Genomic DNA, 288,358 nt, shown 5'->3' with positions numbered 1-288,358 from the left:
GGAGCAGTAGGTCTTGCACTTTCTAAACAATTGGAAAGCAAGGCAGCCTAGGCCCCTGATTTGGAGGGTAACCTTGTATGTCTGTATTGGTACGTACAGGATGTTCCTTGGGTTAGGAACACAGCAGATGACTTAATACTCCAGAGGAGTATTAGCCTGGTAAATGTCATTTGTTCTCTAAATCAGGCCATCTATAGATTGCAATCTCTCCCTTTGGCTGCATCCTGGCTGAAAGGCTGTGAATGCTGCTCTGTATCATGACTTGACTTTGTATTCAGTGAGATAATGTACCTCCAGACTGGACAACGAACTGGTACCTCTGTCTGGCCCAGGGCCTTTGTGGCACTGGCTCTGTGCTGTGGGTGCAGATCTGCCAGAGCAGGGGCTGTTGTCCATCTCTCAGCCTTCACCATCATGGAAGTTTCATTTCCCACGCCGGTATGAACAGGCCCTGCTGGCCCCTCCTGCGCGGGAGTCTCATGTCCACCATCTCTGATGACCAGGAGATGTCTCCTTGTTGCAAAGCATAGGGAAAAACCTGCAAACCTGGACTCCTGCAGCTGTTGGGAGTTCTGGCAACAGAACTGTGGTGATGTCCACTGGGGCAGGAACATCATCACCTGAGTCATGGTAAGACTGGCCCCAAGCTACTTGATGCTGCTGCAGGTCAGGTGTTCAGGGTTTTTTTTCTGATAGGCCCTGGTGCAGAAACTTGAGCATCTTGATAGAGATTTTGAGATTGCTGATGGTGTGTATATTGGATTAATCTTCCCTGAAGAAAGGCACTTCATTTTGGCAGTTGGCCCTTACAGAAAGGAACTTGGTTTGTACTGGTGCTGCTACACAACAGGGCTTAATTTTGAGGCCATGAAAGCATTTTCTTGTATCTTGAAACACTTTCCTTTTTCAATTCATTAACAACCATTAAAGAAAACATTATTATACACCTCAACCTCAATTAAGCCCTGCATTAAATTTTTCACATGTTTATGGGGAACAGAGAAGGAACCCAAACCACTTATACACAAGCTGCAGTGTTCATTAGAAACCACTCCAGGACAGACAGTTCAATCTGCTCCTCTAAATCTCAAGTAGGATAATGACCATTATGGATTTTTAGTAGTTTTCAATTGCATTTAATATTTGCTAACAGGATGGGGCTGATAAAATAGATGGGGGCAAGAGAGGGGCAGCAAAGCAGTGTCAGTGCAGCCTTTCTTCCTGAATGTCTGTTTGCTTTTTAATCTTACTTCCTTTTATACTTTGTTTTGGCAACATTCCCATGGCTTAAACTGCAAGCAGTGAGATGGATCTGCACACTCTGAGGCCTAAGCAGGCTTTGAAGCACAGCACTAGTAACTTATGAACACAGCGAAGGCTGGTGAAGGCAAGGTCTCCTGCCTCCAAGGTCACTTCCCTTAGAAATGAAAGCAAAAGCTGCAGTGCTCCAGGGTAGGAAGGAAGGTTAAGAATTAACAAAAGGAAGATTTTGTGCAAGTAAGACACCTTGTAATCATTTCCCTACATGAAGAGCAGCAATGGCTGTGAGAATCTTACATGTGTGCTTGGCTGTGGTTTGTGACAAGCAGAGGTGACCACAGATCTTGCCTGAGGGCTATGGTAGTGCTGCTGGCATCTCCCTGCTGTGCAGCCTCACACCCTTCTGTGGCCTCTGCTGCCTCAAACGTGGGGATTTTTGGGGGGTGGGGGGGAGGGTAGTGAGTTTTCAGCCAGATCAGTGCCACTGCAGGCTCTTTACCAGTTGGAAATGACCTGCTAGGACAGTGGTGGCCCCTGTTTAGATGGGTTTTGGGTGCTTGCAGCCCTGGATGGGCTTCTGTGACTTGAGAGCACAGACTGGCATTTTGGGGGAAGAGCCTTGAATTGCTCCTGTGCCTCTGGCTCTTGCAATTGCAACTATGGCTGGTGACTCCAAATCCAGGGAAAACCTTGCAGAAAAGGCTGGATCAGCCCCCAGCTGAACCACAGATCAGACAAGTCGCCCATGGGAATTTCTCATTCTTTGAGTTGTCTTCTAAAAATCTTTCTGAAAATCAAACTCTCACCTGCCACAGTGGGGGCTGCTCTCTGCTGTCAGGCTTTGCTGTTCTGAAGCTCTGGTACTCAAGTTCAAGGCAGAGACAATTATGGGAGCACCACACAGGCTGCCAAACAGTCCAGGAAAATAAGCAGCTGTAACAGCAAAGTGGCCCATGATTTCAACTCCTGTATTTTATGTGTCAAGGGTTTATTCTGAGGATTGTACTTGGAATAATAGGAGTTTGGGGTTTTTCCTTGTCACATCCTGCTCCTGTTACATTGTGTATGCCTGTTTCCTGCAGCCAGCTGTTATCCACCCACCTAGATGGGAGACAGGGTTGGATGATTTAATTGTGTAGCACTTCAAAAGTTGTTTTTTACCTCGCTCCAGTCTGTTGATGAAGCCAGCATATGGCTGCCAACACCTGTCCTCAGGCCTTTCCTACTGTCATTATAGCTGTGGAAGTCCAAAATAAAAGAAACACCCTGCAGAGTAAGTTTCTGGGAGAGATGAAAGACCTTAGTTTAAAGAGAAGACTGGCTGTAACTTCTTTAACAGCTTAGGTAGGTCCGCTGTCTCTTCTAAAACCACGTATCTACTTTTTTTCCCCTCATTTTTTTTGGGTATTCCTTATCCTAAAAGGATTCCAACAGCAACCCATGTAAATAGCTGGCAGGTAGTGCCAGCCAGGCTTCCACCTCCAAGCTACAGCATGCTTCTCTCAATTTAAATTTTTAAATTTTTTGCAAGCAGCCAGAACTTCAAACCCACTAGGGATTAATGACAAGGCTGGGCCCATCAAGCTTTTGCTATGGTAGAACAGAGTTCAAAGTTGATGCAGCTGCAGGGAACTGAGCACTGCTGTCTGGCAAGCAGCACCCTCCTCACTTGGTCACGGACTCACAAAGTGGTTTGGTATTGCCAGAGACCTCTAAAGGTCTTCTACTCCAACCCCTCTGCCATGGACATTTTTTTTACAAGATGAGGGTCTTCATAGTCTCACTGAACCAGACCTTGAACATTTCAAGGGGTGAGCCATCTGTCACTTCCCTGGCCAAAGAGTTCCAATGTTGTACAACAGAAAAATTTTCTTACGTGCAATCTAAACCCCACACTCTCTCAGTAAAAACCTGCCTCGTCCTTAGGCCCGATAAAGTCTGCCTCAGTCTTTCTTACAAGCTGTATATATTGGAAAGAAAGCCCCACAGTAAAGTCTCCTCCCAGAGACTTCTGGACCCCAGATGAACAACCCCAGCTCTCTCAGCCTTTCTGCACAGGACAGCTGCCCCAGCCCTGCTGACTGGTTTTGTGGCCCTTCTCTGGACCCACTCTGGCAGGAGAGCTCCTATGCTGGCAAGTACCTTGTCTGACTTAAAGGGAGGGCTATACTGATTTGTAATTAGTCAGTGAGGGGAAAAGCCAATTTTAGGCTTGGGAGAGCACTGTTAATGAATGGCCAGGTAATGGTCTGATTGACTGCAAGGCCAGTCTGCCTTGGTGCTGGAGACTGGCTGGTTACCCAGGGCCAGACCTGCAGGGCCTGTTTGGCCATGGTGCCCTTGTTTACTGTCCCAGGAGAGGCTGTGTGTGTGCACTCTGCACTGTGTGTGTGCACTCTGCACTGTGTGTGTGCACTCTGCACTGTGTGTGTGCACTCTGCACTGTGTGTGTGCACTCTGCACTGTGTGTGTGCACTCTGCACTGTGTGTGTGCACTGTGCTGGGCTGAGCACACGCACAGGGACGATGGCACTCCCAGCAGCTCTGTCGTGCGTGGTTGGCCAGTGAGGTGCATTTTGACCTCAGCCTTTCTGCTGCTCAGCTGAGGCAAACCTCTGCTGTGTGGCTGTTGGCAAGCCTGGTGGTTGCTCTGCTTCCTGCCTCCCCCATATGGTGGCTTGTTTAAAAATATGACATTTACAAGGAGCAGAAGTTGTAAAAGTAGGCTAACCAGAGGGGGATTAGCAGTAAGTGCTTGGAAAGAAACTTGAAGAAGACAAGGGACCCAGTACTGGCAACTATACCATGTTCATTCTTGCTGCTGCTCTGACATCTCATCATCCTTGGGAACTGCACTGAGGGAAGGTGGGATCTTCCAGCTGCCCTTCCTGTGCTCTGGGGCTATTTGACCCCACATACACTCCATAGCACAACTGAGCAGTACACCCACCCTTCCCTCCTGGGTGCTGCTCATGCAGCATCCCCCGGCACTCACAGTGGGATGTGATGGAAGGATGCAGATAGCAGTCAGAGGCCCCAGGAAAAGGCAGCATGGTGCCAGCACCTGGGTGCTGCATCCTCACATCAACCTCCTGCTCTGCTGAGCCTTTCCAGGCTCAGATCCTGTCAGGGCTCGTAGGCCATGACATTTCCTGTATTCCCACTTGGAGCAAAGATGCTTGCTGATCACCTTGTTCCTAGGTAGTCCCACTTTTCCCTAGCACATGCAACCCGTAATGTTTAAAAGGAATTTAAAAGAATGGGGAAGGCAGGTGGCTGCTTGTGGCTAAGTGGTCCAGCTTCAAAGTACATTAGTGTCATGCCCATGCAATGATGGATATGCAAACAGCAGAAAGGAACAAGGTAAGCCCTATTCTACTCTGTTGAAATAAGTCACGGTCATTTCAGAAGGCCAGAAAAGTTAATTTAAAAAGTTACTTGTTAGTTTTCTCTATGAGAGGTTCAATTGCCAAGGCTCACAGTCCAACTCCTCTGAAGCAGCTTCTCAGAGATTTGTAGAAACCTTGAATCATCAGAATCAATTACATAAAATTTAATAAACTTCACAATAAAGACAGCTAATCAATTGCCACTGTTTTCATCTGCCATAGGGGTTCTGCAGCTGTTTTTATTTTAAAACAATCCACTGCTGAACCAGAATATGCAACTGGAATGAAGCCTATTAAATCAAGATGGACATTATGTGTGTAGAAAAATCATCCTGTAATTTTACCAGGATGATGGAATTCCCTGTTGTCCCAAGCCTGAAAGCATAGCACAGACAATCCTCACAGTGGTGCTGGCCTGGGAGTGACTCCACAGACACTTTTTAGTAGGAGGGAAGTATTATTTGTAACTCTGTACTTTGCATTAACAATGTCTATTTGCAGGGTGGTAGCTTTCCTGCCCTTGTTTCCAACTTCACTAAATCTTTATGATGATAACACATTGTACATAGGGATTTCAATTGCTTTGCTTTAAGCAAAATCAATTACATTTTAAATACCTCTGGCTTGTTTTTTGTTGTATTTTTTCATTTGAAAGTATGAAAAAAATTGCAATGCAAATGATTCAAAGCTCAATTTCAAAAATGGCATATTACAAGAAATCAATGCTAAATATGAACAAGTTGGTAGTGCAGTTTGTGTGAGGAGGAGGGAAAGGAAAAACCCTGCACATGTGGCTTGCCTTGAGTGAAAGGCATGATTCTGGTGCTTTCCTACTTAAAAACAGGATAAGGATTTAGAACATCATTGGTTGAACCTCTGCAATGCTCTTGTCTCAAGTCAAGACAGGAGTTTAGGTTTTTGTGCCTTGTTTTGATTGTTCTGGTGCTTTTTTTTTTTTTTTTTTTTTTTTTTAATCCTGGAAGTCTACAATCTGTGACCTAAAGAACAAACATTTTTTGAGCCTTTAAGAACAGTTAATTGGCTGGTTTGAGCTCAATACAGCTTCTTCTCCACTTTTCACCTAACTGCTTCAGCTACTAAAAAATGTTGGAGTAGATTGTCCACAAGTGTTTTAGAAACTATCCAGACAAATGTAATCCACAGCAAATTTAGCAACCACAGACTTGCTTGAAGTTGCAAGAATCTGTTTAATGATTTTGTGGTAACCCAGCTGGGCTGAGGAGCAGCCTGGCTCTCCCTCGAGCGCCTGACACTAACATTTTTGGCATTGCAGATAATTACAGCTTAGGATGAAGAGGATTTCGGGCAGTCTCTGAGTACAAACTAGCACTCCTAGGTGTAAGTGCACCCCAGTGTAAACCGTAGGTATTTCCCAGTTAATCCCCTTTCTAGATGTCTTATTTACTGCCAGAACTGCAGTCCAAAGCTGTGAATTCAGCCCCCTCTGAGTGCTCAAGAAAGTTAGAGTGCAGAAAAGGCAGCTCACTGAGCAAGGAGCTGCCAGTACTGAAGAGTAGCAAATACTGTGGAAGGAACCAAGTTTTACCTTTAGAAAGAGTATGGCACTGACATCAGATTCCAGGTCTTACACACCTCAGGGCTCCAGCTGGGCTGGGGACTGTGCAAAGATGAGATCAGACCATCTTTTCCCATTAGACATGAAAATCCACTGCTAAGCGTCTGAAGACTTTTCTGGCAACAACTGAAGTACTTTGACACTTCCAGGTTATGGGATGGGATAAATGAACGTGACAGTTTGAACAGAGGTGTTTAAAGCTTGCTGAGGCTTGAGCCTGATGAACTCTGGTCAGTCCAACCTCACAGCCACTGCTAGCATGTGGCTTTTTAGACAGGAGGCACCAAATCCACATGACTGCTGCTCAGTGCACACATCCAACAGTGTTCTGCTGCACTCGAGAAGAAGTTGGCCAATTCAGTGAACTTGTACATTTATATAGTTATTTCCAGGTACTTAGTTACCTATTGGACGATGAAGCAGGGATTAACTGAGTGTACAGATAACTGGTTGTGAAACACTTCACCAATGTAAAAGGAAAATCAAGCAAATTTTAAAATGCTGAATATACTAAATTGTAAAGCAGGTCCTATACAGTACATAGAGCTTTTGATCTTAATTGGCTGCTGACACATTATCATGGGGCACCTGGGGATGTCCAGGTTGGACATCTGGAAGAATCTCTCCCCTGAATGGGGGTCAGGCATTGGAAGGGGCTGCTCAAGAAGGTGGTGGAGTCACCATGACTGAAAGTGTTTGAAAGACAACCAGACATGGCACTGAGTGCTGGGGTTTAGTTGGCAGGGGCACTGTTTGTTCCAGGGCTGGACTCAATAGTCTTGCAGGCTGTTTCCAACCTTTATGAGTCTATGAGCCCTTTCCCCTTCTTTTGCAGGGAAGCAAAGGGACACCACATTGAGTTCAAGTTTTCTCACTGTCCTTGCTACTGGATTGCTATTCAGAAATGAAGGGTTCAGTACTGTCTACAAACTGGTCATGTTTATATTCAGATGCTTGTTGTGTATCAATTCAACAGCACAACAGCATTCCAACAGTGGGAATAAAGTTGGGGTTTTTGTCAAAATCATTTTATTAAAGAGTTAATGTCACAACAAGCTTAAAATAATACATGCTTCAGAAATAAACTGGATGAAAAATTCTCAGAACAGAAATGGATTGAAGGCATGGTAAAGCATCAGTTCCAAGAAACTTCTGCAAACAGGTGCAAATTCTGTTGGTGCAATGGAGAAAAAACTCAGAAAAAGAAGTCTCCTGGGCATGACTTCTCTTTACGTAGTGCAGTTTGTCAATAAGTTAGACTGGAAAGGGCACAATTTCGATGGCTGCACAGACCCAAATCTACTTCTTCAATAATCAGCTCCGGCACAGGTTTTTCAACTGTGAGTACTAACAAAACAAATTTAGTTGACATCTTAACATAGCATTAATAGATATATTATATACATGACAGATGTCTGACTCATGCAGCCTCTTCAGTTACACGATTTTTTTTTAATTTACTCAAGAAACATTATAAAAAAATAGGTTTGTAATTTGTATTTCATTCTGGTGTTAGCTCCACATCACCCCAGGCAAAGACAGTGTTTCAGCAGACAATCTAATTTGGCAAGAAATCTGCCCTAATTCTTAACCTCATTTTTGTAAGTCCACATAGAAAATAAATGCGAACTCTTTATACAAAACAAGAGCAAATAACTGTACCTATAGAAAAGGGGATTAATTCCCTTTAGTTTTATTATCATGGCACATACCTAATAGTTTCACAAGAGCATACTAATTTTCATTTAGGTTTTTAAACTCCAAAATAGTGTTGATGAAGGGAAGAATGTGAGTTACCAGAGGCAGCTGACTCATGCATTAAGCAATTCATGTTCTTTATCAGTTTTCCCAACAGCATCAGGATTGGATAATGGGTCAAGGTCAGCAAAAAGACTGAACCAAGCAGTCAAGTCTTTAGGATTCTTTGTAGATTCTGGAAAAAAAAAGAAAAAAGAAAGAAAAAAGAAATGCACAGACTTGTCAGCTATTTTAAAACAAAACTGACTGAATGTTTGTCTGAGGTCAAACAAGTGCCATGCTATTGTTTAATTTATTACCAAGGGCACTTCTGACAAGAAAATCAGAATGAGTGATTGCATTTTAAAACACTATCTTTGTCAGAATATAGAACTGTAGTAAGAATGAGTGGTTTACATGTCTGCTATGTATTTTATATGGCTCCTGCCATGGTAAGTATAGGAACACTTTAACTAGAAATAGAAACAATCTCACTCTTTGTCTAGCTTTGTTCCATGGAAGGTATTTGAGTGTGCCCCTGCATGCCTGCAAACAAGCAAAAGGAAAGCGAAGGCAAATTTTACTTTCAACCTCTCTTACAGGAGTAAATTCCTTTGCCTAAATCCAATTCATGTGACTGTTCTGTCTCCCCTGTATGCAAGCAACAAGGTCGTTTCTCATCTGGAATGAAGTTTTAGTGGGAAGGCTGGAGAGAGAATGATCTGATAGGCAGTCCCCAGTACAGCTTCTGCATAATTCTGATGGATATAGAGGAAATGTGAATAAGGAATATCCACTAGCAGCTGGACTATTGCACTTCTGTGTCCACATTGATATATGTATGTCATAGAGATCTCCTGTCTGCTGTTATTCCAACTGGGCAAATGTTCAGGTGAAAGCAGTAACAACTTTGGCTGCTGTGAAGAAGGTACATCTCCCCTTGCTTTGTTTCTGTGGCCCTATGCCCGAAGTGTATTATACTGATAGTGAAGTAAGATACACTCTTCTCTCAGAGAGATAGTGGCACATGAAAGCTTTCTTGCAACACAAAGAATTTACAGACAAAATAGGCTCTGCCTGGCATGACACTCCTCTTGGTACCTGACACTTTCAGAACCACAGATTTCCAAATGGCTGAAGGCCATTCCTTTTGTTGGTGCCAGTCCTGTGGCTGCGTAATCGCACTGATTTCCAAAACAGTTTCCAAAACACCTTAGCTCTCTTTTTGTTTTTTTTTTCTGCTGAGCTGAAAAATCTCAGGAGAAGGAATACATGTCACCTCTTTCTTCTGTATCATCAAACGTGAATGCACAGAATTGTCTACAAACAGGCAACAGAATTCAACGTATTTCTGGTCCAGTTATCCAGAAAATCCTAGTCCAAAATCAGCAGGCCTTTTTCTCAGTAGATGGCAGGACTATGCACTCTTGGCTCAGTTGCAACAACTGAATTAAGTTTTAAACAGATGATTACTAATACCATATATGTTTATCAAAAAAATTGCAATTAGGGCTCTTCTGCCCTTATCAGCAGCCTGTATTTTAGCAACAATGCTAAATCTTAGAGCTTAAAAACATTCTTTAGCTCAGACAAAGATGCTATTCTGTGCTACTCAAAATTAAAGTATGTAAAAGAAACTGTAGCTTCAACTTCTTTGTTATATAGTGAATTACTCTTTTGACATGCTGTTAGCACTAAGGCTACCAAAAATATACATACACACACATCACATCACCTAATCAAGGTGAAACGGAATAATCCGGGAGCACAAGATCGAGCTGTAGCTACTCCAAAAATAAGTTCTGTTACCACAGTAACTGAGAAGACATAAGACACTATACCAGATAGAAGAGCTAAAAAGGAAAAGCCAAGTAACTGAAAAGAGTACGACCATCACCTTTCACAGGCGTCTTGTCGTCATTCACATTCAGGCTGTGTGGTTTCTGTGCTGGCTGTGGTATTGATGGTGGGCTCACACTGCTGGCTGCCCATCCTAAAATTCAGTAATACAGAGCATTAGCATGAGGAGTTACTTTGTTAACTCCAACACCCCAGTGTCTGGCAGCATCAGCCAGAGGAGCAGAATACTACCAATATACCAGTTTACTACCAGTATGGCCAGTTTATGGCCATTCATATCTGTCCTCGTACACACAAAGACACCAGTCAGACCTGCACAGGAACAACACCCTGTACCAGAATATCTCTAGATCACTTTCATCATCTCCAGCTTCAGGCAACTTATACTCTTCTCAAACCTTTCACCTGGCTAGAAAAGAATTGTTTCTCTTAATGAATCATGGTTAATACTCATTCACAGAAAGGCCAGTTCAGTAAGCAAGTCGAACACAGCTGTAGGGAAAACAATCACATTTGGGTGGAAACACCACACATAATAAACATTTTTTCAAAGTCCAAAGACTTTCATTTCATCCACTGTTCCATAGAAAACCTTACATAGAAACCCTAAATTTTTTAGCTAATTTTGAAGGAATTCTGGAAAAAACCATAATTCATTGCAGAACACTGAAGAATTAAATTCAAGATTAATTACCTCAAGTTAATTTAAAACAACATTTTAATGCAGTATTTCTTTTTGCTCTTTATTTGAAAGGAGATTCTGAGCAAGAAGAGAGCAACTATGCAGGAAGAAGTGAAATAAGTTTTTGTTCTTACATACATATTCTATATCCACAAAAGAGTAATGATAAATACAGTTAATGAGGCCAGATGAACAGGCTGGCAAAATGAACTAGGAGTAGTATACTGCAGAAACAAATTGGGGAAAAAACAAAACAATTTTTGTCCCTTGCTTAAGATATTTAAATTCATGTGCTTTGTAACATTTAGAGGACTGGAGATAGTATTTCTAATTGAATTAATATATCCTCTAAGCTTGGCTTGGTCAATTATCCATCTAATTTGGCCGTATCACAAACAGGATGCTCATCTATGCACCCAGTTACCATTTCCTTGTTCAGTCTCTTTTTTCTACAAGTTGATGTTTTCACATCCTTTTTTACTCTTTTTGTCCTTTTTCCCCTTACTTTCAGCTCTTTTGGGATCCCTGCCAGATATTGGCACCCAGCATCCTGACAGGTAATGCAACAACCACATCAGTCACATCAACCCTTCTCTCTCAGCAGATTATTCTCATCGCTCTCTGATCTTACCTTGCCTATAAAAGGTCTAAAGCTCAAGCTGTGTTATAAAAAGAGGCAAGAAGAGTTTTTCTGTAAAATCACATGAATTAGGAAGGAAATTTAAAGCCACAAACATCCTCTGTATCTCTATAATTACCCAAAAACTTCTTCAAAATCTGGATGCAGAATGCTCACATGTATTTGCTCTAGATAAAGGCGATGAAGTCTTGTGAGCCAGCCTGTGCCTTCTGAAAGTGAGGGTTTAATCTTTAAAATAAGTAAATCTGAATGATAAATAATGGAAAACATGGCATTAACCCTTCAGAATGACATGCTTTTCCAGGCATTTTCTCTGCTTGTGTTACAAACAGGAATGGCAGAGGATATACACAACTACAGTGGACTGCAATGCTTTTGTGTGCTTGGAGAGGCATTGTGAGGAAGTGTTTGATATGGCAATGAACGACAGCAGGTAAATTCAGCTGCTTAAACAAAGAGGGCCAAATCCTGATCTGATGGAAATGAATGGGAGCTCTGCCAGAAACCTTCTGTGCACGTCCCAGTGACTTCAGAAAGATCAGGAACTGGCTCCCTGTGACATCCATCACTGATGTTCCTTTACACTGGTGTGCTTGGCAGGTAAGGGAGCAAAACACTTCAGACCTGTGAACTCCTTTGGAGCCCTCCCTGTTTTTGAGTCCCTGGACTAAGGCCTGGTGGGCAGCACATCTGTGACCACAGACCACCTGGCTGTCATTTAATGAAACACAGGTAGCTCAAGAGACACTTAGAAAACAAGAAGAACCAACAACCGCAACATAAAATCCAACCAAATATACTCCAGAAAATATGTGATGCTTTCATAATGAAATTAGTGATCTAGTGAGAAAGACTGACACATAACTTTTGTTAAATACTTCCATGAATTACATTTTTAGTGAGCTACAGAGAACAACTTTGCCTTTCAAAACCAAACCACAGCCTATCAGTTTGAAAAAAGTTATTGGCCCTAAGCCTGTTTTGGTTTGCCTGTTCACAGGATGGCTTTGTTACGTGACCAGACAAAAAGGTTATTGTCAAGACAGCAAGGAAACCAAACAGCTTGCTGCACAGCAAGCATCTTCACCAACATTGCAATGGCTAATTTTAGAAATGGAAATGGTGAGCTGTGCATTTTCTTACCAACTAGAATATATGCACATGTAGGGAAGATAAAGAGGAGCCCTCAATGGTGTAAATGAGTAAGTAAATGAGGCCATAAACATCATGAAAAGAAAAAGCCAATGCTCCCTCTGAAAAAGTAGAAACTAACTGAACTACAGAGCTGTATCTGGAGGAGAATCTAAAGATCTAATCTAAAAGATACATTGGGAGCATGCTTTGTTTCTATTATATATATATACACTCACACACATTTATATGTATTTTAAACCAGCACCTGGTAGCCCCATAGCAATTCAGAGTCCCATTGTGCTGGATCCTGCCTATAAATACAGCCAGAGAAAACTCTGAGCTGGGAATTCCTGACCGTAACAGTTTATAACCTGCATAGCATTGTGCCTGTTTTACAGATTAAGATCTGAGGCAGAAAGAAAACAAAGCCCCAAAGATTTATGAGTGTGCTTAACGTAAAATAAGTAAGTAATCCCACTGAAGTTAATAGAAAAGTTAATGTGCTTAAAGCTAAGCATGTGAGTTTTAAGAATCTTTATGGTCTTAAGGCCAAATTCACACAGGAAGTATGCAACATTGAGGCTACAGTGTAGCAACTCACACTGAATAATTATTAAGTAATCCTACCAGCTGGGGGGAAAAAATGGAGGAGATGTATCACAAGTCCTCAGTTAAAAATAATTTATATATTCTAATATTTAAAATTTTTATGTCTGGATATACTTATACTCCAGTTAGTATTTAAAAAGTCTCTTTTCCCCTATTTAATGATAAGGTCAAATTCTGAAAGAAAAGTTGGGAAGTGAAATGAAATGTAGTTTAAGATTAAAGTTGAGTTTTTACAAGATATAAAGTGGACCAAATTTCATCTTCTGTTGAAAAATAGGAAACCAAAAACTTGTAAATATTTAGAAAGATAAAACAAGAAACAAAACACTTAGAAAGATTATTTTCAGATACAATCACTCAGCTGATTAGCCCTGACTTTTGAAATGCTGGTACATCAATTACCACAATCTTCTGCCAAAACCTTGGAAACCCATTTGAAAACATCAACATATTTTACCCTTTATTATTTTTTTAACTCAAAAAGATTTTGTGACACCATGTTGACTGGAACAGATTTTCCATTTCTAGTATTCCTTGAATGCAACATTCCTGAATTAAGTCTCTAACACCGCACCCAGTGCCAGTGCAAATGAAAGCTAACAGCCACCTCAGAAAGGATGTACAACTCTACTTGTTGTTTATGTCTAAAAAATATTTTCCTTTAAAAACATATTTACATTTAAAAATGGAAATTACACTGAAATGTAAAATATATTTAAAAATATGTAAAACTGTGGAAAAAAATTAATCTCATAATACTTCTGTTGCTATTTTTAGTAATTTGCTTAAAAATCATGTACCTTATACCTGTGCATCACTACAAATTTCATTCTCCCATTTTTTCATGTAAGTGCTGAAGCCAATGAACTGAGGTATCTTGCTCTAGGGGTGCTGGTAGTAACTGTATTAATTATAAAATAAATCTGACTTTCTTATTCCTGCCAAAATGTCACAGGTCATTTTACATCATGTATGACACTTCCAGTTGCATGAGTTCCAAGATCCAGGATAGGATCAGCCTGCTACTCTTTCCTATATTGTTCTTCCCCAAGTGAGATTTAAATGACCTGGGACAGAGCCCAAAAAGGCAAGGTCCCCTCCAGCTTGCAAAGCCCTACAGAAGATCCAGCCAGACTGCAAGGAGGACAAAGGTGGGTGCTGCTGGCTGTTTATCACCAGCCTGCCTTCCTCCCTCCCTTCCCTCCTCAAAGCCAAAGCAGCAGCAGGAAAGCTCTGCCCTAGTTCCCCTCTATTTTTTTCCCCAGCAGTAGCTTGGAAAAGCCAAGAGAATTAACTGCATAGAAGAAAGAGGAGAGAAAGAGCTACATCAGTAACCAGCCTGCAAAAGAAATCCACCTATATGGTTGCTAGGATGAGACAACCCATTCTACCTGACCCATATCCCTGAATGCAATGGTATAGGATGCTTGGGGAAGGAAAAAAAAGAAGAAGAATGCAACTGATTTTCACAACATGGTTTAAAAATAGTATCCCCAGACAAAATACAGTAATCCTTTTTGGTTTCTTGGCCCCTTAGAGAGACAGCAGTTGTGATTAAATCAGTAAAACCCACTCAAACATGTTTTCTTTTTCAGGAAAAAAAATGATCTCAAAGTTCTACAGAACATTTCAAGAAATTCAATGAAAACATTCAAGACAGCAATCTTGACTTTAGGTTTTGGGTACTTCATTCAAACACTGAATGAGAAGGGCTAGAAAAACAAGTAAGTTACTCGTGTGTTTTTTCCCCAGGCCATACTCTGCTTTAATTTCAGGCACAATTTCTGCAGCCATGGCACAATATAAACTTACACACTTCTACATACCAGAAAACCATACCCTAAGCCCTAACCCCAACATACCGACAGAAGAAGACGAGCTCTCACCATGTAAGGACGACTGCAAGTCGTTCATGTTCTGGTCTAGCAGCTGTGAGGGCAAGTAGCCCGATGGTGCTGGCACTGCAGACGACGAGGTGTTCTCCCCATCTCTCGCTGAAGAGTTCATGGTGAGATCAGCAGCCTGGCCAAAAACAGCTGTCCACTCTTTGCTGAATTCCCCCTCATCCAGGGAGGAGGCGTTGAGGATCTCATTTAGTAACACCATGTCATCCTTATCACCAGGTTCTGGCTCCAAAGATCTCATGAACTTTTCCTTTGAAGCTGTCTCAGAACAAGAGAGAGAGAGGACAAATAATTTTTTTTACACAAAGTGAAGAAGGAACTTTTTAAAACATAACCAATCTAGGCTAGGTATGTTTAGTGAGATGGAATACTTTTACATGAATATTTATTTTCCTTTTGAGACTCAGTTCTCTTGGACATCTGGGTTTATACCTTATGCAACAAGTAATTTCTTCATTATCTTAGATAACCTCACTGCTGTTAAGACCTGCTTCTCATTAAAATAATACTACAAGTATGCTTAAAAATCTATTAAACACACCAAAATCATTACACAGTCTAATATTTCAATCATTGGAAAATACTACTTTTATGTTGCTTCTTACATTATATAGAAGTCTCAAAAAAACCCCAGAATTATATAAACAAAAAAAAAAGAAAAAAGTAAAGCTTGGGGATTTAAGATCTCTCTTATGACCTTCTGATCAATGCTGTAATTATTGGGGTATTTCTCCATAAAAAAGGTTAGTGTATTGCAGAGTTGCATTTCTACACTGATCAATGCTGTAGAAATTTTTTTTTTCTTTTCATAAGCTGCTGAGAAATAATTGGGGCTCACTTTCCTTCTGATTCCCTGTGTTAGTTTTTCCAGCACCCAAACTGCAGCTGAAGAAGTTCTTAGATCACTTGAGCCACTGCTCTTTAAAGTTTTTTTTTCCTATTTTAGAAATGGTAAATAGTTTTACAAAATACATGAAACTGGTAACCAGGATCATTATCCTTTTCCAAAATATTTTGAGAGTTAAAGAACTACCAAGGACCCCCAAGTGTTATTTTACTTCGAAGCATTTGGAGCTCCACTGTGGAAGTCTGCAGATCAGAAAAATGGTGGTTAACGAGGCCAATAATGTTATGTTCCAAAAAATCCAGATCAATTCATCTTAATTATGCTTCTTTCAAACTTGTGGTAAGGCACAGAAGCAACTTCAGTTTTCCAAAGTTTGGGTAAGTTCAACGCTGAACTCTCCAATTTGCATTCAAATTACAAAATGCTTTTAACCCTTTCGGGCTGGGATAAAAGATTGACAGTAGCAAGTGCTTGCAACAGGCCATTTTACTGAAATTCAACAGCCTTCTCAGAAAAGTTTCCTGGTAACAGCTGTAATAATTTATAATGAAATGGTTGAAGTTGAGTCAGAGGAGGAAAAAAAAGCACAAAATTGTGTTTTAAAATAGGCTCATGCGTCAGTGCACACACCTACGTGCTAAGAAACAAATAAACCAACACACAATAAAATGGTTTTATTCATTACTGTAGTCAGCTGTGAGATTCAACTCCTTTCTAACTCACATTTTGATATACCTCTGTACTCCCTGACAGGGCCTAAAAATTAGAAATAAAACCATTAGAAACACGTCAATTCTCCTGATGTTCCCCCTGGACTGTAACTAAAATACCACAGAAAACAATTTGTTCTTATGAATTTCAGGCTGTTTTGCCATCTTCAGATAAAGAGCAAAGAATATTAACATTGTCCAAATACCTCCAATTACCCCAAGTTATTCAGCAGGTAAGAGAGAGGGGTAAATCCTCTCATAGGGGAAACACACCTGCTATTTCAAAGGCCCTTGGGAACTCTGAGCTGTGTGTGGCATCACCACCTCAAAGCTGCTCTCAGGAAGCCTGTCCATGGACTCACAAAGGGAGCAGCACTTGCAGCAGATCTGCTCGACACAGCACCACCACCACGCCTAACCACAAGTGCCCTGAACGGAACAAATGCAGCAGCACAGCTCAGAGCCAAGCCCTGCCTCATCTGGGGAACCACTGCAGGAGCTCCATCTTCACTTGAGGTGCAAGTACAACAAAGCTTTACGTGTGAAGAGCAGTCAGGTCTTGCTGCAGGGTGTAGGACCACCAGGCATCTAAAGAGTGACACCTTTTGTGGCTCAGCAATCTTCCTGATCTTCCTGTAGGGACTGTGCACCCATGGAAGGGCAGGATAGGGCGTGTTCAGGCTCGGGCTACCCTGAGTAAGCAGCAGCAAGTTTTACTCTTGTTTGCAATAAAGGTTATCCAGAAACCAGTCTTGCTTACCGAGATATTACTCATGTGGTATCTCTGCTAGATTACTAGAATGATAGGGACTTTCTCACTTTACCCATAAATCTTCTATTACTTCTTTTCCTGTTTCTGTTTTCACTGCTCATTTTCAGTCAAAATCCTTTTTTCTGTCTGCACATGCTGCCCCAACCTTATAAATGCCCACGAAAAAAAATCCGAACCTTCCAATAAAACACTGAAAGAACAATGTGACTATATTCCTTCTGTAGTTGTTTGAACAAGCCTCTAGCAATGCTCACAATGCCTTTGTAAACATACCTAATTTTGCTGCTATTAAAAAAAAAGAGAAGAGAAACTAAAAATATTTACAACAGTACATGATTGGCAACACATGATAAAGACTTCCTTCTGAAACACACATGACAGTGTACCTCTACCTATACTGCTTCACTTAAAATAGTACAATATTCATTAGCCTAAAGCTAGCTAATGTGTAAAATTAGTGCAAATGGCTGATATTCTAATAGTGCCATAGCCATCCTTAGCCAATGCAGGCTCCCCACAGCAGTTTTTGTATTAATTTAACTGTTTAAGTAAAGAAAAAAGTGTTCTAAGTGACACAGCTAAGCTTGTATGAGCAATGATTATATGTATTATCTGTACCTCCACTAGGAAGGCCCAACAAGGAAATTCCACTACCAGACATGCACTGATCTTTTTTATTAACCACAGAAAAGGTTATTGTTACCTTATCTATTTACAGATTAGGGCTGCTTCTGCAGAAGCCTGAGGAACATTCCTGGTGCCTGCATTCATGGATGATTCCCCACATGGTCAATTGAACCCCCAAGTGCAAGACAGTGCCCATGGCAAATCCAAAGTCAAGGTGTTTGCAAATGTCCTTACCTACCATGAAGGCAGTGTTTTAAATATCCCAAACGCTCTCATTCTGACTGACTAAACCACACAAAGGGATTTTTTTTCTTTGCTTCATTTGCTTTTTGAGTTGCCACAATTGTTTTGGTTACTGAAGTTTTTTTACTCATTCTTCTGATATATATGAGTGAAAAGCAATTGAAAAATTATAGACGACACTCTGACTTCTTATGAAAACTTGTAAAACCTAAATGCAGATATTTCATATGTTATCTGGTAAAACAGCACATCCCCTCGAGCTGCCTGGGATCTCACAGAAATATAAGGACAGCAGAGTGGATTTAATTAACTCTCTGTCTGAAAGAAGTCACCAGTTCTTACATGGTTTTAAGAAGACTACATTATTTGTTTCTGATAGGTACATTTTAAACACAAAATTTTGTGGTTACTAGTGTATTGCCAAGAGTAGCACACAACAACTAAGAAACCAGAATGAAAAATTTGTGAGATGTTTTAGGAGGGGTAAGGTTTACAATGGAACTTAGTTCAGTTGGGCAAATAGGATATAGTCCAGTCTACCTAATCTTGAATTACCTGGTATAAACATTTTATCCCCAGTAAGGTTTACTTCATATTGTAACATCAGGAATAGTGCCTCTGCTGAGTTTCCTTTAACACTATTTAAATACTGCACCTGAGTAATTTCATTCCACCTTTCACACTATGAAAGAAATTAAGATCTAAAATTAAAAGTATACTTGGCTACTATGATTGAAAAGCAAATGAAGCAGACATGCACGTATCATACCATTTTCTTCAGGCTGCAGGTCTAATAACTCATCTATAGCACCTAAAAAAAATAAAGAAAAATTAAAAGCCACAAAGAAAGATCTGCAGTAGACTGACAATTAGTATGTAAACATGTAAAGACAGTTTTCTTAAGTGTCATCACCTGAGTTCTGCTCGTGGTTACAATGTCCTTGTAACGTGGAGATGACATCCTTGCCATCATCAGCTGTAATTGAGATCCATAAACATGTCAAATTACACTTGGCAGGAGACCATGCTTATAAATGCCACTCCACTATAAGATCAACATGCAATGGTTGTTGGGATTCACGTTTTAAACGAGTCATGTTTAAAATGAGCCTAGTCACAAAGAATGAAAGATCCAAGGCACAAGCATTTCAAAGTGAGGCAAATTTCTGAGTAACATTCTGAGGGAGATCTTCCTGTATATCTGCCTGCTACACTACTCTCTTCAGGCTGAGGGCACCCAACTAAGGCAACTGAAACAAGCAGTCCTCCAGAAGCAGAGAAATTTCTTTTAGAAGCTTGTACTTAGGCCAGGAGAGTGCAAAGAAGTGCCAGGGCCTTGTCACTCTCTAAACTGCCTTCCTTACAATGTGTTCCTCCTTATGACACAAACTCTGGGAACAGGGAGGAGGCTTCACCCAAGGTACCCCAAGTCAGGACATAAGTAACAGCATCTCCTCTGCAGGGAAATAAATGGACTAAGACCAACAGGGAGTAAAATGTAGAGCTGAGAGTTATAGGCTATTAGAGGTGACAAAACACAGCTTAAATTCTCAGCAAGCTTCTTAGATGAGACATGGAGTCAAAACAATCATCTAGATTCCGTTTATCAGTGGAGAGAAAGATACCTCCCTCAGGGGATTAACCCCTTTAAGACACACAGTAAAACATGAGGGATGTTACAGCTGAATATGCCTTTTTCTCCCGTATTAACTGTTGAAGAAATCTAGCCTAGACAATTAAGTCTGTAGTTCTAAGGGCAAAGGAAGCATTTGGCCACAGTACTGGAGAACTGGAAGGCCCATCTGCTGGAAGCTTCCCACAAGAGGCTAGAAAGGTGAACTAGAATTATCTATTGTGAAATAAAACCTGAATCCCAAACCCCTTCAAGAGAATTGCCAATCCCTTCCAAGAGAAACTTCAAGGTGTGTTCAGAACTAAAGAAACAGACCAGCTTGCTATTTGTATCAGTATCTTCATAAGGCTTTGCTCGGACAGAAATGTCCTAGCACAAGGATCAGCTGGTCATTTAAAAACCCATGAGCACATCTGATTACACTCTATATAGCTACAGACATAGACAGGAGAGAGATAAACACACATGAACAAATATACATGATGCTTCATAAAAGCACAATGCACAAAGTTAAAGGGGAAAATCCCAACCCTAAACTGTTTGGCAGACGGGAAAAGAAAATCAGAAAGAGAAGTTCATGACAAGTGGGATATGGATGGCCACAATTCTCTAATGAAAAAGGTACAACTGTTGGGCAAAGCCTGCCTTAGGTGAGTGGTAAACATGAGGAAGCCAATCTTAAAAGCATCTGTAGCATAGTAAGGGGGAATGCAGAGCAAACGATAAAAAAATGGACGTTATGAAGTTGAAGTAGTTGGTGAGGGAAACTAAGAGGCAACATAGCTCCCTCACTACAAGCACTTATCTCTATGACTTTGGAATATATAGGGTAATTTAAGAAAAAAACCCTTAGCAATGGCACAGACCTGCTGGTGTATGAAGATGGAAAAATTTAGAAGACCAGTTAGAACTATTTCAAAACACTTCAGTTTCTTTTACAAGGGATGAAGAAAGAGACAGAGCCGGGTATTTATATTACAGTGAAATATTTTACAGTCCATAAGTAACTGAGATTCTAGAAAACATCTGCTAAGAAAATGTAAGTCAGATTTTGTACCCATACATATTAAAATATCTTGTCAAAGATATACCTGATCTAATTAATTGCCAAATGGCTGAAACTTCAAAACACTGGAAAAGTCCTAATACTGTGTCTTTATTACAAAAGAACACCCAAACAACAACCACAATTAAAGAGAGTGACTCAAGTAACTGTAAGTTAGTACAGGCTGGTAGATCACTGTTACTCCCAGTTAAAAGATTAACAGAAAACCACTCAGTATGGCATTCAGCAAAAGAATGTGAGCATAATAAATGCTCCTATAATAATTTACTGTTGATTTCATGGAAAGCAGACCTAGAAAAAAACCATCTAACTTAATTCTTTGATAAAACTATGAGCTTTTTTCAGTAAAGATACTTTCAGATAAAGATAGAGAAACAACTTGACTCTGCACTGCACAGCCTTCCAGCTAAAAAGTTAGCACTGCGTAACATCTATAATGAACATATTGAATGGATTAGGAATGTGACAACTAACAGATGTCAAAAACACGTTGTTAGGAGAAATAATTGCAAAGCAGAAGTGTTTCTAGTTTAGATCTGCAAGGCTTACTGTTTTATTCATTGCTAGTCAATGGCTTTTGCATTTCATCTGGAAGTAAACACAAAATCACTCCTGAAAAAAAATGTGCAAACAACTAACAGACTATTAGAGGTGGTCAGTCAGTCCACTCATTCGGTTCCTGTAGTCACAGCCAGGAGAATTTAATACCACCAAGTTGTAAGTTACATCTCCAGGACTAAAGAATATAAGCCATGCTGTAGAAAGGATAAATGAATCCTGGAAAGCTATGACCAAATGGAACTGAGTCTTGGTAAATAATGCATTCAGATACGAGTTTCAAACTTGATGTTGCAGCAAAATGGGATGATCTTGGATAAAGAAACAGGAATGTGATTTCACCTTCTAGAAACATGACAGGTGAGAACAACATCAGAAATCTCCTGTTCAGCTATGCATTTCGTATTTGAAAAGGGATGCCACAAAGTGGAATGGAAACAAAAACTTCAAAAATAAATGTGAGATGATGAGTTCAAGACATCAATACAATTAACCCACTGAAATAAAGATTTGAGAGCAGTCTTGACTTTCATGTAGTCCTTTTAAGTATCTTAATGTAGGATAAAATATAACATATTAAAAATATTATCCATTCATTTAGTAGAAAAAGTTAGATCGTCTTGAAGAATTCCATGGATGAAGATTCCACTTTTTACAGCACTTCACCACCCTCACTGCATGCGCTTGCTTCTTAGTATGTACTCAAAATTTCCCTTTCTGTCACTTGTATCTATTCCCTCCTTTTTTTCCTCAGTGCACTTCCAATTGGAGCCTGGCTGTGTCACTTGGTAATAACATCATACAAGGTCATTGGCAGCAGCTGAGAATGATCTTGGCTGGCTTTTGGGCAGAAGTTCCACTGAATTCATCAAGTTTTTGACAGACTACAGCTTAATGACTGGAACAAACTAGTGAGCTACATGGCACACTTCCCTTGTCTCACCTACTAACCCTTCCTTGAAGGGTACATGCCCCATGTAAGAATTAGGCTTTGGAACACAAGCTATTTCACCTGTCTGAGAACAACTGAATGAAATGCAGTGGGATGTAACATGTAAGGGATTAAAAGATTCTCCTGGCCTTTGGTTTCATGCATTTGTAGGGATTTGCTGGGTGAAGCTGACACAGGAAATAAACCAAACAAAAACCCCCAGGTGTTACAGCACTTATGGAGTTATGGTAACGTGATATATAATACCTGAATAGTTCGATTCCTTGGTATGGCTCTCCTCATCTAATGAAATCAACCTTAATTTGAAAGAACAAGAAAAAAAAAAAAGGAAAAATAATTCTAAGACTCTAAAATAACAATACATTTTCCTCTTTTTGGTCAAATCATCACAGATTCATATCATTAAGAAATAAACAGTAATAACAGATGGCCTCTTGCATTTGCTGGTCTGTTGTTACCTTTTATTCTTTCACTAGCAGATCTGTTGAAAATGAAAATTAGATTAACTAGCAAATCCTATCAGCTTCCATTTTCAGTCTGACTCAATCTCTACTGAAAAGTATTGTGTATTCTGTATTTCCACATTTCATCTTTCATAGCTATTATGAAGGAGCTACAACTGTTCCCCAGCCCCTCCCCCTCTTTCTCCCCAAAAATGGCAACCAACCACTTCGTGCTTCTCTTTTTAACAGCAACTAATTAAAAACCAACAGTCAGAACAGTTTTGCCACATGTCAGCAGATCAGGAGCATTGATGAAGAAAGCTCTCAATAGGGTAAAAAAAGGTGTAGTTTACATACAACTCATACAATGGTGATCTCTTCAATGAAGAATACATACTTTCAAACTGCTATTACTTTGTGTAAAGTAATGCTTGAAACAGCAGTCAAGGAGTAGGGGCTGAAGCAGCCACAAGGCTGATGTGGTGGGGAAAAGGACTGTGTGGGCACATTCCTCCTATCCTCCAGTGACAGGACAGAAAAAGACACCTCCCCTGCTCTTGGGGGCAGGCCTGTGGTTGAGGAAATTAGATTCAGGCCAAATTCTAGCATAATGAGTGTTTACTGTGAATGGAAAGTTCATGAAGATTTGAAAAGCTTTGTCTTGGGTAATTCTTCTCGATTCTTACATGTTTGTTTATGGTTTTAAACAGCAAAAGGGTGGCATATTTTTTCCCTCACTTATGCCAGACAAGGACATAAATAAAAACACAAGTACAAGTATGACGTGGCATCTGATGCATTTAATGGTAGATGCCAACACACACATCTTGCATAAATCACATATTCGTTCTAGAACTTTATATTTAACATTGAGGAGAGAACTATTAAACTCTATTACTGTCACATGAGATGAAACAGATAGAAAAGTGCTGTGGAGACAACCACCTGCCAAATGGTACTTGGTCAAGTCCCTTCTATTATCAACAGCACCAAATCTGACCAATTTATAGAGTGGTATTGGTCAGTGGTTCTGAACCTGAACCAGAAAAATGACTGAAAACCTGAACTCCTTAAAAATCCATCATTATAAACAGCCAAGCAAAATACACTAATCAGTCAAGCTGTTCTCTGCTTTTTGACAACTGATCCTTTGCTGGGTGCTCCATTTAAGCAGGGATAGTCAAAACAACAGGTGGCAGCAGGATTATATCAACACTGCAGCTCCTGGCAACCGAGTCCTGACGGTCAGGTAGGGGAGGGATCGCATCTCTTTCTCCTGTTCTCCTCTCCCCACAGCAGTCCATTCATAAGTCTCTCTCAGCTCAGACTCACAGGTAACTCAAAACTTGACAGCACCAGCTCACTTGGATGTACTTTATACTAAGTACCTCCTGCTTCATTGGATTACTAACTGATGCTGTATACATTACAAAAACTAATCGCTGCTCAGAGCAATCAGTAATCTATATCCTATTTCCAGGTGAAAGGAGATGCTGCTGAAAGGAGAAATACAGTGCTCATATATCTTCTCCCATGTATAGTTGCTTACCATTTCTTTTAATAAAGAAAAAAATGTAGCAAAAGCTGAAAAAAAAATAAAAAGAAGACTAGGAAAGATGAAATACACCTAAGGGTTTTATGGGTCCTTTTAAAACTCTTAATTTCACCATAAAGTTTATTTGTTTTCATGTACATATTACAACATTTCAGGATTTTTTTGGACTGAGGTAACCAGCAGAATTAGACTAGCTATGTCTGCATCTCTGCCTATGTTTGGTGACTTTAGGAACCAGGAAGCAGATTATAGACAAATATACTTATTATTTTGATATGCAGGACACGTGACTTACTGACTCTGCTGATCTTCCACTGAATTGGTGCTCTCAATCTGCTGGTCCTCCTTTTCAGCTTTTTCTGTTAGTTTATTCACAGGATCTTGCAAGCTCTAGATCACAACCATGATGTAAAGAAGAAAACCAATTAGAATCAGGGAAGCTAAAGTGTGTCATTTGAGACCAAACCTGATTCTAGAATCAAGAGAAATCAAGCAAGAATGGTTTAACACTATATCAAAACTATACCTGATTCAAATAAGCAGAATTAAAAGCGTTAGAAAGATACTCATTCAAACTGAGTCTGTGAACACACTTTATATGTGTGACACATGGCAACTTCTAAACTTATGTTCTGTTTCTAATATTTCTAAACTATTATTTCGAGGTAAATATTTCCAATACTTCTAAGTAACTCTATCTATACCATATGCAAAGTAGGCACAGATGGCATGTTTCTTTGCTGTTTTGGGGATTTGCTTATTTTTTTCCTCCTTCTTTTCCTTTTTTAAGATGAGAAAAATGAATTCTTTACATCTGTTTGTTCATCATATACTGCTTCTTTTCTTATTTATTCTTTTTTTTCCCTTACACAATTATTCACACAAACTTGCCAACTGCACTAGTAGTGGGAAAATACTGCTTGTATCCTAAATATGAAAACAAGGGTTGAAATCTTGGGTGATAGTTTGATAAAGGCCAGGTGTGATATTACAAAACTCTACTCTCCCTTTGCAGTCTGAAAAGGCTGTGCTACAAGATAACAACGTGCAGTTTCATGATCAGCATTTTTATAACCAAAATTTGGAGATGAGAATGAGCCAACACAATCATTATAGACTGACCCTGAAGTGATAAATATACTACTGGTTGTCACTCTTTTCTCAATTAGAAATTCTGTCTGAAAAATTAAAAAAAGGAATGCAATAATAAAGTAAAGCAGATGTTAGCAATGCAAGTATTTCTATCTCTATCAAATGGTTTTGCTATGAAGGTGAAAAAAGTTTCCTCTTTCTAAAGTCCAACTCAGTTTCTGAAAAATTAAACTATTTGTAACTATATTTATTAATGTTGCCCTGATAGTCATAGTAGTCCATCTCACCCCATCTTCTCCTCATGTTGTCCCCCATCCCTCCAAAAAAAAAAAGCAAAGGGTAAAACAGAGAAGTCACCTTCCATACAAAACTTAAAACCCACAAAAATGTAGTGGTTTTGCATTTGGAATTTGAACAAACATAAATGTACTTCATGAGAAAAGCAAAACAAAAAACCATGGCCTAATTGGTTGAATAAATGTTAGGGTGCCCAGCCCATCTGTCACAACAAAAGCAATCCCAGACATGTTGCAGGTTTTGTTTGCAATACCCTGTAACCAGGACACAGGAGCCCCCAGAAGGAGCATTCCAGCTTCTGCTTGGTTCAGTATTTGTCTGTATAAGGACTCTACATTTCAGTATTTTAGAAACTAAACTTCTGGACTTGCCATGTGCTGCAGTTGCTTTTTTTCCCCGTCTCAATAAGTTAATTCTACACAGAACTGCTGATTAATTTGTCATAAGCAGCCTCAGCACTGCAGACATGGTCAAAAGATGAAGGTCACAAAAACAGCAATAAAAAAAAGAACCTTAAAGAAACGAACCTTGTTCTGTGGTTGCCACTTTTTTATTTGACACTGTTGTTAACCAGAATCACATGTAAGTGTACTTTTTCTTGAATGCTGAATAAGGACACTAGTCAGTTCAGCTAGATAACCTATGTATGAATATCACTCTTTACCTGCATTTGTACTGGGTATTGATTGGACTGCACTTCTTGTGCTATTAAAATTGATGGGAATTATTCCATTGACTCCAAGAAGTCCAGGACTAGAGTTCAGGAACATACAAACACCAACTATACTTGAACAAAAGTGCAGTGTAGAGAAAGAAAGCAGCTCTGCATTATGAAGACTGTGCTGCTTTGGGCACTTGAACCACCCTGGACATCTTCACAACAGGACACACAGTGCACTGAATCAGGAGGTGATGGCAAAACAGTTGTGGTGCTCTGCCTGCCACCAAGTATTGCTACTCAGAACTTGCTCCAAAAGGTTGTAAAGGTTTTGGACAAAGAACAGAAGTACTTTAACCACTTCCTAGCTATACAAGTTAAAGAAAATTATTAGAAGTAAAGTCTCCATATTCACAAAAAAACCCCAGGGAAATAAGCATCCTTCTTTAAGGACCTATATTTTAAGAAGTTTCCTTTGTCAGCGTTTCAGGAAATCCATATTTAAAGGATTGTGATCAAACCACGGAAACAGCATACAGAAATGGAGTTCACAAGTACCTTGGGAAGGAAACAGCATGATAATAATGGCAGTTACTATTTCCTGTATTAGAAAAATAAACATAGCTCTGAAATACAGCTTTGGTTTCAATGGCGATTGCAATAAAAATTGTTAAAAATCAGAAGCTGTATTTTGATGCAATAATTCCATGTAACAACTTTATTCAGACTCAAAATCAGATAACAAATAATGAAATTATTCACCCCTGCCTCCCTCTACTCTGCATTCTGAGGTTCACTACAAACTGAGGTATCTTTTCAAAACGACTTTAAAAAGCTAGAGAATGAGTATGAAATGAAACTGAATGTTAAAAAAGCCACAGTCAACCATTTTCTAAACATGAACCCACAGCAATGTGATCACTACTGTCAGCAGGCATAGAAATGAAACCATAATATTCTCTTAATTGTTTCAGGCTACATTAGAAGAAAAGGAAGAAGCCTCATCATCTAGAAAGTGTAGTGCTTAAAGAGAGTTGTGACAAGACAATCTGAGTTCAGACCAAAGTGAGCACATTTCAGCTGGACATACCCCTGATTTGGCTGCCCAGAGCACACAGATGTGTAACTTCACAGCACCCTCCTGGCTGCTCATGTGGACTAGAATGGATTTGGTTGTGAGCTACACCACATCTGTAGCTTAAAGTAGGATCCTTGCATATTTAGTAACCTATCTCCCTAGCTTCTTTAATCTCTCTTTTACTACAAAAATCAGAGTAAGACCTTACACACTGGCAGAGCAAATTCACAGTCATTCATCCTGCCTGATGTGTCCCTCTCTAACACCAGAAGTCACCCAGTGAGATTTCACCTGCTCCCAGTGCTCAGACTAAGAATCCAAGCTAACAAGGGATTCCTCCACTGTAGAGTTAACTCTGGTTCCAGATCAGGCTCCATTTCTGACTGCTACTCACTCATTAAATTCCTCCACCTGCATCTGGGCTGCTTTCAAGTACAGCCAAGGTCATCTGGATTGCACATAAAATCTGCCCTCTGCAGTTAAATCACCACTGTTGACATTGCACTCAGCTCACCCACAGCTCCTCCCAAGTGCCTTGGACAACTAACGCACTTCTAGACAGAAAAAGAATCAAAGCAACACAGCTAAGGGCAGTTTCAGGAGTCAGGCATACATTCCAAGATGTCACAACATTTATGAAGAAGTGCAACAGCACTGAGGAGACAAAAACTGGAATATATTTCATTTGGGAGGAAAAGCTGAAGAAGAGGAAAAGCAGGTTATCTCAGAATTTCCTCCCAGACATTCATCAAGAAAAGAAATACCACACCTCCCTGAAACCCTTAGAGGTGCAAAATCATAGGCAATCTTATCTATAAGTAAAGTCATAGTGTGACAAACAGAAATGAGAGGCTACCAGACCACAGCAGAGGTCAGCAGAAGGCAACAGTATTGTAGCACTTGTTTGGACAGAGTACTCCAAGGGAGTACTCCATGTAAGGAGCTCAGGCAGCAGTATTCCACTTCACACAGAAATAAATAGATGCACTGAGATTTATGCCTTTTGACTTATCAGGGCTGCTGTTATTTCTAAATTAGTACAAACTCTTCAGGAAGTTTGGTATCCTAGCATTTAAATTTTAAAAAAATGCAACTAAGTATTATTTAAGTAACTAAGGCAAATAAACAGTAACAGAAACTAGAAAGGTATTATTCATGAAAAGTAGCCCCTGAAATAAACTTGAACTCGTTTGATATATGTTAATTTCAAGACAATGAAACCTTAATGGCCTTACCAAAACAGCAGCCCATCACCTGTAATATTAAGCGATGGATACAGTAACAGATACTTTTACATCACAATACATAGAGTTGTTAGCACATTAATAATCATCTTTCATCAAGCATAAAGCTCAAGCGTTAGGAAATACAGCTGCAATAGCCCAATTATACTGCTCTCTGCACATACCCTGAAGCAAAGAAAACAAATGGGCTGCTTTTCATTAAGGGAGTTTGGCAAACATCTCTAAAGACAATTTTTCTTTCCAGAAACAATCCTGAGAGGCATTTCAGAGTTTCTTTCCTGAGGTAAACCTGGTACACAAACATATATTTATACTACAAAATAAAAATAGCAGTTTTCTAGTACATAGCATCTCTTAATTTTTCAGTAAAACAATCTACGTTTAAGTCAAATATTAACTTGTATTCATTTCTTGTTTTAAAGTAAAACACTAATCCTGCATTCACATATGTTTAGTTTAATTCAGTTATGAGGAAGATTTTGTCTCTTTTGGAATCATGAAGACAAAAATTATTTGCAAGCATCAAATTCAAAATTTTCATTTAAGAAAGACCCCTTTTATGGTATCAGGCAGGGAAAATAGTCTAAAAGAAGTAACTTCCAATTAAATGTAGAAATGGGCACTTTGAAATATTTTATGTGTATTTTAATCCAGTGTATATTCTGATTTTATATTTTAATGCATAAAGTCAACAAGAGACATGGCATCTCCACTGGGTAAATTTTTACACCAAAAGTTTCTCCATCAGAATCTACACTACCTTAGATCAGCTACAGCTATCTACCTTACTTCATTAAAAAATAATACCTCATAATCTCAATGTACAGTTAGTTTGCGGCTCCTTTTTAGTAAGTAGTTACTCTGGCATGAACATATGGTATAACTGGTAGGGATCAGCTCCCTAAGCATAATCCCCTATTGTTACTCCACACCCAGGTGTAGCCGAGGGGAGATGGGACTCACCACACCCTTCAGAAGGGACAAGCAGAGCTCACTCACCCTAGCAATGCAACTGAAGTGGCAGCAGACACCTATTCTCTTAAGCAACACAATCATATCTGATGCAATCACCAGATTTTGATTTCATCACTTTAGCAATCATTTAATGTAAACAATCAGAAACTAATAGCTGGGGACAAGAGATCGTGGAGAAGACTTTGGTGTAGAAAATAACCCCACACTCTAGAGACCAAAGGAAAAAATACTTGATATTAAAAGCCAGTAACACAGTCTTACTCCCAAACAGCTATTTTCTGAAAGCAGAATTACATGAAATCCTATAGTTTTAAACTATCTCCTGATTAGCACCATTTATCAGCATACATATCAGTGCAAAACCAGGAAATCACATCTTTTTAGTGCAGGAGGTGAGCAATATAATTGGTTAAGATTTTTATAACAAAGGCTGCATCCTAAAAACACTACAATATTCCCAACCAGTTTTAGTTACTTTTTGCTTCAAGAGAGTGCTTATTACATGTGTGGGTTCAATATAGATGGTATTTCTTTATCATAGATTCCAAATCTAATTTCAAATTTAAATCATGGTGAAATGTTTCACAGAGGAAGTTCAGAAGGTACAAAGCATCCTCAAATGTCTCTCATCTTCCATCACAAGGGTACACCTAAACAGGTGTATTTTCTTTCCAAGTTCCTCTCCAAGGTGTCCAAATGTTATTATACATCTTGAAACATCCTATGTGTTGTTCAAATAATCAATTATTTAGATACAAAAGAGCATGAAGAATAAATCCCCAGCAACAACATAGGCTACCTACACAAATTAGACTGAAATTGTTTTGGACTAAAGCAAAGATAAAACATCCTCAGAAACGTTTTAACATCAGGAAGGTAAGAGAAGAGCCCACCAGCACGGCTGGTCAGAAGGACAATAAACAAAACCCCTGGATTTAAATGAAAAGACAAAACAGGAATAAAAGTGTCCGAAAATATATGGAAAAAATATCAACATGTGCTTTCTACATCCGAAAATATTTGGAAAAAATATCAACATGTGCTTTCTACATTCCTGTATGATCTCTTACTGGTTATCACTTGGCAAACATATATATCTATATATTCCTTACCTTTAACATAGTGAATTCATATGGCTGATAACCTTTGAAACTTTCATGGATGGCTGCCATCGTGTGTGAAGTTTTTTCCCAAAAATGAAGCAATGTTGTCTGTAAGGCAGGGTAAAATTTCAGTGTCAATGTTAAAACAAATCTGTTTTCAGTACAAATTTCACATCTTCCCTCCAATATTAGCTACATATTCTTACAGTTGAATATTGCCATGGTAACCTCTTAAAAAGCCACATTAAGAGGAAAACATTATTTCAGAGGTCAGCATATTCCTTGGATACCTGATACGTTGTTAACACATGAGAAAGGAGGTTGCATCTGCTCGCTCCCAGAAGATCCACTTTTTGACAGACATCAGTCTTCAGTTTGTCAAAGTTGAGTTTTGCATGTCGCACTTGTGCTTGAACCTTCACACAAAGAGACAATTGTTTACGTGATGATTTTTAATGAAAGAGCAAACTAATACAACCTCTGTGGAAATCAGACAACTGAACAGACTCAATTACAGTTTTATTTCCACCAATCCCACTAAAATTAAGATAAACTGGCTGATAAATGGTACTTCTACTATCTTCTTTGTCATTGCTTTTTGTAATATACTCAGTGAAGAATTTTTGTTTTCTAACCCCTGTTTTGTATGATGGATATTAGTATACACTGAGAACAACTGGAAAAGATACTCATACTGGTATCTCTTTCAAGAAAGACAAGTTCAAAGCCAACCAACAAATTTGGACCTAAGAGTTTACTGCATATATACAGGTACACAATCAGAGACATTTCCATGTACCTTTAGTAAGAGACAAATTACACTGACAAAGCTTAAAGTCTGCCTGCAATGATACAGCACTTCAATATCTTTGGATCGCTACAAAAATTTCACTCACTGAAGTCCTCCTTCCAAAACAGGAGTGCCTTTTCTGTGTACTGCTATCAGAAAAATATCAAGTCCCCTTTCCTAGGAACTAGCAATTTCTGTTTCAAGGGGTTTTAGTTTATCAAACTATTTTTCTATCACCTATTAAGTATATACACATGTACATTAAGTACATATACAACACCCTGTTCCACAAACTGCATATGCTTGACAACAACACTGACATGATTTGGTATCAGGGTAGAAGGATGATGACACATTTAGTGTCCAGGATTTTCCATTTTTGTGACAGCTTTGCGCAGTAACTAAATATTATACTAATGAAGGACATTTGTTTAAATTCTGTAAACAAGTTTTGTTAGCGTTTTCTTCCAATGGAATGGTAAACAGTCAAGCCACAAAACATAATGAATCTCCTATAACTCTTTCATAGTTAAAATAAAATATTGACCCAAAAATAAAATGTTTCATAAAGAAAACAAACTACTGAAGTAAATGATACATTTCTTTCCTTTTCTGGCCTAACCTGGAAAGTACACCCATTTTGTCCAGAAGATACAAAATCAGTCAAAGGTTTGTCAAACTTGTACATCCCTGATCTTCTGAAGTGAATCTGGAACTTTGCATCAAGTGTCTTGTACATCAAGAACAAATACATACATCTATAATGCAATCTGAAATGCTACTCTATTTCTGCTCTTATTTTCCCAAACTCAGAGCATACAAGACCTTCAACCAGGCAGAAAAGCACCCAAAGATCTGCATCACAAATTCACCAGATGACCTACTCATACAAATTGTGGGACTCCTGGATTGCTGGACACATGGCAACTTTGTTTCACTGGTCAGATCAGCTCCGCTTAAGCAATACTGCATATCAGCCTAATCTGTTCATAAGGAAGAAACTATCACAGTTCAAAATATGTCACAGATGCAGAATCTTACAGGTGAGATTTAGAAAAGGATGATGCCAAAGGAAAAAAAAAACAAACTTTTTTTTTGTTTTTTAGTAAAGAGCCGTGCTACTCAACTTTACTAAATAGCTCTGTGGTTACTGCATTCATCTAGAAGTCTTGCAGGATAACTCCACCAAACAATCACTGAACAAATCTTGAGTCCTGATAACAACAACTGAAACATCTGACTGGATCCACTGCTCTAACCACATGAGTAAAATGTCTTACTGATGACTTGCTTGTTTGTCTTTGCATGTTGAAGAAAAAAAGGCATCTCCAGAAGATGGAAGACCTCTTAGCTAGTAGTGAGGTAGAGACAGAATTTGAATTTCCTCAGGAAGGAGGAAATGGCTCCAATGGCTTCCACTTCTTAGGCAAGCATGACAAATGCTAAGCTACGATATAAAAATCAAGGAGCAGCTACTGCCAAGATATCCACTATTAGGTATGGAATTTTAAAACCCCTACCCAGTCAGAGTTCAGGTTGCTTCTTAATTTGGGATCCCCAAGGATTGCTACACTTCTAGGTTGTGCCTAATGGAAGCCCGAGCAAGGCACCATGCTATCCATGCCAGGAGTGCCATCCCAGGCACAGCTATCTAGTCAAAAGAGCATATGGGTAAAGAGCTTATGGACCTCTAAAATTAAGCAGCAATGAAGGAAGATAGAAGCAGTGGCAGGAGAAGTGTAGAAGCTTTATCCAGTGTTGGATAAAGACATTTGTCCTGTGTTAGGTCCTTAGATCCTCTATTTGCTGTAACTGCAAGTGCCTGAGAGCACAGTTACAACCTCAGTGTGAAAAGGAGAGTTGTGAAGAAAATCATGGGTCCGCTCGAAAAGGAACTTCTAACTGAAATCCAAATAGAGGATTACGTCCATCTTTTGCCATAAAGAATTGCTGCAATGGGTAGGGATATAAGTAAGAGATGTTGCAGGGCTTTGAAAAAACTAATCTCAGTTATAGCCATGAAAAGTCAGAGAAATTCAACTGATGTAAAAGAAAAATGTGTCACATATATAACTATATTTTACAATGGTGTAGCTGAGAACAGAATCCCTTTCCTACTTTGTATATCACAGCACTGGTGAAAGCACAGTAAGAACAGCTGTGGCTTTGTAGGCTGAAAGTCCAAGTAGGCAAAGTATGTTAGTTCTGGGGACTATAAATACTTTGCCAGAAATGGTGAGCCACAATTTAAAAAAATAAGAAGTACTACTAAATGTAATTATGAATTCCTACTTCATCCCCTTAAGAAAGGAGAAAAAAAGTCCATAAAACAAAAGCACCTGTAAAGTTTGAGTTGCAGTCTTCCTGCACACATTCTTCAGGGACGGTCAGCAAAGAACAAGGTCAGCATTTATCTTAACTGAACATGTAATTAGTGTCTCTTTTAAAAACGAAAGCATTCATAAAGAAAAAGAGGTGATCCACAACACAATGTGGAATATAAATCCTTAAGTTTATCACGCTTATACAGATGATTCAAGATATTTAATGCTGCGTTATCAAATGCCACACATTTTTCTTGCCAACCAGGAAAGATGTGGTATTATGACAATTATTAAATTAAGGCTACTTTTAGGTTTTTTGATATATTGAAAGTTTATTGAGCAGAAGCATTCTCCCTTTTTCAGCCGCAATGCAGAACAACAAAGAAAGAACACCACACATCAGCATGATCTTTTGTTTTTCATCCGTGCCAATAAATACATTTTCAATTGAAATTATTACTAGACATCTTTTAAAATTACTTGTTGGCTGCAGGAATTAGGTATAAAGCCTTAGTGCTTACAAAGCATAATCTACTTAATACCACACAAGTTATCAGAATGAACCTTTGGTTCTCTACTCAAGGGAAAGCTGATATAATACATACTAATCTTCTCCTCCTTTCTCTGCAATTACTCTGTAAGACATGAGAAACAGGGCCTTATTGTGGTCTCAGTATGGCAAATTTTTATTCATATATTTAATTTATTAAAGCTGAACATACAAAATTTTGTGAAATTCCCGGTCTGAAAACTGCCAGGATTTTACTGACCCTAGGAGAACGACCTTGATCCAAACAAAACCTGAACATTTTATGATGAATGAGCTTCTAAGCATCTGAAACTATAGGTGCTAGATGAGAGATTTATATTATGCAAGAAAATCTTACAGTACTCTTGACAAAAAAAGGATTATTACTCTTTGTCTTCTTCCAAGCAGCAATCTGGAGCAACCTGCTTTTAATTTCCCAATGCAAACACCTCAGTATAATATTCATAAAGAGCACACAAGAAAACATAAATTTGGAAAGCAGTATCTTATTCAGTCAACAGCTTGATAAACTGTAAGATGCCAGACAAACCTGAAATCATTTCAAAGGACTGAAATGTTACAATCCTAAATCCTGGGGGCTCAAAAGTCAGATTCTAGAATGCTTGATTGTAAGGGCAAACATTTGCTAACACAGTTTCCTGAACAGTATCACAAAATGGATCAGGTTGGAAGGGACCACAGTGGATCCCCTGGTTCAACCTCCGTGCTCCAGCAGGGCCATCCCACAGCACACAGGATTGTGTCCAGACAGCTCTTGAATATCTCCAGTGGTGGAGACTCCACAGCATCTCTGGGCAACCTGTTCCAGTGCGTGGTCACCTGCACAGTGAAGAAGTTCTTCTTCATGTTCAGGTGGAATTTCCTGTGCACCAGTTTCTGCCCAGTGCCTTTTGTCCTGTTGCTTGGCACCACTGCGAAGAGCCTGGTCCATCCTTTTGGCACCCTCCCTTCAGGTACTTAAAGACATTGACAAGGTCCTTTCTCAGTCACATCTTCCAGAGCCTGAACAGGCCCAGCTCCCTCAGCCTTTCCTTGTAAAAGAGATTCTCCAGTCCCTACACCATCTCTGTCACCCTCCACTGGACCCAGTCCAGGAGCTCCATGTGTGTTTTTCATGGAGGAGCCCAGAATTGGACAAAGCACTCCAGGTGCAGCCTCACTAGGGCAGAGGAGAGGGGCAGGATCATCTCCCTCGACCTGAGGGCGATGCTTTTCCTAGTGAAGACCTGCATACCACTGGCCTTCTTGTTCACAAGGGCACTGCTGGCTCATGGACAGCTTGTTATCCACCAGCACCCCCAGGTCATTCTCCACAGAGCTGCTTTCCAGTAGGTATGCTGAAAATCTTTATTTGAATAGAAAAATTCTAATATTCAAACATGCTAACATTAAAAAAAAAACCCTCAGACCCAGTTAAAAAACTCTATTCAATATGTTCAGTTACTGAAATGCAGATTTGCCATGTACTTTCAAGGAGTCTTTATGTTGTCTACAGTACATCTCTGTTACTACTTTCTTTCAGTCTCCTATAAAATGCAAAATGTATTTTCAGTAGTAGCCTAATTTCAGGGACAATTCAGCTAGTGAAGCATCATCTCCAAAATTATGTTGGATAAATGTACTGGCTCACTTTACATACAGTGTATTTTTGTCTCAGCATCTCCAGCATAGAAGGAGAAACAGATGCTTTTAGTCTAATTTGTCACCCAACCTCTCACTTACTCGATCTGAAAAGCATGCACAGCGTGTGTATAGGCTAGAAGGAGGGGGATAAGTAAATCAAGGGGGAAAAACGCCTGGAATATAGCAAACCTTCCGATCTGGGGCTCTGGGTAAACTCTACCAACAGATGGAATCAGTGCAAATCTTTGCATTAAATAAGTATAGCACCTTCTGGCATACCTGATCGTTGTAAAGACTACACGAAAATGAGATCAAACTTTTGTTAGTTTGAGGACCAAGTATTTACCAGAGAGCACAACTTACAGCATTTCTGCATATGGCATAGAAAACATAAGGAACTAGATTCTCAGTCCCCACAAACTCTAGTAATTTCATAGTTTGTGTGGTGTTTTGATAAGGAGCACCCATTACACTTTTGCATGAGCATAACTAAGTACTTACTGGTTTATTTTTCCCTTTCTTTTTAATTCAAGATCAATGATGCGCAGTCAGAGAGCAGAAAAGGTAATGTTTTATACAAAATAAAGCCTGTAACTAAACTTTTCTACATGCAAGGTAGAGACTTCCAATGCCTTGTGCAGTATGAAATCTGATTTCTGTGTGCTTTCGTATATTCTACATTTGCAGACTACATTTTGAATCAACTGTTCTCTTGGGTTGGAATAGTATTTATTGCATTCATTAATCTCTGCTCCATCATTTTTTAAGAATAACACATAAAAATGGTTAAAGAAGAGTGGACATACTTCCTGTTTGTCTGCTTCAATCCTGGTTATTAAAATCTTCATTTATGATCTGATGAGAAACACTGGTAGAAATTAATTTTAGGAGACGAAATTTTTTAAGTGAGCCCATGTCTAGCTAAAAGGGGAAACTACTTGGACAGTGTGAACAGATCCAAATGGTATCTTTAAGTCTGAAGCTGAGCAGATGCACATCACATCTGTTCAAGAAATGAAACTATCCTTGAAATTTGAATTAAGATCATTTTAGTGCAGAACAAGTTCCAGTAATACATTTCTTGAATTTGCCATTTTGGACTTAATGACAATTGTCTGCGCTTGTGCAAAAGCCCTATGCACCTCCCTCTATTAAGCTTGATTAAGTAAATTTGCAGTCATGTTGCAATTCACATAAAGGACTTAATTACCGTTGCATGTCTGCATTTCACTCTGGAAACCAACCAAACCCCTTCTATGGAAGGTGTCTCTATTCATGACAGAGGGATTGGAACTAGATGATCTTTAAGATCCCTCCCAACCAAACCATTCTACGATTCTACAAAACGTACTGTTAGTCTTTCTGCCACAAAATGACAACTGGTATGTCAGCTTTGAAAAAGCACTTATGTTTGTGTTTTGAGGCACCTTAAATATACTGGCAAATTCATGTGGAGATAGCAAGTAAGTGAAAGCTGAATTAAAGATATATTAGGTCAGTTGCACTGCAAGAGAGAAAGATTCTGGAAAGGAAGACGACACAACTTTCTGATGTCCTGAAGTGGTAGAAATCTGCCATTTTATGCAGACTTAAATAAGGCAAGTCTGACAAGATAAAAAACAACACAAAAACTTTTCAGGCCACCAAAGACCATTTTTCTAATGGCTGAAACATTCACGGTGAGAAACAACTAAAATATTCCACTAAAACACAGTGATGTCCAACATAATTCAATGAAATCAATGCCAACTGAAATAACTGCAAATACCTTCTAGAATATTACCTGCCATAATTACCCAGAGATTTTAGATTTAATTGTTCATCTCCTGGAACTCAGTGTAAGCAATAGAAGAGGAGTGCTAAAGTACCCAAAAGGAAATTAAGACAAAAAATAATGAAGTCAGTAGCAATGCTATATTGCTGCCTAACAGAATACAGACTAATGTTTCTTAACATGGATTAGTGTAACAGTAGCTGTATTTCCCTGTTCTTACTGGGACCAAATCATGTTTCTCTGCCCAATAACTCAATATGAAACATCGACTCTCTACAAAGAGAATGACCATAAAGTCAAAAAGTATATCATATTTTCTCTAATTTTGTGATTTTCAAATGTCCTATCAGGACATGGTCTATAGAAGTTCTTGAGGAGAGTCATTACTGACTCTTCAAAATTGCCATCACTATTTTGGCTCAGTTTTTATATTTTGGCTCAGTTTTTACCAGAATTACCACCTATCCCCATGGTAATTCATACATTAAGCCAGCTTTGAGAAGCTCCACAGGTTTTCTAGAAAAGCTTTGCTAGACAGTTGATGTGTATTTCACCAGAGAGGTTAAAGGCAGTACAAATCAGCAATGAACGTCACAAAATACTACTCCTACACTTACCTTTCCACCCATGAAAGTATGCTAGGAGTGCCTAACTCAGGCCTTGACATCCACCTTTTTACCTTGTGGCCTGTGTTAGTGGATGGAGATCTAGCAAACAAATAACTGACACTAGAATTCACTTCATATTACCCTATTGTCTCCACTGGACTATAAAGGGAACTCTCACTGATCAATTTCGGTGTAGACATCTATGGAGTGTATGTCTGAAATTATGTTTGATAAATTCTAACCTAAATGACATCCAGAATATGATTTCCTTTATTGCTAATAATAACCATAAGTATTTGAATGTGTGCTTTATCTACCCTTTTATTTCATCCAGTACAAGCTTCCAAATCATGATTCTTGATAAACTCCTGGTGAAAAGACTGAGGCATATCAGCAGCTTATGTATTGTGGTCTAATCAACTTTTCATATTGTCTTTGATAAATGAGGCAGTTTGACTTAGAAACACCTCATCTTAAGAAGCTTCCCCTACTCCCTGTATTACATCTTAGACTTTTTGATAATCTCCTCTCCAGGTTTGCAATCCAGAGATGTGGACTGTGATCTGTGCTTGCTCAAACCACACCAAGAGACATGGCTGGCTTACAGCTAAGCCACATCTTTACATAATATCTTCACAAAAACTTTTGCAAAAAGCTTTCAACTGTAGTTGTAGAGATGCAATTAGTTTGCTGCTGGGAGAAAAGAATTAAATATACAAAAGAGACAAAATTGTGACTAAAGACACAAAAGAACTCTTTAATCTAGAACTTCAAACATAGACTGTTTTGTTGTTTGTATCTCCAGTCACTGAAGATGGGGTCATTGTGCTCAGGATACAAATATATCACAGATGAAGCACAACTACCATTCTCTGTTCTCTTCTTTGACCCTAGAATCTCATGCTTTTATTTTCTCCTGCCTATGTAACTTTGCCCTAATTTCTACCTCTATTAATATCCTCTCATTACTTTGGGTCAGAGGCATGTGTTTTTCTTCCTGTTTGAAATTCACGTCTATGGTCTGGGTCAAGGAGAATGCCATGTTGTAAGAGCAATGTGCTTAATGAGTTTTGCTGCAATTTTTACTTTAACAGCAACAGAAAAACCTAAAGTATGAAAATATGTTGTTAGGTACACTGAATTAATTACTATTATTTTTAAATCCCAACAAGGATTTTTTCCTAAAAGATATACAAATATCTACCAAAGCGCCAGACCATGGATGTATACCTGGACTTCTCTGTGGATTTGTTTTTTCAGTAGTATATGAAATTTGGTCTTTTTGTCACATTTATGCCACATTCCCCTCTTCAGCTTTTCAGTACTTGGCCTGTAAAAATTTTACTGCCTTCAGCCTGTTGGCTCACACACCATGCAACTCCAGCCTGGCAGTAATGAGTAAACCATGGCCAGAACTGCTTAGTTCACAACCACTGACAGTCAGCAGATGTGAGCAATTCTTGGAACCCTGTGAGGATATAAGGTTATGGCTGGCTTGAATATTCTTCCCTTTTTCCCTCCAAAAAACAAAGATTGGTTGTACCATCCTCTGATATATTCAGTGATGGCTATCACAGAAATGGAATAGTTCTCCCTCTCTTCTTTATGCAAACACATAAACATTTATCTTACTTCTTTCTCTCTTTTTTCCCCAACTGCCTCACTTCCTTCCCAGCCTTGTGTTTATTCCTGCTGTTTTATAATGTACCTTTTTCAACTCTCTTGTGTCTCTTCAAGGATGGGGAAAAATGAGAACCTCCTCACACTTTATGTGCGTGATTCCATTAATATTACACAGGGACGTGACTTTTCACTCTGTATTTTTCTTCAGTCGAAAGCCAAGTTGGATCTGCAAACACAGATCAGTTCAGGCTTAGCAACGGGGGAAAAAAGGCAGGCAACAACAGAATATCTGACTAAATATGTAAATTAGTTTCTGTAAAAAGAATGATAGATGAAGACTTGCCAGGCCAGAAAAAAGAATTAGTAAGGATTCAGACCAGGACAGCATCTTATGCCAGGAGAACTCTCTGTTCTGTGATCTAAGGTAGCACAGATACCTTAAAGGAGCTTTTCCAATGTAACACCTGTGTAATGCAGATTTTCCACTACAAAAGTTCAAAATCATAAGTTACATGATTTTGTAACTGTTAGAGGTGCCAGAGCACATTCAATCACTGCTTATGCCCAAACATGCTTAAGTAACAGAAATCACATGGAAATGCTTCACATATTATAACTGTATGACAGAATGTAAGCTTCACATTCACACAGATTCACTTGGAGGAGGGGTGGGGGCAATTTTGAGGTGCTCCAACATCTCTACAACTGCAGCATGAAGAGAAGATCAGATCTCAGTCCTTTCAAAAATTTTTGTATGCCCTTGTAAAAAGTCTACATATACATTAGACTTGAGCTTTGAATTTTGGAAATCAGTTGCCAAAACCTACAGGATTTACCTGGACAGACCTGGCTTATCTTTCAGCATCCATCAAAAATCCCTCTTCTTTCAAGTCCCAGAGGGACCTGACAAGTTAAATGTTTAATTATGGTATTTAGGTGGGGGCTGGAATACTAAACAGTGCTATTGTCTACATGACACATGTGGGAAAATGTATGTCTAACTAATTTCCCCTCTATTTTTTGGAGGGTGGTTTGCTAAAAATAAATACTGTTGAAACAGCCTTGCTTCTGGGTTAGGCATTTCATCAGAACAGGCCCATCAACTACATATACTCTAAATCCACATGAAAAAAGTTGTTCTGCTACTAAATCAACAAGATGTTCTGATTTTAGATGTCTCAAGAGAATGTGGTTTTTCCTTGACTGTTTTAACCTTTTTTGATGCCCGTTTGACATATTTTCTTCCCTAATGTTGGTACTATAGTAGTGCAAAGACATGGATCCAAACACCTCCTAGCAGCAACAAAGTTTTGTTAAATCCAAATTCAATTTCTCTGAGCCATGAAAACTATTTGTGGCAAGTAATACAGTGCTCTGTACTAAATAACAACATTCTGAACAGCTGCCCTGAAGCAATAGAAATATACTTCCTCCTCCATTATTAAAAAATAATTCAGTCCCTTCATAGGGAAAAAAAACCCAAACAACATAGGTTGAAAGGTACAGCCCAACAGTAACAGCAAACCTCTGAAGTTTTTTTCTAAGGAACTACACTGAATTAAGGTGGCATTTTCCTCCTCCTTCCTGACTTTCACCCCTCTAGCACGGCCAAGTGGAGGCAGACATAGTGTGTCATTTGGGGAGAGCAACGCCCCTGCAGAATCCTTTCCACTTATCCAGCAGCTGGACACAGCCCTGATCAAAATCATATTCACAGTCCAGCAAGTTCATCCAGCCAAAACCCAAAGTCTTTAGCTTAAAGCATCACAACAACTTCCACAAACAGAACATACAGTTATGCAGACTCCGAATGTGAATCCAATTGCTTAAAATAAAACAATTACAACAAAATATAGAAAGAAATAGTCACAGAAAATACATCAGCCTAAAAAAAAAAATCTATCAAATACACCATGCAACTGACTCTCAAATACATGATGTGGACTGTTTCTGTAATTTCAACCACTATTTACTCTAAAATGAAGGAAAATATGTTAAATTTAAGAAGATTAGAGCAACAACAGTCTTCAATTTTTCAGAACTGCACTCAGAGTCATTATAGAAATAATGATGACATCACAACATAAAAATTCAGGCAAAGGAAAAAACCATTCCTGAGTCATCCCATTTTAAAACATTCAAGAGCTTTTGAGGTCACAGTCCAAGAAATGGAGATATGTTACTTTTCTACAGGTTAGCTAAGCTGTTTTAACAAAAATTTTGAATTACACAGATGCTAACCGTGTTTACACAAGACTTATTACAAATTAGGAGTGGTTTACTTGAATTTAAGTTTGGGAAAATACGTTTTTAGGCTAAAGAGAGAGATGATACGCTCAAACACAGTGAGTGTTTCCAGAGAGTTCTACACCAATTCAGCTTCATCTAGGCACCACCTTTCAGAAAAGCATCATCTCTGTGTAGACATACATCTTCCTCAGAAAACAGGTCATACATACTCCTGGCTTTTCCTTTCCAAAAATCTGGCCCTACTCTTCAAATACATATCCCCATACTCCTTACATGTTGCCAAGCAACTTCCCTATCTCCTGCCTGTGCAAAAATAAATCAGCTCCAAATGAATGTGTCCACATTCATGCAGGATAGAATCTGGCCTCAGCAGCTTTAATCCAAAAACCTGTAGCTTGTGTTCCCAAGAAAGGTTCAGAAAGCAATAAAGGGATACAGCCAGCAGCAGCACCCCAGCTGACACTACTGCTGGCTGCATGAGGCTTCTACTCCTATTTTATCTGGTATAAAGACAAACTACTTTTGGTCAATATGTTTAACTTCTAACTGTATCAAAGGAGGGAGTTTTAATGCAGTGAGATATGGGACAGCAGAGAGCTGGAGTGCACACAGCCCCTCCTCCCAACTCATTCACACAGGGTCACTACAGGCATAAACTGTATAAAAGCAGCTCCACCTCTCAGCTTATACCTCCTGGTTACTCTCAGATTATCAGTGAGCAGAGAACACATCATGCTCCTGAAACTATTAATATGGATGGCTTCCTCACAGCCATTGTATTCATTTTTACAGCTTGGATCAATATGCAAATTATTTTAAAAAGGGGACAAACATGAAATAATTTAAATGAAAGGAAGGTAGCAAATATCTAACTTCTAGCCTTGTTAAAACATCTGCTTTTTTCCTAATTTAAGAAGCCTTTTAAATGCATGTTTCAGCTTTCTGTTGGTAACAAGTTTCCATAGTAGTCCAACCCAGAATGTGTGGTTTAACAGGCTGAAAGGAAAAAAAAAGACCAAAAAACACTTGTTGACACTAACAGGGACCTTGAAGCAAGGACGTATAAAGAAAATATTCATGATCAGCAGACTCTTTAAATTGAATACAGAATTACAGTCACAGCATTATTTCAGAGTTTGGGGATAGATTTTTATATTGTGAACCCCAAATGTAGTTCCAGTAGGGAACATACATCTGTCAGTCTGCAGACAGGAGTCATTACCACCACAGTGTGCTTGCAGGTACCCTTCCAGTCTGCAAACAGGTGCATGTTTTCATGCATGGACACAGATCCTCTTTAGGGAAGAATACAGTCCTGAAAATTTAGAACTACTGAACTCTCCTCTCCTGAAATTACTACAAGGGAGTTGATAAAAACATCTTTGCATAGATGCAAATAACTATATATAATCTGAAAACAAAGAGTTACACTTTATTAGTATGATCCAAGTCTGTAAGTTGCTAAAAATTATTGCAAAGATTTGTAGCAAGAAGCAGGTCAACCAAGATAAATGGCAAAAATGAAGAAATAATACAATCTTTCAGGTTTGATCATATACAGCTGTAAAGGATGCATAACCTGGACTTAGTGTTAGAAGTGCTGAGAATTGCTGAGCCTATCATAACTCCATTTTGTCAACCATTATTAGGCAACCTGAGAGCAAAGGATGGTTGCCATACATGGTACAGGGGGGAATGCTGGCAAGTGGAGAGCAATTAAACAGCCAGCCCCTGCAGGAAACCAAGACATGTAATTACTGTTTTTGAACACTGAAGACCAGGGGTGATAGAATATCCTAATACAGCATAAAACTACCATGTCTACTACGCCCATGACTGTATTCATCTAGTACTTATACAATTCAGTTTATCTCAGATAATACAGATAATTTGGAGGTTGTCTTGACTCCTTTAGGTACACTTCTCCTTTAGGTTCCTTCTTAGGGAGAAAATAGAATTCATATTTTTAATTTCTTTGCATCCAAATTAAATTCTTCAAGGCCTGAGTAAGATTGTTACTTGAATTTGGGCCTCCTCTGAGCAGGCAGATGGGAGGAGTGAATTAGCTGGAAATAGGTAAAGGGAACTGAAAAGCTCCAATTCAGATGCAGTAACAATATCCCCATTGAAAGCCCACTGTAAAACAGTGAGCTGGCCTGTATGATCCTTTAGCCATTGCAAAGGGCAGTGGGATGAACAGATGTACAAACTGACAGGGAATGGCACTGACACATGTTGCAAATCCTAGCTAGAGGGGACACCAACACTTTAAGAGAGATAACTTTAATAAAATCAACTTTAATATTCAGTCCCCAGACACTCTCACTGTCCTGAGTGCAAAACCACTCTGTTTATGGTGCTAATGCAGGAGTAGAAGTCCTGTAAATTGAGGTTTTGTGTTTCATTTTCTATTTAACCTTTCAGATTACATAACAGAATATAAAATGGCACCCACTAACAGTAACAGTGATTCATTTTTAACACAAAGTCTGTTGTAAATAATCCCATGCATTGTTATTGCTATTCCTGGTTGGCATTTAATATATCAATAGGCATGGCTTGTTTCCATCAAAGCAATTTAATTATATTTTGTCAAGATACAAACTCTGAAAGAGTAAAAATTTATAAAAAAGATGCAAATCTTTTTGTGGTGTTCTTCGGACTTCACAGTGTGCTATTACAGATGAAACAACATTTGAAATCTAAGCAGGGGTTTAGGCAGAACCCTGAATCAGAGATGGTGGTATATTTGCCTTTTTATTTGATTAGAACAGTACCTTTTGTTTATTGGGGTTTTTTTTTAATCCTATCTAATTTGGTTTCATTATGTGAAGGAGAAAAATCAAACACAGCATCTTTTTAATCATTCAGAGCTTATACAACATACAACTGAACAGCAAAGGCCCTATGAAGTAAAAGCAGATGGACTACATTATGCATGTGCCCAAGCATTTTAGGAAAGTATAAGAAAAATTCCTGGGCAGTGGCGACCATAGAAAAACTTGGTTCTCTTGTGTAAACAATGTTTTCCCCAACAGCTGTATTCTCCTTCCTGTTTATTCTTCACTTCTGCAGATTTCTCTCAGTTCAGTCACATCTGTATTTCATTTATTTTCAAAAAATATTTCTTTAGCTATCCTCCTAGCCTTTTCAGATTATTAAGGCTGAGGGAATTTTCCAAATCTCATTTCTCTTTTCATAGCCTACTCTGGTCATATTTTTTACACTTCATTTAGGTTCTGAATTCACTAAAAGATTCACACGGGTAACAGGCTTTGCCCACATAGACCAGCTTGCAGGGTTTGAGCTCTCATATGAGCAATAGAAATTGTCTAGACAATCATATTTTCTTTCCCATTTTCAGAATAATATTTCATAAAATAGTGTTCAGTTGTTACTACATTTTTTGAAAAATCCAATATTAAATTTAATAGTTACACATTTCTATAATTATTAGACATGAGAAAATTCCTGGAGCTTAATTTTTATCACACCATGTTTAAGAGTCTTTTTAATACTGGGACCAAAACCAATTATGAAATAAAGGTTAAGACTATTGATTTAAATCACTGATTTTTTTTTTTTAGAATATTTGTTGTACTCTGTTGAAACATTTTAAATTTGCTATTTAGGTGAACAGAAATTTTTAGGACATGTCTGATGTGTCCGCCTACCTTTTCTCAAAATAAATACAAGTCTGAAAATGTACAAATAACCCAAATCTACCTTTTTTGATTTCAGCAAGCTTACATAAAACAAAGTTCTTAAAAAACGATACTGTATCTGTAGTCTAGCAGACTAATTAGCAGACTAATTTTATTTTACTTTAAATCCATTTTTCAGAGTCTCACCTCAAACTCTTCTTTTGTAAAAATAACTGAATAGATGATGAACCATTTCTCAAGGGTAAGCATTAATTTCTGGAAGCAACCATACTCTACGAGCAATACCTCTAAAGATGATGTAATCTGTTTCAGGAAGTCTGTTTCTATTTTTGAGTGGCATACTCTTATTATGCTTTTAAAAGGGCATCTCCATCACACACTGTTACTCTGCTTTTAACTCAGTAACAATCATCAGTGATCTTTAATATACATGAAATGGCTTCAGAAAATAATTGATGTTGTATCATTACGTACTCTGAGTCTTACAAATGGTAAAGTTGTAAGAGTATAAAATGCTTTTGCTGTGAGGAACATTTCTCCTAAAGGTTACATTTTCAAAAGAGGTACATCTTTCCTGACTGCCTTAAAATGCTTGAGCATTTTGTATGTGAGACATCTTGTAATGTTTTAGTTTCTCCACTTAATGTTACTAAATACAATATTGGAGAAGCTGGAAAAAACATTATAGCAGAAACTACTGAAAGAAAACATGCTCAGCACTGGAACTCCATCTGCTTCTACAGGGAGAGGCAATAATCACAAAGCAACAACTACAATTTTGACTCAAGCGCACTTTTTTCATGTGCTTTGTTTTTCACTACCCTAATTTCTAGGTCAATCACTAAATTTAGCATTTCCAACACCATATATTTCATATTAAAAAACCTGGCTTCAAATCCCATAGTCTAACTGCCATTCCCTTCCAGAATGAAACCAAACCTAGTCTTGATGGCAGAGGCATGTCACAAGAAGTGATATGTGTAGGTGTTGCTCATCACCTCGTAAGAGCGGGCTGTTATCTCCATCTCTGCTATCACATTGCTACACTAAGATGTGGATCTCGGAGTGCAGTTTGACACCATCTCACTAATTTTAGAGGAGACACAGCTACCTTGCAGGAAGTATTATTACATCTCCTGGAAGTTCACCTATTCTTCTAGCAAGCAGCAGCAGCAATCCAAATCACTGAAGAGAATAGGTGGGGACTTTTTTTTAAAGGAAGATTTTGAACTGATAAAAATCGTATCTATCAATGTGATAGACTTTAGTATCCCAGATTTCTAGCAGGTATTATGAAAGCCACCATTTTTTTTTACATTACAGTGCCACATATATCCAATGTATGGTCTACTAAAGCAACTCAGACCTTTCTGACACCTCCAGAGCACAAACACCAACATGTGCTCTCTCACATGCAGGGGCCTATATTATTGCCACCTCAAGATAAATGTGCTTTAAGTTTTTCAGCTGAAGTTGAAATTTAATGTGAAGGTATCACCTAAAATCAGAGACAACTAGTGTCCAAAACTACTTTTTAGAATTGTTTTTGTTACTTTTTAAAACCCAAGGCTGGTCAACAGTGACTGCCCTAGCTGGCTCTAAACATCCATCAATTACACTGTTATTTGTAACTATGACAACTTAGAGGCTTTTATTTACACCATTGTGACTGCCATGGCCAAACACATTTTTCTTTAAGATGCTGGTGTACTTTGCTGTTGGAAAACCAAAACACTTTCCAGCTTAATATCATCTGCAGATGCAAACAGCATTAGCATATTTTCTCTTGGTTGGCTTTTAATAATTGAACTAGAACACGACCAACAAACACCACTACAAAGCTTCTAAGAGGGTCATCCTCAAATGAATTGTTTTATTAGATATAGAAAAACACTTGGAAAATATATTACAGATGTACAGTTTTTGTCCTGGCAGGAGGAGAGTTTAGTTGACCTTTAACTTGTTTTCCATCTTTAAATTCTATGATCCTCTGAAACTTTGTTTAGTGTTCCTTGGCCAATACTCTCAGCTCCTAAGAGCTCTTATTTTTCTAGTAAAGTTAAATCCACTTTTCCAGTAATCACTCGTAAGGAACTGCAACAATACAGATTTGCTATTTGCCATTAAATGAACAGTTTGGCTAAAAATGCTAAAATATAAAAAATCCAACATGTAATGTTATTTATAAACCTGTGTTTTAACTTGCTCTTCAGTTTGCTAGCTTCTAAATGCCTACAGATTTCCTTTTCACTTTATTTTTACCAGAAACTGAAAATTAGTTTCCAAGGATGTCAGCTGCCAGGTCTGTTCTTATTTCAAAGATCAGCTTCATGTTTGTTTTTTCTCCTTTCCTATGCTTTTTGCATTTTCCCAACTCTCGAAGAGTTTTGAAAAGTAACAGAGAATTAAAAAATTAAAACAATACTCCAGCACATTTCCACAGTTCCTTTAGGTTTGCTGGGCTGTTTGCAATGGATGTTAATGGATAGTGGAGCAGCAGATGATGCTGTAATGTGACGTAGCACCTTTATCACAGACAAAAGATGTTGTAATGTGGTTCAGCACCTTTATCACACAGGTCAGAATGCCCTCGTGCCCAGAAGTGACAACAGACAAGGGACAGCAGGGGAACAGAGTTGTAGGTCCTGAGCCTTCCTGACAGGCTGCAGATGTATCTTAGCCATACCTGCTGCAACCTTTACAATGAATACATATACATACAGTCAGTGTTTCCCTTCTGACCTTTTAATCTAAGGATTTATTTATAGCGTCATTATTTCCCATCTATCCACAGAAGCTTTAAATATCTTTTATTTCTTCAAAGTTAAGGAAAGCTTACACAGGTCAGTCACTCCCTATATTGGTACATTTATAACAACAGCAGTTTCATTTATTGTTACGTCATTATGAGTTCTGCTTGTTGAACTTTCCTTCTTCCCACTTTCCTTTTCTCTTGACAGATTTATCTTTAAAATGACATTAAAGGGATTTCATTTTGTTTCAAGTGTATAAAGGGCTACAACTAGAAAGGACTGGAGATAAACTGTATCCAAACAGTTCAGTAGCAAGCTTGCAAGTTCTCAACATCTGCATGCAAACCAAGAGTTGGGCACTCAGGTGCGGTGCAGCCTGTCTCAGGAGGCCATCATAGCCTCTGGGTATTTATTTACAAAGATACTCCAGCTTTGGTTCAAGCCTCAGAATGAAGGGGAAGCAGAGGAGTACAAGAACGATGGAAACAAAAAACAAATACAGAAAGGATTAATCTGCTTTATCAATGTAGCATGATAACCTATCATGCCACAAATGTAATTTTCTCATAGCTTAAAGGTCAGCACAACAATTTTTTTCAGCTTTCACTTTTTACTTGTTAGGGTTGGCACTGAAATGTACAGGTTAGATGAGAAAGTCTATATTGAATTGTACATGCATCTGAGATAGCACAGCCAAGTAAAACTGAACAGCACACGCTCCTGTGCTCCTGCAGGCTGCACAGGGAAGGCTGCTGCCTTCATAGTTTATCACTATACACTGTCACACTCCTACTCAGAAAATGCATGGAAAAGCTTAACCTTTTCAGAGCTGGAAGATGGACACCAGCACTTGGGCCATTTGGTCTATATTTTTACATCATCACAGCACAGTTCATGTTATAGTACACAGTCTCCAGACAGATAAAAGAGACCAGATTTGAGAACTTTAAAAACCTGATCATTGTGGAGAATTTGCTAAAAGGATATTAGCTCATTAAAATTCTTCTATATATCACAGCACTGTTTAGATGCTCTCAAGGAACACTTCAAACTCTGAACTTGGGATGGAAGGCTTCTATAACCAGAACAGCACTGGACTGTTCATAAAAACTGCTAACAGAAAAAAAAAAGTTACATAGCGTTTCTAGAGCTCTGCAGGGAAAAGTAAATACCTATTTCCTTAGTTTGACTCAAGTAGCTACAATTACACAGATATCTTCAAACAACAATGTAAAAAGGCTGCTCTGCAGTGTTCTGAGACACCCTGAAAGGGGTAGTGTTGCTGAGTCTTGCATACTTAGACTGACGCCTTAAGAACAGCATTAGAAAATTCTTTCAAGTACCTCATTGTTTTGAAAGAGAGCTACAAAAATGTCAGTGTTTTAACTCAGATTTTATCAGCTCTGAAAATACTGACTCAACTATTGATCTTTTAGCCTGAGCTACTCTGAGGGAAGGTATGAAAAATCCATCTGGATTGATTTAGCTTTGGTCTCCAAAAACAAGTACCATATCTGTATACATAATGATACATTAAGGATTACATTATAAAAGGCTACATACTTGAAAAGCAGTCCTTTAACTAAATGATATAAATACTGCTGATGCACTAGGTGCATTAAAGATCATTAAACCAGCACTGTTTAGTAGAAATAAAAAAAAAATGTTTACTAAAGTGATACTTTAGATTTTTACAATCAGAAGTCGGAAGAAAACTTTCTTTCAAGTGCTCTGACAGGATCAGCTTCACTAACTACTTGGTGGTGTATCACTGAATATGCAGCTCCAGCTTAAAACACTTCTCTCTGCCAATGGTATATTTAAGAACCAAAAACCTTACATGAGTAATTATAACATCTTTCTTAGCACAAAACTAGCATGACTTCTTAAATTGTTACAGATACAAAATAAGCTGTAAAACCTCAGCATTACACTGCCACACTATGGCACAATTAAGATCTGCAAGCAAAAATAGAAAAAAAAAGACAATAAAACCTCTTCTACTTTAATTATTTAGGACCACAGTATCCATCATTAATTTTTGTAAAGCACTAAAAACAAAGTTAGATCTTGCTCAGCAACAGCTACCTAAGAACATTATGCTTGAGGATTTTATTTCAGTATTTTTTTCCCCGATAAAAAAGAAAAGATTTACTTTCTGCAAGTATTAAATCTTCAAAGACTAGCTTGATATGCCTGTTGCACAGATGGGATATGTGGGGAAGTGGATACCAGGGGCATTTCTTTACTTTGTTGGCTACAAAATGCAGAGCTTTTTGTTCTCTGCATTACCATGTGAACTGAAAGGTTTTCAGTTGACAGCCAGTTGAAGAACAGAAATGTTCAAAAGACTTTCAAGTTTGTTTTTTTTTAACTATTTGAGGTCATGGAACAGGGAACAGAATTTTAGAATCTACTTCTATTTTTTCGTGTCAGAAAATTAATTAATTTCAGACCTAGAAATATTTAATAATATTTAAATTATGTGCATTTCCACATTTTTGCTACTAACTTCTGTAAGAACTTAAAAAAATAATTCTTTTTTCTGTGACCTTGAAGCACAGCAACCCAAGACGTTCAAAATTTCACATCTAAGTTTTTATATTCAGCAGCTCACTGCACAAACCACGTTATTTTAAATACTTTGCCATTTATATAGCTTATGCTTTCCACAGCATTTGTTTTGTAAGAAAGCTATAAATCAATTTTCTATGACCATTACCAGTATTGCTTTATTCATTCTAACATTCCATTTTTAAGTGTTTTCCTAATAAATCAAACATTATACATAAGCAATCAGCTGATGCTAAGACCATACCAATTATTTTACCTGCAAGAACTTGCATTACGAACAGTTCCCATAGGGCATAATAAAATATAGGTCTGGTGCCACAAGACTTACAGGAATACCCTGTACTAAAGCATTAAATAAAGATTAGATGACTAACTGGGGTACTATTTGTTCCATCCCTTTCTTAATTGCTATTGTCACCACTTTGGTTTACAAAAAATGGCACAGTTAGATGCATGCCAGTCCTTTCCTGTTAGGATGGTTTATTCAAGCTTTTAAAATGCCCTATTATATATCTTTCATCTTCAAACACTTTCAGTTACAGACTGCTTAAGCCATCAATTAACAGGGTTTTCTCTTTTATGCATTATCTCTCTATAGCCATATACATATATACATGTACACTTTAATACAATTTCTGTTATTAGACCTCTGCTTTCAATTATGAGACAATTTCTGTAAATTTTTTTACTGCCTTTACTCAAAGCATAAGCCACTTGGTTATATCTAAGATCATAAGTCTTCCTGACAGCCAGCATCTATAAACAGCCAACAGTGACCAATTCTAGCAGACTTGGCTCACTAGTAAATGTGAAGGTCTTGTGTGCCTTCCTGAACTGGGACAGGATCAGTCTAAATAAATTCTGTACTCTCACCTGGCAGCAAAATTGCAGCCTACCCACCTAGGACTTGTGATTTGGCAAGTCTTTTGGGAGGGGAGGAGTTTAGCATTGAGTTGTCACTGAATGAAGACTATTTATGGAGAGTGCATCCTTAGCAGTTTTAGTGTTCAATACTTGCCAAAGAAACATGCTGAACTGCAGAAAAAACCTAAAAATAAATTCCAGATTTGAAACTCCTCCTCAAAATCCAACAATAATGAATTTTGAAAATGTTGGTCTTTAACTGCCCTCAAAATTTAGTAGCAGAGAGTAGAGCACTTCAGTTATTCTTTTTTAGTTGCAAAAATCAATATTCCCTCCACCCTCTGACAGCAGACATATCTTCTTCCATTAGTCATTCAGGCATCACCAGTAAGTATTCAAAATTAGATAACCTTCTTCAAAAATATATATTATTTAAATTATAAAAATGTATGCTGAGGTTGAATACACTACTAAAAAATGCCTTTCTTTACAGCCCACAAAGAGATTAGTTAGGATAAATGGCATCCTTAGTGCTTCTCAATTATGCCCTCCTTGGAAGAATCAATACCATGCTTCATTGTCATTCATCAGGCAATCCCTTCTAGGAAACCAGAGGAAACTTCATACCTTCCTGAACTTTTCCATCTGTTTATAAAGGTCTGGATCCAGCTCCTGAGACACATCTTTCATCCAGAGCAGAGCTCCTCTGTACTCAGTCCGATACTGCTCCATTCTGTTCACTGTCAGCCAGGTGTCTGAGATGGCCCTGTATCTGAAGGTCTCCACTTCTTGATACAACCTACTGAGAGGGGCACGGAGTGCTAATCTGAGGGAAAGCAGCAAGGAAAGAGAGCAAGGAGAGGAACCTGTTAAACATGTTGTTCCACAAAGGATTAGTACAACTCCTAACAGTCTACTAGCACTCAAAAAAAAAAAAAATCAAACACGGCCAACACAGTTCACTTAAGCACTAGTGTATGTTCACAGGATTCTACCACATGGTTGGATGTACATATGAAACAGAATAATTTTGAATGAATATTGTGTTTGTGACCCTTCTGCTCAAATAGCAACTTTTCAATTACATGTGTGAATGGAAAAGAAACCTCTTCTACTGCCCATGTATTTTATTTAATTTGACAAGCCACTTGTATGTTATTACCATTCCCCTTCACCAGTTTCATTTAACAACTATAAAAATATTCCCAAGGTAATTTATTACTGGAAAAATATCACAGATGTGATATCAGGAATGCCATGTTAAACATCACAAAAAGCACTTCCATTAGCCTTTCAGTCTTCAAATGTAAATGTAAATAAATATGTCATCTGACAGGTAGATAATTCTGAGATTTTTCTTCGTATTTTTTTTAGTAACTGGAAAAATTCCTTTGAAGGACATTTACCATCTGAAGATTTAGATATTTATCTGAATGTTTCTTCTGGCAACCACACTTTGGAAAGGCAGTAGGGGACACTATTGTCCTCCCTATGCCATCACTTCAGCTCCTAATGAGATCTCAACACTAGGCAGGATTACTCCTCTGGCTTTGTTTGCTCCTCCTGCTTCTACTTTCCTCTTGGTTTCGAGCAGCACCTCACTGGAGCAGCTTCAATCAGTTCCACACCAGCAAGGAGATAGTTTAATGTGCTAGGAAGTCCCTTGGCATAAGAGAATTTCTAATTTTGGCTCCAGTAGCCCAAGAAATGTCTTATTGATCTCCAGCTACTGAGAATAAAACATAAATAAATGCAGTCTCAACTTCAACAAGAGTTTGAGGATAGCTCAAAACAAGAAAGACAAATGGTTTTTGGTTGTTTTGTTGTTGTTGTTGTTGTTTTTTTAAATGTGAATTTCTTTTAAAAGATGCCTTAAAAATGTACTGAGCAAGAGCTATAATAATATGTGAATTTACTGTGACTTGGTTTTTTTCCAATACGTTTTTTCTCATTCCACAGATTCTTATCCAGATACCCAAAAGAAAGTTTGGTTTATGTAGATATGCACTGAGATTTTTATTAACAACCAAGCTACATAAAGAAGCAAGTCATCAGCACTTTTGCTCAAACGTGCCTTACATGTGTCTTAAAGATCCCAGTCATGACTGTTATTGGAGATGCTAATGACCAAACTCTACCCCAAGGTAAACATATGAAATTCTCACTGCTCTGTATGCTATGCTTTAGTTTGAGCCAAACAACTGCACTGTTAAGATAAAGCCAGAAAGTATCACAGTAGTAAAAAGCCCTCCCAAAATCCTGTAAAACATAATGGAATAGAACTTTCCTTTGTGAGTGATGGTGAATTTCATACTTAGTCCTAATGCTGTGAAAAAGAGCATCACAATACTTATAATGCCATCAGATAATGTTACTTCTAAACTTCTAGAGCAAACACTGGGTCAGTGAGACATTAAGGACTGCGGTTTACTGCAGGTGTTAGTGTGCTTGCGTGTCCACCTGGATTCCTTACCTTTCACTTGCCCTCACACAACCTACACGAGCTCTGTAGGGATCTAGGATCTTCTCTCAGGGGGACTTTACATTAAAGTTCAAGCAGAAGATGGCATTCGGACTCCTCCTTTCTCTTTTGTCTAGTCGAGGTATGAGTTGATGGCCCAGAAAGAAGTATTCCCTCACTCATTTCCTCCCTCACAGGACCAGGACCCAGACACCTGCAGAGTGAGCCTGCTGCAGCATTTCTCTGCAGAGTGAGAACTGCCACCAAACAGGAGAGGGACCTGACACCAGCCCCTTTACAACCCTGCTGCTGGGAAGGCCATGGAGATGCTGCAGTACAGCTTTAGAGCTACTGAGCTGCACAGGCACAGGCAGGGGATTGGAAGATACAGACACAGCAGGGTCCATAAGACAAAAAGCCAGCATCAAGCAAAATTCGAGAAGCCACTAATATTGGCAACACTACAGCAGATTTTGTCAATAATTTTCCAATAAATTGGTTCCTCAAACATTTCAAAAGGCCAAATGATTTATGACATTGGGTGTATCAACTTCCATTATCGTGAGTACTATGCAAATCAGACAGCAATGTTGACCCATATACCTTTGCTGAGAAGAGAAGCAGAGGGCCTTTCCTGTAGCTTGCATCATTTTTCCTGCTCTTGTTTTATCCTGAGAACCCTGTGATCGAAGAAATTTCCCCAATTCATTTTCTTCCTGAGACAGAACTAACAAAAAATAAACGAGTTGTCAAATATGTTATTTAATTGGTTCCTAACAGCTTTCAAACTGGCCTAACATCAAACAGTTTTAAGTCACTTTATGTCCAAGCAGCAAAGCAAAAAGAAATAATTTCACAGAATGCCTGTACTTAGTAAACAGAAGACCTGATTCATTTGAGACATTTGCTGATATACTTAACAAGAATCACAAACTTCCAGACAACAGGAAAAATGTGCTATTTCTTCCTTAAAAAGTTAGGTTGGTTATATTACAAAAACGGCCATCTTGATTGCAACTTTCAGTGTTGGGTTTTTTGGGTTCTGTCTCGTTTGGTAGGTTGGTTTTTAGTTGTTCTTCACCGCTTAGACTGCTTCAGCTAATAGCATATTTTTATTGAAGCTAATTCCAAGTTGTACTAACCAAAATTCATTCACTTGCTTTTCTCTTGCTCACCACTTTTCATGCTTGACTACATAAAATTTCACATGAAAAACCTGGTACTTCATTTTAAAGAACATTTACTTTCAAACTACTTGGCAAGATTACTTGAAAACTTCAATATTCTATAATTCAAACACTGTATTTCAATTATCTGAAACACAACTACCTCAAAGTAGCTGATCATTTTTTAAACAGGAAGATGAAGTGGTTTTACACTCAATTGTTGATTGCTTCTAAACTGGGACCATAGACCTCAAAGAACCTTACAAAAACATTTCATGATACCCTGGTCTCTGTCTTTTAAAGTGGCTATCTCCTATAGTACCAATGTCAATCGACTATCAAGAGGGAGAATGGCCTAAAACAATGAAAGAAGATCTCTTGAAATGCTCTTGCCATTTTTCAAAATGGCAACAGTCAACTCCAATGCAGACTCAGCACCCTTTGGAAGAAGATGCACATCTGCATATGATGTAAACCTTTCCATCAGATTTTGCCTGCCACTTCTTTAACTTGGTACACTACTATTCTGTATTTCAATTTTACCTCCTGATTTTGAAACGTTATCTCTGACTTCCTTTGGATAAAGAAAAATGAAAGGCTTGTGAAAATATGCGTAACATTCAACAAAAGACAGTAAATTGCAAGATGATTTCATATCTGGAGTCTCTCTTTCAGGCCAGAAATCAAACAATATGGACTGCAGAGAACCTCTAGAGGACGTTTAATATAACTTGCTGTTTGAAACTTCCCAGATTAGGTCCCTATCTCTCACTAATGACTGTCACTAATTACTAATTACTATGTACGGTTTTTACAATCAAGCCAGCATTATCAAATTCATCATGATAGCATAGATTACTTAATTATAAAATTAGTAATAAGCCAAAAATTCTTCATCAGCAATCCCAAGTAAAAAAAAACCAACAAAACACTAAAACAGTTTATAAAGGAGTTATGATTCGTAAACAAGATACTTCTGAATTGAAACAAGCCTACCAAGTAATGGGAAAAAAAATAGAGAAAGCTTTCTTATTACTGATATGATGATTCTTTCTTATTACTGATACCACTGCATTATATCAAAATATAAAACTTCAGAACTGGGAAATATTCAAACACATAAGCAAATCTGTACTCAGCTGCCTGCAAGGACTATTATCTTTACTTTTGAATAGGATTAAACTAGTAGTTCCCCACTTTCATTTTTACCTTTTCACTTGTTCAATGATTCCATAATGCAGACCTTCTTATCATTTTAACTACTGTGTTTGATCATACTTACAACAAATCCTTTTTTGATACAGTTCAATTGCTTTCAGCAACTCCATACATGTTCTCTGAATAGAATGGAACAGCTAATATTGAAAAAAAAATACACAAAAATTTGTCAAGTGTATGCAACAAACACTGAGGAATAAAATACAACAAAGAACTTATTTTTTGTAGAAATTATTAGGGAACAGTGCTTTGTTCTTGAACAATGAGCATTATTTTTGGTATTTCCCTTATCAACTGTGCTCTTCTTTCAATTAAGTTAGTCACTGAAACTAAAGACTGACTAATCATAACTTTACATAAGGAAAATAAAGAAAAACTTACTTCAAAAATACATCTATAATAAACAGTTAACAAAACTACTTGTGCTGGGTTTGTCTTCCTTTTTAGGTGATATCTTTGTATAAATATGAAGATGTACAAATCTGTTTCTAAAAACCTCATAGTAGAACAGAGTTATCAAAATATCTATCAATTAATCATTCTCACATGTTGGAATGTGCATACTAAATTTTTTGTAGACACTGTGAAGTCTAGTGGAACAAACTTGTATAGGTATGGCCAACATAGAAAGTTGTTGATTTAAACTGAAGGTTTTATTGGCATAAGCAAATTTCTAAAGCAGCAGCTTCCAAAGGAAGCAGAGGTTAAAAAAACGTCAGTCATGTCTATATTTGGAGATTTTTCTAGGAAATAAAAAAATTGCTACTCTAGTTGTCTGTCCATCTAAAATCTCCAGCCTGCAACTTAAACCTAAATTCTATCATATCAAGCATTACACAGCTAGAATACAAAGGACCACTGGCACAGTTAGTGCCTTCTTTCAATGCTGCTTAACTACAAATTTACACAGGTCTTGTCTTTTAAATTGGGTGTATGACTTGCAGGTGAGAATTTGTCCAAAACATGCTCATTTTACATCCATGAACAAAAATTTCCCTATTTCCAATCCCACCTGAGCCTTCTGAATCCCACAAATCATCCTTTCTGATGAGTCTGCAACACAGCAGACATGGTAAAAACTCAGGTATGTATTCATAAAATACTGTTCCATATTCCAGCTTGTTCTACATCTACTCTTGATTTATAACCCATTGCAAAGACTCTGTAGGTAGAACCACAGAGTGATACGTTGTTGCTATTCTCGTGTTTGATGTACTACAGCCTACTGTATTTCAGCTAAAACCTAAATAAACTGAGAATTTTAAGTTAATATTTTTCTGAGAAACTGCAAGAAAGCCAGTGAAGCAAAACTTTTATCCCCATATAAGAAAACAATACAAACAAAACTCACATGGCCATTAACTAGGTTATTACACTTCTGTAGTACATCCTCAGTTTTTTGCTTTGTGTCAAAGACATTCTAGGTCTTCATTTTGTAGAACTTTAACCTACTTTTTTTCCTTAGTGGGGGTTGAGGATACTGACAGTAGGACTGTATTTGTCACACAGTAGGATTCTTTTCTTGGTTTTATTTACAGACTTTCAGAAGCTTCCTTTGCCACGTCAGAATCCACTAATCTGCTTGAAACCTCCAGAGTAGAATGCACAGTGCACCTTGCACCTGGGCACATTGCATGTTCTTCTGGTATATGTGGTATTTTATACTTGTCTAAAAAATGTCATTTGTACACTCAATAAAATACCATTAGGAAAAACACCTCATACAAATCACCTTAAACTGACATAGGCAAAGGGTAAGGATGATCTCCTGATTCCCCTGCCAATAAAAGGAGAAAATCTGTCCCTAAAACATGAACATAAATCTGAGATATGTTAAGTTCCAAATAAAGATAGAGGGACATGGGGTTTTGTGTTACAAAATTCCCCTATATTCCCTGAATTTACATAGATTTTTTTTCAGAATTTGGAAGAGATATTACATGAAAATTATAAAAATGTATGTATGTTATTATCTCCTATGTGCACAGATACTAAAGATTTGGTGGAAATAAAAACAATTTAGAAATTAACAAACAGAGAACACACATTATGTAAACATTACAAACCTCTAGTTTTGCATCCAGATCTGCGTCTGAAGCCACAACATGTTCATCTTCCTTTTTTCCTGTAACTTTTATAAGGGTTTGTTTTGTTTTCCAGTATTTCTGTTGCATTTTATTGACCACAGATTTTTCTTGGCTTTGAGCATACTGATCATAAAATTCTCTTGGATAGTTGCTAGAATATTAACAAACAAAATTTAAAACTTCAATTGGATGCTTTAAAAATAAGCCTAACACACTCAATAATGCATTTCCATTAAGAATATTGCATTTGCATGCTGATATATATATTCTAACATGAAGTTCCTCATTATGAATTAATAAGAAAGCAACTAAAGTACCGTATTTCCCATCCTACTCTGAAAAATAATACACTGATTTCAACTTGAATATCATAATCATGCAGTACTGCCTAATAAAAAGCTCCAGAGAATTCTTTCCAATGCATTATGAAATGATGCATAGCACATGGAATTAACTTTTTATTTTGTATAATTAATGGGAGAGTTTCAAGTGAACTAGCAGAGTTGCTTAAGCAGGTAGCAATTTTCATGCCATTTCAGTACTTGTTGGGATTTGACACAGCTCATTTTAGGAACGGGATTAGAGTACTTCTTGCCCTTCTTTTTTGTAATTGAATAAAAAAATAATTAGAAGAACACTCATCTCTTTTGAGCATGCTGTGTGAAAGACTGATACCTCACATTTCTGTTTATGTAACTGACTACATGACAACTGTGCATGTATAAGAGGTAACCTTTTCTTTCAAGGATTAGTTTTCGCAGATAATTCTGCATTCCTGTAGCAGAACTAATAAAGAGTGCAATATATAAAGTCCATATTCCACAATATTTAAGCCATACCCAGACAGCTTAATAGAAAATATAGCCTTACAATGAAATCTTGGTGTCTTTCAGGAAGTGTCATCCCATTATTCATTTGTGCAAAAGTACAGGCATTTCCCCCTACGTGCATACATAAAAAGCTGTGATTCTCTTTCAGCTTTTTAGAAGTACCTGATTGCTAAAAATTGCAATATTGAATACTCCACAAAACTTTAATAGGTTGAGTTTGAGAAGATCCTTTCCACCTGGGGACTGACGAACTGTGGTTCATTAATGAGATATTGACCCCTAGGTCTGTTCAGAATACAGAGACTGCTCAGAGATGCTACCCCAAGAGGTCTTCAGACCCAAGGTACACACCAAGGCATCTACTGAGACATGTCCCCTGCCCATGGCAGGGGGTTAGAACGAGATCATCTATCTGTAAGGTCCCTTTCAACCCAGGTCATTCAATCATGCTATGATCCTCTGATTAGATGTATCTATATCCATATATTTGCTGCGAAGGAATACAGCCATTCTGAGAAAACAAGCTACTGGTACACATTCCCCAAAAGAGTAACACAGCTACCTCACATAGTTACTAGTGACACAGTTTAACCTGAAAAGGATTTTTTTTTCCACAGGGTTATATTATTTGCTTCAGCTACTTTTAGTCAGCGAATTAGGTGACAGTGCCTTAATCACCACAGAGATGGAAAGAAATTAAACTGGAAGTGAGCAGGGGCATAATTTAAAAAAGCACTTATATAGAGCACTCCGTGGATTCTTCCCCAAACTTGGAAAGCAAAAATATTTATCCATTTAATTCTACACAAATATTAGTTCCAAGAGTTTAAGTTATTAATTAAAATTAAAATAAAGGTCCTTTGAAAATAAAAAGAACATGTACAAAATAAAAGAACACATACAAAACATAGCACGTTTTATTTGTAATTCTGCACAAACAAGTCATTACACACACTGACAACAGACAGCCTATGAAGTTGGGTGAAGATTACATTGACCTGATACATGCTGCACCTTTAAAATACAAAATTTACAGTCTTTAACAAATAAAAAAAAATCTTCTTGCATTATGAGAAAACATAATACAAGAGTTTAATAAAAATAGCACTACTTTAATAATAATTAAAAATACCCATCAAAGTTCTCACACGGTATTAAAAAGGCCTTAGCTGTTTGGCTAAGTTGCGTTCTTTGACTTCTGCTACAGCAGAGAAAACGATTGAGCTCTAATTTCAGTAGTCAAGTGAAGAAAACACCGTAATTCATCTGATGTTAATCAGCCTTGACATCTACCTCAACTGAGGCCACTAGAAATTCTGGGGGCATGGTGCAAGGACTAAAAATTAGCTATTAATGTAAGGTCACAAAAACATCAGAAAAAGTGCTGGGATTAAGACATATTCCTCAATTATGAGACTGATAAACCAACTGAACAAATCAACATACCAAACACTATTAGCACTTTAGAATTAAAAAAAAAAAAAAAAAAATCAAGATACTTACTATTTATGACCTTCCATGATTCTTGTTTCCTTCAGATACCTAATAAGAAATTATCAATTAATACTAGTATCTGAATTTTCAAGGTAAACACAAGAAATCCTGTATCTTTTCCCTCAGAAAATTACTATATTGCAGCATCTTGTTTACCATATTACAAAAGAAAACTTTTCAATCTGTGAGCCAAGAGCCTTCCTTGTGTAACACACAATTCTCACGAAAATCCATTATGAATGGATTTAAGTGCTGCCATCAGTGATGCCAATACTTCTTTGTTAGCAAGTTCTTCAAGCAAAAGCAAATTTATGAGGCAGAAATTCAGTGACTTTTGACGGGGCATGCCAAAATTGTCCATGCTCAGCATCACCCTCAGTCAAGTTTCTTCCTCCAAGTTTTAGCCACAATAAAATTCAATTATTTTTTACCTCTTTTTTTTTTTGCCTATATCCCACTGATCTATTTTTTTAAACAATAGCTATGCCATTTCTTGAGTCAGAGATGTGAAATTTAATGACCAGATGGTTTTTCTGTGAGGGACACCACAGTTCCTGAGGACAGAGTATGATTTGTACGCTTTAGAACTTTAGATTTTATAAGCTACTATCTCCAGCTTGGATACCCAAGTTTCCCACTGTACTTTCAGCTGGATAGATGGTATGCACATCACTTCTCACCAGCACCTGAGCACACTCCTTCCAGGCCAAATTTAACACCCAAGCCAGATACTCATAAACAACAAGCACCTGGCTTCTCCTCTGCTGCTTTCAGAGAGGACTGTTCCCCAGCACACGGTGAGCATGGGAAGGGAAGCACTGCAGCAGGATGTGGATGAGATCAAAATGAAGCTGGTGAGACGGATGGCCCTGCTGGGGAATGGTTTTCAGCAAGCAGAGGCACAGAATAAACACACCAACAGGTTCTACTCAGGTATGAAGCTGAATGACTGAGAAAACAGCAATGCAAAAAGCAGCTAGGGCAGTACTGGTGCTGAAACTGGACTTTGGCACTAATGCAAGTAAGAAAGAAAAGGGGCTTCAAAGGGGAGTCATGATGTTGGGAGATGTGTCTGGCACAGCACCACGTACAGACAGTGTGGTTAGCACTGGAGAGGCAAAGGGACTGGAACAGATTGCAGGAAATGCAAACAACCTGAATGCTTTCTGCAAGTGTGAAGCACATGCCTGTCCATTTGGAGCTGAATGGAGCCAAATCCCAGATTTCTCAGTCTAACCTCTCTGCAGTCAGTACCTGTGAAACTTCCTGGCAAAGTTCCATGAGACACTGCAAGATTATATCAGAGCAGGAATTTTGCCTGAATTGGAATTTTTGTGAAATGTTCTCAAGCACTGTGTGAGAGACCATGAGAAAATTCATAACTCTGTCTTCAGGCCAGAGTTTAAATGTAAGGGTCAATAGCTAAAAAAGGAGGAATAAAGAACCTTATCAGATTGTTGTTGTGTTACAGAAGCATTAAGTCAGACAAGATACAGAATGGACTGCTTTGCTGTTACTCCTAGAGCCATAGGCACAGGCACTATTAACTCATTTTCTAATACATTTATATTCTTGACTTCACTGTTTTCACGCTGGTCCTCCTTAAGCCAACTGTGGGGGTGTGTGAGTGAGATAAGACCACAGGATTTAGCCTGTATACACATCCATGACTCAGTTATTCAGCAGCGCACTTGGTTTGACAGGAAGCAAAGAAGAGCCTATCTAGGTGGAATAACATGTACATTACTTGGAACAAAGTATAAGCAACCAGTATGGGGAAAAGGTGTAAGGCACTGACCTTATTCACTGTACGCATCCACCTGCTTCTCCTGGAAACCAATGTACCTACAAAAAATGAACAGGGTCATGGTGAAACAGTTGTCATTTGCAAGTTTAGCTCATCTTTCTTCTTCCTAAACACCTGACCTCACCTTTTGACCCTGAAACCTCCTTAGTTACACCCTTCCAGGTCCTACATAGCACCCTTATGCCCTGATAATATTCTTTATGGGAATTTTTACATTCAATGTGGACAATATTTTCATGCTACGAAAATGAAGGCATGTATTCTCTGTTCTGCTGTGTGACAGGATGGCATTTGAAATGTTTGAGGGTACAAGACCTGCTGGGATGGTGTTCTATGGCCAGTCAGGGTGGAAGAAAACAGAAGTAGTGCCTTACCTATACTGCCTGTTGGAAATGGCTCCTGGCATGTGACATCAAAACATGCCAGGAGGGAAAAAGGTTCCAGGGAGTTCTAGATAGTACAGATAAAAACCATGCCAGGGAGATTACTGTAATTAAGCAGTGGAAACAAGCAGCAGCCCAGACACAAACTCAATCCCTGGGCTCATTTTATTTCCAGCAGGGAGGTAACTTTTGGTCCTAAATGAGAATTCAGTTTGCAATGACAGCTTAGTAAGTACTAGATTGAAAAAACAGAAATCTAGTTGCTACAAAACTAATGTGCAGTAACTTGTCTCTGCAGTAATTTAACAGCACTTTAATTTATTTTTATAATCTCTTACTTCATGTGTTGTTACTGTGCCAAATCCAGGAACCAAAAAGAGTTAAGATACTGGTTCAGCTCTAACAAAGGATATTTTGACATTTAAAAGCATAGTGACACTTAAAAGCATATGGCTTAGCTGAAAGCAGTGAGATTTTTTAAAAGAAATACCAAAATCTAAGACTAGTCTCAAAAAGTGAGATACTAATAAGAGGGGACTGGAAACAGCCCAGGGAAGTATGCAAGAATTAAAAGGAACATTTCACAGCCATGTAAAGAAGAATCCCTACAGTCACAAAATGCTGGCCCTGAGGCTGCAGAGAGTGACCAAGAATGAGCACATAACCTCTCTCACTATTTATATTTAAGTTTTGAACTCTCTTATGCTTTTGAAGAACAAGACAAATGTCCTGAACAGAAGTAAAAACCCATTTGGTCTTTGCCAAAATTGACTACAATTTAGCACACAACACTAACTTGAATCTACCCATACTCTCTCCAAAAAACTGCAGTCAAATTTAAAATTAACCCATGCAGTTATCATAGTTTTACACATAAAAATAAGCTTTATTTGCCACAGGGAGTTGGTGTAAGTTGATGGTTTTTTCCTCCTCAGTGTATTAAAATGAAAAAAGAGAGAAAAGTTTCAATAAATAGTATTATACTAACAATGATTAACAAAAGAAAAAAAAATCACCCCCCTGTAGGAAAGCATTTGTATTGGGAAATTACCATGATATTTGACAACAGTTACACAACACTTGTGATCTCCAAGACAGACTTTATCTTAACAAACAAAAGGGAGGGATACTCTAGATGAGGGGGTAGGCGTCAGAAGCAAGCATACCTGCTTTATTCACACCAGAGAAAGCAGTGCCATGTTCCAAATGACTGTACACACAACCACGTTTAATACTGCACAGTGATAGATCTGAGGCTTCCTGAAGAAGTCAACTCATGGCTCCAATAATTTTGCAAGTGCTTCTCAGTGTTTTGACAGAGACTAATGCTCGGTTTGAGCATTAAACCTGAGCTGGCCCTATTCATAACAAGTCTGCTTGGAACACAAGGGACTACAGAGCAGAAAGACCCACTCCCATACAGAACCAACTGGGGTCAGAAGCCCTGCCAAAACCTTGAAAATCTCTAGCAGGTATTTTTGAGGAGCCACCAAGAAGCCTCAGCATCACTTTCCACAAATCATCCTGTTTGCAGACTGATGCCAGAGAAGATAGGCACAGCCTGGACACTGAAATACATCAGAACTGTTTCTAGATTCAGCCTGGCTTCAGGTGTAATAGAGCTGAATTCAGACAGTGCTCTGCCACAAACAAGAAATGCTGAAACCAAGATGGTCCTGCCAACAGCCAACTATGGCAGTTTCTCTGGGTGGTAGACTGTTTATCCACAAATTACTTCCACAGGAAGCCATGACAGCTGGAATGCATACAGAACTTCATGTTATTTCTGCCATACTCGTTATCCTACTGAGAAATTTTATTAGCTGTGACACTGGAACGAAACTTGATGGAGGATTCATCATTAGCAAGTGGCATTTCTATTCCTATGGAAAACCTTCTGATTCTTTATGTTCTCAAAGATCACTTGAATAAACACGTAATTTTTTTCTGTGCAAATAGGAAAACTCTTTCATGGAGTTTTGTGTGATTTGAACTGCAGTATACCTAGGATTACCCTACCATTCATGCTCTATGTAACATTTGTACAAGCTCACTTTTCTTTTTTAGCTTTAGCATATTTTGTTGCAGCATAAGTTGTCTGGTTTCCCAAGAGCTGAACAGCTTTATGAATAATCTTTAGATTCTACTTGTACAAGAAAAAGATGGTATGCATGCCTTCTCTCCAACAGCTCCATAGATAATAAACAAGTCTGTATATCAGTGTCACTCACATTACTTCTCTTTTTCAGTAAGCCTAAATGTAAGAAGTGTCATCAGGCATGGCAAAGTTCAGATCTTAATACTCTCCTAAGTTACGAGGAAATCAGTTTAAAACCCAACAAACAAAAGCTTAACCCCCGATTCAAGTCTCTCCTTGTCTCAGCACTGGTTACACAGCTCTTACTGTGCTCTCAGCTCAGACAACAGATCACACACAAAAATACCAGGATGCAACCAGAGGCATCAAACAGGAATCTTTCCAGCTCTGAAGACTGTATGTAAAACAAACTGTTGATCTAATCACAGCTTCTCAGAACAAACAGATGAGCTGAAACCCTTGCAAAAACCTTATAAATGCTGATATACAGAGCAAATCTAACATTCAAAGATGACCTAGCAGTTATATAGGAAGGCAGTGAAGTCAATTGAACAATACATTCTTTTGATACATTCAAAAACAAGGAAAGGGAACTGAACAAACAGCATAGCAGAATTCAGCACTCCTTACATAAAGGCAATATGTTAACCAAAACACAGACAGAAGAGTCTGCACTTTCACTGACAGAGCTGTCCTGAGTCTACTGTTCTTTCAAAGCAGATATGTTCTGTGACTCCTCAAATCCCAACAGACTCTCCATATCCTAAAACCCTTGCAACTTATAACTTCAAATACAGCAGAATCATCTATTGCAGCCGATTTACTTATGTCAATAGTTTTATTAAAATGAATAATCTTCCAAGAAACTTTTAATACAGGAATAGTACAGTGGTGCTAGGTAACAAAAAAAAATTAAGGAATTCTATTTATAGAAGTTAAGAGTGATAGTTTCATTTATGTAAAATACTTCGAAGGGAAGAAAATGTGCCTAGGTGAGGGAATCAAGGCCATCTGTGCCTCCAACAGCTCTTGGCTGACAACCTATCTCCTCCACTCTGCTCCCTGGAAGCTGTGCTCAAACTGAACCAAGTAAATGGGTCTGCAAAACAAGAAGCAGTCTCACTGCAAGATGAAGACTAGACAGGGTGCTGATTTATTTTCTCTGGTGTGTCTACAAACACACAGACCAGGAATTTCAAGTGTTGTTCGACTTTGCCTTTCCCAAGCAAAAGAGAATATAATAGCCTGTAGATCCGAATTATCCATGTTGTCAATGCAAGAAAAGAATCAAAGCTGAAGTCTGGGTCTTTCAGCATCAAGATTATACAGACTTAGAAATATTTCTACTCTTAAATACAAGAATAGCTACCACTTTAATTCAGCTAAAATGAATCTAGAGTTCAAGCTATAGCTATGACAAACGACAAGATTTAATTTTTTTCTCTAAAGCTCTTAATTCTCAATATTGATGCTCTAATCCTGCACAATCATCCTTGCTTAGCTTTAAATCTAGGAGTCTTTTCATTCTGTTAGACTACTCACTGATGCACCTGTTTACTAATTCAAAAAGTTTGCAAATTGGTCTGTAAGTGTTGCATTAGCAGTTCCTTCCATCCATTACAATTTTTTGTCTAATCCTTTGTCTCAGACTGATCCACAGCTTTGCTACTTATCCTGGAAAAGTGTCTATCTTGGAGATTACCCACAAGTTCTCAGGAAAAGAAATACAAGATTGCAGTATCAACATAATTACTCTTTCCATCTATTTCAAGAGTTGACACCTAGAAAGGAATTTCATACATCCTTAAAAGAAGCACAGGATAAATGGCATCTGTTATACAGTGAAGGCTCCTGCTATATTCATACACCTGGGAGGTGCTGAGAGGGGAAAAAAATCATCCTGTTTGACTGCAAATATCTAACTTTAGTGCCTAAATTACCATACAAGCCTCTCAAGACTAAGTCCCTGTACAGATAATGAATAGAACCTCCAAAAAGCAACACAGAGCACCTCAACCAGAGCCTCACCACTGTGCTCTGTGCACACAGGAATTATGCTTTTTGCATTAGGCACCTGAACTACAAAGATAAATCATGCTGTGAGAGCAGTGCACTATTCCCCTTTTAGAACTAGGATTTCATGGTGGCCTGTTGAATTACTGTGAGGAAAAAAAAAAAAAGCACAGCATACTGTGTAACACCATCCTTGCGACATGGCCACATCCCCTAAGTTCCCTGGAACCAATTCTCACTTTCATTACAAACACTTCTGGAACTAACATTTCTACACACAGTTGTTGCCATTTCCTTCTCCTCTCTACCAAGGCCTATGAGACATCCCAGAAAACTATTCATTTATTCCATTTAATTTATACATTTGTCTTGATCATTCAAAGAATCAAAATTAACCTACTCTACCACAGCCCTTACCCCTGCCAAATTTGACATGCAGAAAAATCCCAAGTGCCTACTTAAAACAAGAGAAGTATCAGAGAAATTGGAGTCTGTTTTCCAAGGAGATAGTTTGACCCAATACAACACACCTTTCTTTTCCAAGCTAGTAAACTGTGGAGAACAAACCATAGTAATACCAGCAGGTATCTTAAATAACTAAGACTGTGAGAGTAGAGACTTGCACTGTAAGAAACCAAGTACAAGGCATGAAGAAATCTGAATGTTTTAGGCCTTCTGTCATTTTGTACCATTACCGAGGCATCTGTCTGCACATAGTACATCCCACAAAATGAGTAGCAGCACTATTAACACCTGTCTTTCACTCAATTTTATACTAACTCTATTTAATACTCTGTGCAGGGCATATATGGGTCACATCTATTGCAGAGCGTACTGTCAAGAGTTAATTTCTTCCAAAACACAACTGTCATACTTCTAATTTCAGAATTCACAATTAATGTGTGAAATTATTCTACTTAAGTTCCTGGTGTAGTCTAAAAAATTATGATCTCCAGGGCCATGTTTTTTATACTATCATCTAGTCTTTATTTTTCTATTCCCAATGTATACAAGTTAATAGAAGTGGCAGACAAACTGCAAATTTACACTTTGAGAGTTTATTGCTCACTTATACCAAGAACTACAGAGCATTAAGCCATCTGAACCAATCCGGTTTTCAGTACTTGAGTAATTTTTAGCCAACAGGAAAAAGCAGAAATTTGTCGCTGTCAACACGTTTTTTAGAACTTGTTTATGCCCCAACAAAGTGCAAGGACCAACTCAACAGTTAGCATTCCTCTCTAAAAAATAATTTCAGGTCTATTTGGTACTATATATCTGTCATATTCTAAAAACGTTCAGGTCAAACTTACAGATATAAGTGATCTCCTTTCCAGAGCATAAAATGCATTGAAATAATATTTGGAGCTGGGTTGGGGGTTTTTTTGGTTGTTTTTTTTAACAGTTGAATGAAAAATTCCTAAACCCAGTGGATTATCTCAAAAATACTGGTAAGAATGGCACATGAAGTCACAACACACTACATGTAGTCTCAGAACAAATATTTCAAATAAATGTTGGTAGACTGCAAGACTGACGAGCAAACAATAGCACTTTCTAGATAAGTTCATTTAGCACACAGAACTTTATCATTTGCACAGAGATTTAATCACACAAAAAATAATTTAAATTCCTTTTTCAGATTATACTGATTTTTCATCTGCTTATTGTGCAATAATGTAGGGACAGGACATAGTATCAGTTTCTCCTCAGGTAACATCTTTTGCTTCAGTAGTAAAGTATTCCATTTATATTTGTCGAGAACAGTGAACAACCAAGTAAGCATTGCAATTACTACATGCATTTTATAGAAGAATAATATAAGTCATTGAATGGCAGGTCTAAATGCACTGCAAATGAGCAGAACTGGGAATAATTACTATGCCATATTTAATCTTTTTCTAAATGCAGACTTGCTTTGTTTCTTCAAAATTAGTATCCAATTGTTTTGTAACACACATTTGTTCCCTTAGTTTAAGAACCACTATTTGTAAACGTAATAGCTGAATATTATTAAACAAAATATCATATGGAACATGCACTGTACGTAGATTATAAGAGACAAGACTGTTTTTCTGATGCACTCTACCTGAACTCAGTCTAGAGTCTTAATACTGGGAAACTTTCCTTTTGTGAAACTATGGGAAAAGTAGTGAATGAACAGAAAACAAATGAAACTATTTTTGCATGTATAGTATATTACAAACATATAAGGCTTTAGAACTTCAAACTAATAGCTCTCTTATTTAGATACCCTATTTGCTGGCACAGTCAACCCTCTCACATTTCTGCCTCCCTCCTGCCTTTTCATCCATTCAGAAGCCAGGAGGCAATGCCATTTATACTCAAGGGGAAACAATGCTGAAGGAGGGAACACAAGAAAATAATTTTGTCCAGATTCCCTTGGAGATTATTTCACATAAGAGATTTGATTAACAAAACAGCCTTAGCATGCACAGCAACAACAATAGAGAGCAATCTCCTTGCACCGCCCTTTGAGTAAACACCATCAGTACAGGCTATGTATTCCCAGCGGATGCATAGTCCACTCAATTTTTATATTACTGCTCTCAGTAATATCCTGGCACACCAGCTGACTGTTCCTAGACCAGTGGTGATCCCTGAGAAGCTACCTGCAAGATGGACCCAAGTACTGAAGTACTGTTTCAGTGACTTGGTACAGACAGTTCTCAAGGTTGACGTAAGCAATTGCATAACCGGTCAAAATGCCCCTCAGTTTGCTGTGGCTAACAATAGCCACAGGAAAAAGTACTGTGAGACTGTTATTACTAGCAACACTTAAAAGGTCAAATGTTTCTACTGCTCTTGACTGTTTGGTTCTTTCTCTAACAAACTTCACTTTCGAGGCTTTTGTATTTTTAATGCTTCTGCATCACGTGGCGTAATTTTTTCTCCAGAGTGATTTTATGGTTGAGAAGCAGAAAAATATCTTGAAAAATAAACTACAGAGCAATACTCTTGGAGGTGATTTTGAAAAAAAAGTATTAAAAAGTCTTTAAGAGCATTTTTTGTCTTCTTGCTTAGATGAGATATTAGCACTTTTTTTTCTGCCAGCTTGTACTAATAGCTTTCAACACTAGTCGAAGATTGAAAAGAGCTGTTATTATTCACGAAAAGGTTACATGAGAAATCATCAGAACAATTTAACAACCATATAAAGTACAGATAACAGAGAAGAACTGGCAAGATGGTTGGGCTTGAAAGTCTAAGCCAGGACAAAACCCCCCAACCCTGCATCAGGTTCAACAGGCATTTTAATTTCCACTATGTGATCCCCTTCACCCTCCACCAATATAAACTTCTAAAAGAAAAATGCTAATGAAACCTCCCCCTTCCATAAAGTCATAATTGCTCTTCTTGAATCTGCAAATCTGCAGATTAATATAAGTGTTATATTTGAACCTCAACTCCAACAAACAGAATAGAAGAAAGCACTGTTAACTAAAATGCATTTCATTTTTTTTCTCAACTGAAAAGGAAGCAATTGACCAGCATCTAGACTCTTGACTAAAGTGCTGTAACCTTTCTGGAAACCAACCATGTTTCATGCGTGAAGTTCTGACAGTGAAGAAACTTTAGACACTCATTTAGACTGAGGCTGGCAGCATTTAAGTGCCACATTATCTTCCAGTAGAGTTTGTCATGTGCAAAACGTGACTGGTTATACCAGTTATGGCAGTTCACTACTCAAAAGATCTCTGTGGCTTGACACTAAATTCCTCCTTCAGTAGTATTAACATTAATCTTAAACCATTACATTACTAGGTTTAAACCAATAGGCTGCTCAAACAGCAGTTAAAAAAATTGCTTAAGTCTAACTGAGGTGTTGCTGCTCACCATGCTAAGTACCAGTAAGAACTGCAACTTCTTCAAGATCTGTGCCAGATAGCACTGTCAAGGGGTTCCTCCACTCCCTCTCTGAGAACGCTGGATAGACAAAGTGGAAATTGTGGATTATCAGAAAAATCAGATAAAAGACCATAACCAAATGCCACCTGCACTGCAGACACCAAAATCCAGCCCACCATCTTCTCTGTTCAACTCTTTGGAAAAGTGATCAAACAGTTTTGTCCTTACAAGAGCCTTGCTAGAGCAAAACACAAGAACGGTTTATTTCCAAGAAGTCTACGCTGAAACAAGAGCCACAGCTACTTTCTGAGACCCAAATTAAATAAAATCTATCCAGAAACCAAAAGAAAGAGGATAACACAATTAAACATGGGGAGAACAAAAGCCAACAAACAGGTGCTTCATGGGAATAAAAGGTCATCTCCATTTAAAGCAAGGCTTGTAGGCAGGGAGAAAATATGACAAACAACTGAAGAGAACAACTCCAATGCCAAGCTTCCAAAATACTACCACAATGTGACTTGGTGGTAGGGGTTAAAGGATGTAACCCTGAGATTACCAAAGTCAGTTTCACATTTATGCCTCCGGACTAAGGCGAGCCTAAATTATCGCTTTAAGAGGGGTCACGCAGATCCTTGAGGCTATCAGCTTTACCCAAAACAGTGTGGAACAGAGCACTTATTTACATATGGCACTGAACATGTACATAATGATATCAACAAATAAAAGAGCACAGTGCCCTTCACCCATTACTGCTACTAAAAACTGACCTGATGTTTCAAATAATATCCGATTTTCCTTTTTTCTTCTAAAGGACTAGAGCAGCTTTCATGGGTCAGGTGGATGGATGTAAAATAAATCTGATTACCAAGATGAACCTTTCACAAATTATAAGCTTTAAACCGTAAATGTGGGGTTCCTGAACTGCCATTTCACCAGCTGTTACTGCCTCGGTGCTGGTTCCACAGCTGACATTACCTGAGCAGCGGATGCCCTGCCGCCCCTCTCCAGGCTGCCGGCCGCAGGAGGGTTCGGAGCGCAGCCGGGCAAGCTGCGCCTCAGCCCGGCAGCCCAGGCGGAAACCGCCGAGCAGCAGCGGCCGTTTCCCTCCCCGCTTCCAGCGGGCACAGCGCCAGGGAGGATGTACGGGAGGCACAAACGGATAAATGCAATAATCATGGCGAGACAACCGCACGGCGGGAGGGGGAACACAAGGCAAAAGGAGGGACAGATGCCATCTTGTGCCTCGGAAATTTCGCTCTGAACAGGTCCGGCCGTGGATACAGCGCTGACAGGCACCAGGTCCGCAGGCCCGGCGGCCGCGCCGCCTCCCTCGCCCCGAGCGGGCTGCCCGCGGGGGAGGCGGCGCCCACCCGGGGCTGGTACCCGCAGCACCAGCTCTCCCCGCCCGGCCCCAGCACGGAGAGCAGCGAGTCCCCCCTTCCCGCACTCACCTTGCAGAGGGAAGGGCCGAGCCGCAGGCGCCGCCGCCCCTCCAGGTGTTCCAGCGCCGCCGGCGTCAGCGCGGCCAGCGGAGCCGCCTGTGCCGGCGCGGGCGCCCCCGCAGCGGGGCGGAGCCGCCGCCCGGCCCGGCCCAGCCCGGCCCCCGAGCCGGGAGGGCGCGGCCGCCAGGTCCGCGGCGCTCGGGCCGGCCACTGCCCGCTCCTGGGCAGGGCGGGCACGCGTTTCTTCCTGCTGTCCCTGCAGCGCTGGGAGGGACGCGGAGGGAGAGTCACCCGGGTTGGGGCCCTTCTGGGGCTCTGATCACCGCCTCGACCAAAGCCCCAAGCCCCGTGCCTCAGCCCCAGCCTGCTGGGGACTGCAGGTGTCCCGCGAGGAGCAGCAAGGAAATACTAAATGTTTTCGTTGTCATGAATAGTTGCCATCGAGGTAGTGGAAACCGGGAGGAAAAGGCCCTTGAACGGAGCTGACAGGCGGCAGTGTCGGGGGAATCAGGAGAGCGCTGGTTTTGAGCTCATGTCAATTGAATTGGGTCGTTGGGGTTGTGTGAGAGCGTTTTGAGTAAAGGTGGTGGGTTTGAAGCTGAGTTCAGAGCTTGAAATGAGAAGAGTTCACAGGTGGCATTTGAAAATGAAGCGAAAGGAGAAACGGAGAGCAGCAAGATCCGGTGAAAAATGATCTCACTTAAATGGGGCGGTGTTAACTTACCGGTGTGAAGAGAGCAGAGGTGTGGGCACAGAGCAGGGCATGAAAGCGGGAATGGAGAGGAGGAGGTCGGGTCGAGGGCCCCAGAAAAGGGTTCAAGATGAGTGGACAGGAGGAAGCTGTAGAAAATGAAGAGAGGAGAAGAGTGGCAGTCAGGCATCGTTTTCTGAACCTTGCAGAGGTCCCAAGCACTCATGTCAGTGTCTCCATGTTTTTGTGAGGCAGAGCTGAGCTACTTCGCTGGAAGTCACAGATCTAAGAGTAAAAATGCAAGATGTTTACAGCAACAGGGACTGTGCTGTGAGAATGTGACTGTGAAAAAGACTTGGGATCCCAATGGGTAGAGATCTAGGCATGTACTCCCTGAGCCCTGAAGAAATCAACAGGGATAATTTAACACTGTGTAATGTGAGGAATTTCAGGTATCATTTGAGAGGTTGCTTACAATCCCTGTTTGGCATTGGTCTGACCACAGCACACAATGGTCATACCCCCAAGCATGGTGTACAGAAGGTGAGTTGACAAATAATGGTTTTATGACAAGAAATACAGGATTGTTTCCCAGAACTACAGGAACTCTAATAGGATAGATTTTGTGCTAAAGTAACAGCAAGAAAATATTTTCATGGGAGACAAATCTCTTAATGGGGTCCTTAGTCTTGCAGGAAAAAGTGTAACACAGCAGCTGAAAGCTTGGAATAGAGGAAACCTGGTGTAAAATATCTCATTTACTTTTGGATGTTATACTGTAAATACCCTCCGGCTGCCTTGGTATTCTAGAGCTCTCTTTAGAGCAAATATAAAAAAGATGTATTTTAGGGTTATCTGGTTTATTTTAATTTCCAGTGAGATTAATCATTCTCTGGACAGGGGTTCCCATGACTGAAAGAGTAACAGGCTGAAGTGTAAATACTTGCATTAGACATATTGCCCCATTAGTGAAATAAATTTCAGGTATTAATGGTTTTGAGAGAAAAATGTTTTTGGAGTTCTTACCTTGTCAAAGGGAAGTGGTGCTAATAAGTGATGAAAGGTTTCTCTGCAGTGGATGAGGATCTGGGGACTCTTCAGTCATGTTGGCATTGGGTTTTGGTAGCTTTTAGTTTCTCAGTAAACATGAATAATCCATTGTGCCTTTTAATGGTATTTATATGTGAAAATCTCCTAAAGGTGTAAAAAGAAAATCTCACAGGATGTAAGGAACTACTGCAGGAGCAGAACCAAGAAAAAAAGATTTTTTTTTTTGTAAGCTAAGTGTTATTTTTCTTAGTTGCTCCACGGTAAGGTAGGAAGGGAAAGAGTCCTGAATAAACCTTGATTCTGCAAAACACTGTACTTTTGTAATCATGAAACTATTTTTATGCCAATATTTATGTATGTGTATGAATATACCAAAAATCAGGACTTAGACTAGCTCATTTTTCATGTACTTTAGGACTACATCCTGCAAATTACAGACAACTTTTTGCATTGTCTGTCTTAATGTCTCAAACCATTAGCTGAGATTACTATATAACCTCAAAAAATTAGTTTTAAAGCTTTATTCCTCACTGAAGTGCAGGCATTTCTTAATCTTTTATCGTGTTTCATGTAGTTTATCACCAGATGTAAATGTTATAAATACAAGCAAGTGCCATCTGGTTGTTCTAGCACCTCTCTTATCTCCCATGGAGATATTTTTAGGGCAGTAGAAATACAGAAATGTAACTAAGACAGTTATTTTAAGTGATATTTGAAAGAAGGTATACTTTGTATTTTTCACAAGCTTAGTTCTTCGATAAAGCTGGCTAGATGCATGAAGCACCTTGAAGCATGGTGCTTCATACTTTCTGCTACTAAAATTTTTTCTCCATTTGAGCATCAAAGTGCTCTAAGTTACTTAAGTTAACTAAACAGTTGGTTTCCTGACCTTAAAAAAGTTCATTTCTGCTGTTTCATAGAACACCCATCCTCTCGCAAACTGAGATTGTTTGCATGACATCATTAAAATTGCCATAAGGTGCAATAAGAGATAAAATGCAGCCCTCTGAGGTGGAACTGTTTTTCATGTCACAGTTGAAAACATCACTTTTTATGGCAGAGAAATGACTTTCCAAGCCCTCAATCACACAAACCTAGAGCTTTTGAAAGACTGAGCCAGTGATTAGTCTTAGCCCTCATCTTGTAAGCTCTTTTCTGCATCTGAGCTTTGTGTTGCACTTTGCTCCTGCTGCATTTAATTTTTAAAAAGACAAATAAAGATTGGAATCCCATGTTGACTCAGTGAGACTCACCGTCCAGTTGTGTTTACTTTACCACATGGCTACTATAGCACAGTATGGGATATGCTACCCTTGACCCTTGAATTGATTCATTCTCATGTGTTCTGTGCTGTCTATATAAAATAATCCTTAAAAATGTTGTGATGGTGTTTAGCTTATTATATTCTTTAAGTAATACGATTGAATTCAAATAAGAAAATAGAAACCATTAGGGGCAAGAGAGAGTAAACTAGAAATTCAAGAATTTTTGAAGCCCAATAGTAGTGCCCTGTTTTTCAGCTGAAGCAATAGAAATCATATTTTTTCTATTTGTATATATTATTTTCTTAAGGTTTCTTAATGTGCTGTTATTCTGTCCCCCATTTATATGTGTCTGGGAATTAGTAGCCTCAGAACTTGCATAGCATTGGGTATTCTAGAAACAACATTAAAGGTTTCTCATCTTCCCTGGACAGTAACACTATTATTGTTGATATTATTATTATTAGCTAACTTTCACATATTAAGATGGTTTTTAATCCTCTCATCTCACTTGCCTTCTGTTTCTTGTCTACATAAGGAAGTACAAACATTGAGTGTTTTATTTTATGGACACAGTCATTTTCTGCTCGAATTTCTGCTCAAAATTCAGAAATCAAGGTGAGGGAAATGATGCTTTCCTTAAACTTCCTCAAGTCTCTCATATGAATATTTTCAGTCTTTTTTGTCCTCTCTTATCTAACTGCTGTTCTTTTAATTTTCTGCCACATTGCTGTTTGTTTTCAAATTTCTTAGCAAAAAACTGTCTAGTTTAAAGGTGTTTGTATTCTGCTGTTTTGCATTTATTTTTATAGTTTATATAATTTAGTTCTATAAGGCATGTAGTTTGTACTGTTTATGTGACTATTTCAGCTTAGTGATCTGCTGAAAACCTTTAGCCTTTTGTCAGCTTCAAACATTTACTTAATTAGACATTTATTTCTCCTTTCATTAGCTGGAAAATACAGGATCATGGGGTGATTTGGGTTGGAATTGGAAAAGATCTCTCAGATCATCTTGTCCACCCCTTCCTGCTAAAGCTAGAGTTGCACAGGATTGTGTCCAGGTGGATTTTGAGTATCTCCAGAGAAGGAGGCTCCAGAACCTCTCCATGCAGCCTGTTCCAGCACTTGGTCACCCTCAAAGTTAAGTTTTACCTCATATTCATATGGAACTTCCTGTGTTTCAGTTTGTGCCTGTTGGCCCTGAAATGACAGCCATGTGTAGAATTAGAGGGCTCCAGGCTGTAGTGGTGCCAGCATCTCTGACCATCAAGGTAGGACCAAAACTTCCAAATAGGACTCAGCCTTAATTGTGGCTTTCAAGATGTTCAATCACCATTACTTTGCCGTGGTTCTTAAGGCTTAAAATGAAAACGGTCGTGAGCAGAAGGGTTTGCCTGGATTTTTCTTCATGCAGGTTTGTGTTCACTTTTAGATACTGTCTGAAGTCTAAACTTAATATTGCTGTCCATGTGCTGGTTCATATACTCTTTTTGGCATTTCCTGGTCAGTGAGCTGTGCAATACTCTTCTTTCCTCTTGTCTGGTTTGCACTAAACATTGTTTTACATTCTTTCACTATCCTCCACTGTATATCTCCTTTATTGTCATTATCCAGCTCCCTGGATACTCTTGCAAACAGCACACAGGGGTCTCTTTCCTGCCAAATACTTTTCATTTGAATGACAGGGATGGAGCATGTGGAGTGGCTATCTATTTTTCATACCTGACATTTTGAATCAAAAGATCTGTGTTAGTTAATCTGTTGTTTAGATGGAGCTGGTATTTGCAGAATTCACCAGAGAATTAGCAAGGCATTCAAGAACCAGGTTTATTCTTAATAAAGGCAAGTAGACAGTAGGGAGAGGAGAATGGGCATGGTGGCATTTTGCACTGATTTTCATCTGAGAATAATAATATTTTAAAAAATCTTCTTCATAAGTATTTACTTGAAAACGTTAATTTGACCACACACCACCTGCAGTCATTGGTTGTATTCTGAAATGCGTCTCTAACTGAATTGAGGTTATCTTCATCTACTGTGGACTTGGATAAGCAATCCAATCCCTGCAGTAAACTATGAATTTATTTTATTATAGTCTGCAACAGTATGACTGAATAATCCCCAAACTTTTTTCCCAAAGAGGCTTACAGTCTGAAAGAAAATGCAAAATGGGAGAGAGACAGCAAGAATAATTGTTTCTGCTTTGTAAATGAGCAATAAAGATACAAACAAATAAAGTGATTTGTCAGCAAAAACCTATGACAGAACTGGCCAAGGGTTCTTCAACTGATTTACCACTGCCTTTAGCCATCCCATCTTCCAGTGTTTTCAAAGGCTGGAGATTCATAAGATGGGCTTGCTTTTTCCACAGGTTTGGGAATGAGAAAGGAGCAGGACACTGACAGAAACTGTGTTTAATAAATACAACTTCTTTGAAAGATGGTATATCAGTAAAATAGCTCTCTGTTGAATAGATTTTCATAGTGGCAATATGAATACATTTTCTATTAAATTCATTTCTTTAGAAGACAATAATATAGTAAACACAGGCTGAGGCTCCCAGATGTTACCATGTTCTCTTTGATGCATTCATGAGAGTTGTTCCATGTAAAGACAAACATTTTGAAACAGTCATTAAAATATTCTGGCCTATTAAGGATGTGAGTCACCTAATTTTTAAAATTCTCCTGGAGATGTTTCATGTCTTAGGAGTGTAAATTTACTAAAAACGAATCTGACAGCCGTTGTCCTGTATACTGTAGATAATTCTCAAATGTATGAGAAGAATTCTACTACATCAGAAAATAAATTTACAGCACAATAACTATTGCAAGCAGCTACTGAGTTTGATTTACTTTCAACCCCTCACGTATCACATAAACACTTTAATCATAAAATGTATACTTACTGAATTTTCTGAAGGTATTACTTTTAATACTTAGCAAGCAATACTATGGCTTGGTATCTCCAGTTCCTGTTGAACATTCTGAACAAAATCCATCTGCAGATAACTTAAAATACTTGGGTTTTTTTTCCCCAAAAACACCCAAACAATTTGGGTTTGTAAAATTTTTTTACATTTGTTTGAAAAGAAACTATAATGAAGCCATTGTGCTCAATAAATCTTTGTAACATATGCCAGAGTACTTAGTGATAAGATGGACCTAAAATTTGGTGTCATGATTTAAATAATCTGAGATTTCAACAGTTTGAATCAGATCCTCCCGTGCTGTATAATCTCTTTGCCCTTCAAGGCAGTATGGACTGAGTGTCCCAAGATAACTGTTTTTAGATAGAAGATACTTTTCAGTTCCCTATCACACATGGACTTTATGTTATTTTTGCTGTTTAATAGAAAAAAGTATGGCATTGCTTGAGAAACAGATTGTTGGTGGAATTTCATCTTCTAATATGCAGAGATCTCTTATCTAACAAAAATACCAATCTATTTTTTTCAGTTGTGCCAACAGAAATCATGGAGGCTACTCTTCTGAAAATATGGCTTAATCCAACTTCAGTAGATCTTTGCATTTGAAAAACAAGCCACTTGATTTTCTAAAGTGCACTTTTTTAAGTGATGGAAAATATCAATTGTTACTGAAGATTTGATTTTCCAACCCTTTTCCTGCCTTGCTTTTGAAAAAACATGTCACCTCATCATATTATTGAGTTGAACAGAGAAAAAATTATGGAAGTATTGTTTTAAATAAAAAAATTAGTCAATTATCAAAATATTGCTGCATCTCTCATTCAGCAATGACTTTTTCCTTTCTCTTTTGTGAAGAGCGTGGATCATTGTCCCAGGAGACAAGCTATACTCTCACTGAGATTCAATGTTTTCTGTTTCTGCTGTTCTTTTTCTCCCATCCTATATAAGTATATTCCACAGAACTAAAAATATGTGTATACTTCCTGCATGTTGCCATGAGATTGTTTTCAGTCTGGTTCTACAAGAAGTGTTCTGATAACTACAGAACATTTAACAAAGGTGAAACTGTTGTGGGAAATTAAACTAGTTTGCTCACTAGTTTGCTCACTGATGTGCTCAGCTTATTCCTGCTGAAGAGACATAAACATTTACTTGGAATATACACTAAAATAAGTCTTGAGGTTTGGCTTTTCTCTAAGGCAAGGTTTGAAAAAGGCTCTCAAACTCCACAGATACTGTTAAGTATGAATGCTTAAAATATTCTGTAATTTTTGAGAAATCATTTTTTTTTTTTGTGAAAGCACAGTAGATAGATTAGTCATTTTGAGTTATTGGCAACATGGATCATCTTAATACTTTCAGAGATAAACCTTGCTAAAATTTGCTGTTATGTCATGATCAGCCAGTAATTTGTACCACAGTAGATTTCTGTCCTGAGCTGCTTTAGTGAAAGATCTGACAACTTTTCCATTATCACATCCTTTTTTTTGGAGAGAATCCTAATTCATTCATCTCAATTCTCACCAGGATAAAATTTGGCTTATAATACATATTATTGGTAGTTTTCAATGCGTTAGCATTTGGAAAAGCAAAATGTGTTGTTTTCTCACAGCTCTACTTCTAATCTGTTGCCTCTACAGCCAAAGAATTCATTAGACTGAATTCTGGAAAATAAAATATTCAGGGCTAGACTGTTCCTTTCAGCACAGCCTTGATCCATGAATGGTGTGCAATCTGTGCAGCTTGAAGACATTGTGCCTTTGAGACTCTCCTCTGGTGTACTACAGTCTTGCTTCCCACTGGTCTACAGCAGCTTATTTTAACTTCCTTTATAAAAGGTGGTTCCTATGCAGTGTAAAGAGGAGAAAACTCAAAGTATTCCCCTTCCCAATGAACCTGTGCAGTGAAAAGTATTGTATTTGCTACTTCTGCATACTAGAATACAAGATTTAAATAACTTGTTCATTAGAACAAAGGCAAACCTTTTACACACCTAGCTGCTCTAATAGAGGCACACAATGTTATCTTTCCTTTTTGAAAATGCAATTTAAAAGTTTTTGGCTAGCTATCTATCTTTTTATGTTTGATGATGTGTTATAGGGATGAACAAGTAATAACAGTACAAAATTTCACTGAATGTATTCATTGTGGCTAAGAAAAAAATTAGCATTTGAGTCCCTTAAACTACGAGTTCAATCTAAAGTCTTGATGACTTGAATGACTGCTGGTTCAAGCTCTTGTATTCCTTCTGTTTATGAGGTTTTAGAATTTCAGGTCCATTGAGCTTATTTCTGGTTTTGAGCTGTATTTTTTTTCATGAGCTCCTTAAAACTGAAATAAATTCAATATAAACAGTCTAAAACAAACAGTAATATTCTAACTTTGACCTAATCAAGATGCATTTATGATGTCTGTAGCATCATCTCCCAGATTTACATGTCTCTTTCAAACCAGCAAAAATGCATAACCAAATACTTAATTTGAGTAAAGCTGAAGACATTGAACTATTCAGCCATAGCAAACACACACTACAAAACATGGCCAGTTGAAAAAAAATAGACGCAATTAAAAATATTTTTCTTTCCTACTGACTTTTATATCTGCCTTTCTACAGCTTTTTTGCGAGCTACAGAAGAATGTGTAAAACCGTGTGTGTGGGTAATTGTTGGCAAGATCTCTTTGCAGGCCTCCCAAGTCCCTGTTCTTTGTGGCAGAATCACAGTGAAGGAAGTGCTATCCATGCTAGAGAGGAGCTGGCTTAAGGACCATTTAGGCATGCTGAACATACACCCGTTCATTGGACAGGCTGAACATACACACCAGTTCATTGGACAGGCTGGGATGCTGGCTAGAATCATGGACAGGATGCTATCTGTTGTGCTGGAGAGACTGTGATGACTAGGGGATATTTCTGATGGCTGGGAAAAGGCAAACATTATGCCTATGTTTATGAGGGCTATCCATAAAGGTGATGAGGGAGATGCAGCCTGCCCTGCTTGGCCTCAGTCTCTAGGATGATTGTGGAGCAAATCCTTCTGGAGCCCATTTCCATGCTCTTAGAGGCAAATAATGTAATTAGGAACAACCAGTATGGATTTGCCAGGGATAAGTCATCCCTGAGCAGTTTGATAGTTCTTTGTGATTAAATAGCTGTCCCTGTTAGTAACTGAGTCAGAACAAGGCATGTTGTATGTTTTTACTTTATTGGCTTATGTTAAAGTCTGTCATAGCATCCTTATAAACCAAATTAGATATGGATGGATTACAAGGTGGCTGGAAAACTGGTTTAATCACTAGGCTCAAACAGTCACTGGTTTGAAGTTCAGGTAGCCACTAATGTAGCTCTTTTGCAGTTGATCATGGACTAACTTGTTTAATGTCTTCCTTAATAACCTGGATGATGAGATGGGATGAAACACCCTCAGCAAGTTCATGGCTGCCACTAAACTGGAGAAAACAGCTGTTCATTTGAGGGCAAAGCAGCTGCATGGGGGTATCTTGAAAAACTGGAGAAAGAGGTTGATGTGCTGCTTAATATGTGTGTCTTAAGTAGCAGATGCATATACGTAGGCTTACCTCAGGACAGATATTATACAGCAAAGGTCTATTATCTCTTCTGCAGTATGACTTAATTATGATGAAGTACTTTAAGTATTGGAACATTATTCCTGTTTAATAGAACTATTAATCAGTGACATGGTTCAAATTTCTGAACTACAGTATGCTCTGTCTGGCACTCAAGATACGAAGCAGAACACCTACCACATATTGCATCCTGAAATCAAAAAGCACAGAACAAGCTTTAGCATACAATTCCATGTATTTCAGTGTTGTACAATTTGTAAACACTGCTACTTGCTCCCTCTTTCATCATATCAATGCAAAATTCTTCTATTACGTTACTACAAATGTGAAGTGAATGTACTTAATCCTTTCAGGTATATGTTTCTAACAGAAGTCAGAATTTGGCCCATGAAGCTAGAATAATCAAACACCAAAATACTTGAAAAACATTCATTGATCTTTAAACTGTCAAGCAATTGTGACTGTTTTGTGGAGAATCACAATAAGAGCAGTAGGTCTTTTATAAAGCTTATACTCAGATTCAGTAGGAATTGATTGAAAGAAATCCTGATATTTGACATGGATGGGAGGCAAGATTAGGCACTCTGTTGTGGCAGTGCAACCAGAATATTATAACATGAATTTTAAGTTTTTTAAAATTAGCTTCTGTGACTGAGGAAGGACGTTGTTGCCAAGAAGAAATAGTACTGCTTTGTGGTGAGGAAATAATTTTGTATGTCTAGTTCTCTCCACCTCTCTGAGAAAAAGAAATGGCTTATTTAATTGCAACATATAAAAGTGCTCTTTTGTATTTCAGCATAGAAATATGAGCTTACTGTTATCACCATTTTTAACTTATTATCTTGTATACTTTTCCAGAAAGATACCATTCTCTAGCCCTATCCCTAGAAAGCAGTAATATATCAGTGTGAAAGAATTGTTCAATTTTCTGCATGTTGTCTTTTTGAACAAAACCAAGCTTTGAGTATTTTGCATGAACATAGACTTACATTGTAGTAAACCTTTATCTGTTAGGACAAACATCTCGTCTTAGGTGTTTTCAACTATGATTTAATAAATTAGAGCCATTTTTTCTCCTGGGGTTGGTATTCATTACTGCAGCTCATAATTTCTAAACTCCGTTCTGCTGAAAATAATGACATTAGATCAATAGAGTTGTGTTTAATGGCTTGTGTTGTACAGCTCATCTGAAAGGGCTCTAAATGTACATTTTCATAAGGTCTGCATTATTCAACTCATTGACCAGAGTGTGATGATGAGCTAACGCTGTTATTTTTAGTTTCTGCAGGTTTTATCCAAGGCATTTTGGAGATAAAGAGCTGGAAGGAATGACTGCACTAAACAGGGAAGCAGGATGCATTATGAATGATTTTTAAGTTCTGTTTTTCAGGAATGAAAGTTATAAAGTTTGTTGAGTAGTGTTGCAACTGCAATTTCCTTATTTTAATAATTGATAGCCTTGGCAGTGTGCCCATTTTCATGTTTTCGTGGGCCGTATCCATTGGCTAAAAGAGCAAAGAAGTTGCACTGCTGTGTCGAAGTGCAGCCAGCACTAGGGGAAGATGCAAAGAGCTACAGGACATAGGTCATATGTGTCATGACCTGTGACACATATAGATCATCTATACGTGACCTAGTTGCAGGTCACATATAGAAGACCTCAGCCTAATCCCTAATCCCTGAATTTAAGATCTTAACCATGAAGTTTTCATACTTCTGCCTGTTTGTCACTCATGTTGACCATTACAACCCTGATATTTCTAGTGCATAGACACGGTAAAGATTACTAAGAGGTAGGATTGAAGTGCCTTTGCTGTATCTCATTTCTTTTCTAAGAAAAGCAGTGTCAATATTTTAAGTCTCCCTTTGTAAAACCCCTCCCTTTTTTGCTTCCATTCTTCTCTGAATGCCCTGTAATTCTGCAATGGACTCCTTGAGAGGCTGTGTGAGAGCAGATGCACACCCAATGCTGACAGGGCTATTTCTGTGGCTTGTATTACAGCCTCCTGATGTGTGGTGATTTCCCCTAGCCCTATCCTCAGACCACCTGCCAATTTGTCTGGGTTTTGGGAGAAGAGGTGCACATTAAGGTTATAAAATGAATTATCCTTGTTCCATTTCTGGTTGGATTTTTTTTTTAATTCAGAGGAGATTGTGACATACAAAAGAAACCTGCTTTCTTAACACTCTTTGTCTTGCTGACCATGTGTTTTATAAAGATGTTAGAAATTTACATGAAGAACCTGGTTGAGTGCCTCTTAATGGACCTTATTGGCTCAGTTCCAAACTGTTTTAAATAATTAGAAAAGTAAATATGGGGCCCCACAGGCTATTTTCAAAGGCACAAAGGACAGTTAGGTAACCAGCTCACAGGACAGATCTAAAGCTTTCTCCAACTAAGCCACTAAAAAAGCCCTATACCTATGTAACCTTACACAAGCTGAAAAACGTGGTCCATAGATAACTGACATATTTTTGCAAACTAAATGTCAAAAAAAATTAATTAAAAAGAAAAAAGAAGAGTTAGAAAAGATCTGGAACAGTAGATTGTGTTGAGATATGTGATTCATGATTACAGATAGGAAATGGCAGCGGACTATAAAAGGTCTTTGCCTTGAAATGATGTAGCAGAAATCTGTGAGGAGCTGCTTAAAGAGGCCTGTCAGCAAGTGCCTGAATTTCACCAAGCCTGCTATGTTCACTTATGTTGAACATTTTCAGCTGATAAGAACCAACAAGTATGAGACGGCAACTTTGATTTTGCATTTGATAAACAGTAAGAAGTGCTAGTAGTTGTCAGTATGTATTGGTTAAGCTGATACTCATGGCATCAACTCAGCAAACCCATTTCCTTTGAATATGTCTAGCAAACAGAATGGAGCTTACTAGAAATGCCCAGTTTTGTGCTGGCCTGTGCTTCTGTGCAATGTTTGTATAATGCACCAAGCTGAGAGATATTTGGTGATGTCTGACCATGCTGTCATGGTGTAGGCATGGCCTTGCTGCCAAGCTAATAAAAGAAGACAAGACAGAGGCAGCATCTTGATACTGTTCTGATTCCCTTTTACTTAGCTATGCTGCTGCTTTTGTGTTTAGTGTCTTCAGACAGCAGGTGAAAATATGCCCAAAGAGCAATTAGAATTTGTGCATTTGTCCTCTAATTCATTAGTATGGATGCCAACATGACAGAAAAATATTCTATCTTCACCAAAATTGCTTATTTGATTTGATTCAACTTCCTTTAGTTCTGATCTTATATCATATACAAATCCAAATCAAGTTACATATGTTTGTAATAACCCACATAATAAAAAATGCACAAATCTTTTATTGTCATTGAACTCAACATCTTTCACTTCTAGTGTCCAGAAATTTAGATGTGGTAAAACTGCATTGATGTTAAAATGAGACAATTAATTATTTCCTTTATTACTTTCTAATGTACAAATATGGATTACCTGCATGAAATCCCATTAGGAATAGATTTTGAAATTATTTCTTCACAAGTTAAACACATTCTATACCAGTTTCTTTTAGTACACATAAGGAACTGAAAAAGAAACTTGGAGAAAAGTCTGATTTCAGGAAATGTTTAATGTAACATTGTAAAAAACCAAAAAAATCAATAAACCATATGATGGGTGGCCTTGCTTATGTGACCAGAATTGTAAAGCTATTTTCAATGAGTTGACATTTGCCATGATATCTATGATTTATTAATAATGTTGTTTAATGCAGGATAACTGCTTTCTTTGCGCACTCAGACATCCTGACAATATGGGGTCTCTGCTATGTAATCACTGCAATCACTGTAATCTCTGCTGTGTAAATAAAATGGAAAGCAATCTTTGTCTGTAAGTGATCCTAACAGGGAATACATAAAAAGGACAGCAGGAAAAAAAGTTATAGTGAGAGGAATAGCCTTATCTGTGGTCCCATCATACGTAATTGAAAAGGATGAAAACAGAAGGCAAGTCTTCTGAGCCTTAGACATCTGAGTCTCCATCCAGTGGGTTGCTTGTTAGTCTAATCTGTCTCTCACATACCGCTGGATCTCACCCATCTCCTATAGCCACCAACTGAAATTTCACAGATCAGTTTTAAAGGCTATTTGTTATACTTGTGGTTGCACAGAAAGCCTTCTGTATTCACAGAAGTGGGGTAATAAGGAGCCACTGATACAAGGGCTCAAGAAAACCACGTTTTTCAGAAGTCATATGCTGACACTGATTTGCTCATGAGAGTATCAAGCTTCATGTTGAGTATAAGCTTACTGTGAACTTCCACTTTGACCATATCCTGTGTGACACAGGGTTTTGCTCTGCTAGATGGTAGTGCTGTTTTGGCTGACCTCAGAAGTATGGTTTGGTATGTATTACTACATTACCTCTGCTTTATTCTAAATGAGGGAGACATGGAATTTCCCCTCATTCTAATAATAAATATAGTAGTAGAAGCTAGTGTTAGGCTGGACAAGGCCCAAATAGATTTTTATCTGGGCAGCTGAAAGGACTTGCCTCAAAATTGACCACAAATTCAGAGACTGATGCATCAATTTGGTGTCTGCCTAAAGATAATTAGGAATTAGAAAGTAAAAGTAACTAGAGAACAAAGGTAACTGTGAATGTAGTCCTGGGTCGAAGTCCTGTGAGAGAGAGGAAAGCCTATTTTGAGCATATGATCAGGTAGAAATCCAGACGTGAAATTTGTGAGTGGGAAAACCTTCCTGTTGGCTTCTGAGAAATTTGTGCATGTTCTTTTTATGAGTTTTTAATAAAAAATATGTGACTTTGGAAATAATTGAAGTAATATGTTACATTTCTTTTTCAAATGGAAACAAGATGACTTTGGTATCAACTAACGTTTGAAGGTTTTTGTGGTTGAAGCAGATTAAAGTGTTTTAAAGTATGAGACCCAAAGGGCACTTTCACATGAGTATACACCAAAGAAATGATTTGGAGATCTCAGAAGAAATTACTACAAGTCCCTACATCAAATTATGGCACAACTTTGAGCAGATAGGAAATTGAAGAGTCAGGAGTCTTCCACAGACACATTTTTGCACTGTTCATTAGAGGTGCTCCCTGAACTGGGGTGGATGAGTGAGTTTGTAAGATCATCAGAAATAAACAGTGTTGGGTGCTGCACCCATCAGAGTGACTGACAGCATCCCTGGGAATTCAGAGTGCTGTGGAAATTGCAGTGTAGGAGATAAGAAGCTTTTCAAAATCTGAATTGCACAAGGATGGGGCTTTTTTTGCCCTTAGCCTACAGCACTTTTCATTTATACAATTTTAGATTAAAAGCAATATTATATGCATTTTTAATAAAGGTAACACTGTTTTGTTTGCATGTTGTTAGACAGCAGTGTGATCACCGGCATTACAAAACACTTCCTGTGTGATGTGTGTATTGCGTGAAAGCCCACTCATCATTTCAGGAGCTAGAATTTTGTATAAAGGAATAAGTGTGTTTCAGGCCTTGAAAACAGGCATGCATATAAATATGAGGGAAGGATAAAGTTATTATTGTCATCATTTCCTTTGTGGAAAAAAACCCCACATGTGAAACGTGACTGCCAACTCAGACAAATTGCTGTTTGGCTTCTGCGTACAAACACTGACATATTAATTGAATTTCTCATCAGGAATTTGTTCCTGTCTCCTTGTTCACCTGGTTATAGTCTATCTGATGCAGCAGTTGCTATGGTAACAGCTGTTTCAACATTTTAACCTATATAAATATTGCTCAATATAGAATTCTGTGATAACACAGTTGACTTGTGTAACTATTACTCCTGAGAAGAAAATTATGGTCAAAAATCAGAGCAAACAAATTTGCAAGGATTTGCTACTAAGCCAGGGAGAGGCTGGTTGGATAAAGCAAGGCTGACACCTGCTGGCTTCTTTTGCTCAGACACAAATGGATTTTCTGCATTCGAGACACGTCCAGCTTTATTTAAAATAGCCTTAAAATAGCCTAATTCCTTCTGCATTAGGAGAGTTTTGGTTTTCTAGTATCATAATCTGTTTCTTATTTTATCCTTTTCTTTATGAAGGTTGTGAAAAAATTTTATATAGAGGTTGCAGCTCATATTACAGACTGTAAGCGTGTCCTTAGTAAAAATAAGCTTCCAATTTTTACTACTCCGATTGCTTATTCATAAAGTTTGACATTTAAGACAAATTAAGTGGTGCTAATTGGCTAGTTAGGCATGCTGATGGAATTGGTGTTTTGAGAGTGAATAAGCCTTTTAATATAACTTCTAAAATACGCCTTGTGATTTTTTTGAGGCAGAGAATGAAGAAATGTGTAACAAATAATCTCTTCCAGGCAGAGCTAGTGTCTTACAAAGCACCATGCATATGGCCAGTGCTTAAAAATCCATGAATAAATCTAGAAATAGGACATGCATAAATACTGTATGATGTCTATTCTCCTGACATTACCAAGGGCACAGCAAAATCATGGGGGAACTGCAGGTGCAGTGCAGCACTGGTAATTCCTGAAAGCGTTGCGCCTGTCAGCTCTCAAGGGCAGGCAGAAAGTCTCAGTGTCATGGGAAGGATTTCTTCAATGACAAGTAGTTTGTACGTCTCCTTTGTGGGGGTATAGCATAAACTCCCTCTGTTTAGTTTGGTAGCTAATGTGAGAGAAAGAGAGCAGAGCTTTAACTGCCCTCCCTTCTGCTCCACTTTCCTTTGAAAAGTGTTCTGCTGCTGGCATTATTAACTCTGAAACTCCCTATACAGCTGTGGACTGCAAGGACTGGCTCTCCTATGCAACTGTGGAAGAGGCACAAAGGTTTCCTTGTGACCACTCATTCTTTTTGTGTCCCCACAAAAGGCTAGTCACAATGTAGTATGCTGTTAATAGCTGAAGCACAAGATGTGGTAATGTTAATGAAGCCTGAGCAGCTGACGCTAAGGTTTGGGGGAAACTGGGTCCTAAATGACTGTGCTTTATCTTTCTTATTGAGTCACTGCCACATGACTCTTTTGGCTTAATCCCTTCACAGCATTTTATGCAGACGCACTACATTCAGATGTTTAAACACAAATTCATTATATGCCATGTATGCTCTGAGGTCCTTGCGTGTGAATATGACTTTGTTATTACTCTGTCCTCAAGTATATTTTTCACCTGCCCGTGTGAATACTGAGGTATTTTGGCAGAGTGCTTCATTGTGGAGCTGTACTTCCCACTCCTTGAGCTGACATTATGCTCTTCTCATTAGCATGTATGAAAACGTACTTTTTGGTTTAATAAGGAGCCATTAAGAATCTGAAATATCAATGTGGAAGCAAAGAAACTGAGCATCATTGAAACTAGAGATGCAGTAGAGATGCAAAGAGCTCTGGCTTTTCAAAGAGAGGAAAGGAGGGAGGGGGGAGGCTCAGGGTGTGCATGCCATGAATGTCCCTTCTGTTTTTTAGCTCTACAGCAGAGTCAAAGAAGCTCCTATCTGTGACAGGCAGACCTGACAGACATTGTTTCTTCTGTTTTTATTCCTGCCTCATCTTCTATTTGGTGTTCTTAGATCCCAGTGTCAGGATAGTGTGGTACTTACTAGTGGTCTCACAAGTCCTGCTCTTCTAGGGCTCAGAAGTCCACGATGCAGCTGCTACAGGTAATTCATATTTCCTGGCAGGGACTCTGAGGTGAAAGTGAAAGGTGAGGTTTTTTTTTTTTTTTTTTTTTTTTTTTTTTTTTTTTTTTTTTGTTAGGATTCAGGCAAGCCAGTGTGAATTTTTGAACATATTTCTAGATGCAAAATATGTAGCCTTTCATATAGTTCTTAATCTGTGTACTTTTCTGTGATAGCTTGCAAAGTCAAGGGGATGGAAGTGGTACTGATTGATGCTATAGATACTGTGAAAAAAGGTAAGGAGAAAGTCAGCTCTTTTGGTGCTGTGCAAAATCCCAACAGGTTAATCATCTGACATTACAGAACTGCATCATTTTAGGAAACCAAAAAGCTGACCATGTTGATTATTATTTCCTGGCAAAGAATTTCTGTTTGATACTGATACATGCTGTGAGTCTCTATGTCTGTGTCTCCTGAAATGGAGAGCTACTCTGAAGCCTCTGAAGGGGCAAGAGCCACAACAGATTATTGTTTTCACAGAATTGTGTAGCCTGTAAGGCTAATATGGTGTCACATCACAGAAGCTATAGTTCTAATTGCAAGGAATCATACACAGCAAGGAATAAATATGGGGGGAAGCATGTACATCACCAGCCAAAGAAAAAGATGCCTCAGTTCCCACTTTCTAGTGTAAGTTTCCTACATCCCTCAGATGCCCTTGAAATCCTCACCCCCAAGTCATACCCACCCCACCCACACCTCAGTGAAAAGTGTCTCTTGAGGCCAATTTCCTGAGAAAGTCTGTATGTAACTAAGCATAAAACTGGGGCATCACTAAAGGCAGAGGAGCATATGGAATTTCTCTAGTTCCAAGTTTCTGCAGCATTTCTTCCACTCAGGGACCCTTAAGAATCATGCTAGAACAGGCAGAAATACTAACTTGGAAGAAATTCATCCAGCACTGTATTCTGCATTTGCACATCCATGTTAGCACATTCTGCCTTCCTTCTGAGAAGGAAAATATCTTAGGGCAAGCATCTTATATCACAGATGCTTATAACTTTCAGTTACAGTGAAATAGACATCAAGTTGTTGTCTAGGAGGGTTCCTGATCTCAGAGTGGCCAAGTTTGTGAGGAACCTCTGTCTTGTCCAAGTCATTGCTTAGAGCAGGGTCAGCTGGAACAGGTTGCTAAGGCTGTGGTCAGTTGAGTTTTAAGTATCTCCAAGGATGGAGACTCGACAACCTCTTTATTCCAATGTTCAAGAGTTCTTACCACTAAAAAAATGTTTTGCTTGTGTTAAAAGTGCGATCTCTTGTATTTCAGTTTGTGCCCTATTTACTCTTACTCTGCCACTGAGTGCCACAGAGAAGAGTCTTCTTTACTCATTCCTATCAGAATGCGTGTCTTTGCGTGTCTGACACGCAAAGAATGAGCTGTCTCTTCTCCAGGCTAGGCAGCCCCTGTGCTAAAGAACAGCACAATGAAGGCAGACTGAGAACTCATGACATCTGAAATAGTTCTGGAACTGACAGCTTTGAGCAAATCACAGTGAAATTCTGTGTCCTGTCCCTAGAGTAGGAGCACAGACATCACGACCCAGTAGGAAGAGAAGCAAAAGTATCTTCAAGATACTTCTGAGCTCCTTTAACCTTGAATTGCCCTGGGGTCTGGTGAAAGCTCTCGTGTAATCTGTTCAGTTCAAACTGTGGTTCCTCTTCAGTGTCCTATGGGAATGTGAAATAGGATTGCATGAAATAGAAATGTCATGGCTGGAATATCCGTAATACTGTTTCTTTTGTCCCCACTCCAAGCTGTAGCATGCTCCTTTCACCAGACCTTGAAAAAGGATGTTAGGAACAAAGCTTATTTGGTTCTTTCATAGTGCCTCTTCTAAAGAAACCTTACTCAGTGTGAAGGGTTTTCAGGGTCCCTTTAGGCCTCCACATTGCTTTTGCATGGAAAAGAGTGATGATGAGGATTTTCTGTTTAATCTCTCTGCGTCTTAGGTATAAGATGCCTGAAACTTGTCCCTAAATTGTAATCTCTTTTTGTCAGGGTTAGATTTTGAGTTCAGTTTGGACTTTATTCCATGCTTTTGGCCTAGCAGAAGGGGTGCCATTATTTCCCCATGGTTTTCTGCAGTGCTGGAGAGTAAATAATTAGGACAAGTAATTCAAGACCACAATGCATACCTCTACAAGAGGTCATTTTACTCCTTAGGAGTGTAAAGGTCAGTGGGCCAGCAGATGACTCCTATTTGCTAGGGTGACTTTTAGTTGTGAGGACACCTTCCAGAACAGTTACCACAATGACAATATAAGTCCAGACTTCTGGAAAATTCTCTTTAGAAGTTCTTGACAGGGTGGTAATGATTCCCTCCTCACACTCCTCATACCAAGCTGGAGACGCCTCTCATTGACCTGGTAATTTTGATGCAGGTCATCTTAGCAGCTGCCAAGTTAAAGAGTGGGAAGAGGTAGCTTCCCCTCATTGAGGGACTTTTTGGTCTTTGTACCAACTGACTATTCCTTAAGCTGACTTATTTTAAACAGAATAGCCCAATATCATAGGTCTTTAAAACTTTTATAAATTGATACACTTAAGTACCTGGAGTTTGCTTGTAAGAGAATTAATTAAAGATAAGTATACAGATGGTGTGAAAATTGAGCTTTGTCCTTGACCTGGTGACATGTCTTCACTTTTTGACAGAGATTCATCTATCACACTAAATGTTACACTTTCACATAGCTACTCAATATTTGTCAATATTCTTACTGTTCAAATTACTATTGGAATTGTCCTAATCATGTGTTCCTGCAGCAGTTAAAATTGTGATTGCTGGATTATAGCAGTTTTGATCATCATAACTGAGTTTTGTACCTTTATTGAATTCAAAACTTTTATGCTCCATTAATGTATGGTACATTGGATATAAGACAGATGATGAGATTTAAGTGAGCTTGTGTTTCTTGATCTTTTCATCTGTATGCATATGCATGGGATAAAAGTATGATCTTGAGGCCAAGAAAAATTGGAAAGATAATGGAGACTAAAAGAAATTTTGAAACTATTGATCTGAGTATTGTGGAAGGAAAATATTTATAAACAAAAGTACTAGGGAAATCCAATGTTGTCAAAACCCAGTAAACATTGATAGAAAAAGAGAAATAATTAGTAGTACATCAGTTTGGGAGTTCAGGTTGTGATCTTGCAACAACAAAAAAAATCATTAATTTCCAATTAAATCAGAAGAAATAACTTTCTTTAATGACATTGCAGGCAGGTGTTGGTTCTCCATCTCTGAATGAATTCTCTGTTTTTCCATAAGAAAAGAAAAAAAATGAGAGTTATTTAGTATCTATGTAAACGATGACAATTTTGGATTTCATTTTTCTTTTTAAGCCTAAAAAATCCTGGTTAGAACGGGAGAATCTGTAAATACAAGGAGAAGTATTTCAGCTCTGCAAATCACAGATGACAAGTGGTGTCTCATTTTTCTGTGATGATTATCAGCTACACTAAAAATTATCAAATTTCAATTATGTTACCTGTCTGAAAAAAATTATCAGAATTATCAAACAGGAAAAATAAAATAATTTTGCATCTTTCCTCACTAAAAAATTTCACTAGACTAGTCTACAGAATGATTTGGAAGGCGAGCTTTATTCATATTATTTCTCCTTTATCAAATCTCATGTTCTAGCTTTTGCACCTTTAACTCTTGGTGTGAAATCAAGTGACCCTTCTGCACTTTGACAAAGTCCTTGTCTCGGCTGGACAGTGACTAGTGTGAGTGTAGTGGCTAGATCACTTTTGATCCAAGGCAATATAGCAGTTAGAGGAAAAGGTTTTTAAAACAAGTCACTTAGTGTCCCTGAAATAATGCTTTGTTTTCCTAAAAGCAGGCAGGCCAACCTTCTTCAACCCCACCTGACAATATCTGCTTAAACATACCTACATATTTCTAGCTGCCTTTTCCTTTCTTTGCTTTATCTCCTACATTAAAGGATGGAAATGTGTGGGCTGACTGGCAGGCTGAGAGAGTCTGCCTATGGCTAGAGAACCTCCTCCTGTCACCCAAGTGTTTACAAAGAGATGCCTTGTCCTCTCACTGACTGTCTGCCTTGCTCATTGTTGCATATTGTTGCAATACTCCTCCCCATCACGGTGGAAGTGTCTTGTGTCAAATGCCAATTAAATGTGTAGAAATCGGGGCAGTTTTAACAGCTTCTTGCAGTGCATTGTCAATTTGATCAATACAAATCACTCAGATAAACCAGATTTTTCTAAAAGACCAGGTTTTGCCACCTCTACAGTCTACTGACTTTTTTTCAAGTCATACCCTAAGAATCTGTTTTAAAATTCAAGGAGTGAATATGACTCCTCATTTAATTTGTCCTCTCCCAGTGAGCTGGTGTATAGTAGACAGCTGGCAGACCTGTAAGAATTGCTTCAGTGCTCTTGTTCTGATTTTTTCAAGGCTTTTCTCAGAGATACTAGGACAGTCTTCATTGCCAGTTTATTCTTTTGGGGTTTTGTATTGAGATCATGACCAAAGCACCAGTGACATGTAGGAGAGCACAGAGCAGCCTGAGGAGCAGCTGGTGTATGTTTATGCTCTCACCCTCTCCTCAGGGAGATGAGTGTGCCCAGCTGAATATTTTCCTTTGGAATTACTTTAAATACTGTGCTATTAAAAGAGAATTGAGGGTAAAAGAAACGTGCTTATTGCTCAGTGTATAAATAGTGAGTCTTGTGATGTCCCTATTTCCTTCCTTAGCCCAAGAACCGAGCAAGCTTCCAGAACCTGTCAGCTTCACAGATAGGCTTTACTCTTTGTAGAGATTGTCTTATGGATATTCTCTTTCTGCTGCTTTTGGGAGAAAAAGCTGTTGTTTGTTTGGGGTTTGTTTTACTAGAATAATATGAAGGAAAGATAAAAAAAATTTAATTTCTCTGTCTACAGATCCATAGATGTCTGTTTTTCCAAGGAAAGTGGATGCTCCTAAATAAGAGAAATAGCAATGCTATTTCAGTGAAGCCAATGACAATTAGGCTTATCTGTAGTACAACCTCTGTGTCTGGAACAAGATGAAAATTTTGCACCGGTGAGAATTATCCTTTTGGAAATGAATGTTGGAGCCATTATGAATTGTCTATGGCATCCTGTTTGGAGCAATAGAAATGAACCAGAATGACATTACTTTCATTTTATTCTCAGGTACTTCTTTCTGTCAAAGGATATTTTCTAAGCTAAACCTTGTCTTTAATCAGGGAAAATTTTATTCTGTTTTCCTTATATTGTATTGCTATGGCAACGCAGCATGGAATGGCATTCTGAGCTGGCTATCATAAAACTGCTTCCCCCCTTGTGTCCAGTGACAGCCTCAGTTAAGGGCTGTGCACTCCCCTGAGTGCAGAGTCTGGTGCCTCCTGTTCCCTCGAGCAATGCTAGCTTAGTTCAGTGGAGGAGTGTGTGATGAGTGAGAGTAACACTGTGGACATTTTGTCATGTTTATGCTTCCACAGGCACTGGGGCACATCAAGGACCTGTTAGTCTACAGTAGCAGCATGCAACACAGAGCAAATCTCCAGGAGTGGTGTCACCCCTCCCACATGAAGGCCGCTGGCTCCCAGGGCCGCGTGTTACACTGGCCAGTTTGAGTATGAGCAGCAATCCCCCTGCGACAGCTGAGGCTCCACAGCCCAGCACTTACCTGGTTCTAGGGAGGGCAGTGTGGTCTGATGGAAGCTGTGCTGCTGCAGATGTGCTGCTGTCGTTGCCACTGATGGGCGGGTTATGGCACCCTGAGCTGCAGCCGTGCCTCTGTGTTGACTTACCCCTCAAGGCTTCTGCTTTTCCAATGTCCCCTCTTTCCACAGGAGGCCTGTTGTGCAGCACTGAGCCAACACAGCCTGGCCTAATTTTGCTTAGTCCTCAGTGAATATTGTAGTAACCTGATGTTTCTATTCTAAAAGGGTAATAATGATTCTTTCTGGAGTGAAACTTTACCTTTAGCAGAATAATTACAGTGAATTATCTGGGGGTACGATTGCAAGGCAGCAGTTCCCAGGCGCTTGCTTTGAAGAATGAACCTCTGCAACTGTGAGAAGGATGACTTCTGACAATCTGCTATTGATTACAGAAAATTGTTTAGTTCTAGTTTCACCCTCAAACATTTGTCTCAAACATTTGCCTTGTTTTGGAAGATGAAGCTTCTCAGAAACTGAACAGTAGGTCTTATTGATATCAACTCTATTTTACCTAACAGCTCATTTACCTCTTTCCTCTCTGCCTGCCTCCCTCCCTTTCCTTTCCATGCTGCTGCTGGCAAGCTAATTAGGCTGCTCCCTCAAGAAAAATTCATCCAAGGCCGTAACAGCCATATCAGATGGAAGCTAGGATAAAATTCTCTGCAGTATAGCCTTATAAGTGCCTCTCAGCTTCCCACAATGTTTCCCTGCCTGCTTCTCCTTTGTAGAGAGAATTCTCTCATTGTGTGTTCTATGGAACTATTAGGTAAATTATTAAAAGAAATTGTGATGTGTGTTTCCTGAAATAGCCTCCTTGATTTCCTTTTATCCCACTTATTTATACATTTTAGGTGCTGAATCTCAAGCTTTGTCCAAAAACCCCACATTGTATACTTCACTGTCTTTACTTTTGTAAATCCTTAACCTTCTATTAGACTAATATATTAAAATTCTTCAGACGTGAAGTAGCAATGTTCACAATCTCCAGTTCATTATCTTAATTAGATCTGTCTTATATTATCCCACAGTTTATTCTCATTACTTTAAAGGTGATCAGCCTTAGAAGGGAATGTGAGCAGAATTTAGTGAATTCTATTGTGGCAACATTTCTGTGATCTGGCTTTGAATCTTTCAGGTGTAATAATGATAATGCTGCTGGTGCTGTTAATTAAAAATTGCATTTGAATGGTATGAATATTCATTTTTGGAAATGAACACAGAATTAACTCAGGGGGGTGAAATGTCTTTAATGGCCCAAGGATGTGAAGTGAACCTGGCTCCCCATTAAAACACAAATTAATCATTAAAAATGAGGGAAATTCAAAATCCTCCCACCCTGAAAACTATGAGTAAAGCATTGCCCAGGTCGAGCCTGTCTTCTAAGGTGGAAATACAAATTAATGTTCATCCTTCAGTAACAAATTATATGACATATACTTGACATACAGCTCTATCCAGGAACTAATACCTGATGCTAAATCTCTGTTAAATAATTTAGAAGGGCTATTGCTTATTTAAAATTCTCAGGTTAAAGTGCTGTGTCTGTAAGATCCAGGTTACTTTTAATAGCTTTCTGTGGAAGATCAAAATTGCTTTCCCAGAAAATGATTGTGACATCCAAGATGCAGTTGAGGAAGATACAGACAAGAAGGAGTGCTAAAAGCTTTGATAATTAAGTTCTCTATACTCAAAATCTCTCTCTAGCAAAATGCAGGACATTAATTCTGGGCAGGAAAGTTAAAAATATTTCTTCATCATATGAATAGCACCACCAAAAATATGAAAGTGGTGTCTGGGTTTGTTTTTTTTCTGAATTTATTTGTTGTCATTTTTATCTGAACAAAAGAAACATCAAATAATGAATACCTTTTTTAAAAGCTTATCTGGTACTGCAGGATGTTTAAAAAAATGAGACCACAAACTAGAGATAAAGCCTCTTGGGTGCAGGAACGTTATGTGAAGTTTAATGGGTTTAATTTGGCAGGGAATATTTTGCTGGCTGTTAGCTTGTTGCCAAGGGGATTCACAGGATGCATGTTCTAGAATAAAATGCTCTGTAAATAAACTGAGGTCAGTTAAGGTAATTTGCATGGTGGTTTTGACTGGAGCACTAGGGTCTGGGCTTGCTGTGCAGTCAGATATAAGTGCACTGATGTGCATCCTCTCCTTTCTTGCTCTGCATGTGAGACCTTCTTATGCCAGACACTACTCAGTTGAGTAGATATCTGCTTGGGAAAGCCCAAATCAACTCTTCATGTATCCCATGCAAGACAGAATTTGGCTTTCCCTTGTGCAAGAGGGAAACAGAAATGTTGTATCTTAGGGATTCAAGCTGTATCATGAAATAAAAGGAAGGAGAGTTCACAGTGAGAACTCCTTCCTCCTATACTTCTAAATGAGGATAGATAAAAGCAAAAGGATTCTGCTGACCTTTGTGTTTTCTTGCTTGTGGTGAAGAGGAGACATGGTAAGCTTTTCTCTGGGGAGGATGTAACAGGGACATGGAGAGTATGTGATTCTTTGTACAGTGGGGATCTCCCTATTAAGCTGTTCCTCTTTGACCCCGTGGTAGTAGAAGGGATGTCTGTCCTTGGCCTTGCAGTTGTTTGTGGTCAAGAGGGCATCTTTTTGCTAGTCCTATGTGGGCCCTTTGAAACAGAACTATAATTTGCAAATAAAATCATAGGAGTAAATAAAGGAAATACTAAAAAGTAACAAAAATCTATAACCTGTATTTAATCTGATTTTTATTAGCAGTGTTATTTTCTGTATATTAGGGTGAAGAAATGTGATAAATAATTTAGGGTCATTGTGTCTGGATACAGCACATATAACAGCCCAAGATCTCCTTGTTTGGCTTGTGGGGCACATTTAAGGTTCTTAACCATGGATATCTTGTATCCCTGAAGATGCTCCAGGGTGCATGAGCAAGGTAAGCATGCTGATATGGGGACCACAGTAGATCTACCACCTCCAGAACTACAACTAGTTGATTCACACTGCATTGTCTTTGACATTTTAGTCCTTATACAGATAATCTGCCTGTGTGACAAGACACTTAGCCCTTTCTGAAATCAGATTCCTCAACATCTAAATAGTAGCAGAGAGTCACTTAAGAAAATCTCTACCACAGCACAGCAAATGTATGCCACTAGCAAACTCTATTGAACAGAATAATGTGAAGGCTGAATTTGGGCTGCTAATTGGACTTGAGAAGGAGACTGCAGCTGGACAGCAGCTGTGAGAGGAAAGAATGAACAAACTCAGAATTTTGTTTCATCTGATCATGTTTTTCACCCTTGTTTAACTGTCTGGCAATTATTGTGCTTATGCTTGTGTTCTTTAAAATTTGTCCTGCAAACGAGAAACTGCAGGTAGTGAGAAACTGATGTTTCTTTCCTCCACCATGGTTTTATCCCACTGTGAAAGCCAGGCTTAAGGTGATGGAGTACCTGGCCTTGCATTAGTGCCAGATGTTTTCCTTGGTATTTATTTGGAGGAGTAACCACATTAATTTATTCATGGAATGTCATAGTGCTCATGTAGTGCATAGTTTTGAGGAGGAGAATGTACTTGCCTTTTGTACCCTGTTCTGCTTTGTATATTTTTGTGGAGTCCATGTGTCTAGTGCCTGATAGCTAATCCCAAGGATAGTGTGATTTAATAAGAGGAAAGAATGATATCGCTGCATCCTGCCCATTATGCCCTTAGGAAAGAGATTTTTATTTTCTGTCAGATGTCATTGATGGTGCATTTGGCTTCCTTTCATCAAGTGACAATTGCAGCCTTAAGAGTACAGTACAGAGAGCCACTTTAAAGGCAAACATCTCAATTCACAAGTAAGGGAAGGAAAAAAAGTTATGCAGCTGGAGGATGCTATTTCTTCTCAGCAGCTGTCATTGAAAAGGCATGTGAATGCTCTAGATGTCAGGTGTCATAAATGCTCCATCCAGAGTTTGTCATGTGCCTAGAAATATCATATGAAGTGTTGGAAAGAAGCTTCTGAACATATTAGAAGTCTCTAGACAAGCTTGCCTTGGAATTTTGAAATTATGTATTGAAATTTTAGGGAATGAGGAATTAATATAAGTGAGATCTACAGCAAAATCGTCTTGTTTTACCATAGTCACAGAGCCTTTCATGTTACTCAGATCAAAATGTTTGACTTTGATAGGAAAAATGTTCATGACAAATTCTCTGCCCTTTCCTTGGCTCTCCAGGTCTGTAGATGTGCCCACAAGGGGACACTTGTACATGTTTAAGACAGATGCACGCATGCAGTGGTGGTCATGAGGAAAAAACACTATTCCAATATAAGAAGAGGATTGACATTACAAAATATTATATAGTGTGCCCACTGTATACTCTATTAGCAGCTCTCAAAACTTTGTTCTCTTATGCCTTTCTCTTTTCTTCCCCGTCTTCACTGGGAGCAGGTATCACTGGGATAGAAGAAAAGAAAAACAGCTGAAGCCATGAAGAAAATCTGGGTCTTTTCACTTGATTCACACTTCTGTCTTCTTCTAACAGGTCCTTGTTTGGAGGAGGGCAGTGCTTGAGAAAGCTGGTGTGTGTAGGTTGGCTGTGAGCTTTGGCTATATGCAGGATCCCAAGTCCCCATTGTGTGGTGCATTAGAGACCCCAGATTGCCTGTGGAGTTGATCCCAAGTTTGCATATATTTTGGTTTCCAGAAAGTACACAGGTGCTGAGTTGTAGTCATTTTGCCCCTCTCTTTCTACAATGTATTCAATGTGATCTGTGCTTGACAGCAGCTGCACTACCTATGTGTAGGGGCACTTAGTATGAGTCACTCTAAAAACCATGAATTTGAGAATTGTTTAGGTCTGATGCCTGGTGACAGCTGGGGCAAGAAAGGGATGAGGTTTGAATCTGCTCTCTTTGGCCTTGGACTCTGGTGTTAACATACAGGTTTTCTGTAACGTCCTGTTCCTTTTCAGTTGTCACTGGCTGGCTTTCTCGGCGTATCATTTCTGTCAACTATTGAAATCAGAGTGTCTCTTCCTATTCCAGCTGGCAGTTGCCAAAGCTATGTGAAACAGAACTGGATATACAGAAAAGCACTTTCATTTGTTTTTATGTCAGGTGAAGATGTAACACTAGAAACCTAGGGGTGTTTATTGATGCAGGGGACACCAGGCACTGAGTGCTGGAATTCTGCTCAAAGGAAGCAAGACAGATGAGAAGAGGAGAAAAAATCCACACCTGTCAGGTGTCACATCAGTGCAGGTGAGTCTAAAGAATAAAAGTAGCATCTTATTCCAGTATGTTAGTGCCTCTGCACAAGAAATCCTTTGAAAACACATTGGTGATTTAATAGATTTTTAAATGAAGATTATGAAAAAGTTGCATACAGTGTGCCTCACCGTACTGAGTTGATACCAGCTTTTATGAGGTAAGGAGTACTAGACCCCACTACGCCAGTCTCACTTCTGAACTTGTGACCATAGGAGATTGAAAGAGTTGAGATCAAGGCCACCAAGGAGAGTGGAAGCACCCACAACATCTCACTCATTTTGCATTGCAGTTGTCAAGTAAGTCCATGAATATTGTGGATTACTGGAGCAATCATCTGTGCAGTAGTCTTCTAAGGAAAACCTGTGATTTCACTTCGTGTCTCACCAGATGATGACTGGTTCATGCTTGCACATAGAGACTTCCTTTTAATGTTTCCAAGGGCTGTTCTATACCCCATAAATCTTAATATATTTGTAATGATTGAAAAATAATGCATGTAGATTCAAGCATAAGCTTTGTTTCCCAATCTGTATGAACTGCAAAGAAATACTCTGACCATTTGACTGCATGTCTGATCTTACAATTTTCTGTGACACATTTGTATTGTATGTTGAGTAAAATGGGACTTTTAAGATGAAAGCATGGTTTGATTTTTAAAAGAGTAACAATGATTGGAAGAAAGGGATACCTGTTGTCTGTCTTTAGAATATAATGAGAACAGGCTACATTTGTATTATTTCCTGGGCTTAAGTTTCATTAAAGTTATTTTCTCAATGAATACATTGCATAGTATGCTATTTCCTCTTTTCATTACCATCTTTTTCATGCAAAGGCAGTTACAGAATCTTAATGATTCTGTCATTTAAACCTTTTTGATAATCTCTGTGTTTTGAATGACCTCTCTTTCACCTCTTCCCTAAGGTTGTTGCAGTTGAGAATAAGAGTTGCTTTCAAATCACATTACTCACCAAACAAAAGGGCAAGATAGTTTAGATACCTATTGTCACAATTACAGATATTATAAAAAGGATGAGGAAAAAAAGAAAAAGAAGTCTGAAACTGCATTAGTTTTCCACCACGAAGCAGGAAAAATGATAATTATTGTATGTGAGTCTGATTTAAAATTCACTGTAAAACAAGGATCCCTACATACAAGATTATTCAGGTTTCAGACACTACCAAATCAGGGTTAGTTCTGGATTTGGGGTAAAAAACCCCACTGTCTAAACCATTGGTAATCACTGACAATGTGCTCTTTAAAAGTTTTGTCATCTCAAAAAAAGTATAAATGTGGTTGGTCATGTGCATTTGAAATATTTTGGGAATGTTTATTTATAAGACTTCTTTGTATTCAAAGGCGAGGAGGAGAATAGATCCCCCACATTAGGTGCTGGCTGGTGATACGGATTGAAATGGGTTATGCACTGCTCAGGCTCCACAGTCCATGTGGGAAAATTGGTATGTGGAAAGTGCTTGTAAAAACCTAAATATTTGTGTCCAGAAGCAAAGCATGTTACCACACAGTTTGACTGAATGGATTCTGCCAGCCAAACAACTCTCACCATTTAAAGACATGACTGAGTAAAGCTTCACAGGCATCTGAGATAGGCAACCAAGATCATTAAATGATAACAGTCAAGATTAAGGAGTCAGTACTTTCAGTATCATTAGGACTTGTATGTGTGCACTGACCATTCTAAATGGTAAATACACTACCTTCACATGCCCTGTACTTTCTCTAAAGGTTGTCTTCCTAGAGTGGGCAGGGAAATCGCATGACAGACTCGTGGGAAATGCACAAAGAACAAATATAGGCAAAGGATTTACCTGCAAAGAAATTGTAGAGAGAAGCGTTGCTATATTTACTCACATCTCCAATAATCATCCAAATAAATAAAGTAGTGTCATGGGGCATGCTGCAATACTGATAATGAGTTTTATATTCATTCAGCCTAAGAAGCTTCAACAGATATAGTTTGCCAGTCAAATGGATTTAAAATTGTATTGTCTCTGCCTTGCTTTCTGCACTGATTGCTTTTCTACTGAAGCTCCATGCCTCAATAGACACTTTGATTGTCTATATCTGTCACTTTGTTCACATGAGTCTCCCCATAATCTGTAATATGAAACTCTTTGTTTTAATATGAAAACTCAACATGTGCTTCTACGAAGATTATTAACTTAGGGATATGGTGGCCAAAATTATATTTTGCTTTCTTTCCTTGGTTTTGGGGTTTTTTTGTGTGTACCTTGCATGGTAGGCAACAATCCACTTAGCTGAAGATCTCAGCACAGTGACAGAACCATTTCAGAAAGGATGTTGAGGGTACAGCTGCAGAGATTTCCACGGGTTTGATTACCATGCTGCACACAGGTATAATAATAAACCTTGGCTACCCTTGGCTTAGCTTTTCTTTTAAATTCATAAGATATGAATCCTCACTTCCACCACAGAGTATGACTACAATTTAACAAGTCTTTTAAGCATGTATTCCATCTCAAATACATTACCTTAAGAATGAATGATTTAATCCTGACACAATGATTAGTTATATAGAGTATACCAAAGCACTGTGTATTGTTAAAAACCGCTCATGTCTTTGGAGAACACTGCTCTGAGGAAGCCTACTTGGGTACCAAAAGCATCATAACCATCCTAATAAAATGGTCTTTCCAAGATTAAATTACTTTCAGCAAGTGAGTTGAAATTTTAAATATTACAGATATCCTCAGTAAATTGAGGATTATCAGTCTGACTCCAGTATTTATACCTTAGCCATATACCTTAATGTATACCTTAGCTGTCACTCTGGATTTTCACCATTTCTTTAAAAGAAGACAAATTTCACTTTTAATGTATCAGAATACACTGGTTTATTGTGCTAGGCCCTGGATGTGGACTTTTCAATATATGCAATATAAGAAACCTGACAGAACCCTATCTCCTTCCTTAACGAAAGGTGATATGTAAATAAAGAATACCATACACTGAAATGGAAGCATAAGGTAGAAACCATATATTCACATTTTAATAATTTTGTGGATGTGCTGGCACCGCAATAACATAATACAAACTTTAAAACTTGTTGAAGCATACTGTTTATTTATAGGCAGAGAATAACAACTCATTTTTCTCTTTGAGGGCACTAGGTCTTCTGATTTCCATATGCTTCTGAGCATCCTCTGAGCATCTACTGAAACATCAGAGAATTAAGTTAGTAGCAGGCAAACATATTAATATCCAGTAAAGAAAAATTGTACACACTAGATGTCTTTATCAGTTCCTTTACAAGGGGAGCTTTAAAAATTACTAACAAGAAGATTAGAAAACAACAAGGATATAAAAAATAACTTAGAAGAAAGATTTTCTTTTCCAAATTCATGTAAGGGAATATAATTTTTAACTGTTAATCCTTTATTTTCCTTCCCTCTAACTAAATTCAGTCATCGATTTAACTCAAACTTTAGGATTTGCATTTGAGCTTGATGGCAATAATAATAAGCGAGATAAATCAAATTAATACCCTTGCAGATACAGTTAGTTTAATAACTTTGCCATTTCCATTCCCTTTTATCTGCATTATCACAATTCGAGAACATACTACAGTAAACCAACGCCTCAATGAACTTTTTTCTGTGCCCAGCATGGAGAGATTAGACTTTCTAATTTTATTGCTCAGATTGTCATATCTTGCCTTATGCGGCACCTTTTATTGCAAAAGGAAGCCAGATGCTGTGATGTAGAGGAATACATTTTTTCAGAGTTTGCATGTATGTACCTCTGGGGTGAAACAGAGACCTTTTTCAAAGCAACCAGCAATATCACACAACTATTAAAACAGAATGCCCACAGAAACTGGATCAGAGTGTAATAGTTTTCATGGGATCTTGGGGCTTTCAGAACAGACAGGACATGTACTCAAATACAGAGAAATCAATACTTGTCAATATTCAGGGGTTTTTCATACTTACACACCCTCACTGAGAGCTGCTCTGCTTTCATAATCTCTTTATTTGGGGTTTAGGAGGATGGAATATTAATATTCTGCAGAAGACAAACCTGCCCTATAACCTAGGGCAACTAAGCAGGGCTGTGAAGCTCCTGTTGCAGCCATTGCCAACAAACTGCAGCCTCTCTGCATTCTGCTTGCTGGAGTTAGTGGATTTAAGAGAGAAGTCACACACTTGCCAAGATGGTCTTCTCTATTAGGTGTCATGAAGAGCTTTTCTGTGGTATTTTTTACATCTCCCAGTGTGAACCAAGCACCATTTTATACATATGTATATACAGAAGCACTCCCAACTAGGATGTCCTTCTCAGCATAAAGGACAGATATCTGAGGGAGTTGTGCAGCAGTAATTGTGCTGGGTCAGCAATCTCTTAACACTGGCAGTTTAAGCCACCGTGTCCATAATTGTCCTCTGTGTGTTTACACAAAAGATTAATATGTACACGTACAAACCTTTCAAGCCCATGTGTGGGCTGGTTAATAGTTTACCAAGTGTTATCACCTACCTTGGTCCTCCCACTTATCCTTGTGCCTGCTGCCGAGTGTGCCTGGAGCAATTTTTAATGGAAGGGTTATTCATTATATGAATAGCTAGTGCTTTTGGCTTCCGTGCTGTTCCAGGTGCATGAGAAGGGAACAAGCCATTTGAAGGAAAGAATTTCAATCCCTCACACCATCCCAGACCATGACCTTGGTCAGCTATACCTAGCTTTGCACATATGGTTGGGTTCAGTTCTGAAACTGAACTGCCTCTGGGAATGGAGTTGACAAATCTGGCTTTGATGCCTAATGTATGGAGAAATGTAAGACCTTGAGAAAGGGATTTCTTTTTCTTTATGCCTCCATGTCAACTCATTAGAACAGATGATTACATCATTTTCTTCTTTGAAGGTCCAGAGAAAGGGTAAGGAGAGCAATAGTGCCTATCTTTTCCATAGTGGCTGGGAGACAAATGTGTTCCATCAGAGAGCAGAAGACCTGGGTAAACAGATTATATAGGTGTTTATACATTTGTGTCTTGATAAAGCAGAGCAAAGACACAAGTCAGAAAGTAAAACTCATACAGAAGACTGAATGTGCTGTGGGTTTTTGTCATTAATTTCAGTAGTTTTTTCAATGAATGCAATGTCACAATTTATTACTTTTGGTGTAAATAGGCTTTTTTATTCAGCAGTCAGAGGAGGGTGGCATACAAAACCTAGACACAAAAGCAATACCTTTTATACTAATATGACTCCAGAAACATTAGAATGATTCTGTGCTCACGTACACTCAGCTGAAATAGTTTTGGTTTCATCAAGACCCTCCTGAGGTAGCTCTGACAGGCTATTTAACTCTGCAGAGCTCTGTGACAGCTGAAGCTAAACACATTCAGCCTTTGTAAAAGACTTTAAGCATACCAATAATGGAAGAAATGGAAAACAAAGAATTGTAGATGTAAAAACCATAAAAAAAATACCCTTTAGGATTTTCTAAAGGATCATTAATATCATTGTTAAGGTTTCTTAGGACTTTTGGGTTTTTTTCTGCCATACCTGCTTTCCTATTTTGGGATTTGGTGTTTTTTAGCCACTTTTATTAGAATATTGCTTAAAAGTCCATTTTTAAATATCTCCTCCTTCTGCCTTTCTATTTTCCATCTCTTCCTTATTTTGAGGCTTAAAATTTTTAAGAGTTAATGTCTCAGGCAGTGACTTCCATTGTTTTCCTGGGGAAAAGCCGTACATGGCACTAGGACTCATTTCTGTCTCACAAGCAAGGTCTGTTTTTCCATAAATTTATTCCATGTTGAAAATAAGTCAAAAATGGAGTTCATAAATTAATGAGAATTCCTAAGTCTACTTAAAAAGATTCTCCAGGCCATCACACAAGATCAAATATTAAAATATGAAGATGTTTCAAAACTCTACATAATTTGGTGATTGACCCTAGAACACTAGGAAACTCTATTGCCTTCATGGCTAAATACCACACGTACTTGTATTCATAGAAAATATTTTCTATGAATACATCTTGACTTTCCATGTGTTTCAAAACTTTAAAATTTTATTTTTCAAAACTTTAAAATTAAACTTCAAATAAAAATATTTGAGCTTGAGAGAAAAAAATAACAGAATTACATTTATCATTGAATTTCTCTTATCCTAGCAGAGTGTGGCTTACACAAGCTACACTGTCCCCAAAAGGTAATTACTTAATAAATATCCACTGCTTCACAATTTGTGATCAGTCAAGGTAATACAAGTACACAGAATGAGGAATAGCTAGATTGGTAGCTCAAATTTTTCCTGAAGAGATTGAAAACCACATGCTCCTCTTGTTTGACCTTATATGAACCTATTGATTTACATAAACCCTTCTCTGAGCCTCAGTGGTGTGAGAACGTCAAGGGAACTAATATGAAATGTATTTTGATTTGGATGATGCTCTTTGGGGACTTAGTTGAATGAATTTCCTATGTATTTCATATGGCCTGAAAGGATGGATATTTAGACACTTATTGTGGATCATCTAGATTGAGGTAACTGCTTATATGGTGTAACTTGATCTTAGACTTGAGCTTTTTGATTTGGAAACAATCAGAGATCTCACTGAAATTCCTGGGCATGACAATCACTCTCTTTTGAGATAAATGAGAACACTGAAGTGATAGTAGGTGTTAAGCAGCAGCTGACACAGTGGAATTGCTACTATGAACACTGACAGCAGATCCCAGCAGCCCCAAATTTCTGCAAAGCAGTCTCAGAGCCTAAGGATCTAATAAATAGAGCAGAGAATCAGCAGCCATGAAAAAAACCCCAAACCAACAAACCACAGAAAGGACCAGAAAAACAGGTAACAGAGAAATATGTGTGACATGATGGAAGAAAAGCCAAAGGGGATAAAAACAGCTTTTGGGGCAGAATGATTGTTGAAAAGACAGATTTAAAATGCTTACAGACAAAAAAAGAAAAGACTTTCTATTGCTCTTCCTGCTATATCAAGGATTTATGCTTGATCCTTGTAAAGAAAATGGGTTGTACCAGAGCAATCACAGGCCCCCTCATTATTTATCCCCCTAATGAAACAAGTGAGAAACCCCCAAATATCTGTTTAGCTAGTTGGATAAGAAGAATAAGGATATAAAAGAGAGAACAATATTTCCAGCTGTGGAATTTGCTAGATATGCAGTGAAGTGTGTTGTTTGGCTGAGTTTTGCATAAGAAATACATTTATGTTGTGTTTCTAATGTAAATTGCACGTATTTTACATGGACAGAATGAACTGTTGCTGGCTGGATCTTCAGCTTTTCAAATCAATAGCAAGACTCTAATGTATTTTCAATAGACTTTGGAGCAGTCCCTTCCTCCCATGCACTCAGAATGATTTACAATCAATTTATGGCAAGAATCCACTTCAGAAAGCCTGAAAACTACGAATATGCAGTTTCATGGGGAAGCTAGCATCAGTGGCCTAAAAATAGACTCAGTTTCAATATACTGATCCAGATGCCTGCCTGTGAAGAATTTAGTCCCTGTGCATATGCTATCTGGCTTTTAGTGGTTTGAACAAAAGAGGCAGAAGACTATGTTTAAGGAAGTGATGACAAGTGCCTCTTTTTATCAAATGTTCTGTGCACCAAAATGGAAATACTCAAGGAGCTTATTTTGATGGCATGTTATTTCTGACCCCCTAGTAACTTGTCACGTGACTTACACCAGAATTGTTGAAAATAAATGGCTCAACTACTTACATTTATACAGATGGATCTGTAAAGAACCTTTTTATATGGCCTGTTATAAATGCAGTGGGGCTTCTTTTATTCCCCAGCTACATCTGTACCTTAAGATTTGGGATTTTGCAGCTTCTGGCTATGGAGGCACCATATGGAGACACCAGCAGTGTCTCACCTTCTTGCTGAGGTAAAACTGAGGAGCAAGACCTCCCTTTTTTTATGCCAAAAAATATATTCTCATGTGCTGACTGAAAGGAGGGACACAGTTTACACCAAGAGGTCCACCAGTTTGAACAGCCAGGGAATGAGGAGATGTTTCACAGGCTTCACATCCCCAATAATGCAAAAATAGACTCATAGAACTATATTAGGGAATACATATGTACCATATATGCTACAACCTTCAGTGTTTCTGGTATTTACAGAGAAGGGAGGACCAGAAAGAGTCAGTGAACAGGAAAAAAAAAAAAGATGGACTAGCAAATCCCCAAAGGCACAGAATATTTTGACATTAAAAACTAGGGTAAGGAAAGATGATTAGGAAAGGAGATGATGTATTGCTCTGAGCAGGCAGATGGGGGAGTAGAGAAAAAACAATGGGCAGTTCAGAGTAGAAAACTAGGTGGAACAGTTTGTTGAAGAGGAGGAAATGGGTGAGGATGACAGATTAGTACTCTGGTTTAGGAGCTGATAGCTTACTGTTGTGCATCTGACTCCTTGCAATGTGAAATAGGGACTTTGGGGAGTCCTAATTGGGATTGAGAGAGGCTGTGGGAGTCTTATGTTCCAAAAATGCTTTTCTTTGTTGTGTCAGCTCAAGCATGTCATAGCAAATCCATACCACCAACAACCAGATGGGAGTGCAGGAAAGTTGGTAAAGATACTGTTTAAAAGGTCCTTGGCAGATTTAACTATTCCATATTTAGCATTGTAAGAGAAGAGCAATCAATTTCATAACACTTTGCAAAGATCACAGCTCAGGGATGAACAGATGAGAAGAACAAAAATCTCTTGTTGGTACACAACTAACAAGATGTGTTAATCAGACAGTTTATTCTAAATCAATCATGAGACTGAGCAATGCTGGGAATCCTAACCCTGCCAAAGCAAACAGCAAATCACAGATCAGAGTTGCCTTTCCCCAGGACTGTAAGAAAGAATAGTGAATTCCATTGTGAAATGCCTGCCACCAGGACTTGGCATCACAAGTACTTGACCAGATTCCTTAGGATCAGTTCTCTAGGAGGCAACCTCGTTCAGCAAAAAGCATGTCCAGAATGATGATGAGAGAACTGTGAATGTACCATACACTCACTTGGGTATGTGACACTGCAGCCAAAGAGAAAGCTGCACTCTGGAAACTGATGCAGAGACAGCTTTATCCCTTACACATTACAGAAAGACACTTCTTCTCCTTTAATTTTGTTGATAGAAACCTAGAATATTTCTTAAAAGTGTCAACCCAACAAAAATAAAGCTGAAACGAACCCGGACATTTCTATACCACTGCAAAAACTGCCAGTGTCCTGCTACTACAATCAGTGGAGAACAGAGCCAGCACCTGGTGTGAATGCACCTGCCAGCAAGGGCTGCCTAGGATGACTTCTGTCCTTTTCTCACCCTCTGCCTCTCTTTTTAAAACACTCCTCTTCATCTCCACCAAGTACTGCTAAATAATTTTCACTCTTTACATCCTCATTCCTCCAGACTGTAGGAGAAGTCCATGAGACAATTTCTCCCAGAAATTTCATTTCCCATTTTCACAGATGAGGCTTCTTGGCATTTGTAAACTCCTGCTGCAGAATTGCAAACCAGAAAGGATAGAAAATGCTGAACTGGGCTGGGATTTTAGTGGAATTGCATAAAACTGGCAGCTTGGTCTGTGAAAGACACAGATTAAAAAATGTTGAGGAAATAAAATAACTGTGCGTTTGTACAAAATGAAAATTATTCTTAGTATCCTTTCTTTCATAACAATAGAATAATTTTAATAGTTCTGGCTTTAAATCATCAAGAATGTAGTTCCTAGAAAAGAAATACATTGGACAAGGAGTTTTCTTCCTATTATTTTTAGTATTGTTTTTGCATCTCTATTAATCCCCAAAGCTTTTGCTTTAAGTGTCGAATCCTGGCATACACTTCCCAACAAATGCATGCTTTGATGGTGATAGTTCAGCTCTGGACTCCTCTTTTCCTCCAGACCAGATCTTTGACTTCTCCCTGCTCATACTTAACATGGTGCTACCTCATTATACACCTCTCTCTGGAAATCGTGCCAGTGCTGCTTCAGCATCAGCCAAGAGCCATGCGGAATCAATGAGACAGCTGGCGTCCTCCATGGGGATGGACGCCTTTACCTTTTGGATTCAGCCAGTCACTGTGAGCTGAGATCCAGGATGCTGTGAATGATTTTTCATAGACAGGTGAGAACAAAAGAGCTTTGAAAACCTACTTCAATAGAATCTGGAGACATGGAGCTCTCTTGATTAAAAAAGAAATTACACATACACAGTCCAGTTGCATTTTCGTCTTAATTGATTTTTGTATGAGATGGAAAAGTGAATTCTGTCAAACAACTGTTTATAGAAATCTTTTCTTTACATAACATTAAGCAGATTTTTTCATGCACAACAGCTGTGTTGTGTTTGCAAAAATCAAATAATTCCCTTATAAATCTCATAAACTGTAAGTTGATTGCTTTGATCTTGTCCACAACATATGCTAATCCTCAAATACCCGTGGAAGAAGGGGATGAGATAATGCAAACAAAATAAACACCTGGTTAAGATAAAACACTTGTAGAGTTTGAAGCCAACACATTGTGTATTTGCTGTTGGAAAAAAAAAACAAAAAACAAAAAAAGAAAATAAGTTGAAACTTTAAAAGAAGGGTCTAAACAGGAGGAATCTGGGGTTGTTCTGTCAAGTCTCACAGTCTCAAGTCTCTCTCTAAGATGCAAGTTGGAAAATTCTCCTGAAAATAAATGAGAATAGACTGCACTTAATTTTCTTCCTACAGTGTGTGTGCCTGCTTTCACAGAAGGTGCTTGATAAAACTCATCAGGAATGAGACAGTCAGTTTCTACAAGCCCTGTATGACTAAAATAGACTGGAGGGTTCTCAAGGTCATCCCTGCTTATAAGACTGCGTGGTTGATTTCCAGTGTCTAGTTCAGGCCATCCAAAGGAGCACTCTGTACATTTTACTATTTCCCCTTTACCTCTGACACTGAGTTTAGTTACAGACTATAAGGTTTAGGACTGATCTTTGTTGGTACTTGAAAGTCTCTCAGTCATGCTGGATGCTGCTGAAAACAAGGATTAATAATACCTGTTATCCTTCCAAGGTGGAGGATCCTCCAGTGTAATAACTAGAGAGGTTTCTAGTGTCTCCCTCTGCCAGGACTGCATGGAATAACATCTAACCATGCCCTGTCTTTGCCAAATCTGTTGAAAACTATTTTAACACCTGATTTTAATCACATCTCCTTGTTTCACTTCAAGGGGTTAATGTTTCTTGGATGTCAAGTCACCAGATCTGCAAAATTCAGTGAAATAGGGATGAAAGTGCAAGGTACCAATGTAACCTAGGCATGTGCCATCCCTTTCATCAGGAATTGCACTGACTGTGTGACTGCTGACAGAGATTTCTCTGTGTCGCTTTTTTCCCAATGCTTTGGTATTCAAAGCAAGCACTAGTTTTGCCAAATAGAAAGAAATACAGCTGAGTCACATGCCTTCAAAGTGGCTGCAGGAAAAGACCCGAAAATGCATTAACATGACAGCAGTCCTTCACAATAGTTTTTGTACATCCTGTAGAGATCATGCCTGGCAGAGAGAGCTATTTCCTTTAAAGAAAAGCACTGTGGTTGGTTTTTCTTTCCTATCTGGATTACCTTTCAATTGCTTTCATTTTGATTTCTTATCTCAAAAAATGATAAAAGAAACTGACATCTCAGAAAATGATGATCCTAATTGCATTCAAAATTTGTCAATTCCCTGTAAATATGCAGGTCATCTGTATACTCGTGGTGTTTTTTATGTCAGTATGCTTTCAAAAAAAAAAAAAAAAAAAAAAAAAAAAGAAGAAGAAAGAAAAGAAAAGGCTTAAACTTCAAAACATTCCTGTGAGGCAGGTAAATCTTTTCATAAAAGATTATTTCACCTTTTACTGAGATACAGGCACCTCCAGGGTGAAACACTGTGGTTTTTAACTGCCTGTAGCCATACAACACAAGAAGTGAGGGGACAGGAAATGAAAACCATCCTATCCAATTTAATTTTAAGGAGAAAGAAGATAGGAGGAATGTAAAGTTCACAGCTGGGATTTCACCAGAGTAGAGGAAATAATACACCTTAAACAAAACTGTCACATTGTCTTTAGTGACTGCAAGTATCAGATTCTCACTTTATGTCTTATCTGGAAGACAAAATCCTCTGCAGGTCAGTGCTCTTTACATCGTCCTGCAATAACAATCTGAGAATTCATGTCAGAGGATAAAATACAAGCTACTGAATTAACATTTTCCCTTCCTGAGGATTTCTGCAATGCAAATACCACCTGGCCATCCCTGATAAGTTGTGACAGTATTGCAGTAAAAGGTGGAAGGATGCAGCAGATGTTTGAAAGTGCTAGTGCAGAAAAACACCAGAGGAAAGGTTATCTTCTGAAGATGTTTATTCCTGTTCCCTAGAATATATCAACCCATAGCTGCTTGCTTATCCATAGCTCTGTAGTGACTAGGAATGTTTAGATGTCTAAGGATCATTTGGATAATTTTCTCTCTCTGGGAATGAGCTTTTGTACTCGAGGTACCAGTTGAGAATGAATAAATGAGGATTCCACTTTACAGCTCTGAAATGGCTTGAGGGTGTAAACAACAGGAAAGGCACTAGCAATGGGGACAAAAAATGCATAGTTGTGACTGACATGGAAGAAGCAGGAAGGAAGGGAGGAAGGGAAGAAGGGAGGAAGGAGAGGACAAAGAGTAAACACTTGTTGTATTTGTGCTGTGCTTGTCTTTTTGAGATCCCCTGTCAAGCTGTGGCCACTGAGCAAATACTTGGTGTGGTTAAAGAGTGAAATAGCTGCAGCCATAAGCAGAGCCTTTCTGATGAGGAAGGCCAGACTGGTGGCAATGGGACACCAAAGGAACCCTGCCACTGTAACTGCCATATGTGTTTGATTGCAAAAACATCAGGTTTGCACTCTAGATGTATATTTGTGAAGGGGAAAAGAGGAGCTAATGTATTTGATTCTGATTTGTGTAGTTGTATAATTTTCTTCCACTGTATTTGTGAATGACTTCTTTAGCTTTGGATAGCATAGTCCTTCAGTAAGTGGTTAAAGCCATGTTTTGAATGCATAAAAAGAAGGATGAAAACCACTTGTGGAAACTTTCTCTTGTACTTTTTCTTTGCATTTGAAAGGAAATCAAGTCTCTTTTTCCATAAATGATTCATCTGGTACCACAATGCCATGTTCAGAGCTTGCACACCTCTTCTGCACACTTCTGTAAATCAAGCATTTATTTGTGACTTCCCTGCTAAACCCATGCAATATGCTGTGCTTTTTACAGGTAACTTTCATGCCTGCCATGTCAAGTTACAGCTCCCAAGCTATTTCCAAACCTCCCTATGATGTTTGTCATAGGTTAGGAAGTCTATAGGGTGAGAAAGCATGTGTTATAGCACAAGTGGTTTCTACATATTCCCAACAAGAAGAAATTATTTTGAACAGCATAGTCTGCCTTGCTTTGTGTTGTTAGAGCATAAAGCTGTCAAATGTTCTTCAGTTTAAAGAGGACAACGACACTGACAACTGCAGGGATTTCAAATAGGTATTGGTTTCTCAGTTACGTAGAGAAGAGCCAGTATTATTAATTTCCTGGTCAAAAAGAGTAGGAACTGAGATATCCATTGGCTGGTGAAAACCATTGGGATCCAGACACAAAGGTGGTGACCAAGTCAGTCTCTGTGCTGTGGAGAAACATTAATTCACCTGGAAGCTGCAGCAGCAGCCAGAGCTGAGCTGTCCACTGCCTTAACCCACAGCCAGTCCTGCAGCAACAGAAAGCAGGGAGGGCCAGATCCGACCCCACTTCAGCAAAGCAGTAGAGCTGGGAGAAACAATGGCTAACTTGCCTTTCAGTGCAGCAAAGGTCTTCTCCTTAATTTCAAAGACAGAAGCAGATAGAGATGTGCCAGAAGGGGAAGAAAACTAATGGTATTCTCTGCAAAGATTCTGCACCTGGGACAGGGCAGCCCTGTTTGTGCATATAAACTAGGGAATGACAGGCTGGAGCTGCAGAAAGGGACCTGGGGGTCCTGGTCGATGTCAGGTTGAACATGATCCAGCAGTGCCCTGGCTGCCAGGAGGGCCACCCGTGTCCTGGGGGCATCAGGGATGGCACTGACAGCCGGGCAAGGGAGGGGATTGTCCTGCTCTGCTCTGCACTGGGGCAGCCTCACCTTGAATATTGTGTGCAGCTTTGGGTGCCACAAAATAAAAATATATAAAAAACTAATTAAGAGTTTCTAAAGGAGGGCTACAAAGATGGTGAAGAGCCTTGAGGGAAAGCTGTATGAGGAGTAGCTGAGGTCACTTGGTCTGTTCAGCCTGGAGGAGACTGAGGGGAGACCTCACTGCAGTTACAACTTCCTCATGAGGGAAAGAGGAGAGGCAGACACTGATCTCTCCTCTGTGGTGACCAGTGACAGGACTCCAGGAAATGGCATGAGGCTGAGCTAGGGCGGTGGTGGGGGTGTGGGGGTTTGTGTGTTTTGGTTAAATATCAAGAAAAGATTCTTCATGCAGAGGATGGTGGGTGGGGCAGTGGATCAGGCTTCCCAGGGAAGTGATCACAGCACCAAGCCTGACAGTGTTCACAAAGCATTTAGACAACACTCTCAGGCACATGGTGGAACTCTTGGGGATGTCCTGTGCAGGACCAGGAGCTGGACTTGATGATTCTGATTGGTCCCTTCCTACTCAGCATATGTTATGATTCTCTGAAAAGAAGGAACAGAGATGTGTCCTTGAAGCAGAGACATCACCATGTTTAAAATGGTGGAGAGTCCAAGACATACAGTTTTCTAAAGACTGCCAATACCTTGAAGCTAAAGATGTGAAAAATTATGTGTTATCCAAATTTCAGTTTCAGTATTATATGCTGGAAATTAATGATAATACCATAGCCATGGAAAGGTCTCTAGCAATTGGCAGTGTAAAAGAAACCTAACAAAACTTGACTGACTTTCATAAATGTCAAGATCTATCACACAATTCTCTAACACTTGTTTTGTGTCAAATACTTGTTTTTGTTCAAATACTCAGGGGGAACACTTGAAATCCAGCAGCTGAGACATAGAGAAATGGATCAGATAGTATGAGAAAGCTAAAATTATTTCAATGGAGTTTTGCAGAAGAGACCAAGCCAGTGTCTCTTAAAGATCACTCAAGTGATGCCTGGACCCAGTGTGAATCAAATCTACTGATGATTTCTTTAACGTATAGTCCCATCTCCTTCCCTGCTCTCTTACTATGTAAGCTTTTTTATCTTCTCCTCTGGCACTTTATTTGCTTTCCCTTTAGAGAAAGATGAAAATGGTCTGAGGACTCATTACTATATCCCCAAGGCAGCATTGGAATGAAGACAAGGGGCATCATTGTTGAAAGACAGTAAAATGATGGGGTGTAATGAGAAATACACTCAGGGAATGCCAGCTAATGCTCACAGCCCTCTCAAGGTAGTTTTAGCTAAGAGAATCTTGAATCAATCATCCTGAAATCATTAAATGAAGAGCTTATAGCCATGCATATTTTGTTATACGCTCAATGAAGAATGAATAAAGGAGTGCTACAAAGGCAAAAGAAATTTCTGTTTAAGATCAGTAAAAAATTAATAAAGTTAAAATAGGACTATAGATTACCTGAGATGTCATTTCAATGAGTGTCATCTACTTGAGATAACTAGGACTCTCTTCTAAAACGGGTCTTTGGAAGCATATTGATGAAATATAAGCTTATTTAGGAGTTTTATAAGTCACTTGTTGCTACTTAGTTGTTCTCAGGTGATCACACACCAGCTCAGGGAAGCCAAACAGATGCCATTATCAGAAGGTGTAGCATGGAGAGATGCTGTGATGTGTTAGCCTGGGCCCAGAGGGAAAAGACTCAGGAGAGGCACAGTCAGTGTTTTCAGGACAGAACATCTTACCCCTGTGCAAATACAACCAAGAGTATTTCAGATATTTTCTGGGCCGGAAGCTCCCTGGTAAACTAAGAGATCATCTCACCACCCTTTCAGTACAAACAGAAGTACCTGGACGACACAATTAATACATTTTTCATAAGGTGAAAACACTAGTGACACTTCTGTGTTTTCTTCCTATTATTATTCAGAGCCACACTACCCAGCAGCTGCAGCTTCCAGAGAGTCCAGCTGAGGCTCAGCATTATGAGCTAATCTCACTGTACCTTCAGGCATTTTTTTAGCACACATCTTTTGTTCCTGTAGCCTAGCTAAGACAGAAGACTGTCACTGAAGCCTGACTCCCCTGTTTTATGTGACCAGGAAAGCTTAGACTCAGGAAGAGCTACAAGACTAAGTCATAGGACCAACAGAACCTGCACATTGAAACACTTGCCATTCTAGCAGCTGAGAGGAATGTAGAATGAAAAATGAGAAGGCGTTGTTTCATTCAGATTTTGCAGGTCTATTGCATGGGTAGGGGAGGCAAGAGGCAATCTGCAGACTTCCCTAGACAGTCTGGGTTTTCTCTTTCCCACTCAGCATTTTGCTGGCTGGCTGTTCCACTTCTGTGTTCCTTCCTCACTCATCTACTCACATTGCTGCTTGATTGAGTTTACCTACCAGTGCTTTATGTTTTTACCACTGAGGCAGTATTTCAGGAGGCAATCCTGCTGGTAGCACAGTTCTACTTGTTCTGAAGATATTTACAATTTTTTTCTCTCACTAGGCACTATTCTTTCTTACTCTTTCTTTCTTACTCTTATTCTCCTACTGCTCACTACTCTTTCTCTTTTCTTCTCTTTGTTCAGAATTGAAGTGAAATTCGGGTAGACAACTGAGTAGAAACCCCCGTAAAAAGATTTTGGATTACATTTACATCCATTAAATTACCTTCAAGTTCCATGAGTCTTTCTTCAGTAGCCTTCAGTGCCTTCTTTCTGTGGTTTTGCAGGATAACTGACCCCAAACCAACCTCTCTTCTCACTACCTGAATCTCTGGGGACATCTGCACACTCAGCCACATCTTTTGTTAAGTCACAAACACCTCCTCACAGGCTGGCCTATTAGTAGTGGTGAGAATATTGTACAAACTTTTGCCATTTGTTTTATGGCAATTCTTGATTTCCTGCAACATTTTCTTGATAGCTGCTTTTGAAGTGTGCTCCGACGAACAGATGTAACACTTTTATAAGGACATACAGTCACAAACACTTTTCTAGCACTCACTAGTTGTTTTAGCAGTTTAGTAGAAATTCCATACATTTTGTAATCTTTTCATTCTATTTCTCCTTGAGTGGTGTCACTTTTTTGCTGTCACTGGCAGCTCATCTAGCATCAGCAGATACAGTTACACACTATTTCCATTGTCAAGAACCTGTTTCTATAAATAATAAGAATCCTTTCATCACACAACATTCTCTTTCATCTTTGTCAGTCACTGATTCCAGCCCAGTGACCTTTTCACTTCCCTTTACAATGAGCCTGTTTACAAACACAAACCATTGCTTGCTTTCTTCTTGCCTTGTCCATCTCTGTTCACTTCCCTTGCAAGCACAGTATTGCATCACCTCTCACTGCTGTGTTGTTATCTCTTTATTTAGACCTGGGCTTATGTCTCTTTTTTCTTTGCCTTTGACCCCTTCACAGAGGCACCAACAGTAGGATCATAGACATACAGAATCATAGAATGGTTTGGGTTACAAGGAACCTTAAAGTTCATCTAGTTCCAACTCTCCTGCCATGGGCAAGATGCTTTCCTCTAGACCAGGTTGCTCAGAACTCTATCCAACCTGGCCTTCAACAATTCCATGGATGGGGCATCCACAGCTTCTCTGGGCAACCTGTTCCATTGCCTCACCATCCTCACAGTAAAGAATTTCTTCCATCTGTCTAACCTAAATCTGCCCTCTTTCAGTTTGCAGTCATGACCCCTTGTGCTGTCACTACCCCTTGTGTCCCTGTTAAAAGTCCCTCTTTGGCTCTCTTGTAGCCTCCTCTAGGTTCTGGAAGGTGCTCTAGTGTCTTCCCAGATCTTTCTCTTCTCCAGGCTGAACAACACTGCCTTTCTCACCCTAGAGAGGCCTAGATGATCCAGTCCTAGGATCGTCTTTGTAGCCCTTCTCTGGACTCACTCCAACAAATCCATGTGCTTCCCATGTTAGGGACCCCAGAGCTGGATGCAGCACTGCAGCTGGGATCTGGGTAGAGCAGAGGGGCAGAATCCCCTTCCTCACCCTGCTGCCCACACTGCTTTGGATGGAGCCCAGGACATGTTTGGCTTTCTGGGCTGTGAGTGCACATTGCTGGGTCATGTCCAGTCTCTCATCCACCAGCAACCCCAGTCCTTCTCAGCAGGGCTGCTCTCACTCCATTCTCTGCTCAGTTTATATTCATGCTTGGGATTCCTCCAACCCAATTGCAGGACCTTGCACTTGATCTTGTTGAATTTCATGAGGTTTTCACAGACCCACCTCCCAACCCTGTCATCCCTTCTCTCCAGCACATCAACCACCCCGGACACCTTTGTGTTGTTGGCAGATCTGCTAACTGGGAAATTCAGAATTTTGACATTTCTCCCTGTGGAAGAAAGCACAAAGTTAGGACAAGCTAACCTCAGCCAACGTCATGCTACTGCTACAGATTATAATTATGTTATTTGATCCTGCGAGATTCTTTCAAATTATTTTGCAATGGTCTCTGAAACATCAAGTTCAATTTCATTTAAGTGTTAAGTACAGCTGTGACTTCTTTTCCTTTATTGTAAGCTGTATGTCACACATTCTTGTGTGGCAAAAAGGAGATTTCTGATTGAAGAGCAGCTCAGCATGTTCCTGTAATTAATACAGGAGAAAACTCAAATCTTAGTTCAGAAATGCTTGAATACCTTCAAACACAGAGATGTTCTGACAGCTGAGCATCCAGTGGGAATTCTGGATAAGAAATAGATACAAATGAAGTAATTTTTCTTCAGGCCGTTGCTAATGAGTACAATGGATGAGTGAAGCAGGCGGCGTATAACTCAGCCAAATGGTACACAGGTCACACAGCTTGCTCATTGGCAGCAGTAAAATAATAGAATCACAGAATATCCTGAGTTACAAAGGACCCACAAAGATCACTGAGTCCAATTCTTAGCCCAATTCTTAGTCCAATTCTTAGATCCAATTCTTAGGATCATCCCCAGGAGTCACACCAAGTGCCTGAGAGCATTGTCCAAACATTTCTTGAACTCTGTCAGTGCTGTGACCACTTCGCTGTGCCCAGTCCCTTCCAGTGCCCAACATCTTGCTGGATGAAAAACCTTTTTCTGATATCCAGCCTAAACCTCCCCTGACTCAGTCTCACACTGTTTATTTGAGTCCTGTCATGATTTATGAGAGTGAAGAAATCAGTACCTGTCCCTCCTCTTTCTCAGGTGAGGATGTTGACTTGTAAAAAAGATTACCAGGACAGCTACATAGGGAATATTCATCTATTAATTGTTTGATCTATTCCTCCTCTGGAAGAGGCCAAATGCTACATAAATTTAAGTTGCTGCTCCACCATGCTGATTTTTGCCATATTCAGACTGCTTGTCATGACACCTGTTTAGACATTTTCATGTCTATTAGGGCATCTCAGTCTGGGAGATATGAAGGACCCAAGACAGAAATCCCAAAGCTGGGGACTTTCAGATGTTGGTTTGTGGCACAGTCCAAGGTGGCATCTATAGTAGATATAAAACTAGGCTACTAGGCTATTCATCCGCTTAAATTTATTGGGTTAAACACTGAATGGGAAATCGTTTTGCCTGTAATTAGGATGGCAAAGGTCCCCTGAAGACTTTGTGCATTATATTATTCATTTATTTTTGACTGGGTGGTGGAGGTGGACTTCTCAGCAGAATAGATAACTAGGGAGTTTATTAAAAAGCTGTTTGTTTGCATAAAGCAGCATGTGAGTAATTTCCCTGCTGGAAGCACCTTGGCTGTGTTTGAAAATAGCTGCTTGTCCCTGACAGTCAAGGTTCCCGGCTAGTTTGTATCTATATGTGGTGATATAACACAGATGCCTGTGTCTGAGCAAGAGCTTTACATTATTCCTTAACTGATGACTGCTTAACATTTGTATTGGAAAAAAATAAAAGGCTTTGTAGTGTGACCTTTGAAGTAATTTCAAATTTGTATCAGGCTGCTTTTTTTTTTTTTTTTTTTTTTTTTTTTTTTTTTTTTTTTTACATGACAGCTTCTGCTTTTGACCATTAAGTAATCAAGTAATCTGGACTTTAGGGTTAGGATTTTAGTGTCTGGATGATGTGTCTAGAAACAGTCAGGCAATGGGTTGCCTACATACCATAGTTTAAAATCCACAATTAATGATTCCAGCAAGTTAGAGGACACAGGAGGTGGGTTTCATTCTCTCTAGCTTCAGCTGTCTGAAAGCCAGGGTCTAATCTATTTTGTCTCCCTTTTTTCAGCCAATGAAGAAATATGACCTCTTGAAAACAAAATATACTCTGACTAAAGCAGATGTCTAATTGGTGTCAAAATGATGAATCAAATGTCAAAGTGCTCTAAAACTTCATGTTTGAGTTATGGAAGATGAATTTCTCTCTCGAGTTTCCTGCCTTGGTCTTCTGACAGTGAAACTTAGCTAAGTGTGCTGATGGTTACACTTAACGTGTTGAATCCCTATCAGAAATTATAACTATGATTATACTACCCAAACTACATCTGTTTGCAATGTTTGGCCCTTTGTAACACTGTTTAAGAGTGAGGGATCAACTGAACAGTCCTGGAAGTAAATGCTCCTGGTTTCTGCTCAGAAGGACGTAAAGAATATGAAGCATTTTGCTTTGTATCACAAGCTCAACAAATTGGAAATTTCACTCATAGCAGCATCCGTTAGCATAATGGTGCACCAAGTTAGTTGTTTACAGCAAGTACAAACCACAGTTTAACCTTAAGGCTGGAGCCAGACATGGCTTTTTCTTGAATAAACTACAGTTTGTTTTTCTATTGAGATTAGAATACGTTTAAGCCCTTAAATTTTCCGACTTGCAATTCCCTTGCATAGTCAAGCTTCTCTACTTCAGTTATTGTTGTGAGAATGAATTGTTTAATTTTTTTTTAATCTCTTTGCGTGGTAAGTATTGAAACATATGAACACATCACACAGTCAGAATGAAGCACTGTGGGTGTCTATTAAGTGGGTGTCTATTTCAGGTCTGTTAAAGTACTGTCTTATAACAGTACAAATACACTGAAAATTATAATAATAAATTTATAACAATTTATAGACATAATAATTTATAACAAATACACTGAAAACTGTCTGTTGTGTCTGCAGCTACATTCTGAAGGCTATGTATTCTAGCAAATTATTTCTGCAGAGGATTTCATGTTTTCCATAAATAGGTTAATAAATTTAAAAAACATGAAAACCCCCACATGATGCTGCATTTTATACAAAATGTCGATAGGCTTTTGTTCATAGCACATTTCTCCAGTCAGTGGAGTTCTAGGATGCCCATCCTCCTTTGGTGAGAAGACACCAGAAACAATCTGAGATGTGAAAGATTCCCACTCGGGCTTACAGAATGGTCTGTGCAGTGTCATGAAGAGATGAGGACATTCACCACAGACACTATATCAGCTGGGTAGAAAAAACAGAGTGAAATCAATTTTGATTTGGAATTTTATGATTTACAGCACCTCAGGAAAAGAAGATGCAATTTATCTGCACATGGACTTTTTGTAGTGAAGACTTCTGCAAACACATAATTTCATTTGCCAGTCATCTAACTGCTGCCTCTTTCCCAACCTGAAAATGAAACTCAAGATAATTTTAGTAAGGAGGTAATACAAAAGAGGATCTCTATCTGAAGGCCTTCAGGAGCAGTTATGGAAAGGTGTCCAAAAAAACCCACCCCTTCCAGGGGTGAGTACATCCTTAGAGGTTTTAGGAAATTAGCATAATTGATAAAAAGCACCAATTAGGAGGACAAGTGGTGATGCAATTCCCTCCCAGGTCAAGCCCCTTCTCTGGAGTCCCCCTTGGCCTAGCTGTATTTTGTCCATGCAAATGTATCTGGAAGAGTTGTTGTCAGCCTTGGTTCCCAGGAAGAACCAAGATAGTATGGAGGGTTTTATCTCCTGGGGCCTGCGGCTCTGGAATTTGTTTTGTCTTTCTGCTTAGGAAAAGGCCGTGGGAAAGTACTGAGAAAACTGCTACTAACACAATAGGTGACAGAATTACAAACATACGTGCAAACAATATAGAAAACGTAACAGAAAGAAGGCAAAACCCAAACGGCATCATTACGTACTTGTACATGACTATACCTGCCAGACACAGCTGGTCACAGTTCTGCAGGTATACAAGCTGTAACTCTGAAAACATTTAAATGTGTGCAATGTAAAGAGTACTAATATGATGTAAATAGTGCTAATAGTACCTTTGATGCCTGTTACTGCCTAACGGAATTAAAGTAGGTGCCTAAAGGCCATAGATTACACAGGATGTAAAAAACGTACCTCTTCACACAGAGTTGCACTGGAGAATTACATGTCCTGAGTGAGTCTGCAAAAACACCCCAGAAGTGCCCACCAGCATTGCATGCAGGGTCACAAAAAACACCACAGGGACAGCAAGCTGCTTTTAGCTAGAAATCTTTAAAACCAAAGTACTACTATCAAACTGGCACCTCAGATAAATTAGCACTAAATTTAAAGTAAAACATATAACTTTTCCATCTCTTCGTAAGATGGACAGATACAGTTTTAGCTCTGTGGAGCTGAGTTGTTTTTCAGCTGCGTGCAGTACTGAAGACTAAATACTGCACATGAATTAATAACACAATTAAACTTTGAATGTAGTAATAAAAGGATTAGTTTGAGTTATTTTTTTTCTGTTTTGGAAAGCTATTTAATTTTCATCGTGCTCTTCTCTGCTCACATATTTCTTCTTTTTTTCTTTGCAAGAGTGAGTTTTGAGGTGAAACTTGAATCCTGCTGTAGTGGATCTTCTCTTATACACTTTCCATTAGCAATTTCCTGCTTCACTGCTCCTCCACTATGAGACAAGCTTTAAGATTTAGTGATCTTATAGCAGAGTTGAATAACAGCACTTCCATTTCCTTTTACAAAAATTGGCATCTCTCTTGCCCTAGTCACTCAGATGTACCTAAACAAAAATTGCAAAAGAGAAAGGAAAAAGTAGCATCAGACTTTTTAACAGTGGCTCTCAGGCATTTGTATTTTTTGGAATATAAGAACAAAGAAGTTGATGCATTTAAAGGGGATTTTTTTTCCTTCTTCACATATTTTTTTCCTTTGCCATTGATTTTAGTAGCAGAAAAGTGGTTTTTACAGGCTTTCCTTATGTGGAAGCTGTAGCACTGGGTTGATCTTATCTTTCTCTGCAGCTTTTCTACTTCTGTTAAAGCCGTTTGCTGATAGAGGAGTAGACCTGTGCACAGTCAACGATGGTGATGTAGTGACCATTTGTGAGCAATGTACTTCTTGTAATCCTGTTTTCTGACTTCTCTGCTTTTTTTTTTTTTTTTTTTTTTTTTTTTTTTTTTTTTTTTTTTTTTTTTATTAAATACTTAAGATCTGTTTTTCTTCATGATTCCCACAGACATTAAGATGAACTTTCCATACATCTCTTTCCTGAGTGGAAAAAATTCAGTTAGAGCACATGTTTAAAGGGTCTACCTTTTAATTAACTGACATGGAACTTCACTTTACATTTTGTTGCCATTCTACATGCAAGCCACTAGTAAATGAGGTCCCTTTACAACTTTTCACTGCCATCTTAATTTTTTTCCAGTCTGAATAATTTTATATCATCATGATGTGCCAATCTTAGCACATCAGTGTAATGTTCCTTCTGGACCATTTGAAAATCTGTTGAGCGCCAAAAATGCCTACGTGGATCCCTATGAACCCCCTGGTTCACTCTCCCTGTTGTGAAAATTTTAATTTATAACAAGACCTGCACCTTCCTCCAGGCAAGCAAAGTAGTTTTAAAGCCCCTATCGAGATAATTTAAGCAAATTTTTACAAAATTCTCATATTCCTACTACACTGCAGTATCCTTGTTTGCATATTATTTGACACTTCAAAGAAATGTAGCAGATTTATGAAGCATGACTTTTCACCTTGAAAGTCATACTGACCCTTCTTCAACATATCATGTTTATTTCTGAGTCTGTATATTCTGTTCTTTAATGTAGTTTCTACAAATTTACTCAAGATGGAAAACAGGTTAATGTCAGCAACTATTTAAAAAATTGGCACCAAACTTAACATCTCTGATACCAATACCACTGTGTGTTTTAAGATATGAAATAGAGTTGGCTCTTCAGCAATTTCATACATGAATTCCTTTAGGTGTCCCAAGTGAACTTTTTTAGCTCTGGAACCTGATTCATTACAACTTATTTTGTAGATTTTTCTGTACTATTTTCTTCTAACACTTCAGTTTGAGACAGATCATCATATTCTTATCCCATATAAAGTGCTCTGTTGCCTCAGCCTCCCTCAGATCCTCCACCATGAACAGTAGTGGAAAAATTCATTAAACATTTTCAACCTTATCTTCCATGAGCATTCCTTTTACATCTTGATCATATATCTGCCTGACTAACTAGCTGGCAACTTTCCTACTTCTGATGTATTTAAAAGGAAGGGTTTTTTTATGGAACATTTTTATGCCTTCAGCAAATTGCTTCTAAAAAATATTTTGGGCTTTCTTGTGGTTTTCTGTAAACTTTCCAGTTTTTATGATCTCTTCTTGTCACTTGGATGAAAATTCCTTTTTTTTTTTCTTTTTTACTTTTGAAATCCTTCTATTGTTAACTCTAACTGACTTGTGATTTTGTACCTTTTAAAGTTTTGTGATAGTACTTGCTGGCTTACTTAGAACCAACCTCTCACAGGACATCTTAAAACAATTTCCACACCATGCAAAATTTTTTGCCCTTTTTTCCTCTTTCCTAGCTTTCTCTTTTTTAGGGAGCTCTCTTTTTTGAAGCCAAATACCTTTCACATTAACTCTTTCAACTCTATTGCTCTATAGTCACTGTGCCTGTAATATAAGGTCATATTATGTCTCCTTTGCAGCCAGTTTGAAGTAGGCCACTGCTTGGGCTTGAGTCAATAATAGCTTTTTCTGGTGGGGACTCTCCAAGCTGTTATGTCATGCAATCATAAGGGGGCAGTGGCTCCAGTGCCCAGCCTGAGGACACAGCAGGTACCTCTGACACCCTTCTGCACACCAGCAGTTCCTGGGACTCTTGAACATCTAAGAAGGTTTCTTCGGACTGTTCATAGCTCACTGATCTGCTTTGTCATACATGTTACATGATCCCAACCTGCCACTGTGATGAAAGGGTCCTGATTGATTTATCCACCAGTATCTTGCAGCAAAAGGAGGGAATGTCTGAAGTAAACAAAGATTCAGAAGCAGAAGTCTTTCCCTGGGATATTTAGTCCAAGAAGAAGGAAGCTGTTATGTAATGCCAAGCATTTATTCCTTGTGACTCCTTGCTAAGAAAGAGTCCTTGTTGTTCATCTCCCTAGCTATGGCTGGGAACAAAGAGCAGATTCTCTCTGTTAGTCCTCAAGATCACAGTGCTTTCAGGCTGTGTTTGTCAAGAGCATCCCAAAGCTTTGAATTCTCCAGTGTCCAGCCCATCTCAGGGTACTTTCTCAGGAAACTAGACACTGTTTGTTCTCAGCTGTCAGTTCTGGAGCTGGGTCTCATGTCATGAACAGGGGTATCTACTGCCTGTAAAAGGACTGGGAAATTACATGTGGTCTGGGTGCTTGAATCACCTCGGATTATCATCATGAAGGTCAGGCAGATCTGTTTCCAGGGGCTGTCATGCATATAGTCTTTTCTTAATGAGAATTTATGAGTCCTCTGAGGGACAGAGGGGAGAGATCCTCCCTTCAAACAGCATGGATATCAGGTACCATGTACAGGGATAACCTCCAGAGACAGAGTTGTGGACTTGGTGAAGTGGTATGCCATTTGTTTGGATAGAAGGAGAGAGAGGTATAACACTACAGAGTTGGAAAGAATATGTACCTTTTAAACAGGTATTGGCTTTCCTTCACTTTCATTTATTAAAAAAAAATTAAAACGTCTCTCTAACTGTTTCAATTAATCAATGAGTTGGTTCTAGTTTAGTTTTCCCTTCCTTCTTACATAGATTTCAGCTATTTCAAAAAGTTCCCAAAATTAACCTTTCTGCCTTTACTTCTTTCTTAACCTTGCTCTTCAAATGTATATTTTCTCTGTCTCTGTGGCAGTTTCAGAATACACTTCCTAGCCAAAAAGATTACATTTTCTCCCTTTGATGTTGGTATTGTCATGGTCCAGAGCTACCACATCCTCTTTGATGTTGTATAAGGACCTCTCTAGAAGTGTTTAGAGGTTCAGTGCTATTACATGTGGCATACAAAACACTGACCAGGTTTCCACGGCTTAGGAAACGGGATTATCTGTGTATTTGACAATTGAATCTTTCTGCAGTGTATGTCTTTTACAATGAAAGCTAGATTCCTTGTCCACTGAGGGATATCCTTGGTGAAAAAGAATATATGGACATCCTAGGTTAAGGGAACCCACGTACTGGAGAAATTTGCTCCTGTTCACATGAGTGGTGCCCTGATGTAGGACTGTTTTTTGGCACAGGTGCTGTAGCCTGCAGCTGGACTGTGCTGTCTCCACATGTATTGGTGGAGCTCTTCTGTCTCCCCAGAAGTTCTTTCCATTTGTCACATTTGCCAGGGCCAGGAGCTCGGTTGCTGTGAGCACACCCCATCTGCTCAGAGGGCAGATAATTGTGCAGATGATACCTGTGCATTAACTGAACCAAGCAGCTTCCGCTCTCCTTCTGCTCTCATTAGATAGTTTGCTCCAAGCTCCTACAAAGGAGATAGTTAATTAAGGGTAATTAATCTACTGTTGTGGTGCCCAGCACTCAAATGGAAACCAAACAGCAACCTATTTATCACTCTTTCAGACCAGCTTTATACTGAATCCAGTTAATATTGTTAAAGCTGTGGATTTAATTCAAACTAGGAATTTGAACTACCATGCTGAAGGATTTCCTAAATTTCAATCAGTGCTGCTTAAATTAAACAAATTCTAAAACTGTATGTCTGTTTTGTCTAAGTACACTGTACCATGCTGGCAAAGTTTTAGATTAGCTGAACTTAAAATCTAATTGAGTTACACAATTCCCAACCTGTCTCAAATTTAAATGTAATTCCCCCTTAAGACTAGCTGATCTGTAGAATCCAAATTAACTGAATTTATTTTACTGCAGTGTTTGAAACTTGTCAGCAGATTTTATCCTAAAAAATCTGCTCTTATTACTGAATGTATATATTTTATACCATATATCTAAATCTGCAATTTGAAAAAAAACAGTACATCCATGTTCTGATGTGTACATAGATGCCTATGTAGTTAGCATGTGCTTGGCTTAGAAGAGTATTGTTCCTCATCTTAAAACTGTCCTCCTCTGTAAAGACAAAAATGAGATCTGCAAGCTTCAATTTACCTGGAGACTTGGGGTGATCATGGCCCCCTTGCTAGATTTAAACACCATTGCTGCTTAAATCAGGCTTCTGTCAGCATCTGATAGTCTCCCTAAATCTATGTGTAGAAATAAAAGCATGGACCCATCTTATGTCCTCAAGAGGAAGATGAACCTTCTGAAAATGTGCTTCTTACAATTATATTTTATGATCCTATTACCTTATGAGTGGTACACTACATAAGCTCAGCACCTTTGAAAATAACATAATATACACTATCGACAGATGACAAGAAACAAAAGATTTGTCAGCACAGAGCTGTAAGAAGAATAGGATGAAAAGTAAAAGAGGGATCTGTCAGTAGGATAATTGGTTGACTCTCCGAAACAGGAATCCCATTTTAAAGCCAGCTGTATGATACTTGCCTGGCACTGCATGATCGTCTGAGACATAACTATCCAGGACTGATTTTGATCTTATTAGTAAATTCTGCCTTAGCATCCTGCAGATTATTTTAATTCATGTGTCATTTGTGGTTTCATGGATTTTCACACTCAAGGAAATAGAGCCACTTGGTTCCCCTTGGTTCAATTTTTTTTTATATCCTCCAAATGTCCTTGCTATCTCTTGTACAGCTGAGAAGGGCGGTTTCACAGTAGGATGTGAGGTTAACCAGCCTGGGGAACTGGACTGTCCTCCCCCAAATCACAGCTCACAGACAGGACCAGTCTGAGTATGAGCTGATCTGCAGCTCTTGCCAGTGTACTGCCACTGCTGCTGACATCCTTGTGCCTTGTACAGTTTTCCTTTTCAAAGATACCCCTTTCCCTGTTTAAAACTGTTATGTCCTCTGGGACATGTGTCAATGAAATCAACCAGTTTTATTTCAGGTGATTTATATTTCTCAAATTCCAGTTTTAAGAAGTCCACTTATCTGTTGGTGGAAAGCACTTACCACCAAGGTACTCTGTGTGTGCAAGGAGTTCTCGTAGCAACATGGAAGGGCTCTGCTCAGGATCTGTGATCCCACTGCTGTGAGTGTGATGTGATAACACAGCCTCAGACTGCAGCAAAACAAACCCTGGTCGGCTTAGAGAAACAATCTTCACTGGGAGAGTAGTCAAGACTGGAATAGATGTCCACATATGATGATGTTTGCTCAAGTTGGTGCATTCCATTACAATGTAAAATAAGAATGATTGTTTAAACAAATATACATATATCCTTGGTGCTAAATTACGTGGTGTAACATAGAGCAATGCGTATGTACTACAGGATGGCGTGTTGCAAAGCCTCCCTGGGGATCTTTATGCACCTTGCTTTGGGGGACATCCTTAGAGTAACACCCAAATATCAGCATTAGGTGTGATGGATGCTACTCTACCAGCAAAAGATGACTTTTTCTTGCGGCAGGGGCAGAAATTAGTTTAATATCTAAGATGAAAACTCTCTTCCATCTCTCAGTTTGTTATGTTTATGGACTGCTGCATGGATAACTGGCTGCTTTTTCTTGGCGAAAGTAGTTAGCCGCCTTTTGCGGTATTATACTGTGCCACAAGGTGGCACTGGAAGATTGCTAGAATCCAGCTTAATTAACACCATCACTCCGCAGCCTCTGACACAGAAAGCACGATTTCTTGTTTTAAATGTATTAAATGATGTAAACCATGGGAATTGGTTATATTTATTTCTTCTGATTTTTGGATCCACTAAAAATTTTTACTGAAGTTTTCTCAAGAGTGAAAGGGAAATGTGTCTGTGTGCAGTGTAGCTATTGTAAAAACACGACAAACTAACTCGACAAATTGACATCCCTTTGTTTTTCAACATGCATTAGTTAATGCTGGTGATCCTAACAGCTGTCTCTGTTTTTGTAGCAAAGTGTTCATACCTCAGCAGCAACTGCAATGCAAAAGTGCGAATTTAATATCCTCTGTATTTCTTTGATAAGTTGTTTGAATCTGTCTCTTCCCTTATATTATCAAATTGAACATCTATTTCAGGTTTTCCTCAAAGGTGAAAGTCCTCTCAAGGTTTGTCTACTTCTAATAGATTTCACAATTTTCTAGTCCAAAATGTCTCACTTGGTTTTAATACCAGATGTAGGCTTGGGTAAATAAAAGCAGTTAATTACTGTATTGCTATTACCGTTGAAATGTGACACATTTTTGCATGGCTTTTCAAAGTATATAGCTCCTTCCCATATTGCCACATTTTTTTCTGATCCTCTTAAATACTGAAATTATGAAAGCTGTTTCAGCTGGTTTGTAGCTTAGTAAAGTTACAAGATGTTGTTCACTTGGGTGGGCTATTGTCTAACTAAAGACTGTCTTTTACACCTATGACTGAGAGAATGCCCTCTAGCTAACAAAGAAAATAAAACACGTTGATGTCTTTTTAGTCCTAAGTACTATAGCTGAAATGTAAAATCTTGATAATGAAGTGTAAACAGCCTTGAATAGTTTAAAAAACATTCCTTGCCCATCTTAGAGACCTGAAATAATTTACTTGATCAGAGACTTGGAAAAAAATTGTCATTAAAAGTTCTTGTTGCTGCAAGACATAGCCAAAGGAGATTTCTCACAAAACCTCAACTCTACCTTGTTCAAAGGAAGTCTCAATACTTGGATTGATTATATGATGATGAACAGAGTGGTCACTCAAAATTACAGGTCTAAAACATGAAAGACAAAATTTCTATGAGTGGTTTCCTGACAGCTCACTTTGCCTTGTAGATTAAACAGTATTAAGTTATTCGTTATGAAAGATAAAAAAAATCCCCTCAGGTTCTGCTACTCACTGAGTTTGAGGAAAACCCCACCATGATGCAAAAGCAACGTGAAAGCGTGCACAGCTCCACAAAACACACTGAACATTCACTCAGAAACTGGTTTCTTCCTAGCTACAGCCAGTGGCAGCTGTATTTGACATGCAAGGTCCAGTGTCTGAGCTCAGGCTCTTCTATCTGAGATCATTTATCCTTTTATCAGATGCTTTCTTAAAAGAGAATAAGGTTCTTTTTGGACACAGCCGTTCCAGTCATTTACCACCTGTACTTCTTTTCCTCAGGTCAGTGGAGCTTTTTACTACAGTGTGCAAAAGCTGTAGCCCCAGCCTGGCTCCCTGTGAGCGGGTGAGTGAAGAGCAGCAGACCCAGCACCCACTGCCTATCAGCCTGGCACCAATGTGCTTGCCACAAACCCCAAGAGGTGGAAGAGTGGGGGGAAGGAGCTGCCCCCAGAGCCTTCAGTGTGATGGCTCCAGCATTAAGAGCCCGACTGGGCATGCAGCCTGATGTCCTGCCCTGCCTGGCTGCTGCTGCAGCCACTCTGTAGAGTGACAAGTAAATTCTGGCTTCAGGACAGCACTGCTGTTGGGTGTATACAGTCAATACAGGATGATGGAAAAAAAAAAGAGGCAGAGGGATAGATACTAAGGAGATCTGCCTTCAGTGACCTTAACACTGCATCAGAGAATTTATTCCTGGTTATAATACAGTGAACGGAAAATTGTTGGTTGCTGCTTCTCAAGGTGTGGCTTCAGAGTCATTTTGGCACATACAATGTAGAGCCGTGATGTCCTACCCTGGCAGGTTTTGAGGTGAAGTTTTGCCATTCTTCCTCATTCTCTATGGAGTGTCCTTCTGCCCTGAATGCTCAAGGTTTATGCAGCACTCTGACTCAAGCCTTGAAAAGCAAACTGCTCCCAAGAGCCAAGGGCAGCTGCTTTGACCGTGCCCTGGTCTGCAAGCATCCCTCCTTCCTTCAGCTCAGCAGGCAGCCCAAGAAGCCTTCAGGGACCTCCCTGCTCTCTTCCTTGCCATCACACCAAAGGAAAGAAAACTGGCTTTGCAGACTCTCCCTTACATCAGTTTCTTCTTCAAGACAATTTAATTCTCATATTTTAGCTCTCTTGTATAAAGCCTTCCCAGCTGATATGATATACATTGTGTTATTTTGCAATTAAAACCCATACTCATAGACATAGAAATTTTAATAAAAGTTTTGTTATCAAGTTTTATTATTCCAACAGGTGTTGCTGTCAGTTAAAAATCCCTAGAGTGGTCGTCATGAAATATTCTAATAATTGGATTTTAATTAAGCAATTCACTTAGTCCTACACTATTTTTGAAATCTAATTATGTCTTCAGGAAACTCACTCAAGTTGTGGTATTTTCTGGACAATATACAGACATAGTACAGACTCCTTTCTTGCTTTAAATTCTTTTTCTCTGCTTCTTATAGCTATTGTTAAAACTCTTCTATTCCCTGTGTTGCCACTGTAGAAACTTTTCTAGATCTAATGGACAAAATAAAAGTGGAATGCAAATGAAAATCTCGATTATAAATTTTGTGTTAGAAAAGAAGCTCCCAATGCAATGGAAGTTAGAAAGATTTCTTGCTTACTATATTCATGATTTCCCCTCCTCCTTGAATTTAAAGGCATTATTAATGAGAAAATCCTGGAGATAAACTTGACTGTAAGTTATGTTCATACAGAACATATATGTTTTACCTAAACTCAAGTATATTTTGGTAAAACCCGGAGCATATATGTGCACACTGTCACCTGCAATAAGTCTCATGAAGCCTGTAGGCTTGCTCAGGCTTGATATGTTTATATCACAGAAGCACTGAGTGCTCCAGACACAGATGTTTGTACACTACCTTTTAGTCTTCTTTGATGCTGAACTTCACATCTCGCTCCAGCCTGGTGTGAATGTTCATGATACAGCATCAGGAGAAATAGGTAAGAACACCACGAATACAAGGCACTCCTCTTGAAGTGGTTGGAGTATTCCTGTATTTTTCCATATGGGATACAGAGAAACACCATTTTGTGGTATGCCTTTGACTGTAAGTAGGCAGAAATCAGTGCAATAAAAATAAAAGTCTCACAGAGATAATTTTATATTTAGAAATAGGAATGGTACATACAGTCATATTCTGACCTTGAAGAAAGGGAAATAAAATGTGACAAGGGACTCTGTTTGTAGTATTTATACCAACCATAAAAATACCCTGTTCGAACATGAAGATTTCCTTGAAACAAAAGGAATCTATTTAAAATGTGAAGAGGGGAAGGGATAAGAAGAGAAGGTCTGATGAGTTAATGGTTGGCAGCATAAAGAACATTTCAATAAGATTATTTACATGAGTGATATAAGGCATCTGGCCCACACACTGTATAGTACAAATATAGAAGAACTGTAGAGGCCATAATCTGTCATTGTAGTGCATATGCAACTCCAGCTGAATTCAGTAGTACTTCAACTTGCATATAGATAAGATAGAGTTGCACATGCACTACATATGTACGATACAGCTTACAGGCTGGACACTTCATATCACTCTTGTAAATAATCCTACTGAAATATTCTTTGTATTGCCAAACACTGATTCATCAGACTTTCTCTTCCTATTCCTTCACTTCTTCACATTTTAAATAGATTTCATTGTTCTCTAGCCGACCTTTGCCTTGTTTGCTTTGCTTTTTTTTTCCAAGCAGTTTATTTCCAAAATAAGAAATGTGGCCTCTGTGAATAGGATTCCATGGGATTCAGCTCTATTTACTATTTCATAAATAACTGTCCATGTTTAGACAGGTTAGCTGCATTGTGCAGTAAGTTTAGCACAATGATTTGATATTTATCATTACAGCATTGTATTTTCCTCTAGTGCCTCAAGCAATTAAACCATGTGCCCATCTTCCATTCGAACCTGTAGCAGTTATTAATCACTTGCCATTGTCTTTGGATTTTCTGCTTGTGACCCTTTCAGTTCTGCAAGCCAGGACACTATCTTTGCAGAAACAGGGAAGATATCTAAAGGTTAGAATGTATTTCCAAGCTCTAAAAGTAGTCCAATTACATTCTAAAGTCTAACTGGTGTTTTTTCAAAGCCCAGAACTTGTGATCCTTTAAAACCTCACTAGCTGGTGCTACTTTGATGAGGACCTTATTGTTCAAATTGCAAACAGCAATGGTTGAAATTAAAATTCCCTTATTCACTGTAGAAAGTTTAATATTCCACTTAAACTGCTGCACCAATATTACAGAATCAGATGAAAGTCAAACGACTGTATCCAAAAATCTTAAATGCCAGACTTTTATATGCATTTTATAATTTTATTCCCTTTGAATTCCCTTTGAAAAAGTATCACATGTTCACAAGTAGAATACTTTGGAATTTGCTTCTTTTTTTTTTTTTTTTTTTTTTTTTTTTCCCTGGAATAATAAAAACGCTTAATCCAGACTTCTGTATACTCCTTACCCCTTTCTTCTGGAATGGCAGTGGAGACAAGGAACAATCCAAACAGCATTTCTGAAGGAAATCTCAGTTCCATTGTAGTTAGAAAGTTTGTCCCAGTGGCTTATGGCTTAGGAGGTCAGCTGAAGGGCAAAGAAAGAAGCCTTCAGTTAGGCCAATTGGACCTTGGATCAGTCTGAACCTTCAGTAAACAGATTCATCCACCCTTAAGAACTTTGCCTCTAGAGCCTGCCTAACAATTCATATAGATACCACACAGATCAGGCCATTTATAGGAGACCTTGCTGAATTCACAGGGTGAAGACATTTTGATGGGATGAAGCAAAGAGGAGCCATGCTTTTGATTCCAGTGGAGCCAGGAGCTCCTCCACAATGCTCTCCTAGACAAGGCATAAGGATCTTGATGAGAAAGACTTGGAGTACCTTCTTCTATTTGACCAGCCTGAAGGAATAATTCTTCTCCTAGGTCTGCTTCCTTGCAACTCTAATATGAAGGCAGTGATCAGAACTTGGGTAAACTGAATCAAGTTATATAGAGTTGAATTGCTCATTCCTGAAGAAATTATGTCTTCTTCAGGAACATGACCTACTGAAACCTGGCAGATTTTGCTTTTTTTTTTTTGCTCCATACTAACCTGGCAATTTCATATCTAAGATAACAGTAACCATGCTGAGCCTAGACAGCAAGTTATTCCAATGATCAGCAGTAGGCTCCACACAGTCTATGGCAAGTTTGTTCTATGCAAAGAGAGCAATATCCATCTAGCAATCTCCTTCTCTTTCTCTCTCTTTCTCTCTCTCTCTCATGTCTCTCTAGATTGTTTATAGTGCAGTTCTAGCCCCAGACCTATGGAGAAGAGAGAGTGGGAGAGATAGGAAGTAAGGAGTTGCAAGGGAAAAGTCAGCTGCAATTTTTTGTTATCCTTTTGAAACAAGAAGTCCCTAGGCAGCTTTAGCCTACACTGCAACACAGAGGCTGTCTGGAGGGGCAGAATGACAGTATGATTCCTCGCAGGCTGCACACTTCTGTTCAAAGCTGTGACATGAGCATTCTGCATGTCTAGCAGAGTGATGGTGCTGGAAGCATATGGAGGTGTCCATCTTCCAGGTGTTTGAGCAGAAATGGCTGTGGGGGAGGGCTCTGGTGCAGCTCTTTCATAGAGTACTCATTACCATCCCCATTCTTTCCCTGCTCGCCTTTTATTATAGTATTCCAAACTCAGACCCCCAAATTAAAACAGTATTTTACAGCTTGATGCTGAAGCCTCAGATCACAGCTATTGGTTAGCCCTATGTGCTCTGAGAGAAGAAAGGATTTGACAGGACAGCTGAAGTCTTCTTTCTCATTTCCCTCTCTTAACAGCTTACTGGCATGCTTCTTGCTTTGGCTTTGAGAAGTGATAAATCTGAGGTTTGCTATTGAGTTTGGGCACCTGGTAAGGCTGCTCTGTGCTGCTGGTATCCTCCCCTTCACCCTGCCCCAATGTCACAGTAGTAATGACACCCTTTAGGGGAGGAAGAGTGTATGAAAAGCATCCATAGAATTCTTTGTAAAGTAGAAGGAAAAACATGGTGAGACCTTTCCATTTGTATGACAGCTGGCAGGATAAGTCACAGCACCCGACAGGAGTGAGCTTTCCACCTTCACTCCGAGGGTCTGTCCAGCTACAGGTTCCTGCTAGCGAGGGAGAAGCAGCCCTTCCATCCTGGAGCCTGACTCCCGCAGCCGTCGCCCATCCTCGGTCCTGCCACCTCCGTGCCCGACTGGCGGGCGGAGCAGCACTGTCGGTGCACGGGACACCGCCGAGGCAGGTGGAAAAACTAAAATGAAAGGGAAGAAAGAGAAAGAACGTGCTCTCCCATGCCCCTTTAAGGCAAACAGCAGGCTCCCGCGGGCAGGCAGAGAAGGAAAGGGCTGCGCCCAGGCAGCAGTGCGGGCAGCAGGGAGGGCAGGGAGGGCAGCGCCCGCTCCAGGGCAGAGGCAGGCAGCAGGGCGGATAGGGACAGGCAGCACGGATAGGACAGGCAGCAGGGACAGGGCAGGACACACGGCAGGCAGCAGGGAGGATAGGACAGGCAGCACGGATAGGACAGGCAGCAGGGACAGGGCAGGCAGCAGGGACAGGGCAGGACACACGGCAGGCAGCAGCGCGGGCAGGGTGGGCAGCGCGGGCAGGGTGGGCAGGGCGGGCAGCGCACGGCAGCTCGCACCGCCCGGGGAGGGCTCTAATTCATCACCCCGCTCAGCGGAGAGGATGGGACGCCGCTAAACTCCCCTTCCTCCCTCCTCCCTTCCCCCCTCGCCAAGCAAGCCCCCCCCCCCCTCTCCGCTGCTCTTTCTCTTTCCCCAAGCAGTGAGCCTCGGACAGTGCTCGGCTCCAGCGCTTTATTTTAAGATGATCGGCCAAGGTCTTTGCAGATAGATTTTATCTGAAGTTAAATAGCAGGCGCTAGCGGCTCACTCGCCAATAAGTCATTTTTAATAGAGACAAATCGCTCTGGACGCCCCGGAGCGCCGGTGCCTCCGCTCCTGCCCGCGCCCCCCGCCGAAGGCGAGCGGGCAGCCCGGGCAGCTCCCTCCTCCCGTAAGTGTCCTGCTCGGCAGACCCAGAGCGCGGCCGTGTGCGGAGAAGGGGAGGCAACGGGGGGAGAGCCTGCCAGCAGCCCCGCCGCCCTGCCAGTGCCTGCGCTGGATGCACAGCGGCCGCGGGACACCTCGGCGCGGAGCGCGGAGAGGAGATGCGCAGGGGTGGTGGGCTGCACCGCGGCACTCAGCCCCTCTAGGCTCGCCCATGGAGCATCCCGCGGAGCCCCGTCCGCCGTCGGATCCCCCACGCAGTACGTATCCCTACAGCGGCCCCCCCGTGGCGGCGGGGCTGTCCGCGGCCGCCGGGGCGGAGAAGGGCTGGGGCAGGGGATGGGGGTCCTCGCCCGTCGGGGCGCCCCGGGGCGCGGTCCCGGCCCGGGGCAAGGCACGGCGCGCCCTTAGGAGCGGCAGAGGGAGGTGGGCGCTTGCAGGGGTAAGCAGAGCCTGCTCGGGCGTCCCGAAGGCAAAGCTCTCTGCCTCGGCTTTAAGCGCCCAGAAGCATCCGGAGCCACCATCCCAGCGTCTGCTGTCGCCTTCTTCCCGCTCCGGCGCCACTCCGCTCCCTAGCTCGCTGCCGGGGCTACGCAGCCAACTGGCGGGCAGCTGCCGCCCGGTCCCCGCCGAGGGCACACAGACAGGCAGGGCTGGCAGTGGCACCCCCGGCCCGTCCCAGCCTACAACGCGGGGCTCTCACGCCCAGCAAAAGGACTGAGCGCCGGGAAGCGCTGCCTATAGGCGGTCTGCCGCCACATCGGACCTTGCGATCACTTTGCTTTGACGCTGGATTAACTCGATTTTAATCGCTTTTTGTTGCCCCCCCCCGCCCCCCCCCGCCCTCTTCACACATCCCATCTCCTCCTTCTCTCCCGTCGCGCCCCCCCCCCCCCTCCCCTTCCCCTACACACCTCTCTTCCCCGCTTATGCTAAGCCTAACCTTGTCTTGTGGTCATGGGATCTACAATTTCGTTTTTGTCTAGGCTGGTGAGAGCTCTGCTTGTTCTGTAAAGTGGATGTCAGGTGGATCTATGTTCTGGAAGGAACAAAGAGGCAGCGAAAGCAGCGCGGGGGAAGTTTGAGCGGCGAGGATGCAGGCTGTGTACTGGTACGCGGTCCTTCTGCTGCAGCCCACTCTCTACCTGGTGAGTGTCGCCGGCCCCACTCGCGGGCCGGGCATGGGGAAGCTCGCTGGGGAGGAGGGCGCCAGCCTGGCGGAGAACGAACAAACTCATGGCAACTACTGGCACCCCGCAGCCTGCTCTGCCCCGTCCTCCCGGGGCCGGGCCGGGAAGTCTCGGCGGGGTCCGAGGACTGGGGGCGCAGATCTGTAACTTCTCCGAGGGGAAGGGATGCTCCGCTCGGTCATCGCAAGGTCGGGGTCTCCGGGGCCGCGTCCCCGGGTGCTACCCCCCGGCTCGGGTCCCTGGGTGTCTGCGTGGGCACCAGAGCACTGCCGCGGGGGCGCCGCCGGGCTGTGGGATGGAGGCAACTTCCAGCCCTCTGGTCCCCCCTGAGGGAGCGAGCCCCTCGGAAGGGAACCCCCTCGGTGTGCCACCACGGGCCGTGCGGCACCGGCGGGCGGGCGCTCGGCGGCGAGCACAGCTAGTATTTTCCGCGAGAAGTGTCATTGACTTTCGTAGCAAATCTCCTTTAAGATTACCACGGGAACACGAGTAAACATCGGCGTTATCTCGTTTCACACACACACACTTTATTCCCGCTACGATTGCAAGGAACAAAACCCAGGCAGACTGCCCCTTTGCAGTCCGCATCCTCTCTCGCTTGTGATACGTTAAGCAGGCAAACGCTTGGCGGCAGCTCATCCCCGTGGCTGCGGGGGAGGGAAAAGGCCTTTTTCCAGGAGCATTGCCGACAGAAGGACGCCGGCGCCCGTGCTGGGGGTGGTGACGGCGACGGCCCGGCTCCGGCTCCGGCTCCGGCTCCGGCTCGGGCTCCGGCTCCGGCACCGGCTCCGTTTCGGGACCCTGCTCGGGCTCCTGCCCGGGCTCGGGCTCCGGCTCGGGCTCCTGCTCGGGCTCGGGCTCCGTTTCGGGCCCCGGCTCCGGCTCGGTTTAGGGCCCCGGCTCGGGCCCCGGCTCCCGGGGCTCGGGGCGCTGCCCGCGCCGCCGCTCCCTGCGCTGTGGCGGCCTCGCCACCCGGGGGCGCTGCGGGGCAGCGCGCGCGGCCCCGCGCGGGGCGGCCAATGGGGCGCGGGAGGGGCGCGGGAGGGGCGGGGCCGCGCGCGCTCCTCCCGCGCCCGTGCAGCCCCCGCCGCGCCCGGCCCGTCCTGGCCCGTCCTGGCCCCGTCCGGCACCTCCCGGCCCTTCCCGTGCCCGCCCGACGTGGCTCCCTCATCGGGGGTCCTGCCCTAGCCGGGCGGTGCCACGTCTGCCGCGGGCGTCTCTCCTCCCTGCGAATTTTATAGCCGGGATGGGGGTGGAGGGGTGGGGGGGAAATGGGGAGAAAAGTGCGTGGCAAATAATCCATCAAAAAGCCGGAGCGAGATCGATACGTCGTGTTAAATTTTAAATGTGTTTGCTGGCAGTTAAACTGCTCTCGACTCATTACAACAACAGTGCTGGATTTATTCTAATGCGCTGCAGTCTGAACAACAAGCGCATTAATTCTCCTTTAATTGTAAACTGGGAGCATTTGAAAACCATTCAGTGTGCAAATTATGCTGATTCAATTACCGTTTAGTTACAGACTTCATTACCTGAATACTTTTTTTTTTTTTTTTCCGAGGGCTTGGCATTGCAGAGTGAAGGAGACGATTTTCAAGTTTCCCTCGAAACAATGCAAAATATGACACCAAAAAAAAAAAAAAAAAAAAAAAAAAAAAAAAAAAAAAAAAAAAAAAGTCGGGAATAAAAGACAAACTAGGGGGAGGGAATGCGCCCTTCAGCTGGTCTATGTCTTCTGCCAAAACACTCGGGAAGGATCCAAAGGATTTCCCTAGCACGATTCTTCTTTCTGAATTGATACTTCCACGTTTATGCCAGTCTCTCCCTATTCTCTATATTTCAGGAGTGACTCTGAAAGTTTGCATTAGGCTATTGCATGATAGCAAACTGTTTATTAGCACCGAAGCATGAAGTTCTGATTAAAGCTTTAATGTGGCACCACAAAGCAGCAAGGTGCAGCACTTTGTTGTGCCTATCCATATGTGCATGTCGCTCCGCATGGACAAAAGCAGTTTCAATTAGGAATTAAATTTTCAATGCTTAAACTGTTAGGAAGGGTAAATGAAATGGCAGCACAAACAGCTTCCTATCGAGTTTGTTAAAAAAAAAAGCCTTTTTGAGAAGGGTTAATAATATAGGTGAGAGGGAAAATAGTCTGTTTCCCCTTCGCTGGAATTAGGTGTTCATGGAGAGTGAACAGCTGCAGTGAGGCTGAGCTGCCTTGAAGTCACTCATTTACAGACACTGTCTGCCTTGTAATTTCTCTTCACTCAGCAAACCGCTGCTCTTTTTATTTGTTATTCTCCACCCCTCCCCCGTTAAACCTCTTCGTAATGAAATCTTAAGGAAAAAAAAAAAGTACTTCTGCTTTTCTTACCTTTTTAATAGAGCCATATGCTATCAGCCTTATTGCCTGAAATTTATAGAGATCATGGCCGATGTGAATGAGTAGGAATTTTGCTGGGGTAGAGATGCTTCACGACATTATGTTTATTGAAAAGGACATTAGTTGTGCATTGCGAGGTGTGCATTTTCTCCTTGTTTCGAGCTGTGAAGTATATTGAAAATGTTATATTTGATTTGCAGTGGTAGTGCATTTTCTTTGGCCTAAATGGGTAACTTAGTACTTATTTGTCAGAATTAGGAGTTAACCTTTAAAGTTTTGCAGTTGTTTTCTTTCTCCACTTTTAGAAAGCTGCAGAAAGTGTTCAAACACCTACAATAGGTCTTATTTACCGCAACACTCCACATCCCTGCTGTTCTTTCAAAAGCATCTTAGTCTGATTCTAATGGATGATATTTCCATAACTAACAGTGCTGTACTGAGCTCAAAAACGTCAGTGAGAAAGCATGTAAAGAATAAAGAAAAAAACCTCACCAAAATAACACCCAGAGATCGCAGACTCTCATAGAATTGAGTTCTGTTTATAAGGGATTTTACACCGTTCCTTTAATGGAAACCTTCTCGTTATATCTCCTGCCTAGTTGCCGGTGAACTTCCAGTCCGACACCACAGGACAATAAAGGGCCAGGCTGTTTCTTTTCATTTCTTCCTTACTTTGCCCCCCCCCGTGTGGAAGCAGCAAGGTGTAGAAGTGACTACAGAACGCGCGGGCTGTTAGGAAGGACGGCAAGGATCCCTAGTATTATTTCTAAGAGGGACAGATGAAGCAGGCCCTCGAAGGAGGAGGCAGATCGTTTCCGTGCCGGCAGCTGCGGAGCCGCTCCGTGCGGCGGGGCCCGGCGGGCTGTGGCCGATAGCTCCCGGCGGCGACGGGCGCTCGCCCCGTCCCGTCCCGTCCCGCCCCGCCCCGTCCCGCCGGGTCCCGTCCGGTCCCATCCCGCCCCGTCCCGTCCCGCCGCGCCCTGGCCGCCACCCGGGCCCTGCATACCCCCGGCCAAGGCGGGCGCCGGGCGGCCAAGGGCTCGCAGCCGGCGGGATTTCACCCCGTGCAGCACAGTCCGTACTCCCGCACGCTCCCGGGACACCTTCCCGCACCGTACAAGCACGGAGCGGGTACATGCACCTCTTTTGCTGGGATCATCCCGGCTCGGAGAGACTTCGGCTCATTATTTAGGTGCTCCTTAACTGGAGTAGCGGGTACGGAACTAAAATCGGTCGGAATTTTGCGTGGAATGCTGCTAGGGTAAGGATCCCTCCCTCCTTTCATCCCCCGCCCGGCTTGTCGTCTTCTCCCAGCAAAGTGTTTGCTCACCGGTGGGTTTAACTGGGATACGCACCGGGTATCAGAGTGCCGCGTAGCAGAGTGCTTCAACTCTGTGCAGAACTTAGGCAGCGCAAGAGCGAAAGGAGCGGTGTTTTTTCACCCCGCGGGGAAGGCTGCTTCTCGGCAGGAGCTTTCCTGTGCGGCGCTTTGCCAGAGGAGCAGAACTACGGGGCACCATGTTAAACAGGGCGATGGCTTTGGCAGAGGGGCTTTGGAAACAGCCTGCTAACCTTCTCCCCGTGCCGGGCTGGGATTTTAAGGTCTGTTTCACACCATCACTGTAGCTTGGAGGCCTTCTGACAGCCGAGAGGAGCTTTCCTGCAAAATTGTTGTGAATAATAGAGGTTTAAAATTGTCCTCAGCGGTGGCACACTTGGTACAGTATTTGCTGAGGGGGTAAACGGGGGGTTAGCGGCTCCAGAGTTTGTGTACATTTAATTTCGCTGTGTGTCGCACTGTTTGCGGTCATTTCACCCCGGTTAATGAAAGCTGTGGTGAACGTGAGGAAAAATCACGTGCCGGCGAGGAGAAGTTGAGTTTTTTTCTTCTGTCTTTTTAAAGATTATTGCTGATTGTGTCCTACTTTGCCATGGAAGAAAAAAAAAAAAAAAACAAAACAAAACAATCCCAAACCACAACAAACAAACCCACACCTCTATAGGCAGAAAACAAAAGAGAGAGGAGGCATTGTCCTATCGTAATCACCACCCACAGCATTTTCTCAGAGACATTTGGTGGTGAATGCACTCGGGTATTGCTTTTTTCCTCTCAAATAAGCGTTGTCTTTCAATTTTCAGAATGATGTCGAAGGCATGGAGGGCGGGGGAGAGTGCTTGGCGAGCAGGGACAGTAGTGGCTTTTTGTGCGGGGGAGTTTACGTAGCCTTGAGATGCTCCTTCTCCCTCTTTCTAAACGAGTTTGAGAGATGCTGTGGCGGCCGTGTAAGGGGAAAAAAATTATCCTTTCTGAAGGTAAGACAGAGGAATAACAATGGGACTCTGGCCTCGTGTAGGTGAAACAAACTTATCTGCCCTCTTGATTTTTTTTTTCCAAGTGGAAGATAGTATATTTTTTCCAGGCTTTCTTGCTTCCTAACCTCCAGGGACCTGTGCAAGTTTAAGAGGGGGTTTCCCCTCACTGATTTTTTTTCCCAGATGCCTAGTACACACTATTTTAATTTAGTATATAGTTGGAGAAAGCAATCTGGAATAGATTTCACCTTCTGAGGAAGCCCCTGAATGTAATTCAATATCCCTGCCTCTCTTCGAATAGCCAAATCTTCCAAGTCGGCATGGTACCTAGAGGTATCCGTTTTAACCTCTTTAATATTTCCCTGCATATCTAAACCGCCATTTTAATTAACAAAAAGCCAATTTCCTAATCGCCTTGGAAAGTGCGGTGAAGCAGGTTAAAAAACCAATTGCTCGGAATAGCCAGCACTTGGAGAAAATGAATGTGTAAGCCATCCTACCCTCCCTAGGATTGGCTTCTGTTCTCCCGATTGAATTTGGGTGAAGTTCTGCTGTGATTTAGCAGATAGTTTAACACCCAGCTCTATCTTCTTGTAAGTCAGCATTAAACCACCTCCTGGGTGCTTTGTAAATACAGCTTTAGCAATTTTTTCATGCAGCAGATTGACATGTTGACGATTCTGCTTTAAGGAATGTGACAATAAAGTGGAAAACCAAAGGCTGGCAAGCACTTCATCAAGGATAAAAAGGTTCTGCTGTAAGGATGTCACTCAATTTATTGTGAAAGTCGAATGAATTACGTTTAATGAAAGTGCTCCCCAGATGAATATTACCAGCAATTTCCTGAGTTGGCTGTGTCAGATTGATATGAGGAAATGCCAACCCATATCAAAAAAGATCTCCAATCTCAATTACTATGCAAGCTTTCGAAGAGCTCCTTTTTATTGATATGATGTATATTGGCGGGTTCTCAATGCTGTGCAAACTACTCTCTGTTCAACAGGACTGCACATTTCCCAGTTTATTGTTTAACCCTACGTTTTTTCTGGCTGTTGTATAAACTTCTGCGGGTGCCCTTCTTTTGGAGAGGAAACTGCCTCTCATCCTCTTTCCCTTTCCATGACCCAGAGAGAACAAAGTTGTGTGACTGGCAGACAGCGAGGGCAACGCTCATTGCAGGAAGTTTGCTCAGCCTGGATGGACAAAGCCCAAGGTCAAGACAAACAGCTCGGCTGAGATAATGGCATTGGATCCCCTCATTTTCAATGTATTTCTAGGCAGCAATCCAGATCACGGTAATGTTTGTTATGACTAGCAATCCCAGTATTCCCGCCCTTTCTTCCTTATTCCTCTAGGGCTTCTAGGGGCAAATTAGGAACTCACAAAGCCCATGAAGGGAGAGAAAAGCTCTTATGTCACCTCATCTACATACGAATTGACTTTTCGAGAGGCTTTTCTGTTCTATTTTAACTACTGTGACGCCGGTCCTTACTCAAGAATACAGCTTCTTTTCCCATAATCCCTCTTTCTGGGCTTGTTGGTGATTGATTCAGTCAGATTTCTTCTATAACTTCGCCATACTCTTTCAATTTTCTGTAGCAAAGCAGAGAGACGATATTGAAGGACAACAGGGAGGCTCTCGAAGCTCTGCAGCAGGATGAGGATATGGTTACTTTCACACGTGGGGCTGCACTCCTCGCATGAAGCATTAATGAGGAAGCAGAAAGAGCTTGTCCTTAGTACATGCTGGATTAGTCTGGCTTCCTATTTTCCCGTTCGTTGCTGGATCTGCATCTAAAACTTTCTTCAGAGTACGATTAAGTCTAGGTGTTATTTATTTTTGTTTGTTTGCTTGTTTGCTTACTTATTTTTAGAAGTATGTTTTTCCCCCCTCTGTCGGAGATGCTGAGTGTTTCGAGCCGCGGACTGCGAGTGCAAGCGCTGCGGGGAGTGCGGGCACGCTCTGGCAGTGGGGCCGAGAGAGGGCCGGCGCTGAGTGTCGCTCCTGCTCCGGCCGGGCCGGCTGCACCGTGCAGCAGCACCCTGGAGAGCGCCCGGGGCTGGGCAGCACCGCGGACAGCGCCCGGGGCTGGGCAGCACCGCGGACAGCGCCCGGGGCTGGGCAGCACCGCGGACAGCGCCCGGCTCCGGCCCCGGCCCGCACCACCGGCTGCTGCCTCACAGGTGCCCTGTCCCGGGCTAGTCGAGGTTTTGGGCTGTTGCTGCTTAGACCTCATCCTCAACACGCTCAGGATTGGCTCTTTGTGCTAGTTTTCCTGAAGGAAGAAGAAGACGGGTGGACCCGATGTATTTGCTTACTGTTGCTGCTGATTGGCTTTATCTCAACGGCAAAATGGTAGCTCTGTTTTGTGAGGAAAAGCTGATCAGAGAGACAGTACACGAGTATGGGGTGAAAGAACGAATCTGGAGATAGAAAAGCTGTTGTGAAATGCTCAGGTTTGTCTCATTCTATCCCAGGACCATGACATCTTCTCCTTTTGGAGAGAGACCAGGGATATCCAAGAGCATTGGAGTAAAAAATGAGGTCTGAGACGTGGCTGACACTGAGACATGAAAACAGAGAGTTAGTAATTAACAATGACACTTTTTATCCCATGGGTCAGGGCAGAAGTGTTTCTCAGACACAGTTGATGTCATTTTTGGGGTAGTGGCACTCTGAGGCATCTGTGAGGGGCAGCCAGATCATGCTGCCTTCAGTTGATTGCCTGTGTCCTGGCAGACAGTGCTCAGGGTATCTCCCAGCTCTCCCTTTGCTTTCACGAGGAGATAATCACAGGCAACTGCCTCCACCCCTGTAAATCCCCACTTACTATATCGATAGAGCTATCCTCTTGAGTTCTGCTGCCTGAAAAGCACTTGTCAATGAAACAGTGACTTTTGGCAAGGCAGGTATAAGTGAATGACTGATGAAGAGTCCTTCAATAAAGGAATGTGATGGAAATTGACTGGGCTGAGACGTAAAATAACCCACAGTCTCCACCAGACTTCCAGACAAAACCATAAGCCATTTATTCCTGATCCATATTCTCCCATGAATATCAGTAGTGATTGTGATGCTTTTGCTGAATGTGAACGTTCTCCAGTCCCTTTGGATTACACCATATCCCTGTGCGTGGTGTCTCAAAACTGCATGGTCTGCTGCAGAGATACTGCTTTTATCTTCCAAATGCCATCCTCATTAATGTCAATGTCTCACCGTCCAGCTAGTGACAAATGTCTCAGGGACATTCATCTGCCTTGCACACTGCGCCATCTCTCCCGCTGCCTTATCTTTTCCTCTCTGAGGAGAGATTTAGTAATACTTTCTCCCTTGCCCCCTGCATCTGCTCAAAAAGGTTTTGTCTACTAGCTGGTCTCTGTCCTGTCCATTCACAAGTTAGTTTTCCCAGTGTCCTGTGGGTTATCCCCTCTCCTGCTAATCTGTTTGATCCCTTTGATGACAGGTTGACTACAGCATGCAAAGATGATCTGCTCTTTTCAAATCTACGGGTTGTTGAAGGGGGAGAAATTAGGCCTACCAAATGATTATGATATTAGTGTTCTCTTTTCTTCAAATTTCGTCTTCTAACCCAGACTTGACACAAAACCCAAAAGAACAAAGAGCCTGATTGTTTCTTTGTGTGTGTAACCTGGTTATTGTGTGCACAAGCTCACTTGTGAATGCTCTTATTTTGCTGGGCTTTTGAAAACTGATAAGTCAAATATGTCTATGTTATTTCTTTGTATATTTACTTAAAATTTGGTTATAGCTGTGCAGTAGACTTGTTTTAGAAGCAGAGCTGACTGCCAAAATAATTCTAGAAAAGAAGTGATCGAATAACCTTAGTTCTTGGAAGTGCATGGAATTAAATTATATACTATATATATATATATAAATATATTAATTACTTGGTAATCTTATAGTAATATATGAGACATTAGAATGATATTTATTTATTTAGAAGGAAAAGTAGAGAGTCACTTAAATCTAACCAGTACAGTATCCTCAGTATCCTTATTGAAAAATAAAACATGTTACTTACCTTCCTAGTTGGAACACGCTTTGAAATAACAGAAGTAACATTACCAATGATTAGTGACCAGTGTGTTTTATGAGCCTCTTTCCCCTTCCCCTGACCTATGTCAGCCTTGCATTATGTGTGAGTTAACTTTCAGCTGGCACAATATTTCCTGCACTTGTTTTAGAAGTGCATGTGAGCTACTAGGTAAAAGCGAAAATAGAAAAGGAGAAACATTCTGGCCATGTATTGAGAACACTATGAAAAAACAGAGACTCCTCTGCAGCAGATCCTATGCCCTGATCCTACAGTGTAATACAAGGCAGGATTCCATGTAAATCAATGGTTTGTTTACTTGTGTGAGGACAGATTCTGTTTATGTTGAAGATTAAGTAGACCATTTCTGTTTCTGAGAATTGCTTGTCACTATTCAGATACCACTTCAAATTGAAAGTGTAATTGGCAGCTCTTAAAAAATTTTAGCTAATGGAATTTCTGTTATGGGTAGTTCATACCACCTGTACCATAATATTTATCTGCACAGTCATTTTTATAAGCTATTCTTGATTGAACTTTAGAAAAATAGGCCTTCTGCTAGGCTATTTTGTAAAGAAATGTTGTCATAAGCCTTCAGGTATATAAAACTGCTTATATAAAATTAACGGACTGCTTTTTATATTTACAACCTCATCCATAGCATTTGAGGTTTTGCAAAAGAAGAGATAGATGTAAAATAAGAATAATGTTAAAACTGTATCCTCATGCTTATAGCACTGTCAATAACAGTATTGTGAAATATTGGTGTGCTTAAAATCAGAATGTTAGTTTGTAATTTGACTCTAATTTAGAGTAATTTCTGCTGTCACTTACTGCAAATACTCTGTATTACATACAGAGATTTTTCATAACTTTTATGTGGGGAATGCTTTGCACCTTGAGAGGATTTTGTAAGAAAGATTGATAGGTAAAACAGCAATAATACTGTAGCTCTGTGGAGGACAATTGCTGATTGTCCTCCACAGTGAATGAGTGAACAGATCTTTAAGGATCAGGAAGATAAGAAAGACTACAGGGCTGTGGCATAAAAGATCTGCATAATAAATAGTCCATGAAAACCTTCACCATTTAAAAAGATGGGCTCCATCCCGCTGTCTTCATCTGCAATGGATATTACTTGACAATGTCCACATTTTATATTCATACTTGTTTCTTTTCCCTGCTTCCACAAACCTTGACATTTGCTTAGCTGAGTTGCTCGTAGCAGATGGCAGTGTAGTACGCATTGCAAGCAGAGGGTAGTGCACCGATACCCTCAATGGAATCACGTCTGTGAGCGGTCACTCGGAGTGGGTCAAAACTGGTGTTATCTGGTCCTTGACAAGACTGTGGTATGTGTGAATCATCATCTATAGCTTCAGCCTCTGTCTGTGCTGACTCAGTGGGACCTCTTGCTGTGTGTCTCCTTCATCTGTGAACAGCTCTGCTCTCTCTATTAGCACAAGTTCTTGCTATAGGGTAACATCCCAAAGAGTTACAAATGTATTGGAATATAACTTGTGTTTGCATCTTAAATGCACTGAATATTTGCTAGCTAGAGCAGACTGCGAGTCTTTGAAAAGTTATTGTGTGGATTAGCACATTGTGATGATATGGTTCAGTCTTCCAGTGTAGTGCAACCCAAATGAATATGGAAATGTATGACTAAATACGTTAGAGGAGGTGCTGTTTTTGTTCTCCACAATTTATAGACTATTCTGAAATTGTGGTGTTGTAGCAGACATTTCAGAGTGAAGGCCAATAGCTTGCAACTGCTTTTTAGAAGCAAAACACAATCTCGACTGAAGTCAGGATACTTGCTCACATATGCTTCAGTGCTTTATTGAGCTAGGAGAAAGTGAATGCAGTATGCTTTTTGCACTTCTTCTTTTGGGATATAAAACTTCTTCCATGGAGGAAAAGGTAACACATCCATGTCTTTAAAAATATTATAGAGTAATGTTTTTGCTAAGAATTTGCTGAATTTACCTCTAGACTACTTAGAATCTATTATAGCATTTTTCTATAACCAAGCATTATACTTTTTACTGTCCCTTATCCTAAAGATATTGTCTTTATTATTATTGGATAATAATTAATTAAATGGTCAAAAATCCTAAAATTATGAGATAATAATTATTTTGGGATTAATTTTGAATTTTTTGAGTCATGATTTGTGACTCATTCTGATTATTGCTCCAGCTTCCGAAGAAATAGTCTAAAAATACCTTTGTCTATGAAATAAAACTAAAGTTAGAATTTTCAAATAGATAATTCATGTGTCTTTTTTTTTTTCCTCTTGTAAATGTGTTTTTGAAGTATTCAGACAGCACCCTTACTATTGTCTAGACTTACAAAGAGATGCAAATGGTGGCATATCTCAGAAAACCATGTGTGGTAATTTTGCAGAACTATATTTGAGGTCTAAAGTTGAAGTCTAACTGCACTATTGATGTACATTTTTTGCAGACCACTGCATTTTTTTTTTTCCAGAAGAAAAATGTACTGGAATAATGACCATGTAAAGCAAAAAAAGTAGCCTTATTTATTCTTCCACAAGAAACTTGCATGTTGATTCAAGGCCATTCAGGCTCAAAAGAATTTTGCCATTGATTTCTTTGGCTGTAAAATGGGGTCTTAAGCTTGATAAATATTTTCATTTTTGTAACGTGGTTGAGAATGATTTTTCATTACATCTTAGCTTGATTTTCTTTTTGAGAACTGACTATGGATAGCTAACACAGGAAAGAAGTAGTAAACATTTCTAATAAATATGAAACAATATGTATGTCTGGCTATGTGGTATTAATAACTTCTGGTCTGAGCAACTTAGTCTTTTGTGAAGTCAAAAAGAGCTGAGCCGGCTCTATACACTTTTATTTCTAGCATTGTTTCTGTCATTGTTTTATTCTTTAGTAAATTTACCCAGAAGAATGTCATCCTGTCTTTGGTCTGCCATGAGATCCTTCCTGTAGATCCGAGTCCTTTTGTTCTGTGGCAGAATGGCTCCATGGCTGCAGTAGTCCTTCACCTAGAGTAATGACTGCATGGTTTGTCCCTAAACTTTGATGTTTTACTTTATCCAAGCAGCACAGTGTTAGTCACCTATGTCTGGCACAAAAACAAACCTGTGCAGCCAGCTGCTACAGGTGGAAGATTTGCTTTAGCTCAACAGGTGGAGCTGTGACTTCGTTAGCCTCTCGATTCAAGCTAAAATTAATCTCCCTGAGCGGGTCCCTGACTCAATTTTGCTCAGGTGTTTTACACTCTCTAAATTTGTACCTACACTTCCACTGCTGATGGAAAGTTTTTAACCTCTTGACCCATAAAACATTTCAGGTAATGAGAGGCATATATGCCTATGTATTCATCAAGAACACTTGTTAGTTTGTGGGAATGTGGTGGTTCTAGGGAGCTCATATGGGAGTTTTTTTTACCTCAGCTTTGTGTTAATGGAGAAATTAGATGGGGTCTAAAATGGTATTTCCACTTAGTTCTCTTTGAGCAAGGTCCGCCTTGCATGATTGATTTTTTGTGACCTTTCTGTTAAGTTCTCAAAGTCTGTAGAGATGTTTGGAATAGTTCTGTCTTCAGCATGTTTAGAGGAAACTGGTTCCACTGGAGTTTTACTAATAACATTTATAAGAACAGCAAACACACTCTCATACATGCTAAAATTCTCATTTCATAGACTACTTACAACTCCTATGGGCCCTTTGTTGCCTTGATTTAGCTGGAGCTGATCAGTTGGTGGTTGGAATGAATGAAGGATCCTTCTGTGTTGGGAAAATATATCTTAGGACAAGGGAGTGGCTTGAAATAAATTGGGATAATAGTGTGAGGATCCACCTATAAAAGTTCTTGCTTCTCCAAAGATTTTAATTTTCTGTATTCTCATTTTTTGTAATTAATTTTTAGATACTGCTGTGTAAACTTGTTTTGTTTGATGAATGTTTAGAGAAAGGTTGTTTTCCTATGGATTTGTGCATCCCTGGGTAAGTCAGTGCTTCAAATGTGATACTAGATGTTCACTATTCATGTCAGAAGTGTTCCTGATACTGCATTTACTGTGGCAAAGTCAATTAGGAAACAAAGACAATACTAACTGAAGATTTCAAGTCACAGCATCTCCAGCAAAGAAATAATCATTATGATTAGATGAAGCAAAGAGCTTCCAAACAAACTCCAGACTAAAATATGCTGAAAACATTCACTGAATGCTTATGAATAAAATAAGCAGAAATCAAAATGAGAGAGGCTTTTTAATGAACAGAAGTATAGGGTAAATTAATCAAATAAATTGTTTGCTATTAATAATGTGACCAGCTACAGTAGGATTCCAATAAATATGCCCAGTGGGGATGGAAAATCTACACAACTGAAATTACATTGATGAATTTATCCTAGTTTCCAATGCCTTCTGAGTATGTATTTAGGAAACAAAAGCTGTCATAAAGATAGCCTGACAGAAAATGGACTCAACTGTTTGTATTTTTTTAACAGAGATACTTTTCTTTGACAGTGGAAGTAATTTCAAGTTACTTAAGGATGTTAAATGTATCACTGCTTAAGCAGAGAATTCTTAGCAGAAATATCAGCATAAAAGTGACCTCTACTTTTGCTAGAGGACTCTTTGGGAATGGTAGGGAATGCATGTTATTACCTCTCATGCCTGAAGAAACAGGAGGTTAGTCTTTAATGGAATACTTTTGGTTGTAAAATATGAATGAGTCACTGTAGTTGCACAGAAATAAGTACAGTAATCAAAAGGTAGTCCCAACACAAATTCCTTCTTAGAAATCAAAACAAAATCTCAAAAAATCCACAATCTAAATAAGGACTCATCCTGTCCCAATTGCTTAACTTTGATATGCTTTCACATGAGTCTGTCTCCATCTCTGAGCCTGGACCTCTGTTTCATTCTGGACTACTTAAGAATTTTTTACATCTTGCGTTGTTGATGCCTGAGTCAGTGTTATCCACAAACCTGAAACTCTGGGTTCAGTCACAGGCTTGGTTCAAGGCTAAAGTCCTCACCTAGGATTTTTTTTTCTCATACAATTTTACTGCCATTGAACACGGGAAAAAACCCTCTCAAATGTCCAACAAAATGACTGCGCTATTAGAGAACTATTAGAGAACTAATAAAGTAACTATTAGAGAACTAATAGAGTAAATAATAAAGTTACTCTAATATGCAGTAATTTTTATTTTTCATCTCTTGTATCACAACTTCAGCTTTGACTGTTTAACTACTTTATATTACTCCATAATTAATTCACATCAACCACGCACTCAAGCTCTGTCTCACATTTTTCAGTGTGCATGTCCTCAATGAAGAGTATCTTTTCCATGGTTGCTATATGTCAGACCTGACCATCCCAGGCTTAGCTGTGAGCTGCATTCACACTCTCAGGCATTCTATTAGTCAGTTGTAATAAACTAACATCATATAGGAAAGCTTTGCTCCCAAATAAATGACTGCACCTCACATTCAGCTATCACAACAGAATTAGTGTCAGCTGTGATAGTTGGACTTCAGAGTTAAATGCCACTACTTCAGCCTAAAATACCATAACTTCTCTAGTATTCATTCTGTTGACTCACATAGGCATAAGAAAAAAACCCAAAACCAACCAACTAATCAAAAAAATCAAACAAAAACAAATCAAGAAAATCCCACCAAAAAACCCCAAACCAAAAAACCAAAAAAGGAAGTGCTGACCATCAGGATGCAGTTCTAGCTGGGTGTGTAAAACCCTAGGCTTACAAAAGATTTGATATGGTCACAGGACTTTTCCACTCTCCTTTTCTCTGTCTCTTGTTCATATTTTTCTCATGAGACCAATGACTGAAGATTCTGTTAAGGATTTAAGAGATTCAGTTTCTTTACTTCTTCAGGAAATGTGAATCCAAACCTTATAATTTGAGGTAATTGCTTTAACCACTGCCTGGTGGAATAATTTGTGGAATTATCTTGATTTGGCTTGTTCATTTTATTTTGCTTGGTTTAATACAGTCAGGGACTGCCTTAATCTGAAACAGGATCTCATTGTAGGTGAATTCTGAAACATCTGTGTAATTAAGTCTCTCTCTCTTGCTATTTGGCCTTATGTATTTGAGTTTGCTCATAGTGGAAGCACTTCAGATTTGAGAGCCCTATATCAGAAAAAAGCTTTATTATCACGTGTAAGAAATTCTTGAACCAGAAAGTTGAAAGTATGTTGCCTTGCCAGTTCTATTCATCAGACATACTAGCAACAACAAAATAAGCTACCTAATTTTAGGAGCATTTATGCTTCAGAAGTGTTAAAAAGTGTTTAAGTTGCTTCCTTTTCTTTCTCTGGTTGCTTAGTTTTGACAGTTGTGACTTATGCTTTCAGGAAACATTTCCTAACAGAAATACGTGGGCAGCTAATTCCCATTTATGAACTTTAACAAGTCCTTTGGACAAGAAGAGTAAGCCTTTCACTGTAGTAATTATAGGCACCTTCTGGATCAAGCCTGAAGGATCTTCCAAGGTTGCTAACAGTAAGCAGAAGCAGTCCTGATTTTAGTCTGCTTGCTGAACCTCCATTATCTTCACCGCTACATACAAGTGCAGTTCTTGTATTACATTTTAAGAAACCCTGTCAGTCTGTCAAAGCACAGTAACTAATTAGTAACTAATTGCTTCTAAAAGCTGTTTATATGCTCAAGATCCTGAAAGTTTTTTTTTTTTTCCTGAAGAGCAATACTCATGGTTAGCTGTGGATGCATATTGTTAGCTTGCAACAAGTTGCCAATTTGCAGGCCACTACCCTCACTGCCCAGCCATTATTTTTAAGATTATAATTTCCTTTGTTTGATGATTTGTATCTATCATCCATGCATAAAAACCTGTAACAAATTACTGGATTGCAAGCTCTCTTTATGTCTAGCTGCTTTTCCATTTTCAGTGCACCTGTGGGAACTGTCAGGAAAGAAGAACTTGGCTCCAGCATCTTATTTTGTTGTCTAGGATATATAGAGCACGGACTGAAGGAGTGCTCTTGCTTGGTGCAAATAGCTCTATGGGCTGCAGAAGGCAAACTCTGTTTTCCAGAGCTGAAACATGTATAGGTCATTCTGTGAAAACAGCCCTGAGTGTTAAAACATGTAAAGAGTAATAATGATTTTTAGCAGTAGAAATGGAGGTGATTCTGGGAAGTAGCTAAGGTTTGATATTGAAAACACCCAACAGACTAGTCTGTCTTTGAATGGGCATTCCAGAAGTCATAAAAATTTTATGCCTGATAAAAAGACCATGCCCTAACACATTTTAAAGGCTTTTCCTTCTTCAGAAATGCAACATTAGGACTTCTCAAAGAAAAACTGGCTTTGTTTTTTCTTTCAAAAGCCAGGGATATTTTCCTGTAGTCTTGTTCTCTAAACAATTCTGTGTTAATCTTACTACAAAGACTAAAGAAATACTCAGGTAGATACTTTGCAGGGAAAAATTTTGTTCCAAGTAGTTGGAGTTCAGTAAACTTATAAGCAACTGAAGAAAAGGGTCCTATTACATGAAGTTTCAGGCAGCCTTAATCATAGATATTGCTACCAGAACCATCTATAGTTTATAAACATATGTATCTTCCTAGGTGCTCTGTGTGACAGTACTTTGCAATATGATGTTATTCTGTGAATAACTGTTGCCCTTTTTTTAATGTTGTACTTTGGAGTAGCTCCATGGTCAAACAGGATGGTTAGAAGAATGCAGTTGTTATTGATATTTATAATTTCTTTATAACACTACCCACTGTATGGTGCTTACACCAAACAAGACTTTTAGTAATAACTTTTTCATCATGAGGTTCTTGGAAAGTGCAGAGGGAATACTGTAATGTAATGGATAGATTTTTAAATATATATTTTTTTAAAAAATTGAAAGTGACAGGCACATTTGGTATACAAGGAAAATATATGCTGTTCTTTAAGTGTTTTAACACACAGATTGTATCCAATTATACATAGCTTTAATTATTTCCTAAAGACTCTGTTCTGAAAGTATAGACATTATAGTGCTGTTGACCCAGGAGGATGTGATATATTTCTTTTTGAATAAGGCTTTTTCAGCCTGCCATCTCTTTATGGGTAGAGCTTTTTATCTGTATATATGAAACTAGCTTGTTATAGCAGCTCAAATATAATTAATGATCTGTTTGTGCAGAACAGTTAAGGGACAAAGAAGCAGTCTCTCATTACTTCTTATTTCTCTATTAAAATTAGGAGATTTTTTGACTGGCAAGCAAAAATAGATCACCAGTACTACAAGGTCTGGGTGAAAGTTACTGGTAGCAGGTTTAAGAAAGTCTTGCTCCATTTCAGACTATATGTGACCTTGGGGGATCTTAGCTATGCCTTGGGACAAAAAATTTAATGTTTCACTTTGTAGTGGTACATCTTTCACCTTTATGTGGATTTAAAAATGTAAATAAAATTGCTTTCTGTCAATGGGCTATGTGAAGGTCGCAATCATATTCACCACAAGAATTCAAAGTGCCATTTGACCCATCATTGGCTCAGTAGATAACAATGCATTCCATTGCCTTCCAGTAATCTAATTTGTAAGCACTTTATAGCCCAACATTTTATGCCTAGTTGCTAAAAAGTAAGAAATAAACCTTTAAGAACTTCTTTGCAGATTTATTTACAGAATGTCTGTGTATCAAATGAGAAGATTTTAGAGTTCCAGGACATCTTGTATTGCAGTCTTGTAACAAGACTGAGTATTATAAAAGATAGTAGGAATGACTAGCAAAGGAGTTCAAGGGCTCTGTGATAGATTTACTTTAAACTTTTATGTGCTTATCTCACACAATTCCCTCAGATCATCTTTGCAGCAGGTTTGGCATAAACTGCATTCTTCTAAAATTGAAAACAAAAGCCACTGTGCATGCTGTTTAGAGGTGGAGATGGACAAAAACACAGTTTTAATTACATGGGATTTTTCTAATTTTGACAGTGCAAGATCTGGATAAGTGTGAAGTTTGTTTGCCACAATGCAGACTACCCAAGTGCCCACAGACTTCTCTCTGGATATCTGGAACATTTCTTGGCCAGAGCTTCAGCTGGTATTAAGTCTGGATGGTTCCCCTGATCTAGCCATATGTGACTGTGCATACCTTCTGTTATTGCTTCCTCTCTTGGCTAGCAGACAATTGTTCTGAAAGTTGTAAACTGTTAAGCTTTGAAACAGAAACAAAACCTTAAATGCTTAATGCTGGCATGAGACTTTCCTACATGCAGCTAATTCTGCATTTGCTCAGTAGAAACAATAGATTTTCTTCTCCAGAATGTGAACAATATATTTTTCTTAAATACTTATGTGCTGCATTATTTAGAGCTTCATTAGAAACACCTGATATTGGTCATAGGTAGAATCAGGACACTAGATTAAGTGAACTGATTTGGCCATAACTTTGTTTCTTTATCCTGTGGAACACACGACCATAAGATAATGTCAACAGATTTCAGAGGAACTGGTAAAAACTAACCACTGTGAGACTCTACAAAGACTTTACAGCAACAGAATTTAATGGAACACACTTCTCAGACTCCCCCTAGATAACTATGGGGCTCTAAAAAGATGGGACTTGCAGTATTAAGAAAAGATACTGTGGATTAAATTTTTAACAAATATATTCTTAGTTTTCTGAGGTGGGATTTCATATATGTTCTTATGTTAGGAACAGAAGGAGTTCTCCCAAAGGCTGCTACTGGGGAATTCAGTACCTTTCATGAAGTACATGTCTCTAAAGAGTTGTTGTAGAGAATTTACTTGGGGCTCTTTCTTAAAACATAACTGCAGAGCCAGATGCAGACAACTTAGGTGCTTGGCTACGCTGTCTTTTGAGCTACGGGAGCAGGAAGTATCCCTAATCCTGAACATGTGCAGCTCAGTTAGGAAATCGAAGTGTTTGAGCAAAGAAAGAGCACCCTCCTCTTAGGTGAACTGTCAGCATGGGTGTGTAGCTGTGCACAAACGTAATCGTCTTCATCTTGGAAATTACTCACGTGCTGGCAAAGAAAATCTCTGTGTTTAACCATACAGATACACCGTTGAATTCTGTCCCAAGCCCCAGCATAAATGAACAAGAAGAATATTAGAACTGAGGCACAGGAGTAAAGATTTACCTTCCAGAAATTGCTTTGTTCTTCCCTCTGTTGACTACTTTACTTAACCTTTGCTTGCAAAGGTATTTCTAGGCTAAATAAGGGATATAAGGTCAGTGTTTATTTGTGATATTCACTGCAAAATTCAGCTTGAAGTGAAAGCAAGCCTGGGAGTCTAAAGAAAATGGTTCTTTCGTTTATTAACCAAGAGGGAATATTTTTCAAAATGGATGTGTTTAAAAGAAGTCTCCTGTTAAGCTCAATGAGATCTAAGAATATGTGCTGACTATAACCAAGATTACTACATGTTTTGGAGAAGTAAAGCTTGAGGGTTTTATGTTGATTTATTTTTCCCTTTACCTTTTTATACCATCTTTTTTGAGGAAAAGTACAAGCAGGAGAGAGCCCTAGGGGTTATAAAAAGTACTCTCAATATATTATAAAAAGCAGCAAATGTGTGAAGAAAAGTATAATATTTGCCTATAGTATTTGCTAGGTGTAGTCTGATCTAAAAACCATCAATGAAATAACTGAACATTTTTCTGCACAACCTCTAGACAGGTTTAACAAAGTTTTTCACAAAAAAGATTTCAGAGCTTTGTAAAAAGTACAAAACTCCCTACAAACAAACACTTCAACTCCCCCCCCAAAAAAACCCCTCACAACAAAGATAAATCAGAGCAGTAAGGGAGTGAAAGGTGCTGCCTGTCTTGGGCTGGTTTTAGATGTTTGTCTCGAACCAGCTGTATCACTGGTCTGGCTGACCAACCACGAGGACACTGGTGGGGAAGTTGGGGGTGCAAAGCAGTTCCCTGCAAGTCACACTAACCACACACACTCACCAGCACCAGTAGTGCTGGATACCCAGTGGGACATCACACTACAGCTACAGTGTCTCTGTGGGAGCCAATTGTCCTGTCTGTCATAAACAAGGACATTCATACATAACCAGGAACAATTCACAAGTTCAGAACAATTAATGATATGATAACACATTTAATCTTTAAGTGAACTTGCAGATCTTATGAAATAATAAAACTGGGAGGCAGAAATAGTATAAAATATATTGATTTGTCAGTAATTGATTAAAAAAAATCAAAAAACACCCCATGAATCCTGCTCTCATTATGCCATCTCAGATTGATGTTTTGGGATATTATGTGCTTTTGCAACTAACTCATCTGTAATAAAAGGACATGAGCAGAGAAATATGACTCAAAAAAGGATTTAAAAGCACCAAACATATCCAATACCTCAGAAATCTATTCATAGCTCATTGTCAACGAGAGAGGCTTTGCAGAAGAATGGTAAACAATCTCTTTTCTTGGTATTAGCAGAACTGTGCAACAGTCTTTAGAAGCCAAAATGTTTTGCTGTGTTTGACCTAAGGGGAATAGCTGGGCTGAGCTGCCTGCAAGTTTTTACACATTACTTATGTGCTTTGTATACTATTTTGAAGATAATAGCAGATAAACCAAAGGATATTTGTACTTGTCCATTGTATTGTCACAAATAAATCCAGGCAGAGTTTTAGTGATAGTAAATTTTTCACTACTATGATGAAAGGGGAATTACTTGATGTTACTTTTTTTTTTCTGATATGGAAACTCTGTTAGTGCCAGTCAAGTGAAACAACAAAACATATTCTAAACTCTGAATATGTAACACAAGTTGCACTGAGACTCTTTGCATATAAAAGCATTTGCTTCTATCCTCTGCTGAATAGAGGCATATCACAGAATCACAGAATATGCTGAGTTGGAAGGGATCCACAAGGATCATCGAGTCCAACTCCTGTCCCTGCACAGGACCATCCCCCAGGAGTGCCCAAGAGCATGGTGTGAACACTTCTTGAACTCTATCAGGCTTCGTGCTGTGACCACTTCCCTGGGGAGCATGATCCAGTGCTCAGCCACCCTCTGGTGAAAACCCTTTTTCTAGTATCCAACCTAAACCTCACCTGACACAAATTCAGGCCACTCCCTCACTGGTCCTGTCACTGTTTGGGACAGAGAAGAGATCAGTGCATGCCCCTCCTCTTCCCCTCATGAGGAAGTCGTAACTGCAGTGAGGTCTCCCCTCAGTCTCTTCTTCTCCAGGCTGAACAGACCAAGTGACCTCAGGCACTCCTCATACAGCTTCTCCTCAAGGCCTTTTAGCAGTGTCCCCCTCCTTTGGACACTCTCTAACAGTTTAATGTCTTTTTTGTACTGTGGCACCCAAAGCTGCACACAATATTCAAGGTGAGGCTGCCCCAGTGCAGAGCAGAGCAGGACAATCCCCTCCCTTGCCCGGCTGTCAGTGCCATCCCTGATGCCCCCCAGGACACGGGTGGCCCTCCTGGCTGCCAGGGCACTGCTGGCTCAGATTGAATTTTCTGTCAGCCAGGACCCCTGGGTGCCTTTCTGTGGCACTGCATTTCAGCCTCTCATTCCCCAGTCTGTCTGTACCTCCAGATGCAGAATCTGACACTTGTTAAACTTCATCAATTGGTGATTGCCCTGTTCTGTGATTTGTTGAGGTCTCTCTGCAGGGCCTCCCTGCCTATGAGGGGTCAACAGCTGACAAACACTTTTGTGTTGTCTGTGAACTTATTTAGTATCCCTTCCTGTTCTGTGCCTAGGTCATTTATGAAGATGTTGAGGAGCACAGGGCAGAGGATGAAGCCCTGTGTAACCCCACTACCATTACACATTGGTGAAAGTAAGAGGTCTATTTAACTTGCTTTTTGGTCAGAATTTTGTTTAGCTATTAATTTCCTAATGTAGTCTCTGGTGCATATTGCAAAATGACCCAGCTCAGTTCTGGAAGAAGACAAATGTCTACTGCCTTAAAGGAGGTAATGAGAAGTGACCTTGGTTACACCATCCAGAGTCTCATCTGAGACTCTCATCTGGTGCAGCTAGAGCCTACCTTGTACAAGTTGTTGCTGGGGTTCTTGATTAGGTCAGAAAGCAGGTCTTTCTGCTTTACATGCTTTTGCTGGTGATAGTAGCCCAGATGTTGAGAAAAATGTAGCCCAGGTTTACCTATCAGTTCTTGGAAACCCTTGACACCTGACATTTACAGTGGCGACCAGAGCAACATGCATAAGCATAAATGGCATTACTTTGACTTCCCCTTTCTGTGGCTGCTTCAGCTTGATCCTGCCTCTTCTTACCTCACATGTTAACCAGTGAACACCTTCTAGCTTTATTTATGCAGGTACCAGTGCTGTCCATTGCCCATGCTTAAGCAAAATTCAATCAGGGGTTCTGTACACTCCTGCTGTGAAGCCTGACCAGCTCCTCCACATGGTTCCTCCACTCCTTTCCCAGGGCTTTCAGGAACACATATACAAAGTGGTTTTATTTGGCACAGTAGAAGTTGTGTAGGGACTGAACGCATTCCATATATACATATTTGTACAAATTTCTATGTTTTTCTGTTTGCTTTAGCATAAATACTCATGCAGAGGACAAAATGAGAGTGACATCTGAAAAAATACATGACATACTTGGTTCAGTAGTTAAATTTTCCTGTGTTATTAAGAAAGTTCATTGTGATGATGGCTGCCACATCTCTACTTTGATCATCCCAGTCTCAGTTACTGTTTCACATTCTCTGAATCAGTATCCTGGGTGATGGCCATTCATATGGCATCTGAAGGGACTGAAAAATCAAGACAGTAATCTGTGAAGATTATTAGGTATGCATATATTTGGTTTGGCCTTGCTCCTGTCTTGTTTGAGGTTGTGCTCTCTCACCCTTTCTCCTGATTGCTCTTCCTGGATAACCATCTGTTACTACTCCATGCAGCCATATGTAGGTGCTCTGTGACACCTTAGATTTATCTTCTCTTTCACTGATGTGTGAGGGCAGAGAGACCCTGTCCACAACTTAAAGCCATCCAAGACAATCCTAGCAAACCAGGTGACTGCTATCCTGGGAACACGTGTGTGAGTAAAGGATTGTCTGTTAAGGTGTCTCAAGCATAGGGTGAGTCTTGACGTGGCTCAGGTGTTGAGGGTTGGAAGAACATGGTGGGTGAGTGCAAAGGCTGGTAAGGAAGGCTTAAAGGATGTTTTTTCATGTGCCGTTTTTTATCAAGGATTTTCTTAGAAAGTGGACTGCCTTGTATTTTTTTTGATCCAGGTTACTATGCAGGATTGCTTGGACAGGTGGTAAGGAGTTTTGATTCAGAGATCTGCCAGGGAGGACAGAGCGTAGGCTCCTGTGAGTAAAGATGAATATTTCTTTGGATCAAAGTATTAAGAGGACACACATGAACACATATTGATAGATATAAATGTATGAATGTGTATATGACAATTAACTTGGCCTGGTTTCATGAAAATCCATACTAGCAGAGGATTCTTAGCATTGCCTTTTTGATGGAGCTTTTAGTTTAGGGCTTGGACAGCTGAGGTGTGGCTCCTCATCAAACTCAAATGTTTGAAAACATTGCAGGGTGTTCTAAAGACAGGGTCTGTTGTGAAAAGCGATACTTGCCTTCCAGATGAACTTAAGAACACAGAAAAGCACTCAGGGTGCTGTTCCTTGAAGCAGGGCTGTCAGAATTCATTCTTTGTGAAGTGAGTAAAGTGTGGAATGAGGTGAATGAAAATCTTTTGTCTTGAACAGCAACAAAGGCTTTGGAAGGATTACAAATGGTGTGACTTGCTGACATGTAACTAATCTGCCGTCTGTATGACTTGGGAAGAGAACCTTGGCCTTGCTTCTGTTCTCCCACTACCTCCCTACATCCTCAGGTGAACCCGAAAATGTTGCACCCTGTGTTGAGTGTTCTGTCCTGTGTGCTGTATTTCTAAATCTTGGTGACCTCTGATGACTTGGAATCTTCTCAGTGGGGGAAGAATTCTTCAGTACATCGCAGCATGAGTTATAATATCCAGAAAAATGATGTAAGCAGGACATAATACCTGTGGAGTGCTCTGGCCGGGCTCCTTGGCAAAACAGGTACTTGTTTGATACACAGCCCTTTTGGGCTGCCAGACACCATGTGCACATATACCCACTGAAAGGCTGATAGACAAGTCCAGTTTTTGGTGTCCTTTTCCTTTGGCTATAAAATAATCAAGAGACTCAGGCAGGGCCAGTTAAGTTGTCGCTGGTCTCAGATGTGGAGATGTGGAGAATCCTGGGAGGACAGCTGAAGGCCTGAGGGCACATCAGGATGGAGTTTGAGCTCATACAGTGTGGTCAGGAATGTGGGCTGTAGTATGGCTATCCCTTGGTGGGAGAAACCCAAGTGAGTGCTGAAAATGGCATGGCAATGTTCTGAGGCTTAATTGTACAACCAGGGTGTCCCTACAGAACTTGAAGAAATTATATAAAAGTAATTAATTTGCATGTGGTCCCATTGACTGGAGATGTTTAGTACCCATTGGAAAGACCATCTTATTATAATTCTTTTGACAAAACCCAGCTGAATACGCTAACCCTTATCTGTGAAATATTTCTGTGGGTTTTGCCCAAGATTCAATCTTTGGCTCATGGAAGTCCAATTCATTAGATAGGGATCTTTTTTGGTTGCTGTTATTTACTGGTTTTCAGTGATTGTCATTTCACAATGCCACCACTAAGCAGAGCTTGTATTTTACTTTTCTACATTTTTAATGTTGAAAGAGCCTCATGTCACTCTTTTGAAAGTTATAGGGAGATTGCTACTAGGCAGTAAGCATGATAGATGCATAATTTGCAGTTACATCCATTTTCTATCTGATCCACTTTTGTCTCTGATATTTAAAAAGTAAATGAACGGGGCGATCAGAACTCTAAAGGAGTTAAGACACCACTCTCAGGTAAAGCTTTATCTGCCTGCCAAGCTGCCATGGCTCACAATAAAGTGAATCTTCTTCTGTGCAAACAATTTTAAAAAATTGAAAGCCTTTGTAGGCCAAGCATTACAGGAATGAAGGTATTGCCAGACAGAAATCTTAATTTCAATCATATGCAAGACCTACAGTGTTAACATTCATAAGGAGTTTATGAATAGGAATCCAGAGGAAATTACCTAGCTCTTATCAATAGTCCCTATTTCCTCTGTCTGCATAGAGGTTTGGAGGACAATAGTTGGTATCTTTATTATTAAAATGTCAAGTTGTTTCTTTTGTAGATTTCTGGAGTGCATATGTTATGTTACAGTACAAAGGGTGCGTGTTCTCTGTGCACAGGGAACACAATGTCTGTTATAGTTTTTAATACTACCATTATGTGGAGTGTGGAACAAAATAACCAGCATTCTTGGTTTTCTTCATGTAGAGGGATTGCTTAGCTGTCCCTAGTCCTGTGAAGGAGAATCAGAGATTGAAGTATAAGATTTGCAAAGGACAGCTTTGTAGGAACCCTCTGCTTACCTAGCCATAAATGCTGGCAATTCTATCGTGGAAAAAAGAGAGGGTGGGCTCAATTTGCCCTACAATGATCACTGAGACAGGTTTGTAGCTAGGCCTGATTTGCCTTTAGTAGTAATTTTAGAAGTGTACAACCTGTGCAGAGTAACTGATGGGATGGCTTACACCAGTGGAAAGGAAAGAAGGTTTTTAGGACTAAAATGAGACCCTTTTTTTTTCTTTCTTTTTTTTTTTTTTTTTTTTTTTTTTTTTTTTTTTTTTTGTGAAATAGACATAGCTTTTGGTTTTCTGGACCTTAAATTGCTTGAGGTGAGGTCGTGGGTGGTGATTTCCAGAAAAAAATATGTCGTGTCTCAGGGAACTCTCTGAGACACAAATGGCTGGAAGGATATTATGGGGGAACATCATTACAGACTTACCTTGTTATTGTACTCTACACTAAGCACCTTTTGTTAACTGGTGTTGAAAACAGACCTTTGGTCCCACCTGTGTGCTTGTTCTTCCGTGCTTCTGTGGGTGGTGGGGAACTTGCCTCACTTGGCAATAATTTCCTCTCAGTGACAGCAGAAGGAAAATGGTTTTCTGTGCCACACCCTGAGATTTAGTGCAGCAACTGAGTCTGAGTCTTCTGATGTCTGAATCTGGCCCTTGAAGCAGAAACAAGTATCTGAACTGCTGAAAGCTAACTATAATCAACTCTTTGCAGAAGATTCTCTTTTCTGCAGCTAAAATACGCTCATGTGAGTGGATAATCTAATGCAATTTGACTATACTTTCCAACTTAAAGGGAACAGGTGTGTTATCTAAGAAACATCTGCCTCTACTCCTGAGATTATTCTGGTTTAGCTGATAAAAAATAAAATTGGCAAACTCTAAAAAAATTAACATTTTTCTATAACAAACTTGAGATTGGCCACCTGAAAAATGAGAAGATCATTTGGGCTTAATTTTAATTTACTTTGTTCTTTTGCTGTTCAGGCAGCTTCTTTTCATTAAAAATATTTATAAAATATGTATTGCTGAATATTCCCTGACATAAAGTTATGTACTCTGTTTTCATACCATTTCTAGTTCTGATATATGTTGTTCATCTACCAGATCTGTATGGTATTTACAATCTCTGTGGGTTTCTAAGATCCCTGTGTGTATTCTGAAATGTACAAAGTTCATTTCAATTTTTTAAAACTATTTTTTTTTATTGAATAGCATCTGTATTTCAAAGCTTTAATTAAGGTTTCAGCCAATTTTGTCTATGTAGAAGTTTTGGTGTGTAACTCTGCGTGTGACTGTGCATTTTCATGTTCAGAGGATGACATGTCTTAGAGGAAATGGTAAAAAATAGAAAATTTACCTTTGTAATGAAAGAATTCAAATTACTTTTCTGCATTCACTGTGTTACAGGTTTATTTGAAATGTGGTTTTAATTACATTAAAATAGATGGACCTCATTTTCTACTGTTCACACCAATGCTGACACATCCATTTGTTGACCAGAACAATGATTAGAAAAACACTAGAGTGTTAGACTTACTTTCAGTGAGCATAAATGACTCTCTGAAGCCCAGAATGACAGATCAAGGTCAGTGCTTATCTTGCAAATAGAAGACTAAGGAGCAGCTGGTCACCATGATTGAACCTAAAATGAATTGAACCTTCAGTCTATGTTTAAACAATTCAAGTTGTAGGAGATAGTGAAAATCTAGTATTTCCTGTTTTGTACAGCAGATACTTATAAGTGTTTAGTGCTTTTGAAATGACAATCATTTCTCTAAGTCTTTTAATATCTAGGCCTCTCTAGGGATGTCTAACTTCATAGTCTATTTTGGTATTTTAGTACTCCTTGCAAATAAAAAATAGCCCTAGATCAGAGTTTTTATTTTAAAAAGAAAAAAAGAGCTTGCTTTTCACAATATGGAATTTTAAATTCAACATATATTTGCATTTCTCAGCATTTGTAGAGTTCTGGAAATGATGAAAATAATACAGGAAAGGATTACAAACACTCTAAAAGTAAACAGAATAACATTCTTGGATGTGATTATTTTTGCAGCATGCACCATTTGTGAACATAAGTATCATTTGCAGCTATTTGATCCATTTTTGCTTCCTTCACTTCTAATTATTAAAGGGAACTTTAAAAACATGAAGGGTGTATGTGTAAAAATGCTTAAGACTTGATATCAGGATGTGTTGATATCAGGGCATGTTGCGTGATCACAATATTTACATGTGTGGGAGTACAGAGGTAAAGACAGAACTATGCTAATGTGTGTGGGAAACTGATGCAGTAAATTCACTTCAGGCTGAAGATTTTATAAATTTTTGGTGTTGGTTCCCTCAGTAAATGCTGCTCCCCTTTGATTGTCCCAGGCGAAGAAGCTGAAGTGGAAAAACTTTTCTTCTCTCTCTCTCCCTCTGTCTTTCCATATGTAAATGAAAAGGTATGGGAAGTGAAATGTTAATTTTTTTTAAATAATGTGTGCAAATTATATTCACAAATTAAAGTATAAACACTTCATGAAAATTGTTGAAGATGTGACAAATTTATTTATACACCATTAATTTAACTCTGTTAGGGAGAATCACAGGTCTTGAGTAGTAAAATGCAGAATCACCTAGATGTTCAATAGTGTAAGTCCAACTTTATTCTCAGTGACAAAAAAAAAAAAAAAAAAAAAAAAAAAAAAAAAAAAAAAAAAAAAAAAATATCACAATTCTGGCATTTTCACAGGGTCCTGAAAAGAGATGTGAATTTTGGGGCCAAATCTAGCAATTTTTTTCTTTCTTCAAGGTGAGAAGGAGACCAATTCTTGTTGCAGCAATGGGAAGGGACAGGCAGATGAGGTGTAATTTCAGATGATCAAGTGGTTTTTCAATGAGCTTGTTTATAGTGAGGAGGAGCTCTGTAAGAGAAGAGCAAGATTTTTCCTTGAATGTGTGGCTTCAACTGCACCTTCTAGACACCTACAGTGAATGCAATAGACTGTTTTGAAGAGTTTATTATAGTGGGCATTGAATCTAAGACCTTCCTTTCACATATCTTTGTGCTGACCTGATTGCTGGGAGAATTGATACAAGGATCTGCCAAGGAGGAGCAGCAAAGGACAAAACTATTCAGTGAACAAGGGCAAGTGGTCTGAAGCATTCATGGAAATGTAGATCATGATTTCCTACTCGTATACTCTGTATCGAGTCTGCAAAACCTAAGAATTACTCCCCAGCTTCTGGATTTTTGTGTGTGACCTGTGCATTTCCTGATTTTTTTTCCACCAGTTTTATTCTTCCTCTCTATTCCCATGCTTTCACTTTCCTAGAAGAAAGGGTCACATGAGCTTTGGGGGAACTTCAATCAGCTTTGGGTAGATCTCCAACAGAGTAGTTGTGAACAGGGACTGTACTCTGCATTGCAGAGAGCATTCATTGCAGTCTGTGTATAGTCTGTGGGAGGAAGCCCTTGCTTTTCAGGTGTGTCACTGGGATGAGCAGCACAACTTTGGGAGAAAAGGGAGTGGTTTCAAAGAATTATTCTCCTGTAGTTTTGGAGATTGCAAGTTCCTTTGACTTCCCTGTGTGTGAACCAAAGCCATTGTTTTGTTGTTTAGATGAGGGATGACCTTCTATCCTTGTCTTTTTCCCATGCATTGCCTTTATCTAGGCTATGAGGATAAGCAAGGTGCTTTCCTTTGTGTTTCTGGAAGCTCCCCATTTTGTGTAGTTGCCGCAGGAGAAGGCTGTGTTGTCTTTAGGCTTTCTTTACACTGATGGTGTGGCAAACGCTGTTCGACTACAGCTGAGGATCGGGGCCATATGCTGACTGTCAGACATGATTATTTTTCAGAACTGTCCTCACAGAAGTGAGTCCTTTGATCATATCCCAAAGGCAAGAGCAAGAGGTTCTCTCTGGTCATATTAATGTCATGCTGGTTTTCATTTACTTTTCAACAATGTTTTTTCCTTACTATGGTGAAAATCCTCATAAATAAATCATGGAGCATTAAATGACTCAGTTGCTTTCAAAAGTATTTGCCTTTTAATTTAGGAATGCTTTAAAACTTATTTTAGATGACTCTGTGCTGGTATTATGTCCAGTTTTCAGAGTCCAACAGCTGTGGCATTTTTGCTGGTTGCTTACCTCTGATGAGGAGATGCCTGAAACAATTTTCTTGGAATATTAATTTCCATAAAGAAGGTTGCTTACTCGTGAAGGTCTTCTTTTAGGCCATGGTGTAACTCATCAGTAGATCAGAGGGGGAGAACTTGTGCTTTAGCTACCTGAAGTGCTGTTGGCACAAAGATAGATGGTGTCTCATACTGTAAGAGCCCTATGACTGAGAAGTTTCCACTTCAGGAGTTGCTCTTCTGACAGATATAGAAGGTAAAGTCTTTAATCAGGGTGTCATATTCAACATTAACACATGTCCTGTGATAACCCTAAAGTCAGCATCACTAACAATTTTGATTAAAATTATCATTTTATGAGTAATATATACCCCGTCAACATGCTTTATTCATGTCAAATCTGGAATTACGGGAGAACCCTCCCTCTACGAACAAATATTCTTTTCTCTCCTTTGTAAAGAAAAGAGAAATATACAGTCTGAAGGTAGTCATGAGTAAATAATATTCTTATGCAGCTGCTAAACAAAATAAGCTCTTGGTGCCTGTATTTTGAAATGGCTGCCAACAAGTTCGTTGAAATGAGTCCAAAATCTATATGCAGATGAAAGTGTATGTGGTGACTGTCTACCTAACATTGGATAAATACAGCTGGATGAAATGTTTCCATGTAATTTAGATGTGTGTGTCACCAAGAAGGCTTCCAGGAGATGATGAGATTCTGGGGTGGAATGTGTGTGTCACAGCAATGTTCGATGGATCACAGGTGTTGATTTTTTTTCTGCTCAATAAGAAACTGTTAGAACAATTCATATCAACAGAATCGGTTCTTCCCCATGAATATGGCCCATTAAATATGGGGGAGATTGAAATTGGCCCTGCAAATATCTATAACTACCTGCACATGCAGAAGTGCTATCAAAATTAATTACATATAGAATGTGTATGCTCATGAATTTCTATGAAACCAAATATGATGGATAGCATGAGCCTCTCACGGATTAAAAATTAGTAAAACAAGAATATTTTACCGTTATTAATATTTTTTCCTTCCTTTGTTTCATCCATTTTCATTTGGAATTTCAATAGTATTTTCAGGGAATTTTACCAGTGTTTTATATTACATTAGGCTAATTTATCTCATTTCTTTCTTCTCCAATCTCATTTTATTCCTCTAGAACTCTGTTCCAAGAATTTTTCTTCTAATTTAATTTTTTTTGGATACTATTTCTCTATTCAAGGTTTATTATTGCTCTCTTTTTTTGTAATGTTCCTGTTACACATCTATGTATTTTTCTTGGCTTCTGTGACTGTTTAACCCTTTCCTATCTATTTTCCTCCCACCTTCTCACTTAGGCCATTTGCTATGACTTTTGTCCCAGGTTTCATTAAAGGTGTATAGGAAATTGCAGAAAAGCAGCATGTAGTTATCACTGAAGACACAATTAAACACATTTTTATGAGAGTCCACATATGTCAAGAGTACAAGCAATAGATTTGTAACATTACAGTGGTAATAAAAGGGAATTAGATAGATACAGTCTGGAATTTTTACACTGTTTAACAAATTTTTTTTTCATATACAGCTGTTAATCCATAGGATTAACATAGAGTAATTTTGTGTTAAAACATTGAATAAATAGCACTAGTTTGAGCCAAATACAAGGGTCTACAAATTGCATCAACATAAAAGAGTGAAAGTTTGTCAAGATTGAGGAAGAATTGCCAATGAAAGCCTTTTAATGAGATTTGAAATATAAGTTCTTGTGAATTGCTTTGCTCTCTTGCATTTTTTGTAAGGCTGGTTAGGTGTGAACTGCATCATTAGTCTTTAAGAAATGGTCAATTACTGGGAACTGCAAATTAGCTCTACCTGTCAGTGCCTCCAAGTGGAAAGCTTTGCTCATCTGCAATATGGGAAACAAGAGGGGAACTGAATGTCATGGGAATCTCTAAATCAGCTGTGACAACAAGCAAATCTATCTTCAAAGAAGATCACGACAATAGCCCTTCCTGCCAGAGTGGAATTTAAAAGGAAAAATGGACAAGTTCAGAAGCAGCACTGCAGATTAAGACTTTAATATTACCAACAGATCAAAGGAAATGAACTGATAGAAAATAGATGAAGTAGACAAACTAGGAGAACAGCCTGCCTCATAAACCTAAGCTGAAGCACTGGTTGTATTCCTAAACTTCTACTTCTGTCTTTCACTAGCCACTTGCCCAAACATCCTTCAAAGTTTTCCTACACTGTTGCAGAGTGGCCCTGCAATATAGGGGTTCTACCTCATGTCTGGTATCTGGAGGCAGGGGTAGGAAGAAGTAGGAAAATCCTACACTCTTCTGTCATTTTGGCAACCTAAAATATTCTTACAACAGAACATTATAGGAGCATGGAGTAGAAAGTATGGGTCTGTCTTCTAGAGTTTTGGCTGAAGCAAGTAGGCTTACCCAAATAATTTTATGTCTATTTCAGTTTGGGGAAAATTTCTTGAGGCTCCAGTGATCCTGTAGGCTCAATCTCTGTCAGCCACAATGAAATCTTAGATGCGTGGTACATGTGCACAGACCTATGAGTAGACACTTAAACTTAGCTCAATATTGTCCTCATTAGGAAAGATTCTTGTGATCATTTTTCATGCCACTTAATTTTGCTTTTATGGTTCTTGTTTTGTTGCCTTCTGGTGATTTTCTCTAGACTGTAAGGCAAGGTGAACAAGGGGAACTTTGTCTTGGGTGTGACATCACACCAGAACAAGTGGAGCAATATTTCATGTCCACCTTGCTACTGAAGCAGGCAAAATCAGATAAATGCAGTTTTCCAGCTGAAGTATACTTACTGTAGTATGACTTAATTTGATCTAACTAGTTAAGCAATAGTACTTTGTGCTTGCTGAGGAATGGACAAAGAAGAAAAGTAAGATTTTCAGCCATTCTAATTGTTACTGTGATTCCAGAATTTTTAAGAATTGGGATATGTTCTGGAATATGTCCAGCCTGTAGGCTGGAATAAACTTTCTCTTAGGAATCCTGAATTTTTTTGCTGGAAAGGTGCTGGAGTAGCAAAGGCTTGTTTATTTGTTTCGCCATTGAGACCAAGACAGTTTTTTGTGACTCTGCCTAAGGAGAAACTGTTACTTTGATAAGTTTCTAGCATTACTCAAATATTCAGCAAACAGTCATGTTCTATACTTGGAAATTATGCTTAGGAATACAATGGAGAATTTGCAATGTATGACTGAAAACAGGGTGTGACTTTTGTGGGGCTTCCCAAAAACCATGGGAATGTTTCGTTTCTCTGCTGGATATGGTTGGGATGGAATTAATTTTCTTTAAAGCAGCCAGTATGGTGCTGCATTTTGGTTTTGGATTTGTCATGAAAACCTTGCTGATAACACACCAATTTTTTAGCTATTGCTGAACAGTGCTTTCACAGTGTCATATAAAGTCATGTTCAGCAATAAAACTGAAGGGTAGTTTTTCCAAAGTAGACATTATTCAGACTAGCTGGAGAATGGTGTGTTTGTGGGAGGTGGTGAGAAATTGCCTTTTCATCACTTGATTATTATTTTTTTTTTACTCTATTAACAAAATCTTGTGACCCATAAGGTTTTTCTTGCTTTAGCCCGTCTGATTATGTCCTTCGTCCCTCTGGGGAGAGAGCGAGTGAATGACTGGGTAGAAACTTAGCTACTGCATGGGGCCATCCCATCACAATTTCTAATTAAGTCAGGATTGCTGATAAATATTGAATCGGATGTGAGCAATATTATCTAAATATTCTTATTTTAAGTTCTGCTTTTTAGTTTGGGTATTCTGCAACAGATCACTTCCTCAACCACGTGTAGTGCTGAAGAGAAGAACTAGGAACCTCTACAACTGGAAAAAGAAGATTCTCAGCCATGAGATTTTCATTTGCCTAAGAGAGGTGTCCAGAAGCACCCCATTGTAGAATGGTCCAGGAAACAGACCACAGCATAAACCTAGCTGCATGGTGGAGAAATGTTGAAGTTGTATGCAGCAAACTAAGTGAATATGGAATGTAGCTAATGATATCTTTTGTGAAAAACCCCATATTTCTGCTTTTCCCATTACTATTTTGATCCCTAGGATTTGCAGAGATCACTGTTATAAAGGTAATGGTAGTAGCCATTAATTTGTAGTTGTTTCTGGCAGCTGGTTTGGTATATCAGGAAAACTGAAAAGAGAAGGTAGGTGAGGACCTTTTCATACTCTCTTTTTGCTAACAATTTACAGAGTGAGTCTAGGCTTGGATTCAACAGGCAAACGGACATAAGTCTTTAAAAAACACAAGATGGGACATAAAAAGGTCAACCTACTCAATAGTATTCTGCTTCCTTAAGACAGGGAGTCTGGGAAGTTCCCTGAACAGTTCCTCCATGTGAGCGTGAAAGTTTTATGTAGGAATATGGAAAAGTGGCTTCTTTACAGTAGCTTCTCATTAAGCATTTCTAAAGTGTTGGATGTCTTTTAGGTCATCATTGTATGTACACCATTTTTACTGGGATTCCATGGCTACTAACTTGCTGTAGGGAAGGAGGAGCTAACCATCACTTGTAACATCAATAGATATAGATAATGAGGCTAGAAAACTAAATGTCATAGCCAAGGTCAAACAGAGAAGAATGGTAGAATTGGGATTTAAACACACTTCTCTCCCAGGTGTCTTAACACAGAACTAATCTTCCATTCTTTGTCTTAAAGGTAATTTATTTTGTAAGTCAAATTCTTGGTATATTACTCCTAAGAAGTAGCAAGGTAATAAAGATAATTAAGCAGATGTTTGAATCACTAAATGAATGTCATTTTTTGTTTGAAGGCTATCCCAACATGAACTCAGATTTTAGTCTCTTGTGAAAATGTCTGACACAATGCTGAGTTTTAATAGAGTACTAGAGAGAAGAATATTTAGCTACCTTCAATGTATTCAGCTATCTGATTAATTGAAGGGCTCAGCAGTCAGCGGACATCTCATTAGCCAATCCACGTAGGCATGCTGTGACTATTTTGGATCACATATCCACAATTCAAATAGACAGTAAAAGTCCAATTAAAAAGTAAATGTATTTTCATACATTTCAGCAGTGGTGTTGTCATGTAGCTTGGGTTTTTCCTTTTATTTAATTTCCAATTACTCATGTTAATGATGTGCTCCAGCATGTGAGAAACTAATGTTCTTATTTTGAGCTCTGAGAAATTGTCAGGCAACCTTTCCCACACTGTTCTGCTCAGCTGCTGCAAAGCTGTGTACTTTGACTACATGTATAGAGGTTATTGTGCCAGATGGTGTGGTTGTTTCTAGGATGTGAAAAACCACAGAGAGACCCCTGAAATATATCCCTTATGTCATAAAACATCACTTTTACTGCCTTTTCAGAGATGTGACTTATAGGTAAATTAAGGTGCAGAGAGCCAAACTATATCGAACACTGAATATCAAAAAGTCAGCTGATATATTTCTAAAGGCATTCAATTTAATCTTAAGTATTAGACTACTTTTCAGCAGTGTTTTTACTGAAATTAGTTTCCTGCTTTAGTCTATTGTTTAAAAGCCAGAATGTTAATTTATCCATCAAAATCATGGTCTAAATCACTACATTTATTTTGTTATTCATTATGCATAGAGGTTATAGAATGTATTTGCTAGTACTTCAAGCTAGATAAGATTATACAGCTCTACTGAAGTAATGCAAAGCTTCCATAAATATAGGTTTACTCTGAATTACATTAGAGCCAAAGCAAAGAATTAGGAAGTTGTGTCTGGTTTCCTATCTACTCTCTCTCCCATTCTTCAAGAAAACAAACTAAAGAGAAATTTTTCTAATGGTTTATCTCCATAAAGAGTCCTTGATTTATATGAAGCAAATTTCAGTGCTGGAACAAGGGAGTGGGTAGAAGAGGGGACTCTTTCAAACGCAATCATCAGTCCTGTTGGTTGAAATACTTTATGAGTCTGAAAGTCCCCCACACCCCCAGTAAGAACATGCAAAGGACGTACAGCTTACTTCCATTGCCAGTGAACTCTGCTAGCTGGTGTAGGTTGGGGAAATTTAGGATTCTACAAGTCTGTTTCTGTATAATTCAAGGGCAGCAGTTGACCTCACTGACCTGCAGGTGAGTTCTTGGTCATCATGAAAGGGCTTTTTGAGCCATACTTGAGATCCTTTTTCTCCCTGGGAACTTGTGTTCTACCACGCAGCAACTGAGCTTCAGTATACCAGTGAATTCAATTTTGTTTAGGAGCCCTTATTGCTCCAAATGACCACAAACAGTGTCTGTGAATACGTATATTCCGCATTATTTTTTCCATATATATATATATATATATATATATACACATACATTTCCTTTTCCCCAAAGGCTCTTTGAACAGCATGTAGACATGCTTGTGCATTTGGCTTTGAAAAGATCCACAACATTGAATGTCAGGCAGGTCAGCAATGAATCTGAGTAGGCTAAGTCACAGCCCTTTGTGGCATATAAATTCCTCATATTTCAGTGAAAAGCCACTAAAATCTGATGTAAACTTCAGATCCCAGAAAATATTGCAGATCTTTATTTAATCTACCCACTCAGTGTGTGAACTTGAGCATTCACTGTGCATTGTACGGGGAGAGGAAGACCAGAAAAAATTTGCCATGTCTGTAGACCTACATTTGCAAGCTTTTCCCAATCTGTTCTGGAATGAAAGGGTTTTTTTCCCCTCTGACAGTTTGTAAATGTGTATAATTCAAGAACCTTACATTTAGATGTTGGCAACATGGTTGCTACTTCAATATTTTTGATGTTTCATGGTCAGCTTCTTTCATCTTTAGCATACTTCAATTAGTGAGAAAGCCAGCACATAAGTGCTTTGAGTAGAAGCATTTCATTTATAAATCCCCACACAATGAGGAGATGAACATGGGTACTGTGAACAGAGTTTAATGAAAAGCAGCAGACTGATCCATTCACACTGGCACAGACTTCTGAAGTTCATCATTCAGTGCCTAAAACTAGCATTTTGCTAACTAACTTGCTATATAGATTAAATGAAAAGTTATTTTGATTAACATTTGTCATTTGTCATTTTGTCAGGTGAACTGAGAAAACATCATTTTAATTCTATAAACCTTTATCTTTATTAACATCTCAAAACCTACCAGAGAGTTATTTTATTTTTCTATTCCACATAAAAATACCTCGTTGTTTTGAGAATACTGACTAGTCAGTCATTTGTGTCTACCCAGTATTCATTTAAGAATGATTTATTCATTGTGATTAGTAATCAGATCTGGGTAAGAGACATTAAAAAATGTAAAAATATTCCCGTGTCTCTGAATTATTTCTTGCTTTTAAGGCAGAGGAAAAGTAAAACAGGTCATCAAGAAATTAGATACATAAAGATGAGAGGTGAGATAATGAGCTCATTTGCATTGCATTCAGGATTTGTTTTGAACTTCAAAACATGAGATCATAAACCAGTCAACATTTAAATACTGCCAGCTATATGAAAGGCTAAATCAAAAATGGGCTTTGTTTTTTTTTCTCCTCTAACAATTATTCTCTCACTGGATGTTTTCTGTCTTTTATTTGGTGTTCTCTGAATGTGAAGTTCTGTCATCTATTCTTTATTTCTTTTTACAAAAACAAATAAACAAACCAAAATCCATAAATAAATTTTGAAATCTACTGCAAATAGCATTAGTGGAAAGTAGAAGAATAGAAGGTATATTAGGAGTGCAGATGTTAGGTTATTCAAACAAGCTCTCCTTTAAAAATGCTTTGCTGCTGGTACAGTTCAGAGCTTGACTTTGGGCAAATGAAACCTGTTCTACATAACAGATAACAGAGCTAAGGTAATGGACCTCAAATACAGTTTCCCCATGCTTTAGAAGATATTTTACAGGCCTTTCACAGTAGTGCTTATATCTAGTTATTTGACAGATATACTATTAAGACTCCTGTGAGGGCAGAAGGAAAAGGAAGGTTATTTTTCTATATTGGGGGTTTACAATCTGCCACAGGGTGGTAGAGAATAGATGGGACAGCTGCACTTGCCCTATTCCAGGAATAAGCCAGAGGACAATCTAAGCTTGCGGTTAAGATGCTGGAGCTACATTGGCATGTATGCCACGGTGTTGCCAGTAAGATCTCCATCTTTAGCCTTCTATTCCTCCCTCATTTAATTTCTTTGTAGAGGATAAGCTGCTTCTCCATGTTTTACTGATTAGATTACCTCTCATATCCTTGGTAAGTCTGGACATGGCTTGTACATCTCCTAATTCCCCTTTTCCAATTGCTTAGATGAATCCTTTTTGGTCTTCTCACAGCAGACAAATCCATATTCTGAGCAGAGCCAGGCAAGAACCTATGGTTTCATCAGGAGTTTCCTTTCCTCTCTTTCCCTGAACTGTCAGAAAAGGCTGTGACAATTTTAGCCTGCTGTGATAAATGATAGCTCAACTGGCTCATTGTTATAGTGGAGGAGGAAGCTTAAAGACATAAGAGGATAACCTTTCAGGGATGCACAAATTTGCTGAACTAAATAACATCAGGAAAGGGCACCATGTTTTTCCTTAGTTATTTTTTGTCCCAGTGTCTGAAACTAACCCATGCCCTAGCTCCCACAGTACTGTAAAGTCATTTGGTTTTCCATTATCTAGGTTATCTGTTCAAATTCAGTCCAAGATGTCACTTGGCCCAAACTTCTGTAAATTAGATGTGCTTGACTAGGAGTACTGTCATATACTCAGCAATAGTAAGTGCAAATACAAACTTTGCCACTATAAAAATGAAGACAAAAACCAAAGTGATGTGAGTAAAAAGCAGTTCAGGTGATTTTCTGCAGAAAGCCTACTGGAGTCTCCAGTCAGCCCCACTGATAAAGCTGCTAGTCCTGCTTGCAATCTATTTTGCACTGAATATAATCAGCAAAACAAACACAAAATAATCTTGTTAGTTGCAGACTGCTGTGTTGGCACCTGAACAGCACCTAATGTGCCAGCTGCTGCTTTGTTTTGTTTGTTTGTTTGTTTGTTTGTTTCTTGCTGTATTAATGGATTTTACATCACTTTTATTATGCAGTGAAAATATAAAAAAGACCATTCAGGTTGTGTGGATGCCAAGGTGGTTTTGTGGGGAAATTTGGCTGCATAGCATCCATTTTTAGAATTGGTGATCATTGTATATTTTCACTTGATTACACCTGTACAAAATATGTGGCCTGTTAACTGCTTTGAGTGGCCATGAGGGATCCACTCTAGGTTTTGTAAGGGTACCTGTGCACTGTACATTGCATCACTTTACAGTGATGAATTGCTGCCATCACCCTGATCATTCTATGCCTCTCTTAATCCTGTCTTCCTTTCCCCAAGAATGACTGATTTCAAACATAAAAAAATTTTTTGTGGTAAGATGGAAGAAAAAGTATGGGATTTTTATTTGCATCAGCATTTTAGATAATTTTTTTTTTGTTTGCTTTCACCTCCTCAATGGCTTTGTCAGATATAGTAATGTCTTTCATTCCTGGACAGTGAAAGTGGTGGGAGAAAATAAAATATTCGATTATTTTGATCCTTAAGAGACCAATCAGAAAAAATATTCATAAATGTGAAAGCTGAGATACTAAGGGTTTTGTTAAATTTAGTTGGCCAGGCTTGGTTTACAGATTGTATACTTTCCCAGGTGAAATTAGTGGTAATTTCTGAAGCCCGTAAGGGATGAATTTTAGGACTTGGAAGAATTTTTTAATAGCTGTGGAGGAGGAAATCTCAGATAGCTAAGCACTAGTTATGGCCTTTGAGCACAAGATGACTATTGCTTATCAAATAATTCTCATAACTCTCACATATATAATAAGCATAGATTTTCCCATACCTTTTAGCATTTACAGTGTCTGTGGGGGGTTTAAAAATCATGGCACAGTAATTTAGATGGGAAAATTAGATTTATTTTTATTTTGTATATTGTCCAGAGGCCTTCCCTCAAGTAATAATCAATTTCATATTTCTGATAAAAGCTTCATACAGTATTTATGGCCTTTAAAGGGTTTTAGATGAAGATTGTTTTTGAAATACTTTGGAAAAATTCTTGTTTAAAAATGTTGGGATAACAGTTGTCCATTAAACGAATAATGGTATTAAAACAACAGCATAACATTAATATTTTTATGTCTTCTAGCCTAAGTCATAAAACTTAATCAAAGCAATCCCAACCCCTCATTCTCCACATTGATTTCTTTTTGGAAATACATTTCAGGAATGTAATAGACAAGTGGTTTATGGCATATGATTAAACATGAGCAGTAACATAAATAAATATATATGGAGCAAAAAAAATTTACAAAGTTATGTCAACAAAGACAAACAAATAGACTTTAGGGTGCATACACATACATGGCTTTTCGATATAACAGGACACGGAGCTTTTATGATCATTAGTACCCATGTTTACCACTTGCTTGCTTTCCAATCTGTATGGTTTATTGCATATTATAATTTGAAAAGATTATGTTACCAGGGTAATGAACAATAAAAAAAATTGCAATTCATCCTAATAAGCTTGAATGGTAACCCACATGCTTTGGACATTTCTAGCCAGGCATAATTTATCCACATCTTTGGCTGTGAAACAGTGTGGATCTTCTTAACTGAGTCCCTGACAGATGGTTTAAGCTTTTTCAGGACTACATTTCCAATCACTTTGCCCATATTGCAAAATTGGCCTTGAAAAAGGGTAAAGAGTTGTTATGCTGCATTAACATCTCTTCTGAATTGCTTGCTGTGAAGGACATGAAAAAGAAGGAAATCAGAAAAGCAACGTTTTAAAAACACACTTTTGAAAGTTACAAATGTTGGATAGGAAGATGATCTTAATTTATGTCCCTCACCTCAATTAGAATGTGAATGTGGTCTCATTATGTGTCATAATGAAAACACAACCTGTTACCTTGTTTAATAAATGATTCAGATGGCATTCATGGTACAAGAAGTGTTAAAAGTGCTGTAATTAGAAAGACTTCTTATAGTCTTAAACCCTGCTGATGGATAGCACAATTGACTGCTATTAGATGAACTGAGATTTCTGTGGCACTCAAGATTTTTGCTGCTCTGTGTGGAAAGGCTCAAATATCTGCATTCATTTCTGCATGAAACATGGATTGATCGCACCTATGTTGCCAAATTTTCATTTTCTTTTGCAGCTTCAGCTGGCTGGCTCCTTCATATAAACTGCTGTTCTTTTCTTCTTGCTGCCTTTTAGTTTATGATAAAAATCAATGAAAGCTGAAACCTTCCACAGTCATCTATAAAATGCAATTACTGTATACAACACACAGTAAAGCTCCTGTGGTGTATATGTTGAGACATAATTTATGCCACTTACCTCCAGAGAGGTATTGATCCTACTCTGTGAATATTTTACAAAAGGGCTGTAGAATGCAGGCTCAAGGAAATATGTGGTTATTGGGGCTGATCTGTAATTTGATTAATAATGACCTAATTCTTGAACTCTGTTCCTTACTGCACTGTTTTCTGTGACTGAACCTTTTATTCTTGAATGTTGCCCCTGCTGATCCCCTGCAGAGGCCCACCCTTCCTTGCTGTCCCTTGGAAGCACTGTGATCTCTGTGATCCACACCAAAGAAGCCACAGGGGAAAGCTGAAGTGACCAGGCAGATTTGGTTTTTATTTTTTAAATGGTTTGCAGTCTTTTGTAACCTGGAAAGTGGTGGTTGTCCAGCACAGCCTTCACCTATTCTATGATGAGATCCGGTTCTTAGTTTCCTGCTGTGTATAGGAAGGAAAAGCAATTCTGAACAAATAGTACAGCAGGGATTCTCCAAGATAGTAAAAACTCAATCACTTAAATTAACTCATGGATTTGAGACCTGCAATCTAACATAGAAATTATAGAATTCTAGAATGATTTAGGTTAGAAAAGACCTTTAAGATCATCACATCCAACCATTACCTTAACACTATCAAGTCCACCACTAAAACATATCTTTAATGCCACATCTACGTCTTTTAAATACCACGAGGGACAGTGACATAGCCACTTCCTTGGGCAGCCTCTTCCAATGCTTGACCACTCTTTCAGTGGAGAAGTTTTTCCCCAAATCCTACAAAACCCTCCTCTGACACAACCCAAGGCCATTTCCTCTTGTCCTGTCTCCCTTGTTGCTTGTAAGACCAACTCCCTCCTGGCTACTCCTTTCAGGTAGTTGTAGACAGTGATAAGGTTTCCCCTGGACCTTCTCCTCTCCAGACTAAACAGCATCAGCTCCCTCAGTTGTCTCTCATCATAGTTATGTTCCAGACCCTTCACCAGCCCTGTCCCCCTTCTCTGGACACACTCCAGCACCTCAGTGTCTTTCTTGTTGTGCAGGGCCCAAAACTGAACATGGATTTTGAGGTGCAGCCTCACTGGTGCCAAGTACAGGGGGATGATCACTGCCTTGGTGCTGCTAGCCACACTAATTCTACTACAAGCCAGGATGCCTTTGTCCTTCTTGGCCACCTGGGCATCCTGCTGGCACATGTTGAACTGCCTGTAGACCAGGTCCTCAGGCGTCCCTCTGCCCACAGCCTGTAGTGCTCCATGGGGTTGTTGTGACTCCAGTGCAGGACCTGGAATTTTCATTGTTGAATGTCATGCCATTAGTCCTTGACACATCAATCCAGCCTGTCCAGATCACTTTGCAGAGCTTTCCTGCCCTCCAGCAGATTGACATTCCTGCCCACCTTGATGTCACCTGTGAACTGTCTGGAGGCAAACTCGATCCCCTTGCCCAGATCTTTGATAAAGACATTAAACAGGACTGGCCCCAACACTGAGCCCTGGGAAACACCACTAGTGGCTGGTTGCCATGTGGATTTAACTCTGTTCACCACCACTCTTTGGGCTGAGCCTCTTTATTACACAGTGAACAGTGCACCCATCCATAAAACACCAGGAAAACCCTTCAAGAATGATAAAAAGCAGAAAGTGGGGTGAATTTATGTAAACCTCTCGGTGTTCTGATGTTGGGTAATATTTGCATAGCAAAATAATGAGATAAAGCCACTTCTGCAAGAATAAACCTCTGTTACTCAGTGTCTCAGCCCCTTGTCTCAGGTAATTTCCTCAAATAGAGTTGTTGAGTGATGTCCCTGACATGACAGTTTCCATTTCAAAGTTCACATGCCTTGAGATGCTACAAGTTACCAATTTGTTGTATGATATGTGAAAACTGTGTGTATTCATAGAATGAGAATTCAGGAGAGTTTAATTCACTTTGGGCAGAGATGTGGATAAAAGGTAAGCTTCAGTATTATATGATTACAGTAAATAGTTCAACCTTGTTCTAACATAAATGTCCTGGTTTGGGATTTGACAGAAGTTAATTGTCTATTGTGATTGCATTGTAGTTGTTGAGTATTACAGCGGGGCATGACAAAATAATATTTACTGAAAAAGAGAGAAATTGTCTGTTAAGGAATGCTAAAAATATATTTCTGTCCTAGATTGACCTAAACTAAATCAAAGTAGAAATATACATGATAAGGGGCATTTTTCTCTTCATCTATTTATTGGTGGGGTTTTCAACAAAGCAGAAGCTCATACCATCAGTTCTGGAAAATCTGAAGTGATGCTTGAGTAGCAAGTGAATGAAAAGTAAACTAAACCACAAATAGTCTCATTACACATACAGAAAAAAAAAACCCCAAAACACTAACAAACCCCAAAGTTCAGACTAAGAAATCTAAACCAGAAGCTGAATTTCATTTTACAGTGCTTTTTATTTTACCAGTCATATTATTATGAAAACCTAGTCTCTATGAAGCAAATGCTGGTGCCTTTGTGCATTTCTCCAAGCAAGAATTACAGCTGTGAGTTGTGCAGCCAGCAGTGTTACCTGCTTGGGCAAAATCTCATCATGGCTTTCTGCATTGGTTGAGCCATCTATGACATGCTCTGTATCTTTGCTTAAAGATAAAAGACAAAATTGCTTTGACTATGAAGCTTGACTGTGTATTTAGTAAGAGATAAAAGAACCATCACTACAGTGGGAAGCAATTGAACTCTTCTAATTTCTTTGCTTACTTAAGCTGTTTTTCTTGCAATGTATTTTGTCCAGTTTTATCCACTCTGGTAAGAAAAAAATGTCCTTTTAATATTGAGATGATGTGAATAATAAGTAAAATGCCTGACATAGAGTGATAGTCCAGCCCAGATATGGAATGGAAGTCAAATCTATACAGTCAAATCCAACTGGAAAATTCTTACACCATGAGTGAGTTTGACTTTTTGTTTGAAAAACAGAGAGGAAGAATAGTGAAGTGAACATCTCTAGAATTCAGCCACCACATCTAGGAATTTGTAAAAGGAACTTATTTGCTAAGCTGCAGAAACCAAATTTTGAAAATTACTAAAGAAGTAAGGAAGCTTGGTTGAATCAAACGGTCACAGACTGACCAACATATCCAAATATGATTTAGCCATGAAAAAGATCAAACCTTCCTTATGCAAGTCAGGTAAGGTACTTCTAGTGAGATGGAAAATTATATTATTGGTATTTTATCTGTAAAATTATGTGTAATTCTAGTAACTCATATTCAAGGAAGAAATAAATGACCCTGAGAAATGCCAGGTGCTTTTTTTTTTTTTTTTTTTTTTTTTTTTTTTTTTTTGAGAAGAGACTAAAAGATGGCTTGTTAGGCCTGGAAGAAAGGGGTTTTGTGTGCTTTGTCTAATCTGTCCTGGGGTAAATGCAAAGGATGAAAAAACACTTCCTTCAGCTGAACAACAATGTTGCCATAAGAATCAATGTGTTGTGATTGCCCATACACAAATTCAGGGTAGAAATCCTCTAGCTATCTGAGAACTGGTTTCTGGAGCATCTGACCTGTTGGGAGAGCTAAATGAAGACTTTAATTAGTATTAATACGGATTTTGATCAGTTCTGAAAGACATGATGTGATGTGGTGCCTGTAGTAGCTTACAGGATTCTTCTTTTGCAACTATGCCTTTTAACTCATATGAACTAAATCCACCCATTGAAAAGGATGTGGTACTTCTGACTTCAATTTGATTGCAGAGCTGCATTAAGTGTAGCAATACTTTACATTTAAAATGCAAATGATGTTTTATAGGGAGTATAGGAGATTTTAAAATATCTTAATTACAAGCAAGGGTAGTAGATTCATATGAACTCACTCTCATGGGTGTAGGCCTAAGAAAGGGGTCAGGGATCTGTGATTTTTCTGAAGCCAGAAATTCAGCTAGAATAGCTTGAAGCTGAAATCTCTTGAGAATACAAGATGAACCAGAGCATGACAAAATGCAGCCATTTTACAACTTTTTCCTTGCTACACACACTCCCCAAGGACTGTAAGAGAGGACAGAATGGAGGGTATGTAGTCATATCCTGTTTGGAAATTTCCTATTTAATGGAAGAATTATCAGGTACCTGGTTGCCTCTGCCACCTTTTCAACTTCTGTAATGAAACCAGATTTCCTGTACTTGCCCGTGTAAATTCTCATTTGCTAAGCAAAAGACTCTATTATTGAGTCTTTTGCTTAGCACACTTTATATACCTGAGAAATTTGCTGTGTAAATTTTCATTCACTTATGTCTGAATTCAGTAGGTGTCAGCTGTGGTCAATGTTGCTGTGATTCCAAAGCAAAATTTGGTCTAGCTTGAATGTCCCAGAATGGATCAGACAATACAGATGTTGTGTATCCTCAACTTAATCAACAGCTTATCAAACTCTGCCTAGTCATTGGCACACTGTCTTGTCTACAACTGAGATTCAGTGTGCTGCTACAGGAATTCAATGTGATCTACAGGGCCATGACACTTCCAGAATGAACCTTCACATCTGGCCAGTGCCTGGTCAATGAGGGGTCTTGAGCAGATAAATAGAGTTCTGACTGGGAAATTGAATCTCATGGGAAGTAATTCTTTACCTACAGCCCATCAAATCTTCACAGAAACAGGGGATAGACACACAGTTGTTTTTGTCTGTCATTGTTCCTCTACTTTCCCTTTCCTTGCTTCTTGACTATTATGTTGCATTCTAGCAAAGGATTTGAATGACAATGCTGGGAAGTGTCCCAGGAGACAGGGAAGCAGCCTCTGCAAGTCTGGTGTCTGACATGATTCCTTCCCGTGCAGAGTAGCTCCGTAGGCAGTGGGAAGTTCTTGGGAGGCTTTGAATGAATTTTGCATCTTGAACTTACCTCAGAAAAAAAAAATAACCCTATATTTGCGTGCGAAATGTTACGTCAAGGTAAACAAGACATAGAGTACGTGCTGCCTGCTTCACTGGTTGCAAGTCCTACCCTGTTTCTTCATACATGCTTTTGGGAGTTAGAGTTCTGCTATAAAAACATACTAAGGCTAATTAATTTGAAATCTTGGTCTCAGACAGGACTTAGCTTAGTGATTTAAGAAGCACCTGGAACCTGCTTTGAGCATTTATTTTTAATATTCCATAGGCTGCACATTTGATGTAGAATTTAGTCCTTTGCAAGATTTCTTGGCTTTCTTGATCTTTATCTACCAAATCCTTATTTATATTAATTTGTGTCCTATCCATTTCCATCTCCTATTTCAAGTGCAGACTCTAGACTTAGAGGGTTTTCTAGTGCTTTATCAAAATGAGGGCTGCCTTCTTATGTTACATTGACTTGTCCAGACTTAGGGTACTGACATAGTCTGTTAGTTGTTGTGCATCTGCTGATGGGTGATAATTAATTTTTATTGCTTTCAATTGTGTGACTGTATACAAGAAATCAGTGAAAACTGGATCAGAAAATAAGGCAGGTATAAAATCTCTGCCTTGTTTATGAAGAAAAGGCTCAAACAGAAGTGATTTGCACCTCTTTCAGCCATGTTGTGGCAACAAAATTTTCCAGATGTTTAGAAGAGTATTAGGCCTGTGGTTGTCTTGAATACAAGATGCAGCCTATTGGGTTTGTTTGCAAGTGTGCCAGCTACCATGAAGCATATTTTCTCTTTTCAAGGTGGGCCCAAAGGAGAGCAGCCACCAGGATGTGAAGGGATTCCAGCAGCAGACTGGTCCTGCACCAGCCTGGGGCTGTTGTGCTGCTGGCAACAAAGCCAGGGCAGAGGCCAGAGGAAGGGCCAGTCACTGCTGCAGATGCCAGTGCTCAAGAAATATAGTCTGGAAGTTAACAGCTGCCAAACTAGCCCTCAGAGTAGCCAAGCTAGCTGGCTTTTTTTGGAAGAGATGACGGAAAGTGGCCAAAGGGACCAGCAGTGGCAATTCTCCAACTACAGGACTAAAACAAAGCCAAATGAGTGCTGTGGTTGTACTGGTGTTTTCAGAATAAGAGGAACAGTCAGCAGAATCCCTCAGATGTTTTCTTTTGTTGCATCCACATCCTGGAGGATCTGCAATTAAATAGATGAAATATATGAGTAAAATTGAAGATTCCCCACACTTTTCTGACTTCAGTCCAGGGCAATAACAAAATTAAAAATAGACACTGCAGCCCCTTCTCCAAATGTCATGATCCATGGAAGTAAAATGTTTTTCAACTTAGTTACTCAGCCTTGTAAGTCAGTGAGGCACTGCCTGGATGGGTCACTCTCTTTAACAGGGGGCCCACTTGATGTTGCACAGCCTAAGCTGGGAATTGTTCAGAAGCAAATAGTGATGGCTTAGCACCTGCCTGGAGTTCATGTAAAACACTGCTAGTTCCTGCTAAACTCCCTTTGCTCTGCTCCTGTGCCCAGTGCCCACAGCTGACCTGGTAACCTTCCACTCTGTGGCTGCAGAGCAAAATCCCTCACCTGTAGCACAGGAGGTCAAGGGCAGAGGTCCTCAGTCTGATCACCTCTGCTAGAATGCCTAGCTAATAACACTCCTGAATTGTCTTGTGGTCCCAAGGAGAATATTGATTCTGCCATCTAAACAAGACATCCTTTCTCAGGATTAGTCAGGTCTGTCTAAAAGCTCGTGACAGGGTATGACCTCATGCTAGGAATAAGGGCAAAAAGAGATGGGAAGAAAGAGAGAGACATTTGAAGCTAAAGGCATGATGTTTTTGAAGTAAGGAAGAAAACCTCTGGGAAGCAGACCAGGAGAAAGCTTTCATATTTGCGAAACAAATCTAGTGTGAAAGGAGATTGATTTCTGGGGAAAAGGCAATATGAAAGCTGTTACTAGAATTGACTTCTATTCTAGCACATCTGGAGAGATTCTTTTCACTTTATAGATGCAGGGTGGATCATGTGGTAAATTATGGAATCACATGAGAGCTGAAGAGATCATATTCCTATGGCCATCTTCATCTATCATACAAGCTTTGTCAGGCAGTTCATCTTCTTACAACTGAGCCATCATCTTAACATGCTAAAATGTGGAAGGGGAATGTTTTCTGTTTCTGCTCCTAAATATAGAATTTACTCCATAGTAATCTCACCATGTACTGAGAATGGCCAAGTCACACCCATACTTTCCTATATGCAAATATGTAGCTTCAAAGTATTTCAAATCCTGGATTACAAAGGGAGGAGTTGGAAAGCTCAGATTCCTAACTGGTGCATCCACTCCCAGCCTGGGAAACAATGACATATAGCTTATTTTGTATACCTTAGGAGGCCAGGTGATTCACTGCCTAAACACACCAGCTTCCTTTCATTGACTACAAAAGGAAAGCACTATGATGAGTTGTTATAGTTGTTTACTTTACAGACATCTGTAGGATGATCAGGTGACTCAGACTCAATGGAGTCATTATGGCTTGATGGAACTTTGGAGCTGAGACCCCAAATTAGCAGCACAATCCCTTTGTAGAGCATGCCTACAACTCAGTAAGCAGGAGACTTAACTACTTTGAGACATTTTTCTCATTGTCTGAAAAAGTGGAGTGCAAATTTTTTCTGTCTGTATGTTTTACTTAGAGGGTAGCTGCACCCTGGGGTTCTTTGTTATAAAACACAGAAGACAGACATAAGGTGTTATTACAAATGTTATCACAGAATCTGATAAAACACGTCTGGAACCTATTCTTAAAAAATCCAATGATATGGATTTTACAGTCTTTCCAGGCAATCTGTTCCAATGCTTTGCTCTCATCAAGTTAGAAAGGTTTTCTAATGCCTAGTCTAAAGTTTCCACATTCCATTATTTCTTGTTCTAATCCCTGTGAACATGGAGAACAATTGATTCCAATTCCTCAGCAGGGTACTGTTCAAGTCTGTTATGACATTTTCTCTTAAGTGTTTCACTCTCTAAACTGAACAACTCTGGTTTTGTTCAATCTTTACCTGCAGATCATTTTTTTTCCAGTCCTCTAACCCACCTTGTTTCTCTCTCTGGACTTATGCAAGAAGTTCACATCTCTTTTACAGCAGAGTGCCTAAAGGTGCATACAGTACATTAGCTGCTTACTGATTCTGGAGTAACTGCAGGCAAATCTTACACATGATCCTGCCCAGAAAAATTCTGCCATAGTTTTTGCAGGAAGGTGAGACTGTTTATTTCTGTTCAGCTTGTGACCCCCCCTTCCCACAGGCCACAAACTCTTTCCTACAGACTCATTTTCCACCTTCTATTTGTACAGTTGATTACTCTACATAACTGTAGCACTTTCACTTGTCCTTACAGAATTGCAGCCTATTGATTTCAAACCACTTCTTCAAATCACCAAGTTCATTTTTAATAGTGAAAAATGAGGTCTGCTACCTCAGAGCCTCTCTGTGTTCAGTACGGTAACACAGGAAAGGATCACAGATTTTCCTCTGTTTGTATTCTTATGGGAGGGCAAGGTGCAATGGCCAAAACTCTGCTGACATGAGTCTGTGTTTTGGGATAAGAAGAAATAAACATCCTTTGTTATGATGGGGCCTGAAGGTAAGAAAATTTATCCTATCATTAGCAAGTGTTTTCCAATGCTTCACATAAAGTTCCTTATTCCATCACATGTATTAAAAAGAAGAGGGAGAAAAAATATACTCTTATTCCTCAGCAGGAGGACCTTTGTTTTAGGTACTGTATTCATGTGAATCAGTAAATGATTCCTGCTCTAGTAAATCTGTAATCTAAACACAAGAAACTAGAAATAGAGGCAAGGGCTTTAGCAGAAAATGGCAAACTGTAAGTTCATTTTTGGCACTTTCTAGGAATGGTTTTAGTCATGTTGATGACAGAAATGGAATGCAAAAATGTAAGGGAAGCGTACACTGAAGTGAGACAAAATGAAGGGGTCTGGGCATGTTAAAGGCAACGCAGTGAGAATGAAGTGAAAAGGAGAAGATTCTGGGAGGAGATTGTAGAAAAGAGTCAAAGACAAGCCAAGAAATTCCAAACTAAACTGTGTAACATAGTCTGTCTGCCAAGAGGTCCCCATTTTGTCTCTGTCAAGTGACATGTCTCTAGCTGAAAAAACACTAGAATTTGTCTTTAAAGCCATAGAGCAGGAAAGAAGCATGCAGAGGAATGGAAAGGAGTGTTTTGTCAAGATTCTCTGTGTGGATACCAGGTTGTGTGTCTTGAGCACAGTTCAGGGAAGTGCTAAGAGAAGAGGTGGCACCTTTGAAGCTATGTTCTGCATTGAGTGACATGTCTGTCATTGTACAGCTGGCCCTTCACAAAAGAAATGCATCCTGTAGAATGGAAGAGGATGATGACACAACTGTATTTTTTACCTGCTCCAAGGACACTGCCTTCAGGAACACTTGCTGTGGTGCTCTTCCATGCTGAGTTCAAAGCATACTCCTTCTGTGCACCTTAAAACCCTCCACTTCAGAAAATTGCAGTCTATTTTCAGTTGCTGACTGGTTCACTGTGAATTAAAATGGGGCGTTCAGAAGGGTGAAATCAGAACCATTTATAATCCAAATACGTTCTTTGTTTTTTCATTTCTTTTTCCTCCCCTCTCTCCTCCCTGACATAATTGGGGCACATTAGCTTCACTGTCTCAGTTCATTAGGTCATTTCTGAAAATCGAAATTCACAGTTTTGGTGTCTTTTTATTTGTAGGAAATCATTTGCAGTGAAACTACTTCTAAATTTCCTACTGTTTAGAAGACTCCAGAGCTGTTTGCTTATACTTCATCAGAAGAACTGCTGGAAATAATAGTTCTGAGTTAGGGGATGGTGTTGCCAAAGGACTCTAGCTTTGATAATTAAAAATGCTTATGATGCTGAAAACCCTCAGTTCTTGTGGACTGCAGAGGGTCCTCAGCTCTTTGCAACCCCACAACCTAATTCTGAAGTGATGGCGTAAGCTTTTCAGAACATGCATGAGGCAAATTTATCTCTGCTGCAGTATCAAAAGCCGGTGCAAGAGCAGATGAATGGCATCTATGGGATATCCAAGGGTAGATATTTTTAACTATATTTAACTGATGATGTCTCTTTAGCCTATGATATTTATAACAGCTGGTCTTTCTCTACTTGCAACTGACAGAAATTGAAAAGATTCAGAAGCTGAAAATTTTAAAAGATGACTTGTAAAGAAAACAACTTTCAGTTTACATAAGAGATGTTTTTATTGAATCTTTACGTGGCCTTTACAAAGGAAGGAAAAATTCAGGATTATCTCTACAGGAGAGAAACAGCCCAGTGATTTATATTTTAGAAGATTACTGGTAAATGGGAAATCTCTTCATTTTGCCTTTCACACTCTTTTTGGCTCAACATCACTTTACTCTTTTCTTTCTTTTTAAATTCTTTCATCCATTTTCCTGTCAATAATATCCCTTCCCTCATTTTTCCAAATTACAATTTAAAATGCCAGCCTAACCTATGCCAATAGTAAGTCAGTTCATTCTATCTTTAATGGTGTCTTTGAGTCCAGAAGAACTTCCCTTGCCCATTTTTCCTGCTTCTTTAAGAGATTCCCAAACAGTCACCATGAATGCACATGAGAGGCGGTAAGATGCTGGCAAGCCTTTAACTAGGGCTTGCAACTGGAGAAACTGCTCTAAAGTTTCAATGTGCAGAACACTTTTGCAGAATATTTGCTTTATATTCTAAAGTCAGCCCTTGGTTTACTTGTAAGACTGACTACAGCCTGAGTTGGAACTGTGTTTGATTGTTAAATATGACTTTGAAAGTAAACACTTTCATTAGGACTTCTGTAATGGACTTGGAAATCTTTTAATCCAAAGTATTGTTCCTGGAATGATTAGCTGCCTGTGCTCTAGCCTGAGGGAAACTGCCACAAGGGGAAATAATATGAAAAATGGATGTCAATGGAGAACTGTGCCACTACCACTTAAAATTCAGTTCCTTGCCTGTGATGTTTTCAGACATAAAATGAAAAATCATTTCTATATGCAAAAAAAAAAAAAAAAAAAGGAAAAGTGCAAACTTTACCAGAGATAATATATTGCAACTTCCTAAAAGAAAGACATTGGAAAAATAATTTACGCATTTTTGTTTGCTCACTCATTGTAATTTCTTTTCTGTGGAAATATTCAATGATGTTAGCAGTTCAGACTAGAACTGGTGATAGTGTTACTCCTCTAACACCAGGAGGTGGAGTTGTCAGTGAAATTCAGTTATTAGTCTGAATAAGTCTTTTACTGGGTAGGTGATGGTTGGGAAGTATGTGCGGGTGTGAAGATGGGCTGCTTCCTGGGACATCAGTAAAGTTCTGGCAAGACCTGAGAGACCCTTCTGGCCAGATTCTGAGCTTTCACCTATGAATTTGACAACGGGAAGGGAAATGAGTCTTTTACAAATCACAATTAAATTAACAGGAAAAAGATGCCTCTCTAAGCAACAGTTTCATGAAATGTACCCCATCTTACCAACTTGTGCAGCACAGGATGAGTACTCAAAATTTCAGAATTGCAGAAGGAAAACACAAGTAAGATAAGGAATTTAAATATACTTAGAAATGTAGGAAGTTTTTGCAGAAAAAAGTCCTCTAAAGAAAGCAATTCTTCCTTTTTCTAACAGGGCAAAACTGCCACCCCAGAGAACTGACAATATTTAGGGAAATCTTATAAAGCAAGAGCAGGGGAAGGCTGATGGATGCTAAAGAGTATTCAGGTCAGACAAAGACATCTGCCAAAGACATCAGTCATACAAGATAAGGAAAATTACAATTGAACAGTGGGAGGAAAAGGTGCTGCTCACAAAGGAGTATCCTAAAAACTTAATGGCATATCAGAACATAAAGCTAAATAAAAAAGCCAAATATAAATAAAACTTATATGTCTTAGTGAAAAGCTAAAAAGGCTAGGAAGGTGAGCTTGATTACCCGGTAATATGTCAAGAAGGCTTCTATAACTTGGACAGATGAAAGATAGAAATAAAATTTTTAAAAACCTGGATTTGACTATTCATCGTTAGTAGATTTAAGTCATTGAATGACTCAGAAGTGCTATACCTAAATTATTTTATATTCTTCAAAGAGGTACACTTTCTTAATACGTGGAAATGCCTATAGAAATACTGTATGTATTTCACAGATTATGACATTTATTCCATTACCAGTGTCCCAACCAAACTATTTTCCACAAAAAAACCCAAAGGAGAGCAATAAGATATAAGATATCAACTGGCTAAAGTCTCCAAAAGGGGTGACTTTGAGTATCTGGCTCTAAGCTACAATGAATAAATAATACTCTTTTTGTAACATACAAGACAGTCCAATTGGAAACAGCTGAAATGCCAGATGTGACACTGATATAATTAAGCCCTCTCTATTAAGTGACTGTGGAGTTGGAAGTACAGCATTGAAGGCTACTTTGGACAGCTCACTATAAATCTCTGCAGTAATCTGCAAAGAGCAATAGTGTAACACAGAAAAAATGGAAAGATATAATACCATCACTTTATTAACTCTATACTCTTGCTGAAGCCATATACATATAAATGAGAAGAGGCCAACAGGTACATGGCAAAAACATAGAAGCATGGAGCAATTTTGATCTGAAGAAAGAGATGAAGTAATGAAATTTAGAACAGAAAAAAAGACACAATGAAGGTATACAAGATAGTGAATATTAATAAGAAGCTAAATCTGAAGCTTCTATTTACTTTCTGAAGATTTCATCAAAAAGGGACTTTGGTTTGAAATTGAAAGCCTCTGCAATTAAAACTGATAAAAGGAAATAAATTTAAAAATAATACTTAATTAACCTGTGGCGTTTCTGTAGACAATGCAAATATCCTCAGGACATTAAATAGGAAACAACAAACAAAAAAATAATCAGTAACTTAAGCCCTCACATCTCAGCATGTTTGCCAGCCTAGAAAAAAAAGTGTCTGTGAGCAGGTTACTTTAAAAAATGCCACTTATTAATTTGGTTTTTCACTTTCTCTCATGTACTGGGTACTATTTAAGTTACCAGGGCATCTGTGTGTCATTTTTTTTAGAAAAGAGGTAAAAAGATAGATGCAAAAATACCCCTAGCAAAAATGGCAGTAAATACTTTGACTTCCAAGCTGCTCTCTGAAATCTTAGATTTCAAATCTTGTAGATAGAATATTTTTAAAACTCTTCTCACATATTATGGGAGAATTAACTTTTTTTTGTGTAATTTTCTTTATTTAGAAAAAGGAAATAAATGTCTGTCCCAAAATAAGGGACTATAATAATAGATGGTAGTATCTGTTTTCATCATTTGTATATGTGGGTGAAGGATGGAATAAAAACAGAAAATCCTATGTGTATTTTGTTATTTATTTGGGAAATGAGCCAGCATGACAAAAAAAGGAAGTGATGGCCCTGAACCATCCTCCTTGAATCTCAGGGTTGTGTGAGGGTTTGAGGTTGCTGCTCCTGATTAGGATGGCTTGCTGGGCTGGTGTGGTTGAAGCATACCAATAAGAGACAGGAAGGTGATGTGATTAGTATCTTATCTGTCTGTCCTTGAATCCCCCATGCTTGTGACCTTGTCTGCATTCCTATAGACTTGCTGGGAAACTGTGTGATTACAGCAGAAGTCCATCAGAAAGTGGACTCATTTCAAGTACAACACCAGGATGCTCTAACTACTCTGCTTTTGGGCCCCATGATGAATTCCCTGGTAATCTCTTTTCAGGTTACCTGCTGGCAATGGCTTATTTGCATATCTCTTAAGGGCATTCAGTGTTAAGACTGCATTTTTAATAAGTATTTTTAGAGGACTATGTTAATTTTCCACATCCAAAACCAGATTGCCTTTTTCATGGATATATACATATAACAGTTCTTTCAGATTAGGTTCACATTCCGAAAACTTATTTCAGAGATCACACATAATGCACTTTAAAATCAAACAAATGTAGGTCATCATTTGGCTCTGTGAGGGTACTCAGAGGATGAGGAAAGTAGAGGAGCTCATGCCCACCTCACGTATTGTGGAGTGGCAAGCACTGGGGTCTACTACCTGGGTATGAACCATCTGGAGGTGGAGAAGCCTTAGTTATTCCTCACACAGGACCAGTTTACAAACTGTAACTGACAGGGGATATGTGTGGGGAGGGAGGAAAGGGGAAAAAGTAATCTGCATATGCTGAAAACTGTCATCCCTGAGATGGAAAAAGGCTTAGAAAGGGAGCTGTGATTCTTAGGCAACAGTGTAGTGGAAATAAAGTAGCCAAGATTTTCCCATTCACTGACAATGAGAGGAAATTCTCAGTCATTTCTTAGCAGAGAGAGCATTTTTCTTATGGAAACTTTTTTTTTCAGTGCATTCCCTGCATGCTTCCAATGCCTATAATTACATGTCCCTGCTCTAAGCAGCTAATGATTTACTGTCACACAGGGTACTCTAAGAGGGACAACAAAAGAGTGGGATGGGGAGTATCAGGGCACAAAGGCTAGGGAGATTATGCAGGAGATGATATGGACACAGCATGGAGAAGAGCTTATTTTGCATTTGCATCCGTTTTATGACTGCTCCATGTTGCTAAGCTAACATAAAGAGGCCTCATGTAAATGAGTCAAACCTCCCTGGGTAAGAGATTGAATGGATTTTAGTGGACACACATTCTTGTAGCAATCATGGTAGAGTGGTTTTAAAGAGGGGCTGGAATCTGAAATGGTATTGGCATTGGCTGCCTGGTTAGATACTGGCATGGGAGGCCTGGTTGCCAAAGGGATTTCCCTGAGCCTGTGTGAGCCTACCACAGCAATTCACATACAGTGATCCTCCACGATGGCTGATGCCTGCTCCAAAACCATTAGCCTCATGAAGTTTCTGTTACCTTGGTTGTTTTGTGGGAAAAAGCAGCAGAAGTCTGCTGTGTGGAAATGGGATATTTTTTCCATATTTCCAAAATATCTGTTGACATTATATATGCCGAGTAATTTCATTTCAAAATTGTCATATTTTTCAACATAGGACATCTGTTCTGGTAGGCAGTATCTATAAAGTGCAAACAAAGATGGAATTAGATGTACACTAAATATGCTCAGACAAATATTACTTTTCAGTAGAGAAGCAAACATGTAGTGTAACACTTTTGTCAGCTACTCTCTTTTGTCAGGGAATGCTCTTTCTCCATTCAACATTCTAGCAAGAGACCATTATATAGGGTACATGCCCCAAGCCATTCTGACACTAGGAAAGTTTTCTATCCATGTAAAAAAGGCTGTTATCCAAGCCCTAGCTTCTAAATTCCCTTGGTACTTGACCTTTGCTGAGCAAGCTGAATTCATAACGCCAAAGTCCTCCACACACACAGGGTGAGGCAGGTTTGGTACCTAGTCTGGGAGTCCCAAAACTCATGTGTAAAAGTTACTCAGTAGGTTAGCACCAAAAAAGAGGAGAGTTACAAGCTGTACTCCTGTATCAAGCCAGGAATCAGAGCTTGCAATGTGTGTGGGTCTTTGTGAGGCAGGATGTTGACCTCTCATTTGCAGGATGGTACCTTATAAATTGTCCAGTGTTCCTATGCTGTTATGGAGTCATGAGAGCCCTCACTTGCATTATCCTAATGGGTTTTGCCTTCTAGGGAGTGCCTTCAACATCACCTTTTTGGATCAAAGTACTCTACAACCCTTCTGCTGAAGCTGGGCTCCTGTTTTTGAGGCAAGTACTTCAAACACTCAGCTGTGATGTAAGAAGTGGGTACCATTCATACCTGCCACAGCTTTTTACACAAAGCAGGCTGAGTTAAATTTGGTCAGAGGATGGCTAGAAATCTAGCCTCCTCTGAGGTCTCAGACATCAGTGCATCTTTCTGAGTTGTTAATGAAAGGTGATTTATCTAGGCAGTCAGCTTGGTAAAGAGAAAGATGCCAGAGAGTTTCCTCAGTAATATATTATAATTATCAGGGAGACATATTCCTGACAGCTAAGTGGGTTAGCCAGGATTTTCTTCAATTGCTTTCCTGATTTGAGTTACTCAAATTTTAACTGTGTCCTATTTTGAGTTTGAAGAACTGCCCATGCTCCACATTCCAGCTATCACATAGTGTCTCAGGAAAGACCGATGACAAGGGAATGTGAATACAGAGTTATGAGAGACCTAGGCAGAACTGAGATTTTTTTGCATCAGTCCTGGTGCTCTGGCTCTGCCCCACTGTTGTGCAAGAATGAGGGAAACAGTGAATCAGGGAGTGGGGCCAAAGCATGAGGGAGGTTGCACTACACAGAGATTGTAGAGTTACAGAGAGCTTGTTTTTTCAGTCTTGTGTCACAAACAATTATTGAGTTGATGGAGCCTCTTCCACCAACCAGGAGTATTGCCTGATGCATTCCTACTTGTCCTTCACAGCAGCTTGCATTTTCAGGGCTTTGCTGTCAAAAAAGTAAATATATAGGTAATGACCAGTTTTATGTCACAGGGATTGTCCATTTCTAATGGAAATTTAAGTGAATTTCATCACAGGTTTGGGGTTTTTTTTTTGGTATTTATTTGAATTACTACAGTAATTTTGAAAATTGGTGTCCTTATGTACTGAGAAAGTTCACAGGGTCACTTGTCTTGTGCTTCTTGAATCTTCATTTCTCTTTCTTTCCCTTCCCTCAAATTTTCACTAAATCTGAGACATGACACCTCAGTCTCTAAGGCAATAAAAGCTGCTTTCAGATTTAAATGTTTGAGCCCTAAATGAATGCTAAATACAAAACTCATACTCACAACAGGCATTATTTTTTCTATTTTACCTGAAAGACTGTCAGATACTTCAAAAGAGGGTCTTCATAGATACATTCACCCTCTGTGGAACTTACCAAGACCATGGGAATCTGGGGTTCACAACTTTGCTTATTGTTTCTCAAACATGCATCCTTCACCTTTTCACAAATTTCCTCTGGTCTGTGGAAGAGCAGCCGAAGAGTAGGCAGATGTTCAGACTCCTGGCAGTTATTTCCTCTTGAAATATTAGCTCTTGAAGTATTTCTTCCATGAAGCAGCTTTTGTTTTCCTAGTTTTCCTTTTTTTTTAAAAAAAAATGTCACAAGCCTATTTCTCTGTTGTAAATACAATTGCCCTCTGGAAGCAGAGGGATATAGCTGAGAAAATTTAACAGGATTTTCTAACATGAAGTGTTTTACAACTCCTCAAGAGAGAGAGGCATGGTGACTTAGATGTGGTATGAATAGCTTAGAGAAGTGGTGTTTCTTATCTGAAGTACCTGTACAGCTACAAGCGTTCTGTTAACTTGGGCTATAAAGAAACCTTGTCACTTGTAGTCAGAGAAAGTTTGGCAAAAGTTATATCTGCCTTGGCTAGAGAGTATAAATGTCATAGAGGGGACTTTAAGTTTGCTGTTCCTGCTGCATAAAAAACATCTACATTCAAGATGTGTTCTATTACCTGCAGTTAGGCTCATCCTTGAAAATATATGTTAGCATAGCTCTGTGGTGTGCTGTATGTCAGGTTTATTAATGATGAAAAAAAATGCCCTTGATATAGCATTTGTTCCAATTTGCTTAGGTATCAAATCAGTTTGGAACCTTATGTTTCAGATTTGACATAAATAAATCTGCAGATATTATAGAAACGATCCTGAACTTACAGTTCCCAGGAGTTGTTTGTAATGCACCCTATTCTCAAACAAAATCTGGCTAAGAAGCAAAATTTATTTGATATAACAAAGACTTCCATGCATCTTTCACTATGTTATGCTGTTCATTGAGAGTGTGAAATGTATTATTGATTGCTACAAGGTATTCTGGTAGAGTACTGTGCAAGTATTGAAGCTTACAGATTCATTATATTACTGTATATTTATTCTTGGCATAATATCTACTAATCATATATTATTTGGAAGAGAAACATTAGTTTATGAGTGTGAAACAAGATATTGCTTTAGAAGAATGCATATAAATCTTTATATGGAAGATATTAGGTATTGGTATAAAAAAATCTCTTTTCATGCATTCTGGAGAAATGATGTTTATCAAGGATTATTAAAGTTGAAAAACGAACCCTTCAGGCTGGAAGGAGATTGTGCATATGCTTCCAAAGACCTTCAATCTCTATAATACATTTCAATAAATTGTGGTAGAATATGGTGATACATTGTAGATGGTCTTCAGTTTGGAATTTCTTTATTGAGATAGCAGAATGAGACATGCTCAAAGATAATTCAAATATGAAAACTCACCACATATAAAAATATCCTGGACTGACCTTCAGAGTAATTTCAGTGGTTACAAAAGCTGTCTGTGAGTTTGGAGACCATGTCAAAATTAATGATATTCAATTTTAAAAGTTTCATTGCTAACCATTTTTTTAATAGTTTCCCTTTATTCTTCAGTAGAGAAAAAGTGAACTGTTCAGAGTAGAAAGAGGAAACTTGCTTTCTTAGCTCCACTGGAAATCTACTGGAAAGAACAAGCCAGTTTTGAAGACCACTGTTGAGGAACTAAGTTTACTAACACTCTAATCCAAAACTATTACATTAAAACTCTTGGCAAATTGACTGTCTTTACAGGTGTGTTTTTTCACTTGTTGTGGCACATTGAGACTTAGAAATATCATTTGCAGTAATGGATGAGTCAAATTTGATCTGAATAAAACAAAAAAGATTTGAAACATTAAAAATTATTAATGAGAAAATAATATCAGATGTAAATAACTGATTACAAAAAATGGAGACCAGAATTCCTTCTGCACATGAGAAGCTTTACTGCCCACCAGAATAATGAAGCAAAAGAACTTCAGGTGCTGGAGATCTTATAATATTCTCTCTAGAAATAGTAGTAGTAAAGTAGTAAACAAATTTCATATATACAACAAGGTGATTTCCTGTTGTGAAATTTCATGGTAAGCTGGAAGCTGACTTTTGCAATGATACGCTCATCAAGACCACAGCACCTTCATGCAAATGTAGATCCTTCAAGTAACTAAAATAGTAAAAGTTGCTGTCTAGTAGTTTCAGGATTTAGCATTAAGTATTTTAAATTTTCAGCATATTATCATTAGCAACTATTTTTGGCTTCACAATTTATTCTTTAAAGCTTGTAAAAATGAAATCCTCTTTCCCTTCATGTCTAAAAATAAGCATAGGTAAACTCTAATTTCCTGGAGGTTGTGATGGATGAGTGAAATCCTCATAAAATCAGGGTTGGTTATAAGAAATCTCAGACTTGATACAATTTTTGGGTACAAGGATTGCTATGAATTTTGAATGCCAGAGGCATTCAGGGCTTAGCTGCATTTCCTAGCGCTACATGAATAGTAGTGTTTACTCTTTATAAGGTGAAATTACTGTGCTTTGTCCAATGGGCTTTGCTCTGACAATAACTATTATAAAGAAGACCCAGGCATTTCCATCCCCTCAGGAGGCACACAGTGCCTGGATAATAGCAGAACGTATGTGGCTTTGCTGCATGTAGTGGTTAGGGAATAGTCAACAGAAATCTCACGCAGAGATGGAAGTGAGGGCCGTGTGTGCTTGGAGCGGCGCTCGTGGGGTCTCTGTTTATTGTGGCACAGGGAACAAGGGCTTTAGGGCCTGGGGGAGAATGTGACAAGTAGAGATCTGCCAGTTAACCTGCTGACAGTGCGTGAGAGTATAGGAAGCAGTTACTATGCAGGACTTAATCATAAGCTTCCAAAAGAGTGTAGCAGATGTGCTGAAAGCAGGCTGAAATGTTTGGAAGTATTCACAGTCTAAAAAAGGTGGTTAGAAATGATTATGAAAACACCTAAAATATCTGTCTTCTTCAGTGAGTTACTGAATCTGTAGATAATGATGTGGCCATACATGCTGTTTACTGCATTCCTGATAAGCTTTTGGTTGGATATCAGAAATAAAATAATCCTTAATATCACAACACACTGCTTGGATACTTGAGTCAAAATGAAACACCTTTCTTGGCAAAGTCAGGATGAGAAAGTGTAAGAGGCAAGACATTTTGGCAAATCTGATCCAGGTTCTGGTGGAACCTACATTATAATAAACATCATAAAGTCTGCATATCTAAACAAGCTGAGAAAAATCCAACTTTAAAAAGGTTTAAATATCTGAATAATCATTTTGTCAGATTGTGTATATATACATGTATTTATGATACATAGAAATGTGATGTGTATACATCATACATACATTTGGGTGCATGCATCCCAGTTTAATCAATGTCCTTGATTAAACATCAAATACTGTGTTATAGGGAAAAAATTGTGATCTTAATGATATCAGTGGCTCCAAGGTTTAGCCTCCAACACAAGACCACCTGCCCGTATGGTCAAACTGGCTTGGAAAGTATGTTTAAAATTTTCCACATTTCTAAAGAACAACCCTCCTTTATCACTCTGGTGTCCAGAGTACAGATGACATTTCTAGGAAGTGTAATTTTATGTTGTAGATTTCTCTGTATTTGAACAAAAGTGTCAGAAATTATAGGTGATTGAAAGATAAAGCACAGGTAAAAATAATTTGGACATGACTTGTTATCTTTGTAAAAAGAAGACAACAAGGAGCTTGAGCAATGGTAGGGAGAAACAATTGGAGAATATTTTGAAGTCACTTAAGAAAATTATCTGGTAGGGAATAAAAACTAATCTGGAATACTAGATACGAACCATGTACTGCTCTGGAATGTTGTTCCCAATGGTGATACTCTTTCTCAGTGCACATCAAAAAATTAAGTGAAAGTGGGAAAAAAAAAGAGGATTGGGTAAGACACCATTTGGTAATCTTTCTCATGTTACATTTCATAGGATTCAGGTATTGCTGCTTGAGAAATTGTGAAAGTTTTAGGAATCTTGTAAGGTGTATTTTGGTACCAGTTTTCAAATGGTTTTTTTTGGGAGCTGACAAATTAAGAGAAATTTAAGCTTCTGCTCAGTAGTAATGCCATTTACGTTGCTGCATAATATAGTGCCAGAAAAAAATTGTGGATTTCCTAGACTTGTTTTTGATGTGTCCACCTGTTGTTGCTACCAGCTATTTGTGTTGTCCAATACTCCTTGAAGCACTGGAGAAAGAACAGCAAGGGATTACATACATGTCCCCTCAGAGAATATAAAGTAGTTGATTTATTAAGCACTCAAACAAACACAGTTCCCCAGAGAAAATTGACAATTAACATTTATTTATACCTGAGTGTATGTAAAATTAGCATCTGTGCAGAGAAGATGAATAAAATTTTCACAGTGGAATATTTCTGAGCATTAAATTCTCTCTGTGCAGCAGAAAGAATACCTGTTCTTTATGCCCAAGATGTATGAAGAGCCCTGGAGGTATTAATGTGTCTAGTGTTCATGATGAAAGAAAGGGATACTAAAATGACATGTGAAATGCTGAGATATTTGAAATAAATTTAACTAAATTTCCAGAACCAATAACCTGTGTGGCAGTGCAAAATGTAAAAGAAATCCATTTCAGTAAATATTGGTACTGTTAAGATTGCTTGTAAAGTGCTTTTTATAAACACTACACAGAATAGGAAGGCACATCAACAGCTCTGTCGGAAAGGTTCATTTCTATTAAGGAATAAGCAGAATAGAAAAATTCCTTTGCAGATACTTGATTTGGTGTATATAGACTGTGCAGTTAATTCCCTAAATGGCTGAGCAAGATACTGTGAGGGAAGGAGGAGGAGTAGTAGAAGTATCTCTTTGATGTTCCTGTCTTAATCCGGAATTGGTTTTGATTTGACGCTTGGAGTGGCAAGACTAAGCCTATGATTTGCAGAATTGTAAAATCTACATTCTTACTGGACTGTAACAGATAAAGTAACCAAACAGGTGGATCTGCTCTCAGTTGTACATCAAACAAATTCATTTTACATTTTTATGCTGTTTCTGATTCAAACTTCATGAGGGTTATGGGAAAACTGGGCTCTAGAAGAGAAGCTTTTTGGTTGTCATCAGACACCAGTTTTGGATTTAGTTCCAGATAAGACATATAAAAATAAGGGTCTGCATATCATCTGTGAGTCTAAGTTTATAGTCTAAGAGCAGGGCTTGCTTCAGTTGCTTAAGCATGGTTATCTGGTGCCATTTGAAACTCAGAGTTTCTTGCTTCAAGCTGTTGATCCAGAAAGGCTTGTATTTCCCATGTCTTATGTCACACTTACAACATTTGTGTATCATAACAGCTGAAACGACAAGTTTTAGGCAACTTTATTGAACCTGCAGTACACTGGGTTACTGTGCCCTATGATATGTTGAGTAGGTTGGTAAGAAGTCTCTCGTCTCCACCACTTTTTTTTACTAGCTCCCCATTGCCTGCAGTAGGAGCTTGGACACCTACTTTGTATGTACACACCTAAAACATGTCTTCTAATTCCATGCTGAATTCTACCCGATGTGGCTGGAGCAGTGCTTAGGGGCTCAGTTCAGCTGCCCACACCAAGATGCCCCCTGGCACTGGAGACACTGTAAGGATCTGTGACAGCAGTGTGGCTTTGGCTGATGGCACAGGACCTACAGCGTACCCACGCCCTTCTGGAGCGGTAGCTGGATGCAAGACTAGGCTGTCCAAATGGCAGTAAATAGTTGTTTCTAGGCAAATGAATATTGTTTTATCTGCAAAGATCAGTACAAAAGGTTAGCAAGGACCTTAAAAAGTCCCAGAATGGAGCCAGGTTATGAGGGTGCTCCAATTCTCCTTTTAAAAAGAATCAGTTTTGTTAAAAGATTTGACTAACTTTCAGATCTATTTTTAAAGGAAGAAAATTAATGTATTAATATGAATACTTTATAAAGATGTAGTTTTCAAGCTAGTACAAAAAAGGACTCTGAAGACAATCACTCTAACAGGATTTAGCTCCAGGTGAGGTCTGTAACAGAATGGCACAGGTTCAGTCAGTATCAGGGTTATGGCTGGATTTGGATCAGCAGCACCCAACCACTGCTGGAGATTTAGAATCAGAGTTTTTTAAATGGTGGAATCACTGAGAAGTGGTTTTCTATTCCCCTGTGCTTAAATCATGGGAAAAGCATGCTTTTACTTCAAAGAGGTCCTAAACAGAAGGGCTGCCTTGGGCCCCTAGAGTGGGTTCAGATTTAGACATTCAAAACTAGTCACCCTGCAATGCACTGAAATGTGAACAAATTAAAATTCTGGAGCTGGCTGACCCCTAATATCATTTTATATCCAACACTTGTTAAGTGTATTTTTAACAATAAAAGATAATGCTGAATTTTTCTAATGGATGTTGCTGATACTCACCTTGTGATTACGAAATTATTATATTCAAAAGTCAAACTTTGTTTTGTGTGTGGTATAGATAGACAAATCTGAAACTGTGTTTTTGTTACTGCTTTAAAATGTGGTCTCATGATTATTTTGTACATGTGGTAAAATTTGCTACCTTGCCCCAGATCATCAAAGCATCAAGGCATATGCTGAAATAAGCATTAATATCATGTTACCTAAAATAATACAAAAAGATCAAAATTGTATAGTTTTAACCTTGCATGTATTAAAACCCACAGTGTTATATTTGCAATGAAGTTTCTACTGATGCCAAGATACAATATTTTAATGTTATCGAGCTTAAAGAATGTGCAAAGTACATCCTCTTATCTCTCATTGCTAGGAGAAATGACACTGCTCTAAGATCTCAGAAGGTGATTGCAGGATATCAAGTATGCAAAGACAGGCCAAGTTGAAAAGTATTCAGAGGTCTCTGCTCTCAGTATGCAACTTCCAGATAAAGTTGAGAGAAATTAAATCCAGTGCTTTCTGTGGATATAAATCCAAATTTCATCTGATGGCAAGTTTCTCTTATTGAGTGGGTTTAGCAGCTTTCAGGCCTTGGTTCAAGGAGAACTGAAATAATCTGTAAATTATGCTGTAGCTATTATGGCTATTTATTCATATGGTAAAAAGGCAACATTATTCTGTCAGTAGATCTCAGCATCCTAGAAGGCACAGAGAAGACCTTGAAAAAGGGAATATATTTTCAGGAAGATTATTTATCTCACTCTCCAAAATAATCAATAGGTTAATTAATAGCCTATTTCAAAAAGTACTAAGATTCTATACTATTGATGGTTTTCATAATTGAAACAAAGGAAATTCTAAATATCAACAATTTTAGTGCAAATGGCTTCATTAGCATGCAGCAGAGAACACACGCCTACATCATTGATACCATTTTTCTTGTTCAATCTATGGCAGCTACGCAAACTGGCAGCACTTAACATGATTATGTCAAGATCTCACACAAGTTAGCTCACAGCCAAGGGCTGACATCTAGAGTCAATATGCCAGGGCTAATTATGTTGATGTCAAAAGTTACCTTTCTTTATGCATGTTAAATGTTTCACATAGATTAAAACATGTTTGTGTACTGTGAATTTTACCCAAAAGATTGCGCCAAAAGGTCAGCAAGCTTTGATGCGATTTAATTACAATATTGTTGATTATATGTGCCTTGTAATCTGATATTATGATCAAAGTCAAGTGTGGGATTTGGAAAAAAAGTATGTATTATGACTTTTAATTATAATTTTTTGCTGGATGATTATGCCTGGGAGGACTAATACAGTCTGCACATTAACCTTTGAAAGGACTGCATCTACTCTATCCATTGTACTTTGTTTTCAGTAGTTCAGAGATGGAGGATATTATCATACAGTTTTCTATGAGATTTTGTGTGGTCTGTGGCACGCACATGTCAAGAGGAACATGAACGTGTAAAGAGAAACAGAGCTCCCAGAAATCCTCTTCCAGTCTCCAGATTCAGACTTTTAATATTTTTTTGATAGAAAAGAAATGTTCAGGGCTTTCAGCTCTCTGCTCAGATTTCAAAGTGTTCCCTTACTAATAATGAAAGGCATATTGATTATTTTCCAGTACTTAGAATCCTCTCCTTCTGTTCAAATTTTAAAATGGATGCAATTACTTGGTGCTACAGGTGTATGGCTTATCTTCTGGGACAAGCATGGATGTAAGTGTACCTAAGGATAAACTCCTCCTTCCTCTATGTAGTTTTCTTCAGCCTTCCTCAAAATTGTAGCACTTTTTGCCTTATCTTTCCAGAGGGACCATCTCTGGACAAGGTAATCCAAAAGTTTTCCCTCCTCTATTACCAATATATTTGCTAGTTTATGAAAATTATAATCATAGGGAGAATTGGTATGAAAAGACATCACAGGTCCCAAAAGTAATCTTTAACTTTTGCTTGATCGTATTTTCATTGTGAAGTGAAAATGCAGTTCCTGTAGGTTTAAATAGTGTAAAATTGCTCATTTGTCCCCTTTTTCTTGATGTCTGCTGCTAGTGAAGTCACAATACTAATTTCTACTTTCATCTAGGAAAATATCTGCCAGAGTTTGGAGACATGTATTTTTTTGTAGACATGGTGGAAAGAGATCTATAACTGTCAGTTGTCATGCTTACCTTGAATGTATGCAAGACAACTGGTAAGCTGGAAGTAGAAATGGCTCTTTTTCCAGTGTAAGATTGATTATCAAACGAGATTAATGAACTATTTTTTTTTTGTTTTCATGACTGAGAAATCAACTTATTATCCTCTTTTGATGGATAAATGTGTTGTGGCACATCTGAATTCTTTAATCCCTCTTCCATTACTCTCCCTCCAAGTACATTTCTTCAGTAATGACAGTTCACAGAAAAACTCTCCAGAGGGATGTAACATCCTGGCATAAGTATTTCTTTTTGGAAGCAAGTATTCTGAAGAGCTCTCCTTGTTGCCTAATGAACCAAACCCCAAACCTTGTATTTCATTATGGTTATGATTCCTTAACCCACTAGAGTCCCTCATCAAAATGTGGTCTCATTAAGTGAAAGAGACACTGTGCACCACTCCATTAAAATGTGCTAAGCTAATTTGTTGTCTGATGTGAGATGAAATGAAATATAATTATTTCAGATATGTTCCTAGTGGACTGTAGCATACATCATAAGCTGTAAAAATGTGTAAGACAGTTTGGTATTCCTAGTTCTGGGGGCCCAAATCTGAATGAGTATGTAAAGTAATGAGTCTAGAGAGGCATTGTCTTCTCCAGTGTGAGGAGAATGGGAACTTTGTGTTGTGGTCCAGACTGAGACTGGACATCTGTAGCTGTGAAAGATATTTGCTGCAGCTTGCATTATGCCTGATGTTTGCACATATATCCAGGAGATGAGGGAGCAAGGAGCCTTTCTACAGATAATTTCTCCTTTCTCCCTGCTTTACAGACTGTGGGCAGGAGGGCAGGCTCTAACCTCTTTCCTGTAAGGGTCTGTTTTTTGCACTTTCATTTGGGAGATCTACAGAATGATTCTTGTACTTTTGTAAATAGAAATATCAGGTAAGCTGCAACAGTCTTTGATATAGTAAACAATGTATTTGCCCCAAGGAATCTGTGATAAAAGTTAAAGATTGGGATGAGAAAGAAAATACTTGCAACAGAGTGGCAGAGGTGCTTTGGGAATCTTTTATAGAGGGGAAATCCAATAAAAATCAGATCTACAAACAGAAATCAAGGTTTTGAGTATGGAATTTTGTACCTAATTTAAACACAGAATATCTGCAACTTGGGCATGTAAACTTAACTCATAAATGGGTGTTCAGCTGGCTGGTTACATATAAGCTATCTGAACATATATTTGTAGTACCTGCATATGCATATAAAACTTACTGTTGTAGGCCCCTATTTCATGCAAAGCAAGTACAGCTTTGTATTTCTGTAAAGTGCTAAAATTTAAAATATTCTTAAACAAGTTCTTTGAATGGCATTCTGAAAAGACACATTGTAAATTACTTTGTGAGTTTCTAGATGCACTAATGATAATCACTGAAAGGGCACAAAAGGATGAGAAATTTATACTGAACTGCTTTCCTTCCTCATCTGGGAAGGTGATATCCTAGCATCCCACCCAACTGTTAGTATTTTCAATTGAAGGCTTCCACATTCATGAATCAGTAATCCTGTGTTATGTCTAATACTATCACTATGATAGGCAAGATCACAAGATGGAATGTGAAGAGATAAGATATGGAGAATTAGCATGGTATGTGGAAAGCCATTTCCTTTGGACTGCACCATGGACATGCAGCTGACTGCATCAGGAAAACACACTGGACCTCTCTGTAAAGATGTTGACCTACGCATCATATGAGTCACTGAAAACTTGAATAATTCTTGAATATTTCAGCCCATTTAATTCCTCAAATGCCACTTTAAACATTATGTGTATGGTTGATACAACTGCATAGTGAGTTTCATTTGGTTTTCTGCTCTACTCTGAGAACTAATTTGACTCTTCCTGTGACTGGGAACGATATTCCTGTTTGGCTTAAACTCAAAGTTTTGCAGGAAAAGAGAAAGCTAGAGAAAAGTTTGTATAAAGCTACAGGAGGTCTGAGACCCAAATCCAAAAGTGACATGGCTTACAATTAGATAAACAGTGTTCCCATGCACTTATCCCAGCTATAACCAACAGCTAATAACAAATTATGGAGGCCCAATGTGATTTATGCACAGAGGTTTCTATACAGGAATTTGTGTGAATAAACATTATTATTATTTCCTTTTCTATCCAAAGAAAGGAAACAATTCAATTCTTGTGGAGAATGTAATTTTCTTCCATTTAGTTTTAAATGGCATTAGCACAGCAGTCAGATTTTGTGATGAAAGATAAATACTTCTGGACCTGGTCTGTAAATGTATGAAACACTAAACAATAAACAGAACAACTCCCTCACCTTTGTATTTCAAAGGGCATTAGCATTTTGCTGTATAGGCGGATAGCTTCTCAAACTGTTTTGCCTCCAAGTGACCTATTCCATTATTTTAAGCTGTGTTAAGTAACCTCTGAATGTTAAAAAAACCCCTAAAATTTAAACATTAAGATTATTTAGAAGACACTTTGATATCACAGTATATGAACACTTAACTGATGATCACTTCTGATGTGTGTGCTATACCGTCCACAGATGAAATTTAACAGATTATTGCAAATGTGTAACAGTAGGGAGAAAACAGTCTAGCTCTGTCAGAAGAAAAGGATATCTAATAGCATTAATCCTTAAACTGCATTTGAAAATACACAGGAAAGCCAGTGTCCTGTAATTATAAGAGGCAGCAGTAAAGATGTGACAAAGACAACCCCGTGTGGTCATCTTCAGCGATTAGAAAAAAGGGAACCAAATAAGTAATGGCATCAATGCAGCTCTCAGCAGTGGAGGAAGGGTCTGCTTGTGTCCTGGGAGACAGGGGAGGGGCAGCCAGGGCAGGTGAGGCAGCCTCGATGGGCAGGACAGGTAACCAAGGGTGAGGGTAGGAAAGTCTTGGTTCAGGCTGCCTTCAGCTGCCTCACTCTGCATCACTGCAATTTTTGGAGTCTGGATGCTGTATTGTAGACTTCATCTGTCTCGATTTGTAGACAGGGGAAAGATTTCCTTTTTAATCAGGGCATGCTGCAGAAATCCCAGAGGAGATTATTGCTTCTGGTTCATGCTTTTTATTTTCTAACAAAGAAGGCTATCTTGTTACTTTCTCATACTAGGTCAGAGCACGTATACGGCATCTCATGTCAGGTGGCTTTAATTACCCTTCTAGAAGAGAGTGATTAGAAATAAAGCAAGTAGTGTTAAATCTTTGGACTACTCCTGAGGTTTTCCTGGACTTCCATTGGATAGATTCTTTTGACTGCAGTGAGAATTTGCCTGAGTGAAAAATGAAATGAGCCTTTGGTTATAGCTTTAATTACTGAATCGAGCTACAGGAGAAATCAATGTCACATTCATTTAAATTTGCCATACTGGAGCCTGCTGTAGGCCTCATGAAACCACTGCCCTGCCTTTGTTACCGGTGCACATCTCAGACGTTGATTTTCTTTCACTGCTTCCTTACAGGTGGATAGCTACAGTTCCAAGTAACTGCAAGATGTGTCAGCAGCTGCTGCTGTTATTGATAAATTGTGCAGCCACTTTGACTAGGGTACACTGAGGTGCCTTTGAGGTAGCAAAATAAGAGGATTTAAAGGCAAAGCCCTAGACAGAGTGATGTATGAAGTGCTCAACCTGCCTGGGTGTGAATGGTTGTGTTAGGTTGATGGCTGTGCTAGAATGTGTTCACAGTAATGTCTTACTGAAGGCACCACTAGTTTGAAAGGTCTGGGTAAATGCTGTATGGTTGCAACCCTCCTCAAACAGACCTTGGGGCAATGTGTCACCTGCTTCCCTCCCTTTTTGGGGCAAAGGATGATTTTTTTTTTTATTTCTCAGGGGACAGTTTTCTCCCAGTGATGTGCCTGATTTTGTGTGTTCCTCCTTCCCTCTGGTTCCTCATTACTGGGAAGACTTGAGTTGGCTGCCCTTTCCTCTTCTCCTATAGCTAGGGTTACATACAAGGAAGGCTCACTCTCCTATTTATTGCCCTGCATACACAGAGCTGAATCACCTCACTGGGATCCTTCCTTCAGCTTCCAGATTTTGGCTTTTTCTGCCCTTTTCCTTTTCTGTCACTTGCAAGAGGATGCTTTTTCTCTATTTTTATGGATTTGGATCTGAGAGTAAAAAGTTCAATAAACATTGAAATAAAGACACAATAAAAGTAAGGAAAGACCCACACGTAGGATGTGTGCTCTTTTGGTTATGTACTTAAAAGACCCTTACATTTCTGTGCAAGAGGGAATGATTGCTTTTGAAGGTATATTCAGGGATATTCACAGAAATGCTTTGTGAATATCAGTGGATGAAGACTTACATTTAAAGTAGGCAATGATAGAAAAAAATTGACACAGAAACAACTTTTCAGGTTGTGAGTTACAAAAATTCAGTGCAGTATGAAAACGTACTGTCACTGTCTGATTCAGAGGGTAAGCAAGGAGGAAGCAACTAGTCACATTGAAAAGGCAAACATTAGGATTAAAAGTTAGATGAGAAGATGGTGCTATTTTGCTTGAATACCCAACAGGCTGGTTTGCAGTTGGTAAAGCAAAACATTTTGCTGCTATTGTCACATTGTTTTTAGCTGACATTTGGAAGTATGCATCTATGATAAACATATAGGAGAAATAACCTGTATTGAGATGACAGGAGATATGATTAGATCATGAGCAATCCAGATCCCTCAGCAGAGAAACGATATTCACACCAGACTGAGATGAAACTAGACAGGTTGTGAAGAGATTAAGGTTTGCATGACACAAAGCTGGAGCTGGTCTCACAGCATGACACAGACTTATAAAACAGGCTTTCCTCTGTCCACACAGGAACCTTCAAATCAGTCACCCTGAAAGGAGATGATTGCTGAGAATTTAGGCAGGGTGCCTGGCATGCCTATGAGCTTGTGGCTGACAAGTGGCAAAGCTTGTTATAGCACGTGTGGTAGAGTGAGGCCTGGTGGGCTGGAGGCTACAAGGGGCTGTCTAAAACCCATAAGTACTCAGGATATTCTATTCTGCTGGTAGAAGTCGATCTGGCTTGTAGAGTAATTTAGAGAGAGTTTGCCTTGGAGGCATGACAAAATGTTCTCAATTCTGCCTATTTGGCAGACATAATATTGATGTTCTGCTGAGTTGATAACATGTCTTCACCATAACCCGTGATGCAAAGTATCAAAATATTTGTTGCCAGTATTTCTTTGTCATCCTGAATTTAAATGTCGTCTAATATCTCCCAGCTTTGTTTCTTTTAATTATGTGGCATTGACTGTTTATAGAAGAGATTTAAAATAATTGGATAGTCTTTCTTTGCAGAAAAAAAAAAAAGGGATTCTACAGTTTGTAGTTTTGTGCACCATTTTTACTTGGCTGAAATTTCAAACAGATGTCAGATTTTTGCAGAAGCAGTTTGGTAGAGATTGGGATATTCATTCACTTGTTTCTCAACTGGTAGAGTTGTTTTCAATAATAAAAGTCTGAGTTTTAATTTTTTTAATCTTTCATCATGACTTAATTCTTTTCACTCAAATCCAAAATATCTGCACGATAAAAGATATTGCATTCAGTTGAATTAAACATACTTCAGATAAAGAGCAGATTATCAGATGTTTATCATGTATGTTTATATTCATAGCAATCTTTTCTCTCTGCAATTATAAGTTCAATTTGCTTTTTAAATTTAGGGTCCTTTGTTATATTTTGGTTGTCATGCCTTCTTACTCCCATCTCCAGATGTCTCAATAATTGGAAATAGAGTAGGGATTGCACATCAGTCCTACAGGGGACACAGATGAAAGGATCAAGGCTGAAGGGATAACACATGAAAAGAAGCAGAAGGAATTATTATTGCCAAGTCCAACAAGCTTCCAGAGCAGGGTGTCAGAATGGATTGACTTCAATAAAAAAAAATGCCCTAGTAACAACAGCGTTAAATGTATGAGTAAGAACCTCAGGAATTGACTATTGTTTGATATTTCCACATTCACTTTGCATGTCAGTCAGCATTAGTGACTGTCTGGGAACACTGTCTGAAATAGTTCAGTTATAAAGTATTGGCAATGATTAGCCTTGTTCTGAAGGACCTTTTGGGGTGTAGATTACTGTCTTTATCCTTGGCTTGTTGACTGCTATGTTCTCATACTTGTTGCAATCCATTTTAAAATCTGCTTTGACTATGAATACTTTGTGGTAGTGTCACCTTTCCTAACAGCTCTTCCACATACTTTGTCCTCATGCATAACTTATACAATGATGGATGGAAAACATCAGTACTACTGGCTGTAGCCTGTGAATGTAATTTGTAGGTCTAACAGCATGTTTGGACTTCTACTAGAACTGATAGAGCCTGAAATTATTGAAAACTCACTCTTCTATTTTATGTTTCTTAACCCAAGTCAATTCTTATTGAGCTGTACTTCAGAAGCAGGCAAATCAGTAGGTGGCATGGAAAATTTTGCTTTTTATTAGTGTGAATACATAACCATAGGGTCTCTAGTCTAGTGCAATTGTGTCCTGATAAGGGACAATGCAACAATACTTCTTTTATAAACTTGTTTGCACTCTGCAGAAGCTATAGATTTATTTATAATAATGACATTAAAAGGAGATGTTTCCTAAAGGCCAAAGATGAAGCTTGAAATAGGACAAGTGATATATATTTCCCTGGCACTCAGGTTCCCCTAGGCTTGAATCAGGTTTACCAAAATCATGCCTTGGGAAGGCTGACCTGTAATAGAGACTAGACAGAGCTAGGAGAATAAAAGCAGGTATTTGTTAAAAGGCCTTTAAGGATACACCTTAAGGAGTACAAGAGCCTGGTCAGGGCTACACCCAAGATGGACCCAAAAGGGTCACAAAATGGACGGCCGGTGACAAGGTCTCACACTTTTATAAGTTTTGGTCCATTTGCATATTGGGGTTAATTGTCCAATTACAGATTATGAAATCTCATCCTTCTTGTTTTTTCTCTTCAGTCCACTGTTGTTTATGCTGTTGGACCTGAAACTTTTAACGGTTGTCCTTGGTCTCAAGCTAGAAAAGGGTTGTTTTGTCTCCCTACTCTGTGAAGAGAGCTTACTAACACTTAATATGATCCTCAGTACTACACACCTAGGCAGCACAGAATCTGAAAAACATGAAAGCTAAAACTTAAGGCATCAAAAGTGTCAGCAAATTACTAAGTTGAACCTTGACTGTTTATAGTTTTGATCCGTTTCTCTCTCCAGCACTGCAGCAACCCTTCCTTATATCAGAGATCACATGGGAGCTGGGCTTCCCAACCTGTTCTGGCTCAAGAATGTTCAGGTCACCCTGGACCCAGGGTGCAGAGTGGTGATCACATTATCATTGTGTTACCTTCTCTGACAAAGAGAAGAGATGTAACTCAAGCCCAGGCCTCAAATGGATGCTACAACCTGTATTTTAGCCTGGGGGTGCTGAGGATTGTTAGTTAGAGCAAGAGCAGACCTTTCACTTCAGGCTTCCAGATCAAAGAGCTGCAAAAGGAGTTTAGCTGCACTTTCGTTGTTATATCACAAATTTTCATGGGGCTCACAATGATGGAGCTGTTAAGATGCTGTCACAAAACAGAGTAGTGTCAGTAAACCCCAGATCAGTGCATTAGCTGTGGAAACAAGAGAGCTTTGCTGCCAAAGATCATTGCTGTTGAACTTTAGAGCAGCAACAAGCAATCCAGAGCCCAGCCACCTAGCAATTTAACTCTGAATTGTAGTACATCTGTCAGCAGTTGATTCTGGCAGGAATCAAGAAAAAATAAAAACATCATCAAAATACATTGTTCAGTAGATCATTTTGTGAATCCAGCCATAAGCACCATTCCTTCCCTCACTGCAGGCTTAATTATATGGGACAAAAGGTATAGTTGGATAATTAGGCAGACCATAAAACAAAGTCTTGTGTGTGCCTTTCTGTTCTTGTTTTCATGCCAGGTGGGTCAGTTGACAGAGGTGAAATGTCTTTTCAGAAGTCACTTATAATCTGTTTTCTTTCTTTTTGTGGACATCACCACATTCATGCCTTAATTGATACTATCTGAACTATTTAGTGGATGTTAATTAGGCAATGATTCAAAACCTAAAGGAATAACATGCCCAAATAACAACATGTATGATAGAGGATGTGTCCTTCTAGGTGGACTTATCATGCCATGCTCATGCTTCACCACTGCATTGGAGAATATTTTCTGGCTAACTCATAGACGGGGAAAGAAGAGAATGACAAACTGGAGTTTTGGAAAATATGTCCAAGGAAATGTTTTTCTGGAGAAAGGTTTAAGGAAAAAAGCATAAATTATACCTGCTATGATTCAGATTATATAGGTACTCGGACATGCAAGTAGCCAGCTTTGACAGATAAGAACAGAAATTGCAATTTGTTTTATATAGGAACTTTATTTCAAACATAGGTCTGATTTATTATTTAAGAATCAAACAGCTTGACACGCTGCCTGGCATCCTTTCTTTTACAATAGTGCCGTATTTTTCTGCTGATATTGCAACAGTTGCACTGAATTTCCTAGCTCTTCAACACATTTTGAAAAAGAGCTTGCAAAAATACTGAAAGAGACTCATCTGGTTTTCTTCTTTATCTGTCTGACTCTTCCACTAACACCTTTTAATATTTTTTTCTGGAGTAGGTGATGGGACTTGAATGTTCTAACCAGGCCTGGCTCAACTTAAAGGACTGTAGAGAAGTAGGGACCCCATTGGAAACCTCATGTCCTAGCCATGTTTTATGTGTTGCATCCATACAGGTCAGAAAAGCTCTTACCTTTTCAAATTGTGCTTTAAACATTTCTGTAATATTTCAGACATAGTCAGATACCACCTTGGTTTAGCTCACATAGGAGGTAGAATCCCAGTAAGGCTGCAACTTTGGATGTAATTGGAGGAGACAAAATTTCAACAGATTTCAATAGCTTCTTGGTAGTTTGTGTCTTTACCAGTTTTACCTGCTTGTCGAGTACACTGAAAAAAAAGTATGGATTTTAGCATGAGGAAAGCATCCTTTATTTTTTTTTTGAAAGCCCAGACAAAATCTGAGATGGGTGTCCTTGAACAAAACACGTGTGAGAACTAAGAAGAAACTTAGAGAGGAAATGGTGTGGAATATGATTTTCTAATTTTCTTGGCATTTCAAAATACTTCAGAATGAGTGGGGATGGACCTAGGATCTCAGGATCACAGTATGGAGATGCTTTAGCAAACAAAGGACTCCAAACCACTCAGCTTTCAGTATATTAGCTCCCTCCTTTCCCTAATAAATCTTTCACTGTTGTGAAAGTCACATACCAACATTTAAGATGTTATTCTAGTGTTACGTGTTATCTCACAGCAAATGAACTCTACTTTCATCTTGCAATGTGCCAAGTATAGCTTAGAGATTTTAAAATGGAATTAAGAGTGGCTGTGTTTTCATTGATAGTTATGGTGTAGGTTTGAGAGGCAGCAAAAAAGGAGAAAAAAAACATAGTATAAAATAAGTGTGCCTTTAATAGTTATTTCTGATAGTATAGGATGGGTTTAGGGGATAGTCTATGTGAAGTTATGGCTTTCATTTTTTAAAATCTAGAACTCAGGTAATTTGCTACAATAGTGGGTAGTGTTTGAGACAAATTCTGTGTGGAGCACACCAAGTGAACTGGCATATTTACAGAGTGGAGTTGTTCTGAGAACATGTTGCAAGGTGAGCTTTACTTACACATCACAGAAAATCATGATTCAGAATCTGTGATTGCTGTTTAAATGTGATGGGAGAGTAAAATCAACAACAACAAGTAAAAAAGAAAGAGAATGTGACCACCTGAAAGCATTGTTTCTGGCTAATGGCTTGCAGTCTCTGAGCAAAGGGGTGCACAGGGGCTTCCTACTCCAAGGGAAGCCAGGATGGAAGGAAAGGCTGGACAGAAGCCAAGTACCATGTGAGCCTTGTTTTCTGTGTGAGCAAGCAGCTCTGGAGAAAGGATAAGGGTGATGAGGTATCCTGCAGTGAGCACTGCAGGACAGTGGGCAGCTGGCCTTTCCAGTGCCTCCCCTGGGGTGGCCCACCCTCTGTGAGAAACTTGGCTGAAAGGGCTGAAATGAGGTCAGTCTCTCATTTTTCCACATTCCCTGGTTCTACCTGGGAATTTACTTAGTTATTTTAGCTGCAACTCCAACAGAGAGGGAGGATACTCTCTTATTGCTTGGACACGGGAGGTAAGAAAGGGGCTGGATGCCTCTTCCCTCCATCACGCTCTGGGCACTTTTCTTAACCCCACAAGGCCTGCTTTATTCCCCAACCCGTGTGCCACAGCCCTGTCTGTTACTGGGGAGTGACAGCTCTCTCTCGATCTGCAGTAGCATTCACTGCTGCTCTGATAAGCAGATTGGATCTCAAATGAACTTGAAACACAAGATGACAGTTTGGGAAATGTAAAATTGAAATATGAATGGGTTATATGCTACTGCATTTGTGGGGGAGGAAAATGTGATAACTGAGCAGTTTAAATAGCAGGGTTCCCCTCTGTTTCTTTTCTTCCTAGTGCTTGTGGTAAATTACGGGCTTAGTACTCAGACTCCAGTGCATATTTTACCACCTTGTTTCATAAGTCTGAATACAGCATTTAGTGGGAGGACAGCCTGTAATTATGTTGTAAGTTATCAAACAAACTGCAGATGTATAAATGTGAGGGTAGGCTTAACTACTTTGTTTTGAAAGGGAACTTTAATATTAAACAAATGTGTACTTATTGGAAATAGCAGTGTTGAAAGCCTGCATTGTGAATCTGACTTAATAAACCTAATCTTTCCCTAAAGCTCTGTATATTATGGAGAAGTAATAAGATATCTTGACTAACTAAAATATTTTCCTTCATCTTTGAAAAAGAACCCTACTTCTAAAAGTAATTAATTGTTTGATTTAAAGTGTCCTGTGTACATGACCAGATTTTTAATATTACCTGTACAGATATGATAGATTGCAATAATGAGGCAAGTACATGAACAGCATGTAGTTAGAACAAATAATTTAAATGTCTGTGGGCATTTAGAAAGAGGAAAAGTAACATATATTTGCATCTATTTTTAGAAACCCTTCCTATAATAATCAAGCTTTGACAAACAGAGCTAGATATGAACCTGCACCAAAAATTGCACCAGAACCTAGGGCAAATATTTAATATTTCTCAAGAGCTGTGCTTTGTATTTCTTCCCTTTTTTCTGCCTTCTTTTTCTTTTTTTTTTCCCTTCACCCAGAACAGAGCAAGAGTATCACAAGAATTACATAATTTTTAGAATAAGACTAATTCATAAAGATGTGCCCTGAACATTATTGTTCAGCCCACTTTTATAGGTACAGTAGGTTTGGATTATTCATTCACACACAGGTGAATGTGGATATAATGGGTATTTCTGTTAGCCAGTATGAACTACTCTCAAACCTTTTCAACGTTTTCTTGCTTTTTAGTCCTAAATAAGAACAAGCTGCAGGTATTGGTACTGTATGGGATATGTGCTACAAGGATAAAGGTTTTGCCAATTGTCCCACAAAGGTGGTAGTTTGAGTAAGCAGTTTGAAAAACTGGTCTCTTCTGATTATCTGAATAATGATAACAGAAAGGCCAGACTTTTAAAACTTATTTGGTGTTGAGAAATTTGCAGTTATTGTCAGCTGGGAGAAACAGGGATCAGCATGAACTGTTCCGTGTTGGTGATCCGGCTTTGAAACCCATGTCATTTCTGTCCCAGCGGATTTGTTAATAACCGGCTATGTCTAAGGAGCAAGGAAGCAGAAGGTACTTGTGAAGATAAGTAGTGAAGGAGCAGTGTGGCAGTGTGCTGTTCATAGTACTGAGGAACAGAAGGAAGGAATGAAACAGGAAAGAACTGGAGCAGGGAAATGGGAGCCTTGTAATTCGCACGATTCGGAGGGAAGACTGTCTAGAGACCAGGGGTGGTGACAGATGGACACAGGGAGTCCATTCACTACTTGTACTTGAGGTATTTGCTTTCTGTTGCAGTTTGACCTTTCATCTGAGTATGTCAACTCACCTGCTGTGGAACCAGCATCCAGTGCTTCCAGGGTCCATAAGGATATGAATATTTTTTGCTGGATCAGGCACTTTGTACATCATCTAATACCTAAGGCATAAAAATTGTCATTACAGCCATCTGCAATTTTTAGCAAAGGTTAATGCCTTTAAAGGAACTTTCTTTTTTTGATTAATCCATCCTACAGCAAATAATGTGACTAAAATTTCTTCATGGAATATTTCTAATGCTATTAAAGGACCATAATAAACCACAAGAAAGTGCTCTAATATTTTCTTCTTTTTCTATTAGAGAAGAAAGATTAAAAATGAACCTTAAAAATTAAGCAGAGCATTAATGAATGACTGTATTATTTGTTTACAAGAGCAAAGAGTTAACAACTTGCTGCAACAGGAAAAACAAGTTATAGGGAGAAGAGTTGCATTGCTTAACACTGAAAAGTATCTCTATAAACTGGCCCTTTCTCAAGAGACCAAACAACTGCTCTCATGAGATCAAGTAACTACTTTTTTCATGCTGAATTCAGCAAAAAAATGTGTTCTAATAGACATACCTGACTGGTTTCATGGTTAGATCAAGTTTTACCTTCAATGCCTGCAGCTATGGGAGTACACATTAGGTTTTCCAACAACATCAAAAAATTTTCTATGAAGGTCTCAAACCTTCTCAAAAACTTTCAAAAATCCCTTCTCTGGTGGGTGAATTTGATAGCTCAGAGAACATACTTGAAGGCATTGTATAATGGAGAAGAAAGAGTACCTGGGCCTGTGCTGTGAGTGTTAAAATCAGATTGTTAACACAAGAGGATGCAGGAATCTCAGCATGTAAGATCTGATCCTGATGTAATTTGGAGTTATATGCATGCTATAACTCTTTTGGGTCTTAGGTTGAATTTGAGTGGCCGAAAGGTTCAGAGACAATAACCACTATATTTCTGTAAATAAATTCAGCTGCTATTGGTTTCAGTATAACAAGAGAACAAACCAGAAAATATATTTTGATTTTAAAAACTAGGTTGTGTTAATTTTGGGCTTCATTATTCAGTTAACTCCTATGTAATTTAATAGCAAAGCTTCTACAGTTATATTCACGGACTGTATTGGGTCCTGGGGACCTGGTCCTGATGCTATATGCTTTACTGATCAAAAGTCATAAAAGTCATCTGATCAACAGGCACAGCAAGTGTATATGTCTTTAATCTATCCCAGTTGCAAGATAATGGGATTTGCATTAAAACTCAAAGGAAAGCCTAAGGGAAGTGTCATTATACTGGATTTGAGGTAGTCTTAGGGTGTGCACATAGAGTGTTATGATAATGTGGGTGATAGTGATAACTTAATAAAGCTTTTGTGGATTTTGGATCAGAACCCTTTGCTTCAGTAAGTTTTTTTAATTGACTCAAAGGTAGATATCGTGCTTGTCTAGAGTCCCATGTAAGAGTAGGTAGATCAGTTTTCTGCTTGTGAAAATGTGTCATTGCTAAGAAGATCTGCTGTGCATTATTATTTGTATTTTGACTGAAAGCAGACACCTCAGCTATGAATCACAGAATATGCTGAGTTTGAAGAGATCCACAAGCATCATCGAGTTCATCTGGACCTGCAGAGGACCATCCCCAAGAGTCACACCATGTACCTGAGAGCACTGTCCAAATCTTCTTGTACTCTGTCAGGACGGGTGCTGTGAGCACTTTCCTGGGGAGCCTGTTCCAGTGTCCAAACACCCTCTGGGTGAAAAATATTTTCCTAATATCCAACTTAAATCTCCCCTGACACAACTTCAGGCCATTCCCTCAGGTTGTGTCACTGTCCAACGCAGATAAGAGATCCTTCCTCTGCCCCTCCTCTTCCCCTCATGAAGAAGTTGTAACTGCAGTGAGGTCTCCCCTCAGTCTCCTCCAGGCTGAACAGACCAAGTGACCTCAGCTACTCCTCATACGGCTTCCCCTCAAGGCCCTTCACCATCTTTGTTGCCCTCCTTTGGACACTCTCTAACAGTTTAATGTCTTTTTTATACTGTGGCACCCAAAGCTGCACACAATATTCAAGGTGAGGCCGCCCCAGTGCAGAGCAGAGCAGGACAATCCCCTCCCTTGCCCAGCTGTCAGTGCCACCCCTGATGCCCCCAGGACACGGGTGGCCCTCCTGGCAGCCAGGGCACTGCTGGCTCAGATTTAACTTTCTGTCAACCAGGACCCCCACGTTCCTTTCCCATAATGTTGCTTTCCAACATCTCATTCCCCAGTCTGTCTGTACATCCAGGGTTGAGCCATCTCAGGTTCAGAATCTGACACTGTCCCTTGTTGAACTTCCTAATGGTTGGTGATTGTGCTGTTCTATAATTAGAGTCCAGGTTTCTCTTTGTGCTTAAGTGCTGTTCATGAATGTGACATGACACAAATATTTTTTCAAGTTACCTTCTGATCAAAACCCATGTTTTAGTATGAAAACTCTTCAATACTTTTAAGAGATGGTATAAAATCACATATACTACAAATTTTCATTACAGAGAACATTTTAATACCTTTTTTTAGCACAGAAAAAATGAAAATGAAGTTCCCCCAAAATGGTCTCATTTTAGTGGTATCTGCAAAATAATTAGGAAGAAGTTGACAGTACTACTGTATCCTTTGTTTTACTAATAGCATTCATTTATTGTGCTTTTATGCTTTTATTTATGAAGATTTGGTGAAATAAGGAGCAGGACTAGAGAAATTAGGATTTTTTTTTCTCAGAGTACAAATTAAGGACCTAAATGTATTACAAATATGAATTCATCAGTGACAATCAAATTGAATCAGGATGTCTCTGAATGCTTGAGACTGGCGACAGCTGCTCCATTAACATATATTTCTAGCTGTGTAGATACTGAGACACAAAAGAGGAAATTTGCAATCCATGAATCCCTCAATGGAAACAACAAAATTGTGTTGATACTTTTAACTTCTTTCCCAGTAATCCTGGAGATATTTCCCATATGGCCAACTTTCAGTATGAAACTTCTAGTAGAGAAAGTCATCCACACATGCCCTCAATCTCTATAGGTAATAGGCCAGTACATGCAGGTGCAATCACTGCCACCAACAGAGACAAGATCTACTACTAGTAGCATAATGAAGAAGGCAAGCTTGATGAACATATCAAATATGTTCCTCAGAAAAACACATATTCCTTCCTACGAGAAAAGGAAAAACAAAGAAGTCTAAGCAAATGAGGAGTTTTGGAGAAGTATTTGTGCTACAGTATTAAGAGGCAGTATTTATTATTAATCTGTGCCACAATAACTGTGAGTAGCATGGAAGTGGAATTCCAATGGAGTTGTATATTGTAGCATTCACCACCATCATTCTTGAAGTGGCAGGGAGAGATGTTATTGCAGAAATTATAATTGGAGAATCTGCCTCTGTGGGCCAGGACAGTCTAATTCCTCTCAGAGGTCTGCAGGGCACAGCAACCAGTGTGTTGAAAACTGCTACTGATGCAGTAAATAAGCATTTTTTAATGTCAAAAGTATGTCAGTCGTTCTGATGATTCCGCAGCCACCCAATAGCCAATAACTAGAAATGATCAGCATTTGAGAGAAGTTTGTGAAATGAAGTTTTATTAGCTCTTCAGAGAAATGAATCAGGACACAATATTGTTCTTATTTACTTTCCTTGAGAAACTAAGTATATTTTATAAGATCCAAAAAGAAATTGAACCCATAATCTTCCATAGCTGAATGACAGTGGCTTTGAAAGTCATAATGTTCCTCAGATACAGTACTGCTCCTGTTGTAACTAGTTGCTAGAAACAGCTTTCTAGTGAGAGAAACACAATATTGTTCCACAGAGACAGATTGTGGAGTAAACAGACCTCATTTTGTATTAATGTAAAATTAATTGAATTGATTGGAAATTTGGTCTTGGTTCTAGCTCTCTAAAACCACGGAAAGATTTGCTATCCTTTTAGTTCCTTCAGATGCCAGATTTTTTAGTGTGAATTATTTACACCATTTGTATGTACAAAACCTGAAAGGAGCTTCTAGCAGCTTTATGAAAATCTGGTAGAAGAAACCTAAAATTCCCCATAGCTTTTGCAGTTAGGCATTACAAATTTATATATTACAAAGTTCTTCTGTTTCAAAGGAATTCTAGTAAAGGTCTGGTCAAGAGGAGGCAGTAAGTGTTGGGAAATTGTCCAACCTATTGCTTTCTGTGTACAGTCTTTGATAGAGTCATAGAATGGTTTGAACTGGAAAGAACCTTAAAGGTCATCTAGTTACAGCCCCACTGACATGGACTGGGATGCCACCTGCTAGATCAGGTTGCTCAGAGCCATGTCCAATCTGGTCTTATGCTCTTTTTTCCCCAAGACTGCAAGAAGTTTGAAAGTTTGTAAATAGTTTACAATTAGTAATTATTTGAACTTAGTGAACATATTTTCTATTTATAAAATATTCAATATAATGCTGTCACTTGCTTATCTTTCCTTCATATCCTAGAATAATCCATTAAAAATGTAATCTTTACATTCTGGAAAATCCTGTATAGAAGTTGGATATTGGCTGTGAGTGTTACATCTGACCTATGAGTCAATTCTAATTGATTTGAAAATTGGCATGCTGCACATATTTTTGTCCATACAACTTCTCTTCATGATGACTTTCAGAGGAAAAACACACAAAAAGGACACAAAATTATGTAAAAAATCAAAAGGAAATAAAGAATTTTGTGTATGTGGGTCTGCATCCATCCAAATGGTTCTGCAGGAAATGGGGCAAAATTTCAAGTTTTCAAAAATCTAAGGAGGGTGTTGCAAAACCAAGGAGAATCATGTACCACGTACTATTACTGAGATTGTGTGTGTCTTGAGGTCTGAATTTTCTGTGGGCATAGAAAGGTCACAGAACTTAATGCTTGATCAAAAACTTGATCAAATACTAATGCCTTATTTGTTTTTAGTTTTGCCCATCAACTTCTGCCTAATTTGCATGATTTTCACTGACATTTGCTTTTCTGACTCCTTTGGCTTTTTTAAAGTTCCACCTTGCACATATTTTACACATTAACACGTGCTGTAGATCCAGTTCTGTAGAGTGCTCTCAAACAAAACAAAGCTCATATGATCCCCAGCACCATTCCTGAAACCATCAGCACTTATTCGTGTTAGGTGCTTGTGGTCTGTCAGGCAAGTTGTGTTTTAAAAGAAAAGAAAAGCGCCTCATAAAAACACACACATTTGATCTTTACAACTATTTTTAGTTTATGTCAATCTTCTATGGCCCTGGGCAACAGAGGCAAAATGCCAACCTTGGCAATCTTTTCAGACACTCTAATATGCCAAGTTCTGGCAGCAGCACATTTTTATCAGAATTGTTTTCCAGCCTCAGTAAACTGCTTCAAATACTGGTGTGCCTGTTATGGATATGACATCCGTGGAGACCACAATGATTGCAATCAAAAAGTAGCGGAGAAAATAGAGAGAGTTAGTGTCAGTTCTGATTCTCACTATCTCTTTCATCGTGACAATAAATTAATACAACTCAGCTTCTGCTCTGGTAAACCTTTTCCATAAGAACAAGGTATTAGAGTCCTAGTGCTTAGTATTCATAGTGAAATATTCTGGTGTTACAAATGTGGTGGAAGTGTAGCATGAAATGCAAAAAAGTATGTCTGTATAATGTTATGATAAGAATGTACATGCACAGAAGAGTCAAGAAATTTGAAGTGATGATTCTCACAGGAATTTTAACTTAGTCCTTTTATTCCTTGCAGAGAGTTTTCCAACACTTTCTTTGGCAGCTACTTCTAGGTCTATGTGTGGATGTTGTGTTTGTCCTGGAAATCATAACTTTGATTTGTTTGACATTTTGATGAGTGTGAATTTCTTAATCTAATGTCACAAAAATATTATTTTAAAGGATTTTTTTCTCTTTTTAAGAATGAGCGCTTTCCATCCTTTAAAAACGTAGACATGTAAAAAGAAGAAATAATAAATTGTGATGTGTAGTATTGTAAAGAAAATGGCATGGTGCTGATGCTTTTCAACAACTAGTTGACCATGTAATCAGTAGCCTAACAATATCCATGTTTGCATAATGGCAACATATGACCAGAAGTGCTGAACAGACAAGGAAATTGTTTTGATTATGTTATATGCATTTCAACACTTCCCAGAATGCCAGGACACATTTTCTATGTGCTTAATATCCAATGCAATACTCAGAGACTCCTTTTTCACTTTATAGAGCTAGATCAGTACCTGAAGCCTTGACCTTATTGTACCTTAAGCACACTTGTAGTCCATTTGCATTGGAGCACTGAGTCAGGATTGTTATAAATATCCTGCTCTACAAAGGCCAATAGATGTTCTAGAATATGTTATTTTTTATGTGTTAATGCATTTGTTTCTTATCTGCTACTTCCAAACTCAGTCAAGTATGAAATCTTTCCCTTTGACTATATACATACAGCATTTGAAACTTGCCAAATAACTCTTTTCTGGACTAAGCAGTATGCAAAAAATGACAAGGACATTTTCTTTCAAGTACAAAAGGCAGTTTTTAATGAAAAATAGCCACATTTTACTTTATTCATCATGAAAGGTGGTAAACTGCAGACTGAGCACAAAAATGAAAAATATCAGTTCAGACGATATTTTTGCTTCTGAAAAACAAAAAAGAAGCTCTCAAAATAGGATTTGGCACAAAATTGCCTCTATGCTTATATTTGCTCTTCAGTTTGCTATAAAAATATGACCTTTTCAATATTTTCTCCTTGGGAGGAGGCTCTTATCTCGAGTTTCCTTTCCAAAGGAGATTAGTGCATTATTACTAATGCATCCTCTCCCCAGAAGAAGCCAACAGCAGGACCAAACATGATTTCTTTCTTGACTAAACAGTATGGTACCATACTGATCACCTGGAATCAGAGAAAAAACTAGTCTATTCTTTGCTGTCCAAGACAATTGTCTCAATAAAGAACACAGAAGTTTACTAGAGAGCCTACAGCAATATACTGCAAGGCGTTGTTTAATTGTTTAATTTCTCAAGTGAGGGTTGGCCACCAAATTTTTTTGAACAGTTTCTCTAGGGATCATTAGAGAAGACGTGGTGTAAAGACATTCTTTACTCATAGTTCCAAGTATCACTTGTTGTTGGACACTCTTGTTTCTGAGGAGACTTCAACATGCAAGATTAAAAGGCTGTTCAGTGATATTCTGCTTTGATGAGCTGGTTCACCTAGCCTGAAGGAGGACAACCTGATGCTGTTCAGTCATGCAAAGCACGTCTGTAGCAATAAAATACAGGGTAAACCCATGCATGTTTTTGCCCCTCTGCCCTCCACTCCTAACCCCTATCACCCTATATGAAACCAAAAAGAGATAGTGAAATACTAATGCACTGTAATATAACTCCTAAGCTGCTGAAAGGCACATGCAGGTGAGAAAGGTTGTTTTTCATATATTGTGTTGAGGGAGGATAGAAAATCATCTTTGTTAGTCTTTGCTGGTAATCTTCTGCACAGTCTCAGATGCTGCTGACTAGTAGGTGACCTAATTTATGGTAACACAATGCTTATGACAAGATTGTTGAAACTGTTATATCTATTGTAAATTGCTATCTACCCTGGAAAGTTAATACTTGAGTAAATTAGAGAAAACAGCTGAAATGTTCTGAACACTGAAAGGTGTTTTCTCTTAGATTTGCAGTTAGAACTGGAATCTTTTGGCATTTCTCAAATCTGCTTTTAAGATGCAGATATGACTCTTGTAGTCATAATCCTTTGTCAGATATATCAACTTCAAAAATTCTGTTTGACCTTAAAGACAGAATTAGGACTTGATTAATATTCTGTGTACGCTTTTCTTTTCACATTTACAAAACTGAAAATGTAAGAAATTCTTGAAATAGAGTTTTCATAAGAAAATCTTCCAGCAAATAAAAACAGATCACAAAAGGAATAAATGTTTTGACTGTCAGAATTTTCTCATTTATAAAATACCTTTGAAGTCAACTCATGGTGAGCAGAAATCAAAATAAGTGTCAGTTATCCCAATGTAAAATACAAGAAAGCAAGCTTTATGGAGAAATTCTCTGTGGCACTTCAGACTGGGGACACAGGACAGCCTTCCTCTTTGTCCTCTTTGGTTCAACCAAGCCTCACACAACCACTTGCTTACACCCCTTCCCCCGGTGGGATGGGCAGAGAATCGGAATGGCAAACTGACACAAGCCATGGGTTGAGACAAAGACAGTTTAATAGATGAGGCGAAAGCGCACACAAGCAAAGCAATACAGGGAAGGAATTCATCACTTCATCAATTTCTGGACAGGCAGATTTCCAGCTATGTCCAGGAAAGCCGGGCTCCATCATGCATCTTCACTCTCCAACAATTTACAGCTCAAGGACTGCCTGTGGCTGAAGATGCAGAATGATACTGGCACGATACATGGACAGAGGTAGGACAAGCCAGGGGGTTTAATCTTGCTGATGGATTATAGGAATGATGACCAATTGAACAAAAATATGACTTCAAAGATATTAATTTACTATGCAATGAAATTTAATATAATGAAAATTCTGAAATCCCCATTTTCATTGCTCTTATATAGGCTAAAGATAAATAGACTACCAATGGTCACAGAGACCTTCCTTAAGCAATCAGTTTTTGAAAAGAAGAAAAGCACAATAATTTTATATTTAACCAACAGAACACTCCAAAATTAATTGCTTTTATTTCTTTCCATTGGTTGTCTTTTTAGCATATCAAGCTGACTGTCCTTTTGTATTCTATGTTTATTATAGTACTACAGTTAGGCTGTCCTCCTGCCAACACAGCACACAGTTAGGAGAAATCTGGAACATGGAAATGTCAGCTGCTGACTTGGCTATTAAAAGTAATTACTCTCTGGTAAAACCCAACCGTTGCAGAATGCTTTGTAGACTAAAATCAACACCTTCCCTGTGTAATACTCCATTTAAATATTAATTAAGGTCCATCTTTATAAAAATTCTCATCTGAGATGATACTGGCAAGTGTTATAATGCAAACATACCAAGTTTCTGGGAAATAAAATTTCTAAAACCTTGGCACTTGAAAGGGTCTTTGCTGATTAGTACCTTTGAAAAATTAGCCTACATGTCCATGAAAAAAGAGCTATGCAAATGAGAAACAAGTAAATATCTGGAAAAAGAGAAAACAAAAAAATTCTCTAGTTTATTTCATTATTCTATCTTTTAATTACTAGGATAATTAAGGGAGAGAAACATTTTCATGTTATTTTTTGAGTAGAAGGCAAGTTTGGTTTGGAAGATGTTAATTTTTTGCATAAATGAGAAAATTCCAACACTGATGCACTGAAAGCTTCCTTGACAATGGCTTGGTGGTGTTCAAGTGTGTACAGACATTGACTGATTTTATATATTGTGTTTAATTTCTTCCCTGACTTAGTATCAACAATTTTTTCCATAGTCAAGGCTTGGGAATTTGCAATCTTCAGTGAAACATGCAAGGATCTAATTTCTTGCCACACATGTGATACTCATTTTCCTTGAAGCCCTGTAATATTAATTGGAAAATCAGTCTGTAGCTGTGTGAAAAGGTTGAAAGCCTTATGGTGAGCCTAGGTATATATCTGCCCATTGCAGAGCTGACACATTTTCCCCTCTGTCAGAAAGTGCAATAGTCTCTATCTTACATCTTACAGAAAGCTTGTGATTCCTCTGAGTGTTGTTACTGCAGGCTAAGTTTTCTCTGAGGTAGCACTGACTGCTGAAACATCCAAACCTTTACATGCAATCTGTTGGCATCTTTTGCCAGAACCATCTGTAAGTAGAAAATTGCTAATATTCAAGAGCCTGTAGGAGAGGTTGCATTTTTTGGGCCCTAATGGGGGAAGAAGACCTGTTCTTCACATGGAAGAAGCCATATTCCTCTGGGAAGAAGAGCTGTTCTTCTGATGGAAAAACCCATATTTGAACCTCTTTCTGAAGTTTTGAGACCCTTTTGGGCTCCCCAGCACCTGTCTGATCTGGGCACTTGGCAGCAGATCAGCTCCTGGAGGTTGGGGAATGGCAGTCAATTCTAATTGGCTGATGCTATTCATGGTCCTGGAGGATCTGAGCTTATGCCAGAAATTATGAGCATTTAGTAGTCCCCTGGCTAGTATAGACACTTGCAGCTACTAATTAGCAGTAGTCTTTCGCTTCCCTGCTCTGTGTAGAATGGAATTGCTGCTAAATATCAGTCCTCCTTAGCTATGCTATGTTCAGATTATGCTAGCCCATGGCCAGCATAAAGAAAGCATTAGTCCTTCCCTTTCCCCCAGTGTTGCCTGTTTGTTATGCTGGCAATTTTTGATTGTGTGATGGCTTACATCAAAACTAACCCTCCAGAAATCAGATATCAGTAAACTGATGTGACTAATTTCATGGCTCCCTTAGTGTCAGAGCTGATGAAAAGGAGGAAATTGCAATCTGAGGCCATGGGAAACAGGATCCTTCTTTTTAACAGCAGAGGAACCTTGGACTGGCTTAAACAATCATGAAATGAGCCAATGAGCCCTTCAGACATTTTGATCCCCTATGAACAATTTCTAAGCTCTCAACGGACAAAAGACTCACAGTTCTAGAACACAGGGGAGAGAAAGGAACAAATGTGATATGACAAAGATAAACATTCAAAGAGTAGTTCAGCATGCATTGGTGGTTTAAGGTCTCTTTAACCTGTAGACTTAGTGTGAACCTGAGACTTTCAGTTCTGCAAACTAACTCCCAGCAACCTTTTAAACTCAGCTGGCGGATCAGCTACGTGTATTCCTCACTATTGCCAGCCACTTTCCAGTGGTGCCATATCTCTTGTGCTTGAATACATTCCTCTTCAACCAAATGGTGATTTGTATTAAGAAATCACCACAGGATTTGATGCTGGTACAAAGCAACCTGATTTGCACTCTATTTGTGTCAAGAGTGCATGCTTAGAGCAGTTTGGCAGAGCAAAGTGGACTATTCCAACAGCAGGAGATGTTTTTCTAGTGGAATATTTCTACCAACATGGAATTTTGGCTTGATGTTTTTTCAGTCATTACTGGAAAGAGTTAAAGTGTCTTATCTCTTGCATTTGTCTGCAATGTCTGACTCTGTATAGAACATCTGTCATTTGGTTAGTCTTTATTACCATTCATGTTGAAGCAATGATGAATTGCTGTTTCAATGTCTTCATCAGATTGCACAGATACGTTCTTTGAGCATCTACTCATTTATCCTCAAAGGACTATCTGGATGGTTTAATTGATTGAATATAGCACAATGGCATGTGTCAATCTACTAGCCAGCCATTTCTTAATATCTCACTCCTTTTAATGTGGCTTTAGAGAATGCTACATAATGAATAAGTAATAACTAACTACCGTATCTCTTGGCTGTATAGATGTATTGATTGAATTACTGTGTATCTATTAGGGACTCTGGATCTTTCACAAGTTAAGAAAGCAACATGCTTCTCTTTTTAAAAATATTTAAAACATTTTTTAGCATTTACTAAAAAATACCGGATGATTTTTGCAACTGTTGCTGCAGGCATGCCTGGTTTATAATGAATTTCACTGGATTTGTGCCTATATACTTTTCAGGGTTTTTTGTGTCACTTAGTTGTACTGTATGGCATATTTGTTGGATGCAACTTCTTTCATAGGCTTTTGCCTAACCTTTAACACATGGGGATCACAGTAATTCTTTTTGATAGAAGCTTAGTTTCTGTTTCAAAAAGTAATAGTTAAGTAATAATTTACTCTTTTTTCTGTTTTAAAAATTGGTTTTGGTATGAAATAAGAAACTTATTTCAGTATCACATCAGAATGAGTGGCTGGATGTCAATCAGGCTCAGCTAACAGGAGTTATTTTGTGTTCTTCAGAAAGTCTGTATATGTAAGAAGGGATTAGTCTTACAGCTAGTAGCCAGCAGAGAGTTGAAACTAACACTAAGCTGAATTTTGTATATGTGTTTATGCAGTACTCCTGAAAACATGAAATATGTGTCTCTTCAGCACAGCTGCATAAATAGCCTTTTTTCCCCCCATGTATTCCCCAGACAGACTTCCCTCTAGTTGGCTTCTGTTATCTTCCTTGTAGCTTCTATCACATTTCCTCTTCACCTAACATGCTCTCTGTACTTAGGGCTGTGGATGATATAGCTCAGTGTCCTTCCACATGATTCAAAGGCTTTTGTCTCCAGGTTATTCCCAGATGGTTGGGGATATAGCAAACTGTAAATCAGCTTAATAGTCTTATGACACTATGAGATATTTTGTCTACTCCAATACTTTGCATTTTGACTCCAGAGATGGCTAAATAGTCTGGATTTATAATTTTCTCTAATTTGGTCCAATTTTGTGTCCTTAAAAATCACAGCAGACTGCCCATTGCACATTTACACATTACAATCTTTCTGCTCCCATGCTCTAGTGCAGATCTCAGTGAAGGTTCTCAATACAGCTGTTCTTCTATCAGAAGGTGGCCTGTAGCATTATTTTACTTGGCAGCATTTTGAATAGTCCATGTTTTTGCATTTGAATATTTAGAATTTGTGTGCAGATTTATAGAATTTATTTTTGCACTATGCTACAAAAACCTAAGCAATACAACCTTGACAAACGTTACAGTAAAATGTTCTTATTTTAACAGAGTGACCTCTAATTCTTCATCCTCAATTTCGAATCAAGAAGTAACTGTGGCTGGAATTTTTAATCTGCAAATAATTGCAGCTACATTTTACAGCACTTAGCCTGATTACAGTTCCCACAGAGCTATGGTGAAATGTGACTTGCATGTAGCTCTGTTTCTGTTACAGGGTCTGAGTTTATCCTGCGTTTTTTTCTGATCCAGTGGATTCTGATACACTGTTCAGGCGTATTTTGATGAAATGGTATGTCTTAAAAATATACCAATTTACTTAAGCCAAAATTTTTCACAGTAATGTAAGCATTTCAGTAAGCATAATTGAAAAGATTTCTATCCTCTAAGGGCTGAACTCCTGATTAAAAACAGTGAGATAGGCGGAGAGAGAGCTGAAACCCAAGAGAGCTGCTATCTCTTAGTGCATTAATGTGGGGAGAGTATGAAAAGAAACCAAAAATGAGTCCTCTCCATACTGGTGGCTGATCACTTTACTCCTCAATATATCAGATCTTCTGGATGTTCTGTACTCACTCATTTTCATTTAGAACTTCTCTGGCAGAGGAATCACCTTCTGTATTTTGGAAAATCATGTGTTCCAAAAATGGTGGGGCTGAAATAAGCAAGTTACTCTCTCCCATCTTATTCACTTTTAATCTATTTCAGAAATGAAAAAGTTAGGTAATGATAGCAGGGAGTATACTAGTGAAATGTACAGACATATTGGCAAGCTGAGAAGCAACTGGGAGGAAAATCAAAAGAAAATTCTGGCCATGGTTCCACGTTTTAATGCATCTTTCCTCTGTTACTCTGTTTATATAATTTAAAAACTTAAGGTTATAAAAGATGACATGAGAATCATCTAGTGTCTTGAATTAAACTTAATTAGATTTACTGAAGCTGATTTTTGTTGCTCTAGATCTCTTTGCTCTCATGCTGCTAAATCAGCAATCTCCAGGAGCAGGGGCAGGAGTTACAGTTCATTCTAGCACTGATAGTAAGCCTTGGTTTGAGTCTGAAAGAGCAATACTGAGTGTTTAATGATTAGACTGGTTGCCAAAGTACCATGCTAGTAGGTTCTTGATAAAGCTGTGAATTCTAAGCTACTACAGTTTTATTTTAATACCAACAACTCTGATTAGATGAGTATGGAACTGAAGGTGGTTGTCAGGAAATACCAACTACATTTTCTGTCCTGCAGTCTGTCTGGAGATTAAACAATTCTGTTGGTTTTTCTTAGTATTTTTTGTTGCTATAGGTAGTACTTTTTTTGCTGTACATGTACAAGACTCACATGAATTTTCAGAAGTGAGAATAGCTTTGGCTACTAAAAAATTTGCATGAACTTCCTTCACAGTTGATTGTGTTAATTCTTCAGTCAAATTCACTTTTGAGACACTCTTACTTCCTTGTCTTCCTTGGCTGAAGATAATAGATTCAGATAGTGTCCTCTATTCACCCTGTTTACCTGAGTTGGAAAATGAAACCATAGTGTCACAGCTTTTCCAAAATAATAACCTCTTAACAAAAATGTAATGGAGGTGGTACATTCCAGGCATAAAAACATGAAGGGTATGATTACTATGAATGTTCCACAAGAACTTTCCATCTTCATATAACAATCTTTATTTCTTAATTTACATTCCTAATCAACACAATGAATCCTCACAGGGTTTTTGGTGTTGCTATATCTGCTATAGTTCTTTTACACTCACTGTATTTCCTGTTGAAATTATTCAGTGCATTGCTTTGTCTTGATTGGTTTTCTCCAGCTAATAGTGACATACTGTCTTTGAAGTAGTCACAATTAAAATCTAGCTTTTGCCAGCAAGTAGCATGTGAATTTTACTAGTCATATTAGTCATCTGTGGTGTAGCAAGCGAGAATGCAACTGTGAGGATTTTGCTTAGGAGGGTCTCTTACAGGTGCAATGTGAATGTATATATTGTTAATGATAATGCAGTCTTGTGACTGATGAACTCTCTAAACTCAGGGAATTTGTGATATCAGACTACTTATATCCATTTTTATCTTTGAAAGGCTTGACTCTTCAGAAAACAAGAGAAAATTTTATGGTCTAAAGCCTGGACAGTCATTTCTGGCATTCAGCTGCTAGGACACTTCCAACGCTTTTTTGTACATGACAACAAACCGTGTCAGGAGAGCTCTATGAATATATTAATTGTTCTCTAGGGTATTATGTTAGTGTCTTATGTTCCCTTCCACCTAAGACTCTTTACAGACTCTTTTACTCTTTACAGGTGCTGATTGCAAAGCAAAAAATCTCTTGGGATCAGGGTTTGACACTACAAGATCTTAACATATGCTTAACACAGCTTTTTAAGCATGCATACCTTGTAATGGGGAATCTCAGCTGCAGTCCCTGCCTCTCCACACCATGGTGTTTGGGTGTCAGTGCTTGAACTACCTTTGTTCTATCTGACCTCTTTTATTGGTGATTACTGACTCTATTAACAGCGCTTTGTGGAATTCTGTGGCATATTTGTAAACAAAAGAGCTGTACAAATGTATACAAATGTACTATGGTGACACTGCTGATGTGTCGATTTTGGCATAGCAGCATGCCACTTGTGGGAAGCCAGAGGCTAATATTCAACAGATGGCAAAGTCCTAAACCCTATAATAATGGCTGCAGTTATTTTCATTACTGTCATTTGATGACATACAATAGTAGGGAAAGACTTGGATTGGGTAATCACAGGAAATATACTCTGAAGGACCAGATGCACTTCAAACTCCTAAAATGGTGATGGATGTTCAGGCTGAGTGCCACTGTTGTCCATATTCCAGGTGTATTTATTGCTGAGGACTGGAAGCCACAGTTTGCTGTCATATGCAAGGCTAGCACTTCCCCTTCTGTAGTAACCAGGAACAAAACATAAAAATTGGCATTTTTTTTTGTACGAAGGGAAATCATTCTATAGTGCTGATATGTCTGTATATTATTATCACATATATAATGATGTATTATTTTTCAAAATATTCAATATGAAGATCAAAGCTTGAAAAACCAGAAAGGGTTTGCTGTGGGAGCTTAAAGAATTAAAAAAATCACAAGCTTGTCTGATTAGTTCTGATAAAAATCATACCAATTTATGTGAATAAAAGCATTAGATGATTATGTTTTGAAGTTTTACAAGGTTAAAGGTATTTTTCTTCCTCCAGCTTAAGAAACCTGTGAACTATTTGTTATCTTGTGCATAGGGAACTTCCATATAATAATTTGAAGGTTTTAAAAATTATTTAGAATTTTATGATTTTTCTTTCTCAAATTTGAAGGATAAAATTATGATAATCTATGTTCTGGCAGAAAAAAAAGACTGGCTTTTAGAAAATTAATTAGATCATATTTGAATATTCATAGAACTACTTTGCATTTGGGAAAAAAATAGCTCTTTTTGGTTTCTGGGAGATTTAGGAGTGACCTACTCTGACCCAATTTTAAAAAAGTCCAGTAAAGCAGGTTTTTTCTGAGCCATTTATTACGGCATCTATAGTCATGATACATTCACAGGCTCAATTTGTATTAACATGATCATGCAGCGATTCCTTCATGTTTTTTTTCTAAAAAAAGAAAAAGAAAGTAAAATCATGTTTCTTTATTTAGCAATTCTGTACAAATGTTCCTACACTACAACAAAGCCAGAATATTTCACACCTACCCTCAGTGATCTAATATTTAATATTAAGACAGCTCCTACTGTGACATGTTTCTTCCCTTTGCTGGGCTAACAACATAATAGGGCTCAGGAAAACAGCTCTGAACATGGCATTGCTAAAATCTCTGAAAAAAATTCTAGGTTAAGCCTTCTCTCTGACCCTACCTCCTGTAATTGGTGCAAAGCAGATTGAGAGAACCTGGAGCAAAAAAATCTTATTAAATCAGTCTGCTGCTTTGTCAGCTGATGTTGAGCTACTTATTTGAGGTCCTTGTTGCAAATCCTGATGTATTCATGGCTTCTATAAAATGGAGCATTGAAAAAGCCATAAACAAGGGGGAAAATCCATAAATCAACCTGACTGGGAAATTGAAATTATAACAAGACTTTTACAGATGTCCTAATAAAATGAGAGAGGTTGGTGTTTTGGCTTTTTTTTTTCTTTTTTTTTTCCTTTTTTTTTTTTTTTCTTTTTTTTTTTTTCTTCTGTGGTTTTTTTTTTCCCCCTAAAATCTGCATCCTTGAAAGGCATATGGAGAACATGGATCTGGAAAGGATTTCCTTATTTTTGCAAGCAGGCTGTGTTTGCATACTTGATCTGCAATATCAAGGCCAGTGATATCTTTAGGAAATCACTCCTAGTGTTTGCAGTGCATCTTGGATCAGATTCCTTTAATTTTAAGCAGCCTGAAGAATTAAGGTAGACATCATCTGACACCAACCTTTCAAACTGATTTACAGCCAATCAGGAAAGATGATATCATAGCCAATGGTACAGGACTGAGACTCAGGGGTTTAGGCTTTGTTTTTGTGATGTTCCTTGAACACTGAGAAAATTAATTTTGCTCTAGATTACAATTTTAAGTACCTGCATCAATCCAGGATGAGATGCTGTGCATTGGAAGCACAGGCTGGCTTCTCAGAGTCCCTGCCCAACACCCTGTCTGCTTCAGTAATGGACAGAGAAATATTTTGCTAATGGGAAAATTTGTATACCTGTTGTAAAATAGAGGTACAAAGACCCAACTAGACCAGGTCTGAAGGGGTTTTAGTGAGTGGGCTTTATCTGCTTACTTGAAGCAGTTCACCCAAGGTTATGAGGAAGGTTTTTTCTTCCCTTAAAATACTGTGGAAACCTACATTCCAATTTTTAATCTAATAATCTGGATGCAGTTCTGCCACCTTTACATCATTTATCCCAATGATGATGCTCTGTGATCGTGCACTCAGTGGCAATAAAAAATTATAAGTCTGTACCAAAAACAAGTTGGAGCTTAGTTGTGTCTGCCTCTGTCCTCTAGCTGTGAAATACCATAAATGACACTCCAGTAATTTTAAAATGTTCTGAGGACAAAAAAAAAGATTGCAAACTGCTTGACTAGTAAGGGACTGTGGTCTGTGTTAAATAAAGAGCCATCCTGCTAACCAACCTGACACAGCGCAATCACAAAAACACCAGCCAGCCATTCAAACAAACACTACCCCCAACATATTGGAATAGGTCTGAACCTCAAAAGTGTTGAGAGCAAAGGTTATGTACAAATTTAGTCTAAAATATATTTTTTTCCTGGACTTAATGAGTACCTTTGAGCATTGCAGTTGAGAACACATTCCATCTGGTGACAGCTTTTTTACAAATGAAAGAAAAGGACAATTTAAACAAGCTTCTTGCTCAAATGGAAGGGGTTTTTTTTTTTTTTTTTCTTTTGTTTGTTTATTTAATTCTCTGCTAGTCTTGCATGACTTTAGAAACAGTTTTTATACTGTGCAGGCCTAAAATAAATTAAAAATGGTCATTAGGTTACTAGGAATCTATCTATTGGGATCATTTATTGTTGTTGTAAAACTGAACGGTTTTGTGCTACTTGCACAGATACATAAGAATTTTGAATCTATACAAACTTTAATATTACTATTATTATGAAAAACTTGCTGACCTTTGGTTCTAATTTTTAATAGATTTACATGATTGTGGATTTACTTACTCCAATAGCAGGCACAAAATTAAAAGCACAAGTAACTGTGCTGATACTGGAAACCAATGGCTGAAAGTAAAAATCTGTCTTTGTCCTTTTAATTTGTATTTTTGGACAAGATAAAATTAAATTTATCTTCACAAAGAGCATGTGGGAACCATACTAAACTCATAGAGAGGAATCAGCTTAGAATCTGAGAGATGATTAAAAGGTCCAAGTCCTGGTTTGATGCTTGCAGGCTCTCCATAATCAACAGGCATTCAGGAGATTGGAGCACCGTTGTGGAACTGGATAATTTGGTACAATTTCATTTCGAGCTTATTTCAGAAACTTATCAGCAGAAAGCAAACTTATACTGAGGCAGTGCATAAGAACATCATCTCCCTGAGGCATGATTAAAGTGCAGAAGTCTGGGCTGCCAGATATCTCATGAAGCCATAGAAAGTCTTGCATGAGCAGTATTGTGGCCCTACTATTTTGTGGTGTTGTTGCTGGAACTTATTTATCAAGAAAAATCATTTACCATCCTTCCAGTGCCCATAGTTCTGGACAGTGAAAGATCTCCACTGCCTGATCTCTCCAGTTTCTATGTCCATTTTGTTCTTTTTTTTTTCCTTTTTTTTTTTTCCCTTTAATCTTTTTCATGTCTGTATCAGTGGTGAGAAAAAGTTGTGACTGAACCAGATTCTTCTTCCAGTGTTTGGATGATGTTTAAACACATTTTTGGGGTTTTACCTCCGTGTGGACTTGGGAAGCTAATGAAGTTCCCAGGTCTGTGTGTGTATATGCCTCTGGAGGTATTGTGAGTTGTTTTGATGGAGCTTCTGATTCTGCTTTTAGTTTTAGAGGTACCCAGGGATTTTGAATGAGATTGAGGCCATCTTGTACTAGGAGCTGTGTACACAAATAGTAAGAGACAGTACCTGCCACACAAAGCTTGAAGCTTAAACAGAATAGAGACAAAATGGAAAAGTCAGTCACACACTGAAATGAGGAAGGTTATACACCTCAGAGTAGCCAAATTTGAATTAGCCTCCTAATTCCTGAAATTCAGTCCACTGATAGACTGTGCCTTGAACACCAGGAATACTCTTAGATGGGATGAATGGATATAGCTTTAGGGACCATCAGCTGCTTGATAGTCCAGAGACTGAAACAATCAGTGAAACCACATGTATTATCACCTGACCCATGACTCAGGCTCACCACAGTGTATCTCATGTAATGGGTTTTTTTTAACCTCCTGTCACTAGATTAGTATCCAGTTTTGCTCCCTGAGACTAATGATACCTATGGAATAGGGTACATGAAGAATTACTTCATTTATCTTATCAATATCTTTCTCTTTTTAGCATCCTCTCTAGATTGTTCTGGTTTACTATCTGGGACCATAATAGAGTTCTCCTTTAAAGGTAGATAAAAATTCTAAAATGCTAGCTACAAATGCCATTAGCCTTTTTTTATAGTAAGGCTTTTCCTTAAACCTTTATCCTGAAAAAATTTAGGAAAATGAGCCAAAATTTTCATTCCAGTTACAGCAGGAAAACTAGCAGCTTAATGTCAGCTCAAACTGTTGCATATAGATAGAATGGGATTTCAAACCTTCAAAAAAAATTAGTAATGAAAGAATATTATTCACAGCATTTCTTTTATTCTTTAGTTTATAACTTTCTTTAGTTATATTATATCACATTACATTTGTTGAGCTGAAACTTAAGAAGGGTTTCTGTGGTTTTGTATTGATGCATTGCATATTTTACATATGTAGACAAAACACAAAACATTTTTCCTTGTTCTCTAGAAAGAAGATTTTCTACGTTTTAGCCATCTCCCTGTGGTGAGTTCTGCTGAAATTCATGGGAATATTTCCAGTAATAACTAGAGCAGGCCCTTTCTAAATAACAGAAGTAAACAATCTCTAGGTAGCCAAACCTCACATGCATGATGTCAAACTTTTGAAATTTCTGTCTCTTTCTTGAGAGTGGACTGTGAGGTCTCATTTAATTATGAAAAGAAGTTTTTGAATACCTGAATTTAAGCTCTGAAACGGCTCCATTTGAAAGAAATGTCTACTCCTGAAAATGGTCCTAGTACAGGTGTAGTTAAGCTATATGGTCTATTACTGTAAGATAATCTGGATAGAAATAGATTACTTAGAATTATTAGAGTGTAATCATAAATCTAACAAATAGAAAAATGCTTCTTTTAATACAAAATTACCAAATTAGATGGTTATGCAGTCATCTTCCACATAGTTCAGCTCTTCTATTTACTTATGAGTGGAATGTAAATTTTGTATGTACACAGTTGCTATTTCTTTGGAAATAGAAACTGTCTCTTTGCATCTTTACATTGTACACAATATGAACCTGCTCAATACTGGTTTAGTTCACACTGTTTAAAGAGTTTAGAGTTGTCTCACAGGGAAGGAAACAATTTGCATAAAGTGATAGGAAAGGGATAAGAACAAATTATTTATCTGAATAGATAGATTTTAAATCCATTGTTCAAGAAGCTCTTTTATCATCAGCAGAGTGATGGATTATTTCTTTAAGGGAAAGTGGCAGTAATTAGTTTAAATACCTGAGAGAACTCAATAAATATTTGCTAAATTAAGATTACTTATTATTTGTATTCTAGGAGCATCTAGAGGATTCCTGTGAGATCAGACCTCCCATTACTCAAGGAACTGTGTAAGAACAGCTGCTATCCTAAACAACATACAGTTCAAAATAGATGACAGGGAAGACAGGAGGAAAAACAGAATCTCAAAGAAACAAAATTAATTGCCTGAAGGCATAAAGTTAGCAGCAGAGTTAGGTCTATGATCAGGTAGGTCTCTTCAAAGCCACCCTGGAGCTTTACCTGGAGCAAGTATCCCCCCTTCTTATCTGACCCTTTTGACTTCCAACCCACCTCTCAGTACAACAACCAACCTCTGACACCCACCATCAAGCCCTTACAATGTTCCTGTCTCAGATGTGACAGCAGTCTTCATTTCCTTTGAGATGGTCCCTCTAACCACATTCACAAATCACCTGTTATATAGGACAGTGAATTTACTTTAGATTTCTTGGTATTTCTCACTTATTTCGATCACTTTTTATACCTTCCCTCTTCTACTGAATTTGCTGTTGTATCTTGCTGTCACCCTGTTTTTCTGCAGACTGTTTTCATTGCCCATCTACCCAGCTGTTCTTGATCCTGTATAAGTAAATGGGGACTAGTGAGTCAGGTAAGTTTGGTATTTGTTGATGTTTTCCAGAAAATACACTGTAGATAATCCATTAGAAGAATCAGCTCTATTGTCCGGGGTTGTTTTTTGGTTGTTTGTTTGTTTTTGTTATTGTTGCTGATCTTTAGTTTCTGATCAGAACAGGACATGGAATACACCTAAGAAGGAGACAAAACCATGTATTGTATAATGTACTCAGCAATCTGTTTCTTATGTATGTTCCAAACTCAAAAGAAATTTTACAAATTACTGCTACAGGCATCTGAACTAATGAAGTGCCTTAGGGCAAAAGCAAGTGGGTGCAGAAAGCCTGCATGGAGAACTCAAGGGAGTCTACCCAGGTGAGGGCAGTGATCTGCATGGAGTCCCCTCTTCTTCAGCCAGTGTCACTCAGCTGTAAAACATGGTGAGGGGAGAAAAATTCTGGGGAGAGTGGCTCTGCCATAACATGAATCTTCTGCATTTCCTCCATCATTTCTTCTTAGTTTATACATTGATGTGAAATTTCAATCTATCTTTACTTCAGTTATTGCAATGACAATAGGCTTTTCCTTTCACATAGGGCGCAATTTTGAAAGCTGAGACCCTTCAATTCAGGCACCGCCTTTGTTTAGGTCATCCGAGATCCAAGGTAGGCTGTGCTAGTGGGGAACACTTTCTGGAAGCTGCCATTGACCAAGATCTTCTCTAACTGAGACAGCAATTCAAGCACCCTCTACTTGTTTCAGAAAAGAACAACTTACCTTTAGCAATTGTTGTATTTCTCTGGGGAATGGTTTTTTCCTTCCCCAGAGACCCCTGGAGTCTGTAACCATGTAGTTTAACCCTTCCTCCCCTTTCTGACCCTATTGGCTGAGCTCCAACAATCTATTCCTTGGCAGGAGTCTAGATAAGGCCCTGCTCCTCCTCATTCGTTCTCTTTCCCCCCTGGAAACCATTGAGAATAAACGTCTTGGACTACATCTGGGGGTTAGAGCCTCTTTTGGAATCTTTTGCCTTGTCCCTGAAATATTCCTCCGAAGCTCTCTAGGATCTGAGTTAGCCCAGGAACTCTGGGGGGCTGCAGGGGGAAAATTTCAAGTAATAGGTCTGTGGGGGTTACTTAGAGCTACACACCAACTGACTTATGCAGAAGATACCTTCAAGCTGTCCTTTTCTGTGCTGCTCCTCAGGGTGAGTTAAAAAGCTAAGTGATGACAGCATTAACCCCAAGGTTAGAGTCTTTTGTTTGTATTCCACTTGTGCACTCTCTCTGTGCAACCCAAAACATTCCCAGGGGATGTGATGAAACCCTACAGCTGGCCTCCTGGGGGGAGTGGCTAGCGTAAACTTCTAGGGTTTACTTCAGGTTCAACACACAACTGTGATTTACCTTTAGCTGTAATATGTTCCACTCTGGAGTTTGATCTTGATATCATCTAGAGAAAACCTTTTTTGAGTTCATAACACAGATATTGAGTTCATAACACAGATATATCATTGGTAGATATATACTCAGACCTTTGCTAGTACTCTTTTTATTTTTAGACTTAAGTGGTTTTTACCAGGTAAACAGTGTAGTTGCAAGATGGAAGTTGAAGTGTATGCTCCTGTCTGGTGCCACAAACTGCCAGATGCTGTGAAAATTAGGTAATCTCCTAAAATTCAGATTAGACTAATAGTGCAGTGATGTTATTTATTTAGGTGATCAACAGTACATCTGCATAATTTATATTGTGTTTATTTAGGAATTTGGATCACATCTTGAATTTTTAAGATTTGGGTGGAGGGAAAATTTTACTCTCTAAATTAAAACAAATAAAATGTTTAGATGAACAGAGGAATTTTGTTTCAAGCTTTAAATGTCTTCTGTCTTAGCATCATTACTATATACCGAGTGTTTGAATAAATACCCCCCCAAATTACACTTTTATTCAGAAATAGCTAATTTAAATAGAAAATCCTGTTGCCTCTGGGTTGATTTCTGAAAGAAAAACATTTAGTCTTTGTACATAAATGGCACTCTTCATTTGCAGGTACAGTCTATTATTGTCAATGTAGTATAATTTATGTTTTTAGATTTGAATTTAAAACAAAATTTCTGAAAGTATATAGTTTTAAAAGAGGAGATTTAATTGAATGATTTATGATTTAAATGCTGAAGGATTAGAAAAATCTTATTGGCAACACAATTGGATTCTGATTTTGTTTCTTCATTTTGGCCCAATAAAAACGATTTGTTTAATTTTATGGCATTCTATGACTTGATCTATACATTCAATATTTGTTTTAAGAAAGAACTAGAAGAAGATGAGTTTCATTCTCTTATTTCAAAAGATACATCAACTCTTTCCTCAGCTGTAATAGTCAGTTGTAATTTTCATAACACTGTAGCCAGCCATTAAAGTAGACAGAAATAGCAAATAAATAAAAGAACAGTGGGAGAGATCTTTTAGTTTTAGACACTGTTCAGAGACATTTATAAAGATCATTTTATAGCTCTAGTCAAATGACACTATCTTCAGCTAATTTTTCTTGATTAAAAAGCTATTAATGATCTGTGAAAAGAGAGCAGGGGCAAACTTTGCCTCTTGAATAAAATCGCACAATGATGAAATGCTACGTGATAGACCTGAATTCTGCATATGATCCTTTCCCAAGGTCAATGACCTATTCATCCTTCTTTTGGCTCAATATGCAGCTTTATCCCTATTAGAAATTGTATATTAAAAAGGGACAACGATAAGATGTGTTCTGTAGCAAGATATGCTAATCTCCAATGAGATATAAGGTGATTCTTCTGCTGATGATTTTGAAAAACAATGTGAATCTTCAAATCAAACCTAGTAATGAACTCACTGTAACTGGATCTAGCAGTTGCCTAGAGCGATAATTAGTAGATAAAGAAGAAGGGCATGAAATGGTCATTGAAAGCAAAAGGGAGAGCAGAAATTATTGAGGTAGGTAACTTGTATTAAATTCAAACAAAATAGAGACAAAATACTGTTGTATCTTGCATTTGAGTATTAAAACTGGGCATCGGGAAAATTTTAATGTAACAGTGTCAAGTCTAACAATAATTCAGAAACTTACCTTCAACAAGTTATGGTCAAGGACAGGCCATAAATACCCACCATAACAAAGGAAGCTCTTGCTCAATGAATGAACTCAACTCACTACTGAGTTTCTACTTATCCTGTGTGTTGACTGAAGTTGTACTCATGAAACTATCATTTCAGTGAAGAAGGCGAACTGTTATATCAATAAGTTCAGATTCTCATTTCTTCTTATCATCACCTTGACATTACAGATTCTTATTAACACTTGCCATATTTTTCTGCCTCCTCCTTCATCAGCATTTTATGTGGTTATCAAATACTGGTATAAGATCCACTTATATATTTTTAACTGGAAAATTTTTAACTGGAATATTTTCACAGAATTCTGACTGTATGATCTGCTAGTGAATTTTCTTGAGACCTATTTTTTTTCTACCCTATTTGATAATCTTCCTACAAGTTCATGCCAGACTTGTTCCACACGCAGTTTTGCCTTTCATAATCTTATATTGTTGACCAATTGTGTAGGAATTTCCTATGCCATAGTCTAAATTTCAGTCATGTAAAGACAACTGGGCTACTCTAACTATTTTATTAGGCATCTCTTTCACTGCAGTACACAGACCATGTTGGAGAATGATATCACATAGACCTTAAAATCTATTTAAATATGTATGTTGATCATACTACAATTTTTCTTTGCCACTGAAGCATTGAAAACGTCTGATACATAGAGATGAGATTTATGAAATGTTATATATGCCTGAAAACACTTGCATTCTCCTATTGTTTGTTGCCTCTAAGGGCAAAATCTATATAAAAGTGTTAAAGCTAGGATTCTGTGAATCATAATGAGTAGAGAAAGCAGACTGTCTCTTTACATTTTGTCTTCCTTTTTGAAATTACAAATATGCCTGCTTTCTTCAGTTCCCTTAGCTTTTTCATAGACCTCCATATAAAAAAAAATAGATAAGGTCTCTAAGATTAAAGCTTCTGGTTTTTAACATTTCAGTGGCCACACTGTTGACACCTGGTGCTTGTTATTCCTAAGAGCTCTGATTGCCTCTTGAATCTCTTTAAAATTTGGCTCAGCCGCCTGGAAGGTGGCCATTTGTTGTTAGCCTTTTCATTTTCTTCACTGGGCTTGTCTAAGCACTCCTACCATATTTCCCTACTTCCATTCCTTTAATAAGATTATTTTAATTTTTATTTTATCAGACTTTCTTATTATTGATATTCTTTTCTTCATGCATTGATACCCCTGTAAAATTTTTGAACCGTCTCAGACTCCTTAAATTCAGTCACCAGAAGCAAATTCTCTACAAACTATAATCCTCTGAAAAGGTCCACTCTTGCCTGAGGAACAAATGTACAGCTTGCCAATACTCCCCATCACACCATAGAAAGTATCTTCTCCAAAGAAACTACTGAAAGCCCTGGATTTTGTATTTGAATTTCCCAGAATATAATGTGTATATATATATATATATATATATATATATATATAAAATATAATTTCACCTAACACACCCAAGCCCTTAGGGAACATGGGGATAGGAACTGGTATTATTTAACAACAAATTCACATTTGAATGAACCCCCACAGAAAACCAGTAATGGCTATAAAAATACACTTTCTAGTAGGGGAATGCTTTTCACAAAGTAATCCTTCTCTCTCTGAACTTTCAGGCCTAATGCAGTAAAGGTATGAAATAGCTTTAAGGCAAACTTGGAAAGCAAAATTTCTTGTGTCACTGGATACTAAAAGGTCTTGTAGCTACAGATTTTCAGGGAACGGTAAGGGTCACTCTTCTTACACCAACCTCCTTGTATTTCTTTGCTAATAATCAGCTAATAATTACCTCTGCCTCTCAACTTTTCACCTAAACTCTTATTAAAATTTTCCGGCTTCTCACTATCAGTTAACTCTTCTTTCTCAGATTTTGAAACAGATTTTTCAATATAGCTAAGTGTTTCCAGTCTGTCTTTAACTTTGAATTTTGTTTCTAATTTTGATCTGAGCGGGGGCTTACATAAACCACAGTTCTGTATTTTGTTTTTGCCTTCTGGAAGTCATTTACCTCAACGTGTTGCTCCTCGTAGCAGAGCTAAGTTTCAAGGTAATCAGATTGATCAGGGCTGGTTTCAGTCCAGTGTTGTAAATAAATGTGTTGCAGTCTCTCAAGCAACTGTTACCATGTTTGATCACACTCTTGTTCTCACCATATTCAACAGGAATTTCTCTTTTTATCTTATTTTCATACAAAATTTCCTAGGAAAGCCTGTCTCCATCTTCTCTATATCTCCCTTTTAGGTAGTAGAAATCTGACAATAAGGTCATATGGTAGTTTGGCCAGAAAGTGTGTAAGGTCCTTCCTTACACATTTTTCTAGACTGAACCTGGTTTCTTTAGTTGCATATGTCATCTGCTTTTGCACCTTAGACAATTTCATGGCACTCCAGGGGATTGCCCCCAGCTGGTTGGACCCTGCACCAAGGATCCAAGAGTGAACATGGTATTCTTTGTGCAGTTACATGTGTCCTGAAGTCATGAAGGATACTCATGTTTTTAGTAAATTTATTCTGATTCATTCTTTCATTGAAGTTCTGTATTGTCTTTGTAGACTTGCGGTTTCTTCTTCAGCCTTTTCACATTCTGTATTTTCTGATTCTATAGATTACACGAGCATGCTGGCCATGTTGCGTATTAGGTCAAAGTTGTTCATTTACATCTGGATGTATTTTGGGGAGCTCTCCTTTTGTGTTGTCCTTTGTTTTCCTAATGTCTGTCTTTTTGCTATAAACACATCTGCAATTTCATATAGCAGACTCCAGATTTTTTTCCTGAATCAATACTTCCCATTTGTGTGCATAATTTGAATTGTTTAAAGACAATGTCTTCTGTATGTGCTCATATCTTCTGTATTTTCTCTACTATGTAATTTTTTTATGACTCTCTTACAAGATAGTCATATGAGTTACTCTTATCTCCCTCTAGATTTTTTATGCCAAGAGGCAAAGATTTCTATCTGGACTTAGTAAGTGCATGATCAGTCTTGATAATAGTAACTCCATCTGTGCCCTTTGCCAATGCTGGTGAGTAGTTGCAGCAGAAAATGCAGTACTCTGTAAAGGCATTTTAAAAATCTGTTCAAAGCAATCTAGTTTCAATATCATGAAACACTTATATTATTTCCATTTTTTTAAACTTCTTCATTTCCTGTACTAAAACTGTAGAAACTGTAAGCCATCTTACAGCTGTTGAAGATATTCAGTGCATTCATCATCTAATAATCTTTATTTTTCTTCAGTGAAAGTAGATATATTGCTGAAGTCAATACTGAGCTATCTCCTTTTAATCTTAATTGAATGTTTGTCCACTAATGGCTTCAGAGGTATTTCTGTTGATAATGTATTTTAACTGTTCCCATTTCATGTCTCATAGACTTTCTTTCATTGTGAATGTTGATCCTTCTCTATTTCTGTGTATCTTATATCTAAGAAGTATGTGATGTGTGCACAATTCTGCTTTGCTTGTGCAATAAGAGTTTGAGGAACTTTTGGCCTATGTAAGATCAGATGTTTCACATTTCTAATTCCTAATTTTTTCCAAGGCTGATGGCTTTTATTCATGTTGTTGTTCATTTTTTTTCAGGTTTTGGAGATGACTCCTAAAAATCATTGTTTACTGTAGATCAGAGAAGCCATAATTATTGAATTTCCGTTTCCCATTTACATTCTTTTAAGCTGTAGATTCCTAACCTTCTGCAAAAGCATTGAGCTCTTGGAGTATTTAGCTATGAGAAGATCTGATCCGCTAAGCATGCTGAAGGTTCTTCTATCAACTGAGTACAATTTATCAACATTTCTCTTGAAATTGTAGACAGTATGTTCTTGCAGACCTTAAGCCATTGTCAAATACACAAAGTAACATTTTACAATATTTTTCCATGAAATTTTCCTTTTACTAAAAATTTCTAAAGATGCCAAGGTGATGGGAACTTTCAGCTGACTCAGCCTCCTCTTTATCCAGTGGTTTCAGGTGGTGTAGATCATGGGGTGATGTAAGATTGTGACAATCCCTTGCTCATAAAATTTTGGGAGGTTTTAAAAAATACCTTCTGATGCTTTACTCCAACTTACTAAACTGTCCTATTGGATTTGTATTGTCTAATTATCTATAGGTTTGCTAGTTATTACTTCCTTTGAAATCTGAGTGATCAAAAGCCTTTACTGGTGACCATTTATGTTACCTTGCAGATCAGTAAAAAATGTTGGTAAGATATGTGGGGCCACAAAACCTGCAAATTGCATGTCTCAGGTTCAGCATAAATATATTTTCTTGGGAAATTTCTCTAAGTGGTTACATTTTTCCTTATCCTTTTTTGCAGCAAAACTCAATAAAACCATCAAAGGTAATGAGCATTTATTTTAAGTTAGGATACGTCAGGCAGTTTGACATTTTATACCTATTTTACTTTTCCTCAACTAAATGAGCACTATGTGCTGGAACAGGTCATGTCCCTTTCTGTCACAGTCCACCTTGTTTTGTGATTGTGCACCCTTGGATGCATAATGGAGATATGGGTACTTGTGCATAAAGAAACATAGCTTAAATGAACTGTAAAGCTCTGTGCTTTATTGGACAGCACTTTTTGAACTTTTTTTCCCCTGGGTGAATTATTCAGAAGATCTTTGTAAATGGTGCATAGCTTCAAATTGGATCCATAGACTGTAGATCAGGTAATTGATTCTCCTCCTTAATTTCATTTGTTACATGATCACATTATTCCTTTTCCATTTTTTTTTATTCATAGCATGACACAAATAATCTAAACCAAGTTCTAATATCTTAATCTCTTGTTAATTAACATTTCCTCAGCTCACTTAAATTGCCCATCATGCTGTCTTGCAAGGTCGTTTCTTGCTAAATCAGAGCACAATTTCAGGTAAAGATATCTTCTTGAATTTGGAGACAGCTTGAAGTTGATATTGGTATATGCTGGAATTGATATTAGAAAAGTGATCAAAGCCCATGGAAAAAACCCAGAAAAAAGTAGAGAAATTCTGGAAGATTATGTACTTAGTTTGTGGTTTTTTGTTTTGTTGGTGTTTTTTTTGTTGATTGGTTGATTTTTGGTTTGGTTTGGTTTAGTTTAGTTTGGTTTGGTTTAGATTTCTTTTCCCCAAAAGTATTTGAGTTTCTTCTCAAAGTGGTTCAGCATTTTAAGATGAAACTGTTTGCTTTGAGTAGCTTTCTCCTGGGCTAAGACAAGAAGTCTGCTAGCCATGTTCATGTGAAAGAAAAAGTCCTTACACAGTGGTTTCCAAAGCTGAGCTTCTGCAGTGTTTATAACAAGAAAACCTCTTTGCTGCATGGAGAGAAACTCCATTCTTTTGTAATGTGTCCCTCAGAGTTGCATAGCTGCTAGTAAGGGGCTAGTGGGTGCTAACTATGCAAAACAGAGTTTCCTGTTCAGCTGCATTTTCTATTATTATTTTTCCAACAGGTTTCTGTTGTGAAAGTTGTAAAGAGTTGAATTTCACTTGAGATAGGAAATTCCAATTAAATGGAGACTGGTTGATCAGCCATGACACAATGTTGTCAACGTGAAATCAAAGAGGGGACAGTACATTTGCATTTGCTGCCTTTGTAGAGTGAGATTATGCTAACAGCATGGAACTGTCTCACTCCCCTAGGAGCACAAAGAAACTCCATAGCTACAATTCTGAAATGCATCCAGAAGAGGTGAAGATTCCACCTGCTCCATGTTGTCTCCAAACTGTTTCTGTGCTAGAATGGCCTCTGGCTCTGCCCAGTACTTGCACTGCAGTGGATGTGCTATGGGATTAATGAACTCTATGACTGATTAAATTTTCATAATTAAATCATTGTCCCATAACTCAGATTGAATAAAAGGATATGATGCAGAATCGTGTCATTCATGAACATAACTGATATAATTTCATAGCTTGCATTGTTGGTGGTTTTTGTTAACAAAATGGAAACACAGGAAAAATTTAGTATCAAGCTTTGCCAAAGTCCTAAGTCATTGGAGCAATACAAACCCCATGATTTTGTATGTTCTTGTCTGTATGGAACATACAGGTGTCAAAATTGACTGCTTACATCTCAAAATCAGCAATTGCTGTATGATTTACTGATGTCTGTGGGTAGGTGTATAAATTTATATATTTTTGTTGCCTGTGTATCTCTTGTTAGAAAGGTGCTAAAGTTCTCCAGCTGATAGACAGATATCTGCTGAGCACATTAATAGATAGTATGTGTCTAAACCAATTTCTACACCTCTGTGTACTATTTGCAATGATAATGTGTCAGACCAGGGAAATAAGTATCCTTCTTGTGAACAAGGGTCATTCCTATAAGTGTTGTATTAATCTAGTAAAAAGGACAAAAAGAGACAAGATGCAAAGGGAAAAATTCAGTGACTAAAGACATAGGATACCTAGGATATGCATAGAGGACTTAAAGGCCAAAGTGGAAACATCATCCCTCACTGTAACTCTGAAATCCATGCAGAGGAGGTTCAGTTCTCGGGAAGAGCTCCTTCTAGTGCAGATGAAGAGCTGCTGCTTTTGGTGCATGTACTAGAGGAGATTACAAATAACTTTAAGATCTGAGAATGGACATAATGCTAAACTGAGAGACTGTGAAATATGTGATGAGAAAAATATTCACTTTTCATTCTGTTCTCCATTATCTGTGGAAAAATAGTTCTTTCCCATCCTGAAGGAAAATCCTTTCCATGAGAAGTGCCAGAGCAGGAATCTGTGCCTTCAAAAGCAGCAGGACTTGGGCTATACCCAGCAAACAATGGCAGTCAGAGAAGGAAGAAAGGAAATTGCAAGTCCCTAGGAAAGTCGTCATCTTTCCCTTGAAGTGAATCCTTTTTATACTGTTTTAAGGGGCAGGAACAAGATGGAGAGAAAACAGGGCTGAACTTCTCTATCCTCTATGGAAAAAAGTCTGCTGAAACACTAGCTTTTCCATCTTACCCATAGTTCCCGTTTTCAATTTTTTTTTTTTTTTAAATAGAGAATGAATTAGTCCTTCAGTTGGGTGTTCCCCTCTGAAAAGGGAGAGAGGATTTTGAGGTTATATTAGAGGTGCTTTTTATAATTACTTGCTAGAAACTAACACAAAAGAGAAGTGTGAACATGTTTGCAGGAGCTAGCAAAGTATAATGAGGGGAAAAGCCTTTTCTTCTGATTCTTATTTATATCATCAACACCAAAGAGCTCTAAGTCATAAACCAGGACCACATGGGGAGATTATGATTCAAATATAAGAGACAACACATGTATTGAGACAGCTGAAGGAGCACAAGGAAACAATGAGGAAATGTTGGTCAGTATGAGAGAAAGCATCTCAGCGCATTATTAGCTTAAACATTTTCTCATGTTTTTTTGTAGGCATCACAGCAAGAGAGTTTTAATGAGGGATTTGAAAGAAGATAATGAGGTTGTGTGGCAGATGTTTGGAAAAAATCACAGAGGAGCTTGTTTAAAAATATCTGACAAATGGGTAATGGAAGCCAACATTATGGTCTAACTGGAGACAGAACTCATTGGAGATGATAGGTAGTATGAAAATGAGGAAGAATTTGAAGATGAAGGCAAATAGCTTATATCTGATTATTTAAAAAATCATAAACAGGCATTGGTTAAAAAGGCTGGCACTTTGGTTCCATTAGATTCTGTGTGCAGGGATCAGAGTTAAACAGAGGAACAGATGTTATGATAGTAGAAATTTGAAGTGGATTATGACAGTGCGGACAAGACCTTTGTGGGTGAACATCAGTGGGCATTCACTGAAGGTGCTATGCAGAAATAACCAAAAATATTTAGGCTCAAGTGTACTGCATTGCACACTGACTTGTTTATGAAGCAGGTGATGTGATCTAACTTTCTAGAGGAACATGTGATAAGTTTTATATTTAAAAGGGAAGCACTGTCTGGTGTTGAAAGCAAATTGTGTCAGCGTGTCTTTTCTAGTATGGAAAGATAAAAATCTTTTGTCCAAATGAGGGCAATAAAAAAAGTTAAAAAATAAACATATACAAAAATAGAGCATGAGCAGTCAGAGCAACAGAAACTTCTGTTTGGTTTTCTTGGAGACATACTTATACCATGCCCTTACATTTTTTCAAAAGCTTCAAGTCTGGTTACTTTGATTTTTAAAATAATCCTCACAATTAAAAGTTCAGTTTCAGCAGTGATTATATTAAAATGCTTGCAGAAAAAAGGTTAGGTTCCGTGAAAATCAGGGGTTTAATACTGATGATCAAAGCAATTAGCACATGCCACAGTTGAGACCAGGTAGTTAATTGGAGATTTGAAAAAAACTAGTGCACATAATAGATTTCTATTTTAGCTTTAATAGAAGAGGAAGGCAAATACATATTCTTTGTGGGAAGCCTAATCCTATAGAAAAGTCAACATAAGAAAAGACATGCTGAGCTGTTTTGTGAAGGAATTTTAAAGTACTTTGCATGGGAAGTCCACAAAGGTAGCTGGAGTAAAAAGCTAACATAATTAATGGACAGAACTTCCAAACATTAAATTAATGATTTTCCTTAACATTCACAAGTGGGTGGGTGACAGATGCTGGAAACGGCTGTAAATTTCCTATGAGAGGAAGAAGAAATACTGAGGGAAATCAAGACCATACCTGAACAGATGATCAGGATATTAGAATGTCTAAAGATTAGCAAAACTCCAGGGGCAGGTGGAGTCTGTCCCAGAGATGAGAAACCCAAGAACCTATACAAGTAGAGGCAACATCATGTTACAATAGAAAGTACTGGTAGACTTAAAAGTGGTGAATAGAAACTGAGAGACAGGAAATTAATGATATTTAGGGGTCACTTCTGCCCTTGAGAAGAGTGACAGCTAAATATTCATGTTCAGAAAGGTATTTGTTTACAGGCAGAACTCAGAAAGGAAAGGCATTTAATTGTTTTAAGTAGCGGTCTCATTAAAAGTTAAGGGAGAGAAGTGTATAAGTCCTGATGACTTTAAGGAGCTTTGTCTATTGCACAGTCTAAAAATCAGGCCACATTTTGAAAAGGTTTTCTAGCCAGACAGCATCTCTTTGCGTGTATATGTTCCTGGGACTTCCTTTTCAGAGGTGATGGTTCCTTGAAATGTTCTGAGGGTTCAGTGGTACCAAGAAGGCTCTGCACGCGTCAGATCCACGGTGGCATTGGTGCCAGATGGAGTTAAATATTGGTCAGTGGCAGCTGTAGCAATCACTGAGACCTTCATCTTATTTTTTTTTACATAATTACTTATGTAATAACAGTAAAACCCCCAAGGAACATTAAAGTTCAATAAATACTCGATTGAATACAAATTATTTTAGCCTTCTGTAAAAAAATTACAAAATCTGTGATACCAAAATTTCGATTTTCTATGTAATTTTAAATCTTCTAGTTATATCTTGATATACAGAGAATGTCCATATAAAAATATATGGGCTAATAATTCTGGAAATGAATACATAGAAATCTCTCTTTATTTTAACCAGAGTAATTCTAAAATGAAAATTAAAACGTGTATGCCACCAATTATGGCAACAATAAGTCATAAAACTTAGTGATGAACAGAATGCCATTAGTTCCATATTTAATTTGTCATTGACCTGCTCTATTTAAATATAAAGCTGGTTATTATAATCTAGCAACTGTGATATGGCTGTGAGTACATCCCCTGAGTTTTTCCTGTCTAATGGAAATGTCAAGATTGTATTTTTTCTCTGTTTTTTCAGTACAATACCTCTTACAAGATCCACAGTTCTTAACAGTGCTGATTGATGACCTAAGACCAAAGTCTATCAAAGTTAATTGAAAGACTTCATTGTCCTTCCGATCAATCCCACTGTCCTTTGGTATTTTGGACTCATGGCTTTTCCTTCAGTAAGAAATGGTTTCTGTTGTTTCCTCTTTACATAGCAAGAGACCTACTTTTAATCAGACCTCACCAGCAAAGAATTTGCTTCTCAGGAGAGAAAACCCCAGTTTTCAGAGTCAAAGAAGATTTTGAGAAGTCTAGGGGTGGACGAGGAAAGAACTTGCTAGAGGCCTCAGAGCATTTGTGAGAGAGCAAGCTCAGAGATCTTAATATTATGTTTCATGGTTCTGGAGTTTGAAGGTCTAAACTGGGAGGCTAGAGACTTTACCAAGAAGGATAGATCATATATCACAAAACCCAAAATCCACAGACTCACTGGGAACCACTGGGGAGATTGCTTTGTATTGTTGGTTAGTAATGAATAACAGGCTGCAAATGCTGAGGTGGGTTGGAGGTGAGAGTGCAGAAAGTCTTCCCTTTCACTAAGAAACACATTCAGCCTAGAGAAAATGATGGCAAAATCTGGTACACTATTACCCCTTAGTGTTTCAGTTGTAAATAGTTGCAGCAGCCTCCTAGACTAAGCAGATTCTTTTTGCTGTCCCATTGTCATTGCAGGCATCAACTGATCACAGATGCCAGATCTGCAGCCTTTAAATCTTCCAAGTCAGACCTGCTTAGTTTGCTGACAAAAAGAAATTTCCCAATTCAGTGCTGTGGAGTCAATAAAAATGTAGCTGTGGCAGAGCAAGGTGCATTCTCTTCTCCCTGATGTACCATAATCATCAAATTGTAAGCTACAATACAATTCCAGAAATAACGTTGTACATAATAGATGATGTATGAAGCGGAAAGAACATAGTTAATTTGCAGAGGTGAATTTGAGCTTTCATGTCCATCAGACAGGAAAATCTGGTTTTGACTGCAGACTGAGAACATTTTAAATGGAAACCTCTGATGGAAATATATATGGAATGCAAAGAAGTGTTTATACGGTCAATTTTCTATCCAGATGAACCTTCTTATTTCTTCCTGTCAGTTTTACTGGGACTTTGTATTCATTTCCTTGCAGCTTTTCCTTGTATATTTTTCTGACTGTAAACTTTTTCATGGTTTCTTGTTTTTACAGAGATATTCTATGTCTTGCTGTGTGAGAAACAGCACCTCTTTAATGACTCAATATAGAGGTTACAATCCAAAAGACATAACTATGTAACTTTCATTGCAATATTAAATTTCTAATTCTTACTCCAGTCAGTGTTACTGTATGGGTCTTTCCTCATAGAAACAGTGATTCAGGACAACATCTAAACATTTAATTTAATCTTTAGGATTTTTTCAGGGACTGCACCTTAAGCTGCATCCCTCCAGGCCAGGTGGTATCATTTTTGGATGTTGGAAGTTTATTGCAGTAGAATTTAAAATGTAAACTTGAGTATTCTTTAATTAAAAAAATCTATGCTCTTGGTTTTTTCCTATGGTAACTTTTTTGTTATTGTTTATTCCCAAGTGATCTTGAACTGCCTTGAATTTACATCGTGATAAGGATGGGTGTGTGGGCTCTAACTGGGAAACAGCTGACATAGAGTACCTGAATCTTTTGTGGTTACTTGTTCAGGTATCAGTGTCAACACAGCAGATGCACAGCTAGCTGGGAGTGCAACTTAGTCTGGCCACATTTTTTCCCACTTAGATGTCTGTACCAATTGTGGTGCTGTGGTATCCTTGGCTGGTACTTCATTCTTAGCAGATGGCAGGACAGAGCTGTGCATAATTGGCTTGGATACCTTGAAAACAGTGTATATTTTTTTTTGAAAAGGCTATTCTTGGAGGTTAAAAAGGGTTTTTTAAAATGTAGTACAGCAGCTGCAGATGTCAGAATGGAGTAGGCTGAGAATTTCCTTACAAAGCTCTTTTTATGAAGACTGAAGTTATTGACAGGAAATGGCTTGAGGAATTTGAGTTTCAAGTCTTCTTAAACATATTTGTTTGGTTCAGAAAGAGCTCTTTACTGCTAAGAAATAAAAGAGGAAAACTTCTGGGTGCAGAGCAAGTGAGGTGGTAGTATGCCCATCTCCATTTACACAGTTGGTTATTTTTTGTTCTTCCAGTACAAATCTACTTAAATGTTGGCCATAAAACTTGGCTGCATTTTAATATTGGCTGTGTACTTGTGATCTTTCTCTACTGATGCTTAAAAAGGGCATTGACTCTTCCTTTTATTTGATTTCTGTCTGGAGCTATAAAATTAATCTCCCAGTGTCATGCTGCAATGAGCTGTGTCAGTGGAAGAGAGATAAGTTTCATTTTTTTTGCCTCAAAACTTCTTCCAAAGTTACAAAGAGTTGAGCACATTTACTTTCTCTTTTCAATTTTAACAAAGCCCTTGTCTTTCTTCCTGCATTTCTATTTTATCCATGTCATTTTGGTTCTTTTGTTTTATACTTCACATTTTTTCCAGACTCTTTTTTTCCCCTTCAAGCCTAGTTTATAGTCTCTGACAGGATTCTTTCTATGCTATCTGCCAAAACATCTGTTCCTTTTCTGAATAAAAAGCTTGCTTCTCCAGAAAGTGTCACACGGGTCCACACCAACTATAAGCCTTCATTCCTCTCTGCGACTTTGCCGGTGATGGACTAGCACTGGGATGCTTTGTACTCTTGTCTGTCTTGTCTCATTTTTCATTTCACCAAATTCAGTAGTGTAGTAGGGCAAAAAAGTAATTTGTATTTAAATGTACATGTTTCCTTTTAAAATATGCTAGTACTTATATGTACTTTCTATTTTTAATCTTGCAATTACTTCCTGAATTTCTAATCAAAGCAGATACTTATTAACTTCAAACTGATTCTACTTAAAAAAATTCTATTGCCTGTTCTTTTCTGCCAGGACCACATTTGAATTACTACTCTCATTGAGAATCCAACACAACTGTCCTTGATTCTTCTTGGATTCATTTTGACAATTCTACAGTTTTGCAGTCAAAACAACACTTAGAAAATTTTTGAGTTGCCATGAGAAAATTATGTAACTTTCAGTACTTTGATAATTCTGATGCAGTTGACAGACTTGCTTCTATTGTAAAGTTCTTAGACACCTTTAGGAACAGGTCAGTATTTCAAAAGAATATTATTTTTATGTTGTGTTCCCACACAAAATAAGATTCACGTAATTAATTATTGTAACATTTTATAAATGATCAATATTAGCATTGAATAACTTAAATAGTTTTCTCAAGTATGGATAACATATTTATTGTTCTCTGTGTTGTGAAGTAAATGAAGAAAGTGATTTTCATATAGACTTGTCTTTGTTATGATTTGCTGTAGATTTGTTGCTGAGATAATTGACTTTGGACTATACTAGTACTAAGAAGAAGAATACTAAGTTTGTGGTGAATAATTTTAAGTTCCTGTAAACTTTTGATCTTTAGTGTGGTAAATAACATGAGACAACAGTGGATAGAAACTTCCCTCTGGACTGCATCTGATTCACTAATTCAGCCCCCTGAAGTTTTAATTAATTTTCACAGAAATTAATGAGCATTTGTGGTTGGTTTGTTTGTGGTTTTTTTTTTGTTTGTTTGTTTGTTTTTTGTTTTTTTTTTTTTTTTTGGTTTTTTTGTTTGTTTGTTTGTTTGGTGTTTTTTTTCTGGTTTTTTTTTTTTTTGTCTTTGCCAGAAATTTCTTCATTCTTTAGAGAAAAAAGTGTATTTCCATTGTAATATTTGTAGTAGTTACTTAGGGGTTTCCAGTGTCAATCTGGTATGGGGATGAGGAAACACACTCTGTTTCATTGTTCTCTCTCTCTGCCAGACATAAAGAGAGTTTCTCCAGGTGGCAGAGATTTGATAAATGCTGGGAAGCTGTGTAAAGAGAATTGCTAAGGAAATTGAATTCAACCCTTCTCCATGGCTTGATCCCCCCTAGAACAGGTGGCCTGGCACACTGGCCACAAGTTCCTGTTGACTGCCGCCATCCAATACCTCAGTACCCTTGTGCTGGGGATTTGTTTGTGGAAGCTGGCAAGCTGCCTTCCTGGAGGAGCTGCAGCAACAGAGAGAGGGCTGGGAATGGTTCAAAAGTCCTGGGTCTTTTCATGGCTCACGTTGTGTTTTGATGGTTCACTGAAATGCTTCAGAAAGTTGGTGTGTGATTTGTTAAATGAAAGTTTGCAAATTCTTAGTCAAAGAAATATTTTTGACACAACACACTTTCTCAGTCAGCTTTCTGTGAGGACTTGCATATGTCTCTTGCCAAGATCTTAGGGCAGAGGGAGTTTTTTAATTTTTGGCTTAAACTGCCCAAAAGAATTTATTTTGTTACCTGTGTAGGCCTGTCTAGTACGATCAAGATGCAGAAAATGGGAAGTGTTCTCAATCCTGACAAGTATCAATTACTCATTTAATAAGTTGCGATTGACTGGGCTATTCAGTGTGGAACAGATTAGAATTTCTTTTTATGGCAGCGTAACTCCTCTAACGTGCAGTCAATGATTCTATTTTTATACTAGAACACCAGCATTCTCTTTTTATCCCTTGAGATGCAACCCAAGTGGCTGTTAGTCCATCAGACTGAGTGGTACCTTTAATGTGTTCCTCTGTGAAGCCTGAACTCAGTTTACATGGGAAAAGGCTCCCTCCAGTAAACAACTACACTGACTTGTATTTACTTTGGAAGATCTACATTTTTCAGTGGATAAAAATGAAGAGACTAGGGCTCTGACACTACAAAAAATTCAGTGCAGTCCTCTGTGCAAGCTGTTTTCTGAACCAGTAAGCACAGAGCTGCACAGTGCCCCAGTTAAGGTCTAGTAACAGGTGGATATAATTAGCTGCTGCAAAACTTTGTGCCCACAGTTTGTCTGCTTTGAGGACCTTGCTAGTATTTCTGTCTGAGATATTAATCAGTACAATCTCAGGGCAGTAGACACTGCATTCCAGTTTGCAATGGCAATGAGCTCCAAGTATTACAGAAAAGTAAATGCAGTGCAGTACAGAAATCTTTCTCAGGTTTAAAACACAAACATGCTTCTAATCTTACAAAAGTGTAAAAGTTACAAATACGACCCTAAATCCTGTAAAAAACCAATATATATTGACAAACACACGTAAGAAGCATCAAACTGTAACAGTATTTGGCACTGGTATTTACAGGAAAATTATTATCAGTTTAATGTGATTTTAATCTGGCAGAAAATGTGCAGGTAGGAGCTTGTGTTTTTCTGATTTTAAGCTTTGCAATAAGACCTGAGTGCATGATAGACCATACTGCCTCTACGTTTCTTCTCCCTCAGTTAGCAAATGTTCGTCTGCAATATAATTGAATGTAGACCTGGAAATAATCAAGGAAAAAGTTTAGATCTGGAGATACAGAATTTAGAATAATCTAATCACACTCAGAAGAATGATTCAAAGAAAATTCTCCATGTTGTAACTGAAATTTGAAGAGGGGAAAAGCTTTTGTTCCTCTTTTTTTCTGTATGATCCTTTTTTAGAATGAAATTCAACACAAAGTGAATCTCAGCTGGTTTGGAATTATATTACCATCTGGGGGAAGATTTTGAAGCAAGCCAAAACTAACAGATTTTCTCCAGCCCCTTAAGAATTCTAATTGCCAGGAGTTGGACATTTCTGAGGAGCAAATTGACAGTGCAGTAGTGTGAGTCTGCAAGATTTGTCTTGGCTGCAAGGTTTTCTTGGCTGGAGAGACTTTTTTTGATTCATGTAGAATCACCTAGAGTTCAGCAGATATTTTTAATGTTTCTAGTTAGAGAGTTTCTTCTACTTCATCTGGAAACTACGGCCAAAGCTGCAATTAACATTGTCACATCTGAGTATATTCTTGATGATGTTGTTGGTTAAAACCAGTGTTGAACTGAGAGGGTCAAGCTGCATGCCTCGGGGGCTCTGTAGTGTACTTCGGAGTCCCTCGGTAAGGATTAGCAATTAAATTACTAGTCTGAGTCCAGGAAAGGTCAAGAGTGATTAACAATCTTCGTTCCATTGGTTAGTGGGAAACAGATGTAAAATGAAGTGATGATCAAAATCCAATTCCTAGTAGGTATTTTACATCATAGACACCAAACTCCTAATGATCCCTTGTTAGCAATCTGATTAGAATGGACAGTAATTGAACAGGCACTGAGAACTGCCATGCAGCTTCTACTGCCATTCCCCATAGCCAAAATTACTGCAATTTTCGGTCTCAAGGACAAGCTGAAAGTTTCAGTATTTCTGTCTGAGATTTTTGTATTCTGTTTGAAAATCTTCCACTCTGAGTAATATCAAATAATATTTTAGGCCTAAAATAAAGATGAAAATTATTTGAAGGTCTCTGAATGCAAAATCAGCTACATTTTATCTCTGGAATGTTTATTTGATAATTTTAAATATTTGTGGTTGATCCTCAGCTGGATTAATTTGACATGAATCTGCTGAAAAATTACTTAAGTAGTCGTCCGTGAACCTGGAACAAGATGTGATTCTGCATTACTCAAAGTACAGAATAATTTTTAAGGTGTACAAATAGTTTTAGAGAAATTATGTGTATAATACATAGACCTGCCCTTCCTTTTCTTGCCATCAACCAGTTTAGGATTAGGTGAGAGGTTGTATGTTAGGGGCTTAGAATGAGTAAGGGTTTGGGGCTGGGGCTTAGGATTCAGGCATTTGCCTAGGGTTACTACCATGATATGGTAAAATTTTAAATTCCAAAGCTTCGTATTCTCATACTCCTGTAACTCATGAGTAACAGAATGTCTTTCTTGTAAATATATCTTTTAGACCAAATCTGTGTACATGATGTTTTTCAGGAAAAGCTATTCTGAAATTACCAGGAAATCTATTAATTCATCTAGGAATTCTGCTGGATTATACTAGATGAAAATTATTCCATATTTTAGCAATAAAATCCATAAGATAAATGGACAAATAATTTCAATGGATAAATAAATTGCTTAAAGTATCTTATACAAATACCAGCTAGACTTTTCTTGCTGTTCTGTGGTCTCTTGTCTTAGTTATTTATAGAGCAAACTAAGAGAGAAAACACTCTAAAAAGGTAATAACTTGAATAAGGTAAGGTTCTTCTGGTTCTCTCTAAGTTAAAAAAATTATATAATTAGATGTTAATATAGTAAATTTGAAACAATGGAAAAATATTCTTGTTATTCACTAGCTAGCTTATGTACTACCCAGAGCTGGTGTTGACGGACTGCTGAAAAATAAAGGGGAACCAGAAGGATTCATATTTAAAAAGACATTTATAATGTCTTCCAAACTGTGAATCCAATTTTATTTCTTATTGTTGTTGTTGTTTTACAAAATGATATTCATACTAGACATGAGTGTGTTTGTTTTCCCTATCATTTTTGGCAGAGGAACAAATCAAATATTTCTCATTAACAAGGGCAGTTTTTCCTGCTCCTGTACAAAACTGGAACCACCTAATGGTCTACAAATGTTTTCAGGCTTCTTGTTGGCACAACTCACTTCTAAACTGACTTTGTTTCCTTGAGCTCACATCCTTTTTAAAACAGCTAGTGGCATTATGTATAAGCAATTATTGGAATTGACCTTTTTATCAGTACGTACTGGATGTGATATGGGAAAGAGAAGTCCAGAGATTTGTACAAAGTTTTAGCTCTGCAATTGAGTTAGGACATCACTAATATTTCTTCTTTTAGCTTAGACTTTGTCGAGTCTGTTTCAGTGAGAAATCTTTCTAGGTCAGTGACTATATACATTTAGTGTCTAGTACACCTTAACCCTGACCACAGGGAGGTCTGTGAGCATTGCAGTAACAGTAATAATATATAACACTAAATGTAGGTTATGAAAGGATGTCTATTCTGAAAATACATATCAGAGATACACAAGCAGGACTGTCATTTACTCCCTGAAAAATGGAACTGCTAAGCATTTATATTTAAATTAAATGCTTTTATGAGTTCACTGAATGTTTAGCAAGTATATTATAGCAGAGACGTGTTACCTTCTGCCTTAGAATGAGGATATTATTGCTTTTTCGTATTTATCTTTTGTATCAGCATTTGGCAAATAACAAATGAAATTTGCTTGCTAATGTTAAATTGTTTTGTACTGCTGCTCAGCCACAAGGATATAGAAGGATGAGACAATGGAAAAAAATTATTTGCTTTTTCTGGGCAAGTGGATGACTGTAATGGTGATCTTGACCCGCCCTTGATGAAATGTTTATTCTATGAAAGGCAAAGCACTCAAATCCTGTCTGAATCACTCCTTTGAAATCTTGTTCATGCAGGAGGCTGCATGAGTGGAAATGCAGATAGAATTGGCTCAAATATTTCAGTGTGGTCAAGATGGTGATGTTTAGAACTGTCTGAGGTCAAAGCAGAGTGGACTCCATGTATCAGTCAAAAAAAAATGAAGGCTTTCTGAAACTTGGCATGAAAAGTTTGTGTTCATCTATCCATTTTTTGTGCCACCTCATTTCCTCACTTGAGCAGATTTTAGACAAATAATGCCTGATTGTCCCTGAAACCTGAATTTTTTATACTCTAAGAATATGAGAACAGGATCTTGAGTAAGTAATGAAGCCCAAACTTGTAAGGATTCAACCTTAATTTTCCAGACATTCTCTTTAATTTTCCAGATGTTCTCTTTAAATTTAGAAAAGCCTTCTGGAAACTAAGATTTGCAAGTTTCACTTTAGTCTAAGCCTGTTTTGATAGACCAATTGAATTTTTTTTTACATACCTGAGAAGTTCTTGGGATATAAGGTCAGAGTATATAAATGCTATGTTTTTATTCTTTATATAGGATAAATTATAATTACATCACTACTTTATTACTCTGCAGTCATTTTGCTACTATGTAATTAGTAATTTTGCCATCAGCATTTGGAGAAAGCTTATAGGTGTGTAGCACTATATTATAATCTGCCTGTAAGACTACACTTCTTCTAGTCACTCTGTCTAGAAATGCAGTGATAGATTGAGACACTGGAAGTAGTTTTGAGGTGAGCTGGTAAGCTGAGAATGCACTGTATTTGCATTAGAATAACCAATGCTGCAGTATTCTCTTTATGAGCTGAGTTAATATTTCTTGCTAATTGGAAATGTCTGGACCTTTTATGAAGGCTGGAAAAGTCTCTGGAGGATTTATGAAACTGATACTCAAGTCTTGTTTAAAAAATAAAAGTCTTTCTGTTATTTAAAGGTGTTTAGCAAAAGTCGGTAGGCATAAAATAATCCCAAAATTGTCAGTTTCTGGACCTTGAACTGTCTTATATTTAACTTGCTTCAGTACATCTTAATAAGAATTTAAAATAATGTATCAGAACCACTCAGGAGAAGACTCATGGCCCCCATAGACAAGTTCACAGTTCTGCTCATCCTAGAATCTGGCATGCTGGAGCAATGTTCACGTATTCTCTTGCTAAGTTTTTTGTTACAGTGTGAAAAACTTAGCAATGAATAACCTCCTTCAGCTTATGTGTCAAAGCCCAAAGGACTCTTAGCTCATCTCAATTTAAATTAATGACCTTAGTGATAGTATTAGCAATTGGACCATGGCTCTCATGAACCAGCTATTTGCATATGGAATTTGATTAATCCTGCTGGCTATCAATTTTCACTTTTAATTAGGTGTGATACTATTGCAGGAGAAAATACAAGACTACTATCAGGCAGTGACAATGTTGATTTTCTATTGAGTATTCTATTCTGTTTTGTTTTGCTGTGGTAAATTTCCTGACAATATCTGTTTGTATCAGGTCAGAAAGGCATCATAGACCTTAAAACAGGTCTGTGCAAGCTCAGTGATAGTTAACACAAAGAAACACTGTATAGATTGAATATTAATAGTTTATAGGGTATAGAGAGATTGGTTTATGGTATCCCCTTCAGGTACTCAGTAGCTCTATTCCTCTTAATGGCATAATAAGTCTCTTGTAATGCAGTGTCCAGTCACATAAAGCCCAGCTCTGTAGGCAAGTGTGGCTAGGAGTTTTATTGAGGCTGCTTGGTTTCCCTGCATCCTGACTGAGCAAATGTACACTGATGATAGAGTTCTGCTCAGATTTGGATCAAGACTAAATTTTGCCTGGATCTTGTAAATATATGACATGTGGTGTCTCCTGATTTCCAACAGGCCAATCCATATTTCTTTGACATCTTTGCACTTTGGGAACAGTGCAACACGTTTGTGTATGTCACAGCCAGGAAAACAATGTTCAGCACTTGGCTTGCCTAGCAGAACTGGTGCCCACATGCTGCTTACCGCTGAGCATACCCCTGTAAGAATTAGCAGACCTTGACAAAACCATCAAGAAAATCTCAGTAAAAATTAATTGAATACACTTGCAATAGAATAGCTGCTTAATGCTTCCCTCCCTTACCAGACCAACTTTAAAGAAATACACCTCTTTCCTCAGAAACAAATTTAATAGATTTTGATATCCACTGACCAAAATGAATGATCAATGTCTATTAAACAAACACAGTTACAAAGGCAGTATATTGCTACATCTGCTTAAAATTCAAAGAGAGGAAAACCTTTTTCTTTGAGATCACAAAAGACTCCTGAGAAGTTAGTATGTGTATCCAGCAAGGGCACAAGGTGAAGATGAAGGCATAAAAGTTAGCAGAGGTATGCCAAACTCTGAACATTGCAATAGCTTCCTCTGTGATTTTAAAATGTTGTTCCTGAAATATTCAGCTGCTTTTCATATTGATCTTCATGGTGAAGAACTGAGAATTTTAATGAAACTAATTTATATTTTTGTTTTAGAATTTCTTGTACTTGTGGGAGCCCTTATTTTTTCCCCCACAAGCATCTCATATAGATATAAAATTCTTTCATGTGGCAAAGTGCACAATGCCAACATCAGTGGGAGATAAATCTCCTCAAAAGACGTCTTTGTTCAAATTCAGATTTCTAGGATGCACACATGAATATCTGAACAGAATGTGTCTCAGCTGTATCAACATTCTAATGCTTTTCTCTGGAAAAAATATAGCATCAGACACACAAGCAATAGACTATTTGGGTGGATGTAATTTTATTTAAATTTTGCATTAACAGCGGATGACTGGAAACATAATTTAGAAAATGAGTAATATTAATAGAGTATGTTAATAGTGCACAATGGCCTTGTCCATTACATAGTACAAGGATATGTCAAGTTATAGTCTTTTCCATTTTCTTCAGAAGATATGGCTACTCATATGATAAAGGATATTTTCTTCAGTGTGTTACACAAAAAGCAAACTATAGTGCAAATTTTAATTAAAATGTTGCTCAGTGGCCTTTCATATAAAATCTAATTTTATTTAATATTGCTTTCTACATGTATGCAGAAAATGGCAAGCTAATATTAATAAAAGAAGGCTTACAGGAATGTAGAACAAGAACAATAGATCCTTGTCAAAATTTATTTACCTAGCTAGACTTTCATTTCAAAGTTAGCAGCACTCTAGGATACTGGCATAATACAGAGGTCTTAAAACTCTGTTAGGCATTTTTAACCCACTTTAATTTATTCTGTGGTAGTTTAATCCCCTGCTGAACAGTGATGGGGTGAATTTCCAGAAGTCATAATCCACTGAAGTAAAAAATCTGTAATGACAACATAGACAGCAGGCTTCAAGAGTTTAGTTTAAATTATTTCCAAAAATGTAAAACTTAGGGCAAGAGTTAATAGGATATTTCATACTGTTATATTTCAATCCTTTTCCAAATCGTTATACATTCACTTGCATCTCTGCCATCAGAAATACTTGGGCTTGATTTCTGTTCTTTTAAGGCAAAAACCAGAAAGCGGTAAAATTCTAATGTGAAGATTTTCACAGGGTGTTGTAACTCATTTGGTCCTTCAGTTCACAGACTTTTATATGTGATGGCATAATGTTTTCTAAACTGAAAGAGAAGTGACATTTTACAAACCAAACACCTTTCCTTCTGTCTTAACTGGACATGAAAATGAAATTAAGATGCATAATACCACACTATCCTCATCCTTGTGCTCCTCTAAGATTTTTGCAATTGACCTTACTTGTGGGTGAAAATTTGGCCCACAAATTGATTGGGAAAAGTTCATGCATTTCCTATGTACTTGAAATCTACAGTTTTACACTCTTGTTTGACTGTACCTTTGGAGCTGCCTAGTTCTGGAAGTGGCTGTAACTCAGACCACATCCTATTTTCTTTAACCAGCCAGAGACTTCTGTAGCTCTGCCTGACCTCAGCATCCAGGCACCTAAATTCTGCCTGAACCCCACAGGAAAACTGCTGCCTCCTTGCTAGGTTTTGTTGTGTCATGCTGGACCAGATTTTGGGTGGCATCAGATAAAGCTGGCAGGTGACTTGTTCAAAACAACAGGATGAGAAAGCTCTGAGAGTCTGAAGTAGAGATGATGTGGTAGGCTGTTCCACATGGTAGAAGATCCATACAGAAACAGAAAAGTGCTTATAAGCAATATTTATTGAAAATCAATAAATTCATAGCCACACTCCCGACTTAAGAAGAAGTCTTTGATCTGCAAAGACTTGAAAATGAAAAAGATTTTCTGGTACAAATAGTATATTCCTCCACTCATTTTGCATTCCTTGATAAATCAACATTTAGCCATTGTTGAATGCATGGTGCAGGACCAGATGGACTTATGGACTTCCATTTTGACTTGCTAATTCTTTCAAACTCTTAAATTAAATAGACAATGGCAATAATTTCTTTTTTTTTTTTTTTTTTTTTTTTTCCTCTTCTGAAAGCTACATGTTTGGAGAGAAAACAATGAGTTTTCTACTTTGAAAAACAAGAGTGACAGCAGTGCCTGTCTTCACTCCTGCTTTCCAGGAAAAGGGTGGAACAAACCGTAGGGCTGGCTTTTCATCACTTCCTGTTGTGGTTCTGTGGTTTTGGTTCTTGGTTCAAAGGTCCCAGAGTTATCCAGGCAGACAGAGGAGACTGGAGTTTTAATTCTAATTTCCACTATGAAAGTTTGTGAAAGAAAACAGAAAAACTTTCTATAGATCTGACTCTCACAGGAAGAAGGCAGCACTGGCAGAATGAAGCAGAGAAAAAAAAAGGGGAGAAAAATATCCATTAGGGCACTGCTACTAGAAGAAATGTCTCTGTAATTACAATCTTAAGTCTGATTGATTTAAAGTACCAATCTGTCTTAGATGACTAAACACTTTTTAAAAGCCTGCTTACTGAACAATTCTTTTCCTCACTAGTGAACAAAACAGGGTCAAGCAGACTGATTTTTCAGATTCTAAATACTTGTGAAAAATCTTTCATGTCATTAAATCAAACTCAAAAGATAACTCTTAGTGCAAATCTACACTGTTTCTTATAGGAAACCTCCAGATGGGGAATTTCCTATATCTAAAAGGAGGAGCAATACTAGCAAGTGTGCATGCCTTGCTGTATGAGTACCCCATCACTTCATCAGCTTCAGCATACTTACAGATGTATAGGGAGAAGTGCAATTCAGCAGGACTAGAGGATTTCAGAAGGTATTTATGAAAAGCATTCATTGCCCTGCTTCCAGCCTCCAGCCTTTGCCTTCTCTCCATAGAATTGTCTCCAGGGCAAGCTATGCACCATAGGTCAGATTATTCTTGGTTACTGTTGGGTGACTAGGTGAAGAGCATTTATTCAATTTGGAAAGTTCATCAATAATTCATGGAGGTAAAGGACACAATCCATTCTATTTCTCTCTTGGTTATGGAACAGGCCTAGAATTCCAAGTGAATGAATAGATCAGTGAATCCCACCCAAGATGATGGACTGGGCTGGCAAAGAATATTGTATCATTCAGGACATAACAGCTGGCAGGCCGCCAGCTTTTTTCATCAATCTGTTACCATTCACAGGGCTTGTGGCAGTGTCACAGCCACAAGTTTAGCCCACAGTCCAGAGATGCAAGGGAGAGAAATGAAACTCTAATTCTTAGGGATTTTTATTGGGTCCCAACACTTAAGGTGCTTTACCACCTTTGCATTTCCTGAAAATTATTTGAGACTAGGTAGTTTTCAGATTTATTTATAACAGGCAACTTACATTGTGTAGAAAGCACTGTAAAATTGTAATTTTTGCTAGCTTGTTTTGCAGAACAGCCATTCCAATATCTTAATATTTTATTATAATAACTGTTAAGAATTATAACGCACCTAAACAAAGCTCTGTTGCTAGTCTTTTATTAGTACCCTCATCTTTCTGTGGGTATAAATTTTCTAATAAGTCTTTGATTCTTAGTCGTATCTCAGAGAGATACCAACTGATACAGGCACTGTAATTTCAATGATGTTAAATTTCCCTGAATTTTTATCAGCTGTTGTCAGCTGAATTTATATCAGCTTCTTGTCTTGCATAACTGCTGTTGTGTGAATGATGAAAAAAGCTCAGGTAGCTACATTTTTGTTTTAACAAGGGCCATTTGAAGCAAGAATGATAGCTCATAGATTAAAACCAGAAAAATGCAGAATTTAAAGCTGAGCTGAGCACAGTTAATAGAAGTATTTTGTGACTCCTAAGGATGTGCTATACAAAAATTGCACTAACAGTGTATGTTAAGTTCAATTTCTTGACCTAAAGATAGCTAAAAAATATATATTAGCTCTGTTTTCTGTGTGACAACAAATTACCATTTTTTATGCTTAAATGAATGATCCTAAATGATTACTTAAGAAAATACTATTGAACACTTCAGATGTTTCTTTTTATATGGTCAATAATCAATTCAGTGCTCTTTAATGACCAAAACCAAATAAAATATCATGAATTAGTAGAGAAAAAAGACTGAACAAATAATGGAAGGCCATATTTGCCATCACACAGGACCAGGGTTCTGCCACATCTTGAATACCTTGTACCATTCTGGTCTCCTCATTTTAAAGACAGAACTGGGAGTGAAGAAGGACAAAAAGGAAATTTAAAGGTATAGTTATAGAATAACTGATGTACGAGGATTGTTTGCATGATTCAGGAGGCTGTTAGGGCTGGAAAAAAGATCAATATCTGTTTACTATTATGAATGGATATAGCTGAGGTATGTACTAGTGAGCTAGAAGGAAGCTTCCTTGTGCAGCTAAGAAACATCAAATTTTCCACTCAGTGGTATTTACAGAAAAACTACTTAAAGCATGGTAGCAAAGAAAAGTAAAGACGAGCATGGGAAATTTGGATAGAGAAAGAATTTCCCATCTGAAGGGTTCTCCAAAGAGGGTGTCAGAAACCAGGTTCAAAACAAACCATAAGGAGAAACAGAGCTGTGGAACTCATTGCTGAAGTATCTTATGAATGGTAAAGGTTTACAAAGGGTCAAAGCAAACAAATGCACAGAAGATCAGTCTGTTTGGAATTTCTGAAACAGAAAACTCATTTGGTCCTTCAATTCACAGACATTTATAAATGATAACATAATATCTCAAAATTTAGAGAGAAATGATGAAACAGAAAATGTATACAGAAACCATATCTAGCAGAGGAAACTAGAATTATTGGACAGCTGGGAAGAAATTAGGGGTCTATAACATGCTTGCCATGTTCTCACCCTTCTCCAGACACCTCTTATAACTGCTATTGGAGACAAGATGATTTTTCTAAATGATTCTTTGGTTTGACCCTGCATAGCCACTTTTGAGTTCTCGTTTGACAGAGTAGATCATGAGTTACTGTTCTGTTTGTCAGGCTTGCCTAAGTTTGCAGATTTTTTGAATGACCAACACACATCCTTATTATTTTCATGTCACGCAGCAAAAAGGTTTATAATTTGAAACCAGAGAGGCCTGTTTCTGTGAAATATCCATGTACTTGGTTTTCTGTGTTTGTCCTCCCTTTCCAAAGTGTCCATTTTAACAGGTACAAATCCTTCAATGTGTTTTACTTGCTCCCATTATAATCATATCTCTATTATTTTGTGTTCTTAGTTTCTTTGTTTATTATGAAATATCTGTAGAATATTGACTTTGACTTTTCTGGAAATTATTCACTGAATATTTCCATACCACTGGTAACTTTGTACAATGTATAGACAGCTGCAGGAAGAAAAATGGATCTAAATGAAAGATTAGATTCAGTCCTGTTTTCCCTCCACCCATGGCATAAACAGTATGAATTTAAGGACACCGGATTCAGTGAGTTTTCTGTGTGCTGCCTTGCCTTGATAATGGTCCAGCTTATTGTAATGTCCATCAATACTCTCCAACATCTGTTGTATCTGAGATATCTCACTGAGGAAAGAAACTTCTGAATTCTTTTATACAGAGCACTTGCAAACAAAGGGCTTCCAAATTCTTACAGTGCCAAAAAACTAAATAAATACTAAATAAATAAAATACTAAATGCTAAATAAAAACGTCTTCATTTTTGATTAGTTATTTACCTGAAGAGAGAGATTTTCCACCTTGAGTATTAGATTGTTTGCATTTTTGTTTGTTCTCATATATGAAGAGGAATAAATGCATAATTTCTAAACTAATACCATAATTATAGGCAAGGAACAGTAGTAGAGCTAGAACAAAAGGAAAAGTATGTGAAATCAAGGTGCATTCTTTACCTTTCTGAATTATTATTTTTTAAAATCTCAAATTGGTCAGTCTTAAAGTAATGTTAATATATCTATGGTTGATTTTATACTGAGAAGAGGACCTGAATCACCACTTGAGGCTTTCATGGTTTCCTAAGTTCTTTTTTGACTTCATTTACTCTGCTCCAAATGTTAAGGTTTGACTTGGCAAAACATTCATGGCTCAGGGAATTGAAATTTCAGTGTCTTGAAAGAGAGCTCCAAAATTTCTGAGACAAACTGCCTATCCTTTAGGAAGTCCTAAACTACATATATTAATTAAAATATGCTTAATGAAGTTAAACATTAAAAGAATTCATCGTTCTGAAAATATAGGATAGAAAATTAATGGAGTATTCTATTTTAATAGATTAAAAAAAATTACAGATCATTTCCTGTGTCTTTTTAATGATGTTTTTGGATATTGTGCCCAATGGCACCACTGTCTTTCCTTCCTCAAAGAAGAAATGGAAGAACAATTTGTCAGTATTTGTTGGAAAAGAGTTGCCAGGCAGTAGTATAAGCTCCTGGTGCCTTTTCAATATCAGTAGACTTTACTAGGTCCATACTTTCCAGTAAAAGTACAAGACTAGACCCAAATATCAGTCTGCCATGCTTAATACGTGCTTTTCCAACAACGCCTGTAGTGCTAGATAAACACTTCTAAATTTTTTTCTCCTTTCTATTTTTCTATACAAACATTTCTGCCATCATCATTCAGAAACACTTCTGGCTATACAGTCATGAAGGAAATCCCCCTACTCAGCCCTTTTGTAACACTGATTTATTGCACTGCAGTGATGCTTTGGGTTAACACTGGTAAACAGCTAGGCACCTCACAGTTCTTTGTTTACTTTCCCCCTTTCCCCAGTGGGATGGGGAAGAGAAAGGGAAGAATAAAAGCAAGAAAACTTGGGAGTCAATATAAAGAAAAGTTTAATATCTGAAGGATAAATAGCAGAATAAAGAAGAAAACAAACCAGAAAACGTGATGCAAAGGCAACACTCAACACACAACCAGCTCCAGTGGGTAGAATGATGACTAACCAGTTCCTTTAACAAAAGGCGGCTAACCCCTCCAAATCTTCTGCTCTTCCTTTTAATTGCTAAGCATGATGCTACATATTATGGAATATCTCTGGTGAATTCAGAGTCTCTGCTCAGTTGTTTCTATTCCCAATCCATAGAGACCCTCCCCAGTCTATTCACTTGAGGGGCTGAGAGAGAAACACAGGCAGCCTTGGTGCTGTACACTGTTCAGCCAGAGCTAGAACATTGGTGTGTTAATAGCATTGGGGCCCAAATTCCAAACCACAGCACCATATGAGCTGCTATGAAGAAAATGGACTCCCTCCTAGACAGAGCCATTAAAATTGGGCCAAATGTTTTAATGTTTCATCCAGGAGTGACACTTGGCTATGGAAAAGAAGGCAAAACTGGTTATAGTGAACTAATTGATAAAGTAGAATATGCAAGTTTCTGAATTATATGTAGATATCCTCAAGGAAGAGGACAAAAAGCCAAAATAGAATTCAGGCTGTTGCATGTTTTATTATCCACTTTAAATTGGCTCTTTTTCCACGCACCCCTAAAATAGATCTATGTTTTAGTTTCACAATATTACGTGCAAAGATCTCATGCTTTTGCATACTCTTTCTTGTAGTATTGCAACCTTGTATTTGGGAAGAGGAGAGATTGAAGAAAACAGAAGTTCAGTTCATGTGAAAGAACTGCTGCATTTGCAGAAATTCTATTACACAGCAATGCTCTGTGTTATTGAGGGTGTGATTCTCTGAGGATACTTTCTATAGCATATAGTATACTAGCAGTATATGAAAAAGCAGTTGGATGGAAAATGTTAGTGAAGCACAATGAATTCTAGAGCTTTTTTATTAATGCTTGTGGGCTGTCTTTTCATTGCTCCCACAGACTCTTGACTAGGAAGGGCAGGTTCAGGCCTTTACTCTTGAATGCAACCAGTTACCCACACTGAAAATCACAAACAGAGGTCTCAGGGCTAACTCCACAGCCAGAAATCTTTCAGGTATCACACAATTAATAACAGCAACAATCAGTTGTATCTCTTAGGTTGGGTATGAATGCATGTAGCCTAAATAATCCATTTCCATGAAATATACTGGCTTTCAAAAAACCACGTATTGGATCAGTCATCAATCATTTCAGAAAATAACTCCTCCCTTTCCCAAGTCTTCAGCTTCACATATCTGAAAAAATGAGGGACCTACTTTAAAGGTTTTTATACTCTTACATATTGTTACATGGAACTGGTAATCTAATCCTATGAAATGTAAATCATTATATGAAGAAAAGAAAACAAAGGAAAAACAAACTGTAAGCAAAGAAAATGAGAGTGGTAAGCATATTCTACCTACAGATTGCTGGTTTAGTAGCTCTGCTAGCTAACTGCTTAGATTCATTGTAGGTTGACAGATTTACTCTAGACAGGCACATTTTTCCTTTTAACCACATTTCTTTTCTTATTTTGCCCTCCTTCCTCATGTGCCATAGGAAAAAAATACATTCTGAGTCTCTCTCTCTCTCCCTGTGACATCTTCATTGCTGCTTCATTAACCAGTACAACATCAGTGCATTTTATTACAGCTTCTCTTCTGGCCTACTGTGTTATTGCTAAAATGCAGCTATGAACTGGCTATCAAAATGCTAGTCTGTGTTTTAATCCTTCTGTCCATTTAAAAGAGGGGGGAATTGTCTCTGGTAAAATCCTGAATTAAATCCATATTTTATCTATTATCCTTACTGGCCCCACATGAAATGAATTGAGGAGGTATAGTGTAGGATGTGACAGATTTATTTACCTATTTATTTGCTGTAAAAGGCTGGGGGCATATCTCCTGTCTGATCGGTGTATTAAGACAATTTAGACTGATTTTATGTATGTGCCTTCAAATGACCTTGAAAAACTACTGAAGTTAATGAAAGTGTGTTTCAATTTCATGATTGTTAAGAAATGAAAAGGGCATGCTGTGATAGATATCCTCAGTGACATATACCTCCAGTTGTACCAGTAGGGAGGGGACATGATTTAAATACTATCTGGTTTCCAATGGGTTTCCTGGGTATGGAATGCACTTAATTCATTTTTAAGTGAAGAGAAAGATATAACTGCAAGTATGATAGAAGCGCATAAATCAGTGCCAGAACACAGAGGAATAAAACAGGCATATTTGGAATCTCATATGTAGCTATGAGAAGAGAATTAGGAAACTTGATGGCCTCTTCAGAGCAGTGCAAATGTTAAAAAATTGGGCAGTGTGTATGGTGCAAATTTTAGGGGGAATGAGGCTGACATGTATTGTCAGTCCCTTTCCATCCACCCTGCATGAATTCCAGCCCTCCCAGGTACGCTCTGTCAGAGCTCTCTGCCAGTGCTGCATGGTAGACAGCTGTGAGCTTGCATCTGTTCTCTGTTTTCCACTCAATTAAAGCAAAGAGAAAAAATATAAATAAGACAAATTGCTCTGACAGTAAATTTTGTGAAAATTATGTCTGAAATATATGATTTTGCAGGAACTTGGTGCAAGACTCTCTTTTCTTTTTAAATGTGATTTTGCAGGGTTTTTTTATTACTGCTTTTAAATTGGTGCCTTAATTTACTTTTGTAAATATACAAAAGGCTTTCTGTCTTACACAGATTGCTATTTAATTTGGGGAGGAAACGGTGAAAAAAGAAGTGAAGCGAGGAAGGAGAAATGCTTGTCATACTAGATACAGACAAAGAAAATTAGTAGTTGGTCTATAAGGGATTATTAGAAAAGGCTGTGACTCCTCCTGCATTAACTGACATGGAGTAACTGACTGTATGTACAGCTGTCGACACAAAACTCATTAAAATTCTCATTATTCTGTTATTTATATTATAGTTGTGACTGAAAGCCTCAGTCAAGAACATAGACCATTGAGTATTCATAAAAGGAGTAGGGAAATTGTATTATTATTATTAGATTCATAATGACATGGACTCCAAGCATGGTCAGGCTGGCACCACCAAGACAGCACCCTGACAGTGGACGCCAGGGGCAGCAAAAATAAATGAATGTGTCTCTGATGGTGGAAGACACAGCAACTTTGCAGAGTGAACATTCAAGCAAGAACACTTCACTCTGAGATGCCACATGCAGCCTGAAGGATGACAAGGCTGTGTACCTCATTTTTTGTAATTGAGTAGTAGTAGTAATTCATTACACATTCATCACTCACAGACATCATAACATGTGAATACTTGTGATTAAATCTGAAGGCCAATTAAAAAAAAAACTGCAAAGGAGAGTTGAGTAATAACTACTTAGAAAGTGGAGGAAAACAGACTTTTTTTTTGGTTTACTGAGTAGAGATGTAAAATTTAATTTCTCAAATAAATATTTCTCTATGATTAGGAAATCCGGTCATTTTGATATCAGGTGGAAATGATGGGATTTGCATCACATATCTCAATATATTGTTTTTCTTCCCTTCTTTTTAAGGTTACCTGTGCAAATTTAACAAATGGAGGAAAAACAGAACTTCTAAAATCAGGAAGCTCCAAATCCACACTAAAGCACATATGGACAGAAAGTAGCAAAGACTTGTCCATCAGCCGACTGCTGTCACAGACTTTTCGTGGAAAGGAAAATGATACAGATTTGGACCTGCGATACGATGCCCCAGAAACTTATTCTGAGCAAGATCTCTGGGACTGGCTGAGGAACTCCACAGATCTGCAAGAGCCCCGGCCCAGAGCAAAGAGACGACCCATCGTCAAGACTGGGAAATTTAAAAAAATGTTTGGCTGGGGAGATTTTCATTCCAACATCAAGACTGTGAAGCTAAATCTGTTAATAACAGGGAAAATCGTTGACCATGGCAATGGGACGTTTAGTGTTTACTTCAGGCATAACTCCACTGGTCAAGGAAATGTATCTGTGAGCCTAGTGCCCCCTACAAAAATAGTGGAATTTGACTTGGCACAACAGACAGTGATTGATGCCAAAGATTCCAAGTCCTTTAACTGTCGAATCGAGTATGAAAAGGTTGACAAGGCTACCAAGAATACACTCTGCAACTATGACCCTTCAAAAACCTGTTATCAGGAGCAAACCCAGAGCCACGTGTCATGGCTCTGCTCCAAGCCCTTTAAAGTAATCTGTATTTACATTTCCTTTTATAGTACAGATTATAAACTAGTACAGAAGGTGTGTCCTGATTACAACTACCACAGTGACACACCCTACTTCCCTTCAGGGTGAGGACCAACTTGTGTCTGAGACTGAAGCCTGGGGAATAAAAGAGGTCGAATGACAGGGCTGTAACCTCAAGGAGGAAGGCCACATTTATTGCCTGGAATGTGTCTACCTGCTGCTGCTGATGTCAAATGGCTGCAAATATGTTAGTGGAAAACAATCTAATGTAATTTTTGCCCAGTCAGCTCCATGTATCAATCTAGGTGTAAATCACTATGGATTTGAAATAAAACACATACACAGAGGCACACACACCCTTTTCAGCACATATCATTGAGATTCCTGTTAAGAAATCTTTCATTGTCCGATATCTAAGGATTCAGCATCAGTATCATCAAGCAAAATGGATTAACTAGACAGTACAAGGTTTCTAACGCAGACTGTTACGGAAATCTCCTTGAAAGTCCTTTGAGTACATGCCAATCAATAATCCACACTCATGCATTCTACTGCTTGGAGTAGCTGTACTGGTAAATAATACTGTAGGAATAAGTACTTGTTAAAATGGGAAAAAAGTGTGTTTAGAGTTCAGTATTCCATATTATATGAACACAGCAAAGTGTCATGACTTTTCCCAGCACACCGTAGGCACATTCAAGGTGGTGTTGGTGGCTCTTTTTCTATGGAACAAGCCTGTTTCTAGTAAAGATGGGCAAACATTTGGAATTTACATGTGAGCAGACATTCTGGTTTAATGTTTCTCTGACTCTTTAAGCTCTGATTCTTTAAACTTGTTTGAGTTTAGGCCAGCTAAACTACTTAAAAAACTGGAATTGATCTCTAAGAAGGAAAATGCCTGGAGGAGAACATGTAAGTTATAAGTGGCTGTCTTATCTTTATTACAAAATATTGTAACAAATTCAATATCCTAGTCTTCATTTGTATGAATGGTTTGTATTGTACATAATTTAACCAGTGTTATTTGAGCTGCTTATTAATATTAACTTGTAATTGTCTCTCTGCTTGTTATTGGTTAAAACAATCAAGGAAATGAGGAATTCATTTTATCAATGTAGCTGTAAACTCCATTAAACGACAGAACTATGTACAAAGCATTTATTCAGCTAAAGTATTGTTGAAAGCTATACATATAAACATTACAGTCTGTCTGTATTTAGATATTTTATTTCCAGAGGAAAAAATGAACTGTACATAAAAATAAAAAATCTTAAAGTTGAATTTCAATATGTACTGTGTAGATAGTAGTTTAAATAGTTCTGACAAGCGGGTAGTACTCCAAGTCTAATATGATTTTCACTGTCTCCTTGCATATGTACATATATAGACATCTATTTATGAATTTGTGTGTGTGTATATTTGTGTGTGTATTAGTACATGTGTGTGTGAGTGTGTGCAAATACATACCTATACATATGTTGAATACATAAAACTTTCTTCAGCCCTTTTCCTAGCAAGAAAAACTTAGCAAGAAGGTCTTGCTAGTTCAAGCAGAAGCCCCCACTCCAATAAGAAATTACAGGGGCAGAGCTTTGTTTAAAATGAGTCATTATAATTTAGCAGTGGGAAAACATAGAGCCACTCTCTGTGTACAAAGGCCTGTCTTTGCCTTAATTCTAGCCTCCTGTGAGGTACTGATCTCTATGGAATGAAGAGATCCCTTTTTACGGTACTAGGGAATTTTCTTCCTGTACAAAAAAGCTCATAGCTTTTATATATATTTATATTTTGTGGAAAGTGGCATACTTTATCCCCAACATCCAGAAAACCAGCAACTGTAAGAAGTCCATGCCTAAAAGAAGGCTGCCCAAAGAAGAACTCAGTATTTCATATCATGCCTTCAGAATTATCATTCCTGCAAATGTTTTCTTTCCCCTTCCACCCTTGCCCCCATGTTCTATACTCTTGGGTCACAGCTGCAAATGCAAATATGGCTCAGCTTCCAACTATGTGCATCAATATGAAAAGTTTCTCCAAAATCCCAATGAACACTCCACTAGAGTTTCAAGAACTGAAAAGTTCAAAACAACTACCAGTTGAGGACCTGTCTTGCTGAAATGTGCAGAACCTAAATGAGAATGGAACAAAGCAAATGGATAACATTACTGAAAAAAGTTTTCCCACTGATGTACCAGTAGGAGAGGAGATTTTCATATTATTATTGCTTTGGCTTCTTTGAATAGATATGCTTGTGGGAATTTCTTCATTATGTATGACATTTCCCAGGACAAAATTGTGACCCCAGACCATGTGTAGATTTGGAGAAAGAGATTTTCCAAGCCATGTAGTTCATATTCTGATCTCATTCAGGAATATGCTGACACACAATTTTTTTTCCCTTTGACAGGGATTATGATTAAACTGGTAGTGTTTATCCCTTGTGATCTATAAAAAGTAATTGTTATGAATATAAACCATAAAGTAATTTGTGTTGCCAATAGTTAGATCTTGAATCTATTAAATCAATGGGTATTTTGCTATTGATTTCAATATAAATTTCCATTTAATAATATATAGAACCCCAATGTTAAATGATTAACAATCTTAGCAATCTGTATTACAATTGAGCATTACATGGTTCATTTATATTCCTGGAAAATGGATGTGAAATACTATTGCTGGTAGAGTTTCATTATTTTCTATATTTTTTAAACTTCCCATAAATACATGAAATATATACATTCTGTTCATACATAAATATTTGTCCACTTTTCAGGTACCATCCATACAAAAAGGAACTATTTTTCATTCAATGGTTTTGATCCTATTAATTGTGGTCGTTGGTATTTTATCTGCCTCTGTCACAGTCATTCATACTACTAATTAGTCTTAATCCTTTGAAGAATTTGTTATTCTTCATAAGCATTGTGGAGTTTGAACTTGAAAGAACTCTCTTGGTGATTGAGTTGTGAAACAGTGATCTAGTATCAGAATAGATAATGCATTACTTAGGTGCTAGTTCATTGCATTTCATTCAATCTATTTGGGAAATATTTTGTGTTTGCGAACTTTGTTAAAGAATGTTTTTGGTTCTGTCATTTGAAAATGGATTTTAATGAACATGAATGTGTTAAGTCAGTTAAACAATGTATGTATGAGTCTCTGGGTCTTGCACATGAACAATGCCTTAATGGAGTGCTAGGCCAGGCAAATGTTGCCACACTATAACTCACTAATTCTAGACATAATAAAGATGTATATCTCTGAAGGTATATTTTTAGGATTAAAGAAGATTAAGTTACTTATTCTTAAGAAGTGAAGAGACTGTTTCTGTTCACCTTTTTTTTTTTAAACTTTTAAATCATGCTTTGGCTCTTATTTTCACTTCATAGAGAAATCAAAGATAGAGCTATTTTAATGGAACCAATTATTTCTGGTGGAAAAATACATGGATCATGCACTTGAGCAAGTATCAGTATATTAAAATTGCCTTGCATGGATCAGTGATATTATTTATGTGTCAGTTCCTGTGCTTTTGAAAAAAGGAATCCAAGATATAGGAAATGGGAAATTTGCAAAAAAACCTGCAAAAATCACTGATCAAAGTTCTAAACTGTGGTGGAAACATGTATGGCTTTCACTTGTTAATTTTATCAAAATATTTCAGCACAGAACAGAAAACATACTATCTTCTCTCCTTATGAAATCACTTGTAAAATTTTATGGCTTTCTCCCTTTTTCCTCTTCCACTGATAGTAAGCTAACTAAAAAATTCAATTTTACACAGATGTTGTTTTCCAAAGTTTGCCCTTACTTAAAAAGGAATGATGTCATAAACCACTGAAAATTACTGTAGTAACTTACAGTAAATTTAGAAATATTCAAACTCCATTTATAGGAGAGCAGAATGAAAGTCTTGTAGTGTTCTGATACATGTTAGCACAGAAGTTTAAATACTATTCAAGTCATTTAGTCAGAGGGCAGTTTTAACTATGACTAAATCATGACATCCTCATGAGCTCTGAACGTGGTATTGTAAGTTGCAATTCTAGTAGACAATCACAAACTACTCTGAAAATTATGCGTTAGAGAATCATGGAAGAAAATGGATGAAAAAATATCTGCTAAACTTACAGTAAAACCAGCCTAGAGCACAGACAACTGATCTGAAGAATTATTCTTCAACAGAAGACAATGAACCTCAGTCTTGGCATCTTGTTGGTCCTTCTATGCCCTTCCATGGCAGAGGTAGTAAAATTGTATCTGACTGCATCTAGTAAAGGAAGAAAGGCTTTCCTCCAGTGATTTGTACTTAGCTGCATGGCAGAGACCTCAAATGGCTGCATCAAAAAATCTATTGTGCTAGGAGCTGCATAATATATCATGTATCAAATACTTATTTGGGAATGGTTTTGATGCCAAGAACTCCTAATTTTCAAGACAGTGTACTGTGGAGTTCCTGTGAACCATGTACTTATAAAATTGAAGCCTACTGTTTATGATATTTTTTGTTAAATATACAGAGTTCCCAAAAAAGTATTTTTAAAATCTCTTATATACACCAATGAAATACAAGCACTCATGGCCCTTCTGACTAGTTCCAGTTACCTCTAATTTATGAATATGAATACTATATCCAAAAATATTTTGACAGTGGATGAACAGAGTATTTTATAATAAAAAAAAATTTTTTTCTTTTTTTTTTTTGGTCAAAATCTTACTAAAGTTATGATAAAATTGGCAGATTAAATAATTTTCTGGATCAATTTGACAAAATAAATATCTATGGATATGGTTAACACTTTTTGCTGCTCAGAAGATGAACACTCATTAAAAATAAACTGTCATTTGTAAAGATACAATAAATTGTGGGACTGTGGGAATACTGTATTTCCTTGAGTAGTATGTACCTGATAAATACTATCTAATACAGCAGCATGATTCCTCCAAAAACATTGATGCATCTTACAGTTAGATATTAAATTTTCTCATTGTTTCCTGTATTCTGTGCTAATTAGTTAACATATCAATACTATCAATCAGATTACTTTGTTTTGTATAGATCTCTCATTGGAAAACACCTATATAATTTTTAAATTCTGTTTGAGGGACACACCTGTTGAATCTGTTTGAGCTTGGACTGATGTTCTGTGTATGATATACATAATTTTGAATCCTTTATCTTTGTTTGCCTTTGGGATAAAGAAAGAAATGTAGTTTTTGTAGGTGCTTTAGAACAAGCCAATGACTCACTTTAAATCTAAGAGAGTTATTCTCCCATTGTCAAAAAAAGAATTTGAGAAGATGGAGCATGTTTGGGATTTATTCCTTGTTCAAACTGAACCTCAGTCATGTATCAGGTAGGGATATTGCTATGAGGGAAGGCTTAAGTGTTGTGTGCAATGAACTTCTGCCTGTTGTTAATAAGAAATAAGAGGCACCAAAAGAAAATTTGTAAGTTCAAAGCAGTTCTTACACATCAGGAAGATGTGACAATTAGCCATTTCAAAAAGTAAATCAGTTTTATGACAGGGCTACTGAGTTTCTGGGAAAAGCCCAATGCTCTTACAGACCTGTTCATTACAGAAAATAAGTAAAACCAGACTTGGCAAAGGCATAAGTAACAAGAGATCTTTATTTACTCATCTTCATGACAGAAAATCTAGAATGAGAGGCAAAAACCAACTTAGAAACAGGTAACCTAAGGAAAAATGAGATCACTTAGGGTTTGTAAATAAAAAGTCAGATTAGTCTTTCCAGTGTCCAATAGCTGTAATTGTTAAATTTGTTGAAGCATATTTATGAAGCATTTAAAAGTTTCTTTTGTGAAAGTAAATTATTTTGATTAGTCATAGACTGGAAATAAAGTTGGAATTTTTTGCAAGGAAGTTTCTACAATTACAACAAACTCCTTCCAGAGGCAAATACTCTGAACTCCTTTCAACTGGCTACATGTGGAATCCAGAACTGTGATTGCTGACAGTGAACAAACCAGGAACAATAGAACCTGAATGGCAGGGACCACGGTGATCTTGAGTTCATTGTATGTTAATTTTGTTGTGTTTGTCTGTTTCTGGTTTTGTGTTTTTATTTTTGTAAATCTAGAGGCATAAGACTCTAGAAATGCAGTTATTTAGCCATGATTCACTTCAACACTCTGAGTGTGGAGTTCATGCATAAACTCAATGAAACAAACTGACATTAGGTGCTCTAGTCTTTATTTTACTAATGACCTGTAGGTCATGTCCAGCTAATAAGGTGCACAGATACTAAAGACACAGGTTGTGTAGCAAATGAATTCCCAAATGAATCTTCTGTGACTTAAGAAAAAAAATTACTGAAACCTTTAGCTGATGAACTTCAGTAAGATAGCTGTTGTCCTTCAGAAAACAGGAGAAATACTCACAAACTTTGAACTCTATTTTTCTCAAGAGCTCACCAATATTTTCCAGTACCATCCCATTTTATGGAATTATAGTATCTCCTCTGCATATCAGACACCATTTCTTTACTCAAAGCTATTACTCTGAGAAATGTTTTAGCAAGTAATCTCCCATTTTTCTAGTGAAGTATTTATTTAAACTTCTTGTACTATTATTCTACGAATGTTGAGCAATTCTATGAATGTTGTTCTACTTTTTGCCCTGCAGAGTATGCTGTTACCAGATTTACTCTTCCAAAAGAAGGCTTTTCCTCCTACTGAGGTAAAAGCTTCCTTTTCATTAATTCATGGGAATCATAAAAATTTGCCCAATTTACTTCCTTTTCTTAATTGCACAAGTATTACCTGTAAGGTTGCTTTTAATTAACCACTCCAGAAGAACTGTGTTGGTCTTTTCAGAAGAACTCCCATTTCATCAATCTCTAACACAGTTAGACTACAAAATGAATGTAATATTTTAGATGGAATTCCAAAGATAAAGGGTCTCATCACCTTTCTCTAATGAAATTCCTCCATATTCATAGTTAAAGTGGTTTCTCTCAGGTTTAAAACTGCAAAAACTTTATTGCTAATGAGCTCTCTACTATTATTTCTACTAGAAGCTAGTTTTAATTATACTGCTTTCCAGTGTTTCTTCTCATTTGAGTTTTGAAGTAGTAATCTTCAGATGTATTCATGGCTACTTTCCTTTGCCAATACTTTATGCAAGTCTACCTCTTTAGACCCATTTTTTAACATATTTCCAACCTCACAGATGCAAGAATTGCCTATGAACTTCATTAGCACATTACTTAGACTTTACAGCTAACTGCTGTGATGTCATAAAGACAGGAAATATTTTATTGTTCTTTTCTGATTGATTTCTGGTCTACCTTCTTCCCTGTGTTTTTTCTTACTCTGATTTGAAGTCTGCTTGTCAGCTTCAGATCAGATGTGAGTAGTGCTCACTGATGTGTTTACACATAAGAAGGGATGAAATATATAACTACATTTTCTATTAAAAATTGCTCTAATGATGTGGTTGTGTAAACTCATTTAGAAATACTAAGAAACAAGAGGTAGTCGTACTTGTAACTAATCCTCGGGTAAAGATTTAAGTATACCATTAAAAAAATAAGAAGCTACTTTAGTCACAGGACTGGGAACTAATGTAAAAAGAGTTGTTGCCTGTGTCTAAATGTCACTAAAGGCAAAGTGATTAGCTTGGTGGTAGAACAAATCAGTAATAAAATTTCATATCATTCCTAGGAAATACTCACCATTTCCATTTAGTTCCCCACTATTTCTTATATCTTGCTAGGTAGAAGGCCAATATACAATTGTAATTGACAGCCTGTAGGCTTATTCTATTCCTTTCATTTTGTCTTATTCTCCCCCAGATATTATTAACATTATTTTAAAAAGGTTTTTACACTGGATTCCTTTAGCTACTTGTATATGACTTAGACCATCTGATGGCTAGTTGCCAAGAGAAGGAAACTAACTTTCTGTAACTGTAATCTCCCCTTTCACCTTTTGAATTTGTAAATTTCCAGAACATTTAGTTTATCAAGTTAATATACTTTAAATTCACTCTTCACTCTTTTCTAGCAGGTACTGATTTTTGGTTTCTCAGTCTAAAATAATTCCCATGTGCTGTGTTTGTAGAAGAGAAATGCAGCCAGCTCAAAATTTTATTTTTTAGGCTAGCTGGATCCTAATAGATGATGGGTTAAATCGACTACCACACACAAGGTGTAAATTCAGTATAGAACACATTCAATAAAGAAAATTATAAATGGATAACGACAGTTAAATAAGCAAATGCAAATGAATAATAAAAAGAATACCTATAAATACAAGCATAATTTGTATATATTGTAATTAACATGTTTGTTTTTCTTTTCAATGGTGAGAAGTATAACACTAAAATTTCTTTTTACATATAGCAAGGATGAGGAAGATAAGTTAGATGAGAAACTGAAAAATGGGTGGTAAATGATCAGATATAAAATCTGAGTCCTATTAAATTGTTGTCAGGCTTCACTCCATATGTGCTGCTGCTCCATAGCTAATTGCAAAGAATATATTTGATCCAAGTACATGCCAGTAGAAGGTCTACATTTTAGCATGGCTGCTATAGGTTTAAAAAGAAATGAAAAGCAGTCGCAATGCTGTTTACTTCTGAGCTCCTGCCCAGAGAAAGGTTCAAGAATGTTTAGACCATATGGAAAGATGTTTGTCTATGAACAGTTTTTAGGACCCTCCACTGTGCTTAATTACTTGTCTCCAATCTCAGTAGTTCTCAAACTATATGTTTTTGTAGCCTTTCCTCAAAGAAAGTTAATCTTGAAGTCTTTCACTTTTTTACTGCTGTTCTTGTACTCATTCCTAAAACATGTTATGATGTTAGAAATGAGAGTAATGGACCCATTTACCCTTGTTTTCACTGTTGCCCTGCTGTTGTACTTGTCAGGATAGTATACATCAACACTTCCAAACTGCTGGTATGGAATACAACAATTGCAAATGAAACAATTATTTCCTTTTAAGTCTTCTTGGACAAGAAAAAAAAAAAGCAGGAAGTTCTCTTACAGCACTTGTTTATGTCTTTGAAGACTGTTACCATAGCCAGCATCAGTCATAGTTTTTCTGGATTTAGCAGTCTTGGTTCCTATAGCATGTTTGACTGCTTTCTTCTGACTACTCTGAAACCTGCCTACCCTTTCAATCGGAACTCCAAAGAAAACAGACTGTTCTGCCTTATGTCTTGCCAACAGTGAAAAAAGCAGAATGTGAATAATTCTCTTCTGTTCCTTTCTATGTACTTGTAACAGTGTTCTATGTTATACCAATATCATAGTTCTTTATCATCATTTATCATTGACTATGTTGGTTATGCTGACTATAACCTGCTTATGCAGTAAGCTTGTCTAACCCGTAATTCCACATTTTCCATTTATGCATTCTACATTTATTTTCTGCCTATGGTAGAATTTAAAGTACCAAATTTCAGTAAGATAGGGTGTAAATTTACAGCACACTAGCTTCTCCATGCCAGATTCCCTTGCGGATACTTGTAGCCTGCACTAAAGCTGTCTCTATGCAAAATGTGAAGTAGAAGACATCCCAGAGAGCTATACTTCCTGCTTAGCAAAGTGTCACCATGAAAAGTTAGTGTGCAGCAGCAAGTGTACTGTAAATTCATGCTTTAGTTTGCTGTACTAATCTGTTTGTGTAGACAAGCCCCAAGTGTAGTACTCTGCACTTGTCTCTATTGAATTTCTTGTTATTGATTTCAGACCAAACCCCCCATTTATCAAGATAACTTTGGTATTCAATAAAGCACTTCTCTCCTCCCACTCTTTTCCTCTCAAAGTTACATCAACTCTTCCCAGTCTTTGTAGTCTTTAATAATATTGTAAATCAATAAAGATGGCAATAATGGTGGAGTCTTAGCATTGTGAGAGTAACCATGATGGCATTTTTACAGTTACAGTTTTTAGACTACAATCACACAAGTTTAAAGCAATGATTAACTGGGGACTAAGCAGAAGACTGAAAAAAATTATTCACCAGAAGAGATACTTTTAATGTCTTGAGGGAATTAGTTACTTTTGTGATTTATATGCTTTTGGAAGGAAGAAAGGTCATAAACTTTAAATAGATTCTTATGTGTAAAGTCAAGGCAGAAATGTATTTCTCTTAGAATCAGTGACAATTAATAAGGGCCTAATTCCTTCTCATATTAATGAGTGAAATAATTCCTTGGAGAATGCTGTTCATAATTTGTTTGTTTGGGATTTATGCTGACATTTTTTTTGGTATATCAGAAGTCCCTGTTACCTGTGGCCTGTTAGTATGTATTATGAATTAAAACTTTACCTAGATCAGAGGTTCCAGTTTGGAAAAATAACTTTTATATAACTCTAAGACCAGCTCCCACATTTTAATGGACATCACAGGTCTAAGAAATGTTAATGGTATCTTCTTGTCAAAACAAGGACTTTGGTTCTCTAAATACTATTCCAGTTTTCTCATCATTAAATTTTCATCATTTAGTTTTAATGTGAATTTGATCCTTCTTTATAAAAATTTAACTGCAAATATTTGTAAAACAAAACTCACCTATGTCTACTCTTTACACTGTTTTACTATTAGCCATTAGCTCTCTGTTTACCTCTGGCTCTAATGTGGTTATCAGAACATACAGAGTGAAAACAAAGGTCCAGGTCTCTGATTACTTGCAGGTAGCGACTTTGCCAGTGCTTTGATCAAAATGGATGTGAGGAAGAAGCTGTATTAACACACTCTCCTATGCTAATAAACCTCTGTGATGGGTTTAAATGTGAGAATATCACTGATATTCTCACATGTGATAAATATGCACAGCTTTCAGACTGAAGGGAGGTAAGTTCATAAGATAAGTGAAGTCAGCTTACACCTGGATGTAAAATGTACATGAACAAATTTGGGGAACCTGGACTGGAACTGAGGAAGTGATTTCATTTAACACCAGTCTGATTTCTGTAGTTTGCTGGGAAAAGAAGTTTTCTGCTTCTTCTCCTCCTGGGCTGTTGTCTCCAAATACCCAGACTTGTCTTTTTTTTTGAATCAGATCTCATGGCACCAGCAATATAAATTGAATCAGTCCTCAGTCCTGTACTTCTTTCAAAGGAATAAAATAGGTTTCCCTTTTAAAATATACAGGTTTCATCCTCAGCATTTCTATGAGAACCATCTGGTTACATCACCTGCCTAGAAAGCAGAAGACATGAATTCTAGTTCAAAATTCAGTGTTCCCTACTCTGCCAATTATCCGCTCTATCTGTGTTCTCTAAGGCTATGGTTTATCTTCTTTTCTTTTCTATGTGCTCTGAAAAAACTATCTGTCTGGACACCTCCAAGTTTTCAAGAAGAGAAAAGTGTAAGGCTTAGGCAAATGTTAGGTATTCATCATTCAGCAGTTAAGCAGAATAGAAGCTTTCAAATATCCTGGAGTTTTATTGTTTGAAATTGTAAGAAATGTAGGCTTTACTTTCTTTCCTGATAGACATCAGCTTAACAAGAGCAATTGTGGCCTGCATTCTTGGGTGAAGGAGATCTAGCTAATCAAGGGGACTGTTTAGTCAGTCAGCTAGGAAAGAATAGCATGAAATTTTGGGTTCAGTATCACAAGGACAAGCTTGATGGGTTTCAAGGTGCATTTGTCCTTCTGCGAATCTAACCTTACAGCTTAATCAAAAAACAAATGAAAGACCATTTACATTCCAGTGGAGGAAAGTGTCTCTCTCTCTATTTACTTGTTCACTGATTAATCAATATACTCAGAATTTATTTGCAGTGTTGTTCACTATTGGAACTAAAATACCAGTCATTCTCACTTGCCTAGCAGCCTGATAGGCATAAATTAAATAATTTCCTGCAGAAATTCTGTCAGAAGAGGGTCTTTCCACACTTCACTTAATTATATTTCTGATGTTATTAGTTCTTTATAACATCAGCCTAAATAGGGGACAGTGTGGAACCTCTGCCTTCCAAGGACTACGCTTCTGTGAGACACAACAACTGTGCAGCAGCTTTTCCATGTGGAACTGCATCAACTCATGCATCCATATGGTCTCTCCTCACTAATACTGCTTCCTGCTGTGCAATGTAAGAAGATAAATCTGCCTCCTTTTCCTACCTAAAAATATTTCTGCATGACCTGTGTGAAGGACCTCATACTTCCCTCTGTCCCCTTCACCACTACTCTATACAATTATGTAAGTGCTTTTTATTGCACATATTCCACTTGAAGAAAAGCTATTCTGCTTGAAGCATGACAATATTTTTTTCATCTACAATTACAGGTCATTGTTTTTGAGTTTCTGAAAAGAGCTACTGAAGAGCATCATTATTGCCAATTTATTCTTTGTAAGTTTGAACTAGCAAATGCCCTTATTTTATTGAAAAAATCATGTTTGAATGATCTGAGTCATGAAGAGTAGTTTCAAAGGTCTGTGGACTGAAAAATAAATTGCTGGTTTCTAAGAGATTTGGCTGTAAACTCTATCTGCCACTCATCTGAGGTAACCTATCTGGACATCATCTGCAAATGGGTACAATGTGTTTGATTTAAGAGCAGATATATTCTTTTGTGTGCATTTTCAACTATAGAAGGAGATATCATGCTCCAGCATTTCACTGTTCAGGCAAATTACATTACACCATTTTCACAGAGGGCATAGTTACAAGGGTCAAATTTACACTATGAGGGAATCAAGTCTTTTGAGTGTTTATACTGGCTCAGATTTTGGTCTGTAATTTCTGACATTCTTTGCTTGTATAAAAACACTGACATTATTTGAAGTACCCGGTTTTGGAACACTCTCAAATGCATATCAGACTATTCTTGTGATATCCAACTTCAAGCCCACCAAAATCTGTGATAAGATTCAGTTTGGATTTTCTGGATTTTCTGCCACAATTTTAATGAATACTACTACAACCCAAGGCATCGTACCTGTATATAAAGCCACGATCGCCCCATAGACTAACATAACTCAGTCTTCTCAATGAGACAGGATAGCTGAACAAATCTTTCCCTATTTTTGAGAGACAAGATCTAGTTAGTGGATGTTTTAGTGGTGGCTTTTCTTCCTCATTACTGAAACGAAACACCTCTTCATCCCATTCCCAGGGAACAGAGTGTGGTCTTATTACTGCAAAGGAACTATCCTGAAAAACGTTGTCTCCCTTCAAAGGATTTCAAACAGAGGAATGAAACTATTGTGGTTTTTGTGTTTGTCATATGGTTATTTATTTATGTATTGCTATTTAATACTTACTATTTGGATAATAGGATATATGAGCCCATTGTGCAGTGAGAAGCAGACAGTCCCTGTCCCAAAAATCTGTTAAACAGAGATGGGAGTTTGAAGGTATGCATTATGGAGGATAAAAAGGAAGGTTAGGTATAAAGACAAGGAAAAGAAGATACTGCATAGTGCCTCAAAACTATCTCAGTGCTACTGTATCCTACTGATAGCACAAAATGTGCATCTCTTAATTATTCCCCGAACTGATCTCATCAAACACCTGATACCAGATAGGCTTGTAAAATGAAAGCCTCAAGGACAAGCATAGTGGTATAGAGTAAAGCAACACTCAAGAGAAGAGCAATAGAATAACTGTGAAAAAGGAATCTACCATCAGAGCAACATACGAAAAATAGATAATAAAAGCTGCCATGCTATTTCAGTAGTAACAGGTGAGATTATTGTACTGTGATCCATTACATAGTATAGATAAGACCCTTGATTTTTAAGTCCTTTTCTTTTCCACATCTTGCCTCTGTGTCTCTTTCCCTGAGAGGTACTCCTGACCCATAAGAAAGACACATATAAGTGTATCAGGTGGGGTTTTTTTTTGGTGGGTTTTTTTTGTTTGTTTGTTTTTTGTGTAACTTAATTACCTAATTACTAATGGCCTGATCTTACCCTGACTGGAAGCTGAACAACATCTTTTTGCACTCCTGCAGTAAAGGACCCACAGAATATTGCCTGTGTTTGAGATTCAGTCAGATTTTCTCTAATATAGTATGTGTCAGTGTTTTGAAATACTTTTCTGAGATGCTTTAGCCATGCCTTTGCACCTGGCTAACCATATGCTGGGCTGCATCCAAAGCAGCATGGGCAGCAAGACAAGGGAGAAATTCTGCCCCTCAGCTCTGCTCTGCTCTGCTCTGCTCTGCTCTGCTCTGCTCTGCTCTGCTCTGGTGAGACTCCATCTGCAGTGCTGCATCCAGCTCTGGGGTCACAGCACAGGAAGGACATCAACCTGTTGGAGGGAGTCCAGAGGAGGAACATGAAGATGATTAGAGTGGTAGAGGACCTTTTCTAAGAGGAAAGGCTGAGAGAATTTGGATTGTTCAGACTGGAAATAAAAGGCTTCAGGCAACCTAATTGCGGTCTTCCAACATATGAAGGGAGCCTCCAAGAAAGATGGAAAGAGATTATTTAGAAGACCGTGGAGTGACAGAACAAAGAGGAAAGGCTTCAAGTCAAAAGAATATGTTTAGGTTAGGTATTAGGAAGAAATTCTTCACTGTGAAGATGGTGAGGGCACTGGAACAGGTTGGCCAGAGCTGTGCATGTCCCATCCTTCAGGTGTCCGAGGTCAGGTTGGATGGGGCTCTTAGCAAACTGGCCTGGTGAAAGGTCTGCCCGCTCATTTCAGAAGGTTTGAAACTAGATGTTCTTTAGGGTCACTTGCAGCCCAAACTATTCTATTGTTCTATGATGATTCTATGATTCTGACTCTATGATAAGAAAATCCATCACAACAGCACTACTGGGTGTGTCTTGAGATTTTCTACTCTTGTAATCAAGCTGAATTGGGGGAGGTTTAAGTTGAATATGAGGAAAAGGTTTTTCACCTAGAAGGTGGTTGAACAGAATCCCTTGGGAAGTACTCACAGCATCAAGTCTGTCTAAGTTCAAGAATTTGGACAATGCTCTCAAGCACATGGTGTGGTCTTTGCAGTGTTCTGCACAGGGCCAGGAGTTCATCCTGACAGATCTCTTCCATCTCAGCATATTCTATGATTCTATTGTTCTGTGATTCTACAATTCTATGATTCTATGATTCTATGATTCCATGATTCTGATTCTATTCTAGCCCAAGCCATTTTGTGACTTTATAATTCTGAGGTGGGGCTTCTTAACACCAAAGGTTCCTAAGGGCCACTCGAGAGATATTTGCTGTTGAGCACAACAGTACTTCAGGAATTGTTTAAATGGTCAGAGGCTGCCACTTGTACATTAGCCTGCCCAGTGCTCCAACGTGGTCAGACTGCCTTATATCAACAAATCCATTTGTGAAGCAAGAATTGTGAGCAGGGACACAGTCACATAAAGACCTGTCTAAATGACTCTAGAATCTCAGCTAGTTTTGGTAATGATTTATGCATCTAAAGAACAAATTTCACATCATTATCTTCTGGAGCACCTTTTATCCAATTCCAGCAGTGTGTCACTACCCACGTGACATATAAGT

General features: G+C 38.5%; 2 protein-coding genes across 10 annotated transcripts; one reads left to right on the top strand and one right to left on the bottom strand.

Annotated features, from left to right (window-relative positions):
* Window positions 1–5,595: 5,595 nt before the first annotated feature.
* Window positions 5,596–73,084, bottom strand: ICA1 (islet cell autoantigen 1). 9 transcript variants are annotated; one of them, XM_063411543.1, is made up of 17 exons: window positions 72,945–73,084; window positions 63,118–63,164; window positions 61,329–61,367; window positions 58,975–59,146; window positions 56,973–57,045; window positions 55,128–55,251; window positions 52,691–52,889; window positions 30,956–31,081; window positions 30,675–30,773; window positions 24,514–24,608; window positions 22,467–22,531; window positions 18,925–18,987; window positions 18,781–18,822; window positions 14,771–15,070; window positions 9,881–9,976; window positions 8,044–8,179; window positions 5,596–7,593 (listed from the first exon to the last, which is right to left on the bottom strand). In XM_063411543.1, the coding sequence occupies exons 3-16, from the start codon at window positions 61,343–61,345 to the stop codon at window positions 8,058–8,060; spliced, it is 1,593 nt and encodes a 530-aa protein (XP_063267613.1). In that variant the 5' UTR covers window positions 61,346–61,367; window positions 63,118–63,164; window positions 72,945–73,084; the 3' UTR covers window positions 5,596–7,593; window positions 8,044–8,057. The 9 variants fall into 9 exon arrangements, with proteins under 9 accessions (XP_063267613.1, XP_063267605.1, XP_063267646.1 ...); XM_063411535.1 differs by having other exon boundaries at window positions 5,596–8,179; XM_063411576.1 differs by having other exon boundaries at window positions 5,596–8,179; window positions 14,795–15,070.
* A 65,346-nt stretch (window positions 73,085–138,430) lies between these two features.
* NXPH1 (neurexophilin 1) lies at window positions 138,431–273,006 on the top strand. Its single transcript, XM_063420889.1, has 2 exons — window positions 138,431–138,567; window positions 272,245–273,006. Exons 1-2 carry the CDS (start codon window positions 138,514–138,516, stop codon window positions 273,004–273,006), a joined length of 816 nt encoding a protein of 271 aa, XP_063276959.1. The 5' UTR covers window positions 138,431–138,513.
* Window positions 273,007–288,358: the final 15,352 nt, after the last annotated feature.

Source organism: Prinia subflava, chromosome 1 (assembly GCF_021018805.1).
Source record: "Prinia subflava isolate CZ2003 ecotype Zambia chromosome 1, Cam_Psub_1.2, whole genome shotgun sequence".
Taxonomy (NCBI): Eukaryota; Metazoa; Chordata; class Aves; order Passeriformes; family Cisticolidae; genus Prinia; species Prinia subflava.
The sequence above is the reverse complement of the archived record's forward strand: the minus strand, read 5'-3'. Positions and strand labels throughout refer to the sequence as shown.

Bases quoted from the DNA above. Each gene is read 5' to 3' on its own strand.
- ICA1 (XM_063411535.1), bottom strand. The intron at 18,988-22,466 runs GTATTATATATC...TCTCAATTACAG, and splicing joins CAAGGAATCGAACTATTCAG to CTGATGATGGCAAGGATGTC. The intron at 15,071-18,780 runs GTATGATACGTG...GTTCTGAGACAG, and splicing joins CCTGCAGCCTGAAGAAAATG to CTTCAAAGGAAAAGTTCATG.
- NXPH1 (XM_063420889.1), top strand. From the start codon at position 138,514: ATGCAGGCTGTGTACTGGTACGCGGTCCTTCTGCTGCAGCCCACTCTC. The intron at 138,568-272,244 runs GTGAGTGTCGCC...CTTCTTTTTAAG, and splicing joins TGCAGCCCACTCTCTACCTG to GTTACCTGTGCAAATTTAAC.